Source organism: Athene noctua, chromosome 9 (assembly GCF_965140245.1).
Source record: "Athene noctua chromosome 9, bAthNoc1.hap1.1, whole genome shotgun sequence".
In the NCBI taxonomy this organism is placed as follows: Eukaryota; Metazoa; Chordata; class Aves; order Strigiformes; family Strigidae; genus Athene; species Athene noctua.
In genome coordinates, this window is record NC_134045.1 from 12,739,810 (window position 1) to 13,028,167 (window position 288,358).

General features: G+C 36.5%; 3 protein-coding genes across 13 annotated transcripts; 2 read left to right on the forward strand and 1 right to left on the reverse strand.

The window, feature by feature from the left end:
• Nucleotides 1-45,247: 45,247 nt before the first annotated feature.
• On the reverse strand, nt 45,248-132,769 carry PHKB (phosphorylase kinase regulatory subunit beta). Of its 8 annotated transcripts, none has more exons than XM_074913042.1 (34): nt 132,629-132,740; nt 130,880-130,950; nt 129,956-130,068; nt 125,665-125,682; nt 123,576-123,665; nt 120,711-120,849; nt 117,793-117,892; nt 114,527-114,634; nt 111,877-111,957; nt 108,238-108,353; nt 100,799-100,862; nt 95,510-95,605; nt 93,649-93,846; nt 92,888-92,945; nt 89,369-89,446; nt 87,413-87,571; nt 83,127-83,221; nt 76,745-76,800; nt 76,460-76,553; nt 72,811-72,894; nt 72,261-72,365; nt 71,342-71,424; nt 71,171-71,261; nt 68,740-68,801; nt 68,489-68,651; nt 67,570-67,651; nt 64,882-64,939; nt 63,057-63,147; nt 61,585-61,787; nt 57,536-57,670; nt 53,354-53,483; nt 52,846-52,953; nt 51,370-51,510; nt 45,248-46,275 (listed from the first exon to the last, which is right to left on the reverse strand). In XM_074913042.1, the coding sequence occupies exons 3-34, from the start codon at nt 130,008-130,010 to the stop codon at nt 46,138-46,140; spliced, it is 3,279 nt and encodes a 1,092-aa protein (XP_074769143.1). In that variant the 5' UTR covers nt 130,011-130,068; nt 130,880-130,950; nt 132,629-132,740; the 3' UTR covers nt 45,248-46,137. The 8 variants fall into 8 exon arrangements, with proteins under 8 accessions (XP_074769143.1, XP_074769142.1, XP_074769141.1 ...); XM_074913041.1 differs by having other exon boundaries at nt 130,865-130,950; XM_074913040.1 differs by lacking the exon at nt 130,880-130,950 and having other exon boundaries at nt 129,956-130,050; nt 132,629-132,744.
• Nucleotides 132,770-132,928: 159 nt separating this feature from the next.
• ITFG1 (integrin alpha FG-GAP repeat containing 1) lies at nt 132,929-219,084 on the forward strand. Of its 2 annotated transcripts, XM_074913489.1 has the most exons (18): nt 132,929-133,154; nt 136,735-136,807; nt 137,325-137,470; nt 139,151-139,208; nt 139,791-139,865; nt 143,515-143,609; nt 156,548-156,609; nt 159,019-159,103; nt 174,566-174,660; nt 182,690-182,862; nt 191,823-191,973; nt 192,459-192,567; nt 196,366-196,409; nt 198,329-198,407; nt 211,629-211,753; nt 212,628-212,710; nt 214,352-214,469; nt 217,873-219,084. In XM_074913489.1, exons 1-18 carry the CDS (start codon nt 132,980-132,982, stop codon nt 217,930-217,932), a joined length of 1,806 nt encoding a protein of 601 aa, XP_074769590.1. In that variant the 5' UTR covers nt 132,929-132,979; the 3' UTR covers nt 217,933-219,084. The 2 variants fall into 2 exon arrangements, with proteins under 2 accessions (XP_074769590.1, XP_074769591.1); XM_074913490.1 differs by lacking the exons at nt 211,629-211,753; nt 217,873-219,084 and having other exon boundaries at nt 214,352-214,470.
• A 5,878-nt stretch (nt 219,085-224,962) lies between these two features.
• Nucleotides 224,963-261,398, forward strand: NETO2 (neuropilin and tolloid like 2). Of its 3 annotated transcripts, none has more exons than XM_074913466.1 (9): nt 224,963-225,128; nt 237,929-237,985; nt 239,496-239,636; nt 241,617-241,865; nt 244,313-244,357; nt 244,447-244,574; nt 248,116-248,344; nt 254,369-254,482; nt 257,459-261,398. In XM_074913466.1, exons 1-9 carry the CDS (start codon nt 225,095-225,097, stop codon nt 258,037-258,039), a joined length of 1,578 nt encoding a protein of 525 aa, XP_074769567.1. In that variant the 5' UTR covers nt 224,963-225,094; the 3' UTR covers nt 258,040-261,398. The 3 variants fall into 3 exon arrangements, with proteins under 3 accessions (XP_074769567.1, XP_074769568.1, XP_074769569.1); XM_074913467.1 differs by having other exon boundaries at nt 244,313-244,336; XM_074913468.1 differs by lacking the exon at nt 237,929-237,985.
• The last annotated feature ends 26,960 nt before the right edge of the window (nt 261,399-288,358 follow it).

The following is a 288,358-nucleotide window of genomic DNA, read 5'->3' on the forward strand; positions in this document are numbered from 1 at the left end:
CCTTTCTACGCGTGTTTCCCAGAGGACTGTCCTTAATAGATAGCCTGGTTCACAGTTTCTCTCTTTAGGACCATGTGACAAGCAACACAAAACTGAAAACCGAGATACATATCTATGTCTAAGATACTGTAAATCAAAGAAAAACAAAAAAGCAAATAGAGTTCCGGTGCCATATCCTTCTCACTGACACTCCACTTTTTGGAGAAGTCCTAAGGAACTTCTGTAGTCACAGAGGCAGGCTCTTGTTTGGATCATCAGAACCCCACAGTAAGCCTTTTCAAACATGAACAGATGCCATACTGAAACTGTCAGAAGAACCACCAGTCTTTTATGGAACCTGTGTTTCTCAGTCATGTGATCCTTTCTGACTTAGACAGACCTTCCTCCTCATGTGACTGACCACAACAGCCCGTAGCTATAAATATTACGAACTCATTTGACAGCACCATTTCCTTGGTTTGTAGTAACTGATAATGAACAGTTTTATTAGCACAGTTTCCACCATTTGACTGCTACTGATACGATACTAGTGAAGTGTAATAAAATGTGACATACAAATGGAGCTGTTATGCGCCAACCCCCCTATGAATAGAAATATGGAATTGCTTACATATATAGATCTTGCAAACACAGTTGTACCAAATATTTAAGCTGCATTTTAAGAATTAGAACTGAATAGAGTGGACTAAAGTTATCTCATTAACTTTTCAGGTTATCAATGTATCAGTCAGTTCAAGCTGAATATGGAATTTCTTAATAAGCAGTTAGTGTGTGTGACTATCACATGAACAGACAGCTAATAAGAAGTCTAGAATTATATTCAAATCCCAAAGGCAGATCTAGAAATAGTTATCAATTCTATAGTCCAAAAATAAATGGAGCAGAGTGATGTGTAACCCAGTGGTGATCCTGACAGCCCCTCACATGACGTGTAGATACAACAGTTAAGCCATACAGAATTAAACAGGCAGGTGGTGGAGTCCCCATCCCTGGAGGGGTTTAAGAGTTGGGTTGACCCAGCGCTGAGGGATCTGGTGTAGTTGGGAACTGTCAGTGTGAGGTTAACAGTTGGACTGGATGATCTTCAAGGTCCTTTCCAACCTAGATAATTCTGTGATGTGTGATTCTGTGAATTATGTATGGAGGCGAACAGGCAGTCCAATTATCTTGAGTATGTTGCTTTCACCACACTGTCATGATCGTTATCAGTGTTATACTGATGTCCCAGTACTGTAAATATTACCAAGAATGAAAGTGGATTAAAAGTCAAAAATTATATTTGTATTGTTTTTAATTATTTAAAAATAATAATAATCTCGGCTATTTTGCACTATTTAAAATATCCACTGCACTCTATATTGGAATACAGAATGTACTGTGGCCCCGTAGTATCTTGGGGGCTGTTTTACTTCCCAGATCAATGACAAAAATAAAATTTAACCAAAGAAATACAAATATTACAGCTTTGTTCTTTCCCTCTCCTTCTTCCTTCTCAATACAAGCAATGAAGACACAAGGATTATTTTTGGGTACTTAGGGGAAGCTACAAAACTGGTTCCCAGTTTTTAGGAGATCTTCATCCTCTACATAAAACTGCTCAATCTGAATCAAAAACCTTCTGTCTGGTATAAAACATTCCAATCTAAAGTGTACTTCTACATGAAGGTGAAATTACTTCTCAGAAGTAACAAAAAACTTCTCTGCATGAATGTTATTTTCACTTTGAAGGAGGGGAAAAAAGAAATCATTTGATTCCTCTTTCCCACAGTGGAAGCAAAGCACCCTCAGTGAAGGTAATTTTTCACCTTCTCCTTTGATTTACCACACAATTAATCAAAATGTGATTTCTGATTTTAGTTCTGGGTTCCTTATGGCCTTCTTATTAAAGTAGAACTAAAACATTTAATAGGCTCACCATATCAAATTTTTACAATTCTTGAGTTCTACGAGGCAAGGCCATGTACTGTGCTTAATAAAGCACCAGCCAAACCTCTGACCTCATTACAAAATTCACTAAGGTTAATTCAGTAGAAGAACTGGAGAAAGACAACAGACAAATTTTGATTTAATTCATACATATATTTCTGGTTTTCTATTATAAAATATGTTCTTAACACATCTCCATTTCTTTCCAAGTTTAAATACTTTTAATTTTCAATGCTTTGAAAGAGAAGTTTTTGTCAAGTGACCGTTCAAGGCTTTTTTCTTTCCAAAAGACAGTTTTTTGGACAAGGTCCCTATAAATTAAATCCATATAAATTAAACTTGCAGTAAAAGGATGGTTGAATCTGTCACTGAAGTAAAAAGTTATTTATGTTGCAATATGACTCTAGCAGTCAAATCCTTTCTTTGCAATCAGCAGTACACAGTAAAGGGAATCTGAAGAGGGAAGGAAGCAACTGTGTATACTTGCAGGGGACAGGTGAGGAATGTGTGAATCTGAACACCAGCTCTCTCAGTGCACTTCTTTTGGAGGAATAACAAAGCAATGACAAAATCTTCTGTAAGCAATGGCAGGCACGAGGCAATTCTGAGTCAGTTGGGGTCACTGCACTTACAACCTTTCAACAACGCTCTTCCCTCCACTTGTAGTATAAACCCTGTCTCCCTAAACTATATTTTTTCCTGTGTTTTTAACTTGCTCTTTTACAAGCACAAAATCTCTTACCACTGTGTTTCTTGCTGCTCTCTTGGTCTTCCATTTCCTTCTTCATACAGTTTTGACTTGCACCTAATAAATCATTTTGATACACATCTGAACCATGCCGTTATAAATGTTATATAGCAGTGAAACCATGAGAACCTTGTTCATTCATACGTTAAGCTCACTGTCTGCAAGATTCCTGCTATATAGCCTACACCAAGTATGGACAACCTAGAAGCTTTCTTAGTAGTAGTACCTTAGTTAGGTAGCCTGAGGAGAACCAGCTCAGAAGTCTAATTAGCAGTTGACAAGAACTACATAAATCATTGGTATGTCTTAGTGTATTAACAGGCCTCGCTTTATAGCCACATCTGTAGAAATATGGTCCAAACGTTAAAGAAGGTACAACTACAATACTGCTTTTGATAAAAGTTACCATATTTTTCTCAGTTGACAGACGCTACAGAATCTCAGGTTCAAAATACCTCATGTAACTTGAACAGTCACACTTCAGCATGATCAAATAATTAGAAAAGTAATCTACTAGCAAGAGCACACTTCTATAACTTGTGAAACTGTTCTTGAATAACCTTGGAAAAATTATTGATCTACTTCGCTCTCCGTCAAACGGAGATGACAGTATTTCCTTCCACATAGGGGTACTGTGCACCTTAACAGAGAAGACCCTTATGCAACAAGTGTAGGGCATAGGAGTGCCGCATTTAGAACACAAGTATTATTCAAAGTCACTTGAGAAGTCACATTGTCAAAGGCTATAAATGCATTGTTCATGATGAGAAGTTAAATATTTTGCCTGTTGTCTATAGCATATGGGTATAAGCAGTTTTCAATGTCTTCTAAAAAGATAAATGGCTCATAGGGATAGAAAAATTGAACTTAAAGATGAATTAATATTTTAAAATAAAAGGACACAGGCAACTAAAATTTCAGTATGACTTATTTTTCATTAGCATAGCAACAAAGCGTAACACTCCATTGAATACAATGTCTGTGTTCCTTTGTATACATTTTCTTGAGCCTTTTAAATTGCAAGGCTGAATATATGGTATTAAGAATTCTTTATTAAAAGTTAGATGTAGCTGAGCACAAAATCCATTGTGAATCAGTTTTAGACAGCACAGTATAGTTCTTAATAGATGTTTTGCATAGGATTCTTTTTGGATTACTGGGTTGCATTACTCTTGTTCACAATAAATTAAAAATAAAAAGGAAAAAAACCATTAGTCCTAGATTTATAAACTATAGCAAGAAATTAGGACCAACATCTACAAAATCTTCCTGTGAAAAACAGTGAATTTTATCAATTAAATGCTTTTTTCCCTTTTTTTTTTTTTTTTTTTTTTTTAACACCAGAGCTCTTTATACATTCATAAAACCTTTCTTTATAACAACATCCAATATAACTTCACTTAGATACAAAAGAGGGTATTTTTGAATCAGTCCTTTATGGTCACCTTCTCCAGAAACCAGTACTGTTCAAAGATTTTTCCCAATACCTGGAGCCTAACAATCCCCCATATGGATAAAAGGACAGGAACTATGAACTCTCAGGTGCTTAACTCTTCACAGATGGGAGTATATCTGAAACAGAGCTCCATTTTATTGCAGAGCATCAGAAGCAAGCATCTGTTTCTAGATTTAATCTTAAAATTTGTTACATAAAAGGAAAAAAAAAAAAAAGAGGGGAGGGGAAGACCATCACAGTAGGTGTGGAACATATCTTCCATTATACATAATGCAGTCATATCCATGTAATGTTAAGACACATTCATGATTCATAGAACAACTAGAAGTCTTTTTTTTTTTTTGATACATGGTATGAAACTGATGCAAAGAATCTAAATCTGCTAGGACAGAATATAGAACATTTCTATAAATGCTAACAGATACTGTAAAAGGTTTTGCATTTAATGACGTTATCTGCATGGCTAAACATCCATATTTTACAAAATTATCCAGTTCTTCCAGGAATAATATTTTTAATCAGTGATACATTTGCAAAATTCTGAGAAATATAACTTCTTTAACAACACTTTTTTATTTAGGTTAACAATCCTTTACAACTAAGATCATAATTAATTTTAAAAACTTTTAAGAAACTGTATAACTTGCTTTCACAAGTCTTTCATATAACTCTGATGAGGATTGTCTCGCACATGCTGAGTGAATGACTTCTGCACCTTTCACTGCTGGTGAACCCAGAGTTAGTCACTGCAGAAAACTGGGATCTGGGACCTCAACTAGGGTTTGGTATAATAACTCATGCAGTCAGCTACTTGAATTTCATACATCATTTGCACAAACCTCACTGTCTTTATTGTGAGCCGCTTACAAAAGATTTTCTGGACATTTCCAGTGACTTTTAGCAAAAACCATGCATACCTGGAGCAGTCAAAGAACAAACCGAACTCTGAACATGTCCCCATGTACAGTTGTAATTAAACAAAAAGTGCAGCAGAAGAATACTAATTACACATAAGGAGACTATCAACGCATGGTCTGAACCAGGGGTTTTTTGATACCAAACTGGTGCATAAGGATGGGCTATATAAAGAGTTCAATAAATAGCTAGATGTGAAAGGAAACCAAGTATGATTTCAAGATAAATTATATAACTTTTTTTAAAAAAAAAACAACTTGCAGATCAATTGTACTGCTATACTTTAACATGTAAGTATAACACAAATGAAAACTTTATGAACATTTATCACATACCATGTGTGCTCCTACAAGTGACTCATCAAATACATCCAAAATGTAGTTGTCCAAGTTACAAATCCTGCTGCAAGTGCTTTAGAAAATACATTATTTTTGAGAAATTACACCTATGACACCAAAGCTTACTCTCCCAAATGAAACTCAAACTATTGTCAAACCCAAATGTGTTAACAAAATATATACTATGTTTTGACAATTCAAAACTCTGCAGCTGTAGCTGTATAAACTTTTGGGGTACAATTCCATACTGGCACATCTTTCCTTTGATGACAAGGCTTTGGTTAAGACCTCTTAAGACAAGGACCATTTCCTTTGAGTTTAGATGTTATTCACATCAAACAATGTTTTGACGGAGGAGTAAGGAAAATAGAAGAAATAAATTTATTTTTGTAGAAACAGATGGAGAAAATGCATAACATTGTTATATTTCATGAAACTCCTGTCTATGTAAGAAATGAAGCACAATTGATTATGTATTCATTTTGCCCATCTGCTAAGCTTACCATTAAGACAATGAATTCAGTTCATTTCCTTTCCTCCTCAGCTAAGCAATGCAATTATGGCTTTAGAGCATAGCTACTGATACAACTAACTTTTTCCTATTATAGTCTTTATTCCAAGTATTTTCTCATTAAATAGCTCTAAAGGCTTTCTTCCCCTCTCTGTTATTTTGGGTTCTAGTTTTCTTCCATATTTTCAGTCTCAGTCTCTCAGATGCATCCAAATGTTTACCTTTTTTGTCACACTAGTGCTTCTGGTCTTTCTATAAATCCCGTTTTTCCCTTTTGCACTACCAGCTTCACTTCAAGAAGCTTCTACCATAAAAGTTAATTTCTGTTTAGTGCTACAAAGGAACAGCAATTTGGAGGAAGAACCTTTTCTGCTGTTACATTTTTGCCTTTATTAATTGTGCGTGTGAGAGAATATGACATAGAGGATTTGAGGAGAGCAGAAAATGGGGAAAATCCAACTAAGATATCATTGTCAAAGCTGATTTCATTGTCAAAGCCTCCTGATAACAAGCTGAGTTTAGGCTCAGATTCACCAATAATAAATACCCAATATCTCTAAAGATACAGAGGTTCAGAAAAGAAAGTGGGAAAAAAATATGCATTGAACACACTGGCTCAGTATAACAGCTCTTCTGTTCAACTCTGCCTGATACATCATAATTTTTAAAAAAACATTATTTGGAATGCTCATTGATAGAGCCATGGGCTTTTATGCCTTAATCAGAGTATACACGAAAGAAAACTGAACTCCCTCTTCACCGAGTGAAACCAACTGTACAAAGAACAGCCCACTCAACCATTCTTACTTACCTACATGTATACAATTACAGCACTTGGAATTCAATTTTCTTTTGACCAACTCCTGCTATGTTAGCTAGACAACTAAGAAATCTGAATCAATTATCTCAGTCAGAAAGGAACACAAGTACTTTAAAGGAAGATTTCCACCTACATAACAAGCCTTAGTGTGGGTAACAGAAAAACATGTTAAAAGTCTAAAAATTTGTAAGATTTATATCTTCCGCATCTTTTACTTTGAGGTACCCCCTTAAATTTCTCTGGTACTGTTCACATTTAGGCAAGTTTGGCAATCTGTAAAAAGAATAAAACAGACAGAATAGCCAGACACATAGTAAAATAAGTAGCAAATAGTCTGGACAGACAGCAACAATACCAGTCTAAAATGCCTACACACTTTTTTATAAGATGTATTATTTTAAACATTATTGCAAACTTTGTATCTCTGTGTTACTGAGTTTTTCTAAGAAAAAGGGGTCAATAACTCTTAACTACCACGCAGATGTTCAGTCCTATATAGATGAAACACGAATTCACCCAAACCCAGTTATTAAACCCTTCACCCGTGTTGAGTTTCTGTGTGGTGAGGTTTTTGTTGCGGGGCGGGGGGGATGCTACAGATATGACCCCTGTGAGAAGCTTCTCGAAGCTCCCGCAGTTCCAAGTCAGACCCGCCTCTGGCCAAGGCCAAGCCAAATACTGATGGTGGCTCCGCCTCTGTGATAACTGTTTGAGGAGAAGCGAGGTTGTGCAAGCTGTGAGGAGGACACCGAGGGAAGCACTGGGGTGAGTGGAAGGGAGGAGGAGTATGAGGAGGAGGAAGTGGCGGGACTGACCGCACCCCCTCATACCCTGTACCGCTGCCAGGGTGGAGGTAAAGATACCTGGGACAAAACTGAGCCTGGGGAGAAGAGAGGGGTGGGGCAGAAGGTGTTTTTAAGATGTAGTAATTCTTCTCACTCTCCTACTCTGTTAAGTGTTCTTGTTGTCAGTGTTTGAATTAAAGTGATGTTCTTTTGCTTCCCTTAACAAGTCTGTCTCTTGCCCATTACCTTCCTTGTCCTTATCTTGATTCCTGAGCCTTTTGCTTTATTTTCTCCTTTCCCTTTCTGAGAGGGAAAGGGTAAATGAACGGCTGTGTGGTGCTCAGTTTCCCTCTGGGCTCAAACCACATTACCTTTCTCCAAACAAGCATAAAAGCAAAATTTGTAATTCATCCCTTCTACACAAGGTGTGTGGAGGCTTCAATATTATCTCCCTGATCCTTCCTTACATTGTCAATCCGTCCTTCTGCACAGTTCAGAGCAATCTGCAGGTTAGTTCTTACAGGTACTTTACTAACCTGAGGGTTCTTCTTGAGCTGAACAATATAGTCTCTTTACCAGCAAGCCTAGTAAAGTCTTAATGACAAAAAGAACCAATGCTCTTTGTTTCCATCACAATATGCGACAGTGCAGCTACTTTCAAGTGTGATTATAAGAAAGTATTATATTAAGATTTTCAAAGACAACTCAGTTCAGTTAAAACCTGATGATACAAACAGAAGTACTGTATAACTTGGGCTAAAATTAAAAATGTGTCAGTAAAGTGACACAGGAATTTAGCAGCACAATCTCTAGGCTTATTCATCTTCAAAAACCCATTTCAGAAGTATAGAGGCCACTGAGGGTGGCCTACTACGTGGAGCTTATATATTAATACCTAACAGGTCCACTTTTCTCAATTGTTCTAGCAAATTATCTTACTCTGAAAAGTTGCTTTTCTGTCATTTTTTGATTTTATACTCTTGTAGTAGGTGTGAAATTACTGTCTAGTTATTCTATACAAACCTTATCTCAGTGCTGCTCGTCTTTCATATCCTCAAGATCAAGACCTTTTTCTTAAAATTTTTCATGTGTTGTGAACTATCAGCTGGACACATCAAATTGTTCTTTAAATTTCCAGATTGTCAATGCAATCTGTAACTTGATTCCACTTCAACACAGATTAAAAGGATATGTTGACACAGCCTGGAATGACTCAGGAAATTTTGACTGTGTTCTCTCAAACACGTATGTATTATTTCTAAAAATATGTTTAGCCTACCCTTAGATTACACTGTTCAGAATGCTCATCAGGTTCTCATATACTCACCATTTTAATCTACTTGTAAATAGTAGGTTAAAAAACAGTAAATTGTTACCTGAGGTCAGTGGTAGATTCACCTGCCAATCTCAGTAGAAACAAGATCTGGCACTTATAGACAGGAGTTCATCTTGGTAGTGTATTGTAAATGGATGTTACAATGAAATAGGTAACACAGAAGACAGTGAAGCATAGTCTGGTTCAGTTTCTAACATTTCTATATTTCAGAAAATAAATACATTTTTTAGTTCTCTTGTTTCATGCTATATCTGGCCATTCAAAAGCAGTGTCGTCATATAAGTTTGAGAGGCAGCTTTCAAGTGTCTTCAAAATCATGACACTATTGGCCTTTTTGTCTTCTTTACAAGGTTAGCAGGGCTGTAATTATGAGAACTTGTAGGCTAAATATATATATTATGCAAGAAAATTCAGTTAAAATATCTAACAGACCAAACATTGCACCCAGAACATCACAAATTGAGAGCTATGACACGAGTGAACTAGGAAGCTGACTCAAACCCATATAGTCATATTTATATAATAAATATAAACTAAACACATCAATTAATGTAAAACGATCAAAACCAATCATAGTCAAGCTTACTTTAATATTATAGAGAAAGCAACTTCAAAAGCAAACATATTTTCCCCCTGAAAAAATCTTTTATCTGCAGCGTAACTGTATACAAGTTCTGGAGAATTTCTATGTATATAGAAATTTGCTTAAAAGAAACGTATAACTATACAAGGAACTGCTTGTTTAGATCTGATCCTTAATCAAAAAGAATAAATATTTTTCTGCATATTAAATGCACAAGGAGTTGTGTCTTAAATTACCATTTATCATTGAAATTGATAGTTTTGTTAAGTACCATCTTCATATTAATTTTTTTTTTCCCTGAAATCATGCTTGGAAAAATATTTCTCAAAGACTTAAGGCTTATGTATTATATTTTTTACTAATTATGCACATTAGAAGCAAATTATTTTATAAAAACTCTTCAAAAACTGTGTATTTTTTGACATTTTAAATTGAGCATGTGTTGTAAGTAGTGCTTGCTTTCTTCTCTTACCCTGTTTTGTATGCAGTTTGTGTTTAAAATACAGATTCTGATTTGGGGGGTTCAATACCATTTGGGGCAATTTTTCCAACTGCATTTCTAGCCATATTAGATTACCTAATGGGATGGAAAACAAAAACATTATGACTATTAAAACCACAAAAAGGCCTATGTTTCTTTTCTTTCCCCCTTCTTTTTCTTCTTTTTAAGGAACAGCGTATTCTTCTATTAAAATATAACATTTAAATTAAGTTAATGTCAATCATGAAATATGTTAATTCAGTAAGTCAAGACTTTGTACTGATAATGCCCTTGCTATTTACTAAGGATTTGTCTAACATGGAACAGTCAGTGCTGTGAACTATTGCATGCCTTGACAGCACACAAGCCACTTTGCACCAACACCACACACATTCTCCTAGCACACCCAAGAATGCCTACCTGCAAGATTCCTTGCTGCAGACTGAAAGTATGTGCCAAAGACAGCTGGCAGAATAATTAGGACATTGCATTTCATATTCTAGTTTAGTGCACTCAAAATTATCTGTGCTGACAAGCTCCAAGGTTCTGACTAATTTCCATGACCAGGGATGACCTGAGTAGAGTTTAGAAGAGATACCATGGGAAAATGAATCTGTCACAAGATCACTTTTGAAGGTATAATTTCAAACTGCCTTAGACCTATTTGAAGTATACTTGCTGACCATAGCAGCAAAGAGTCATTCCAGGAGGCAAGAACTCTCTTCTAGAAAACTAGACCTCTTTCTCAATTTACCTGATCATCTGCACTATAACATTGTCATGGAGGAGAGAAGATGTAGATAATTAACAATAATAGTTTATACATCTCCTCTACAATGTGGAAAGCCTAAGGCTCAGGCATAACAGTTAAGGCAAGAACCAGGGTCTTACCTTCTTCAAGGAGCTAGAATACTACTACATCCGCAGTTTACATTGCTAAGATTCTACTTTGCCTATTGCTGGGTTAGAATGGTAACATTTTCTTGGATTCCCAAGATCCCTCTAAATGTACTTTAAATTATTTTAAATTATCTTTAAAAATGAGTTCTAATGAATGTTGAAGATAGAATGGTAACTATAGCATCATCTCAATCGGGCTTTATACAGAGCATCACGGGAGTTACACAGAACTTGCATCAGTCTCAAAGATCAATACCAAGACAAAATAGAGGCAATTTTGTCCCTTCTGCATTTTTTATCTCCCCTTCTTATTACTGCAGTAGTATTACTACACATAAAATAGTAGGAATATCTAAACCACATATACTTCAGTATCAAAAAAACCCAAGAACATGTTTCAAATCTATTAATATGATGGCTAATAATGTGGGGTTTTGTAACAAAATTCTTGGGCCTCGCTTGTATTATAATATCTCAGCTTGATCTGTATGATGATCATTTATCACAGATATAAGAGAGCTGTAATTAGCAACATCATCACAACCCTATTTTTGGTGGTACAAGCGTAGAGCAAGCAGCTTTTGTCAGCACAGTTATGTTAGGCACAAATTATACCACAGATGCCATAGCTGTGTTTGTGGAAGCTTGTTATGGACACCAAGCCAGACCATCCAGCTTCTCAGTAATCCTGTTTTGGCAGTCACCCTGACATTAAAAGCTTCATCTTTGACAATTCAGACTTCAGCTTTACTGCCAGGCATTAAATATGCTATTCCATTAACTCTGTGTGAAATTCTCCAACAATAAAGGCTGTAAATGAAAAAATAGTTGCAACAAAGTGATTTAGAAGATCTACTTCCACCAAAAAAAAAAAAAAAACAACAAAAAAACCCAACCAAAACAACTCACAAAAAAAACAACACAAAACAAACATACTAGAAGCACTTTATCCTCTCAGGATAATGTGCTCCATATGGATAAAACAGTAAGAATACCCGTCTTCATACATCAAGAAAACAGCTCAACAGAATTCAAGTATACCGTTACTGACAAAAACGGTTTACATTAAATCATTTTCAGCAGAAGTTCCAATTAATGTATGTTAGCCACAAAGTTTTTAATTGTAATCAGTGTGCACACTACATCAGTTCAGCTCAGATGCGTTCTTTGTTCAGCTTTTTAGCTGTTCTGACAGAATGCCTTCAAAAAAAGAACTTGAATAAGACAATTATAAATTGTGCTAAATGCCCTTTTCCTTAGTACTTACATCTCTATCTAATCTATACAGTTATCATTACAGATGTAAGAGTAGCAGTGATCACATTATACTGCAAAAATTACATTCACAAAAGCAAGAAAATTTATAATTAAGGTTGACGCTTTCAATTCATTACATCCACCCCAGATACTACAGTTTTTAGAGCTTGTTAAATTACCCACTGTCTGAAGACTCAAGCTGCATCACAAGATTCAACAGAGACTGAGAACAATCTGAGTTTGGAGTCCTTACTCTCTGAACTGTACTTGAAATTATATCAATCAGTAGTTGCTCATGTGATGCTAAAATTTGCTTTTCAGTGAATTGTTTTTCCATTCACAGTATCCAAAATAGCCTTCTGTACAATTAATAGTTTTTAATTCTGATTTCATGCCGATGTTAGCTATGACTCCACGCCTACTGTGCATCTCGTGCACTTATTCCACCTTATCTGGTACCGGCAGTATTGGGTACCCCACTCATTGTTGAGGACCGACCAGTGCCCTAAGAATTCTGAAAAGTAAATGTTGTTACTCTGAATTAAAGTAATTTTTAGAAATCTGATAACAATATTTTTTTTTTTCCATGAAGAATGGACATTTTACATGCAGCTAGATTACACCCAGATTTTTCCAAATATATATAAGTCTGAAGCAAGCTAACAGTTTTGGCCAAGATGCAGTACTCCAATATATCTATTTGTGAAATATCAATTAAGCATTTATTTGGAGGAAAAATGAAAAACTTGAAAGAAAATATCAGAATATCTTCAGGTCTATGTAATACCCATTAAATGTTTAGGCAGAAAAAACATTTTGACATTTAAAAAAAGACTGAACCTATCCTCGTGATTTTCCTGATTTGTTTGCATTGTTCCATCATATTGATTAAAGTGAGAAAAAAAAAAAACAAAAAACTTGTATCAGGATTTAAGTTATTATATTACATATTTTCTCAATGGATCTTACTGTAGAACCATTAAAAAACTAAAATAGAATACTAAACATTAATTATATTATCCTTTTTCCAGTTATCAAGCATTCCAAATGGAATCTGTGCATATGAAAACTCATCAGAAGGAGAAGAAAAGTTTTATCAAGGAAAGAAAATACCAAGATATTAATGAAAATTAAACAGCCAACTCATCCATGAATAAAGGATACTTGTATTTTCTTTTCCTTTACTTATTTCTTTAAAGCTAACCTAGCTATTCAGGATTAAAAATAACACTTTAAAGTGTTAAAAACTTCAAGTCAGCTCTGTGGATACCCTAATTCTCAGGCATGCTTGCCCAGTGACAGGACGGATGAGGACAGCATGTGATGGCTACACCAGCACACCCTTCAACTCGTTCTTGAAAAAACAATGCTGGTATTGGTGCAGTGAGAGTTCGTTAAAATAGGTCACTTATTCAAGGATAAACACTAAGTATCAGTAGCCTGGAACAGAACTAATGCCAAATCTGCTTAGCTTGGTTACAGTTTTGTGGAAATATTTAGTGCATACACATTTCTCAAACTGTTCTATTGCATTATGGATCAAATCACATTTATGAAAGGTTCTGCTAGAATACTGATGAACATCAAATGAACATTAGTTTGTGGCTCATTTCTTGATACTAAAATATTCCCCACAAAGCAAAATACTTCTTTTTAAACGACCTCTGAAAGAATAAGCTATTTTCCAGGTATCAGTAAACATGTGGTCCACGTGGTCATGCCATTTTGAGTTACTGGTTTCTGTATCAGACCTCCAGGACCTTTCCCACTATAGACCTAATAGCTGCAGTTTCTTTCTTATTCCTTCAAACACAATCACGTTATTTTTTGGTGTTGGAAATCAATCAATTCATCCTTGAGATGACAGAGTTTGCTTGCATTATGTCTGCACTAGTGGAGGTGACCCATTAAACCCAGACTTTTTTATATAGGAGGTAGCATTACCGTTTTCATTTCCAGCAAATAACAATACATCTGAGAGTCACATTCCGTGTCGTGTGTCGTCCGTCTCCCCCTCCGTGTCCCCCCCCCCAGCTTTTATTTCCATGTGCAACAGCTTTCTCTTATTACTTTTATTCACTAATATTTTCCTATAAGCCACTTTGTTTTACTGACAAGTATGTCCCCTCCCCAAAAGATGTGCAATCTATTGTTCATTCAAGCTGTTTTGTTTCTAACAGTGACAAAATACCTACTTTATGTCATGTTCTACTGCATAACTAATGAGAATGCAACATTTGAGCTGTACATCTGTATTCTTAGAAGCCTCAAATTAGCACCGTTTTTAATATAACAATAATCTTATTAGCATAATTTCTCTGCTGTTGAATGATAACATGCTCAAGTAAATTTAAATTGTTTAAATTATAGACTTTTATAGATCATTAAAACTATTAAAGAGATCAAGCTAGCCCATTCTTGATCCAAAATTACAACATATTAGTCACCCTTACTACAGTTTGAATACAGTCCTGAATAATCTGATGTAATTGTTTCCAATTTGCTCTCTTCTACTCTGCTTTGCAGTTTTGTGATCTCCACATTATTCAGTCTGTTGCAATAATTAATGTTATATACATGGCAGCTGATATTGAAGAACTATATAGGCGTTTTTGGTTTAGTAAAATCTGTTGTAGGCATTCACAAAAATCTTTGGCGATTACAGTCTGGTAATACAGTCTGAAGGTATTAACTGAATTTGAATTTGAAAAAAGTTACACTGATGAAGCACATTACTGAAACTGATATTTAAGTTAAGTAACTCAAATAACCTTTTAGCTAGATGTTTATATCCTTTAAATGAAACATGCTAAGCACTTTCCTGATCTCCACAAAGTGGCAAACACAAACATTAACTGTTTGTGGAAGTGCAACGTCTTAGAATATCCATCATAAACCATCAGTGTTCCTACAGTTTGTTCCCTTTTTCTATTTATTTCTCTATTATTTTGTTCTACTTATTTCTCTATTATTCTCTGTTTTATTTAGTTATTATTGACAAGGCCAACAGCAGTTAGGGCACATTTGGAGCTTGCTCTCCTCCATGGCATGGTGGCCGGTCATTCTACTTGCCCAGATGATGCAATTGCCATGACTTTGCAAAGAGCAGCCTTGAAGAAATAGAGGAACTGCACGTGTACAAGCGCTGTCCTGTTGTGAGCCTGATGTCAGTCAGATAGCTGAACATATAAATGACCAATTATGTATGTAGGGGGCTGTTTACATTTTTAATTGAATAGGGTATATGTGCAAATGGAGTGTTTGTTCGTACATTAGGACAGTTATGGATGGAAAAATCAAAAGGTGAAAAACTGATGTAGCAGAAAAATGGATTTGAGCCTCCTGCATAAATCTGCAGCAGTTTTAGCAGGGCTGATAAAGGCTGCTTCCCTGCAGCTTCCCTGCCCTGTAGCCTGCTTCTGAGCATGGGTCAGAAGCTGTGCTTGGGCTTTCCACCCACCTGAGCCCCTGCCTTCCCTGATGGGGCAGCTGGTGGGCCCACGCCATGCCTGTGGGGACATGTGGCTGTAAGGAGGTGAGCCCACAGCTTTGTCACTGTTCTCACTCCTGTTCCCCTGCAGTTTGTTGGACTAGGACCATTTGCAACAAGTTACTTTCCTGTTTCTCAGACATTCAGGCACTTCTAGTAGTTGCTCCAGTCCTGCCAGCGCCCTGTTACTCACACTCCAACATGGTAAATCCTGTATGCCAGCTGACTCATCAGCTGTCTGAACCAATACCCTGTACCTCCAAACACTCTCCTTTTCCCTAAGTCTAGGAGGAACCCAGCTTCCGCTTGAATTACTGAAATCCCCTAGGTATGGTTCTTGAATTCTTGTTACTGTATATACACATGGTATTTTACTATCCTAATGATAAGCTGATTTTTTTAAAGATGTATAAATATGTAAATCTCAGTAGACAGTTTGTTTAAGGTGTTATATAGAAAGCTGTAGATATTGGAAGCAATATTTTAGGTGCAATAATATGAAAATTATTCTAGCTAGTAGAAGGAAAGGGTTATTTGTTTGGGGTTTTTTTTAATGTTGCAATACATTTAGTTTGGTTGGTGATTTTGGCAACAACATAATCTGAACAGTTAAAAATTTTGGCTTTTACCCCTTTTTATATGTTGAGCAAAATTTCTGTGCTGGCAAAATCATAAATGTAGACAAAATATAACAATACAAATATTTAAATTTACTTTTTATTTGTATATTGGTTCAGGTAAAAACCTTGTGAATGTGCTTTCCTTCAATTGGAAAAAGACAGAATCAGTGCATTCATATGTGTTTCACAGTCCTATAGAATCACTAAATAGGGAAAAACTAACCTAGGTCCCCTAGAGGCTATAGCAAAGTGACTTCAAGTATTCTTTCACTTCTTAAATTTTTCCTTCCAAGAGACTGGCTGGAAAAATCATTATGGAAGATCAGTACCACACGTGCTTGGTACTGTCAGCATATGGATTGACTAGCAACTCTTAAGTAGTGTGGCATATATATCTCATAATGACATGATTATCTGCAATTACACAGACACAACTATATTGACTACACTAGCAGCACTGGCTCATGTAGGAGACACCTGCTCAGCTTGATGGCTTCTGAAAGTACTGCTCTTGCACCCTCAACTCTTCATGTTGTAGATGGGGAATGTGACCTTTTCATTCAGAGCAGATATTGCCAATTCTGGTCAGATATCACCCATAATAATCTGAGAATCTTTATGCATTAACAGCTTGTGGTCAGGGTGTGCATGTATTGCCCACAGAAAGGGAAGGGTGAGAAGTACAGCTGTGTCTGGAGAGCAGAAGGAGAAAGTCAGAGAGTCTGCAACCCCCTTCCTCCCAAACCAACAGATCTCGTAAGAGGGCCGAACCTTAAAAGAAAAATGCTGACTAGTAGTTGTGAGATGGAAAGGAGCTGAAGTCATGAAAAGATTGGCGGCAGTTGTTTTTAAACAATTCGGATAACCTAGGTAGTGCAATATCTAAGTTTTTTTCAAATGAGGGGGGGAGGGCTCCATCTTAGAAGTTGATCGCTTTTTAAAGTGAATGATATCTTGTTGAGGTTTCTTGTTTGTTTGTTTCCCATTACAAGAAGTTAAGTAAGCTTAACAAATCCAGTATAGACTAGCCATAATGGAAAACTGTGCTTTCCTCAAATTATATTTTATCTAATTTTACTCATACAGTAAGGAAAAGTACAGAGAATATTCAGGTTTTATTCTTAAATCTTTCTAATAGTAGTGTTTGAAGATTCCAGTTACTACTGAGAACATGAGGTAAACCTTAAGTGGAAGTCTAGAATCTGGATCTACTGAATCTATTGACTCTTCCCTAAATACAGGGAGGAAGTCTAATTTCCTTGCTTATGAATAGTACTTTGCTTCAGTGAGTCTCTTTAATTCAGTAGAAATAAATGCAGGCTATGGCAATGCTATAAGTAAGCAGATATCTTGACTAATTGCTGGTAAGATGCAAAATTTGAAAAAGAACGTTCTTCAAAGTAAATAACTTTTCCTTCTTTGGTATTAGTAATTTATTTCTTTGTCCAGCATACTTTCAGGAAAAAAACACCTGAGTAGCTTTTCTCTTCCATTTGCAGGTCCTTACCTCTTCCTTGCAATTTGATTTATTGTTACCAAGTTGCTGTTCTGGGCTCCTTATCTTCTGTACTGTCCCTTTTTTGTGAAATCTTGTATTATAAAAAAGCATGAAGCTTTTTCGGACAGTTCTTGGATGAATGATTTTGCACAGAGAGGAACTGAATGAGTTCAAAAGAGTGGGTTGTGAATCTGTTTTTTGCTTAGATGAGCAGTTGTAGTGGAGAATGCTACTGGTTCTTGAGGCTAGAAAATTAAGGAGTGCTTGTTGCAAATTTGCTAAACTTCAAATCTCTAATTCATGTGAGGAAACCCTCATTACATTTTCCCATGGTGATTCAAGTCATTTGGATAAAAAGTATGCCTGCTGTGCTTTCGATTACAGTGGAGGAACTCTTCAATTTAGAAAGAGGTTTTAAATTCAGACCTACCACTCACAGCCTGCGATGCATGTCTCAACTTAAGATAATGAAACCAACCTGTTCCAGACAAAATCCATTTAAATAATTAGCAATTCAAAGTTGTGAGAGTTATTTCAGGCTATAAAGTTCATACAATTCTCACATCAAGAATTTGTGAATAGTTAAAGCAAAAATAATTTAGTATTATTTGGCAGTGCTCACCAATAGCCCGGGAAGAACTCATTTGTATAAATTTCTGAAATGATATTTTGAAGAGACTGACTGAAATGTTTAGGCTTTTTAACTGTCGGAGAGATTTCATGTTTGATAGTCAGATGATATATAAATGAGTAATATAGCAGTTGTTACTGAATTCTTTAAAGAAAAATATGAGCATTCTATGAGGTAAGTGTTCTAATGAAGATTACTTGTGCAAAGTGATTCTATGGAAACATGTCTGTGAGCTAATTGAAGTATAAGTTTTTTTTACTCGTAAACAGTTTATTTTTCCACTTGAGCAATCTTAATAGAGTAACTGGCTTTAGGAATTAGGCATGGAAATTCAGTATGACCTGAAAAGAAAGTAGTAACTTTTTGTCCAGAATGTCAACTTTGTCCTAAATAAATGACTGACAGCACTTGCTGACACCTTAAAAATTTTTATTTGACAGGGATATTAAGTTCCCCTATCCTCCTTTGCCATCTTGTTAGTCAAGATATTTATATATATTAAATAGAGCACTAGATAATTTAGATTGTATAAATAACACAAATAATGAGTAACACAGATAAAAAGTAAGAAAATGGAGTTCTAAATAAGTCTGTAATGGCTGTGGAACACAGCAAGTTAGTACAATTTTTAAAATTACAATAATTTTCTTTTAAATCTGTTCAAAGTGCTTGTTCCATTTCGGGGGGAATATTTTGTTCTTTCTCCAAGACAGAATTTTTATTCCGTTTCTCTTAGTTCTATTGTTCTTCTTATTTACATTTATGTGATGAGCTTTAGTTTTTATAGCCGGAAGTGGTAAGTGCTTGACTTAGAGACACAAAGAAGAGATGCAGGTAGAAAATGAGCTTCAGACAGAATGAAAGCACTAAAGTTTAAGAGTAGGTATGAAGTCTGATGTGCAACTCAAAGCTCTGTTTCTGGGCATTTGTAGAGCTACTTATGTCATTAAGGACCATTTGCTTCTTATTTCACTCCTAAGCTTGACAAATATCCTTAAACTAGCTGTTTCTCTACCTAAATCTAACATATGTGTTAGTAAGTGTTGTAAAGCACACTGAAGTCATGCTAGCAGGAGTAGTTTGTGCACGAAACCCAGAGGCATTCTTATTCAAAGATAGCAGAGGCATCTTATCGCAGCATCAATCACAGCATTTGTGTAGAGGGCAAAAAGATCAGACCTCCACTATCAGATGAATTTTTAAAGTTCATTTTTGTATTTGATGACTCAGACTGCTCTGAGGAAATCCTAGTTTAAAAAACAAACAAAAATACCCCAAAACCCCGAGAGCCACCCAAACACCAAATGTCTAAATCTTAAGAGAATGTTGGGCTTATGTAAGGTTGCATCAAGTTGGCATCTACTTTGCAGTTTTGCATGGAAGGCTTGGGGTGATATTGGGCTTATATCAAAACCATGCTGTTGAGAGACTGTCCTCTGTATTTCCTAGGATGTCCATTGCTGTCACTTCCTAATAATAGCTCTAACTTTTCGTGAAGGTTGCTGTTCAGAGTGCAGTCCATAGCTTTCCAGGTGAGTGCAGAGAGAGGAAAAAACCAAAATGAGCACACTACAGGTGTTTCTTTGGCTGACATTTCTTCTATCCCTATGCCTCTTAGAGGTGGAGATATTGTTCTAAAATACCACACAGATTTTTAAGAAACAGCTAGAAGTAATATTGTAGACAAAATAAGGGAAATAAAACGAGAGAGAGAACATAACAACTTCAGAAAAAGTTTTAGCTCCCTAGATTCAGTGGCTTCTGTTAGTTGTATTTTATCTCTATTAAAATACCATTAAAAGGATGACAAAACTTTCATAATCTATATTGTAGTTACCTTTTTGCTCATGTTTGAGTATTGTTTTCTTTGAGTTAATTGTATATTTCTCCTCTTATCTCCTTGTAGATAATGCATGACAGTCTTTAATTTTAAAATATTACATCCTCTCAATCTGTAAATAGCAGTTTGGCACCTGTGACTTCTCCAGGACTAATCTTGGAATTTTATTTCCTGATGCTTTAATTAATCTTGTAAATGTCATTACACATTTTTACAGCATCTTTGCTGTTGGGAAGTGAAATAGTTGAAGGAATTTCTAACAGGATAACTTCCTCTTCCCTTTCCATTTACTAGGTCTAAATATATAGCAAAATTTACTTTAGTGATCTTAGTTGAGTTCTGCATCCGTAAGCCTTGTTTCTCTTGCATGCTGTCACTCACTGTTTTGTTTGTACTCCAAGTTGAGATACTAATCTTAACTAACTTTTACATCTGTGATTGATGCTGTTGGTGATGGGTATTCATAGAAATTCAACCTGGGTTACATGTTAACTAACACATGGAATAAAAATGGCATCTAAACTGGTATGAAATAGATGTATCCCTATGCAGGAGAATGACCATGATGGTAAAGCAATTGCACTGTTTAGAGAATTCATCTGTCATTGAAATATTTTATTTGATAGGGTGTTTTGCCTTAAGTATTAAAAGATAAGCTGATGTTAAAAAAAAAAATATTTTCTGTCACCGCAGCATTAGAAAAATGCTTTTTCAGATTTCACAGATGACAGCTTGGGTTCTGTCAAGTCAGGTTGGATTGTATCAGTCCCATTCTGTTACATAACAAGACATGAGCAATAAAAACTGACAGCATGCTGCAGAGGCGAAATAAAATCTAAAGTTTCCTCAAACCTGGAATAGAATGAATGCAACTGCTTATGAAGCATTTTGATACTCTTCTTGATGCAGAGGAGACTCTTAAACAGAAATAACTCTGCTGATGTCCTCAGAACTGTTTTTAGGCTCTGTACAAGTACTACTCAATGCAAATAATTCTGCTCCAGTGGTGCTAATGAGAGAGTTCCTTTTTGCCTCTTATTTCATGACCTGAGGATCATGCTGGATAGAGATTGTCTACCAGCAAGTCACTTCTAGAAATTTGCTCTCATAATTAGTTTTTCCATTCTTACTATTATTTGACCTTTTAACTCTTGTTAGTTTAGAATTAAAAAAACCCCAAATTTTTACTTTGGGTTTAGATAAGTCTTCTAACCTGCTTTTTTTTTCTTATGCTGCAGTTCCATTTTCATTCCAAGGTGGGTTTGCACTAACAAATGCAACCATAGAAACAGCTTAGTTGCTCATTTTGCTCTTTGTTGTTTAATATCTCAGTTCTTTTTTGTTTCTGCGTGTGTCCCATTAGTGACTCAAAGTTTACAGCATGTCAAATGCCACATTCCCCAGTTTTTGCTCAATAAAGACTTTTGAAATGTTAATGTTTTAATGTAACACAAACCTTTTAAATCTTATTGTGTTGTTCTTTGTGTTCTCAATTCTAAATCTATTGAGGCACTTAAATGTCTATGTCTTTTTTTTTTTTTACAGAATCACTCCTGTAGATATTGTACATACCCTATAAAAACATGGCATTAAAGTTTAATGTAGGCTATACCTTTTCACTGCACTTACTTATGATCTGAGGTTGTCCTAAAGCTGCTCTATAGTGTACTAAAAAAGTTTCTTGTCAGCCTGAGAAATACTCACTTGGTGCAGCTGGTTTTCTAACCAATGCTGGGTCCTTCCATGTGGATTACCTGACTTGGCATATCCTACAAGGAGCACTGTAACAATTTTCTTGTGCTTCTGGAAGACATTTTCAGGAGTTTGCCTTAGGAGGGCGGGTATGAACCAAGCATATTCAAGGCACCTGCTTCCTGGAGGTACGATGCCAGTCTCCTTTCAAGGTTATTTCTAGACTGAGTGAGACAGAGCAGTTTTGGTGATGTTGTAATTAGTCTCAGGAGTAAGGCAGAAGTGCAACTGTGAGGAAGAGTGTTCCCAGTCTACATAGTGCTTAAAGCTCTGCATTAGTTGGAATTCTTTGGCCATATTGCAAATGTGGCATTTGTGTTAGTGTTTAGACGAAGCATGAACATGTGTATATACCTGTGTGGGATAGTCGTGGCAGCTCCCTTTTCCTCCCTTTTCCCTTTCCTTGAGTGTTAAACACTTGAGCCGCTTGGTACTTCTGATGTACGTTGCATCACAATAATATTACACCTTTTTGTAAAGACATCATCTCAGCGTAAGCCAAGTCTGCAGTGTGTAAAAAATCAAGTTGGTAGTAAGGAATACTGCAAACTGCAGATTAAAAAATGAGTTGTTTTTGAAAATGTGTTCTTTCTATGTTTAAAAATCATAACTTGACTTTTGTGATTTAATATGCAGCATAACAGGTGCTACAGTTTGGGTCATTTTCAATCTCTGCCATTATGTGTGGGCAGATTGGGAGGTTGAGACATGGTTCACTGCTGCAGCATATTAATTAAGCAAGTTGTGTTTTGCTTTAATCCACATTGTTATTCTTAAATCAAACTGCAGTTTCCAGCTGTTCTTCCATTACATTCTTAAGAAGGTTTTTTAATTGTGTGGTCTTTGAGAGATCAAACTCACATTTATGGATTTGAATTATTACTGGTTTTTAATTGTTGTTGCTTTTAACATTGATATTGTCTCTGTCAGGAGTTTTCTGTCACCCTATCAAGCTATTGAAATGAGAAAATGTCTCAATGAGAATAGAAAGTTGACTATATAATGAAGAAAAGGAGTAAGCTATCTGCATGTAATGATTCACTTATGCTCTTTTTTTACCCAACTATTGTTTGTTCTTTGCTGTTACATGGTGTCTCCCCCTTCTCTCCCCTTTTTTTCCACTTTGGAGAATTAACCTGTTACTTTTGTCTCCAGTCTTCACTTGATTTTATCAACTATCTAAAAAAAATAACACGGAAAATAAAAGTTTAATAAGGGAAGGAGGTTTCTGATGTTTTTCTTCTTACAGCTAAGAATAACTTTACTGAGTGAATGATAGTCCTTGTTTATGGGGGTTTATCTCTTAAATTTGTTTAGTTCAGTGTGGCCCATTTTTTCCTTACATATTTGCTCACAATATGCACCTCTTCACTCATTGTTATGCCCATTTACTAGTGAAAAATACTTCTATGCCTGCATATTTTGACATAATACCTATTTCATTTTCCATTATTACTTCCTCTGTAATGATGCAAAACCTGATGTGTTTCCAATCTCATTTGTTTCAGATCTCTTAATTTTCATTAGTTCATTGGCCCACACAGAGAATGGATAAATCAGTAGGTAACCAAACAGCTTATTCAAGCTACTTAATATTTCTGTTTTTAACTGGCATTGGTAAAACAGGTGGCCTCTTTTGGCTCTGTATGAGGTCTTTATCAATGATGAAAATAAAAAGAAATTTAATTTTTTTATACTCTTTATTTCTTTGTCACCAGATACCTTTCATACACAAAAGCTTTTAAAAGTGCCCTTTTTTTGTAAAAAAGTATTTCAATTTACTTATGAAATCTGCTGGCCTAGATATCCCTAGTAGATTTTTCTAAACATTTTTATTGGATACCTGACTGCTTCCACTGAAATGAACAAATATAACTAATGATATTTTTATAGTAACACCACAATAATGATTCTCAGTGGAATTCACTGAGAATGTGCATGAAATCAACGTCTTTTTTTTACATTAAAATAACTGTATTGTAGAAATGTCACAAAATGAATTTGAGAAGAGGAAACAATAAAATAAAATAAAAATATAAATATTATCTCACAAAACTCCATGGAACACAGATGTAGTGCTTGCTCAAAGAACCTGTATTAAAGCATTAATGGCCTTAGCATCCCAATTCAGGAGCAATTATTGTAACATAATAGGAAAAAATATAAATAAGATGGACATGACCCCAGATTAGTGTACTTTCATAGAATATTATCTTCAATTGTGCTGTCTTGAGAAATTAATTTCCCAACTTTAATGATTTTTGTGTTCCAGGGCATAGTGTATTTGGGGGTTTGCTGTTGTTCTTAAAGGGTAGAAGACCATTAAGCTTGTCATATGATTTTTCTGTCAGTGTCATATTTTTTGTTTTGAAGTCTTGACAGTTTGTCAGCAAGTTCCCAAAGTCTGTTCTTTGGGAACAGGACACAATAAAGCTTCTGTAAGTGGTGTGTGTCTTTGAAAATGATTCTGTTTAAACTGTAAAGAGCAACTTTTTCACATGAGATATAAGGGGAAGAGTTTACTGAAGGCAGGTTTCAGTGTTAAATTGACTCAGATTCCTAAAGAGTCTTGGATCAGGAAAATCTTCTCAAGATAATTCCACCTCATCTTCTCTTGTGCATATGAGTATTTATTGTCATCATAAAACATTAGTCACCAAAGCCGTAGAGCAGCATTGTTATAAGGGTTTGCCTCTGTTATTGGAAAGAAAGCAATAAAAGAATCTTAATCCCTTACTAATTACCCTAAAATTGTTCCCATTATCAGGGAATGACCAAATCCATGAGTCAATTATTCTGAATAAGAGAAAATAGAAACCTCCAAGGGTAGCTAGAGTATTTTTAGGTATAGAATGTGTTAAATTTGAGGCTGAGGATAGAATTGTTGTTCTGCAGACAGGAAATGCTGTGATTGCCTCAGTTTAGGAAGTAAAAGTGTAATGCTACATGCTGGAGAGGCCAACTGTGTTTGGGAAAGAGGTGTGACTTCTGTTGACCATTAGTTACTCGCGGTATGAGTGAAGAAGAAATTACTGTGGCTTTCTGGTTTGTTTTGATAGAATCTTTCTTGCTTGAAGCATTTTTTGAGCATCCCACTTCATAATACACTAGTGAAACAAGCTGTTTTCTGAATTTTTCAGATGCTTAAACAGAGGCACAGAGAAGGCAAGTGGATTGAGCAAAGCTTTACAGAGTTACTTGGAAAGGTGGGTATAGTACCCAAACATCCAAAAATCATCTTGTGCAATTTGTCTAATGACTGGCTCTGCAGGCTGAAAAACATGCACAGACATTGTACTAGAGGCTGTTATGTGTTCGTGGTAAAAGGTGGAGGCCTATTTAGCCCTGTGCTCACATACATGTATATATAGATATATATATATACACACATGTATGGATCACAACACAGGGTGATTAACTGAAGCCTGAGGTGGAGGAAATGCTTTTGCAACTTCTGCATTACAGTACTAAGATGGTCAGCTGTTAGTGTTCTCTTGTTTCTGCAGGTTCTGTGAGACAGTTTCTAGAAATCATACACTGACTTGGCTTTCAAGTTTAAATGAGAACTGGGAATTGGAGAAGGACTATGAACTGTCTAGGTCAAGATGCAGATCAATTAAACTTGGCTGTTTAATGTGAAAGGCTTTTCTTTTGCTGCGTCTTACCAATAATCACATGAGAATTGGATGCCATTGATCAGCAATTAATCTGAAATACATGTTGGGTCTTCTTTGGTATATGATTTAATAATGGAGGTTAAACTTGGCCTCTTGACATATGACTTACAATTTTTAGTGTTAAAAGTTTGTGCTTTATATAGAAACAATAGAATAGCTAATACAACTCGTAACGTTTAAAACAATTCTTGCCTGTTTAACCACTGAAAAAAGAACAGATTCAATGTATACTATCAAGCTAATTTTTTGCAAGTAGTGGAAACCCTTTTCACTTCTGGGTTACATTGCCTTGGAGAAGCACCATGTCTGTGTTCACATGTAATGTGTTTTGTAAAATGCAATTGGGGCATAGCTTTCTGTTTCTCCTTACAACTTTTTATGTTATGCAATATGAAAAAGCTCTCTGGAAGAAGCAGTAAACAAGCAAATTTTTCATGACTTAAGCTTTGAATCCCCCATTTATCTAACTGATGTAGCCTGGATATTTACTGATGCAACATGCCATGATAGATAAATTATCCTTATGTGCTTCTAGATATCCCCAGCAATCTATAATAGTAAGCTTTATAGTGACAGCAAGCTACTAGTAACATAGTGTGTGGCAGGATTATACAGGGAAAGGTATCTGGGTTACAGAAATCAATTCTGCTTCCCCAGAATAACTTGATGCTATTTCAGTCTTTAAATCATTTAGCTTAAATGGTTCCTGTCTTGAATTGTTGATGCTCCACATTAATGTCTTACTTGTTTTTTTAAACCTTGCTGTGCAGACTTCTAATGAATATGTATATATATATCCCTCTCCCTCTGGCTATGTATTTAGACATGAAAACTAGCAGTAAGCTGTAAGGAAAGCCTTGAAAATGAAATATTTTTATTAGACTCTTATTAGACTGTTACTACACTAATTTTTGTAGCACATTATTATAGATTTGTAGCACATTATATGGCCTAGCTCTCTTTTCCTTTATAAAAAGGAAAGGAGACGTGTATTCTCCTGGTTAAATTGCATGGACGGGAAAAGAAAATATAGCTGTGTTAATGAAGCCATGTCATTTTCCTTTGGGTTTTTCCTTTTTAGTTTCATGTGCCTTTTCTCCTTTTGCTGGTACTTGCTGACTCTCATTAACCAAGAATATAGGGAAAGCTATTTTGGAAGGGAACTTGTTCTCTAAAAACAGCCCTTGATCTCTAGAACCAAATTATACTTGAACCATTTTGTCATTACAGAATTAGGATTTCACATTTCCCTACTTCCTTCCTAATTATCATATTGTATGTATCAGCTCTTCTAACTCTATTTTTTTTGTATTCCTTTAAAGTGTGGAGCAGGTTATTGTTTTTTGTTTCACGGAAGTTGTTCTGATTTTGGATAGGCTGCTGGTCATTCCTAACAGAAAGATTTGGTACAAGTTGGACAGCACAAATTTTGTGTGGAAGCCTTTATGGAACAGGCTAGTGCACCTAGAAGTATGCCCAAGGACCAGCCTTGCAATAGTTAATCCTTTCAAACTGTACCTACCTTCCTAGTGCTAAGACCCCAGAGAAAAAGTAAACTAGATGCAGGATCTTTTCAGCTACTCACTCTTCCTACTCTTTCCATGGTGGGTTGTGTGCTCTGGAGATGTGTATTAGCAGGGGGAGGGAGGCTGCGGGGCAGAAGGTGAACTGTACCGGTCCTGTTGCTCGGCCATTTGGTGACTCAGACTAACAATTAGAAAGGCTTGTTTTACATCAATATTTAGTTACCTTTCTATGATAACTGATTCTAGCATAACTTATGCATATAATTTATCTCTTGATGTAATACAAGGCATTTGGTCTTTAAATATGCATGCTGTGCTAATCACTTAAAACTCAGTTCAGCAAGTCAGGCTACTTACTGTGTGGTCTCTAGTGTCGTAGATGTTTGCCCACCAAGGCATCAAGAGAGTGTTTTGTGGAATTCTTACAAAGTATCTGAGGGTAGAACATGCAGGAAGGGTGAATAGTTTAAGTGTTCCTAACCATTCCATTGAGAAAAGTCAGAGAAATCTGAAACGGCTTTTTATACTTTAAAAATTGGTCATTTATTGTAGTAAGAATGAAGTTTAATTAAGATTTTAATTAAGTTGTTTATAATTCAAAATAAATTATAGAAGAAATTAGTATAGAAATCTTACCTGGCAAACCTTGCAACATTTATTTAATCTCTGTGAAAATAGTGCCTGATGAGAAGGGAATCCTTCCTTGCATTTAGTCATGTTTTCCTACAGCTTTGAGAAGGTTGAACTATCATACATAGCTTGTTTCCTCATCACAAATAGAAAGCGTTCCATTTGCTTACACAATGATACAGAAGCATGGTGAGATGTTTAAAATGAGACTTCCTAGTACACATCAAAACAAATAAAAGCTAACAACGCTTGTGATAGTCTATCTTGATTACCCACGAACACTCCTCTTCTGAGATTTTCACTCAGCCTTCTGTCTTTAAAAGTTACCTGCTTGCAGTCACTCTTGCTTATTCCTTTTACTTTCTTCAGTGTATTAAGTATTTCTTATGAGTCATGTACTCGTAAGAACTATAAAGTTTGTCCCCTATGCTCAGGCACTATGTAATGTCTCCCTCCCACCTCCCCTTTTTTTTGGAGGGGGGGCAATATACTATTTTTAATAATATGATCTAACTTGATTTGGAATTTGTGTCTGGGTATATCATATTTTGGGATCATCACAAACAAGTGAAGTTGAATATATTAGAAAAGCATATTTTCTAGTTGTCCTAAAAGCAAATATACCTTCTCTGCTGGTTTTGTGGTTTTGTTGTTTGTTTATTTTTTCTCCCCACAAAGCAGGCTAGCTTCTTTCTAAATTTTGTTGGTGTTGCAAAGCATACTATGTAGCTGGAAAACATATTTTCCTGTAAATACTATTAATCTTTCCTCCTGCTTGTAGTCTGTCTTATCTAAAACAAAAAGGGTAAAATGTTGGATTTACTTTCTTCTCTCCTATGACCTTTGTTTTCTCAATATTGCAACTGTGGGCTTTCAACCAAAGAATTTCCATATTTCTAACACGCCTGTTGTCACCAGAACTTTGGTGAGCAAGGGTAATTTAAAATAATATACATTTCAAAATTTCAGCTGCTTTGTTTTTGCTGATCTAATGGTTGTATCCATGGAAACTGTAGTGGTAATATCAGACAGCTGCAGACTTGGAATTTTATCTAGGTTTGTCAGTACAACACTTCACGGGTCATTTCCCAGTCTGCAGGTTTGGGTATTTGAGATTTTCTGTAAGATTATGTAAAAGACATGGTAAATATTCTGAAGTAATTTTGGATTTTATATCTCCCTGTAGACTGTTATTTACCAAACTACACATCTGAGCCAACAGCCTCAAACACACAATTCTATAAACCTTTTAATAGCTGGATAGAACCAGGTACAGAGAGAAGTGACTTGTGTCACAGGAGAAGCCAGTGGCAGTCCTGGGAAAAAAAAAAAATCAGGTAACACTTGGGGAATTGTTCTCTGTTGCTCACGCAGAAGCTGACAGAAACTTTACCATTGGTACAGCAGCGAGCAGCAACAAGCAGTTCAACTAAATATATTTGAAAATCCTGTGCAAAACCATCATCACTTGTTGGCATGGTGCCAGAGTGCATTTTAAATAAAACTAGTTGAGTAGCACTGTAGTAAAGCTCATGTATCGATTGTAACTTCATGCCAGTTTTTTAACACGAATATGTAAACCAAGAAATTTTAAAATATTATCATTAACAGTCTGTAGTGAACTTCTGCATTAAAGAGCAGTTCTTCTATGAAGGGCTGGATCCTGCTTTAATACAGGCATGATTTTATTGATGAGTAGTCCCAATTAAGTCTGTGTTACCAGTCTTACATAAACTATGCATAAGGGCTCCTATAATGGAAGGAACTAAAATAGAGCTGTCTCTGCTGCATTAACCACAACCTTTTTCTATCTCAGAAGTACATAGGTTCTGAGGGACAAACTTTGTAAGGTTTTTATTTGACTCTTTGATTGGTCAAAACTACTGTTGATTTCAGTGGAAGCTTTGAATATTTAAGTGTGTTGTGTCTTGAAATTTTACATTGAAAGTGGTTTGTCAGTGAGACAGTATGAAGAGGCTTCTTTATTGACAAGGCTGTTTTTCAGCAATTGAAAACTGATTAAAATTCTTCAAGTAAGAAGCATTTCAGAGAATAAAATACACTTACTGCCTTAATAGATCCCTGACTGAGATGCAAACAAAATGTACCACATCTTGTCAGTGAAATGAACACAGGAATTGTTTTCCTAAACTTGCAGTAGAATTTGAAGTGCTGATTCTGGAATTATAGAAGTCTTATATGTATAGGATACAAATAATTTCCTATACAATAAATTTTGAACAAGAAATGAAAGAAGACTCAAGTCTTGCAATGACATCTTTGTGGGGTTTTTTTGCTTCCCCGTCTCCCACTGAGTCTGTCTTCAGTGGAGCCTTTCTCACTGGTGGCGATATCCTCTGCAAAAGCTCTTTTCAGGAAAAGGCTGGGGATGGAGTTCTGGCTTTTGGTTGAAGCCTACAGCAGGGTTTGCAGCATACACTCTCTAAGTCTCACCCGTGGTTCATCTAAAGTATAACTTGTTTATGAGTGCAATGAAAAGGGCAAGATTTCTTACATTATGCCAAAGTGATATTTTTTTTCTTCATGGTGATGGCATTCCATCTTCTGTCAGAGCATCATCAATTATTGTAATGCATCAGTGTTGAAACTTGGCTCAGAAATAAAAGTAGATATGCAATGAACATATAGTCCCCCACATAGCCTAATCTGAATATCTCCTGAAGGAATATTAAAAGATTAAACTATAGTTCATACAGCTTGTGTGAGCTTTGAAATAAAAATTGACACACCTTGGCACAAAAGAAAGTTATCTAAAATCTCTCCAATTCATCTGATAATGTGATTGTGAATATTAGTATAGCCACAATTACGGTGTGTTATTTTGCATTTGTATTTTATTTCTTAAATAGTCAAATCGGGGACGTATGTCCTGCTTTGTGAGGTTTTTTTTCCTTTAGCATTGTTCAACTGAATTTAAAGGCTCTATGTTGAGATACCTTCTAAAACTAATATGGGCATACCGTATGCCTTAAGGCAGCAGTCTCTCAGGGATTTTGCAAAAAGCCCCGCACAGCCTTTCTCTGTAGTTGCATAGACCTTGCTCAGATGTCAGATAGCATGTTACATGGGAGTATGTGACACAAAACCAGCAGGTCTCTAACACCAGGGTTTGGTGGAGAAGCATTTGCAAGATGAAAGCATGAGTTAACATGGTCTGTTCTTAGTAAAAGTTAGCCACTGCTATAACTTTTGACAGCCTTAGACTTTTTTTTTTATCCAGCAGATAAAATCAGCATGTGATCCCTAGACAAATCATGACAATGATGCCTTGTTCAAGCTAGCTACATCTTGCATTCTCCCACCTATCCTGCCATACTGTACTGCAATGCAAATGCACACGGTGAAGGTGCAGTGGTCAGAAAGCATAAAAATGGGATCAGTGAGCAAGTCTAGTGCTGACTACATTAGACATTTTGTATGTCTAATGTCATGTTGTGATGATTTGGTCAAATAATACAGTTTAATAAAGATACTCTGTGGGTGGGCTAGACAAAGGCTTGTGCCAGCTCAGGCAAGAATTGTTCAGGTAACAGGGTTGCCACTAATAATGGATGCAGGCATTTAGGTGGTGTCTGTGCCTGTCCCTGTAGGAAGCCAAATGTTTTGATACTGGACTTTGTATTTGCGTGTAAAAATTATATGTATGGAATTTACAAGCTCAAAACCTGATGTATGTATAAAACTGAAATAGCTAAAAATCAGTTTAAGGGCATGCAGGAATGTAATCAGGTGTTTTCTGGGTTTTTTGAGTGAATTAAATTTCTTTTGAGGCTGCTTTTCAGTCTTATAACATTGTTTTCAATAACTTAGTGACCGTTTAGTTGTCAGTTAAGGAATAGCCGATTTTATTTCAAAACGATGACCACAACAAAAACCTTAAGATGATTTGAAGGAAAGAAGCACCATTGTCTGTACAATAGTGAAGTTAAGTATCTAACTCTTTATTTGTCCTTGTCCTCCATCTTATCTCTTATGTATCATTAGCATCTTGCATCTTTGCATAGGAAGGAACTGCAAAATATTTTTTAAAGCTGTAATTTCTATTACTGAAGATTGGTTCAGAACTGTACTCCGGTCTGACAGGTCATTTAGATACGAAGTAAATAATAATGCAACATGACCTACTAAACGAGACAGCTGACATCCCATATATAAATATTTACCTATACTTTATGCATTTTTGGTGTAGATTACATTAAAATTAATAAACTGCTGCTCACTTTTAAGGTCTATCCATTTCTATATGCAAATTGCACTGTAGTTAGGGCAGTGACACGGCATTTTTATCAGAGGGGATGTGTCAATTTACCACATAACTCATAGTCCAGCTGTCTCTTAACCTCTATTATTTATATTCAATAATGTACAATGTGACAAGTAAAGCATTCTGACAGAAAAACATTTAAAGCAAATTAGAGAGTCAGTGCCAATAAAGGACTTGGAATTGTAATCAGGTAAATAATTTTTTTAGCCAATTTAGGCAATGGGATGTTTAATATAAAGGCTTCAAGATACAAACGGAGTTCTCACAAGCACCCTGTTAACCTGATCTAATGTATTGGATACTCCAGTACTGGAGGGCAGATAGTGATAAGGAAAAAAATATCCAGAAGCAGTAAATTCATTCCGTCACTTGAGGCTTGACCCAAAGCTCATATGAATCATGCAATTGATACAGGGGCTGACAGGACTGAATCTGAAAGTCTGCATTGTGAAGAAGGCTTAATTTTACAAGGGTTAGTGAGCTTTCTCTCTTTGTCTTGGCCAATACCATCAAAAGACAGGAAGGTCAACATGACGAAGTCTGCATAACAAGATGGCTTCCGAAACAATTTCAGAGAGAAAGGAGATCCAAGCACTATTACATGTTTTCATGTCCTGATATGTCATTATCAATATTTTTTAATACAGGTAGAGTTTTCTGGAAAAAAATAACTTTCAAGGCTAAGGTCTCACCATGCATTTGCATTTTTGAAATATATAATAATATATATATATAATATATATATTCTGTAATGTTTGTTTATATGTGGCATGGAAAATTTATACACAAAATATACATTAGGAGGGATTCTAGCCTCCCTAGAATGCTAGTTAAACATATGTCTTCCTGCTCATTAACGAGAGTCACAGTAACCTACCACGGTTGTGGAGCAAAAGTCTTTCATCTTTTCTGTAAAATGTCTGTGCTTTGAAGAGATTATTTATTACAGCTAGAAGTACAACTTCTTTTACTAGGTGCTGTGGGTGTAGCTACTTGTCAGTTGCTTCTTGTGTGGAGAAGAAAAAATTCCAGCCATACATTAGATTCTCTCCAGCAGAGATCAGAAAAATCAGACTGCCAAAAGGGACTTGCCATTTACCATCATTTTGAAGGATTCTTATGAATACAATAACTTACCCTTTCCAGCATCATATCAAGTGATTTGTGTATAATCTTTTGGGGATACTTTTGATGTTACTGCCTTGGCTGGAGTAAAATCAGACATGGGAACAAGGCCATAATAAGGCTATTTAGTGGTGGCCTCTGCAGACTGTATATACAGTGAAAGCTTACAAAGTATCCTCTGATTCTGCCATAAATCTTTTGGCCTACAAACCAACAGGAAGCAGCGATGGGACATGCTGCTGACGTTAAATCCCTCTTGAGGGGAGAGAGACAGCAAGGCACAGGCCACAAGCGCATGAGTACCATTCAGCAGCTATGCAGTTGCAGGTTCCTGTAGTAACCACAAACACACAGTAAGCGTTGAGCATGGATGCTGTAGTACAGATCACAGCTGAGGGAGGGAAGGTTGCATCTGAAAAATGAATTGAAACAAAAATCAGTGTTTCTCCACATTAACTTAGCACTTCTTTTATATACATATATATGTTCAATTTTGAAATTAACTAGTGATTTTATTGTAAGTGATGGAAGTGTTTGAAGAACATGATTTGGAACATATGAGAATAAAATTGGCTACGTTTATTCTAGTTTCTCACACACTGATCAGAATTTTCTATTTGGAAGATTTATTGGGGTTGTTTTTCTGATGATAGTGTAGGGTATTTTTGCTTGTTTTAATCTTGAGTGCTAATCATATGAAAAAGAAATTAAACTTTTTCTCAAGTGTGTGTTATATCATGCTATGTAAGATACAGATTGAATAGCTGACACAAACCAGGTCTTTCTGTATTTTTTCAGTTGCAGATAAATTGCTTACTACAGAACAAGCACGCTAGTCTTCAATATTTTTTATCTGATATTGTTCTTCTGTGTGTTCTTTACACACACTTTTGTGAGAATTTGAGGAAATAATCACCTGCCATTAGAGGTTTAGCTAGGGTCAGTACTGGCCACAAAGTTTGTTGCCAAAGCTGTATAGCTGTCTGCTGAGTGTCGTCTGCGCTCTGTTGCCAACAGCTGTCATAGCATGATGTATTTTCTTCTTAACTGACCTGGAGGGTTGATAATTTTCAAAGAAGTTATAGCTTCAAATTAGAATGGGATATGTGCTCGACTACTTTGGGGATATTTTGGGATTTATTTTTTTTTTAGATCAGCTCCAAATGATTTTTTCATTTGGTCTTCAGACATGCTGGAGAAAAAATAATTCTAGAAACGCGCTGAGATTATCAGTCTCACTACTTAGTAGAAGTGCTGTATAAGAGTATTTGGGCTCTGAGATTATATGAAATGCTGAGAGTGAAGAGTAAAGAAATGCTGAGAGTAAAATAACATAAAAGTGGTCCTAGATTATATCCCTGTTTCTCTGTATTCTAACTCTTAATGTTTGTCTTGCATTAAAGAGGCCAAACAGAGTATCACATATAGCATTAAAAAAAAAAAAAAGCTTTTGTAGATAAGCAGAAAACTACTAATTACCCATAATACCTGATGATCTCTTAAAGAGAATGCCAGAAGTAGGAGACTACTAGAAAACAGGATGTGAAAGTAAGGGGTGGAAATTAGCGTGAATGTGGTTCTTTGGTACCAAATGCACTTTGTTGTAAGATACGCTATTTGGTAAAAGAGATCTTATTCCAAGTGGATTTCTGCTTTGAGTAGCAGCTTTCACACTTTTAATAATCAGTATAGTAGGAAATGAGAAAGCACTTGACAGAGAGAGGAGAATCTGGTGGTGATCAATGCTGGTATCGTCAGCAGGGCAAAGGAGTAATTAAAAAAAGCTACTGAATTCCGTAAACTATAGCTACTATTGAAAGCAAGAAGCTTGCATTAGATGTGATAGAAACAAGGCCATGTTTAGTGATCTGAAAGTACCTTACAGTGTCAGCAGTTACATGCCGACATCACAAAAAGAATTAATGTGTAAAACTTGTACTGCTAGTGCAAATTTTTTGTGGTTTGTGTATTTTTAGTATGTTCACTTTGTTCTTGTGTATTTCATGTTATATGAAGTACTGTCTATGTCGCTTTATGTCAGATTATATGTTAATTCTTGTTAATTATATGTTAACTCTTGTCACACAGTGAATGTAAGGTAAATATAAGCTCTGTAGTGTGTACTCTGGCCCATAAAATATAAATGTAGTTGTATACATATGCTTGACCCTAATTAGACTTCGCAGTGAATATTAAACTTGGTGATTAAGCCAGTGGTTTACAGACCTGGTAACCTGGATTGTGGAATGAAAAGAATTAAGTAACAGAAAACAGGAAAATTAGGGATACTGAGGCCAGAAAGGAGGATATATGAAGACAAGTATTTTAGCTTATTGCAGAATGACTCTATAGATACTAAACTAATAACTTTTTGATATCCAGTTTATCATGTGTCTGGCTATTGCTTTGTCTTCCTTCAAGTATGAAGTCTGTACAATTCATTACTTTCACACAGGTATCACATGGTGTCAAGGAATAGAATTTGTCACTGCTATCCCTCTGCTTTAGAAGAAATAAAGGGAAAAAAAACCCCTACTGTTGTGTATTGTAGGCTAAATGTGATCTAACAAGTGGAGGGTCCTAGAAATTCAGTATAGTCATCTGAGAGGTAATGGAGATTACAGCCCTCTAAATACATCATTTTTTTCTACTTTGTAATGCAATGACATCACTTAGTTTAGACCTCTGAGTATGTGAAACTTGAATTCTGTGTGTTTTATTGCACTGATTCTGTTTGGAGTGAACATCTAAATGTGAAATTTTTTTTTAATACCTCTGCTTCTGAATGATAACAAAAAAATTATTCAGGTACCAGCATTAGTAGTCATTGATTATTGTATCTGCTATAGCTGCTTGTAAATTTATACTTACTCATTTGTGCCAAGATACTCATGTTCTTTCTTTGTGTTTACTCATTCCTCACTTAAATGTCAAATGAAGTCAGAAAACTTGTGTAAGCAAAAATGTGCTTGTCTGGGAATGACTGCATAAAATCTAGCTAGACATATTTTGCATTTTCATGTTATCTTTAGTTTTTCATAGCCAAACTTTCATCTAATTATAGCTTTAAAATAAATTATTTTGAATTATAATTTTTTGGGTTTGGTTATTGACATTTGTTTTGTGTGATAAAACTTATATCTTGTTCACCCCTAAATTTATCTATCTTTTTTTTTCTCCGCATTGTGATTAAAGCCTTCGTCTTTGAAGAAGATTTGCCTTTTTTAAAATTAGTTAACAAGGTAAGTTGAAATTATCTGACTCCTAGGGAATTTGCCAAGGCAGCAGTAACACCACATTCTGAGCTGTATACAACTGATGTTAATAGCTGCTCATTTGATTTAGAGAGTAGAGTGTGGTTCAATTGCTCTAGGGGACTTTCTTCTAATAGTCAATCTTGTCCATAATTATGATGGCTCTGCCTCTTGTCTGCCTGTAGAAAGAAAAAATGAATTCATTAATGCAAAATACGTGTAAACTCTGAAGCTACTCAGCTGAAATTTTGCTGCAAAGCAAACTTAGATAAAGGAGAAGATGGAGAAATATCAAAATTGGTTTCTTGAAAATACTGTTGGCTTCTCTGCCTCTTACTTCAATGCCTCATATAAAGGCCATAAAATTTGAATGGTTCCCATGAATGGCATCGGGCTCATGTGAAACATGTATAATTCCCCTGGAAAGTGACATTGGTAGTATTCCTAGAAATACTCTAATTTTTCAGGTGCAGGAGGCACATGGCGTTTAAGATGGGTTTCAGTAATAGTTAGCGTAACACTAAGTAGAAGATTATTTTGATCAGTTAATAATTGCCTTCCTTTCAAAAATAGTTACCAAAGAAAGGGAAAAAAATAACACATTCACTACTAACTTTAATTTTTGTTATTCCCATTTCTGAGCATTTCCTTCATTTCGCATTGATACAGAAATGTCTAGTGTACCTATACTAAAGGGACTGTGGAGTGTAGGGACAAGCAAAAAACATCAGTTGTGTTGACATTGCCAGTGTTGGGGAATAAATATTATAAGCCAAAGCAAATCTGGAGTAGAACATCGAGCAGGCCAGTGAACATCATCAACTTAAAAATAAATTTGTAAAAATAAAATTTGAGTCCTTAATGTATATAGTAGACTACTTATACAGTCAAATGTAATAATGTATCTCTATTTGAATATTAATACAATGTCATCTACAAATAAAAAAGCACTATGGAAACAATTAAGTCTCAGAAAAGATAAAAACTTGGGGAAAGTGTAGGCAATTCAGTACTTTCACATGCCAACCGTATCTCTAATTAATCTTTCCACTAAATGTTTTACGTTTTACAAGGACAGTTGACCTAAGAGAAGGTTTAACAGCTGTTTGTTATGTGGTTTTAACACTTCATAAACAAATAATGCATGATTCATCTTCTTGAATGACCAATGTGGCACTGAGACTAAGAATTTATGAACCCGAAGTCAAGCATTTATTATAGAGTATTCACAGGTAGAATCGAAGGTTTGTCCCATCCTCTGGAAACGTGTTGATTTTTAGAACAGCTTTGTAACAGCTGTGGTTTCATTAGTTTTGTGATGAGACCTTTGAGATGAAAATCACTAGTTTTAGTAAATCCCCTATTTTGTCTGCTCTGGAATACAAAGAGCCAATTGTTCTGTTGGTGATTCACAGACTTTTTGCCAGAAAACTTTCATTCTCTCTACTCAGTGTGAATCCCCATTACTGATGTTTTGTATAGCTCTCATTAGATTGGTTAAGTTTAATGTTGTTCTTGGATGTGACTCTGGGAATCTGAATAAATCCCACAGAACCTGTACCATGATATAATTGATTTCAGCAAAAGCTATAGTACTGATAGCAAAAGGAACAGGCATAAGGCTGAAGTCTTTTTATTTTATAAAAACCTTTAATTTAGTAAGCTTTAAAAAAAAAAAAGACAAAAGACTGTGGAGGTAAGAGGCCATTTGTGCCCAGGAGCACAGTAGTCGTTTGTCATAACACTATTAAGATTAAAAGACAGGTCTATATTATCTTCCAGGCTCCAACGTTAGAAGATTTTTATGTTATGTTTGGGATGTTCCTGCTACCCATTTAGGCCTTTGTCATCCAAAGACCTCCAGTGCAGTTCTGCTGGCTGATAACAGAGCACAAATGATGATGAAGTGAGACTGTTCATTGATATTTTTACCACCATATCCTCTAGATGTGCTCTGAGATAGTAAGGAGTCCAGGAAGCAGTTTTTAAAATTGATTTTCCTGTGTCTGGTGCTTGGAGGGATTCCAGCAGTCACACTCAGGCACTTGACACCATACTGTTCTTGTGTTCCTCTGCCTGGCTCTCTCCATCCATCTCCTTTCTCTTGTTTTACACTCAGACCTCATACATCCTTTGAGAATGGGGATCACCAGAAGACTAAATCACAGCATGTACTTAATCATTTCACTTGTATTTAAACCCCTGAGGTCCCTAGTACTGAGAAGAAAACAATGTAATGGGGAAAGACACTTGTTCACGAAGAAAAGCATTTTGGATTTAGTTAGCTAGGTCAATCTGTAGGCATTGCATGAAGACCTTCAGGATCCTTTTTTGTGCATCGTTGAAAGACAGTTTTGTTTCTTCTTACTTGCATGCCTTTATGTCCTAGTCAGCAATGTTAGATACCTTCCAAGAATATGAGAACCTCTCTCAACATTTTCTTTCTAGTTTGTTTTTATTACTTATTGTAGATTATAGAACAGATACATGCAAACACTGTAGGTTAAGAGAATGTGCTAAAATCTTTTTAAGCACATTGTTAATGTTTCCTTTATAAATTTTGCAATATGATTTATCTTCAGGAAATGCAAGTTGAACCCTGTAGCATAGGTAATTAAATATACACTGTCCATCATTGGAACACAGAAAATTGTGGGGTTTGCTTGCCTATGAGTCAGATTAGTCATCTCCTGTGAGAGTCTAAAGTGCAGCCAGATGACTCATACACGAGCAATACCAGTAATTTCAGGTTCTACTGGCGCAGCTAACTGACAGTCCTGCTGCAGAGACTGCGTAGTGATATGGGAGCCTTCACGAAGCAAACCAGGCGCTTGAGATGCTTGTATCCACCTTAGGCAACAACATCAAAAAATATACAGTTCAACCAAGTTGTTCTGTCCCTCTGACCTTTCACTTGTGAGAAGCATGCTCTTTTACAGTATGTTTATGAAAGGAACTCTTGCAAACCTTTCAGGAGAGTCTGTCTGATTCAGGAAAGACCCACCACAAGTAGATTTTTACATTCCTTCTATCTGATGTTTCTACATTTGTTTTTGTTCCAGCTCTTGCTAGTGGGCAAAAGGAGAAGCATGCTCAGGTAGAAAAAATACCTATAATTTATAGTTCCTAATGTCAGAGTGCTACATAGATAAAAGAATACAACTTCATTATTTCATTCCCACAATACAAACACCCACAAAAACACCAGACCACAACACTGAGGGGAAATCCTTTATGTTCCCTCTAATTTAAATACCCCAGCTGTGTTTCCCTCTTACCTTCTCCCCATATTCACACACACAACCCATGACTTCTCTCTTATTTGAGTGTGAAAGGAGCAGAAGTAGGTATGAACAGTGTATCTAATCAAGCACATTCCTTCGGGCTCGCAGCAGTGTTTCACAACACTTGCATTTTGTGTTTATGGCAGAGCATAGGCTGTCTTTCCTGCTTATTTAATTTTCTCCTTCTATGCTGCAAGGCTTAGTTCATTAGTTTAAAAGACTGTTAACACTTCTGGAGAAGAGAATATGTTTGGCAGGGGTTTTGTAGATCATAATTATCTAAAAATCCAATCAAGCCATTTTCTTGATTGATTTTGGGATGAGATATACAGGCTTCAGTGGAATTAATTGCACCTCTGTATTTTCTTAATTTATATTTTAAGCATCTGACTGCCCCACTGCTCCCAGTTCTTTTGGTATATTTATTTTTTCCTCTTGCAACATACAAAGACTGACTTTGCTGTTGTTGCTGTTCTAAAATATATATCTCCCAGTAGCTGAAAAGCATTTTACAGAAGGTTAATTTTAAGTCTCAAAAATGCTGTTGGTCAAGCAGGTAGACTTTTTTGAAAACTGTAGGAGGTACTGAAATACAAAATGACACTGATCGTGAACACTGATGAATGGTGGAGGAGTCTCCATGGCATGAGATCCATGTATAAGGTTTAAGAAAGTATTTTTAATAGCAGTGATAACAAAAAATATGAGACATAAATTACAAAAGCAGAATGGTAGCTATCTAATGGTATTATCATACTAAACCTAAACTTGCTGTTATCAAATACACCGCATGCTAACAGACCTTGATGACAAAATGTTATTCAGAAAAATGCCTCAACTTATCCGTGTTTTGATAGCTTCATGGTACATGCTCCAGGACTGACCCAACAAAAGCCATTTGAAATCAGGATCTCTTACTACATTTTCTGCTGTTGCAGATTAGGAAATAATCTCAGATGCTGATTTATTATTAATCTGGTTCTGTTTCTTTTATGTATCAGTTTCGTATCAGTTGCACAAACTGATATGTAGGCAAAAGAAGACTGAAAATTCATATGGAGGAAAGCAACAAAGCTAACAGCAAAAATGACAAGAAAGTCAGCTTTGAATTGCATCACCTTCTTACCTTCTGAATTCTCTTGAGGACTAGAGCAGTTTGAAATGGCTGATGCACTGTGAACATGACACCTATTAACTGTCACAGTAACCCAAAGTGTGAAGATGATGGTTTTGGCAAAATCAAAGGTGACTGAGTTTGGGGTTGGAGAGGGGGGTGGGTTATGTGTATTTACATCAGGAGTTACCACTGCAAGTTGGTAGTTCCACTCTAATAGAAGAGGAAAATGGAATTTTTTTTTCTGTGGTATGCTTAGCTGAAATAATTTGATCTTACTCTCAAGAGTATCTGATAAAGCAATCTGGAAAAAATAGTGTTTAAAAACAACCTACTTTTACTCAATAGCTTGAAACTGTTTCAAGTCTTGTTTTCGCAGTGTTTGAATGGATCCTACTTCCTCTCGGAAGCAGAATGTTTTTTCAGGTTTTGGAGCACTGTGAAAGTGTCTAATAAGGGAACTGAAAGGTGCGAACCAATACTGAACCCTTTGGGACTTAGTTCTCTAATGGCTGGAGCAACTCTATGGCCAGCAGCTCTTGTAAATACACAGGGGACTGTATTGACTGTTGCACCTCTGGTTATTAATCTGCAACCCCAAATGCACCTCTTTCCTTGTTCCCTTGGGGCAGAATGTTTTTGAAAAAATAGGGACCAAGTTTGCTAGATATTAACCACACCTTACCTGGATAATAGCTGTTTAAAAACTATCTGGTTTACCATTTATTTTTTGCTACTCACCAAGGTTTCTCTTTCCTCTGTGATTTCATTTTATAATGTAGTAAAAATGTTCTTTAGTAGAAATTTTAGTTTCTTTTCCAAAAGTTGTGCTGTCTTTTATAACTATGATTTAGTAGGCATGCTATGCAAGAGCCATTTGTATCAACATCCTTTATTGGCCCTGCTTCAGGAAGAGAAGAGAAAAATTAACGGTGTTGTCCTTCCAGACATGAGAACCTTTTTCAGAGAATACAGACTCTGCTGGATTTTGCTATCTTCATCTTCTAATCTAGGTACTTATTTTGTAGAAGTTGAAAAACTGCAACAATCACACTTTCATAAACCATGTATCCAATGCTGTAAAGTAAAAAAGAAATAGTTTGCATGGATTTTCATTCCAACAGTGTATAAGGAAAAGTGTTGACTGGAGTCTTCATTTATTTGCAGCTACACAGTTCGGGCCAAGATCAGCAAAGCTGAGGCCTACTAGTAACAGGAGGTAATAAAGGAGTAAGAGCAAAAGAGAAGCAGTAAGAAGTGGTAAGTGATGTAAAAAATGCAAACCTGCTATCCTACTATTTTAGGAATTAACGTGCAGTTACATTTTAAATCACAAGTAACTGCAAAACCAAACATCTGTGTTACTGTCTATCAAAATGCCAGTGCTCCTGAAGTAAGCTGTAGATTTTGTATTTAAAGGATTGGTTCCTTTCAATAGGATTTACAGTTTAATCACAGAATCATCTAGGTTGGAAAGGACCCTGGAGATCATCTAGTCCAACCGTTCTCCTAGCACAGTTCCCACCTACAGCATATCCTTAAGCTCTAAATCGACCCGACTCTTGAACCCCTCCAGGGATGGGGACTCCACCATCTCCCTGGGCAGCCCATTCCAACGCCCAACAACCCCTTCTGTAAAGAAATGCTTCCTAATATCTAGTCTGAACTTTCCCTGGCACAACTTGAGGCCATTCCCTCTTGTCCTGTCGCTTTCTACTAGGCTAAAGAGGCTCAAAGCCAGCTCTCTGCACCCTCCTTTCAGGGAGCTGTAGAGGGCGATGAGGTCTCCCCTCAGCCTCCTCTTCTCCAGACTAAACCCCCCCAGTTCCCTCAGCCGCTCCCCGTACGACCTGTGCTCCAGACCCTGCACCAGCTCCGTTGCCCTTCTCTGGACACGCTCGAGTCCTTCAATGTCCTTTCTGTAGTGAGGGGCCCAAAACTGAACCCAGGAATCGAGGGGCGGCCTCACCAGTGCCGAGTACAGGGGTGAGATCCCTTCCCTGTCCCTGCTGGCCACGCTAGTGCTGACACAAGCCAGGATGCCATTGGTCTTCTTGGCAACCTGGGCACACTGCTGGCTCCTGTTCAGCTGGCTGTCAATCACCCCCCAGGTCCCTCTCTGACTGGCAGCTCTCCAGCCACTCCTCCCCAAGCCTGTAGCGCTGCTGGGGGTTGTTGTGGCCCAAGGGCAGCCCCCGGCATTTGGCCTTATTGAAACTCCTCCAGTTGGCCTCAGCCCATGGCTCCAGCCTGTCCAGGTCTCTCTGCAGAGCCTCCCTACCCTCGAGCAGATCAACACTCCCACCCAACCTGGTGTCATCTGCAAACTGACTGAGGGTGCACTCGATCCCCTCGTCTAGATCATCAATAAAGATGTTAAACAGGAGTGGTCCCAAAACCGAGCCCTGGGGGACACCACTCGTGACTGGGCGCCAACTGGATTTAACTCTGTTCACCACAACTCTCTGGCCTGGTCGTCCAGCCAGTTTTTTAACCAGCAAAGTGATTGTCCAAACCTTGAGCAGTCATTTTTGCCAGAAGAATGCTGTGGGAAATGGTGTCAAAGGCCTTGCTAAAGTCAAGGTAAATTACATCCACAGCCTTTCCCTCATCCAATAAGCAGGTCGCTCTGTCATAGAAGATCAGGTTTGTCAGGCAGGACCTGCCTTTCATAAACCCATGCTGACTGGGCCTGAGCATCTGGTTGTCCCGCATGTGTTGTGTGATGGCACTCAGGATGAGCTGCTCCATCAGCTTCCCAGGCACCGAAGTCAAGCTGACAGGCCTGTAATTTCCCAGATTCCAACCCTTCTTACATATGGGCGTCACATTGGCCAATTCCCAATCTGTCAGGACCTCCCTGGTCAGCCAGGACTGCTGGTAAATGATAAAGTCGCCTGGCAAGCACCCAGCCAGCTCCTTCAGCACCCTTGGGTGTATCCCATCTGGTCCCATGGACTTGTGTGTGTCTGTGTGATGCAGTAGGTCACTGACTGTCTCCTCCTGAAATGTGGAGGGGTCGTTCTCCCAGTCTCTGTCTCCTGACTGAGGAGGCTGGATTCCCTCCGTACAACTGGTCTTGCTAGTAAAGACTGAGGCAAAGGCGGCATTAAGCACCCCAGCCTTTCCCTCATCACTTGTTACCATGTTTCCTCCTGTGTCTAGAAGGGGATGGAGACTCTCCCTGGACTTTCTTTTGCTACTGACATACTTATAGAAACTTTTCTTGTTATCCTTGATTGCAGAGGCCAAATTAATTTCCAGCTGGGCTTTAGCCCTCCTGATTTCCACCCTGCATAGCCTCACAGCCTCTTTGTAGTCTCTGTGAGTGGCTAGCCCCTTCTTCCAAAGGCTGTAAACTCTCCTTTTCTCCCTGAGTTGCAGCCAAAGCTCCCTGTTCAGCCAGGGTGGTCTCCTCTGGTGTCGGCTTCTCTTAGAGCACCGGGGGACCACCTGCTCCTGAGCCATTAACACTTCCTTCTTAAAGAGCGCCCAGCCTTCCTGGGCCCCTATACTCTTCAGGAGAGAGTTTGTAGACAAGAGTTATGTTCTATGTTTGTATGGCAACAGATACATCAATTTTAAGAGTATTTTTAAAAACCCTAGAAATAAATAGACATGCTTGCTTGCTACCTATGTAATCACTGATCCATGACTAGCTGTCAATCTAAAAAAAGGCAGCAAGTGGAATTCATTGCAGTTGGTAACTCCTAAGGCAGTAATGAAGTAAAAAAATTTGAGGATATGTTGGACTGCTGTTTAAACTAGTGGCTCATTCAGTATTTACAACTGCTGTGAACTGAGTCTGCTGTTTAATTGTGGTCTTCTTGCTGGAGCTAGAGCAATGCTGTAGCCCCTCAGGCGATGTTCTACTAAACGTACCAACACACTACAGTACTGTACCGAACGGTGAGTAACTAGGTGTGTTTCCTCTGGATTTTCCTTCCCCGTCCCCCCTGCCCCCTCTCCACTATTCTTTGAATGATGAATGTATTACAGCAAGGAAGAATAGTAGGATCACTACTCTATTAGTCCCAAATTAGCTTTTCCAATCTTACTCATTCTTCACATAATTTGACAGAGATTTTCAGTAACCCATTCTTCTACAATTTGGTTTGACAAAGACAGATTCTGCGATTTCTGGGGGAGCTCTGCAAATCAGGGAAGTGCTTAGGTGTGTTAAAATAAATACCCATCTTGTGCACAGAATAACTCCATCACTTTTCCCACTAGTTTTGCCCTCTATCGCTAAGTTAAAACTACCTGCCTTTGATCTCAACATGGTAACAGTTTATTGACAGTTGAGTTGTAGCTGGTCACTATTAATTTAATTATCAAAATGTCTGAGGACATTTACTGTATTTTGTGCTGCTAAAAGAGGCATTTTAGTGATCCACTCAAGGCAGTTCCAGTAGCACAATAAAGGTTGCCACTAAAGTCAACGGGAGTCAGCACATAACTTAAAATTATTTTTATTGGCAGTTTTTTTTACAAGCATTTGTCTTTTATTACTTTCACTAAAATAAAGCATATAGCATACAGTGATTTCACACATTTAGGAGATAAATAAGTGTATCTTGAGTTCTTTAATGCATTTATAGTTTATGTAATACAAAGCTTTTTCTTCACTAATGGAAATTTTAAATACAGCTTGTTTGACCTTTTATTAAACAAACTTTTACCTTCTTAGCCTATGTTTCCCTTGTTAACTTACAGATGTTTAAACAAAATTGCAAAAGTGCAGTGATATTTATTGCTAGAGATAAAAAGTTGCTGTATTAGGATGAAACCTGCATATCAAGTTATCAACTGGTAAACTAAAAAAACCCTAAATGTACACCATCAATTGAAGTGATACAGAAAAACTTTAAAGAATAACAACTATTGAATTTTTGCCTCTAATTTGTGTGTGTGTGTAGAATAATAAAAAATAATCAAATTTTCCTGTTTCCACACTGATTGGTATTCACGTTAATCATGGTATTTTCTGTATTTCATTTAGACTTTACAATAAACTTGTTCGTAATTATAAATAAATAGAGGTATAAAGTCAAAATCTCATACTGCATTTCTCTTGAAATTACTATGTTAAATTTAAGATCATAAGTACAATCCCATTCAACTTAATCAAATATCATATGACTAACTTCATGTGCTCAGCGTTTCATGCTTCATAGTTGAGAAAGGAAAAACTTAGGTGGCACTTAGTATCTTTAATGGCACTTCTTTCAGCAAAGGATAGTGTGCATTTGTGTTACTAGCCAGGGTTACTCTTCAAAACAGTATTATAATATATGCATGAAAAATAAACAGAACACTAAATAAAGCAACAATTCCTATGTTGTGCTTCCAGCTTTAGCTAATGGTACAAGGATCATCATTGCTTGGTTTCATTTCCCCTTCCAGCAATAAAGTGATCACAGCCTTACTCAAGTAGCTGCACGTTCCCTTTTTTCCAGCTGGGTGAGTGTTGTAGAACGCAGTCATGTCATCCTGCAGGAGAGGGAAAAGATGTTTCCATTAGTGGTGATTATGTAAAGCAGCCAAACACAAGCAAATAAGAGGAACATCACAAATATGTTAAATGCAGATATGTTTTTCAGACTCTATAATTCTGCTCAGTTTTCAGAAATGTCCCATATATACTTACCTGAACATGTGGAAAACAGATTACTAAAATGCATTGCATGTATTTCTTCATTGAATTTTCCAGTCCTGTACAGATACCACGTTCTTAATAGTTTTTTTAAATGTAAAAGGTGTCAGGGAACAACTGCTCTCTTAAAACACGCAGCCGGATGACTACTATGCTGTAACTTACTGTGCCACCACAGTATGATTGTGAGCCAGGTCCTTAGGTGTACATGTAGAGATACTGACTAAAGATTTATTTGGAAGACTAAAAAATTTTTTTTACACCAAAGAACCAAACCACAGGTAGCACATGAACTAATTCATTAATCAGATCAACAAAATAGGTATCCTTCACTGAACACCTGTTTTGCATAGTTAATGATGCTAAAACATCTGCTTAGTCTCAAATTATATATTGGCTGCTATAATAAAAGGTTCAACACTCTGATCAGGAAATTGGTTACTTTTATTAAACCAAGGGCAGAAATTGTGTGGTGAAAATATTAGACTTCTGCAGTTTATGGGTGTGTTTGAAATTACTGGAGTAAATACTTTATTACATTTATTACACATTAACAGGGAATTAACAAAGTTCAAAATATTTGCAAGTCAGTTTAATAAAAGAGCATAGTTCAGATGAACCAGGAGTTCTTTAAGCAGTGTTTCTTAGGAAAACTTGAAACAGAGTATCATCAGAACAGTCCTAAGCAGGCTACAGTTAACTGCCAGCTGGCAGCATATACTTGGGAATATGTGACAGTCAGGTTCCAGAAAATTTTAATGTAAGAAGTTGGAATTTCCAACAACATATTCACAACTATAAATTGAGATTTCTTTCTAAAAGACAAAAAGGCACCACTCTAAGTAGATTTGGGCTTGGAAAAAATCCATTACTTAATGGAGGTTAGGACAGCACTAGTGAAAACTGGATTTTGCATGGATTTTTTCTTTCTTACAGCTATTGGGGATTTCCAGCTTGTCACAGAATTCAGTAGCATATTCAAGATACTGTGCAGAGCTGGCACTTCATAGCCAATTGTGTAGATGGTAAGTTTGATTTTGCTGTAGCTGCAACCACAGAGTCACTACCCTCCAAAATAAGCAGGCCAAAACAATCATAATTTCAAGAAAATTGTGTCCTTTTAGAAACAGGTATTGTGCAAGGTGATGTGTTGCTAAGGCTGGATATCTGGCTTGCTTTCAAATCTTATTACAAAATGTAGTGGCAAAAAAAGTGAACCTTGAAACTTTTGAAAGAATTCTTAAGGAGCACATCCTTCCTCATCTTTTAAAGGAGCTAAATTCAGCACCAGGCAGTGCTGTTGTATATCAGTATGTTATGTGTCAATAGATTATTCAGAGCTAGCACAGATATCTCCAAATACATTGTGTACAATAAATGCCAGACAGAGCAAGGAAGATCATCCTCAGTCACACAGGGACTTGTCCCACTGCTTTACTCATACCTCCTCTTTCAACCAGTTGCTGTTATTACAGAATTTCACAGATTTTAGGCACCAAATATTTAGAAGTCTTTAAAGCATAAAACCTAAAATCCTACCGAGGTATATCTTAGAAGGTACTTAATGATCAAGTTTCATTTATTTGGATTTTAAGACTTAGAGATTAAAAGCTTGCTAGTGTCATGAATGCAACCCTAGCACAAAAAGCAGTAGCTAAGAGCAGTTTTGCATTTAAAGTTCCTACATTAGCATTGTTAATATGAGTTCTTTGATTACTTAATTTTTCTTAGCATCTGTGTACAAAAGATCTTAAGTTCACACTCTTTTGCTGAGCTTTAGTTTTTTCTTCATTTTTTTGTTATGCTTAACTCTTCTCTGTTCTAGGGTCCCCCCTAAGTAATTCTTTCCCCTTTAATGAGTATTATAACTATTACAGCTTTTCTCAGACTCTCATTTCAGAACTATGTAACATTGTGAGTGTTCTCCTTACCACACCAGTTTGAATTCACAATTCAGCAATAAAGCAAGTGCACATCTTTTATCTCTGTTTATAGGCTCTTTGCAGACTTATGGAGCACTTGGGTATGTTAATTTATTATTAGTGTTTCATTCTGAACTCCTGTCAATGATTGGAGTGGCATCATCGATCTTACTGGCATCATGGAGATGCGGTGGGATGGCTCCTGTAACTGGAGTTTTAGAATGGAAGGGTACGGGCTCTTTAGGAAGGAGAGGCAGGAGAGACAAGGAGGTGGGGCGTCACCCTCTACGTCAATGGCCAGCTGTACTGCACGGAGCTCCGCCTGGGGATGGATGAGGGTCTGACTGAGAGCTTATGGGTCAGGATTAAAGGGGAGGCAGGGACAGGAGACGTTATAGTGGGGGTCTGCTACAGGCCACCCGAGCAGGAAGACCCAGCGGATGGGGCCCTCTATAGATGGATAGAAGCAGCCCCATGGTCACAAGCCCTGGTCCTCGTGGGGGACGTCAACCACTCCAATATCTGTTGGAGGGGCAACACAGCAGGGCATAAGCAATCCAGGAGGTTCCTGGAATGCCTTGATGATAGCTTCCTTCTCCAAGTGCTAGAGGAGCCAACAAGGAGATGTGCTATACTGGACCTTGTTCTCACCAACAAGGAAGGGCTGGTGGGGAGTGTGAAGCTCAAGGGCAGCCTCGGCTGCAGTGACCATGAAATGGTGGAGTTCAAAATCCTTATGGCAGCGAGGAGGGCGCACAGCAAGCTCACTGCCCTGGACTTTGGGAGAGCAGACTTTGGTCTCTTCAGGGATCTGCCTGGTAGAGTAGCATGGGATAAAGCCCTGCAGGGAAGAGGGGCCCAAGAACACTGTTAATACCTAAGGATCACCTCCTCCAAGCTCAGGAATGATGCATCCCAACAAAGAGGAAGTCAGGCAAAAATGCCAGGAGGCCTGCATGGATGAACAAGGAGTTCCTGGACAAGCTCAAACACAAAAAGGAAGCCTACAGAGGGCGGAAGCAAGGACAGGTAGCCTGGGAGAAATGCAGAGAAACTATCCAAGCATCCAGGGATCAGGTCAGGAAGGCCAAAGCCTTGACAGAATTAAATCTGGCCAGGGACATTAAGGGCAACAAAAAAAGCTTTTATGGGTACATTGGTGATGAAAGGAAGATTAGGGAAAATGTGGGCCCTCTCCAGAAGGATACGGGAGACCTAGTTACCCAGGATATGGAGAAGGCTGAGGTACTGTTACTTTTTTGGCTCAGTCTTCACAAGCAAGTGCTCCAGCCACACCCAAGACACCGAAGGTTAAGGCAGGGACTGGGAGAATGAAGAAGCACCCACTGTAGGGGAAGATCAAGTTTGAGACCATCTAAGGAACCCGAAGGTGAACAAGTCCATGGGACCTGATGAGATGCATCCACAGCTCCTGAAGGAACTGGTGGATGAAGGCGCCAAGCCACTATCCATTGTATTTGAGAAGTCGTGGCAGTCCGATGAAGTTCCTGATGACTGGAAAGGGGGAACATAATTCCCATTTTTTAAAAGGGAAAAAAGGAAGACTGGAGGAACTACAGGCCAGTCAGTTTCACCTCTGTGCCCAGCGAGATCATAGAGTGAATCCTCCTGAAAACTGCTAGGGCACATGGGAAATAAGAAAGTGTTTGGTGAGAGCCAACAAGGCTTCACTAAGGGCAAATCATGCCTGACTAATCTGATGGCCCTCTACGACAAGGTTACAGCGTTGGTGGATAAGGGAAGAGGAATGGACATCATATACCTACACTTGTGCAAAACTTCTGACACTGTCACACATGGCATCCTTGTCTCTAAATTGAAGAGACATGGATGTGATGGATGGAGCACTTGGTGGATAAGGAATTGACTGGATGGTCACACTCAAAGAGTTGTCGTCAACAGCTCGATGTCCAAGTGGAGAGCAGTGACAAGTGCTGTTCCTCAGGGGTCGGTGCTGGGACCGGCGCTGTTTAACCCCTTTCCTGGTGACATGGACAGTGGGATCGAGGCACCCTCAGCAAGTTTGCCAACAACACTAAGCTGTGTGGTGCGGTCAACATGCTGGAGGGAAGGGATGTGCCATCCAGAGGGACCTGGACAGGAGTGAGAGGTGGGACCATGCAAACCTCATGGGGTTCAACAAGGCCAAGTGCAAGGTCCTGGCCATGGGTCAGGGCAATCCCCAGCACAAATCCAGGCTGGGCGAGGAGTGGATTGAGAGCAGCCCTGCGGTGAAGGACCTGGGGGTATGAGTGGATGGAAAACTGACTGTGAGGCAGCAATGTGTGCTCACAGCCCAGAAAGCCAACCGTGTCCTTGGGCTGCAGCAAGAGAAGTGTGGCCAGCAGGGGATTCTCCCCTTTTAATCCCCTCTCATCAGACCCCCTGCAGTGCTGTGTCCAGCTCTGGGGGCACCAAACATAAGAAGGAGATGGATCTGTTCAAGCAGGTCCAGAGGAGGCCACAAAGGTGCTCGGGGGGCTGGAGCAGCTCCCATGTGAGGACAGGCTGAGAGAGTTGGGGGTGTTCAGCCTGGAGAAGAGAAGGCTCTGGGGAGACCTTAGAGCGGCCTCCCAGTGCTGAAAGGGGCTGCAGGAAAGGTGGGAAGGGACTCTTCATCAGGGGGTGTAAGAATAGAATGAAGGGCATTAAACTGAAAGAGGGAAGATTTAGATTAGATCTAAGGAAGAAATTCTTCCCTGTGAGGGTGTTGAGACACTGGCAGAGGTTTCCCAGAGCAGCTGTGGCTGCCCCCTCCCTGGCAGGGTTCAAGGCCAGGCTGGACGGGGCTTTGAGTAACCTGGGCTAGTGGAAGGTGTCCCTGCCCAGGACAGGGGGTTGGAACTAGGATCATCTTTAAGGTCCCTCCCAACCCAAACCATTCTATGATCTAAGAATAAAAAATAATTCAGAATCACACAGAATTAACATTTAAAACTAACTTCAGTAAGAATTATAAATTCTCTAAGACAGTAGTATTTTACTCACTTGTTTTTCATCTCCCTTCGGACTGCTGTGATCTTTCTGAAAGTCATGAAATGCTTCCTGCACCACTTTGTCCAAGTCCACTTTGTCCTGGAACTCTAGCTCAGGATTTCTCTCCAAAATAACAGATACAACCATCAACAACTAGAACGCAGAAAAAGACTGTAAGACTTTAAATTTGATTTTTTTAAAATTCAGGTTATATAAAAGCACTGTTAATAATTACTAACATATGCCTCTTTCAAGCAGGAAACCATTTACTAATGGCACATGTAATAGCGCACAGATAATAGAATTCTGACTTAGATTAAAAAAAAAAAATCACTGAAAAAGCCGGTTTTTATGGATGATTAACATTTCTGGTGACTACCTAGTTAAAGGCACTGCATAAACGATTGACATGAACATCTAACTTTGCCAGGGAAGTTATTTTCCAGTTTATTCAGTTCAATCTGTGGCTGCCCAAATGCTGGTGCTCAGCATCTGGACAGGATGAAAAGCAGCGAACACTGAACCTCAGCATTTGATGTTCTAAGGTATAATCACATATGGTATAATCATACTAGGACAAAGTTTATAAAAAACACAGTCAAATAGACAGTAATAAAAAGTGTTGGTTCAAGAGAATTTACCTTCCTTATATCTGAAGGAGGTTTAAAATAGGAAGGTGAACATGAGCGACCTGTTGTAATAACTGCAAGTAGGTATTAAGAGTCTATATTGGTCATCTTGGGTTTTGATAATTGTGTTATCTTTTAGCAAAAATTGGGGATGTTCCAGCAAGCAGCATGACCATTAGTTGTTAGCCAAAATTGAGATGGATTTGATTTTACTGTGGAGGAATAATGCACAAGTGACAGAGGCATATACTTGGGGACTAACAATGAATGCTGCTGACAGCACAGCTGTCAGTTACCAACAGTACAGATGCTCCTGATCTGTTCAAAAAGTATACATTATGTGCAGTGGTGGGGAAGGAGTTTAAACAGCCTCTTGCTTTACTGTTAGGTGGGAACATAAGGAAACTGGACGTTAGTTGATTCAGTAGCATAAGGCAACTTACTGGACAACCTCAGCAAAATGGGAAAGAAGAATCTACACAGGGCAAACTGATATTTTAGAGCAGTTTTTCCCTAAATCCAGAAAACTGTTAGGAAAAGGCATGGGCTAGGGACATGAAGAAAAGCTACTTTGGAATTATTCTTACTAGTTTTCACCTCCTGTGACCTAATGGTATTGGTGCTGTCATTAACACTTATCTATTTGCTAAAGAGGAAGAGCATCGAGAACGTAGTATATTCTGAACATGTTAACAGGAACCTGTTTAATCATACAAAAATCTGTGGAGAAACCACTGAAGCAAGTGTTCATATTTAAAATGCTCTTTCTTCAAATATTTGAGCCTTGGATACTTATTTTCTTTTATGCTGTAACATACTCATGTACGTTATAAAATTTCATTCATTGTAGGCCACAAACCTCTACAATAATTTGTCTATATTCCGGCTGGTCAATATTTTGCAGCATATCTTCAACTAGAAGGGAAAAATTCATTTCATACATCGTCATATCCGATAAGGTTGGTTGCTGAAAAACAAATAATACTTTTACTCAAAGACCATTTGCATTAAATCAAAACCACCCCCAGGCAGAGACTACATGCTTGCAGAATAAATAATACTTCAGTAAGAAATATGACTACCACAGGATCAAAAAAGGGAGCAGATTTCAGAGTCCATGACTTGGAAAGGGTTATGCTTTTATAAATCTGTTTTAGTAGAAATAAGTGACTTCCATTTTATTCTAATTGTATTTTACTCAGAACCAAAAAGAAAACTTGAAAATACTTTTTTTAGAAAAAAAATCATACCAGGAACAAATTAGCCTAAGTAGTACATTATGGCATAAAATCAACATTAGTGATAAAATAATTTAGCATTAATAGTAAGATGGAGCAGAAATAACTGAGCATCTCTGCTGTTTTTACCTGTGGTAGAAATTTCCCTGCCACTATTAAACCATTAGGGGTTCTTTCTAAGATCTGCCACACCCGATCATAGAATCCAGCAGGAGTTCGATTGAGACAACCGTCTATCTGTCTTCTGTTCAGCCAGCCTCTGCAAGACAAAGAACATGGAGAACTTGAAGGAAAAAACAGCTACAGATGTAGAACAAAGCCCTGTTCTGTGGTGCAAGCCAGTAAGGTAAGCGGTGACATCAAATACATATTCATGATGCATATGCAGTATATGCTGCGCTTTCTGGTAAGTTACACTCTAAAGCAAACAAAATCAAGATGGTCAGCATATAAATTTAGGATGTTATTCTTATGTGTGTGTTTGTGCTTTAAGTAACTGGAAGAACTGTGAAATCTATCCAGTACAGTAACAGTAGTAGGCTGAATTCATCAAGTCTAATCAATTTAAGTCACCGTAAACGAAAACATACAGAAAACAGAAGTCACTGTGTGGTACCTATGACAGCCAAATTTATACACAATGAAAAAAAGCAGTATTAACTATAATATTAGAATTTGTTTTATCATACTACAATAGGCAAAACAATTCAATATATAAACACAGCTCAATGAAATTCTGCATCTATAAAATACAAAATGCAACAGATAATGGATTAGAAACACCTATAATTCCAATTCAAATACCAGGTTAGAAAAATGCATTTCAGCAGGATTGCTGAAGGTAGGTTTTTTATGACGATGTGCAGAAAAACAAGTGGCCTCTAAATCCAGAAAATATGACGAATCGTTGTGTTAAACTAAAGCTTTGAACAAACTGAGTTACATTCTCCATAAATTACAAATTTTGTTTGCCTTCAGAAGCATATTGTCTCTGCCTTTTTTTAGAAAAAAAAAAACTTACAAAGATGAAGTCTGGAATTCAATTTCCATATTTTAACTTCTCAGTATTACTACAGTAATGGGGCTGTAGCCAAAATGTTTGAGACACCAAAAAAGTTTAAGAAGTGGCAGCCATGCATATGATTTTAATTGGTCGATTCACAGTACAAAATTAAATCTCATGTAGCAGTATTGCACATATTTGACAGAAGAGTCTTCCTGAAAGTTACTGTCTTTAGTTGGTTTTTAAATTTTAAGTAGAAAATCTCTTTTTATATGGTAAGATAGTAGTGAGAGCTCCCTTAGGAAGCAAATCTCTGATGAAAAGCAACTAATACTTTTGTGTCTTCATTTAATATTCCTCCAAAAGGGCTTTCTTAAAAAATGTTCCATGTATTCTTAGGTCACAAACAGCTCTCTTATAACCTTAGTAAGAGGGAACAAGTAATTTAAGGACGCACCTTATTCAGGAAAGGTGGAAAGTTTCTCCACCTAAATATCTGGATATTTGCAACTCAGGAATCAACACAGTATTATTACATATTATTTACCACTATGAATTTGTTTGGGTTTTGTTTTGGTTTTTTTTTTTTTTTTTTTTTAAGGAAAACTACATTTAAATTGGCTTGGTAACATGGCTTTCTGTATTTCAAAGACCTGGTTCTGGTAGGCTGTTTGAAGAGAAAGAAAAAAAAACATGGGGGGGGGGGGAAATGCCCTGGGCAACTTGGCAACTTTGTGATCTTTGTTGTTCTGCAGAACTTTTGTAGCCTAGCTCAAATGAAATTCAGGACTAATATTTTGGGTTTTTTTAGTTTTCCTTCTATTTGTATTGCTAGCGTAGCCTGAATGTTCACAATAAAATTACTTGTCAGTAAAATTACTTGTTTATGCAGATGCCAGTATGTAAGATGAAATAACAAAAAGCTCTTACATTGAAAAACCTTAATCTTAAATACTGGAGAAATGGTGAGAATTCCTTCTGAGATCTGACCAGAAAGGAGAACTCTACTTCTGACAACTCCATGTGTGTTCTCACACTTAAGTTTCTAGTGTAGTTGGGAGCTACACTAAGATGACCAAGCAAACAGCGTGGTTGTGGTGGTTTTTTAAGTATTTTATAAAAAAGAGAAAAAAAACTATCAGTAAGTGATGCATCTTCTGAAGAGGTTTGAGCTCTAGGTAACTGAGATATGCTTTATGAAAACAAAGGAGATATTTAAATCCAAGGCTTTAAAGCATTTATGATACAATAGCTGTCAGTGACTTACTATGGACTTCTAATTACCACTGACATGATCAAGCCAATAAGCAGTGATTTTTTTCATGTATAACTGTACTGGATTAACATACCAAATTTAAAAAAGTCTCATAACTCACTTCTCAATAAAACACTTCACTGCCAAACAATTGTGCCTTCTATGACAGTTCCATCTCATTCTCTGTACAACTCTGTCCTTGGACTAGGCCAAGAAAACATTCATAAAAACAAAAAGACAAGTTGTGATAGAAATAAAAGGTTGATTTCAAAGAAAGAACCATTTGAAGATGTCAAAAATACTCTGACCTATCTAAATTACTATGGTAAGGAAGAGAGTCCTGTAAGCTGTATGAGAAAAATTATTTTTATAACTGTTTGGACCATTAAAAGAACAATGCGTCATTTTAAAAAGACTGTTTGCAATCTTGTGACCTACATAAATAGGCCAAAAAGGTGTTGGTGGAAGTCTGCACTCTGTTGGCGAGATACAGAGCTATACACAGATATATGGTATCATAATCCTGCAACCCAGTGTAAGAGGTAGGAAAACCGCACAGCTTTTACCCTTCATGAAAACCTGGAAAGAGGTTAGCTGTGGAGAGACTGTTAGGGAGGTAAATATACCACTAGCCCTTCAGGTATGACAAATTAATTGGCAGTGATATATAGTATCACAGCAGCAGACATTTTTTCTAAAAATCACAACAGTAGGAAAAACTGTCACAGAAAGAAAATGCAAGGAGACAGTGTTCTGTATTTCCTGGCAGGAAAAGAACTTTTAAAAACAATTCATTAATGCGTAAGGAAAAATAAGCTTGTAATACTGTACAGGAAGAAGTTAAAAGAGGAAGTTTTGAAGGATGTGCTGGCTAGCTTTTGTACTCAGATAACCCCCAAAAAAGAATCCTTATCCTGAGAAAATCAACCAGACTGCTCTTTGCTGATCCAGCTATTGTATGTTAAAGGAATCAAAAGCAGAAGGCACTGTGACAACTCAGGCAAGATCTCTAATGAAGGATGGTGCTCAAATTGCTTACTGTGATTGACCAAATTGTTTCCTAAATAGCATAATATTTAACAGAAAATGCTGCAAAGAGAAACCTAGGGTTGTTCTGCTAAGGTTTTACATGAATAATGGCAGCATAAACATGAGCAGAGACAGCAACTAAACAGCAAGCATTAATAACCACAATGAATACAGTGGAAAGCATGTGGGAGAAACAAAGTGCACAGTCAGTTGGACTGGGATTCTACATGACACAAACTAGATGAGAGAGAGCTTGTTTCTCAGGCACTGTAGATGAGGGAAAAACCAGAATGTGTTCTGAATTAAGCAGGAACATAAGTAGTCTGATGTGTGGTATACTTCCTCTTTGCTGAGAGCAAAGGCCATCAGTCAAGGACTACAGAAATGATCAGCAGTATTATATGCCAAAATTTAACCTAACTTAAATAGAAGTAAAACCTACAGGATGATTTTTGACTTTTATCAATACAGTTAATTGGAAATATTGGAATTTTATCTTTTGTCTTGTACACATTGCATCACAATGAATACTCTTTTTGGCAGCCAGTTACAACTTCGAGAAAAGATTACAACTTTCAGGCAGCACCACTTTCTCCTGAAAATTCCAGACATCTGTTCTTAATTCACAGAATAAGCTGGAAGAAAGAGGACACTGAAGAACAGACAGACCGTTCTTATAAGTTACTTAAGTAGATGGTATTGAGTAATTTTTGGCTCCTTTCCCCACATCAAAGAATGTAATGCTTTGTACTACTGCCAAAGTATAGAGATTACTACTATGAAGTAAGACTTTCACAAAGATAAAGCTGAAAAGGGAAGATGAATAAAAGAAACAATTGGAGAACCTGGACAAAGGTGAAAGAATGAAAAAGTGCATTTTTTGCTACCTTTTCTAAAATAAGTACATTACTGATTGCAGGTGTCTAGTAATTTCAGATGTATACAAAGTAGTTCAGAAATAAAAATTACTTGAACAGCCTACTATGAATGAAAACAGGTGCTACAAACCCACACATCTCATTACCTCCCCTGCGGCTGTGGTTGAAGAATATCCAGCAGAAGCTGCTTCACTTCACTAGGGGACATCTGGTATAAGTCCTTTGCTGGCATATCCCCAGCACGGATTTTCAACTCATACTTCATAGCATGGATAATCCATCTGAAGCAAAGGGAAGAATACATCTATTAATTAAATATGAAGTTTCCAAAGATGAAAATTAGTCAATCATAAGAATTCCACATGATCCTGCTATTCGGCTGTCATGACATGAATAAAGTATCAAACAAATAGTTTACCACTCTTACTGTATTGTGGAATTTACTCAGATTTTGCGTTTGTTTGCAGCATGATACAAACTGAAAGGGATAATCCACAGATTTTTAAGAAATGGGTTGTGAAGCATGCTTTTCATAGGGAAGATATATTTGATCACATATTCCCCTATGTCCTATGTTCATTAAGACAAACATTCACCTGCCTTTTGATGTTAAAATTCCTACTCAAAATTATGCGCTGACAGTATACGCATTTCGCTGATGAGTTTTTTAAAAAAATGTAAAAATTATATGGTTTTACATTTTAAAAGTCTTCAGGGCTTACTTATAGTTTTAGCCTTTGAAATTCCTTTTTGTAGTCTCTGCACTTTTCTTTCTTCTGCTACTCTCTTGAAAAGATTTGATTAAATTAAAATATGACAACAGTGAAAATTTTTCAGCCTTAGGTATTCTGATAGGCAGAACTTTGCAAATTATTGAAGGAAAATGCTGAATTTTATTCTGCACGTTATATAAAAACAGTGCTACAGCCTCTAATATAATTTCAAAGATGAAATAATGTATAGATACATCTGAAGCAAGATAACAGCATGCAGCTCAGTCTCTTACCATCTATGTTGCTTCAATTCAAGTAGTTATTACTATCAAAAGGGAAAAGAAATTTAACTAGTGTTTTCTTCAAACAGTCCATTGTACAACACCTGATCAAGTCTGGGTTACATCAAAGACCCTTGCTCTGTTTATCAGAAAACGCAGAGTATTCCTGAGAGTTACCTTGTTATCAGTACAGCCACATTCCACAGGCATTTAATTATTTAGCCCACAAGGTACAGAATACTTTTTGTTTATGTAAGTCAAGTCACAATCTTTTCTGAAGGATTCTCAGTAACTACACAGAATTCTGAGGTGTTAGGCCAGCTGATTCAGCGTTGCTTTAAATTTGAGGTTTCTAGAACCATTCATTGAAGGTGCAAGATACAAGAGAATATTAGGAAATATTACATTATCCAGAACACGCTACTTTTATTTTACTTTAGTGGGTGAATAGTGTCCTTCTCTTGTTACTCAGATCAACAAATACAACTGGTTTAGGCATCAGTTCTTTTTTCACTGATGACTCAAATGTATCTGTGTGGAAGTCATTCACCAGTTATTTTCTTTTTGCAGTGGCCCACAAAACATAGTTGAGAGTGGACCTCCTACCAAACTCTCCACTGATAAAAAGTAGGTAGAATTCAGTTGGTTGGAGGTTTTTACAGTAATAGGGCTGTCAGGAACTTGATGTATTTCAACATGAAACTCTCAAAACAAATCAATAACAAGACACTAAATCAAATTATTATCAAACTGGAATGGTGTTTCCGCAAGAAGGTTAATTTTGCTCACTGGAGTGGGCGATAACGCTGAAATAAAGGAAATTGAATCTTTAGTATTAACCTTGGAAGAAAGAAAAAAAAAAACGTGTAAAAAGGACTAGATACAGAGAATGAGAAAAGGGACGAAAAAGGAGTAACATGGATCTGTACAGGGTACAGAAAATGTATTTAAGTGCAAAAGGATAGATGTCCTTGTAGTTAAATGTAATACAGGTGATTTGAAAAGTTTTTGGTTTTATGATGACTGGAATGTACAGCTAAAGTAGAAGCATGAATCTTGTGTGCTAGAGAAATGACTGCTGGTATCTAATTCCAGTGCTGAAATGCTATACTTTCTCTATGAAAAAAATATGGAAGATGGCACACTTAAGTTCTAATTTTAAAGCATGCTTACTAATTCTGTAAATCTCAGTCAGCACCTGGCCTCTTCAAAGTAGTACTTATTCAAATGCATCTTTCTCTTCCTAAATGTGAAAAAATAATTAATTTCTGTAGATAGCAACGTAAATGCAGATACCACAGAATATAACACTCCAGTACAGACTATTTTTAGGTCACCTTATCAAAGGCCTAAATACAACAATCCAGTCGGTAAATTATGTTTTAAACTTGATTCAGGTTTGTGGTTCCTAATTTATGTATAACTTAACCTAACTTGTTTAGTATAGAATTGGACAACTATGTAGCTGATGAACAGTCAGGAAGTGTTGTGTGTGTCTGTAATAGGGCTACTTTTCAACTGGGGGTGTGTGTGTGTGTTTTGGGGTTTCTTTGAAGAACAAAAAGAAATTTTTAGCAACCTTATAAGACAAATCAGGTTTTTGTTTACCATGGCACTTAAATATTTTTGTGTAGAGAACTACTCTTGAACAATGTCTTTGTTATGCCAGGTATCAGATAGACATATTCACCAAGTATAGCTTGGTGCCTCAAAATATTTTAGGAAAAGCTGTAATGGTAAATACTTTTGAACTGCAGAAGCTTTTATTACCCAAAGTCTCCATTACAGACAATACTCTAAAAGAACAAGCTATCTTTTTAGGCAGATCATTGTGCTGCAACTCTGAAAAGAAATAGTTTAAGTACCTTGAAACACTGTTTCCAAGGGATTTGTTGCTCATGGTTGCCAGACTTTTCAGACTGGTTTAGACAACATATTGTGAGCTGTGCACTTACTAGAAACCAGAGAATGCAACTAGAAGCATGTTGATCTGGAGAACTGTGTGGTTTCATAAGGGAATCAAATCCATGCTGCATGTTTCCTAGATTATTACATTTATGCAGTCTCTACCCTTCACCCATTTTCCCCAAACCTATGTGACATAGGTGACTGACTGCTCAAGTGAGCAAAATGCTTTTAAAGGCCTCATACATAGGAGCCTTAATCCTAGACTACACTTTCCTCTCCTTCTTCAAGTCCTGAAAGTGTCTGACAGTAAAAGCTCTTACTGTCCTCTCTACCTCTTGATTCTTCCCTCCCTGCCAGCACAGCACATCCCTCACCTCCAGCCATGTCCCTCTAACCTGCCCAATAGGTGGGCAGGCAGCAGCACACACCAACACTTGGTTTGGTTTGATTCATTATGCTTCTAGGACTATGTCCACATCACATGTTTACTGGTAATGAAATTCATGCTAGTTACCAGCCTTAAGCATGCACAGCTACACCTCTACCTACTGCTTGATAAAAATATTTCTGTAGAGATTGCCTTGCTACCCATGCACGGAGAGCAAACTGTGAACAGACTTCGTATCCACTCTGCAACCAGGAAACTAGATGGCACCCAGTGTGTTCTGTGTCTGCTGCCACGTAGGAAACTGTCTCAGAAGCATCACTTCTGTGCTTACTTTATTATTTCAGGTAAGGATATGAAGCCAGCTGCAATCTAAAACAGAACCCCTTCAACCCACTGCATTGCTAATGGAGACTCACGTGTCTATGCCAGAGCTACACACAGTCTGGCTGGCCAGCTGGCCCCTGCCTCCTTGGCCACTACGTGAGCCAGGCAGAACATTCTGCCTGTTGGCTGCTGGCAGGACAGGGTCACCTGGAGGCAGCACACTTGCTGCTGATGATTTGCTGTACAGAATGCATCAAACCCCACTACGCTGATTTTGGTTTTAAAGTTCAAACGTGATAGGGATCAAGCTTTGGAAAATCCTATAGTTTACTGTATTAGCTGTAGGAAAGCTATTAAAAGGACTGCCCTTCCTCCACTTTACACTGTTGACAGACAAATTTGAGATTAGTTGTGTCCCTGGTTTTGGTACACTGATTTAAAGCAGGCTTCCTAGAAATGTCAAACTGAAGCATACAAGTTTTGCTGCATCATCTTACATAAAGCATATTTGCAATGTAGCAACAATCTCTGTTGAAGTACGTACATTCCCCTGCAATACTAGTAGTAAGAACAATAGATACCCAATCCGTATCTTCAGCATGCCACTGAAAAGTTCAGGTGAATTTGAGATGATCCAGCCAATATGTATGACAAGTTCCTGCTGAACTACGGCTTCTCTTTCATCTTGCAAATTACATTTTTCATAAATGATGTTTTTAATCACTGCTGGGGATAAGGGATTAGAAATAACTTCTTCTTCTTGGCCAAAAGCTCCAAGCGTCACCTACAGTATATTGAAAACAAATCAGAAGATATGGACAGAAATAAAAGCACCACAGAAGCAATTCAGAAATGAAACTTCATGAACTCTGTTTCTCTTGTTAAAATATCATAATACAAAAATAATTTTATGTCAATGACTGTTAAGTTGGATGCTATTAAAACAACAAAATTTACTAAAGACCCCAGTAAATATGGAATATATTTTTCCAAAAGAAAATAAAAATACGACTGCTTTGGTTTCAAAATTGGCTGTATAATCATGACTGTGCACTACATTCAGATAGTCTTTCATTTCTGACATGTCAGCTGTGGAGCTCACTTAAAATTCAAAATAGTTTTGTTTTCTTATTTCTAATAGCATCCTAAAAGTTACAGCCTTCATTTTAAGAAAATATATTGCTGGTACTGGATTGTTTAACCAAATAAAAGGGATTTTGTTAAAATTCTGATTTGCTTCTAATCCACGGTCAGTAAAACACAGCAACACTAGATTTTCTCCTATAATAACGATCATTATTATAAAGGCATCAATGAAGCCAAGTTATGTTAAAAAGTTGAAAATAAACAGCTACAAATCATGCTGCATGTAGGTGCAGCTTCCCCTATAGCTATGTAGTGCTAGAAGAACATACCCAGATCTGAGTCTGGAATAAGACAAAGATAAACCTGTCATAATAGTATTTCATACAGGTAAGTATACACATATACATTTTAAAACAAGAATACATAATATTCTATCACTGTTATTTGGAAACAGCTCTTCATGAACTTAATTATTGTGCTGGGATTAAAAAAGAAAAAGTCCTTAGGAAAGGAAGAAACACTGATGATTAAAATTTAACAGAAAACTAAAATCCTAAAAGACGTTTTGCTCAATCGCCACCCATCCATTGTCTTATGCTCAATTACAGAGAGAGTGGCTACATCTTCACTAAAAAGAAGCTTTATGACTTAACTCCATCTACTTTCGTGAAATAAGGGTGCAGATATATAAAATCTAAGGAGTTATGTAAATCAAGCCTTTTCCCTTCTTATCTAGACACTGACCTGTCATTTTAGTATTATTCTGTTATTAAATAAATTTATTACCCCATCGTATATGCAAGTATTAAATATATCTTTATTTTCTCTGGATTTTTCTTCCTCAGTGAAGATATTTTAAGCTACTGGATACTTTTAAAAGAAGCAGAGGCCCTCAAAATTACAAAGCCAATTTATTTAGTTTCTCTGTTATCATTCCTTAATACATTTCTGAGGAGTAAAAACTTACCTGCTTGCCCTGAACTAAAACATTAGTAATAGATGGTGCAAGGCTGTCCACTAGTTTACCTAAAAGACTTGCTGCGAAGCGCACAACAGACCTGAGGGCAGAAAACAGAGCAATCCCACTGCATATCAAAACCTAGTTTAATGAATTCATATATAAACTTGAAGTCTGCTACAGCAGAGATCTCAAAACTATTTCAATAAATACATACATTATTTATAAAGTGGAATTTGGATCAGATTTCATGTAATCCTCCATGGATTTTCATTTTTTAGTCTAGATACAGGTTAATGGATCAAAAATAAATTTAGTTAGAACTCATTAAACTACCAGCTCCACAAAAAGCTTTTCGTTCTTTTCTCCGTATCATCTTGAAAACAGACAGGTAAGAGATGCCAGCTTCTCTTTTGTGACATTTTCATCATTTTGCAATATAAGTCTACTTAAAGAAGAGTTAGAAAGATTTTGTACTTCCTCTTGCAACATGTAACACCAAGACTGGTTTTCCATGCTGAGGTAATATTTCACATGTGTAGTATGAAAAGAGCAACTTGTGTAAACTGCTAGGTTAAAAACTAGCTGTAATTTCTAAGAATTTTTCTTTTTTAAATCCAGTTGATGGTTAAAGATATAAATACTTTTGATAATAATTTTCTGACAAAATACAAACCTAACAGACCTGTATTTGAGCTTTTCTAGCACGGGCTTTGAGGCTGCTAAGAATCATTTATCCACAGAGACAATGAACGAGTTGTAATATTCTATAGTGTTAGTAAAAAATTCAAACAGTTGTGCTGATTCCTGTGAAAACTGCTATGCACTTCTTAAGATCAAGAGCAAAGCATTTAAAATAATGCATTAGTCAATACTATCAAAATGCAAATAAGCAACAACCAAAAAAAAAAATCTCATGGAGCTCCATTTCAGATTTCTGGCCACTTTACCTGTTTCCCATGTACCAGTAAAGTAGTAATATGTGGGGTTATAGAAGAAGAAAATTTCTGTGCAAATGCAGCACTGTAGCGCAACACCAACCTATATGTATGTCACATGGCAATCATGGAAGAGAAATGAAAAACAGTTTACATATTTTTTTTTTAAAATAATTTTGATTTTTATTCTTCACAAAAAATACCACCAAGGTATTTCAGTTCTACCTTATTATTGGCAAAGACCCGTTTTACTGTATGAACAGACTAAAATGAAAAATAGTTTTTATATTTACAGCCTCATCTGTTAGGAATAGTTAACAGAGTGAGAGAACAGAATTCAGGACAGGCTCAAATAATTTCTTTGATAAAATTAAATGAAATTTCTAGTGAGCTTCAGGGCAAAGAAATTAATAAACAACAATAAAATACCAACCTACTTGTTGAAACCTCTTAAAGTTATTGTGACAGTCAGGCTCAAAACAAATTATTTTGGGGCCACAAACAAACTGTAAGTGCATCAACTTAAGTGATTTATATTTGATCACCAGCATTGCTACAGAAAGCTATTGATAATATTTTATCATGCTCTGGAAGAAGTAAGAATATTAGTATTATTATTTGAATTTAACGAGAACTGTACACTGGCAATAGCACTCATAGCCAGCTTATTACTCTTTATATTTTAAAAGGTAACAGTAAGAAAATACTTCTTAATTTTTGTAAAAGCACTACGGACCAGATCTTCAGCTGCAATGAACCAACACAATTTTGTCAGTAAAGCTGTCTTTTTTTCTTCCCACCTTTAAGTGTGTAAGGATCAGGCTTGACTTTCTATGAACACATTAGGAAAAAAATATCGGTGTAAAACAAAAGAAACATGATATATGCATACAAACCAGAGCTTTTTGCTGCCAGCTCTTCTATAGATTCTTTCAATATGCTCAGCAACAGTACCTAAATGCAAAACCACACACACATGAACAAAGCACAAGCAAAAAAGATACACAGGTTTTTATTTAATAAGGTAATTTGATGGTATCAGTTAATTCTGAATCAGCTTTAGCAAATCACTTAACTGTTGTGCTTAACATCTAAATTTAGATGCATTCAAGTCCTCTATCATCCAGTTGTAAGTTGTTATGCAAGAAGCCCAACCAAATTTCAGCTACATTTGATGCTCATGCTATAGAGAGACCTATGATATCTCCCCTATTTTTGCAATATAATGGGGAAAATTAATCTATGTATGGATTCTGCCTATAAAAGTACATCCCCATTGTAAGGTACCTCCTCAAACTGCAGATTATGTTTTGGATCCAGGATGTAAATACTCTCTGCACTGCCTTGCCTCTTTGTTGAGCTAAACCAGGGAAGTCTTGTGCTTGGCAGTAGAGTTCGCTGAAGTGGTGTCATGTTTGGACCAAGTTTGTAACAGCTGATATTCAAGACATGAGTTGTTTTCAACTTTGTATATGAACAATAGATCACCTGGTTAATCATGTGGGACAAGACTTTCATTTTACAGGAAGTTGGGAGAGTATGAAAAGAGAGGATCTTTCGCTGCTTTGCAGCTCTGCCCTCAATAACCACAGAGGTGCCCTCAGAGATACTCAAGTGACATGTGAGCTGGCTTTGGTAATCAGGTGCATTACAGCACTACTCTTGCGAAGCTAACTATCACTGTTACAAAGTACATCAGGGGATATTGGACAGACATGTAAGACATATTACTGATAAACTACTCTCCTCCAAGCTGATTTTCTGTGTGCGAAACCCAAAGAGAACATTTTATGAAGTGTTACATATTAAAGTAGCATCATGCTGTACAGACATGACCTAAAAAAGAGAGGGCAGGAAATGGAAACAGCATTGTTTCTAAGTCAAAGTAGCTAGCCCAGGATTCAGAGAAGGCATGAAGTACATGAATTACACTAATCAGAACAATAGATACCATTCTTTTGTCAGCCCACAGTTGACTGTAGTGCATCAACTTGCTATACAAATATCTCTTCAACTGCGTAGGGGTCAGGTGGAGACCATTATGTTAAAAGTGGTGAACAAACATTCCATTATTCAGACTTCACTTAGCATCTAGATTTTAAACTCTTGGATGGAATGGCAGTGTTTTTCATTCCAGGCACTTATTGGTGAACAGTAAGTTCATCTATAACAACAGCAGTGGCAGTTGACTCACAAAATCATAGCCTGTGCCTGTCAGCTGGAACACCCAAGGTTCTTCAGCTTTTATTTTTAGATATATATTTTATTGATTGTGTGATTCTTTAATGTCAGTCTCAGTAATCTCCAGTCGTAGGAGGACAGGAACTTTTAGTCAGTGACTCAGACTGTTTAATGCAAGGTGCATATTAAAAAGGTTATCATCATCTACTGTTTCATATGGGATAGCACAAAAAGGTCTATACAAGTTAGCTCTGAACAGTCAGAGGCACAACAGCACTTTTTTTGACCAATATGGTTTCAAGAGATTTTAAGTTCATCATCATAATCTAATGGTCAAAAGTGTTTATGCTCGGCTTGCAGAGGTTAGTAAGTCTGCCTCAAGTTGTTTCCAGATCAAAGGAGGACACAATCTAAAAAGGACTAAAGAGCGCTACTGAGGCTCTCAAAGCCTGACAACAGTACAGGCAATAGTGGCAAAAAAGCCTTCTTCAGAGGCTACAGTGTGCCTAAGGCTGAGATTCCAACCATCACTTTGGATTCACACTGTATTTCAACAATGCGTTATGTATCAGCCAATAAATTTTATTCCACTCTACATTATTTTCCATGACATTTTTAATATAGCAATAGGGATATAATGTATATTTTATGTCAAAATGACAACTTTCCATCAAAAGAACCAGCTGTCCTATATCAAAATTATGAAGCAGGGCTCTATAACATGAGGTGGTAACTTACATTGCTCAGTGAATAACTAAGAGAATATTATTTGATCTTAGCATTCCTCTTTTTCGGAGTAGCATTCATACATACAAAGGCAGCTAATAAGCAATCTTCAAAAAAAAACCCCCAACAAAAAAACCCAACTCAAAAACCCCCCACCAAACCTTTCAGCACAAAAGCCACAAGCCACAGTAGCCTCTTCTGAATTATTTCACATGAATTTAAATCCTGTGGTCTAATACAAAGCCATAATACAAAATCAGAGTAAGCTCCATAGATATACTGAATTCAAGTTTGCATAAAAGTAAAACAAATATTAGTAGAAAGCTACACACATTTTTGACTGTTACAGACACATAAACTTGTCTTTAGTTTCAAGTTTTCTATATAACGTCAAATCCTCTGTTTTTTACATCTATGTGTTCAAAATTACAACCAGATACAGCACCAGCCTATAAACAATCTAAAAGAGTTCATATATTTAGCAGCTCATTCCCCAGTTCATTTCCTCATTCATGCTATGAATTTGCCTGTTCTATTTAATGCAGAAATTACTTTAAATGGCAAAGAAAATAGCTACACTACTGCTTGCGTGCATGGCCATTATTCATATTCATTACAATCAAACATACAGCCAGTTCCTGAAATACTCAAGATAGTCAAATGAAAGAAGCTCTTACCCTCCTTGGTGATAAAATTCGGTCCTTCCCTTTTAAGCAATATACTCAAGAGTAATGCTTGACTTGCTAGGCAATTGCAGTCCTTAAAAAAAAACCAGCAACAACATAATCACAAATAGCCTTCAGATTTTCAGTGAAGCAAAACCAGAAGAGCTATTAAAAACTTCAAGTGAAACTAAAGGGCCTTTTTTTTTTTTTTAATTAAAGAAAAAAATCTACAAATTTTGTTTTTAAGGGGACTTCACAACTCTTTCATATCCTATGTATGCTGTATCCTTACCACTGCGGATTGCAGAGGCTTCCCCATGGTTCAAGTTAAGTTGTAATAATTCAGCTTCAGAAACGTTTCCTTTCTTGGGTCCTGTTATTTACGGTAGAAGTGCTTGTAAAGACACAGGGAACCAAGTAGAATACTTCATGTGTTCCTGTCGAACACTGGATCTAGAAATAGTCACTGGTAGTTTTCTTCTCGATACGGGAAAAATGCCAGATTGGAACTTTCCTTTGGTATTATTAAGAAATCACCACTCTATCAGAGTGAATACCAACTGTTGAAGTCTTCTGAATTTTAAGTCTAGCAATAAAATATCTATTCATAAGACACATGACAAATGGATCCCCTTCTAGCTGGTCATTTATTACCAGAAGATAGTTTGGGTAGCTGGGAGAAATGGAAGCCGACAGTTACAGCATGAAGGGCCAGAAAGTTCTGTGATGTTAAGATAAAGGACTGTCAAGAGGAAGATTCTTCAAGTATGAAGAGGAACATCAGACATTTTATATGACTAGCTGTTATTGACATTGAACTATGACACTAATCATGTTGATTTAAGTAGACTGCTGTTAAAAAGAATACTGGCACATAATTTTTAATTTAATGAGAATGAAGATACACTGTACTTTTATCAAGTTTTCTTACATTCAGTTTCTGCAGGATCTCATATGTTGACTTGTTTTTCCAGTCATTAATATTTACATCTGGTTGCTGCTCCAGTTCAGAAGCATTTGGAGTACTAGACTGTCTCTTGACTTTTGAATGTTTTGGAAGATCCAACTCCTCCAAACTCTTAAATACAGGAGGCCTGAAAAATAAATATTTCATTCCTTCATAGCTCAGAAAATGTTTTAACTATCAAACACTTCATTGTTATTATTTACACATAGCCTTACTCTTCTGTTTCAGTGATTCTTAGGAAGTCAAGTTGTTCAACAACTGCTCCAGATATTAATGTCTGAAATGAAAAATTAAAAAAATTAAAAAATATGCAGAAATGTATGTAACTACATAGTGTCTTTTGGCCTCAATATGTGGCAGGTGGTTTCCATCTAGAAAGTAGTTTCTTTATCTACAGTTCCAAGTATCTTTACACTTTCAGAGTATTTTTCCTTTCTTAAAATCTCACTTAAGACAGAAGTGTCTCAGTGCTGCTGGCTCTTTTTTGCTGGCATTCTGCTGTTCTTTTGCCTGCTATGTACAGCTTAAACAAGCAATGTCCAGCCCCACCTCCAAAAACAGGTCTGATGAAAACACCTGAGATCAAGGATTTGCATTCCTCAGAGGCCTGCATGATACCCGTGTTCCGGACCATAATGCTTGTTATTTCAGGGATTGCTGAAGGATGGATAGTTTTCCTGTCACTCAGTGATGTTTCAGGAAAAGACAACATAATAGCATTTCCTACTCTGTAGTCCAATTATCCAACTTAAGCCAAGCATCCCTGCCTGAAGTTTGCACATCAAATGCAGCTTAAAAATACTTCTCTCTCAGAATATTACATACCTGAAAATCAATGTTGCATTTATCTGATATGGTCATTATGATTCATTCACTCCAAATTTATACAAATTTCCTATTTATATACTATCAGAGGAAATGAATTGTACTATAGCATTTTTAAGACTGCTTTTTGATGGTTCTCATTAGTTAAATAAAACTGAGTGTGTATTGTGAACTTTTAAATTCCATTTTCACTGTACACAAGCTGCAGTAAAATACTGATCTGTTACACTGTGAGATGACTGAATATAAAAAACCTGCTTTGCTTTTATTGTTAGTGTCATTCATCCTTTGACTTGCATGAACTCATGACAATGAAGGTGAAAATGAGAAAAGAGCTACAAGTCGTCTAAGCATACACATTTTAAATGAAATTAGATTTTGTATATTTTACAGGAAAAAAAAGCATTCACCCAGTGAGAGTCACACATTCTATCTCTAGGCACGTTTAATGTACGCATCTAAATGAAGCAGCTGAATACAACTCACAAAGATTAAAGGTATATTTTGTTGGAATAGATGAATTATTTAAGAAAACGCCATGAATTAGACATGTCCCTTGTTCTTTTCCCAAATCCTCCCCATAATGAAACAAGACTGTTTCCAAAACGTGACAACTGTGCAGTAAAATTGAGAGATTCTAGTTAACCTGATGAAGAAATCATACCATATTCCACCAGTAAATGCACTGATCACCAACATCTACCGTTGGCCTTAAAGCCAAATTAACATTTGTTTGTAGTTTTACCATGTAGTCTTTTTAATGGATAACAAATACAGCAAAGATCAGTGACTGTCAACATCTTAAACACTTTGAAACTACTAATTACTTTTCTAAACAAAAGAATCTTTCCAGAAGGTCAATGAGTATGGAAGGGGAAGTTCACTCCCTGATGACTGTAACAATAAGGACACATTATGTAGATTGAGAAATTTCTCGCTTGATAATACAGCAGTTTAATCAATGCAAGGCAAGAAAGTCATTGCAGTTAAATTAAAAAAAGAAAAAAAGTCAAACCCCACAACAACAAACACTAGACAAATGAACGGTTTTCCGTGGACAGTAATGGCATTTGCTATAGAAAAAGTCAATGGTAACAGGAGAGACTACATGACCTACATGTGACCAGTAGAAATATATAAATATTTTAAATATTACAAGTATCTCTTAAACCATTATAGTATTTAATTTACAAATGAGCCAGCCCTTCTACAAATTCATGATTTTCTAGGGAACAAGAAATTATAACTGTGTCTTTGGTCTTCTCTCTTACAAAAAGAGGGGTTCTTAACAGGTGTAAACTAAGATTAACTAGCACATACAAGTATCTAAAACCAGCACCTGACTAAGTAATTTTCACATTTTAATGAAGTAACGTACCTGCTTTAAGATTAATTCAGACAGCAAAGATGTTAAAACTAGATCTTAGTTCTTGTAAGCGTTTTAATCTATGTGAGGCACTTCACACACACACACACACCCCCTTTGTTGAATCTAATCAGAAGAAATCCCTCAACGCTTGACATCGTGTATTTATCCTTTGGTGGTAATTTCACAAGATTGCTGAACATAAAAAAACCCCTTCTCCTTTCTGAAAGTCCTCAGTGATGATTATCACTTTCAAAAGACTCATCAAAAGAAATTAAAATATACCCATAATTCTTTAGAGATCTAACAAAAACTGTACCAAATGTCTTGGGTCTTGGCTCCTTAAATTGATGATACTAAGCACAATACTTAGAAGTCACATGAAAAACAAAAGCAAAGAATACACGTACCAATACCAGAAGGTAAGAACACAACATTCAGGAAAAACATCATACCTGCACTCTGTCAACATGAACTTTTACTCCTCCAACAACTCCCTTTCTGAAGGCTGCCAACATATCTAATATTGGATTGAATCTGCTCCCTCTGAAATTTGAAACGGAATTCCATTAATCTTGCAATTAGGTAAATACCACACTGCAAATGATGCCTTTATCTCTCTTTACCTTATATTGTCTTCGCGGATAAGTACAACAAACAGTGGACGACCATGCATTTTCCAATTCTGCTTAATGAACTGCAGTGCATTCTAGGTAAGAAACAATACATTAGTCAGCCTCCCCGCCCCCAAAAATACACACACACAATGTACCAGAATACATAAGATATTAGAAGGGTATCTTAAAATAACACCATGGAAAAACCCAACAGACAGAAAACCCCTTAGCTAATAAAACACTAACAGACTTCAATAAATATAAGATGCTTTCAAGCAGTGCTATTTCACAAGTTTTCTGAAAATACTCCTAGTATATATTGATCACAGGCTAAACCACTAGACAGACTGTGGTACACTGAGCTACATGTAATGACCTAGTAAGTATGCATGGGAATCCAGGACTTAAATCATAGGCCCAAGCATGGAATAACCAGTACCACCTTCTATGCACTGGAAGTAGCTGCTCAAGTACAGGGGACTTGACAGGTAAGCTTCATGCTGCTGCCTGCCTTAAAGCTAGGGAAGGAAGAATTTTTAATATTTGTGCAAAGTCAAGTAATACTTCCTCCAGGTCAGGCTTTCATATTTCCCTTAATCAGACCAGTCTCATTCATCTTTCCAGCCAAGAACATTTATTTTCCCAAAGAAACAAGTAATCATTTGCTCACTGCACTACAGCATTCCCAATCACTTTTGGGTGAGTTTTTTTTGTCAGATAGAGATACTCACTAGAACTCATACTGGGCTGACAGGATATTCATCTCAATACACTTTCCAGAATAAACTGCAAATTTATTTTTGTATTAGAAGAATACACACTATACAGTGTTCTCCTTTCAGTCTTCTATTTTATCAAACTTCACAGTTTATTCTTCTACAGAGTCTACTTTTGTTAGGTTCTCAAAGGAGAAGTTACAGATAAATACCTTAATGTCATCAATCAACATCATAACATCCTGAGACATGTAGAAATCACTTAGATCAAAAATGATCGAGTAGCAAACTACAGTCTTTCCTAGTATTCGATAAATCTGTTGAGAGAGAAAGCTTATATCAATCTTTTCTTTCAAATATTTGAAGCACTGAAGTAGCTAAGAAGGAAAAAAGGTATTTTGAAACTATCAAAGTAATAATCAATGTAGAATAGTTGACTTAAAAAATAAGATAAAAGCTACATATCTAATTTTAGGTACTCTGGTTTTTAATAGGTATGCAGATCTGCATTCTATTTCAGTTAAAACAGTTCATCACCATTCAGCCTGTTTTGGCCAAGTACTACTGTAACTGGGTGTCTAGGAAACTTAGTTTAATAGTAAGACAGAGCATGCACATTCAAAATAACAATATACATTACAAGGACTTTAAGATATATGCATAAAAGAAAATTCTATTTCAATTCTATTCAGAATCATCCAATGTTTATCTGAAACATACATCAGTAATAAGAATAATAATATAAACATTTCTTGCAACAACCTTTGATGTTCCAAGGCATCCTATAGGCCTGTCTGGTCTTCCAGATAATCCCAATTTGTCATTGACTCCCAAATGGAAGTAAGCCTGTGAGAAAGAATTATAAAAACTGAGGGAAATCTAGATGTAAGCCTTCTTGATGCTCCTACTGGGTCCCCATAGAAAGCAGCCTGCTCTCTAAATCAGTCATACACTCCAGTGTAACTCACGTCACTTCTGGCAGACCAGTACTCTGCTGTAGATGTGGTGTAACAGTTTCCCTTCCTGCCAAATAATAGTTTTGGGAGGTTGAAGGATTTTCACCTTGCTCATGAACATGGAAATACAGTTAATACTGGTTTACATTAAAAGAGAGATGTCTTCATTAGGCAGGACTGCTGGGTAGGATCCTGATGCTACGGTTACGACACAGGGGTGCAGCTTCAGGCTTGCGCAAAGCACCAGAGTCCTGCCTATCTGCATAGTTTCAAAATTCAACTAAAACTTCTTGTTTCCTATATTAGGAAATGTATTATATTAATATATATTAACTCCTATATTATTTTTACCTTCTTACTCCTATTCCTTTTCTAGTCTATATAATTCAAATATTTTTCAAATCCTCAAATTGCTCATTGAAATTATTTTTTTAAAGGACCATTTGCATTTATTGTCTGGCCAATTTTGCTTTCTGTAATGCTTTTCCAATGTGGATACAAAGGTAAAGCAGTATTACAGGAACTCCTTAAAGATCTTTATTCTAATTTTAGTAAAGGCTTGCAAAATTAGCGCATCAACAACACAAGCAAGAGGAAATTATCTCATTATTCATTGCTTGTTTCTTTTTTGAGTTAAATTATGTATGCCTAGTATTACTTCAAATGATATAATTTTGTAAATCTTGCATATTAAAGACAACCTCCATTTATTATAGTGTATGAGAATAAAACCACAAAAAACAACCAAGCTCTGAGCAAGACAGTATAAATGTTATCAGTTAAACCAGACTATGAAAGGTGTCATTTATTCCTTATCTGGGCTGTTTTACATAAGGAACCCAACATTACTAAAACTTCAGAACACTCAAATTCAGAACATTTTCCTAAGCTCAATCTTTCTTTATGTTATAGGAAGATAATTCAGAAGCAATTGAAAGTGAACGTTTGAACAAATACTACACTCAATAGCTTTTTACTGCTGTCAGCTTGGGGACCTCCTGATACTGCCTATGCTTCTGCTTTAATACCAAGAACTATTTAAAAAAGAAAATAAACAAAATTACCTACATCACCTGTTCATCCAGACTAAGTAATTGTATTCAAGTGGGAAAGGAATGGAGATATCACAACATTAACAGCTTTAAATAACCCGTCTATACATGACAAAACCAAAAGAATGTTGAACCCCTTTTTATAATAAAGAATGGAGATCAGAAGAATGGCAGTAGACGTTATAATTTAACACGAAAAGGACTTCATTTTGCTAGAATGTAAAACATAAAATGAGTTCTTAACAAAAATAGAACGCTAGTAGTATTGTAATATTGTCTCTTTCCTCAAAGACTCTTTAGCTTGAGGCCTCATGTTGTTCTACAGTCTACTAAAGCAGTTTCATCTTCTAGCTGTTACAAAGTGTTAGTTCAGATTCAGCAGCCCAGTATCTGAAGAGAAGTACAGTTTCATGCAAATCCAGCTGCCTCAAGCGGGTTTTTTTCTGGATTCAAATGCCCTTCAAATCTGGAATGTTAAAGCTGCTAATAGCAAGAAATGGCTGTGAAAGCAGGCTGGACTGTTGGGTTGATTTATGAGAGTGAACCAAATTACAGCGGTCTTTCACACCATCTGTTTCTGTGTTCTTTTATGTGCTATCAGTCTATGCCTGTGGAGTATTCTGCTATCCTCCTGTACTATATTTCCACTACATATATATTTTTTCTTCTATATATTGCATGCATCTTGTCCCCTTTTCCTGTTTTCCGCTTCTTCCTCTTTTCATTCCCCCCCCCCCCCCCCCCAAGACTTTGTGGATCTGTTTACATGACCCCAGTCCTACTTTCAATCCCTAATTTTCCTGAATCAACATTTTCCCCTCATCCATTTTTTTCTTTTATGCTACTCTTTCTGTCACACGCCTGTCTAGAGATTTAAACTGTTATCATGTACCACTAGACCAGTTCAAAAGTTTATAATTAAATTAAACACTACTGAGAATTATGGCATTGGAATAGCAAATATTGAGAACCATGTTCAAACAGGTAATTGTTTCACCATTAGCTTCCCCTCCCCACAAAGGATGATAAATACTACCAGGGTTTTTTGTTTGTTTACTTTTTCATTTGTATTGGTTTTTTTCATGAGATCAAACCTCAGTTCTCATAATGCCCCAAAACCTTCATTACTTCAACTTCACAGCTATAGCATAGCCTTTTCTAGAAGTCCACTAAGAGGTTTTGCATCAGGCAATTTAACAGTTTCATGACATTCGTTTTGGAAGTGAATTTTGATCAGCCAGATGTACCTACCCATCATCAGCATAAAGAAAATGTCAGAATTGCCCAATGTCTCACCAGCTTTTGAAAATTAATTCCTAACACAGAAGTTGTCATAGCTAGGAATTTAATTGATAATAATAAAATTTAATGAAGGTCTCATCTTTTTGTCAGGGAGACCAAAGAAGTGATGAATGACTGAGAGAGACAATATAAACTTTTGTAGTAAATTTATGGAGTATCTATTTGTTAAACAAAAATTTCAATTACAGAATTTCAGGACAAATACAGTCAGAGAGAATCCATTTTGAAATATGTTATCATTGTCATAGTCACTTATATTTAAATGTATTTCCAGGACAAACAGCAGTGCTTGAAGCACATATAAGATTAAAAATGACTGAATAAAAAAGAGGATGCTGAATTGGACCAGTATGGCCTGTAGATGCCATTTACTTTCAGCTGCTGGCTTCACAAGGCATTGACAGCTACCTGAACTGATGCATCTAAGCTGACATCATCAGTGAGGCTCAGTACAGATAAGGGCAAAAAGGGCCAGACTTTTAAGTGAAAGGATGTGGCACTGTTAGGAGACTACTTGCCTGTATAGAACAAGGAAACCCTGAAGTGCTCACACAGAATGAAAGGGATTCTGAAGACATCCTTCATCCCAGTAATTTTTGACTGTAGATTTTTAAATGTGCTGAATTAAAGGGTTTAAACACCAAATCTCCTGGATATGGTCACCACAAGAGACTTCTAAAAAAAGTTACAGAAGACCATATAACGCCTGTTATAGGGGCTACACTCTGAAATTATATGATGATTTGTGCCCACTGCCTTAATCCATTTCTTTGACTATTGCTCACTTACTTGCTTCTCCATCAAGATTCACTTAGTCTACTGTGCTATTATTAAAATTTTATTATTTGTTCATTATTCTTTGAAAGTCGCTTCGGTGATAAGCCTAAGCAGACAACACAGAGAACTGGGCTTTGGTGTTTCACTGAAAGCTCTAAGCATGTATAACTGACCAGTGTCAGCAAATCTTGCAACTGAACTAAAAAAACCCAGAAGGTAGATAATTAGCTTAAGGAGATATGAGTCTAATAGTTGATATAAATTCCTATTTTTACAAAAGAAATGTATACATAGATAAATAATTTTAAACACAGAATTCCTTACTTTGACAAGTTCTTTTTGAGCCCATATCTGAATTGGTTCCACCTGCTGGGGGGTCTGAGTTTGGATTCCATATGTGTTCAGAAAAACTTGTAGGCTACAAATGAAATAATGACAAATTTAATGACAAATCACCAAATAGCCTTAGTTTTAACAATTATCTTAGCAGCAGATACACAAGTAGCAGTATTATATTCCACACTTCCTTGAATACCTTTAGCAAATTTAAGATGTCTATTCTTCAACACTTTCCTAATTTATACATTCTTAATAAAAGTAAATACATACCGCTGACTTTCTGCTATCAGGGCCACGTGTACTACCACATCATTTTCTAAAGGACCCTAGAAAATAATGAAAAACTATTTATTAGCATTGCTAAATATTTTGTTAGATATAGCACGAATAGGGCCAATGTCTATTTGAACAATTCACGAGTATGACAGACATCCCTGTTTGCATTGCTGCTTCTTACTGTGTGAACAAATTGAAAGAACAACATGGGACTAAAACTTGTAAATCTCAAAACAATGGGAGGACTGTCCTATCAATAATACTCTGCAAGATGCATTTTGGAGAAAAAATAATGCATAGGTTTCTGGTAACCATTTCCACTGTTTGGTTTGGTTTGATGTGGGGTTTTTTATATTTTAAAAAAAGCACATAGGAAAAACCTTTTGCTTCATACAAAAATTTAGAATGTATACAATCAAAGTATTTCCTTTATGCCTGATATAACATACTGTTTTAATACACATTTTTGTAAAGAGTGAAATAACTCAGCTATTTGGATAACCAATAATATTCACTCTAAAATAATGAACAAATTATTTCAACATTTTATTTTGAAATATTTTAATCAGACATCTACTCTTTACAGTTATATGAAAGATATATTACATTTTACAGGAGATAACAGCATTTCCTTGCATTCTTTATAACCCAGATACTTCATGTTTGAAATAAATACTAGTATTTTACATAAGGAAACCATGCAAATATGAATGAATACAACATGCCGGGTGAAATTACTGACTCGACTCCCTAGGTCTCAAAATGGCAATTCACCTTTCTTTTCACTGCCAGTATGCATTACTAGCTAAAAAATGAGACATCTGAGCTACTACTTGTTCATTTTTCCTCTGTCATTCAACGAGTGCAAAATCGAGGGAGCTAAAGGAAGGATTTTGTATTTTAGACCTCCTTTCATTCCTAAAATGCTTTTTGTCTAGAAACTAACAGAACATGCATGACAAAGGTGAAACATATCTTCTATCAACTGATTATACAAAAACACAGCATTTTCTGTGAAGATAGATGGATAGACATACTGATTTAGAACAAAAAGTTCAGAGTGAATGCTTGTTTGTTCTTACATTTTTGAGCCTTGATATCAAATTAGATCTTAGATTTGCAGAAGAAATTCTTGATAACATTTTCCCAAAAGTCTATCAGCACTACATTTCAGCTAAATATTTTGGAGCTTTTGCCACATGAAATAAGTTTGTGATGCAAGTACGTGCAGAAAGAGACAAGATTAGGAAGTCAGAAGTTCAAGTGACATTGAAAGATTTTCCTCCTCAGAATAAGGTGATCTATCAACTGCCTTTATAAAAACTCAAACCAATTATCTACTATAATCAGTGATTATGTTTATAAAACAAAAAGCGAAGACACTCCCAACCCACCCACCCCCCAAAAATGAGACAGCCCCCTCCAAGACTGTATTAATTTATAGACAGCCTGTGACCTAATTTGGGGAGTAGTCTTCAAGTTAAGGCTCAACTTAATTATTACTGTATTAATGACAAACTGAGTTGGACTGCGTAACCATAGACTGTAAGCTGTACATAAATCTGTGTATTCTGCATCCCCACTGAGGTACGTCCTTCTCTGATACCAATACTAATGCCTCTCATACACAGACATACCCCGTGACATGAGTCATGTACAGCAGCCAGTAAGTGGTGGTTGTAACAAGGGTCATAACCAAGCAAACGCATGTGCAGCACAACTGGCACAACACAAAACCTGTGCGAAAAACAGCTAGACTTTGAAAAGTATTCTGGAAAAATGTAACTATAATTAACGTTCCAGCAATCCTGCAGTTGTACAGCAAACGAAGTTACTTTCATTGTCATTTAATATGTCAAGGCCTGGAGGATCACAATTAGTGGTCTAGAAAAACACAGCTCAAAATAACAGATACAATACTCATGAAAAAGTATGTCACCCTTTTCAGTAATGATTGTGATATATACCGTTTGCTATATATTTTTTTAAAATGTGGAAAAGAAACTTCTAAATATTCCACTAAAATCTTGTTGTTTATTTTACACATTCAATTTTACACGTTCAATTTTAATGTGTTCAATTTCACATTTGTCTAATAACACAAGCTAAGGTGTTGTTCACACAACATCAATCACTGCCTCTCCAAGACACCACAACAGACCCCCCCCCCCCCCAGGTTCACCCTTCTGCCTGGCATTTTAACATTGGATAGTGCAAGTATCTGTTTAAACTATATTCTGCATGCTGTGCAAATGGTAACTATACCCCAGTGTTTTCAGAGGACCAAGATAAAAAACAGATTAGTTGTTCCTCCTCTCTCAAAAAAAAAAAAAAAAGTTTTTTTTAAATCATAGTTTTTAACAAGGTTATAAACCGCTGGAGGCAGAATAAAGGGAAAAACCCCTGACTCCATTCCTGGCACAAGCAGAGAAAGCAGCTCAGTATTAGTCTTTTGCTGCACTCTCACTGGACAGATGCTACCACTATATGCCTTTCTGCACACATTCCCAGGAAATCTCAGAACTCTGAAAAAAATCCATTCATTTTGAAAATGTGAGAAAGTGGGCACAATATTCAAGAACACCAATTAAAATGGTACCCACTGGGCTTTCCAAGCATATGGAGTGAGATGAGGAAAACAGAAATATCATGCAACAGAAGAAATTGTACTTAACCTGAATAATCCATCTTGCTGCTATAAAACTACAACTGAATTGTTACAAAATACATCTGCTTCTGGAAACTTCTACTGCTAAACCTTTTATGGTCAATGCTACTAAGACTCCAGACTTTTAAAATAAAATACAGTATGGACACACATGTGCCTTAGATTCTAAAATAATACTCAACCATTTTAGAATTGTGTTAACTAGGGCAAACAGTTGTATTAAGAGAAATTAAAGCAAGAATATGCTTATAATTAACATTACAAAACAAATCACCCAATATGATACATCTCTCTAAACCATCAAAATTAAACATGCTCTAACTGATAAAAATAATTTAGGTACCTGAAAAATCTTAATATATCTCAGTCTCCCTACACTTAGTTCTTCTTTACACATTATCCACTTCCCTGAAAATAAAAAATAAGCAGTCTATCATTCTGACTATTCTCTTCCCAACATCATCGATGGGCATTAACCTTAATTTCCAGTAACTTAAATGAAGTCCTCACAAACGATTTCTTAGTCTACAAAGCAAACCAGTAAAAGAATATAGTCATCACATGCAAATAATATATATGTTAAGAATTATATAGATAAGAATTTAACATATATTTCAAGTTAACCCAGAAGATAAATTAGTCTTAGTTTGACAATTTAGTTAGATTTTTTTGTTAAATACAAGATAGCAATCAATCACCTTTCACATGCTCCAGTAAAATGCAAAACAAAATTAAAAAATCCCCACCCCACCTCATTTTTCAATTGTTATATACAGGTCCTCTTACAGAGGAAATTCTCCCAAAACAGAATGCAACAACCAAAACTGTGTTACAATATAATGTCTCCTGGATATGGAGACAGTACAAAGGAATAATAAAATAAGCTCTTCTAAGGAATTCAGTTCTAAAGAGTTATTCCCACTGAAACAAAATGCCCTGCATTATCTTCTTTCAATAAAGTGAATGGAGCATTGATGATTCCATTTTCTTTTTAACTCATGAATGGGATTTAACCTGAAACACTACCAACCATTTAGCATTAGAAAGCAGATTATTAGTGCAAAAGAGAATCTTTATGATTGCTGTTAGACTTCATTGTGTTTTGGAACACACAGACTGAAACTAGCAAAGAGCATCCTGCTCCAGTGCCACACTGGCATTTCCCCAGGAGGGAACATATGGAGATCTTCTCCTGAAATGAAAAATAAGGGGGTTTTGACCATTAAATTGGGAGAGAACACACTTCCTTTTAACTATAAACAGATGAAATCGATATTTTAATATTAGTGGCCATTAAGTTTTTACTGTACTGCTTATTGATTCCACAGTTTTCTACAACAAATGAGATCATCCTGTTTTATCAGATTTTCTAAGTGGAGTGATGCATTCACAGCTACAGTTATATATAGTTACATATAGTTTTACATAAACAGTTTTCATGGAAATTTTGCCTTTGTAGGTCTGTATTACCTTACATTAACTAATTCTAGAATATTCTTCATAGAACTAAGGTTGGAATACTTTAAACAGCTTTCATTGCTTGCTTAAATCTACACAACAATGTGGGCATCAGACATATTTTTGTAGTGGCACCAAAGCCACAAATAAACTAAATTAATCACATTTTTCAGTGGCAAGTGTCTATAGAGATTATAGTCAATGTAATCAAGATACGAAAATACACCTACACGGAAAGTGTATTTCTCTAAGAAATACTTCCTCAGCACAAGGCTTCAACTAAAATGAAAAAAGCATTCTTTTTGGTACATCACCTTCCAAAACACTGTACTTCAACAAAATTTATACACTCAGGCATTTGAAATCTTTACATATCCTCACTTATTCTGTTCAATTTAATTCAGTAGTTCTTTAGCTATATTGAAAAGAGAAAACATGATTAAAAAGAAGAAACTGCTTTTGATTTCTGAAGACATAGTTCAGATGCATCGTGTTCTCATTTTGTATTTTATTTTTAGTCATTTTTCTAGCACTTTAAGGCAAATATTAAATACTGATTTTGCATAAAATTAGCTCAATTGGATAAAATGGCATAATCAAATATTCCGACAAATTCTTTAAGCAAATATAAAATGTGGATTTAAAAAAGTCAAGGTCAGGACTCTCAGCTGGAACTTGGAAGTTTGCTGACTTTAACTGCAAGACCTTTGCTGATAAAGCATACCTCACTCACTTTGATAACATCTATGCATCTGCCTTTCAATTTTTAATGATTCTCCTAATGATGACCAATTTGAACTAACATCTGTATCAACAAAGATTCTGCCCTGATACTAATTTAAGAGTAAAACCTCACAAAGTACAGCAGCACCTGTTACAATACAAACAATCCCAATGAAATTCCACAACCACCTGGTTAGCACTGCAGGGACAATAACCATTCTGGCCACAGTTTCTACATTGCTGCTCAGAGGTTTCATCAGGTGCCTGATGCCACAGCCATCTAGAATTTCCACTAATTCAGAAGTGCCTCTCCTTTTTCTAACCCACATTAAGAAGCACATGCAGTAACTTGGATAGTTTTATCTTTGCGTATCAAAGAAAGGCATGCACAATCTTTTGAACAAACCATCATCTTCTTCAAAGTGTTCATCTGTGCTGTGGCATATTAAAAGTTATTGGTTTCAAGAATCAAAGAAAAAAAAAAGTTTGATGGGCTGCACACAACACTGATTTGATACAGGCTTCTTCTAATGGCACTCCTAAATGGACATGTGGTATTGGCAGCTCACAATTTCTGAAGCATTCATAATCCCATGATGTAAGAAAGAAACTGGGAACAAATGAAATCACTGAGCTTTCATTATCTCGTATTAGCATGGCAGAAGTGCTGCACTATGAACAATGAAAATCTCACTATGAATGAGACAACACCCAGGCACCTGGATTACCTTGGTAACAGGAAATAGTAGGAAACAGAGGTTTTAAGCACCATTTGGATACAACAAGAAAAACTGTTCACTTCTGATCTTGGAATAAATCTTAAGATAAATGCTTCACATTTTAGGCTTCAATAACAAATTCACCATGCTGAACAAGGTCCTTTTCAAATATGTGTTCCTTATATCAAGAAATAAAAAGGCTGAAAAACATCTCTTAGCTACACATTTCCATAATAACAGTTCTTACCTCTTTAAAAAAGTCCCCTACATACAGGCCATGTTTCTGTCTTGTTATCCTGTCTACTTGGGATTTGGATTACAATGTTTCAAGCATTCCCCACCCCTGGGCACTCATTCCTGCTCTGCATTTAAGCCAAATACAGGAACACATGGATATACCATACACACCAAAAAAGAACCTCACCCTTGTAGCTCTTAGGAGCTCTAAATACAAAAAACACTGATACATGGAAGTGGTAATTAATATGAAGGAATTAAAAAAAAAGCAGGCTTCCTCTTGCCTTCCTGAGGTATAACTCAAAGAATCATACCTATTAGCAGCTATTTAAACTTACATTTTATGTATCAGTTTGATTGCACCACTTTAATTTGAAGGCAAACATGCATCACTTCCCCAAAACTACAGATGTTATAATACTCCTTTAAAAGGAATCCTCAATCAGCTAAGAAAATGTACATATATTTAATCTTTTCCTTTAGCACTTTAATTGTAATATTAGAAGATGGTATAGAACACACAGATGACAATATTTTAGTAGAAATATTTTAATAGTAAGCCTATGCTTACCTGATTTGAAAATCTCATGCTAACATTCCGCTGATCTTGTGGAGGTATATAACGTCCAATAGGGTCAATATCTTTAGGACTTACTAATTTGTCAGCTGAAAGTAAACAATAATAAAAATACAGAATGACTTCAGTACTTTCTGCAGCTTTTATGATGGAGACATGCAAATGTATTTTATGTTGTTGGTTCTGCTGCTATGATCTTTGTTTTAGATCAATTATTTACAGATCAAAAGGACATTCTGCAAAATTATATTAATTTTAAAACTAATGACTCAAGCATCATTCTTGCTACAGCTAATTATAGTACTGTAGTATATAAGAACAATCCTTCATTTTTTTCACAGAGATGCTGCATATATTAAAAAGAATATATGCAGTCAACAGACTCCACAAATCACATGAAAAGCCCTCAATCCACAACCATGGAATTACTCTGGAACTTTAACTAGGAACTCAATGGTTACCAGCAAAAACTGTTTAGCTTTAAAGAAAAGCAGACAGCCTCCATCTCAAGGTAATCACACAACTATAATCCTGAAAGGGACAAGGGATATTAAAGTTATCTCTCAATATGATACCTCAAGAAGAAACTGTAAACTACCTCAATTATGTATATTTGAAACCTAGCAATTTCTACATGAAATTTTTTACATGGGGAAAAAACCTCCAAACCTAAAATTCCATTATTTTAACCTTCCCCTGAAAAAAAGTACTCCAATAAAAGGATACTATTAAAGTTTCAACAAATGCCTTGAATAAAGGTTCACAATGTACTGTGAGCTATTATGCCCTTCAAATAAGCATTCTATCAAAATCTCATTTTGACATGAAACTGTCCAATCTTTACTTTATGTCTGCTACAGAGAAGGTCACAGTGCATTTTCATTTCTCATAAATAAATCAACAATTTTGCACATATTCTTAAAAAGGAAATCACTAGGAATCAGCTGTTAATCTGAAAGAGAAATAACTCATGACTCCACTAGCTTAATTCAGCTACAACAAAAAAACAACACTGTCTTGAGAAGAAAAATGCTTCTGAATTCTACACTGTGTAGTAAATTAAGACAGCACTTTATAAACTCAAAATATGTCCTGGATCAAGCAGTGTTAGGAAAGAGCAGAATAGACAGTGCAGTGCAAAGAAAACGCATGGGCAGACAGTGAAGGACACTGGCTGGGCAGTTCACTGAGTAAGGCACGAAGGAGCCTGCTGCTGCTAGGACCTCTGCCAGCGACCATCAGCCACCAGATACCAGGACCATCTCCTGTCCTCAGCCTTCTGCTGAGAGAATGCAGCTTGACTCCTGCCAGGAAAGGATCCCGTTCTTCTGCTCTGCACTACTCCTGCAGAGTCACAATCTATGTACAGGTGGTTATGTTAAAAAACCAAAACAAAACACCAAAAACCAAACCAAACCCACATACCCCCCCCTCAAAAAATGCAACAAAGATAGATTAAAAAATTACATTGGACAATTTGTTAATATACTGACACATGTGTTACCAAAACACACTTTAAGGAAAATGGTAATCTGCATCTACCCTCCAGTCCACACAGTCAGACTTCTTATACTGGCTAAAGGCATGTAAGTTACTTAAATTATTTGTAGGGCTGCTGATGCTATAAACTTGATAAACCAAATGAGTGCAAGATTAACAGACTGCCTCATAGTTCTTAAAAGCAAGAGCAGTTTCCAGAACAGGTGTTCCATTTCCACTGTTTCTTTACATTGATTTACACTGCTCAGAAATTAATACATAGTCAGAATAATTCCGTATTTAAAACAACTGTACCAATAGGCTAATAAAAAATTTGAGCTAAATTTCAACATTTACAATTTTATTTAAAAGAAGAATCTCGGTGAATATTCATCACCATTACCACAAACACAAGCATATCAGAATGCAAATGCAGAGTTTTCTTTGTTAGCTCATTATTTACACCAGTGACAGCTGACAACTTTTATTCCATTTGGTCTATACTCCAAAAAAATATTGCTAAATAACTTATAACTTAGTTCCAGGCAGCACTGAATCCACAGAACAAGATATAAAAATTATATGGAAAAGCACAGGAAAGATGAGAGAGCTACTAACTGAAAGACTAAACTGAGTGAATTTTGAGTTGCATAAACAGCTGAATACCTGGCACTCCCTTTGCTCAAAAATGGGGAGCCTACCATAAAGGCTTTACAAACTTCCTCAACCAGAGCAGGCAAGAAATTCTATTAAAAAAATGCATCACCGTCTCAAAAATGCATGCTTTTGTGCCTTCAGAAACAATTTTTTCAGTTGCATAAGCATGCAGTGACTTCGAACAGCGGTAGGCAGACACTTTCATTGCCTCTGTTGTTCAGAGCTTTTATAAGCAGGATCAAAATTTTGACTTCACTACTTCTGTTTGCCCCTCTGTGGGAGGCAGCGAGATGTGTAAGAATTGACTCAGTTTCATGTTGCAGTATTTAGAAAAATTTGGACCTCCACAGGCAGACACTAGGCCCACAGACAGAAGAAGAATCTGAAAAGGTTATATTGTATGCTCGCCTACACAGTAGAAGCAAGGAGGCTGAGCAAATACAAATTAATTGCTACCCTTGAGGCAACACAACAATTTCTGGAATGGATGATGAAATGGGAAACCAATGCCTTCCCAGAAATTGAAGTGTTTGGAGTCAGGCTTCCACTTAATTAGCAACCACCAACAAGCAAAGTAACACACACAAAGACTTTCACCAAGGACGAGACTGTTATTCAGGCAGGTTTTCACCCAGAATGGAGCAAAATCAAATGCACCAATAATAAATCAGTATGAATAAATGGAGTTCCTGATCTGACAGTCACTGGTGTACAGATTTAGCTTTGTGATAAAATATCTAGACCCTATTTGCAAAGACTATGTCAGAAAAGGAAGAAAAATACTTGTAAAAAAAGGGCAGAGGAGGAATGAAAAGTATTCACTACAGTGGAGAGAAAGTTTTAAAATAATAAAGAAAACAGTTACTAATGACAATATTTCAAAAAGAGATTTAGCATGATTATAGAAATGAACCTAAGAAGGTTCAAAGGAAAGAATTGAAATAAACCAAAAGAAAGTTACATTACTCAAACAGCATTTAGCAAACAATAACTACAATTTATTTAACTAGCATTTCTCAGGTATAAAAATGCAAAAATATTAGTACAAGGTGAATACCAGGAGAATTACTACAGTATTCCCACACACACGTTTGAGGATTACTTAATACTAAGAGGTTAAATTAAATTTTTTTTCACTAAAGGTGAGATTGCCTGCATTTACTTTACAGTGTTAGCTATAAAAGGAATTATGCTAGGAATACAGTGAAACCAAACAGGTGGAGTACCAGACGGGCTCTGTTCCTCTATAGCTAAAGATACATTCGCTATTCTTGCCAAGTCCTGAATTTTTAAACTCCCCTTCCATCTTTCTCATTTTTACTAGTAACAGCCTGTTTCCCTTTACAGTGTTCACAGAAAAAAGCTTTCAGAACTCAATCTACTGATTACCAAGTAAATGCTGAGCATGTTAAAGTAGTATATCTTTCTTCCAATATAAATATTAAGAAAAAAAATAATCTTAACTGTAAAGATTTTTCTGGCTTAACAACTGCTTTTGCATTAGCCTTCAAATCCTCTCAAGTCAGACCAACAGTTCATTTGTGACTGAAATTCACCCTAACAAGCTTCAATGGCCTAACTTTGAAATGCACTTTCATATGCTCATCTAGTCTCTTCTGTTTTTTTAAAGGAAGGGTAAAAACAACACAGACTAAAGAAAACATTAACTTTACTTGAGACTGCAACTATTCAAAATTCAAACCTGTCTTGTTTAAAGCAGTAAATAATTTGAATGAAATGCTATAGATCACTTACAAACATCACTGTACAGGTGCAGCTGATATAGTTAACCCAGAAAGTGTCATGTTAATATATTTTGTTGTGAAGAAAATTAAGTAAGAGGGAAAGCCAGGGAACGAAACAGCAGAAAAGAAACCTATCATGTTTAGAAGACTTTCAGTATTCTATAAAATATTCTAGTAAACTCCATAGTATGCTTCATGCAGCATAAAATTTTAACATAAAATATAAAAAATAATTTTTGCCTATCATGTATATACCAAAGCAGAGGACACACATGCCACCCACAGTCCATTCAAAACTCAAGACAATGTATTTGTTCAGATTCAACAAAAACATTGACAAGATAAATATCCTTCACTTCTAACGAATCAAAACCCGATAAAATTTCCTCAGCCTCTTACCCAGGAGTTTTGCAATGATGTAAACTGCCTGTCCCCACAAGAAAAACTTTCCATCGCGTCCACTGTTACTAGGAAACCGTTTTTGACTGCCAGGGTTCTTCTTTTCCAGTTCAACAAAATCAGCTGGCACATAGTAATACTTGGGTACAACAGGACATCCTACGGAGTTTTAAAATAAGTACAGTAAGTAAATAAATTCCACTTCCCTTATTAATATTTAATTGTAGTCCTCTAATAAAGCTGAAGTGAATTGAAAACAGGAAAGAAATATACCCTAGCAACAGTTGAACAGGCTGTTGTCATTCATTGTTAGTTCTCAAAACCACAATCAGTGTAGGAAACCCATGTCAAAATTAAAACTATTTTTCACAAAGCATTTCCACAGAATTTCTTCACAGAACACATACATTGTCTGTGTAGTAACTTACTGTGCAAAAAAAAAAATTTCACCTAAAGCAAAATGCAGTACAGATAACAAACCATAACCAAAAGAAATTAAAGCTGCATTAGAGCAAAACACTTGGGGTTTTTTCCCTCCCCTCATTTAACACCAGTTCTGTATCAGACAACTTTTTAAAACTAAAATCTTGGTCAAATGCAGTAAAACATTTAATTAAATGAAAACTATAATTTTGCAAGTATGCAAAAAGAAATTTTGAAACATCATGAAACAAAATGGCATAACTTCTTCGCTGGAAAATAGAATATCTTGTATCTAGAATTATGCCACAAGTATTACTGATCATTGTAGATTAATAACCTTTATTTCACCACTTTTTAACCAGACAAGAGTCAAGAATTTAGAAACATGAATACAAATGATTGACCTAATTATATGCAATACAAAAGCAAATTAATATGTTTTCTGAAAAATTAAATTTCACCTTAATATTGCTTTAATTCTTAATTTTTTTGGACAAAGAGCAAATGATAAACAGAATAAAGCTGCAGATGACTATTTGCTTACACACACAAAAAAAATTACTGGCAAGAAGCTGAGAAAAGTTGAAAAGTGAGTTATTAGAGATAGACTATTCTAATGGGTCAGGTATCAAAACACATCCAGAAATTTCAAGATGAGACATTCTTGATGACACTCAACAAGAGGAACAACAAGATTAATTTAGTGTCCACGGAACTTCACAAACTCATTAATAATCAGAAAAAAGCAACGATCAGCAAGGTCAGAAAATTTGCTATGGAATGAAAATTTGGTAAGGAAATGTTCGTCTTTCTTACAGAAACTTAACGTATTTCTTACAGAAACTTAACTTCAACAAGTATTCTAAGTTTAAAGAATGAGTCAGCCTAAAATATTCTGCATCTATGTGTGTAACTGTACCACAGATGCCAAGAACAGGTGACTAAAGATGCTTAGTTTTAAAACTGGATTGTCAGTATATTGAAGCTGTTCTGTTCTCAGGCCATTTTTTTCTTCCTCCCACTCAAACTAACAGTGTACAATTTAAGTTAGAGAACGTTTGTACTAAAATTAACATGTTGGTGCCTTTACTGCTATAAGCTAGAAAAAATTTCATATGCATATACCAAGTTATTTTAAAAAAATTTTTAAGTTAAGTGACAATGAATGATGAAAGTAATTCTCAACTGTATCTGGGTGGAACACTGAAACAATCTGACTGTTGCTATTTAATATTTTACTGCAAAGTCAAAGTGAACTTTGTAAATAATGAAGCATAGGTGAAGGAGGGTAGGAATCACTGGTTACAGCATAAATCTTACATTTGTATCAGTAGCATTTTTGCAGACAACATTACTTTTATTACCACACTTTATGATGCAATGTATCTACATTGAGCATTAGTATTTTGCCATCAGAAAATACAGTGACACTATTTCTCTTCTGCAATATTCATTAATAGGAATGTCAGTATTTTATTAATTTCAGATAAATAAAAGCTACAGTCTTTTAGAAGAATGATTATCAGATAATACCTTCAGATGTATGCTGAAGCAAAGGATCCAGAAGATCCTGATACTCCTTTACTTGTGCAGGATTTCCTCTAAAAACTCCTAAAAATAACAAAACAATAATTGAATTACTGGAAGAAGTAACTTTTCCATGAACTTAATGTTCATAAAAGAAGAAAAAACATAAATCTAGTGTTTATTTTTCAATGGGGTAGTGCCTACACACCAAATAATTCATGAAAAGTAAAAGACTAGACTGCAGATTCCCACTGCTACAGCTAAATCTCACAGGGGTCATGAATCAGTCAATCTCTTATTAGCTTAAACTGAAATCGACGGCAAGTTACATGGGACAGTAAAGCTGTGAACTTACAGGGGCTCAGAGACACAGACAAGTAGCCCAGCTAGCTGTAAATAACTTCCTTAATTATAGAAGAATGAAGAAACAGAGCTTGTGTGCTAGTGTGGAGAGAAACGGGCTGGTTCTAAATCTTTAGGATAGAGTTGTGAATTGATCTGGGAGTGAGTTGTCTAGAAATCCCAATAAATAAATATTCCTTCAAATTCCTAAAAAAAGGAATTTGAAGGAGTAAATTGAAAAATTCCCCTCCAAATATTAGATGGAATGTTTACATTGGTAAGTTATAGAGTTATTATATCTTTTTATTATCAATGTTCAGAATTGATGACTCACCTTGAGATATTAAACAGAACAGTCAACTCTATGATGCTGCTTTTGGGGAGAAATTGGTAAGCTAGGAGTACCAGTATCTTAAATGTTTTTCTAGCAGAATTTTGTCATCCCAAAATGACTCTGAAGAATATTAACATGACCAGTGTTCAGTTCATCAGAAGTTCTTACATGAAAAGATATATGAAAAATACCAAAAAGCATTTCTATTCATCAAGGAAAATGTGGATGAACTTTGACAAGTCACACTGACATTTTAAAACAGAACATTTGTTATCATTTAAAGAGGAACAAGTCAGATGAAAAGTTTTCATTGTACATCCTTCACTAAGTTATTTCCATGGTTTTCCTTTCCAATTACCATATTCTTCCATGTTATTAAAAATAGCTGAAAGGCAAAAATAAGACAAAAGAAAACCACAACCTCATCCACTGAGAACAAATATACCAGAACATTTTTATTACAAAAAGGTTAGATATGGTTTTTGTTAGATATGTTTGTGTGTGATATGTTTATGTATTTATGTATATATACAGATGCATCTATGTGTATGATATGTTTAGATATGTTTGTTATTGGTTTTTATGTTTAAGTTTAGGTATGTTTTCTGTTAGGTTTTGTGACCTTTTTCATATATGTATCAATATACACAAGTATTAATTTTTTATGTCACAAATAATTAATTATCTTTTATGTTAAGAATATCCAACAAATTATTCTACTGAAAAGCCAGAGTGCAGTAGAAAGATGGAGTTTGACTGCTGTATAGAGATTTCTTTCTTTCCATGCTTCAGTGTTCTATACAAAAACAAAGCTTGACAAGTGGTGTTCATTATATTTTCAAATATTCCCAAGTGTATATATACAGAAAATGAAATCACTTGCCAAGAGAAACAAATGCAATGAAAGTTTGCACACAAAAAATGGTGTGTTTAAGTGACATGCTGAACTATTTCAAAACACTTGGGCACAGTCATGACGTAAGAGCAATATGATATTCCGACTATTTGTAATTTTGTCTTATTAGCAGATGCTATAAAGAATAAAAGATGCATTTATGTGATAATACAATTGCTTTCACATGAAGAATCGTCTAGTGAAGATAACAACTGGGTAATAATGATCATCATCCATGAGGAATAAAACTGTGTTCTTAATACTACTGGAAAATGCATAACTAATTCCATAGTATCTACTTGCCAAAACTGTTCTAATTCGCCATATCTTAAAAATCCTAAAAGCTGTCATTGACAAAACAGAAAAGTTGATTAGCTAATTAGTTGGAGAAAAGAAAATATAAGTAAATATATAGTAACTTGAATATGCTAATCTTTCAAAAAGGAAATTAGGAAAGAAATTTTGCTGATGTGAACAAAATTAGGGGATTATGGACTCTGATTTACAGGACTCTCTCATTCCTTATTTAATAGAGCACCATCCCACTATTATACAGGTTACAAAATCCAGCTATCAGGAGTTACCTAGATATTCAGGAGTTTAATATACTTTGTCAAAAAGGCTTTCCTTTGTATTCTGCAAGTGTGTTGGATGGGCAAATAGGCATTCGTCTGAACCACTATTCATAATGCAGCATCTTGAACTTTTCTTCAACGTTTTAATTATAAAGACATTCACTGGTAATCTACTCCTTCTGTTTCATTGTCTTTTTGCAGTTTAAATCACTCTGTATACACTTAAAATTTTGCATTAAGGAAGTTTGTGGATTTGAAGGTATGTGCAAAAATCTACTAACAAAATTGTTCTGTTTGATGAAATTGTGGTACAGATAAAAAGACAAGCACACTACGTGCAAAATATGTATTTTTTACTTTGTAATGCAAGAAGAGAAAATGCTTTCTTTATTCTTCTAACTTCAGTTAAAGACAATTATCTTTTTCGTTCTTCCCAAAACTGCAAGTGGGCAGCATTAAATGTCAGTGCCTTTCTCCTCAGTTTTGGGCATCACTCTTTGAAAAATGTCAAGCATTCCTTTAGAAAAAAAAATCGTGAAACCTTATTACACTTCAAACAAAATATTTTAATCTGTGGGTGGCCTCAGAAGAGTCTAGACAGGCAGCAGATTTCTATGCCCCTCACCACCTTTATCTGAAAACTATTCCACACGCTAAAGGGAAAATAAACAGATGCCCAGATTTTCATTCACTTACAAGTCTTTCTGATGGCTCTAACCCTTACTCATTTTCTTATTCATACTTTTGTTCTATGTGAGTTTTAGCTTCTATCCTGAAATCGTCCTGTGAACTTTTTTGGTATGTCTTCTACCCTCAAGACAAGGTCGAGGTAGTGGGGGGGTTTTTTGTTGTGCTTTTTTTGTTTTTTTAAATCAGACTAACAGGCTATGTGGAAAAATGTGGCCAGGAAGCACAGGCATATCAAAGAGAAACTAGGTCTTTTCTAGTTCGCTTTCTTCTCTTCTGAATTCCGTTTCAATTACCACAGAACATCCAACTTGAAAAGACCTGCTGCAACATGCAGTTGTCTGTGTGTTCTCTCTTCCCACTTCCTTTTCTCTCATGAGCTGCTGCGAAGTTCTGATATACTGTGAAAGTTTTTAAGGCTTAAAAAGAAATGTAGGACTGAATGTCACAGCTTTAAGCTTTTAACAAACCCATATCGAGTTATATTCTAAAACCCGTTCACATTAAAAATGCTGAAATACGGGGGGCTGAGTGCTTGGGTTTTTTAACCCATGAGGCAGAACTCTCAATCCGATATTTAGTGTCACTGAATTATGGTTTATTTTGGCAGGACAGGAAAATCATTTTGTATTTTTCCTCCAAGGGCTTATCTCTAACACCTTTAAAGAACTGGAATGTAAAGCTATACTTACCATCAATTATCATGAAAATAAAAAACAGAGGGAATTCACACTCAATGCCATCAAAAAGCTGAAAAGAAGAAAAATTAATCAGACAATTCATCAATTTGATTTAAGGAAATGTATTTGAATATCCCATTAAATAATTTTTTTAAAAAAGACAAACATGAAGCAAAAACATTTTAATAGATCAGTTTTCTGTTTAGCTTACAGCTTCCTAATTCTATGGGCGCTTTAACTGTGTTTTTGGATATGCTGTGGCTCATTCTCAAGAAGAATATTTATATAATCTATCTTTTATTTTCCACAGAGAAACTATTAGGGGGAAAAAAAAAAAAAGTAAATTTTCATTTAGATAACCTTTACTGAAAAACACTGTGGTCAAAAGCAAAATTGTTTTCCATACACTCAGACTGTAGTCAGCTGTGAAATTAAATGATAAATAACTTCCTTATTTGTTATGTGAAATCAACTGTACCCTAAATGTAAATGGAAGCACATTCATTACAAAACAAATCAACGACTAACTTGCTGATATAGCAATCCCTCACAACTGCACATGCCAAATTACAAAATGCATCTCCTTCACTTGAAGCAATTCAGAATCACTGCGCAATTCAAATTGCAAATACCAGGGGTGTCCATTTTTGCTTTCTCTTGGGTTTTTGAGGGGATCTTGTTTTGGGTGGGGTTGATTGTTTTGTTCATTAAGTACTGGCAAAACATTTTAGAAAACCAAAACTTGCCCTTATATAGGCCTGATATTCCTTTACCTTAATTTCTGCTGGTTTATAATAACGTCGTGTTTTGTCCTCCAGCGCTGTTCTGTATCCATCTCTCAGAAATCTCTTAAACCCATACTTTCCTTTCAATTTTCTCATAATTTTATCTAGTGTTTGAGTGAACAAAACCTCATCATCCAAAGCAAATGCAGGATAACTAAGACAGGGCAAAAGAGCTGCATCTGTATTCTGTAGGAGTGAGAGAAATAGCACATTACAAATTTAATTAGATCTCTGACAATTACTTGATGCACAAAGACTGTTTAACTTACTAAGTGAAATACACATTTGGAACATAACCTTATCTTCTTCAAAATAATAGTACTAATATATTAAAATAGTGTGCAAAATACAACTTCCAAAGATGTGTACGGATAAACTACAAACCCAATATTCAGATATATGATTTTTTAAAAGAGAAGTCATTTGACTCAAAATCTGACCTACTTGATAGTCTGCAGGGATATGTGAATACATTCTAGAACTTTGTGTCTTTGGAAACAAAAAATATCCTCTGGGTTACTCCTGGAGGAAACACAAATATTTGGGTATCCCATGCTCAAAAAGAATCACAAACATTTTATAAAGGTGCAATGCTAAAAAGTAACTATGATTAAATCATCATTTCAAAAAAGCTTTTTCAAAAGTATTCTTCAGGTGCTGTAAAAAAAAGATTATCTGATTTACAAATAAGGTAATAAGGGGACAATTTCAGGAAAAAATATGAGTAACATTACTCAAGAACCATGTGCAAATGTTATGAATTAAAAACACAAGAAAAACTACTAACTGGTCATCACTACTACGGATAAGTTCTAATTCTGGTGTTTCTGTAAGGTTAAAACTACTTTTTTGTGTCATGCACTGTTTTGTTATTCCTTTCTGCTGATATATCTAAGATATTCAACCATTTAAAATAATACAATTTTTTGCCAGTATCATTATCATGAACTCATAAAAGGAAGAAAAAGGACACCAAGATTGTTTCTATAGCATAAGTAACTTATGAAACTAGCTTCTGTTGGAATATTTCAAGTCTCCAGCAAATAATAAACAGCAAAATAGTTCTAGAAGACCATTAGACTATAAAAAAGCAGCTGACAGTGCCTTTTATTTTAATTACCCAGTATTACAACTCTGCTATAATTCTTCTACACAATGAGTAAACTATTAATGTTGAAAATTAATAGTCTGTTTCATGAACAAAAAAGCTATTATGTTCCAGAATGAACAAAAAAGAAGTAGAACTCCATTATCACTCATTTTAAATTACTGACTTTCAAAACCAAATTTACCTTGATGGTACTGCTGAAGCAGATTTTAAAAAAATGAATCTATACTTATGTCACATTTACTCACTGAGGTTACTTGTTTGTAAACAGTAGATTATAATAAGAAATCTTCCATATTCAGCAATTTACAAAAAGCCAACTTGAAAGGCTTCTTTTCTAGACAAAATAATGAATTAAAGCTAAAATAAAGTGCTTCAATAATGCAGGCACTGAATGTATAGTTGAAACTAGGCCAAAAGAAAAACAATCACCACGACTGCAAATCTTACTTAAGTTACCGCAGAACATTATTATTTTAAATTTTAAAAATTGTTTAGAAAGCTACCAACAACCTACCATTTTAACCTAAATATTCATAAAAGAAAGAATGCCATTGTAATTACACTTCAGAGAAACAACTACACCGCAGTGACATTTAAGAAGCAAAAACTTAACATCTTCCCAGCAAATTCTTATCTTTATTAAGCAGAACACAATGGTCATCAGAGAACTATGAATTATGTTCATACCTATTTATTTTCTCCATACTCTGTTGAGGTGAATTACATTTAATTACTTACATGAGACCTTGACTCTCGAGGTAGCAATGAACAAAGAGTCTGTCTGTTACGGTTATGGGCATCAAAATCCACAAATATAACAGACCAAGAGCAGCCCTGTAAAAAGAACATCACATTTATTTAAGGGGAAGGGAAGAAAGGTTAGCATATCCTGGTGAAACTAACTAGTTTGTTTTATTTAGGTTATGTTGCAATAGTCTGGTAGCTCGTAATTTTCATCAGAAAATGTACCTCATCATCAAGTTGAAAACATTTTGAGTTTTCAAACGTATTTATATATAACCAAAATTTGATGGTTTTATCTACCCATGATTATGAATTATATGATTCATTCAAGCTATGAACTCTACCATTAATTCTTGAAAAACAATGACTGTATTAAGGACAAGCAAAAAAGTAGTTCTCCCTCCCTGTGACTGCAGGAAATGTTCCAAACAGTGATGTTGCATATTTCATTAGAAGTCACTTAGAATATAAATAACTGGATATTCACCTGAGGTACTGCTTTGGAAAAGGACTTCTATAGCAAATACAAGTGACCTGCTTTTCAGCTACTGTATAGTCAATGCCATCAGCACCTACTCCTAGCAAAACCCATTTCCTAGTGAAATTCTGTAATTTCACAGTATATCGCTGTCAGCTTTTTGGTACTTCCTGAAACAGAAAAATTCCCATAGCTGAAATACTGTTTAAACAGAATCAACAGCATTTCAAGGTATCAGCAGGCAATTTCTTGGAAACTCAATCCAGGTTGATAATGAATGGATATCTTCATATATGTTATAATTGATAATGAATCTCAGTATCACTATACCACTGGAAGACACAGTCAACACTGAATTCGTTCTGTTACTGTCTTAAATACCATAACCTAAGTTCTCATAAATTCACAAAATTTCTCCTAAAAAGAAGTCAGTTTCTTTGGTATACTATTCTTTTAGGAAGGCTGTTCCAGAACCTACCTGCTTTAATTATTAAAAACTTCATTTTCCAACTAAATTTCTACATAACTAGCTAACCATCCTTCTTCTTGTGCCAGTACTAGCATCCATTCATTTGGCTTTACAAACAGACATTTTTTCTTTCTACTCTTTACTCACACTCTAATTATGCATAGCTATTATACAAATACTCAGCTTTTGCTTTGCTAGACTAAACAAAACATGTTTTTCCACTGTCCTCATGGAAAATAATCTCTCTGTTCTCTTAATCATTCTAGCAAGATATACTGAATAGAACTGAGATAAGAATTCACATAAATAATCACATTTACTTTGATGATTTGTTATTCTCCTATTTTCTTCTTAATCTAGATTTTGATTATTCACAAATCTCTAAATTCATCTACAAACTCTGAACACAATCTGTCTACATATGTGAACATGCAGTTTCAAAATATGTTCTTCAGTAAAGGATTCTTTGGGGATTCAAAAGCAGACTGATTTGCACTTCATAAAACCACAAGCATCTTGTTTTACAAATGAACTATTTTTCACTTCTCTAAAGACTGTACAGTTCTGTAGTAAGGACACCTTACAAAGGCTTGTTTTTTTTTAATGCATAACTTTTTCCACAAACTATTGATGACACTATGACTAGGTCAAACTTGAAATGGTGTTCATCTTGACACTAGCAACCCATTTTAGTGCATCCATGCATACACCATGCACTTAATTCATTAGTTCATTAACTCACATTGCCAGTAAACACACATCCTCCTATGTGGTTTTTTTGCTGATATGTAATTTTTCCTAAAAGGTATTGTAGCTAAAATGGAAATCTTACATTAATGATACAAATTCTAAGCTATCTGTACTCTCTGATACTCTGAAACCAGAGGTTTGGGTTAATGATATCAAGCCCACAAGATAAAATAAGGTGCAGTCCTTTTAGTACTGATGATTCTGAAGTGATTAAGTAAAAACATGAACTGCATGCATTCAGTTCACACTGTATCCTAAATGTAAAAAAAAAAAAAAAAAAAAAAAAAAATCAAGCCCACTTTTACAGGTTTTTTTTACTTTTACATAGGACGATACAATGATATGAGGATCTGGCTACGATCAATGCATGGCTCACAATTCTTATGCCAATATCATACATATTACCTACCTTACAGAGATTTATAACTATGGTTTCAGAGATGCACAATATATTGGGAATAAAAGTATCCTATGCAAGCATAGGATATAAAGCAAAATAATAAGAAACTAAATAGCTTATCTGTTATATTAAAAATTCTCTTCTCAGTGTGTAAATAAATCTTTTAGTGAGGGAATATTAAGATTACAGCTTGACTGTATTTTTATGCTTATAACTCCTACTTTTAATGAAATACTTCTGGTATGATGGAGATGAAAATTACTAGCATTTAAAAACCACGAAAGAACTTCTTTTTACATCAAAGCATGTAAAATTCAGGTTAAACAAAAAGCCAATCATTTTTCAGTTCATAATTGTTCTTTATTTTATCTGGCACCTAGAAAGTATAGCAAAGGATGCATTAAAAATATTTGAACATCACTGAAGCAGTGCTTTGTTACACAACAAATGGTAGTACGATTTCTTACAGAAACATATTAATTTTTAATGTTTTCTATAATTCAGAGAGGGAGGGAAGGAACAGTTCAATGCGAGTATCAACAATAAGCAACCTTTATTTTGTCTGCTCTGTGTGCATCTACGAATGCACAAGAAAACTGACCTGTCACGATATACTCAAAGATATATAACACAAACATGCGTGAGAGCACAGTTACAATACTACGTAGTTGTATTTATTAGTCTCTTTCAGCATCCACTATGTGAGAAGAAAAATCTGCATGGAAAGGCTGAGCAGTCTGTTGTCCCCAGCAATGATTTATGCAGGTTACATCAGTGTAGTTGCAGGTGCAAACAAGTTTCTCTTGAGGGGCTCAGCAGGATCTCTCAAAGCTACTGGAACACAGCTGGAGCTAAGCACAAAGGCAAACTCTGCCACAGACTGAAGGTCAAAATGGTTTCTGCTTATGCTAAATATCTTGGAAATAAACTCTCAAAGCATTTAAACTGGTTTTGATTCAGCAATTTATTAATCTATTTCAGAATTCAGTAAAAAAATAATTTAAAAAAACCCAACAGCAGCTACATTTACTGCTGCTTGAGAATGTTGTGAAGGTAAAGACAGTAGATAGATGTTTTTTCTGAAATATTGATAATGTGTGTATAAATGTCTGATCATTATTTAAGATCCTAACTATCTCCCAGTTCTTAAGGTGTAACATCAGCTTTTAAAACATATGTAAAGTCAGCCAAATCTAGAGAAAATTTTTGGAAACAGTGTATTTGCATAAAGAACACTTTCATATTTCTCCACTCATACGCAAACAGTCATCAACATTTCCTGAGGAGTGGACTCTAAACAGAACTCTATTGTACTACAGTACCAGTACAAATATGTAGATGAAAAAAAAACCCAAAACAACAAAAAAAATCCCCCCCAAACCCCACCACAAATAGATATCCACAAAAATGGCAATGGATGCCTAAATCTACAGAGTCAGAAATCCCTGGAGGATCTCCTGTTTTATGCCATAAGACAAAGGTTTAATAGCAGTAAGTGGTATACCTTTTCATCATCAGTAGATTGTACTTCTGTGTCAGTTGTTTACTATTTAAAACAAATTGTAATTTATATTTTTCATCCCAGGCATCTGAAGAGCTCTAAAAAGTTTAGTTTAACAGTTGTTTTTAGGTGAATAAGCTATAAGGAAGAACTTTTTGTCCAACAGTGCTAATAATTGTTTTACATGTCTGTTTTGATCTATACTTTCTGTTTTACCAATAGAAAAATGGAGACACAAATAACTGAGAATGTTTTAATAAATCAAGCAGTTCAGAAATGAACTTGGAACAGAATTTGGACTGTCTCTCAGTAACATCATTATAGTTGACCTAGCTTATACTCATTAATTCTCACAAAGAGCACCTAAGAATTCCCCTTATTCACCGTTTATCATTTTACCATTTTTAACTTCTCTTTGTTGTACTGTCTTCTTTATGGCAAATCAGTATATTTAACCAAGTTTCTTGCAGAGGAATATTTGAAAACAGACAAATATTACAATCTGGAAGTCAGCTCCCTCGGACTTACAACACAAAGGAGAGCACTGGTATTACAGAAAGAGAAAGAAAGAAAGAAAAGTCCTACCTTGAAGCCAGCAAGAATATATAGAAACTTTACTCAAAATATATACAAACAGTACTTCAAGTTCAAATGGATCATATAGTGCCTATCTTCAGAAAAATTAAGTATAAAAATATGCTACTCATGTAAATGCATGTCATTTTTTTAAACTAAGTTTCAAATGTTACTCCACCCTAAGAAGAGATAAAATGTGATTCATAATTAATGTTTCCCTTCTATGAAATACAGACATTTGGGCATATGAATAAGGTTCATCAGTTACAAGTCAAAAAGGATGAGAGATTCCAAGAAAACAGTGCAATATGGAAAGCTGTACTCAGTGTACTGAGCTCACCACTTTGTGACTAACCTATTTCTCCCTTCCACACAATTTACAGACAAAACTCACCAGCAAGTTTTATAACTATTTCTACACACACTCAATTAATGCTATCCAACTTTCTTTTTAGCCGCACTCCTACCCTTCACTTCCATTCATTAACAGAACTGGTAGCTTGACTATGACTTATCTCTTCCATTTGCACATTTTCTAGACCATTAATTTGGAAGAGTATTCTTTCATTTTAGCTATAGACTCCTTTAGGTGTAACACCTAATAAAAGATCCACATAGAAGGAGAATACAAGTCAGAGACAAAAATCTAAGAAAAGGCTTGCTTTCTTAATTGATCCCAGCCATGTGAAAGGATGGGAAAAGATTTTACCACTATGCAACATACTGAAATGAAAACTCAGCAAAACTGTGGAATTATGTACAACCAGCTTGTTTAAAGTCTTGATCAAAAGCCACATGAAGAAGACAGAAGTAAGGTAAGGCTTGAAGGTAGAGGTATACTATATTATGCTTAACCAAAGATTATGTCGTTTTTCAGAATAAGCTGCACTTGGTTCAGATTTTTTTTTAAAAAATAAATTTCTTCATAATAAGGACACTAATGATTTTATCAGACAAATTTTGTAGCTGGCACAGGAGCAATTAATTTGCAAACTATCTATTTTTAAAGCTGGAGTCTAACAGTGCTAGATATTTCTAAATATCCTCTGATCCACAGTGTAAATCATTACTGCTAAAAAAAAAGGAGAGAAAACAAACATTTTTATTACCTGATTTCCAAAGAGATTGAAACCATTAATTGCTTCTAAAGCTGCTTTTGCCAGCCCTACAGAGCTGAGGAGAAAACAAAACGACAACAAAAAAACAGAGGTGTCATAATTCAAGCCCAGGCTAAAATTTAACACATTTGACAGCTTTCAGAGCTATGATCTTTTCTTAATTTGAATTTTGTGCTTAACCTTTACTTTAATAAAATGATGATGCAGCAAACTTACAGTTGTTTGGCAGTGGGTTGGTGTTTTTTTTTTTTTAAAAAAAATACTTTTCAGCATTTTTACGTCTTCAGGTATCAGAGACCATCTGGAAAAAGCACTTCTGCTCTCACCTTGCTACTAGACATCTGGCATTATGTATTTCAAGGTCTTGCTAATAGTGTATTAACAGAGGATTTACTTCAGTGCAATTTTTCAACCCAGCGCTCAAGCATTAAACTTTAGAAGACTGATTTCTGACTAGCTTTTGATATAATAAAAGAAGTCATCAATTTGGATTCAGAAAAGGAGGATTTTGTGATGTCAACCATATAGTGAAACATCTTTTATTTCACTTACTCCATGAATAGTATCCATCATGAAGAAAACAAGACCCAGAAATACTACCAACAAGCTTCCAAGCTAGCAAGTTCGTTTAAAGACAATAAGCACTAAAATCATTAATCATTACAAAATTTTTAAATTATAAACTAGAATATAATTTATTACTCATATGAAAACTATACAGTACATATAAAAATACACAAGACAACTTTTCATTAAAAACAAGGACTTTACATTAAAAAAGTAGTCCTATACTTTCCTTGTATTTTTTAAAAAAAAGCATTCCCTCTCAATGCACACACACTTTTGATTATTTTTTTGAAGAAAAGCTCAAGATAAGCTAATAGAAATCTACATGCATTTGACAGTTTTATATGAAATTTGAAGTATGACAGAGAGCAGAATTTTGAAATATTGCTTTAAATAATACATAATTACAGTTAGGCCAGCTTCACATGCGTCCATTTACTGCAGTAAGGAGCTAAAGCATTGACATACACATAAAATGCTAAGTTTTTGCACACTGATTCCAAAATTCTAGATTTTAAGGTCACAGGGCATCAAAAAGTAAAATATTAAATGAGCTAGTACCCAACAGTGCTAGAGTTAAAAAACTTATTACATAGCAGTACCAGATTTCTGACAGTTCTACTATCGAATACAAGCATCTAAAGTAGGGAAAGGTCTTTATACTGCTTACTAAGTGGTGATGTCAAAGTATAGGAACTAGAAATACTACAGAAGTCTAACTAATAAAGCAGACACCTTTTACATTCTCTTAGGCAATCTGGTAAAACAGACTGAGAGCATCCAGTATAACAAAACCTAGTATTATTCTCCCAACTTTATTCATAACGCTAAAACTCAGAATTATGCCTTTGTCTTCCCTTAACTACAGTGTCTCTGACCAATGCATCTTTATCTGTCTCTGCTTCATTTCTATATAAACTACAACAGTGATTTATTGATTTTACTGACACGCCATATGCTATCCCTAAATGTGAAGCTCCTCCAGAATCAAGTTTCATCTTTCTTCCTCACTACCCATTCCTTTAGATAGGAGCTCTACTTTCCAAGTAGCTGACAATTTGAAATACGTTTAGTCAAAAAACAATAATAAATGTGACAATAGAAAAGGAAGACTCCAAAATAACAGTCAAGTATAGATGTCTACCATGTAACCTTTAAAAGTTAACAAATCTCAAGACATATAGCAAAAGGCTGAAAGAAGAAAAAACACAATGAATCAGGCTGACATGACAAAAGATTCAGAGTTAAAAAAAGACCGTAAGGGTAAACAAAAGTGACAGAACATAGTACAAGGACATAGATCAACACTGCAGGAAGAAAGCCTCCAACCTTAGAAAGATAAAAATCAGTGGAAAGAAGAAATGAAAGGTTCATCTTTCCGTAAAACCTTCCCCTCTAAGGGAGAGGAAGCTGTTGACACTGTCTGCAGCTAACAACCATTTAGATGCAGCTACTGAGTATTTTCCAACTGAGCACATTACACAAATTTGGAAAAAAACCAAAACCAAACAAACACACAATACCAAAAAAGAACTCCCAAACATCTACACTGCTATATATAGATACTTGAAAAGTTTGAAGATTTACAAACCAAGAAAAGTCTGGGACAAACAGAATATAACAATTAATTTAATAGTTTATTTATTAGCACAGCAATTCCTTGAAACACTTTTTTTAAAAAAGGACAAAAAAAGGAGTTAAAAGTTTATATCCTTTTTTCTCTAAAACTGATTATCTACCCAGCCAACCACACTTTCATTTTCCTTGCCATCTTTTGTTTGGGATAAAAAGTACACAGTACTGCCATCCAAGGAACAAAAAAGATAAGTTTGTCATAGGATCCATGTGCTCAGATAACATGAGAACAGTGCTGGCACAGAGATAGTCATGATTGTGAAAAATTAAAGCATCCTTACGAGCCTGAGGGCCACACTCCGCTTGCCGGGAAATAATAAAATTAACAAATTAGGAGTATGTACTTCTTGAACAAGACAGCCCCATATATTTTATTTATAAAAATTAATGAAGCAACACTACATTAGAAAAAAATATTCAGAAAATAATCACCAATAATTCCCAAGTTCTGTGTAAGAGGAGTTGTAATAGTATAGACAAACAACTGAACTATCCAGCCTAAAGAAACCTTATAGGAACCAATTTGTCAGAAAACTAAACTGGGACTGTACTTTACTATACTCCATGCAGCATTTTTACCTTACTGTAAATAGACTGATTTGTACTATTTATAAACACAAAATGTCAAATTTCAAATGTTTACTAACTAGTCCATATTTCAAAGATGGGATCCAATTATGAATACACAGAAAATATTGAAAATAGAAAAAAAAAATTCAGTGCAGAGTTATAGATTTTGTTTACTTTAAGTACTGTTTTACCTGTGTTGGTTTTAATATTAGAAGTACTTTAGACACTGATTTCAGACTGTATCATTCTTTTTAACTATTACCAACAGGTTTATAAACTTCCATCTTTCTTTCTGAAACATTGCCAGAAATAGTAGTCATGGGATTTAATTCTAATTGGTTCAACAAGAGAAAGCTGATTAGGGTAACTAAGTTCTGCTCAGAGCAGCTGCTATCAAACAGTGGTGAAATCCCCAAGTTCGGTTATCATCTGCTGATGAAAAGTTTTTGGTACTGGAGAATGTGATGAAAGAATAAACTGAATTCACAAGTGTTGTGAATATAATTATTTTTCTGGCTTTGTTTCAAATACCTAAACAAAAATGTAATTGTTCTAACAATTGCTCTATTTTAATTATCACCTAGCATTGCTCAAACAAACTGGTGTAATGACTCAGAACAGAACTTTTCATAGGAGTTAAATATTATTATCAAACTGCATACATAGAAAAAGAAAATCATAGAAATCCCACACACTTAAAATCTCATATTCTTCTGCGCCATTCCAAATAACACTTCTAATATCAACAGTCAGATATTTTCAGAGTGAGGAAAAAAGTTACTAAAAAAAGGTAGAGAAGTAATAGTTGTTCAACAGCAACAACCACTGGTATTCAGATACTGTAAAACTACTCACTCTATCTACAACATAGGACAATACTGCTTGAAAAAAAATGAAGACAAGTATAGATTCTTTCCTTGAAATAATTTCTATTTTACATACTCAGTCATTCCACAATACTACTTACTGTAATTAATCAGTATTCTTGTACCTCTACTATTCAAAGCCCCTGGAAACGTCAGTACTCTCCAAAATATTACTTGCAAATGAGATACTAAATGTCTCAATATTAAATACTGCTTTCTTTCCCCCATCATTTAATATTTCTTCACATTACAATGGTATATCAAGCATTGCCTTCACCATATATAAAGTGCTACTTAGATTACTAGAAGATTCATGAGTAACTGACAGGTAGAAGTTACTTTAAAAAGTCTGAGAACAGCTTCTCAGTATCAATACAGTATCAAGTATGTCTTTAAAAGACTGAACAATCACACAACACAACATGCTTCAGAACTATGATCACATTTCAGAAACTTGTTTCATTCCTACTGATTAAGGTCTTCCTGTTGGGCAAATTAGAAAAGAGACTTTCTAATAAATGTTATGCTCATGTCTTTCTACAGAAAATACATTCTTCATACTCTACAATAACAGAAAAAATGGACTGATTTAACAGTATGAATTAAAGGGAAAACTATTTTAATAAATATGTTCCTTCCTCCACTCAGCAGTCTACTATGAACATGCTGTGTTAACCTGCTGGACTCCATTCCCAGAGAAAAAGATGCTTACTTGGAGATGGCCCCAAAACAAAGCCCAACCCAAACCCTCTTCAAATATTTCTCTGAAAATTTTACACAATCATAAGGTCATTGGTTGGAAGGGACATATGGAACCCCTCTAGTCCAACATGAAATCTCACTTGAAGCCAGATAAAATAACCAATACTAATTTAAGTAAACTATAGCCTCATCTAGACAAGTTTCAAAAACCTCCAAGGACAGAGATTCTGTATCTTGAGTATCCTGCTCTGGTGCTTCACTGCGTTTCAAGCGGAAAGGTTTCTTCTTAAAAGCCACACCGAACCCCCCCAGGTACAATCTGTAGACTTTACTGTAGCTGCCTATTATTGTGATTTGTCATGGATTATGAAGAGCATCTCGCAATCATAATACTATGGGTAGCATTTGACCATGATCCACATTTTGGGCAGGGGAAGCTGAGAAACTAAAGAAATTACACTTCCAGCTTCCTAAAAAAGCATTATTAAATTCATTTAAACATCATTCGTAATTCCCAGTAATTTTTGTTAGATTTACCCTCTCAGTAAAATACCTGAGGGCAAACACTAAAATTTGCATATTCTTTGCTACTGCTGATCAAAACACACCTTAAAGCACATACATCCTTAATTCCTCCTCCCATTCACAGTTTCTTGCCTCCATCCAAGTATTCCAGTTGACTGTGCAGTTCAACTGGAATATCAAACACCACAAGGGATGTTAAAAAAAAAACAAACAAAAAACCAACAATAAATCAAAAAACAATGCCAGAACAATAGTAATTTATTAACTAGACAAAACAAAACAGAACAAGGAGGACAGCACTATAGCAATATAATACCTACACTACAGAGAAGAGCAAGACTGAGCAAGGCTCTACAGCCTTACATTTGGCATATGAAGACTGCACTTCAGCAATTTCATTATTCTCACAGTACATCTGGGAGATGTCAAAGACATTTTGCAGAGGTACTCAGCAAATGCCTGGAGAACAGCTTGATCAAATGGTTACAGGACAAATTAATTTTTCAGAAGTTCAGCCGTATGGAAAGGGGATCACACTATAATAAAAGCTGTTACAAACCTTCCCTTTGAACCAGTAAGACATCAATTTGCATACATCAATGAAGACCTGGTCCACAGAGTGTTTTGCAATTTATCATTTATTAGAAGTGTTTTGAACTGTACTAAGCTAGAATACGAAGACTGTGTAAAGACTTAAAATATCTGCATCTTCTAACACAGGCTATAATTTTCAGTTATTATTCATGGGCTCCATATTACATAACACCTTCTTTAAAAAGAAATCCTCTTTCAATAAAAGACAAGAATTAACTTCTAATTTTGACTTACAATGTGAGTTTCAACGGCCAGGAGTACAGCATATTTAATACTGAAACTTAAGTGACTGGTTTGGAGTCCCTAATCGCTGAAGACATACATACGTCATTCATGACTAGGCCTGATCAGTTATAATCATCTCTTTAATTTTTAAAAAAAAATTTTTTTAGAGCTTTCTTAGATGCATACACTATAATAGGAGCATAACAAAGTATAGAGAATGTTTTAGTGTACTCAGAGCTTCCCTCGATAATATCTAAACACACCTTTTGACACATGTTCCTCTTCCACTTTTTCTGATTTACGAGAACATGGAAAATTGTCTACTGGCTTCCTACAGTGAAGTAGAGTATCAACATACACACAAAGAAAGATAAATAGGGGCAATACCTGCTTCTGTTGACCAAAATCTACTTCTTAAATTAGGACCAAGTTTTGTATTTCCTTTTGTACCAGCTCAATGATGTCTTAGATTGGCTCAGTCTATCTCATAAAACTTCACTCTTAGAAAAATCAACCTATAAATGTCAGTCTAGATTAAGACAAGAATACATGCCCATTTCCATCTGGTTAAAAGATGTTCAGTTTTCCCTGAAGGAAACTCACTCACTGAATAACCAGAGTGCTGCAAATAACAGGAAACACAGGAGTTTCAGTGTTCCTTTTGTGAATTTGTACAAGGCAAGATGCAGAAGTAAGTATATGATTCTAAGTGAACACTCATGTAGTCTGGCATTTGACAATTTTAAAGACATAGGAGGAAGAAAAAAATCCAACAAACTAATAAAGCAGGTTATATAATAGCAAATTGCAGTTTTCAGTTCTCATACTGGTACTAAAGCTCTACAAAAGCCCTGAAAAAAACAATCCTAAATTACGTGCTTTGCTGCAACGACGTGTCATTGTATCTATAGGTTAAAATACATGCCTAGATGTGAACTAAGAAAAATTATTTCATTCTGAAATGAGAACAAAGGTTCATCTGGAAGCATCACAGACTGGAATAAACACAAGTGTATTATTTCCAAGCCCACGATAATTATGATGATCAATGATATTTTAAAAATCCTAAGATATCCAAGCCATAGTCATTTTTATGATTAATAAAAATGTGAAGAAAATAATAGCAACACCAGAAAAAGCAAGTTGTCATATTACAGATTTGATTATTCAAGACAGACAGCATGTGAGCAATTCCACTGAATTGAACCGCACCACACTAATATTAAAATTTTGTGACCATTCCTAGCTGTCACACAGGACAGGGGTCACAACACCCAGTTATGTGTAGCATCTGAAGAAACTGGAAAAGAACTTGTGCACTAGGCTATCCTCCACAGTGTCCAGCATCTTCCTACCATCACAGTGGAGATGAGAAAATATAGACTCATGAATCAATATCTTAAATCAGGATATTCCTAAACATTTTAGTGAATCCAATGTACTGCATGTGCCTTAAGAGTCTGAACTGATCTGAACACAATTTTTAGAAATATATGCATGCAGCTGCACATAATTATTGGAATTTGAATACTCAAATAGCTAAGCATCTATGCAGTTATTTCAACATGCATATGATGATGAAAAGAGGATTCACATTTTCCCAAAATACGTGTCAGTCTTTAGAGAACCTTAATTCAGTTCAAATAGTATTTTAACGCATTATTATTTTTAACTCACCCCATGAATTCATTTTATTCATATCGCATTTACTTGCTTTGACTTAAAGAGCTACATTTGCTCACCTACCTTGAATGCAGCTCTGGACTGCCATTGTTGTATTTACTTCCTCTTTCCCAGACACCAAAATCTGGTACCCGATAGGCTCTTTCCACACAAAACACAAGATTTTGAATGAAGGAAACCTATAAGAAATAAATAAAGAAAGAAGGAAACTGACTGAAAGAAAATGAAAGCATAATTTTCTTCCGTTCATTTTTTCAAAAGTACAAAGTTGTTTTCCTCAGCTATCCTAATTGTGCCTTGCATTCTTTTCTCCCCACCCTACTCCACCCCACCCTGAAAATGATATTCCCAAGTTCAGATATTCTCTTTAAACCCAGTTTTTCATCACAAAAATTAAGAACTGTCCCACATTAGGTGATGTGATTTATGCAAAAGTTCCTGCAAAGGCAAGGATAAAAATGATTTTATGTTCAAGAAACATATTTGAAGAGCTCCAAAAAGGCAGCATTTCAATCTTTAGGTTTCTCCTAAAAACAACATGAGAGCAAAAGAAATTAAATCCTACAAGAATAGGACAGAGAAATCTTGGTGCTACTTCTTAATTCATTTTAAGATAATTGATATGCCAAAATTTTATTATATTATCTTATCTTCAGACAATATGTACTTATGCACAAACTCACTCCTTTATAAACACAAATAAAACTCAGACCAATTTGTTATAATTAAAATCTCTTGGATCAACTGAATACTAAGGTATTTAAGGGTATTTTAAGGTATTTAAGGTGCATTTAACTATAGCAGAGATTTAAGCAGATACTTTTTCCTCATTTACTGTCGAAAGACATTTGAGTTGCTCAATTGTAGAAAAGTCAAATTGATGATAAGTTTTACAGTTCGGAGAGTCCACAGATTAGAATTTGCAGGAAATTTACAACAAACACAAGATTTACAGTGGTTCATCCACCAAAGCAGGGATTTTATCCCCTCCCACCCAAATTATTCTAGGGGATTCTGTGGGAAAAGAGAATATTGCAATGGCTATCGCACAACCATATTGGTGAAGTACAGGAGGATCCACTTTACTATAATCAAGGGAATTTATTTTTTTTAACGAGCAATGAGATAAAACATAAATATTTTACTGAAAATTACATTTTAATGTATCTACTGTATTATTACTGTAGTATTACTGTTTAATGTATCTGTATCTGTTTTGTCTTTTTCTTGCCATTTTTTTTTAAATCTTAAAAAGTTACTATTTCAGTTACATTCTTTATGCTAATACCAGTCCACCAGTGATATATATAATTCTATAGTTCCTTCTCTCTCTCTCTCTCTCTCTCTCTCTCTCTCTCTCTCTGTCTCTGCTAAAATTTGACTGTAGGGTGCTCATGTACAATTATCTACGCACTAAATCTCTTCATAGCTAGTAGTTTCATGGAAACAGACTGTCCCGCGTTTTAGATATGCCCAGTATTATTCATTGCTGTAGTTTAGCATTTGGTTGTATTAAAATGAACTTTCTCTGGATGAAGTGAGAACACCCAGTGATTAAGAGTATGGCTTCGCATATCTCAATCATTAAATGAATTTTAGATCCATCAGCTAAGTGAAGAAACAAAAAGCATCACACAGAAATATATGAGCTTACTGATGACTTTCTACCATTTATGATGTTCAGAATACATGAAAAAAATGCTCCGTTACAGATATTTTATGAGACTAACTAAGGGTTTGCAGTTAGCAGATTTACAGGCAGCAGATAACTGGTTACAAACCAAAAATCTTCATAGAGCAATCTTTCATATTATGGGCATGTAAATGCTATAACCAAGGCAATGCTAAAGCACTTACAGAAATTATGGATTGTCTATGTTAAGCTTATTTATCCTTCTGGTCAAGCACGTGCAGAGCAAGGTGTAATAAAGAATACATGCAGCATGGATGACTTCAAATAGTAGCGTTACTCTGTTTTATGTGTAGATAACTGCTCTCAAATTTATTCACTTGCACAATCATTTACTGTTCTCTTTATTATGGATGTAAAGATGTAATTAAATTAATTTTTCAACTGCAAACAGATGCAACTAGAGGGTAACTCACTGACAGCTGCCATGCCTGACATCAAGCAGCCTGGTATACAGGGAGTGTCTCGGAAGCCAGGAGTTCTGTGTACAAACATACTCATGCAAACAGCTTGCCAAGTATCAGCCATCTGCCAGCACCTTCCACTATGCTAGCACTGGTTCAAAACCCTCTCTCTACGAAAGGAAAGAGACTGAATACATCGTGCAATAATATAATTGGAAAGAAATATCCAATTTGATGTTTGGGTAGCAGATTGCCACATCCAAAGTGCTGCCAATGCCACCATACTAAATATTATCTAGAGACATAGGAAAACTTGCTAATTCCATAATTATGTGGCATTAGTAAGACCTGAGAATATATATAATCGTTGAAGCTATACAGGGGTTAATAGAATGTACACGTCTGTGGTAAAATAATCTTAGTAAAAATCTCCGTATTCCACAGTTTTCTGGGGTGCAGCTGCAATGAAAACTACATCCTGACATTGAAGTGGGTAACATCCACTCACTGGAGTCTACACACACGCGCTTTTTCTGTAGATTCTCTAATTAAATGCAAACATCTGGAGGATAATATAAATTATAAGTCAAGCTGAGCAAATACATAATTATATACATTTGCCTCCTCACAGACATAAAGGCGATTTAGAAAAAATAATACATCTATCATATGATCTAACTAAATGAAAAAGAAGACAAGTTGCATCACTTAGTTTTCTCATTATCTAAAGAAAAAAACATTAACAAAGATGTTCATTTTAGAAATATAATGCACATACAGTATTAATGGAAAAATCTCCCTTTTTTCAAAATAGTAGTACTATAACTGCACTTACACTTTTTAAGTCAATACAGCAATGACTATTAAACAGACCAGAGTAAATTTAAACAAATCCCAATTAAGAAAATAAAAAAAAATAAAATCTGTGCTTTCGGTTACTGTCTCAAAACATAACCCCACTTTAAAGCAGGACAGCAGGTTGTCCTGACACAATCTGTCTTCAAGTTAAGGCCATGGTGCCTTACTTAGATAAATAAGTAATAGATAAATGTAAATAAGATATTATTATCTTATTTACAGAGCAGTTAACAATCTCGCACATCTTACCATGATATAAAATCGTTTTGTTTTCAATGGAAGATAAGCAAAACTTCTTAAAACCCATAGGTTCGAATATACTTGAAGCAAGTCTTTCAGCTTTCCATAAAATTAACCTTATTATTTATTATATTGAAATTCCACTGGACAGAATGCACTGACTGACAGTTCAAAATAAGGTAAAAAGTGAGAACAACATAGCTAGAAGTTAATTGTCGTAACAGACCTTTTATTTCTTGACTTTGTACCTTTCAGAAATAGCAGGGAACTATAAAAGTTTTCAATGTCATGTTACATTCACTGCTTGCATATCTAACACTTTATTAGCTATAAATTTATTTCACCGTCCATTCAATCCATTTATCTTTTCTGACTTCCACTAAAAGTGGAGAATACCTGCAGTGTATTTCCAGAACAATTATTTTACAGTTAGCAATTAAATAAAACCAAGGAAATAAAACCAAACAAATTAATGAAGCAAGTGTTTTAACATTGGAGATCGATTTGTACCTCATCTGTGTTGTAGATAATCTGCAGCCCCGAAGAGATCATCTCAACCAAATAGAGGAGAAATAACGACAAGGCATTTATCTGAAGTAATTAAAGACAGAAAGGAAACTATAATTAACTTTATGTTTATTGGAGTCACATAAACAAACAAGCTAAATGTGATACTACTCACTAACAAAGATGGTCCCACTATAACACAGTTTTGGTTCTTTAAAAATATTGTCCTTATCTACCAATATCCTAGATGTAATGATGTAGAAAAAATCAATAGGAAGAAATGCCACAAACAAGCATTGTCCTCTAAAACTTCTGCTTGCAGTATCATTTTTTAAGTTATTTGAAATTGCGGTATTATAATGTTTTTGCTTAGGCATATTGCTTTGACCCGCAGACAATCATTTTAGTCACAAGCTGTTTTACATTTACATATATGCCAATTTTATAAGCAAGTAGAGCACCGAGAAGACAAGTAGCACACTGAATAGCACACAGCACAATCACTTTATCCCAAACTGGAATTTCAGCATTATAAACTGACAGAAGTATAATTACAACATTCAGATATGCTGTGCGCTCACAGTCCAGAAAGCCAACCATGTCCTGGGCTGCATCAAGAGAAGTGTGAGCAGGTCAAGGGAGATGATTCTCCCCCTCCACTCTTGTGGACCCCCCCCTGCAGTGCTGTGTCCAGCTCTGGGGCCCCCAACAGACAAAGGACATGGACCTGTTGGAGCGGGTCCAGAGGAGGCCACAAAGATGCTCAGGGGCTGGAGCAGCTCCCCTGTGAGGACAGGCTGAGAGAGTTGGGGGTGTTCAGCCTGGAGAAGAGAAGGCTCCGGGGAGACCTTAGAGCGGCCTCCCAGTACTGAAAGGGGCTGCAGGAAAGGGGGGGAGGGACTCTTGGTCAGGGGGTGTAGGGATAGGATGAGAAGGAACAGTTTTAAACCGAAAGAGGATAAATTCACATTAGATATTATGAAGAAATTCTTTACTGTGATGGTGGTGAGACACTGGCAGAGGTTTCCCAGAGCAGCTGTGGCTGCCCCCTCCCTGGCAGGGTTCAAGGCCAGGCTGGACGGGGCTTTGGGCAACCTGGGCTGGTGGAAGGTGTCCCTGCCCATGGCAGAGGGGTGGAGCTAGAGGATCTTTAATCTCCCTTCCAACACAAACCATTCTATGATTATATTTTTGAAAAACTGTTTTCTTTTGTAGCTGTACATAGCATTTATTCTTAACAGTAATTACCTTCAGCAGCTGTACAGATGAGCAAAATAATGTCAATTTATTAACAAATCAAAGAAAACTGCTTTTCTTACACAGAATTCTAGTATAATTGAGAATGTGTACAACTTCAATATAGAAAGTAAGTTTATCATAGTAACTTGCTTCAATGATCTATAAAACCATAATCTTAGCATATGAAATTCAGAGAAACCACCTAGGACAAAAAATTGGTTTCTCATCTGAAACACAGCAGATTAAGGTTCAAATTTTTAAAATTCCAAAGGATTTAAAGACCACTGATTCGAGTTTCTTAACACAATCCAAAAAGCACCAAGTACAGCAGTAACAGCAGACCAGCTATGTAATATATTCCCTTCTTCCCAACTGAACCACCTCAGTTACTTTGTTTTCTGTTGTCTCCACCCAGCTGAAAAGCCTCTATGTTTTGAGATTTGCTGATGACCGAAGGGAATGTGCATTCACGTTTATGGGAAGGGTTGAGTTGCCACCAAAAACAAAGACTTTGATCTATCATACAGTGCTCCCCAGGACCCAAAATCATTGTCTCCTCCTGCAGATATAAAATGTGCATTTTCAGGAAGCTTCACACAGGAGTCCAAAATGCTAACTTAGCATTCCACAAGTCATTTTTCTCAGAACATGCATTTCCTGAATCCAACACGATTACTGTACAAACTTTTAAAATGATCTTGTCACCACAAAATTGAATAATTATCAACCTACTGTCACTTCTGAGTAATTTCACTAGCAATTTCCAAACTAAGAGTACGCAGAGTTATGGAATACAAAAGAACAAGGTAATGAATGCAAAAAAGGGTCTGAAGGTAAAGAGAAGGAAAAGAGTAAATCAACACTTGGGTTATGAAAGACAATAAAACAAACAATCAATTATGCAATGAATCTGACTAGGAACAACTACAAAAAATAGTGAACAACAATTTCTAACTAGACAAAGCTCTTGACAGTGTATATTAAATCTGAACTATGAATGCAAATTGCTCAGACATAGAAAATAAGGTGGGAAATGTTAATAAAAAAATATAATATTCAATGTAAGATTACACTAAATCTTTCATTTTACTGATGACTTCAACATTTTTTTTGCCAAGATTATTTATTGACAGCCATTTGTTGTTCTCAAAAAGAAGCAACTTCATAAAAAACCTGCCATCTATCTCCACAAATCCCAGAGTTATTTCAGTACCCTCTGACCAAAACCTACCACTGAGTTATATTTCAAAACAGTCTGTCTTTTTCACCAAAAGATGCAGAAGGTATCTCAATTTTAACAAGTACAACACATCTAACAGAAATCTAAAACTGAGACAGCTACATCATGAAAGAATGGAGAAAACATTATTTAAAATCATTCAAACTTTCATTTACACGCACACGCATATTTTACCTGAAGGTGACCATATTCCTTATGGGAGAAGACCTCATCTCCAGTGTTTGCACTGAAAACGGAATGAAGACATTCAGACGGTTTGGGGTCTTGCTTAAATTGCTGAACCTAAAGGTGAATTAACAGCAAAATTTAAAATCAAAGTCAGTATTTTCAGTGTTTGGCAACCACAAATTTACTCGATAACTCAGATAATTTACAATTTCTTGATACGATCACTACGTAAAACTTACAAACAACAGTTCCTGAAACTCATCAGAAACTAAGCATACCTATACTTAAAGAATATCAATATTGAACCCATCTATCTAATCTATTTTATGTTTGGTAGGAAAAAAAAAATCTGTAAGAGACAGCTGCAGATGCTTAGTCACTCCCATCTTCTGGATAAACACCATCTCATTTTACTGGAGGTGAAATCTTCGCAGAAAGCATGTCAAAGCAGACCTCCCCAACCTCAAATTCACAGATCTGAAATGTACATATAGAGTTCTGATCCATAAGCTCTCAGCTGGATCACCCTGTTTCCCTAGCAGAGTACTATGAATTCCAGCTACTCTCTCACATATGGGGCAACTCCCCTCCACCCCTTCCTGGCCTGTCCTAAAGAGCCTGCATCCATCCATCTCAGCATTCCAGTCACTTGATCTGTAATCCCATGCCATCATAGCCCTGGAGCTGTACTCATAATTCTAATTCCTCCTTTTTGTTCCCCATGCTGCATACACTGGTGTCCAGGCATTTCTGAGGGCACCCAAGCACACCGTTTTCCCAGAGGGGTATGAGAGCTTTCTTCTTCGTAATGCTGTCCCATCGGTACATCCTTATTTCCACATGTACTCTTGAGACAATTCCACTTTAGTTAATACTAAGTGACTTCTGTTCACATCACTCCAGGCCCTTTGCTTGTGTACCCCATCCACCACTCCCTCACTTGATTGTGCTCTCTCACACTCTCTCCTGCTCACTATTCCTAGTTTAAAGCTCTCATTGGAGTGCAAGAGCCCCAAATTTTTGTTGGGAATAATAGCTTTAATAATTTTTATGAATCATGATCCATACAATTTAGTAATTATTATTGTACCATTTGACAATGCAATAAAGGTTTTAAAACAAAAAATGTATTATTATTGTTATTAATAATTTTTAAGCCTTATGGGTTATAGACCTACAAAAGTGTTCAGAAATTGCCACATCTAGATCATGTAACAACAAATGAAAAGATGCAAGAGCTAAGAATATCTAGTATAAAAGAGTACATGAGAAAACAAAGATTTATTTTAGTGAGCACAGTTTGTAACAATCAGATGTATAGTGAAATGTTTACAGATACTAGGAGACAAAGCTGATAGCTGAAGAAAAAAACAAAGATCATAGATAGGAAGAACAGTACCCCGAATTAAAATTACTTTTTATTCATGGACACTATCACTGGACCTCAGAATGAGCCTCTATGATACAGAATCTCTTATGAAGGAGAAGAAATGCAAAATTTTAATAATGTAAAATTAATTACTAATACAAGAGGTTAACAACAAAGGCGTGAAATAAGAACTACAGTGGTTTTACAGTAGTTTTGATTCCTTTTGTGTCATGAAATAAGATGTCTGCTACCTTACAAAACCATTTTAGAAAACAATCTGGACTGTCAGAGAGCTGCCAATAGCACAGAGAAAGAAAATCAAATTCACAAAGAAAAGAATTAAGATAACAAAAGAAGATCCTTCTCCATAATTTCTCAAGTCATTCTATGCTCTCCAACAGTTTTGGAATCTTCTGACAATAATTGACAGTACTTGGTCTGCATTTCACATTTTCAACACCGATCTTATATTCATGGGATATTCTTTTCTACCAACAAATCATACATAGCATAGCATGTGCCCCAGAAACAAGAAAGTGAATACAATTTTATAGAATTATGTCTAGTCCATAAACGCATTCAATACATTTTAGGTCATAACTCGTATGTTCGTTAGCAACAGAATATAACATCTGCAATTTTTGTCACAAGCAGCAGTGTCTATTCAAGTCATGCACTGGGCATATGTAATTCATATTATTAAAAATTATCTTCTTTCTATATGAGACTAGCACATACAGAGTCTCTCAGAATAAAGTCCAGTTTGACTTATGTCTGTTAGGTACCAGAGACTGTTTATTACTACACTGTAGGAAGAGAGAAGCATTTATAGTAATCAAGGCAAAAACTGACAACCAGCATGTGACATCTGTGTTAAATGCTCATTATTCATATCTGTACTCATCCTTCTCAAAACAAACCACTGCATGTCAAAGAGAAGAACAAATGTAACAAGATCAAATTAGGGCAATATTATTTAAAGATACGAGACTACAAAGAAACAGACTAAGAAAACTGAGAAAAAATATAATGTCAGCATAAATATAACTGGCAATACACTCAATTTTATTATTATTATCATCATTGATATGCCTATGGACTTTACATTTCAGTTTGTGCGCTTAGAATAAGTGATAGAAGCTATGTGGCAAAATGAAAATTACTTTTAATAATACAGTTAAAAGTCAGTGACATGAAACTTAAAATAATCACATGGAATATAGATAATTAACTACCTTCAGAAATACTGCTAACCACTATGCAAAATTAACGCACCACATATAATTTCTGATAAAGAAAAGCCTTAAATATTCAGAAATATTCAGAGTATACTCACAAGAGGATTACAGGCTAAATAAATCAACTGTATTATAACGTAAGTAAATTACTCTGTTTCCTTATTCAATGTGGGTTGCTGCCCTTCTGAATTTGCATCATTAAGTCAAAGAATACTGGAAAGTGGCTGCTAAAGAAGCCAAGCAAAATAATCAAAACAATCACCTAGGTAAGGGGAATGAATGCAAATGTAATAACCAAGTTAACAGTGCAAAGAAAACTCTCCAGCCTTAGCTAAAAGAAATTCTACATCTTTCCATTTAAACACTAAAAAGACATTAAAAACCCCCAAATTACTAATGGTCTAATGTTAAAACAGGATAAATAACTGCAGAAGGAAACCAAGGAAGTTTCAAGTACGCCCTTCGCAAGTTTACTTCACAACACGCTCCTGTGTTCTATGCCCTAAACCAGTGCTGAAGCCTGACAATAACGAAGCAGCTGTTCTTAGCTGGGCCACATAGTAATACTGCATTCCCCTCTCGAATTTCATCTATATTTACAGTTAGTTTTAAGTTTAATTAATCCCTTAGAATTGCGTGCTTGTGTCCACACTATGCTGTTTTACCTTATCGGCCTGACGCATGTAGCAGTAGAGAATTCCTCTCATACACTTTATAGCAGAATGCTCCAGTTCATGAGTCCTTCCCTTGTCATCATCAATACGCCTGGGTAAGAGAGATAACTCATAAAACAAATTGAAAATGCATTAGGGGGGAAAAAAGAAGAGAAGGACACATTAGTGCTTTGGAATATTAGGCATTTAACTAAGACTGTTGTATAGTAGTGCCCACATTCATACCAACATACTTATAAGCCCTACCTATTCTTCCTTAATTTTTTTTTTAAAAAAAGCAGCTTTTTAGTTTACGTTGCAACTTCCACATTCTTATTTCAAAATCTAAAAAGAAAAAAAAAAATCCTTGCTGATATTATAAGCTACTGCTCTGCACTTGAGATCCAAAACACAAAGGCAATTTCTCTTTTACTCTACAAAATATCTGCCATTCATTATCAAGCAGCCACCTTCCTGATCATGTTGATAAACTACAGCTGTGCATACAAGAGTCTGAAACTTCACTGTTCTGAATGTCCAGAAATGTGAAGTTACCTTAGTATTTTTACACTGTGAAATCAAACACAACTCATAATTACTATATTATTAAACACATATTAAAACCAATGCCAAATCCCAAGTTACTTTAACTATAAGAAATGTATTGCGTGTAAACAACCTTGATTGCTGCATTCATGTGTTCTGCCCTTTCCAGTTCTCAATTTTTGATTGAGCATTTCAGGTTGAAAATAATGTTTTCTTACATATTTGTAACTAACAACAACATCTCTCTAATACAAACATGCAAACCAGCATCATATGCTCACTGCTATTTCTCAGTCCACTTTATAGCTGTTACTAATTTGATTAAAGGTAAGTGGATGATAACTACACTGCTAACGAAGCATATCCTTTTCCACTATACTTAATATGTTAGTAGTTTATGCCAAGGTTCTGCTACCTACACTGAAAATTAGGAAGGTAGTGATAACCTAAAGAAATCATACACATCCAGAAATCATGCTATTTAAATAATAACCTTAGATACAAGAAATGTACGTGCTTTCAATTACAAAGTTAAATAAGGGGGGAAAAAGCAACCCCACAAGAAATAAAATCTAATAACGCAAAATGAATAGGTTAAGAATTTTTTAAGCAGTAGGATTTATTCTCAACTTTATCATAAATCCAAAGAGCAGTAAGAAGCACATGTAAAAGCTCTTAAGTTTTCATGTTACATTTTTCTTCTATTCACAACAGCGGTGTTTGGTTTTTTAACATGCTCTCAAGAAATGTAGCTTTTATGAAAGTGAACAGCAGCACTGGCATGAGTCAAGCACAGTAACTGGCATGTGGCAGATAACATAGCCTTCCGCATGAGTCTTGTATCTTGGCTCATTTCAGAGTTTAGCCATTCACTTCATTTCAATCATTAACCTTTCCCATCAAAGAAAATTTGTTGTGCAGCATCTGAAGTTCAGGACCCTGTTCTGTTCTGAGCATACCTGGAAATAACACAAGCTATTTATATCGCCACACTGCCCTTCCCGCAACCTAGAGCAAATTTCATGTATTATTTTCTGATTCTACATACTGGAAATTAAAGACTGAATAACTTGGGCAACATTATGCCATGCTCTCTTCTGAGTTGCTGAAAATTCAAAACAATCACCTCTACCCCTTTAATTCTTCCTTCTAAATTCTATTTTTTTTGTTTTCAAATGCTTTTATTTCACCAACAGAAAGAGGAATTAAAAGAAAGATGTAAAGATTTCAATATAAGAAATGAAAGTAATAATTACACATTCTGAATGTTAATTTCTTTATAACTTTTGCTCATTTCTCAAGATTTTGAAACCTGTTAGATCTCAGCACAGCATCTCCAAAAGTAAACACAGATCTCTACATCTTCTCTTTCAAAATTATCCGTTTATAACAACATTTCCGAGAAAACAATTTTAATAACTGATTCTTCAGATTGGTGTCAGAGGTACAGAATCTAAAGCAATAAATGGAGACACAAAAGAAACTCAAAACTTTTTATCTGCTAAGTAGATCATCTTTACTTCAACAGTAGCTACTCATAGTATTTCTGGCCCTTCTGTAAAATATACTAGAATTTTGTCCAAGAACATGACCACTACCTCAGTACAAGAAGCTGATTACTAAAAAGAGTAAATTATTCGGTATCTGCACACCATCTTCTTTCTTAAAAATGCTGCATTTGAGTTATCATCACTTCCGTTTGTGTTTTCCTGGGTGGCTGGGGTAGCAAGGTTGGAATCAAGGAATACTAAACCTCAGAAAGCAATTTCCATAGTTATTTGACCTAAAGGAGAGGGAATTATTAATAAATTATTATGGAAGGTAACTCTCCCATAGTTCTTGAAGTCATACTCCACCATACAAATTTCTAACCTACTGCTCTAATGAGTCAACAGCAGAAAGAAAAACAGGAAAGAAGAGCTAACAACTGACACTGTCCTGCCTTCATACCTAGCAAGGAAGACGGTCACTATTATTTCAGAAATATACATTTCTCAGCATTCAAGGATTCTGCCTCCTGTGAGTACCTGGACTGTTACTACCTGCAACAAGCCTGTTTCTGCTCTGAATTCTCCTATTATGTTTAAAATGAGCAGTATTCCTTGAGTAGTTTATCACAATAACCTTTATTTTTAATAGCATGCATTAATACCTCTGTTTCAGAATAATGGTACCAATTAAATTATACAAAAACATTTTTACTTACCAAAAGTAGCGTTACATTCTTTAACCTAGTAACTACATAAATATTTTAATTGAGATTTGGAAATGTGTACCATCTCTATGGGTTTACAAAACCATTTTTGATAAAGCTTCATTCCTGCAGAATTGCATAAGAGAAAGAATGTAACATGACAAGAATGTTGAGTTTAGAAGTTATTCACCTGTAAGCAAGTGCTAATGCCCAGGCACATGCAGCACAGTAAAGACTGTCATGTATTTTTGCCTTTCGGTTATCCCCATATGTCTTTGTAGGAAACAGACCTGTGGTGGGGCTTTGATAAAGCAGCAACGTTGACTTAACTAGAAAAAGGAAAAAAGGAAAAATGGTATTAATGATACTTAGGTTTCTTTGTGTTTCCACAGAGATTTTCAGGAATAAATCAAGATGTGAACAACCTGTTAGAGTATGTGCAGTAATAAAACAAAAAAGAAAGGTAAGGAGAGAGACACACAAAAAAAATTTGTTACACACTTTTTTCAGTCAAAATAGACCTTTTTTTAAAAAAAAAAAAAATCAGTATGCAAAACTGACTGTTCTAGTACAAGCCACTCCTGTACAAATCGCTACAACACAACCCAGTAATTTCCCTTTCATGGAAGAAGTAAAAGAAAGGGGGGGGAGGGGGGGGCTACAGTACATCAGCTGCCCCCCCCCCCATAATTTAAATAGTTAAAACTCAGTAGAACTCTACACTCATGAAAATTAAATTTTTAACTTATACCAGATGATTGTATCAATATTTTTTTTTAAAGTAAAGGAATGAGTAAGTAATGAAAAATTATTTAACTCAGTACCTTGACACGAAAATAGAACAAGACAGGAATTTTCAAGTTGTCAAAACCAAATTAGAAGAAAAGTAAAATCTTACTTTCATTCTTTTTGTACTTGTCCTGGTTTTGGCTGAATAAAACTATTTTTCTTCCTAGTAGCTGGTATAGTGTTGTTTTGGATTTAGGATGAGAATAATGTTGATAACACACTGATTTTAGTTGTTGCTAAGCAGCATTTATACTAAGACAAGGACTTCTTCAGCTTTTCATACTGCCCTACCAGCAGAGGCTGGGAGTGCACAAGAAGCTGGAGAGGCCACAGCAAGGACAGCTGACCCAAAGGAGCCAAAGGGGTACTCCATACCATATGATGTCACGGCCAGTACAGAAACCTGGGGGGAGCTGGCTGGGGGGCATCGTGCCTTGGGGACGGGCTGGGCATCGGTCAGCAGGTGGTGAGCAACTGTATTACGCATCACTCATTTTGTATCTTCTCTAATTATTATTACTTGTGCTTCCTTTTCTGTCCCGTTAAACTGTCTTTATCTCAAAACACAAGTTTTACCTTTTTTTTTTTCCCCCCACCTATTCTCTCCCTCATCCCACTGGGGGTGGGGGGGAGAGTGAGCAAGCTGCTGTGGGGTGCTTAATTGTTGGCTGGGGTTAAACCACAAGAGTATTTTAATATTTCACATTTTGTGAATTGTTTTCCTGAAATTGTATAATGACAGGTGTGCTACAATACTGAAACTGGGCTTATTGCCTTTGAACACGACCCTTCTAACAATAACCTGTCCATTACAAGAAAGCGGTTTTTTTCCAGAATGGTATCAAGCACCAATTTTAAAAAGCCTCTTTATTGTCTATGTATTAGAAATTAAGTATTTTAAATGAAAATTACAGGGGTTTATGATTTTTTGCGCTATATTCTTCAGTGACTTATACCTTATAACAAGAACTTTGATAAAATGTTACTTGAAAAAGTCAATATAGATTATTCTAAAATGAAATATACATTCAAGAGTAAAATTTTACTGAGGCAGCAGACTGCTTGCAACATAAGTGCCCAACAGATAAATAGCAAGAACCACCACAGATTTGCTGCTGCCAAGCGTTAAAAGCAAACTGAACAGTCATCTCCTCTGTAAGAAAGATAAAAGCAGTGTGTCTACAAAAAGCAATGCATCTATGGATAGACTAGGCATAACTCACAGATTTCACTTCAAAGTGATTTGAATGAAGTGAGTCTCATCCCACATTTTTAAAATGATGGAAAAATTGTTCACTATTCTATACCCTTGCCTGAATAAAGCTTAAATATTAAACAGTCAATTTCACAGCCATTAACAAAACTGATTTTAGAATACAAGCGGTTCTTTTACACAAGCCCCTCAAAACACGAAACAATCAGAATAAACCCTTGCTTCTTCAACATGTATGCTTTTTATCTTAAAAAGAAAACACTGAAGAGACACTAAAAAGAAAACACTTAAAAAGAAAAACACTAAAGTTGGCTTAAAATAAGTTAGCTAACAGATAAAATTTTGACACAAAAGTATCAAATATGGCACCATTAGTAACTTCCTAGTTATCACCAGTCAAACTGTTCTAAGTACTACAAGAAAGTTTTTTTCCATTTATATGTTTCCTTAGCTGTATCTGGCTAGTATCACAATACCAAACTACTGCTTTATCCAAAATAATTCTGAATTCAGTCTTACAGCTGGACTTGACTTCCAATATATATTTTCACTTTCAGCAAGAAGTGTAATTCAGCCTTCCAGTTTTTGCGCCTTTCAAACTCTTCGCAGAAATTTTGGAAACTATCCTCAAGTAGTAATAATGTGGCTACATTAAATATCATGTAAATATCAATGCTAATTCATATCTGGTTTAGTTCAAGCATCAAAAACTGTCAGCAGATTACCTTTACCCCTCCCCATCCAAGACCACCAGGCACAACTCAGAATCTATTCTACCATTTGACAAATGCAGATGACAATTTTGAACACTATCTACAGGTCACGATTTTTCAAACTATTTATGAAATATCCAAATACATGCATGACATCATTACAATTCCTCACGAAATTCTTGTCATGGAAGAATCTTTCACCTCTCAGAAAATAAAATTCTTTATTAGAAACTGCAGATACTATTTTAAGGCAAAGCTAATCACTGTGATAACCTTAACTGTAAACATTTTAGTAAGTTACACTGAAAATCTTTCATGGTAAGAACAATTATTAACTTACCAATTCTATAATAATGATCTAATTTATCCCACAGACTTTCCCCCTCTGGTTTTAGAAGGTTAATACTTTTAAGTGGCTCATAAATTGAACCTAAAGAGAAAAAACAAAATCAAGATCAGAATTAGTTTCATAGTTCTACCATTCCAAAAAATACTCTGTGATTTTTTTCATGTTTGTTATACAAAAGCACAATTTATCAAATTTCAATTCAAACAGAAGAAATTGTAATTTCTATAATCTCAGATTAGATTTCTATACACGTTGTTTCTACAGTACCTGTCCACACAAACAAGACTTCCACCTGGATCTCCGATGCCTTGTAGATATTCAGCTACAGCAAATGCTACATAAACATATAGTTTAATTATTGAAGACAGCCTATTAAATGTTGAGAATTTTTGAGGAACGTTTTCTTAGAAGTATGCTACAGAAAGAACTCCTAAAGATATGTAGAAAAACAGAAGGAAGGGGGACAAAAGTAACCCAAATCTAACTATTACTTCCCTACCTGCCTTCTAAGATGATGAACACATACCACACTATTAATGTTTTACCTATCCCAACCTGGTTTTCACCCACCACCAAATAAACCTAGCTGATTTCCTGTCTTGAACCAAAAAAAGGGTTAGCTTGTTCTCTCATACTACCAAAACTTAAACAACATATCCAACAGATAAAGCCCCCAAACTACCTATATTCCAGAGAAACACAGCGGCATCAAATCCACATCTTTTCTTCTCAGTGTCCTACATATTGACTGCTTCCCTATTTGCACCTGAAAAGTCCATTTTCCTGATAGCTGAATGAGCTTCCTATCAGAAAGACCCTATTTCTTAAAAATTACTGGGGTAAACCATTTCCAACTTCTAATTTAAGAGTAACATACTGCTTGCCTCCCATAAGTCATTTTGGCTTTATTCAGTGTTCTGGATGGCAAGATCTCCCACAGAGCCATTTGATAACAGGAAGAATGAGAATTTCCCCTTTCCGGACTGCATGCTGTCCTTCTGAAAAGCTCAGAGAAATTAATTGCCAGGGAAGCCCAACCAGCCAAGCCGTTCTGGCAGAATGCAGCAGAGTGCTGCTATTCAAGTTGCCTTTTTCGTACTCCCAGCACATATCCAAGCATTAGACAGGAGATTGTCCACATACAGGACTCTCGTCCAAGCGAAATGAATATGTGGAGTGATGACAGAAGCTTTATTAATCAAGTCCTCTGGTAAAGAGACTGGAAAATGTTTCTTGCCCCTCAAGTACTCAAACCTCACCCCCCAAATTAGGATTACTTTTGCTTTGCAATCATAGGAGTTAAAAGAAATCCACTCTCCCATGAGCAGACTCCTGTGGGTCTGTTGTGCATCGATCCTCTGCTGACATTTACCAACACATCTCAGCTTTCCCTACAGCCTTTCCTTTCCTCACTGGGAGAGATTAAGTTACAAACAACACATACATGTGGGGAAAGGGCCTGAGAGGGAAGCACAGAGCACACACTTATTGGAGTTGCCTATAAAAACAAAGCTAAAATAAGTGAAGTTGTTCTGTAATGGAAAAGAAAAACTTGTAATGTATGACACCTGTTGTATCTTCTGTTTAAAAATCAACATTCTGAACCAATTTAAATCAATTTTATTTTTCTACTTCTTTTTGCCTAGGAATCCCTGTCCGTGAGAAGATTTGCAATTTATACCGTTATACTATTAATTCAGTTATCTTGGAAAAGCACACAATACAGTGGCCTGCAGTAACTGTAATTTTATAAGGTGATGCAGTGAAAATAAGAGAGAATATACATAAGAAAAAATCTTCGGTAAGTCACTTATTGCATAAAAATAGAAAATTTATGAGAAATACTCACTTAGATTTTCAAAGGCAAATTAAAGATTCTCACTCTTAGATTTGTTAACTGTGTTACACACAAATAGTACATTGTCCTTTGTGTGTGAAATAGGTTCAGAATATCTATCCCTTGCAGACTGTTAACACCAGTACTACTCCATGAAAAACTGTTGAGTACTCACAGGCACACACACTTAAACACACAAGTCAAAAGTTTCTAAACTAAAACTGTTCTAATTTACATACTTACCAGACAATCTGTTACCCTCTGTGGCCAACAGAGAAACAAAATAAAGTTTTCATGAACAAAAAGCATATTCTTCTATTTCAGAGCATTCAAAGATTTGAACTTTGTGCAGAAAGTCGACTGAATAGAATAAAGAGCATGAGAACATCAAAGCACCACCTTCTACAAACTATATTCTTTTAGATGTTTGAAACTTTACTAGCAGAAATAAATTAAAACAGCCAGAGTGGAATGTTGATGAAAGAAAATGGTGAAATAAATTCAAAGTTCAAGAAAATTGACAAAAAGTAAAGTTTCACGCCTTGAAAGTATTCCTTAAAATCACTTCTGCTACTAGTAGGAGAACTTGTAAAAGAACACTCAAAATCAAAGTTTTCCACATACTCTTCATTAATTCCTAATTAGCATCTATATAATTTATGTTTTGTTTGGGTGTCTGCAACATTCTGGAGAAATCCTGTGGTAAATTATGTTTCATTAGTATCACAATCTAATCAGAAGCAAGAAACAGATAGGACAAACAGGAAACTAGCTGCTCCTTCTGTGTGGTTTTATAGTGAGACCACAACCCAGCAGAAGATATTTTTAGGATAGCTAAAAAAACCCCAGCTATACTCTTTTCCAAAATCTATTTAATAGTTCATTTCAGCAAGACAAAAACTTGCCATAGAAAGCTGTTTTCAACTACATATTTAAAATAGGTTTTCAAACTGGAAAAAATTACAGCAGCAAGACTGCAATACTTACACATAGAAGAATGACATATGCAAATAGCACCCTTGAGTTCTCAATTTGTATGTTAGCATTCAGAAGAAATAGAATGAGTACATTAATTCAAATACTATTTTTCATAAATATCTCATTTCATTGGAAGCATAAAGTGTGAGTTTTATTTTAGGTAAATAAGTAGATATGCTAGGAAGGAATATAAAAAAAAACATTTTGTTGATTTAGTATTTCTTCAGCTGTATACCATTGTAACAACCCTATACAAAAATTAAATAGGGTACATGGTAGTTCAGATTTTCTACCACAAAGAATGAAGTATGCCCATTATTTCCTCAGATCAGAAGTGGATACCTGCAAGTCAGTAACTACTTCAAAAATCACTAAAAACCCCACACAGATGTGTTGCTTCCTGCATTAATATATTTAATGTCTGATAAAAGAACACTGAAAATCTTTATCACAAGTCCAATTAAAACTCTGTTTGTCTTCAAATACTGCACTGACTAAACACAGTATATCCTTGTTTTGAATGGAAATTAATCCCCTTTCATTTCCTACCACTCTGAGGTTCCAGAGTAATATGATTTCACCATTCTCCAGGTTGAAGAATTACTAAAAATTTTATTAATTTCCTTTCAAATTATTAGAGACAGAAGAAATCTGAAACAGCCCAATAACTGATAACAGAGACATCAATTCCTAGTGCAGAACTAAAGTAATAGACAAGATATATCTGACTTAGCTAAGACTTGGAAAGTGTAAGAAAACATTATCCAGCAGATGAGACTCAAATGTACAACAATTCCAGGAAAAATTTACAATTTAATTGTCTCTTTTACGCAGAATACAAAACTGAAAGAAATTAAGGGAAGTTTTCTGAGGTAAGCTATTAGCAGTGTAAATACATATATACAACCTCCGGAGGCTGAGACTATTATGTCATTGTGGTGGTTTGACTCAGTACAGTCATCCTGATGTTAAAAGTGCTTTCCCATCCACTTTATTCCAGTTATACTTGAAATTAGCATTAATTAATCTTCAGAGAAGAGCTATAAGCTGCCTAGATATTTAGATTTAAAAGCTATGGCCAACATTTTGAAAGCCTGCTCCAAATTTGTAGATACAGAAGCTTTCAACACCCACACATCCTTGAAGATGGCAGAAATTGCAGATTCTAAAGAAAAACAGACATCAGAATGGAATTCTGGACCTACTCTATGGACAAAGATTTGCATATTTCAACAAGGACTGATTATGCAAATTTTTGAAAGTACAGAATTCAAAAAAAAAAACCCAAAACCCAAAAAACAGAACCAAACACACACCTCCTCGAAGTTTAACCACAAACAATTGAAAGCAACATGGCAGTAATTTTATTTCCAACATTTCACATGCCAGGAGAATAAAAGAAAATGTTTACTTGCATACTTAAATCAGAATAGACCAAACAAAAAAGAAAAGGTTGAGAATACCAGATTTCTTTCTAGATTGATGAGAATAAAAACTGACTGCAGTCCTTTAATGCGACCCTAGTTCTGGATGTAATCCAACACTTGAGACATGAACAAGTTCTGGATCTCAGATCACAGTAACTGTCACTACTCAATATTAGTATGGGCAATAACATCTTCACACTACAGAAGTCATTGGGACCAAAACCGATTTTATTTCTTCATACAACAAAGTTTAAGAAATTATAACATACAAACAAATATCCTCCCAACTTCACAATTCCTTTCCCTCAAGATTTCTCCTGCAATCTCTCCTGGGCTCAGACTTTAAATACAGTACTGGGGGGAAATACTGCTGGATACAATACAGATTATTCGAATAGTTGTCTGCCATGAAATATATCTGCTTTTAAGTCCAAACCCATGTAGCTGAGCAAGGCGAAATCAGCAAATAATTTTCAGAAGCACTTCCACCTGTAGGAAAATTCACTTCTCAACATGTAAATATCTGAACTCTGATTCCATGAACTTAACCCATACAAAACTGTGCTATTGCTGGTGGGGATTTTTAATCACTATGTACAGGAGGAAACTATGATCTCATAGCATGCTTTGAGCAAGAGGCTGGAGTAGATGACCTCCTAACATCCCTTCCAAACTGAACTGTTCTACAATCCAATGAAAACATAGTAATGAAACCCCAGAAGAGGGGCTGGGGGAGGAAGAAGAGAAAAGCATTAAGGTATTCCTCTCTCTGAATAAACAAAAGGTACAAAGTGATAAATCTAGGTTGAGTGATGATAACAACACGGGTAAAAATGAGTAAAATCTTATAATAGATTTATTTAAAGTTTTAAAGTGACAAAACTTTTCAACTATCATTTATGAAGAAAAATCATATGTTAGACTGTGCATATAATTCAATTAGAATTTCATGGAAAAAGAAAGAAAATGTACTATTTTATTTTGTCCTGTCTCTATTTCTTAATCACCTGAAGTGATTTTTCTTTACAGTATATTATACTTAACAGAAATTACTGATTTCAGGATTCACAGCAACTAACAACACACAAAAGTTACTGAACACCAGAAATAAAACACTGACCATCATGCCAATACACAGGAGCTTCACAGAACCAGAATACACCAGAATTCCAAATTCTGCCACACAAGCTTTGTAAATACTACAGGCAAGGCAGGAAACCATTCAGGATATTCAAGGCAGTCGTTGCCATTTCTCTGGGGATTCAAATCAATAGCTCCTAAAACTAAAAAATGTTTATTCTGCATCACAACATCATTAACTATCAATATAATAATTAGGAAGAAGTAGAAGGTTTTTTACTATAACATCAACACTTCACATTTCCTTTGACATTAAGAGAGGCAAAACAGAAACGCCACAGGCAGGGCAGGGTAGTTCAAGTGACTCAGCTGTGGCAAGAGACGGCTGAAATCCCCTTACCTGCTTACTCTCACTAGCACTTGTACGGCTTCTGTGTTTAAACACAGACTAAACAAGAGTCCTATATGTCTTTCCCCAGATCAGCTAGCTTCACATATGGACATATTTTTCCTGTCAAACTCTTGTCAAAATATATTGAACTAAATCAGTAACGGTCTTGAGAACTTATATTCTAGCTTCTGTTGTACCTAAAGATAAGTTGTGCCATGGGGCTTTCTTTTGCTTCCGTTTAATTTCCAAAAGTCAAGCTTTGGAACAAAGACCGACTTATTGGAAATTTTACTTCTTTCATCTAAATCAGTCACACTGGGGTTTTTTAGGAGTTAATTCTAAATACAATTCTTAGTGCATCTTTCACATCATCACCATCATCTTGAAAGAAATTTCAGTTCAGGGATTGTTACGCTAGGAGATACTTACAAGAACAATAAAACACAAACAAAATAGGAAGATCTGAACAGTAGATTTCAATCTAAGTAGATTACAATTTTCAGAAATTTTCCCTGAAAGAGCTCCAAATTTTATGTTCTCCTGTACAGTGCTAAAAATCTGCTAGCACAAAACATTGCGCGAAACATAAAACACACCATTATTTTTTGTTGAGTTAAACAGCCACAAACAAAAACAAAACACAGAACTGCACACTTACCAAATTTTAAAAAAGCACGTGCAGAGGAGGTTCTGTCATCATCCAAATTGGCCATTTCAAATTGGTGCAGCTAATCACAAACGTCTCAGGCTAAGCTACAGTAATTTTCAAAACTGTTTAGTAAGTGTTAAAGGCAACCAGCATTAAATTAAGTGAAAGCAATGTTAGTGTAGTTATTAACATGAAAGAGTGCACAGCAGGGTAGAAAAGTTTCACTACATTTTATGTTTCCCTCTTCTACCCAAAAAATAGTTTTTATTTTGCTTTTACTTCCATAAAACTTATCTGACTAAAATGACAGTCCACACAAAGTCCATCTTTTGGACATTAGACAGTAGCTTTGTTATTCAATACGAAATTTGCTACTAATGTCAGAAATTGACAAATAAAACCTATTTGACATATTTCAATATTAAATAAAAATACTGATTTAACTAGTGCATATAAAAGTGTTAAGTAATAGTAAGCACGGGGAGCTAAAATTCTGCTTATGCATAGTCCTGCTTTTATCCCATGTGGAATTTACACTAGGATGTTTCTTGCAGTCATATGTACTGCTTATGGTACTGAACATCTCTGTTATTTTAAATAGGACATCTTCCAGTTTGGAATGTTAAGTAAGAAAATACTGTTTGTAACTATGATGACAAGTTTTCCCAAATCTTTAAAGAAGCTTATGTTTTTAAAAGTAACCACAATTTCAGGGGTTGCAGAGTGGCCAACTGACTATCTTTATAATCTGCCCTTCACTTTTAATCATCACATGCAATGAATGAAACAGTACTTTATTGCTCAGTGGAAAGAAAAAAATCTCAATAAAATTTGGTTTTACTGGCAAAAATGTAATTCACAATTTAATGTACATAAACATATGGATTACCTCCTACAGAATAGGGCCTTAAATGATACTTTGCTGTCGGATACAAAACATGAATCATTCATGCATTTCATGTGTCTGTACTCCATGTTTCCTATATCTTACTCCAAGCATCATACTAAAAAAAAACCAAAACAAACAGTACTGTTTGTAAACTGGAACTCTGAGCACAGACCTCAGCCAATTCACAACAGTACGGAGGAGTTTCAGCCACTTTCAGTAACTATACCAACCACGTCTCTGACAGTGACAGAAAGGAAGTGTAAAAGCTCCGATCACAAATTTCAACATACTTACAAAGATGCAGGAGTAAATTTGATAAGAACATGATTTTCATTTTTAGATACTAATGTTACCTGAAATATTATATATAAAATTTGATTTTTTAAAATCAACTCTTCTATCAGAGAAGTATTTCAACTAAAATAATTTTTATTTCTTGAGTAAATGTTTTCAGTTACTATATAAACGATAAAGTCTCTATGAGCAGGAAAAGAAGGAGATGAACTACAGTAATAATCTGTCATTGTTGCAGAAGACACTTTCATATATATTTAACAAAAAAAGTAGAAGGCAGCAGCAGTTAAGAAAAATTAAAGGATTTAAAATCATCCAAATGCCTTCTGGGGCACAGGGCCTGAATCCATATGGGAATCCCAAAGTTAGTATGCTGCCTTGTAACTCAGGATTAACATACCCCAAACATGCAGGTTCCAGACTTTATTTTGTAGAGCTCTACGGCCACAACAGTACATCAATTTTCAGATAACAGTACCATGTAATCATAATTGGCCACAAAGTAACAACTGATTTACTGGACAGTCTTAATCATGATATTAATACTATACATAAGTAGAATTTTTAAAGCCATATGAATCAGATCAATCTTTAATCAAACCATTCTTTTTATGAGAGCCCTCATAAAGCCCTGTTTTCTTTTCACACTGTCTCATCAGTCATTACCACAACAGAACCAATCAGATATGCAAACAAGGAAATAATGACCGAGTTTCACAAGCATGTATGACATACAAATAAACACTACAGGGATCATCTGGAAAACTGTTTCCATTAAAACATGAATAATCAAATCCCTACTAAGACTGTACATTATTTAAAAAAAAAATAATTTTAAAATTGGGGGGTTTGAACCTTGGAAATTCAAGCCAACTCGATAAACATCACCCTTTCACTTAGGCCAGAATGCAGCTGCCACGGAGTGCAGGACAAGAAATTCTCATGTTAAAAAGTATTATCCAAGGGAAACTTGGCAAAAGCTGGTACTTTTCTATAAGTGCCCGCAATTTTAAAATACTTCATCTGCCCGGCAGCTTTACAAAACTGCAGCACGAGCAGGTACCTCCACAGCCCCGCTGTCAAACGACACCTTTAAGTCATGTGGAAGTGCCTTGCCAAGGACAACCCTGGGAGGGCACCCCGTCCGGGCCCTGCGCCAGCAGAGCACCGGACTGCCCCGGGCAGCCGCCGCGGCAGGGTTACCGCCGTCACCGCCGTGCGGCCCGGCGCGGGAGGAGCCCCCGGGCCCGCGCGGAGGGGCCGCGGCGGGGAGGGAGTGGCCGGGCAAGGCCGCGGCGAGGCCGGTGGCCAGCGACACGCCAAACTGCGGAGCGAGGGGGAGAAAGAGCCGCAGGGACGACGCCGGGCAGGAGCTCGAGGGGGTGGCGGGGCATAGAGAAGAGAAGGAGAGAAGAGCGGGGCAGTTAGTGACAGGAGGAGAGGCGCTGGCGGGGAGTGGGAGCCCCAGAGCTCCTCTCGGGCAAGCCAAGAGGTCAGACCTGAACGTTTAGTGCGAGCCCGCAGCTCCAGCATCTTCCAGCTGACATCAGCCATATGGGCCGCCCCAGGGGCCGCTGCTGCCGCCGCTGCCGCCATCCCGGCGAGGACCCGTCCCTCCGCTAGCTGCCCTCGCCTCACCGGCGCCGCGGCGGACGAGCAGGGCGGCGATCTCTGCAGGCTTACCCACACCAGCCGTAAAGAGAGCCGCGCAGGCCGTCGCGCCGTTGTCGCAAAGGCGCAGGGTCAGTCCCGGAAGCGAGCCGGCGGTTGTGCCGGGCACACCCCTGCGCTGCCGTAAGTGATGCGGGCGGGGGCGGGCGCGGCGGGGAGCTGGGCCGCGCCGCTGCAGGATGGGGGGCTGCCGCCGCGGGCTCGGGCTGTGCCTGCTGCTGGCCCTGGTGGGGCCCGGCGGGGCCCTGCACAACGTCACTGCACAGCTCTTCGGGGCGGAGGCCTACGGGACCCTAGCGGCCTTCGGCGACTTCAATTCGGACAAGCAGACGGACCTGTTCGTGCTGCGAGGCGGTGAGCGCGCTGGGGGCGGGAGCGGGGCCGCCGTCGCCTACAGGCGCCGTTCTGGAGGAGGGTGAGCGGGCGGTCGCGCAGCCGTTGGGGTGCTGCCTTGGGTATATCGCTGCCGGTGTTAGGAGCGCCGGTCGCTGAGGTGCGCTCCCGGTTGCGTTCCAAGGCTGACGGGGCCCGGTGAGGGCGGGCAGCCTCAGGCGCCGCGGTGCGCCCGTGGGGCACCTGCGCCGGCCCTCGGGGGCCGCTCGGCCTCGGCCTCCCTTCTTGGAGAGCCCCCTGGAAGAGCTGCTTGTTTGATAGAAGCTTTCTCGACTCTTGGTGGGGAGGGAGAGACTTTCCCGGGTGGAGTTGCCCTGCCAGGATTCGGGAAGCAGGCTCGGTGGTCCGTGTGGGGCCCTTTCAGCTCGAGGCACCGCTGTTGGTAGCAGTTCCCACCCGCTCCTTCGGCCTCCAGCGCCGTGTTCAGCATTCAGGTCTGTCTGTGGTACTGTGGAGGGCGAGCATCGCGGACAATAAAGTGATTTTCAAGACTAAAATTGATACTTTTTTTTCTCCCGAGATACCTTCTGTATGGGAAAAGATTTTGTAACTTGCACTAAGCATGTGGCTTCATATAAGGCAAGAATTACTTCAAAGTCGGATTTATGGTTGTGAAATAATCTAACGACTTTGTCCTACAGGGTGAATGGTCACAAATTGTTTTTTTGCTCCTGCTTTCACGATATTGTGGAAAATAGGAACATTTCACAGTTGTAAAGAGGATAAATTACATATTATCTTACCTTGAACATTATCTTAAAATGGAAGGCTAGATAAATGTGTTCCACATAGCTGTTATCTGCCATGAGTTTCTGTATGGTCCAAATCAGAGTTTATTGGTGTTCAGTGTTATTTGTGAATGTTAATCTTGGTTTATTTTGGTTGCTTGAAGTTATGCATTGTTAATAAATCTATTCTCAAGTTCACCTTTTTTTATTCAATCTGAGAAATTTTTCTGCAAGTATCTTCAGTAAGGCACGAGTGAATTTCCCATCTAGTTGAGATATTTAAATGCATGGCTCCTTCAGAATGCTCCGCTGGCTCATCTACTGAAAAATGCACTGAAAGATTAGATTTTAAATGAACGTCAGTGATAAGAAGCAATTTTTTCTTTCATTATCTTTCAGATGAATGCATATAAAAATGCAAAGTTAAAAGTTTTAGAAATGAGACTCATGGTTTCTTCCTTGCTTCTGCATAGCGGCCCTTGCTATAGTTTTCCTACTTGGTACATTCTGTAAAAATCAGCCTAAAGTAACCTACTTGAAAACATTATTTTTCATAATCCAAGTCTTGACAAAAAGTAGCTTGAAAAATTTACAGAACGCCTTCTAAACAAAAAGTAATAGCCAATTCTAAGTAGTAAAATTCTAAGTAGCAGAAGAAATGGTAGCCCATTCTAAATAGTGCTGAAGAAGTGAGCACTGGAGATAATACTATAGACTTTGAGCAACAGTGATTTGGTAAAGAAGCTCAGTCTTAATAATCCTGGCCCTCAATAGGGAAATGGGGATGATTGCTTGGGCTTTTTGCTGGATTTATATTACTGTTCTGATTTTGAATTACTTCAGTTGAATGAGAGTATGCTCCATGTGCTCAGATACCTGGAAGTAAAAATAGTTTGTACTCAGAGCTTTGTAAGAGAAGGGAAACTAGCTCAACGTAAGAGGTACTCTAGATCCATAAGTATCTTATTGCAAAAACAATTCAAAATTACCAGTGGACCCTGGGTTTAGTCATTTTTTGTAACTAAAAACACACGAGTAAATGGAATCATGCATACATGTACCTGTTTTGTAAGTATTTGTGCAAAATAGGGATAAGTGGGGAAACTCATGCTGTTCGCTTGTTCAGCCTATCACCCTCTGGTTGTGTTTGATGCCTCTTCTGGTAGTACAGGGCAGTGAGTGGTCGTTCCCCTACTCACCTTCTGCATTTCACTGGAGAATTTTGAAACCTTCTCTCGTATCCTCACTCAGATGTTTAGACTGAAGACCTCTCATCTCCGTAATTGTTGTTTGTGTAGAAACTGTTCCCTTTTTTCACACCCTCCTGTGTACTTTTTTTGAGATGAGGACAAGAACTGCAAACAGCATCTAGAATGAGTGCACTATGGATTGATGTTGGGGCTTAGTGATTTTGTTTTCTGTTCATCTAATAACTTCCAGTAGTCAGTTTGTTTTGACTATTGATGAGCACTGAGCTGAAATTTACCTAAATCTATCTTCAGTGACCATAAAATCTCCTATCTGAGTGGTGTAATTGACTTGGAACCTGCTGTGTGTGAAAACACATTTGCTTCTTCTTCATCATCATTACTTTACCACACAGATGATAAAAAGGCAGGTGAAAGTCTATAGTGTGAAATCAGAATTACAAGTTTTAGCAGTCAACCCACAGCTTTATTATCAAAAGCTTAACCAGCCAGCAGGCTTTTTCACCTTATGTGTGCCAACTTTTTCAATCATCTGTGAATGTGTAGTGCAAGGCAGGCTTTATTAGCTTGCCAGATGGGACTGCACTAGTTGCCCCTATCCATTTTGAAAGGATTTGTTTTCATTTACTCATTTGTTGGCATATTCTTCTTGGCAAATACATTTATGGCAGGTTTTTTTTGGTTGGGTTTTTTTTTTTTTTTCATAGCCCGGAAGCTTGTATTCTGCTATTTCACAGCTGTGAGCTTTGCCACAGAATGATGCTTTAGAAATATACTATCATAGCTAAAGTTTGAAGCCGTAGAATTATTTTTGGTAGGTAACCTAGTTCTTGCAGTTTGGGATGCTACAGGTGAGTTTCTTGGAGAATGTAGAAAAGAAATGTACTAAAGGATGAGTAATAAAATTGTATTTTTTTCTTTAGCTGTGAACTATTGTTTTGCTTGCAGTAGTGCGTGTTTATTTTGGTTTACTGACTGAAAATACATTTCATCATTCACATTAAAGTATTTTTTTCTTCTCTGCATTTCAATTATTTGTGCAACATAAAATATGGGGTTTTATTTAGATCTGTCTGAAATAATTATATGATAGTGCCTTCTATTATTGTCTCTAAATGAGGAAATGATGCAGGGAACCGGGTTACTTCTGTGAGTTCCACTTAAAGTGCTTTTGTCAGCCAACTTCGGAGGAGTGTCAGAGACAGTATTAAAATAATTCATTTGAGTTAGCTTTTAAGCTTTAATTATTTGTATGGAACTGATACCTACTACTTTTCTACATGTAATGTTTCTTAACTCATTATAGGAAGTTTTATTTTAAGCAATGCGATAACAATAGTAAAGGGAAAGGTCTACACTAAGCCCCAAAGAAAATTCTTGATATTAGCATTCCTCTGAGATGCAATCAGATTTATAGGTTGTATTGAAGAAGTCTCTTTTACTTCCTTACGAATGAGGAGGAAGTAGGTGTATGGGAAGTCTCTCAAAGTTTTTGCCGATATGAGGAATGACTATTAGTGGAATGGCTTTTTAAATGTTGGTTTTGTACATTTTTATTTATTTTACAATCCTCCTGTGTTATTCATTGTCTTATTTGCTTTGCAGGAAATGAGTTGATTATCTTTTTGGCTGACCAAAAGGAACCGTACTTTAAGCCCCGTGTTAAGTTACCAATGAAGTAAGTATTAACATTCAGTGGTGAAACAATGTAAGTGGTTGTTTTTCTTGAAATTGCATTTCTACAACTAGAATTGTCTGTGCTGTTGTTATCTGTTTGACTCTGTTGTACAACTTGTCCTTAGAGCTCCAGCTCTTTGACCAGTTTCCTGGTTAATTTCTTGATATGTTTTTGGTTTGATTTTGTGGGTCATATGACAGAATTTGCAGAGATAAGTTTTATCACTAATATTGTTAATAGGTGTGACTTCCCACCCCCTTATGGAATTTCTAGGCTTTGGGGTTTTGTCATACTTCCTTAGAGAAAGACAGCCTGCACAATGCTTGATTTAAAATTACTTTGTGATAGATGATGACTTTATGAAAAGCCAGGTTGTTGAAGATGATACTGTATTGGACCAACTCATAATAATTGGGACAAAAAGGCAAGCCTTTGAACACACAAGTACTTTCAGTTTTCATGCACATGTCTGTACAATTATTTGCATGTAGGGTTTTTTGTTTGTTTTTAATTCTAGATCTCTGGGTGTTACCATAACCAGTGTAGTTCCTGGAGATTATGACGGTGATTCACAAATGGATGTCCTCCTGACTACCCAGGCACAAAATCATGGCAGAGATGAACTTTCAGTGTTTATTTTCTGGGGGCACAACCAAACATTAGGTGAGTTGCTGAGACTGTTTATTAATAAGGTTATAGGATTTTTTAATAATTCAAAGTACTGTCGGAAAGTTATAACTCATTTTGAAGTGTAATGATAGTTTTTACAACTAAAATAGGGATTAGCAGCTCTTCAGCTTCATACCCAAGTTTTATCTTGGTGTTAAACTGTATTCAGTAATTAACGAAAGAGAACGAAGCCAAAACTCTTACTTTATATTATACAGCAGACATAGCCAAACAATATTATAGTTTGACAGTAACCTACTAACTGAAAACCTGCTTCTCATGGCTTCCCCATTCTGCATGTCAGCCTCACAAAGATAATCTCAAAAAACCTACCTTGAATTTAAAATGTGCTGAGAACCTGGTGTAAAACTTAGTGCAAAAAATTTCAAAATACCACCTAAACTTACGAATGGTAATTTAACACTCTTATTTCTGTGAAACCAAATTCTTTAAAGACAGTGAGACACTAAAATATGTTTGGGGAGAGAGGTTTCTAGAGTCTCTATCACTGGAAACTTTCAAGAACTTCAGAATTGAGTTTTCAAGTCTTTTGGCAGGGTTCTAGGTATAGCTGATACTGGTTTAGGGTAGAGTCATGGACTCTGTGAACTCTTGAAGTCTCTTCTGTTTTCTGTTGACTTTGCTAGAAAAGGGTTTTGAGAAGAGTTTAGAGTTTGAAGAAGGAGTTTAGGGTTTGAAGGAGGACAGGAAAGCAAAAGAAGATACTAAAGAATAATTATTACAAAACAACTGTGTTATGAAATTGTTACAGGTGAGGCAAGCGATAGCCTTAGAGAGCATTGCTTCTGGCTGTAATCCGAAGTGAAACAACCTGGGAAAATGCACTGGACCAAGTATTGAGAGGACAAGAGCTATCTGTAGTATTGGGAAGAATATGAAGGATTTGGATTAATTTATGCTGTCTTGCTTCTGAATAAACAAATACTGGGAGAGGCACAAATAAGCATATGGGGCTTAGAAAGGGAGTCAGAGGTTAAAAATTCAGGCATTGTTTGGTATGTGGTGAGGATACTGGGAAGGTATGTGGTGCTTACTTGGGTAATGGAAGTGTAACAGACAAGTCAGTAGGAGGGTACTGTCATATAAAATGTGGAAACTGGAAAGAAAAGAAACATCATGGAGAGATGAAGGAAATGGGGATGATACAGCAGGGAGTTTGGTTTACAAGTAAAAGTGAAGTCTGAGAGGTGATAACCTGATTAGGACTTAAAATCCTCACTTTCCATTTAGGCAATCTACCTCTAATCCTTATTTCAAACAGTGTATATGATTAAGAATGTTTTTACAGTGGCAAAACATTAAACAGAGGTCTTATGTACAATGCCAAATTTTTAGACTGTCTTCATCCCAACTATTACAGATTTTGTGTGTTTGTGATTGCAGTCACACATAGAAATAAGTTTTACTAAGATCTGTTTAGAATAATTTGTTGAAAACTTTAGTGGTGAGAGAAGAAGCTTCAGCATTTTAACTGTAACTCACCTTTCCTGTGTAATTTCAGGAAGCCATTTAATTGTTTATGTTCAGTGGTGGCTGATTTTTTTAATCATAAAATTGATAATTGTAAATTAATAGAAAAAGAATTATGTCTGAGTTAAAAATGCAAATGTCATAACATATTGGGAACTGAATGAAATTATTTTCTGTTTTCAGATCTTAATCATAAAATTATGTTAAATAGGACTTTTCAAGATGAGCCTCTAGTAATGGAGTAAGTATGACCTACTTTTTTAGAAAACAACATTTATAATGTGACTAAGAGCAACTTAAATATATTTTGATTTTAAAATTTGAAACACATGCTCTTTATCTTTTAATAACAGGGTGGTTTGTGTAATGTCAACGAGTTTAACAAAAGATGACGAAACATAACGGTCATCTTAACGAATCATGTATCACCCTGGGAATAGTAACAAAATTAAACATTTAATGTTTTTAATTCAGTATTCTGTTTTATGCAGGAAAAGAGTTATTTTTTTCCTTTAATTTTGTAAAGCAAAAACCTTACTAGCTTATCAGACTAAGTGACTGTCCCTTTCACAGTACACTTCCCTCTGTGTGAAATGCTGAACAAAAGAGGAGGGAAAAATAGCTGGAAAATCAAGTGCATGGCATAGTGTTAAATATTGAAAGAAGTGTATTACTACCAGCAACTCAGACAAGAACCAAAATTCAGAAAAGACTACACAGCTGAAAATTCATGGTGGGAAAATGCTAACAGGTTAGCTTAAGAACAGTTAATTTCAACTCCCATAATGACTAAGGTGATACTGAAATTGTTTTGCATTTTCAGCTTTAATGGAGACTTGATTCCTGATGTCTTTGGTGTCACAAGTGATTCAAATAAGCCGCAAATATGGATAGGCAGGTAAGCTAAGGGTTTTTTTTGTTAGCATGAGTTTTGATAACTTACTGTGCATCCACTTCTGGTCTTATTAAAGAGGCATAAGACTCGTGTTTAACTGGAACTGTGCAAATATGTGAATCTTTTCTCATTTCAATGTGTATCTTTAAACATTCAGTGACACTCTGCATGTAATTTTTAAAGTGTTATTTTGTAGGGGATGCAGTTGTTTTATAAGGAAAGTAGACATTCCATGAGACCTGAGAAAAAAACCCTTTTATTTCACATGAGAAAGAGGATAATTGTCTTGCAACAGTTATAGTCTCCCTTGTTTAGTATGGTTTGATATTTATTATTATTATATGTATTATGGAATTCTATGCTGTACAAAAATGCAAACCAAAGTTTTAAAGTAGCATCTGTAGAATTGAAGCTGCATTTAGTCTGATAGACAAAGTGACTGATGATGCAAGAAGTACTGGAACAGATGTTATAAGGGATGGCAAAAGGAAAATGTGGAAGAGTTTGGGGTAAACGTAAAAAATCAGCTTTCATTTATCTAGGAAATTAATTGTGATGGGAAAGTTACACCACATTGGAAATCAAAAGCACAGGAAGTGTAAAGTGTAAGCACATTAAGCGATATATGTTAAGGAAAAATTTGGTATGCTTCTTGGGGGAAGAGATTCATAAAGAGACATAAGGCATAAGGTGACTTTAAGTAGCAATGTAAGTGTGCATGCAGGCAATGTTTTCTGTATCACATCTTTTGTGTTAAGGAGTGACTAGGGTTCCTCTTTGGCATATAGAAGTTGACCGAAGTCTCATGAGATTGCAGTAGAGGGGACTTAGTTTCATTATTAAAGTTTGTGCTAGCCCCGGTATTTCTAGAATGGAACTACCTAGCAAGTACTGGGATAAAAATTATTATATTAATGGCATATTTAAATCATGAGTAAGGACTATGCAAAAGATTGTTTTTGTTTAATTGTTGTGGGTATGAATGCTGAAATCAAAACATAACAAAAGAATGGTCCTCTACTGACTCAGAAGAACCAGTCTCTAAACAAAAAATTAAGAGGTAGAAATGTGTCTGATATTGGGCAAGATTCCAAAGAACTTCACATCTGTCTTTCGAAAATAAATTACATTATTTCTTAAAAACACTACTGGACCCTAGAGAAGGACAGATCACATTCTGTTCAGTTTACCTCATACTGATTTTGAAGTTTGTAATCTGATAAAGAAAAAGAATGCTTTGGCTTTTGAGAGCTATTATGACTGTGTATTCAAGGATACAGATTGGTGGGACTCTGAGTTAGTGAAAGTTTCAATATTGAACATGATGACATTTTTCTTTTTAAAAACAACTAAAAATACGGGTCTGTACATCTTTTCCTGTGACTTTTGGCAAACTGAACTTAGCATACATGCAGTCTTTGACTTTTGTAAGGAAAAACTTCATTGTTAGTGTTGTGGGTTTGGGCCTTCTTTGAAAAAGAAAGCCTCAAAAGAAGGATACTTGAATTGGAACTCTTGATGATTTAGAGATTTTTCTCTCAATTGTCAAAGAATGTGCTCAAAATATAGCAGAAATTATTTTTAGGATGTGAGTTGGATTAAAATGTAAAAATAAATACATTCTTCTTAGCTCTGTGATGATATGAAAACCACTCTTGACATTTTCTTTTTGAACTATTTTCTTTTGACTGATAATAATGTCCAGTGAATAACTGGAAAAATTAGGAACTGGGTTTGTGTTTTCTTAAGAGGATTGGATCTTTAAATCTGTTGTTCGACAAAGTTTACATCTTCTAACTTGCTATTCTGCAGCTTTTGATTGGAACTTGATAGGATTGTCTTGAATGTTATTTAGCAACATTAACACAGAAACTTGCAGCTCTGTGTGTTTCAGGAGAAATCCAGATGTTGGTGTCACTGCTGTTTTACATTTGTATACAATCCTTAAGTTATTTTAAAAGAAAAAAGTGTATTAGTAAGTCTTTACATTTCTATGTGGCTTTCTTTAGCTATTGTTTCAAAAGAAGTCTGTACCACTGGAGAAATCAGAGATGATTACTTTATCTCTATGGCAACAGTATATCAGCTTTCTATTGTGCATGTCCATGGCCCTTAAGAAATGTTTAAGGCTTCCCCTCCACCTCCCCCATCAGTGAGTTTAATAAAACTATACCTGTTGTTCCTAACTGGCTATTTTCCTTCCCTCGGAGATCATTCAGAAGTGATGTAGGGTAAATAACATTTACATGTGTAAATGGAAACTATACACTTCTTGGCAATATGTTTTTGGTCATTAATCCAAACTTTTATCACCATTACTTTTATTTAAATTGATGGCTTATGGAACAGAGATTTCAAATTCAGAAGGGTGTTTCTGAGTACCTTGCAGTGATTATATATTGAAAATTTTATGAGCCTTTGAAGATATTGAAAAATAGGAAAGATTTGTTTCATTTTGCTGAAGAAATCCTTTCAGTAGCATAAGGATACAAATAAACTTACTCATTACGGCTCAAAATAAGACTGAGTGCTATAGGTAGCAATATAAGCAATGTCTTGTACATGAAAAACAGCTTTATGTCATCTGCTTAAGAAAAAATTTTTTTATTTTCAATCTAAAATGTTTCTACATTTATATCAGAGCTGTATAACTTTCTTGGCTATCTTCAAAACTGAATGCAAAGAAAAAACTACAGAAAATATTTAATTATTTCTTTGAGATTAAGTGATTCTTTTTAACATTTCTAAGATTTATGATCTCTGGGAAGTAATCAGAGCTTTTTTTTTTTCTTACCATAAAATGACTCAAGGACTTTTGTAATATGTATGCAATGTCACTAAAATAAACAGTCATTCCAGGCAGTAGTAATATCACTGTCTTGCTAGTGTGTAGTGCATTGTATAGTGCATATTGAGCTTTTTCTGAGTATAGTAGCTCAGGGTTCTGAAAGTAACATACCTGATGATTCAACCACTATGACTTTGGAAGGGTTTGTTATCTTTCAATGCACTGCTAATAGAGAAGTTTGGAAGTTTAGTCACTTTTTAGAACAGAAACCAAGAGGGCATGTATGTTCATAAATAAATCAATAAAAGTATCATCTGCTTGGGAAATGACATAATTAGCCTGTAAGAGTTTAATTCTTAAGTTGATTTTTTTTTTTTTTAAGTGACTGAAAATAAAGTCCATTTATATGCAGCAGACATGAGCTGCTTTATCAGCATGTGATTGTGTCCATTTTTGCTCATGTTCAATCCTAAAGTAGATTTCAGAAGTACTGATAGTAAAACTGCTTGAGGAAACTGGGGAGGAGAGCAATCAGTGTCTCAATATTTACAGTTGAAGTCTAGGCACTAAATTTCACTTTGTGGGTAGTGATACTTTTCTGTGTACAAAAAAAGTTGCTTTGGAAAGTTAAAATCTAATTGAAGCTGCTGTGCTATGAATCATCCTTCACACAACCTTTCAAGCAATTACTCTAGTTACTTGGTGTATTGTAAGCTAAGTAGTGATTTTAGCTTAACATTAGGAGAAAATGCTTTTGGTTCAAGTTTATTTAAAATTTCACATTTTTTTAAAAGAAGGTATATTATAATGATTAACAGTCCATAAGCATTGATGAAATGTATTGCTTTTTATTCTTGTCTGTAGGAACTTATCATGGCATCCTGCACTGGAAACTCAAAGCAAAATGTATATACCACACTCCCATGCATTTATAGATTTAAATAATGACTTCACTGCTGGTAAGTCGTAAAAGTGTTAGATATTTTCCTAAAAATATTGATCACTAAGTATACAATGCAATGTACTGCAGTTTCCTTCTAATATTTTAGTATATTTCATTGATGGTTTTAAAGAGTTGGTTCAGTAATTATATGACTTCTGATTTTTTATTTTTAATTATTTTAATATCACCAATTAGAAAATTCTGAGTTCTCAGAAATAACTGCCAAAATAAATAACCTAATGATGTTTTCTGCTTCTTGATGACAAGTTATTCAGAGCAAGCATTAGTTCTGATTAAATTTGTATTCACCATTAAAGCATTGTTTCCTGTTCCTCATATTGCTGTACTCTAGTATTCAGTTGCAAACTGAATCAGAAGCAGGGCTGCATTTTCTTCATCTTATAGTCTGCAAATAGTTCTATAGTTCATTCAGAAGAATGTTTCCAAGGCTAGATTTACTATTTGTTTCTTGAAGATTTCAATATGACTTCATTCTATTTTATTTTAGCTAATTCTATCACTGATTCAGAAAATAGCTTGTGAGACTATTCTTGTATTATTACATGAGCAATCCTGTAACCTACTTGTAATTTAGAGTTCATAAACTAGTACTGGAGACAACTTTTCATATGGCAGATAAACTATATTCTTCCTTTGGTGATTGTGGCTTTGTTTTGTTTGGGGTTTTTTGGTGAAATATGCAATGCAGTTTATCCTTCAATTACCATGACAGATCTATTTATCACTTGCATGCCTGGTTCGTACCTCTAAGCACCTTAAACATTGTGCTAAACTTAATTTCTTCATACACTAAATACATTTTTATTCATTTATGCTTTATCTTCTGATAGATCTACAGTGTACATCAATTCATATATGGTAATTTTGTAAAGAGAGCTTATTTTTTTTCCGATGTAGTAGCATGAGAATGAGAGAGGAAAGACTCCATAGATTTAATTAAGATGCTTATAAATGTTGGAGATTCAATTAATTGCTTTAGCACATAGACAAACCTTAATCTTGAGTCCGGCACGTTGCTGCATGAAGTTGTCACATGGTAATTCCAACTAGAAAATCACAGTCACTTACTATACATAATCAGTGTCATTAATGACCAATTCTAACACGCCTAGTGATCTATAAATTCTTAGGAATTTTATTTTAGTGGCATGGGCAGCATAGCTGAGAATTCCAGGTAGTATTTTAAGATGAATATATTGAAATCTAAACTTAGGGGTAGGTAAAGGTAGGAAGTCTAAGCTGCTTACATAGATCAATCACAGATTGATCAGTTTTTGCCAGTGTACACAAAGGTTTTTATGACCACTAACAGCCTAAGGAATATCCAGAGAATACCAGTTAGTGCTAGTGATAAATGGAAGTTCCTCAGTTAAATAGAAATGGAAGTCAGGATCTCTGTGTGGGGAGTGCCAGGAGCTTTTATAGATTCACATCTATGTTCATATCTCAAGATGTGAATAGAAGCTTCTGTGAAGCACTCTCCATAGAAAGATCCTGATTTTCATTTGCTTGTAACAGCAAGGATATAACACCTCAGGCTGAAATACGTGTTATTTTACAGCAGCCTGAGGAAAATTTCAAGGAAAATAATTCATTCTGAGGAAAAAAAAATAAAGAAAATATTATCATATAATTATTTTCTTTAAAATAAATTTTTGCTTCTGAGATGGGACTGGTAAATTCTTTTTTGCTGGCCCTGTGAAAATTGGACCAACTATGAACAAGGCATATGTTGGTGAAAAATAATACCTTGATGTTATCTGATGTTTCATGACTGACGTGTTATTCCAGGACTGCCTGCTGCCGCAGTGAAGTCACCAATCGTCTGGTCCTGTGTGCACATTTACAGCAGTTCTCTAACATCAGCTACAGTAATTGCAAGGAACTGTGGCTGGCAGGAAACACAGTTCATTTTCACTTGAGTTATTAAGCTGATCCAACTTGCCATGCAGCTTCAGGATTGCCAGAGCCTATGTAAGCACAGAGAGATGGTTGAGGCCTCTTTTAATAGCAGCAGTTGTAGGCTTTCTTTAACCAAGCATGAAATTGCACCTCAAGTCTCATGGTGCCTCTCCCAAAAAATACCTGTTTAGTGATCTAATATGTCTCCTCTAATTTGTGTTCGTCTGTATGGGTTGGGCAAGTGACTCATACAAGTAGTCATAAAAGTAATCAGCTGATATTAAGGGGGGGGGGGGGCGGCAAACCAAAAACCAACCTGTATATAACTACCTATACAGTGCTGATAATACTGTGATTCTAAATGCACTCTGCCAAACTGGGCCAAAATAAGGTGCTCATTACTGTAGTATGCCCACAACTAGTCCTGTGTCTCGCTCAGTGCAATCTGCAAACTTTGCAGAAGACAGCTAAATGCTTCTCCTGCTTGTTTAGCTGTGTTCCTTGTTAGCATAGCTGGGCAGTGCAGCCTTACTACACCAGCAGAGAGGAGTGTGATTCACATTGTATCATTTCTCCATGGAGTCAGTGGGGTCTGTTACTTATTAGTTGGTTCAAGTAGAGCTAGTGAAGAGGAGAGGACTCTTGTGAGTCTTCACTCACACTACCATTCTTGAGTTGGAACAAAACCTCATAAGGAATAGGTCCTGGTACACATTAGAATCATACTAATTAGGAGGGACATATTGACAAGAATGTTGGGTAATAGTCTGCATGCTGAAATCCTGTTGTCCAAAAGACTTAGTAATTATGACATTCGATGCTGCTGTGGTAATTTTGGCTTCAAAATTCAGAGTATTTACTCACAGGCAATGCTACTATTCATGAATATGAAGATGTAGTTGTACCTAAAAGGAATGCACTGATTTTTGTTTAAAAATAAAACCTAAATATTCAGAATATGCCATCTTTACTTGATTTTTGGGTATTTTTAAGACCATTTTCTAATGTTCTGCAATGTTTTGATGCTCTTTGTATTCTGTAACAGATGCAGCCAATTCTGTGGTTTTTAGCTGGGCTATTTTTGGCAACTCTATCATTATAAACAGCTTAAGAGATTTAAAGTGTGCTTGACATAAAAAAAAAAAAAAAAAATCCTCTCTGGGCTGAGAATCTTTTTTCTAGTTTATTGCCTAACCCGTTTTCAACCTGCTGATACTAAACCCTCAAAACAGAGCTTTTAATGGGCATGCTTCTCCTGCTCTGGGTAAAATGAAGTTCAATTGTTACAATTTCATTGTATGAGAACGTGTTCATAAAGATGTTTTTAATCCCTAACAGTGCTTCATGAATGGCTAACCGTGTAAGGATTTTATAATCCAAAAATCCGCTAACTGGAACAAAGATAATACTAATCTTTCTTGGTGAGATATAAACTAGGCTCTTTCAGATAGTAATGCTGCTGCTATTTTTAAATAAAGCGTCCTCATGTAGAAATCTCACAATTTTTAATTCAGCAAGTAATTTTGAGCTAGGCCAGGAATTTCATATAATTAATCCGTGCAAAAATTTGCAATATAAAACTTTCACTAAAGAGTTTGTGTGTGCTTTATGAATAAAGATGAAGCAAACAGAAAATTTTCAAGTGTCTTCTGCATGTATATTAAGCATGTGTTGCTCTGGGGAGGGGTATCTAGTTCACAGAGTGGCTGAGATTGGAAGGAATGTCTGGAAACAGTCTAGTCAGCGTACCTACCATCAATGTCACTCTTAGTATATGCACTGAGATAGATGAAAGATGAGGAGAAAATGTGGTGAGCCATGTTAGAATAGAGCTACTGGGTGTCTAGTAATGCTAATACATACTCACACTTGTCATTAGTTCTTTTTAACAACTAGCTTAAGAAAACAGTCTTTAATAATAATAGGCTTCTCTGAACAAATTAACATCAGGTGTATTTTATAGAGCATGAGAGTACAGGTGAGTATTTCCAAAGTGGGCTCCTCAAGTATGAGGCCTGTCTTAAAAACATCATATCCTCAAACTGAAAAATTTACATTGTGTGACTTAACAAATATTTGTACAGGATTCAACTCTTTTGACTTAGCATGAAGGAGGTAAAAAGTGACTTCTCTTTGCATTAGTCCACTCAGTTCAAAGTAAAAAGGAACTCCGTCTTTCTCAGAAATGTATTTTGGATATGTTAGTCAGGAAATGGAGAGAATACTGTTTAATTGAGTAAATGCTATTTGCAATATGGTCGTTATACTGAAGATTTTGCAACTAGAAAACATGAACCAAACCATGGAGAAAAAGTGTTATAGCTAGAAGCTGAGGCCAAGATAAATAAAAGGACTTGATAAAGACCATCCAGAAATGATGCAGAGATGGGTGCCACTATAGATCATCTATTTGAGGCTAGACAGTAGACAAACATATTTTGTTTATGCCATTGTTGACAGGCATCTCAGTCAGCATTTTCAGATAAATGCTTCAGACCAAGCTGAAGTTTAAATTTACTGTGGGTCACTAGGTGAACACCGATTAGTCTGTTTTATCATAAACTCTCATAGGTGCATCGAGAGTGCTTTATCTAAAGTTGAAATTTTTACAATAGCAATTATTTTGCAACTTGGCTTTTTTTTTTTCTAATTAGTTAACTTGACTGTTTCTATTTAAAACATCCTAAAAAGTCATATGTCAGGGCTAATGCTGTCTTTCTAAGCCAAAATTGTAGTAGTTAATTACTTGGAAAAAAAGGATTATTAGTAAACAGTAAATTTTTATGCACTCAAAGATACAAGTCTTCTACCAAGAAATCAGGCCATGGCCCTGCAAATATTTTTAAGATGTTCAGATGTAAGAGACAAACTGCCTTGGACTCTGAATCATACTGTAACTTCATACTGTACATCTGTCAGTGTATTCTTGAATGCTATGAAATATAGTGTATTAAATATTCTGTGCCTTATTTGCTTATGTGATTTCAAAGTTTGGAAATACTGCTTTTAGAAGTGTTGAACATTAGCACATGGTGTGTATAATTGCAGATATTTCTGGAACTGTTTGTATGAAATGAAGGAAAAATTATAAATTTGATTTTGGGAAAACTAAGTGTAAAAATCATTAGAAACAGCTTGCTATAAGCTAATTGCTAGTCTCTTTACTGATTTCTGATGGTTAATTTTTTTACGTTGTTTTGCTTTGGGAATCTAGACACCTAATGTACCAGAACATTTACAATGTGTTTTCCTTTTGATTCCTCCTTCTTAGTTTCAATGCATAAATGTAGGTAGTTTTCTTCTTGAAAACAAATCATTCAAATCACAGGTCATATTCTGTTGTAACCATTTAAATCTGGATTCTGAAGACACTGTCATGCATGATGTCAGACTCTCATATTTTTGGTGAGTTTCCTCTTGATGGAAGCTGGTGGCCTCTCTGCATATATTATCATCAAAGCTTATTTTATGCAATAAATCTGCATTTATTCTCTATTAAAATATCCAAGCTCGTTATGTTCAGAAACAAATTATCTGGCCTTTTAAAACTTAAATCTTGAATGGCATTTTAAAATTGGGGGGTGTGTGTATGTATTTGAAGTCAAATTGTATCCTCTCTCCTTTTGCCCCCTCCCTTATGTTTTTTCCCAAAACAAATATTCAGTAATGCCATGTCACAGTTTCATTCCTTGAACAGGTTCATTTTTAAAATTTCTTAACTGTTTTAAGCTCTGATAACAGAGCTTACCTGAGAATTTACAGCAAATAATGGAGACAAAAAATGTATCTCATAAGATACACAAGATATGTTTTGGAATACCTCAAACTGTGTGTAAAAGTTTGTTTTTTATTACTTTTATTTTTACTATTTACAGATTTGTTCTCTCTAAAAATGTTCTGTGTGTCATGATCTCCCCATACCTCTATTTCTCCACTTGTTCCTGCACAGTGTTCAATACGACAGGAAGTTCCTGCTTGTAAGATAAAACCAGTTGCTCAAATTAGCTGCATCTCCTCCTGCTGCTGAGTTTGTCTACTTTTGCCAGTGCCTCTTTTCTTACTCATAGCTTACCTCCTGAAGAGAATTAAAGAATGAGGAGAGATCTTTAGAGAAAAGATATAGCTATTTTAACTGAAGTTTTCCCTAATCTTTCTAACAGAAACCATGACCTGTGCTATCTGCTTAGCAATTTTAATTTTAAAACTGTTGTTACAAAGTGTCTCAAAAGCTATTCCTTTTGAAAATTTTAATTATATGCTGATATAATTATATACACTGTGGGGTACTAATATGATATTTTGATGGGAATCAGTAACTTAATGTAGGTAGGAAGTAAATTGGTTCTGCCCCAAACAGCATTTTGTTGAGAAAGCATGAATGTGAAAATGGGTTCTGAAAGCACTCTTAACACTAAGTGGTCATTTTCCATTGTTTGAAACAATATTGTTGCCCTTATTCAGAAAATGAACAGAATTTTCTATCTGAAAACTCAGCTTTGAAGTGCTAAAAACCAGAGATAGTCCCACCTGTTCTGTATATTCAGAAGCATCACGATTTGGCATAAATCTAATTTAAAAGTTTTCTATTTAAGGGATGCTTTTAAATTAATACATACAGATTTTTTCTATAGTAATTTTTAATAATGAAAGGCATTTTAGTGTTTAATTATGTTGTTTATAATTGTTTGTCATCTGCTTTACTAAATAGTTCCAGTAAACACTTCCTGAATTTTGAAAGACCCCTTTGAAAAAAAGAATAAAATCACAACCTCTGTTATTATAAGCACATATCTTAAAAATTTGCAAACACAAATTAGCCTGTTTTGAATGTATGAAGTCCTTTTGTTTTGCTTCGGTTTTTCACAGGAGGAAATTACTGGAAGGAGTGGTTCCTTAACTTACTGTTTCATGTAACTAGCACCAAAAATTCGTGACAAGTTAATTGCAAACTCATGCATGTTGGTACTTATATCTATATTGTAAAAGTTAAATTACTATAGCGAGGCAGTAGATGTATGCCATTTTCTCTAGTACAGTACTAATGCCAGCTTGACAAACAAATCTCAATACCAAATGATAGAGGGTTTCTTTACCCAAATGAAAAACTTCTGAACAGAAGCACAGAACTCGTCAGGTTTGTTTTTCCATTTCCATGTAGTAAAGAAAAAAAACTGATTATATCTTAAGTATTTTGTATAAAATTAGGTTTGTGCATATTAAAGGATTATACAACTGAAGTTGTGTAACTACCACTAAAATATTTTAAATAATGTTTTTAATTTTGTTTTAAAATACTTGTTTTGGAGGTCAATCTGTAATGTAAATAGAGGAAAGTTACCTTTTACTTGTCCTTAGGCTTCCTGACATTCAGTGGTTTTTATGCAGTTGTCACCCATTCTGTCAGCACACTGCAAAGCAGTGGGTTTTAGTTCAGCATTATTTACATATACCAATACATACAAGGAGTAACATTCATATCCAGAAGTAACTTCTAGTGAAAGAATATGCACAGACACACCTGTTCTTCCACATAAATGAAAAGTTTTTAGGCACGTTTGGAGTGTACATGTCTATGCTCTATTTAGGTAGTAGTTGTGAATTTTGATAGGGAATTTAAAAATAGGGACTTTTCTCCTTTATTGATTTAAACTTCTGAAGTAAATGTGAAATCAAGCCGTAATTTCATGTTGCTCATGCCTGGTGGCTTCTGAAGACAACCATAGATGCTGAGGGTTTTAATTCTGAAATAAAGCCCTCTGACATTAAACAGAAAGGTCAAATCAGTCATTAGTGAAATGAATGCTCCATCTATAAATAGTACTGTTTTGTATAACACTCAAAAATGAAGGAAAATAACAAGGATAATCAGAAGTGAACTTGGAGCAGATTCTGTATAGTTAGGTTTTACTGCAATTTCCTAGTAGTCCTAATAAGAAAAAGCAATGTTTGAAAGTAGGGTTTATAATACTGTCTGCTTTATTTAATAAGGTTGTCTGCAGTTTTCCAATTCAAAGGCTGAAGTCTTCTCAGCTCTCTACCTACCTGCACACTGAACTTTTTCTAACTTTCAGTTATACTTGCTTAACCCCTTTCACACACTGACGTAATGGTGGAGCTGGTTTGCTACTGATAACTTGGGGCAACTTTGTTCTTAGTGACCTAGCATTTTCTTTTGACACATCCTTCCTGAAAGACAGCAGAGTCTCTCTTTTGCTGTTTTAATTAAAAGATCCATCCAAATTTAGCCAGTTTGAAATAGATTTTAGAAATATCAACTGGGTTTTTGTTATTGTTGTTGTTTTCCTTAATTGCTATTACTGCCTTTCTAAACAGCCATCAGTAGTAAACATACCATAGACAGGTATTCTCGAAGCCTTTCCTGTCATTGTGGCTCTGGACTACTGCCAGTGTTTGGATGCTTAACTAAGAGCGGAGGGCAAAAGGCAGAGATGATGCACAGAAAGTGGGAATAGAAATTGGTTGGTGGGGAAGAAATACAGGCTGAGGATAGGGAATGGAGATGGAGGTGATGATGAGCAAACACTGGATGAGTTTCTGTGAGACAAGTATTAACAGATAGACTTGGAGTTATTACAGAAGGACTGACCTAATGGCGTGTGGAATAAGGGAAGCATAGTTGCATAAGACTGGATTGAGAGGAGTCTGTGATTGTCTGTATGAAGAATACTGTGGGATAAGGATCGGAGATGGACCTCCTGTTGGGTGTAGAGCTGTTTGGTTGGAAACTGCCTATATGATTATTTCTGCATCTCCAGCAAAAATTCTAAGATACATGGTGTAAGAAGCTAGAGTTTGCAGGAAGAGTAGTAGAAATACTTTTGTATTCAAGGTGTTTGAATGCTGTCCTGCATTGTAATCCATTTTTTTCTACGGAATTCCTTTGAATTCCATGACTGATAAACTATTGGCAATCACATGTTGGTCTCTCAGTAAGTGATTATCAGGCATCTTCACTATCAGGTATCTATCACTACCAGTAAGTGTCTGGTTTCTGAGCCCCTGTGACAAGAATGCTATGCTTTTGGTGCCTGAGATGGGCCACCGTAAACATTAGTAGTTATGTAATGCTCCCTTAGATATATTACATAAAAACGATCAGAAATGGATCTCGCTCAATATATGGGTGTGCTGTGTTCTCATTGTTATTTCAGTGTTTGTACGTGTATCTGGGATGACTTTGGTATTGATACAAGATAAATTGTAGTATTTACTTAAAATTTATTAAAAAAGTAGGCACTAAACTCAATGCAGTCTAGCTGTACAAGTTTCATGTAGCTTTCTGGGGAGATTTTCCCGTCTTCACTGGGCAATATGGTGATACAATGCCAAAATTAGCTGATCCCATCAAATAAAGATGCATAGAACTGCTGTAGTTCCTCTGAGCTTTAGGTTACCAGAGCTTGCAGTACAGTACTTGAACGTCTTCCCTTTTTCAAGCTGAAACATAAATTCTAATAACCTGTTTCCTTTTTTTTGTACGAATGAATGCTGAATTCAGTGCTTTTCAGTCTATGAATTTGCTGTTGATAAGATGTAGTAGTCTGGATAGCAGCATTTCATTACTAGGCCAATTGACCCAACTTAAAGAATAGCCAGATTTGCTCACCAAGTCACTTTTTAGGGAAAGTAAAGTTGTGAGTGCAATGCTAATACAGTGTGGTTTTGTGTTGCAGCATGTGTCAGATATCTTCTGTATTAAGTGTTTGGTATGTATTCTAGGTTGGTTCTCAGTCTGTGGATCTAAAATATTGGGTAACCTCCTTGATTCTTTATCTTATTCCCAGGTTGTTGAACTTTGTTTATAAATTTTTCTATTGCTTATGTTGTTTTTATGTTAATTACTGCCTGCTAAATCAAAAATAGGAAAACATATTTAACCATGAATACTCTTCACTTTGCATTTGTTTACAAGAAACATTTCTTGTCAGACAGTATTGCTTTTTTTATTTCTAGCCATTTGTTCAGGCTGTTGGTATTACATTTGAGGAAATCTGCCTGAATCTGACATGGAGATCTTTGCCCATCCCAACTATCAAGGATTTTACTTTTCTTTACTACATCATGTCACAAATTAAAAACATTAAGAAGTGCCCTGCAGGCTTAATCTAGTGGTCTGTCCAACAAACCCAGCATTCATTCTTTCTCTGGCAGTGGCAGTAGGAAAGTGGCCAGACTGTTTTTCGTTCTCCCGTTGCCTGTGTCCATCGTATATCTCCAGAATCTACAACCTGCATAGCATTGTTAAAGGCATATCCTTGCCTACTGTTTTCAGTATCCCTTTATGTAACTACTGTCCAGTAAAATTATCCAGAGTATCACTTTTGCATTCTGTAAATAATTAAAGATTGTTGAGCTGCAGATTATTTGATTTTATAACCTCGGGTTGTAAATATCTCATGTTGTGCGGTTAGATTCATCAGCATTTAAACAGAGCATTGTGATACAGCCCTCAGTACTTTATCTGTGCTTTTTAAACTTAGAGATCTGTGTGCAAATGATTTTGTTTGCTACAGCTGAAATTGCAATCAGAACTGCCTTCCAAAGGCAATGTGGCAGCGTATCTTTAGACAAGTGACTTTTCCTGAGCATATGTAATATGATAGGCGTTCCTTGTAGGAAAGAGGGGTTGAGTTTTCTTAACATAGCCAGAAGCAAAACAAAAATGTTTTTGTTTCCAGGATGATCAGTGTGTTAAAATACAAAAGGTGTAGAAATGAACATTGCTGGCCTGTTGTAACTCTGTCTGGGATGAACGCTGTTGGAATGCCTTTTGGGTCAGACATGGCCATTCTGCTCTCTGAGGAGCTGTAATGGATAAATTTACTCTGTAAAGCTCAAGTGAAAACAAGACACGTTACTATTTATAGATAGTTGAATTCATAGTAGTGCTTATGATTTCCTATTAAGACGTTAAGGGCGTTCATTTCTCTTTATGCAAAAAGACTACTGTAAGGATACTATAGGTGGTACTGCATTTTCCCATTGAAGAAATTATTTTTTAATTATTTTTTTACTGAGACATTGTTATAGTATGCTGCATTAGTATAGGTTTTAAAATTAAGAATTAATTGTTAAATGAAATTCCATCACACGTTAAATTAGTCAAGAAATAATGCTGGTTTATTTTTGCTTTTTTAAGGTACTTTGTTTTAACCTTAAATGAATGATTTAGAGCTAAGGATCTTGTAATACTTCCAGCATAACTCATACTCACCTTTTGTATTTGTTTTTTCTACCCTAGAAGCATAACTGTTGCATAAATAAAGGCATCAAGTTTTTAACCTAGTAATAACAACTGTTCAGAGCTGAATTTCTAGCATAATAATACTGGGTGAATTATGTCTTGTGTTGGCAGCTATGCCATTTTGTCTAATTCTGGGATACAGTCACAAAACGTGTAAACATAGCATTAGTTGGAATGTTGAGTTAGTGCTCCCCAAGATCTCTCCTTGCATAGAGGACTGGGCAGAGAGAGAGAACTGACTTAGCCATTAAAGGTGAGAGGTCAGCTCTGTCTGCAGTGTGTGAAACCAAGTCAGATGTGATGGGAAAACAATTGTAGTGCCAACAAAATGTCTGCTGAAGGTTAGGCAACCTGTTATAGTTGCTAATCAAATGCTAGTCATTTGCTGTGTATTTATATATAACACTTAAAGAGCCTAGTGTGGCATAATCTGTATGTGACATAGCCCATAACTAGTTGCAAATTACAGTACAAATTACAGCATGGATTTACTACAGCCCTACTTGAAATACTTATTTGAACCTCAGAAACTGTTTTCAGAGATTTAGTGGCATTTTGGCCAGTAGGAAAGTAAGTTAAGGCTTCTGTTCCACATTTCTCTTTTATCAATATGATTCATTCCAGTGAAGCACACTGTCATGCTTTTCGTATGCATGCTATAAAGGAAAATGCCATTTCGGGTGTTCAGGGGAGTTAAATTAGATGGTACAACTTTCAAGCTAGGCGGGGCAGGGGGAAAGCTGTAAGCAAAATCTTTGTTGGGTTTTTTGTTTGTATATGATTTTTTTTGGTTTGGTGCTAGTTTGGGGTGTGGGTTTATGGTTTCCTCTGGAAGACAATACCCATTATTGTGCCATTGGAAATTCCCTGTACAGTGGTCCACCCACTTATTCAGTAAGTCTACTCAGGGTAAAGCATTAATATTATCTTCTATTTTTTTAAATCACTTTTTTTTCTATCTACAAATTAACCATTGTGTTCTAACTCAAATAGTGATATTTTAAATTGTGGGGGGGAAGGATTACAATGAAAAAGAAAACAAATGCTTAAATCTAAGAGTACTTTTCTTAAAATCTGGACTTCATAATTTATTTTTTTGTCTTAGCCACTGCTGCACATTTTTTTTAAACCTCCTTTATCCTCTTCTCATTTTCCTAATATGGGTGTTTTCCTAAATGGCAATGAATAAGTAGGCATTGTCAGATAAATCCTCTGAAGCACCCTTTTGTGCTGTTTTGATGTATAAGAGAATTTTAGTGTAAAGGAAGCCTGAAATATTTCTCCATCTCCGTCTCTTCTCCTGTCAGCAGCATATCTGTTGCTTAATTCAACATATCCAAAATAAAAAGATGGCTGGTAGGGTTTTATTTTTAATTTTGACTTACTAAAAATATAACTACATATACTTTTTCTTATCTTTGAGGTCTGTCACTGTCTTTTACTATTAAGAAACATTCCTCAGCATGCATATATAACATCCAGCACTTAGTTAGCCTCACATGGCCTACTTAATTTATGTATAAACTATACAAATGCAGAATTTGAGCGCATAAGGTATAGTATATTTATTTATACAGAAGAGTATGAGGGATGAAAATAGTTGGGGGGGGTTGGGGGTTTTAATATTTTTGCTTAATATATTACATCTAAACATGATTGGAACATAATAGGTAATATATTTTAAAGTAATTTCAATATCTTTATTGAGTGATCAAATATTTATGTGTGTAGTCTAATGTTAAATATTTTATTTCCCTTCCTTGCAGATTTGTTCCTCACTACATCACCAGATTCACAAAATGTTTATTTTGAGACATGGGTAAATAAGGTAAGAGAGAAAACCCAAAAAACCATTCTGTTAAAACACAAGACAAGTTAAAAAAGACCCAACCCTAGTCATCTGATATTCCTTGTTTCAAGAATGAGTGGAACCAGTGTTGAGGCACTAACTGCACTATCGTATTTAGACTGCAGAATATCACTGGATATCTTTTACTTGGCATAAGTTCCCCTGCAGATTTTTTAAACATGTCTACTAAGTAAATCAATCAGACTGCCTTCATAAACCTTAGCAGGACTCCTGGTGTGTGATCAGCTGTTCTATGAGGTTACTGACACTTAGCATGGTGATTATGAAGAAAAGGCTGATCAGATTTTTTCTTCTTGCTGTCTCAAAGAATTGATTTCTTTAAGCTTTTTTAGAACTATGACTTCAGGTCTTGGGTAAGATTTTGAGGGACAGAGGTTCAAAATCTCACTTCTAGCTGTTACAGTATGTAAGCAAGTAACAGTTGAGAAAATCCTGAGTCTTATGTTAACCAAATATCACAAATGCAATTCAAGGTTGGGGAGAAATAGGTCAATGGATTATTTTTACTTATTTGTTGAGATTCTGCTTTTGTATTGTCTAACCTGGCCAGGGTCAATGAAGAACCTCATTGTTAATAACAATTAATGAAATTAGTTGATTTGAAACTAAGTGTATCCTTTATACTAATGCTCTTATCTGAAACTACTATAGTTAAGAATCTTAGCATGCGTATGTTAAAAGTTTACTTTTTTGTTATGATAGAAGGTGCTTAATGTGTTTCTTATTAGATGAGGAATGAGTTTTTGAGGCTTTTTTTTACCTGAAAATTTATCTATCATGTCACTGGGAGTCACTGTAGAATGGAGAATGTATTGTCTGTGACAACATTGCCACCTTCAACCAGCCGCTGAACTGAAAAAGTAAAAAAAAAAAAATAAAAAATTATTAGCTGCCAGATACTCTCTGAATACTAATTTCTAGTCAGAAGTAATGGAAGCTCTTCTAGATGTTTTGGTTGGCTTTTTTTTTTAAAAAAAGGGCACTTGGTCATGAATTCTGTATTTCTAGCTTTAAAATGAACAGGTTTTTTACTTCATTGAATTCTTGAGGGATTGTGTGTTAGTGACTACACAAGGCATTTAACTTGTCCCTTGTAGGTGTCAGGTTTTTTTAAATTTTCTTACAAATCTTGGATTTTCCAAATTCATATATTCTAAATATTATCCTACATTATATATTTTTACATGCACAGATTTGCTTATCTTTAGAAAAAAAACATTCTATTCTTTCAAATCAATCAACCCAGTAAAATGTCATACATATAAAATATATGTACATACATATCAATCTTAAAATATCTTAATTAATCCCTTAAAAGCTCTTAAATTTCTCTACAAACCTAGGCAAAGTAATTCCCTTCACTGATGCACCATAAAATGCTTTCAGAGTATTTCTCTATATGATGTATGCTTTTCTGGCCAGCTGAGCACAGGGCCTAGTCGTCTTTTCTGCATGGAGATATTTGCATCATTTAAATTTTTTTTCTCATCTGCGTAGTTATAAATTATATGTCATGGTAAAGATACGTAGTAAACATCCATGTGCTAACTGTCTTCATAGTCACATCTTCAACAGCAATGAAGTCTACAAACTGAATATGGCATGAGTAAGCAATATGGATAACTATAGATTATCCACACAACAGTAGAGTATGTCTCAATGGCTTTACGTATACTTGTGTGCATAGCACTTCATGTAAGCTGATTGCAGCGACTAGAGAAGTGGGCTTTGGATCATCTTACTTGGCTATGAAAACTTAACATTTGAAGTGGTTTTGTTCCGGCTGTGATCCACTTCTACAATAAACAAGGATCCAGCACTCCTCTTTTGTCTTTCTGATGAAATACGGGAATGTTATTTTCTGCAGGCCTAGGTTTTAATAATAGATGATTAAAACAAGACCTAAACCAGACCTGATGTAAAATCAAGTTATTTCCTAATTAGAAGGAAAATCAGAAGCTATTTTTAACAGGTGTGCAGGTGTGGTTTTATGTATTACATATAATTTTATTACTTAAATCATGTGTCAATTTGCATAAATGCACATTAGGATTCATAATCACTTAATCATAATTTTGATTATATTGCTGGAATAACCCAATCTCTTCCTCATAACACAACAAAATATATGGACAGTTGTATCTGAATATTACTATTACTGTATTTCCATAAGATTCCATGAAGGATTAGAAATGCGAAAACTCAGTCCCACTCTTCAGAGAGTGCATTTTCTTTTCCGTAGCTGAGATATCTCTTTAATATCTACTTAAGTGCTTTTTTATTGATGTATCTTTTCTTTGGTTCAAAAGACAGATTTTATCACTGTCTGTAATTCAGTTTTTCCATCATCTTTGCCCTGCTCGATAGGATGGGAACTTCTCTAGACCTGAAGAAACTAAAGAAATGCCTAGTGGTGTGAAAGTTATTGGACAATCCGTGTTTGCAGACTTTGGTGAGTTTTACTCCTCTAAACTATCCTGAGTGTTCCTTTCTGTTTCATATTTTGGTCAGCTACTCTGAGTGAAAGAACAAGTAAAGATGTTTAGCTCTTAAAACGGGGGTTTTTGACTTTTTTTCTTTAGGTGTTATATCTGTTTGACTGTAAATCTTGAAATATCTGAGAATAATTATGAATAAATTCAATTAAGTTCCACTTTGGTTATCCCAGTACATTCAGCATCACATGTACCTACTCTTGAGTGCCACGCTTAAGGACCATTGCTTTGAGGCATGGTACAATACCAAAGTTACTTTTATCAGACATGTATTTTGTTTGTCGTGATTTTGTTCTTTTTTCCTAATCTTGTTCAGAAGATAGTATTTGAGTATTATTTCACTTGTACAAACTAATAAAGCCAAATGTAAATGAATTAAAATGACTTGAATAAAGATTGATTAAACATGGTAAAATCTTAATGGTTGTAACTGAAAATTCTGGAAGGCTTTTGGACAGAAGAAAAACTTAATTTATATGTAAATCTATTTTCTCAAGGGTTAGTGAAAGCCTATATTTTTCTGTTAGAATGTACTTTTTCGGTCAATTGCGGCTTATCAATGTATGTAATGACATGTTGGTTTTGCAGTCCAAAAAATACTTTTTTGTGGGCATTAAAATAAGAATTTTGCAACCTAAGGGAAAGTCCTACAGGTCTGATTCAGCTGATGCTATTGAATGTAAATAACTTCTTAAAGAACTGATTTACTGTATCGATACAGCGTGTTTGTTAATTGTGAGACTGAATCAGTCTTTAAATGTTGTCAAATGATAGCCTTGTTGCATCATTTTTGTTTAAAATCTGTTTTAAAGAAAATGACCAGTTTTTTAAATTACAAGACAGACTCAGTATTAGACCCAGAGTCCAATTCTATTGCTCTAAGCTGCCACTTAAAAGTCTTTTTAGGAGTTCTGGCAAAGCTATTTGCTGACATGTAACTCGAATCTGCTGGAGGATATTTAATTATCCTTAGATCCTTATCTAGCAACTATGGTGGGCTTACAGATCTATAGTAAATGAAATAAGGTAGAAGCTGAACAATGCTCTAGGTTGTTCTGTGAAATGTTTAACACATTTTGTAACATCTTTTACTGTTTATCTATAAACAAGTGTTAAACACTTGTGTATATAGTATCTGAAGGAAATAATAGAATACTGTGGTTTTTGTTGTTAAAAAAAATCAAGTCTTGGGTTTTTTGGAACCATTTTCCAAGCTGATGTTCTGAATAATGTCTTAATAACTACTAAGTAGAAGTCTGGGTTTGTTTTGGTTTGTTTTTTTTAATAATGGCAATGTGGAAAGCAATGTTTATGTAAAATAATTTTATCTCTATGTTAGGTAGCTAATGAGCCCAAATGATAAAATTCTAGAAATTTATCATAATTAATGGAATTTTAATAAACCCTGAGATATCTGCAAAGAGAAGTTGATTTGTTCAACCGTTAAAGCTAAAATTTTGAAAATATGAGAAAGTTGAATGCACAGTGATCTAGAAGTGCAGTACATGGTGTGGTTTTGGTACAGACAAGGGTATGAAAGACAATGGCCAGCAGAGCTAGCTTAGCTGTGAAGGCTGCTGTTTTTGAGTTCTATCACCAGTTTAATACCCTATTCTGCTAATTATCATCAAATTCATAGGCAGAGCACTAGTGTGAAGCAACAGTGGATCTATCTTACTAGTAAGGATGAATATAATGAGAGAAAAGGAACTTAAGAAATGCATACAAATAAATGTAGAGAGTCAGCATACATGGTAAAGTGGATAGAGAGGCAAGGAATCATCAGTATCATCTGTGGGAGGAGATGCTGGCTTTTCAGAAACTTGACTTTTTGGAACTGGTTATTCTGAATGATCTCAGCCATTTCATCTTTAAGAGATCTTGCACAGATCTTGCAGTATGAGGGTCTTGCTTCCTCTCCTGAACAGCTACATACACACTGTCATCTTCATTCCAGATCACGCAGGTTCATCCAGGCTGAAGGATGGGGAATGGTTTAATGGTGTTAATTTTCCTAAGCAAGTGAAAAGAGTGCTATAGATGTATGTGTGTGTTTTGATAGAGGAACAGTTTACTCTGACAACTATGGAAATACTTATAACTATGATTTTAAATTTATTATTTGAGTACTGTTATGACTTCAATCTTTCTTATGTTGTAACAGTGGGTAGGAATTAAAGTAGTGCATCAATTTTTCTTTTCATATCCCAGCATTAATTTAAAATAATCAAGATAATAAATACTTATTTCCTCATTGGACAAAGTTTTAGAGAATGTTGAAGTGAATATGTTACTAAAATAACATGTGAGTAATGAAGGGATGTAATTCTAAATTCCATGTTCTTTATGAAATGTAGTCTGAAGGAAGCTGACTAATAGCTCTCCACCATCAAAAAATCCTACTTACAGTGGAATAGTTTTGTCTAAGAGTGGTTATACAGTAATTGGCAGGAGGAAAAAAAAAGTTTAATGCAAAGGAGGACCTTAGTTGAGTTCTACTCACATGCATTTCCAATCTAGTATTTTTTGTTCTGCACCAGTCTTACAAAAGAGGCAAAATCTCACATTACTAGAACAACACTTGTATCAGAGTAGCTACATTTACCCACTGTGCTATGTCTGCATATGTTTAGATACTTCAAAAGGTAGGCATTTATCATACCAATTCTGCTTGTAGTGAGCTGAAGTTAAAGAAAATGCCTTAGAAGAAATGGTTTTTCAGACTTGAACATATCCTTTTTTCCGTTTTCCATTTCAAAAATGGTGAAATAGTGATTGTTGTAAGTCAAGGGAAGTTAAGGTATGATGGTTTTCAGTTTGATACAGTAATTTGGCTATCTGTAATGGGGCCTGAAAGAGGTTTCATTGCACAACAAATCAAAACAGCAAAATGAAAATGTAAAATGAGATGCATTAGAGGATTGCACTACCTTCTACCTACGTAGCTTTTGCCAAACTGTGTGTGATATACTCAGCAGAACACAGCACAGTGCTCACACTCTGCACTATGTGTGCTGTGAGCGTTTTCACTGTTGGCACTGGGATACAGCTGCTGTGACTAGAAACGCATTCAGTATACACTGCCAAGCCTGTTACATTCCTCTGTGTTGCCTGCCTCTATTTTCTTCCCCTTTCCTGACATTTTCTGTACTTCATAGTGAATGTGCCAGCCTTGCCATTCGCAAAAGGTCTCAAAGGATTCCATATTTCTCTGTGCTTTCACTTCTCGTTTACTTAACCTTGCACATATTAGACTCTGGATTGATGTCAGGTCCAGACATGAGTTTGGGAGTATGTAATTTGTGCTGTCACCTTCTTATTTACACCCACCTTTCTATTTGTGCACTGTTGCGCTTCTGCAGTTCCAGATTCTGATTTATTGGTCACACCCACATCTTACAAAATGTGTATTGTTTCAAAAGTTGACTCTGACATTATTTCCTGTTTCCAAAAGTTCTATTTGAAGAACCCTTTCCAGCCATAAATATTTACCTGTCATTTGAAAAAGGGAGGTCCTGAGAACCTACAAGGGCAACTAATTTTGGGTAAGGTTTCCTTTCTTAAAGTAAGCAGGTTGAACAATAGCTGTCAAGTAGAAATTATTTAGATAAGTGGAGTTGGGAAAACCAGCAATTAAGGGACTCATGAGAAACTGTTACAGATGTTAGTGTAATCTTAGCGCCAAGTGTTCCTGAAGTACTCAAAAAAAAAAAAAAAAAAAAAAAAAAAGGTTGGTTTTTTTTTTTTCATTAAAAAGATACACAAATGTATGTTTGTATACATCTATATGTATGTATCTGTAAGGTCTACTACATTTCTGTATATACATATATGTGTGTATTTTTAAATGGAAGAATATACAAAAGCAGGTATATAAATATATTTATGGTGATGTAGTAGACCTTAGACTTTATGTCTAAATTGGAACTTCAAAACTAAGTAGCACTCTCCTCTGTTACATGATAGCAATGATTTGTACATTAACCTGACCAAAGGACAGGGAACAATTGACAAATTTGTATTGCCCTTTTAAAAATAAATCAGAAATGCTTTGTGACATATTTATTACAAATGGCATTTCAACTGATTAAGGTGAACAGAGCTGGGCAGTAGAGGGTTCTGCACTTATTTGGCTGACACATTGCTCCAAACAAGTAAGAGCTCTTCATTATTACTTTTTCTATTCTTCTCATGTCACTATGGTAATTGCAGTGCAGTGGTTGCTATAGCAAAAATGATTAATCCTCCGTTGTTGTTATCTGTATGCTAGCAGAGGCTTTTTATAAGATCTGCTTTTACTGTCTTTAGAAGAAATCATAGATGTTGGCTAGAATCCTGATAAATAATTGTAATTATAAAGAGTTTTAATAATTGCCACTTAAAATAGTGTAAAATTTTGTATTTGTCAAAGAAATTTAAGGATTCCTGTGGGGCGCTCTGAAAATGATCAATATTTTTTAGTAATGAGATGGATGTAAACCACATTTTGGACACAGAAACCTGCTGTTTTCTTGTTACTTTGACGATGAAAGAAATATGCCTTTAAAATAGTGACCCAGAAGCAGTTAGCATAGAATATTGTGCTGTTTATGCAGTCCATTAATTCATTTTTATAGGAAATTAGTGTTATAACTGCTACTCAACTGTGATTGGTTCAGTTGGATAGTAGAGACTGCTGCAGCATCCTTTGTGATATCTAATCTAAAAATGTAAAAGTTTGATTAATCAGTCATTGATTTTGGTTAGTTTAAGCAAAGAAATTTGTTGCAGCCTATATGTAAAGAGAATAAAAAATAACTTTTTGAAGTCAAACTTGATCGTACCGTTGACAGTGTCCTCGGAAGTAAATACAACACAAGTCTTAACTTTTTCAAGATAGCATTTAGACAATTCCACCTCAGTTCTTTATCCTTTATTCACCATTTGTTTTCTTGGCTGCTGCTGAGTCTTTATCTGTGTGGTCTTCCCTAATTTATGAAGTTTGTGTTTACTCTTACTATGCAGATTTACTTACTTTTTGGCAAAACCTCGATTAGTATTATTAAAGTTCTATAGAAGTCTTTTAGGGACCTGAACACAAATTTTTCTCATATTTAAAATCCAGTTATCCAACTAATAATAAAATAATATTCTCTGTTTTTCTCCTTACTAATTGAACTGTTTCACATACATTAATTACTTGTTTGACATAATGAGGAAAATGATAATTTATACCATAGGAAATGCTAGCTCATTGGCAGTTAATTACATTTGAACAGGATAACAGTGTGCCCCACCTTTGGGGCTTTTTAAAGGCATTTGTTGCACCGTGCAAAATGTATTTTGTTGAGAGATTTTTGCTTAAAGTAAACTTTGATTATCCTGCAGCTGATGATGCAGAAAAGCAGTGCTTTTAACGTCTGCAGTTGCATTTCAATTTTGTAGCTTTTAGTTTTGTGTATGAACTTTGTTTTAACATCTGAATTTCTTTAGTGTTTTCCTTCTCTTCAAAATATTGCATCCTCATATGTGGTAGTTATATATCAAAGGAAAATTTTAATGGTGCATTTCAGTAAATAACTCCTTCATAAAGCAGTTGTCTTCTGAGCACTGCATTGTGAAAATATACTAGCGCTCCTGCAGTCAATAAAAGGATTCTCTAAGAATCTTAGGATGCAGGAAGACAATACATCTGTGTTTAAAATGCTCTGCATATGAGGAAAACTGTTCTTACTGTGATCAGTTTGGGTGAAAAAGATATAAAAGCTGACGGTAGTAAAGAATTCTGAATGACTTTAAGGAATAATTTGTTTTAGTAACAGATGCACTTCAGTTCATCTGAAACAGCAGTGCATAGAGACATAGCAAGTTAATTGCCACTTGTGTTTTTGAGTCTATGGAAGTGTATTTAGAAAATAAATCTGCCTTATTTGTTAACTGGTAACCAGCAATGCTGTTCAGTGACACCTTTTCAGTTGAATATTAATTCTATTTTTTAGATTTCTGTCATTTTTGATAGTTCTTTCTAGAAAAAGATCCCCTATTGACATTTAAGGCCATAGCTGTGTTACAAAAACAAACAAAAAACTCACAACATACCCCAACCAAAGAAAGAAAGTGTAAATTCATGTTTATTATAAACAGATCATGTTGCTCTACAGACTGCACTCATCTGACTGCCTTAGTGACCATCATTCATTTTTGCAGTCATGGTGTGGATCTGAGACTAGAACGTTAAGTTGAAGCAATTGTGTAAAGACCTCACAGGAAACTTTTAAATACAGTGGCTTCAAATTCTTCTTTCAAACTCATCTTTGACCCCTTTGGGAGGTTATTTTTCTGTGCATCTCATCCTTACTGTTCATCCCTGTCAAACAGTCATTTAGTATATCCCATCATTTCATATTGTTCCTTTTGCTGTTTAAAATGCTGCATTTCCTGATCATTAAGGCATGTGTCCTGCTATGACATCCACAGAAATCCCACATTTCTGAACTGTTTCCCATGTGTTTCCCATCCCCTTGCCACTAAATTGTAGCTGGGTACAATTGTACAATGGTATTATAACAAATCCAAAGGATATTTTTTCTAATACAGTTCTTGTTTTCCCTGAATTTTTGTAGGGTAAATTATAAATAATATAATATAGATATAGTTGGGATTAAATTGTGTGATTTTGCAAGAGCAAAATATTTTATAGCATTTTGGCATGTCCTGGCACCTGTGAGAGTACTGTGTGATGGGCTGAGACTGGCTGGAGTTACAGCCTTGGGTGACATGCGTTACTCAGTACTCTTAAGTAACTTTATATGCATTCTTGACTCCCTCCAAAATACAAACACTAATTATGTTATTTCTTTCTCTCCAGGTCTTTAATATGACTTAGCTACAGTGAGATATTTGTGACCATTTAGTTTTAAATGTAGTTCCAAAGCAGTGTCCATTTCGGCAGGGGGGTGGGGGTGGGGGGGTGGGCAGGGGCAGAATCTGTTTCTCATATTTTGCCAAGTTCTTTCACAGGTTACTGACAAATGGTAACATCTCCTGGGGAAACAAATGATGTTGCTTCATACTAATTTTTGTCAAAGGGACTCGTACATTAAGAATTACTTTGCTTTCTTTCCAATAATAAAATGAGAGGAGTGGTGCACATGCCACTTGTTTGTTCATTCTTTGTTGAACTGTTTAATCTCTTCAGGATTGAATTTTTGTTTGACAGTGTTCATGGTTAATATAACGAGAACTCTCAACCCAAAATTTAGTGACCCAAGTGGCTTGCTTTAGTTAGTGTTACCCCTTCGTTTATTGGCATGTGAAGGTTTAAGGCCATATGAGCTTTCTAAATGTGAACATTAGATAGTTCCAAGCTGCACAGTCAGGCTTCATAGTTTATTTTAATGATATGCGATAGTTGGAGCTAGTAGTTCTCAGCATAAACTATAACAGAAATTTCAGTGCTAATACTTGTTTAGCATGCAGAGGGGGGTCTCATTTTGTATTTAATCTAATTTTTTTTTCCTGCTTGGATTCCAGTTAGTACATTTGACACAGTCTTTCCATTTGAGATAGAAGACTGCACTGTTGGACCAGATGCAGCCTGGAAGTCTCTTTGTGCCGTTTGCTGGCATGCTGTGTTTAAATGCTTTTCTTGCAGTGGAGGTTTGGAAGCATATAGACAGACTTAAAGTCAGAATCGCTCTAGTGTGAAGGAGAGTGTTATAAGGGTTTCTTTAATGTTCACAGAATCTGTATCTGAATCATCTGTAAAAGCTCTTTGCATCTGTTTTTTGAAGTTGTGATTCACATGTTCTAAAAGCATCTGACACTGGTTCTTTTAATAATGCATAATTATCTCAGTAATTTATTATAATTGTCTCTGTCAAGACCATCTTGTTAAACACCTAAAGGCAGAGTGACAAAAGAATTCTAATCATTTTATTACTTCAGAAGATAAATTTAAGATAATCAGCTTTCAAACAAACCTTCATTTTGTTTGAATATCAAACTCAGTTATACTGGTTGTAGTCTTCTTGCCTGCCCCAGCAGGGTATTATTTTGAGCGCTACCATAACAGGGCTTTTTCCTTCTTATTTTCTTACTATTCTTTAGAACTTTAAATGAAAGGCTCATGAGAGAGGAGAGTGAGAGCTCTGTAAAGCCAAGAGGGAGAGATGTGAGAGAACTATATGTATGGTGAAGCCTAAAAGCATATCAGACTTCATTAAGATGTATTGCATTAAACAAGAGGTGCCTTATACTGTGGCAGTATATTTATTTGGGAATATATTTGAGAAAAACTTCCTGGCTTTTAGTGCACTGTGTGGAGGACAATCTTTTTTCTCACCTTTTTGAAGAGAACTGGGAAAACTGCAGTGACAGAAGGGTGTCATAACATGGCTAGTTTAGAATGTGTATTCTCAAGAGAGAACAGTAGGCTTTCAAGGCATAAGGACTTTGTGGTATATGAAGTGTCTCACTTTTATGTTGCATCGGGTTCAGAATTATGAAAGCTAGACTGTTCTCACTGTCTCAGCCTGCGTAGTTAGGTTATTTCTATTTGCCAGAAAACAATTTAATTTTATTTAACACAACTGTAATAAGTTATAATGATCAGTCTATCACCTGGGGGGGAAAAAAAAGGTGATTCAATTTTTATTTTTAAGGGAGCAGAAGTTAGATTACACCGCAACAGAACTACACAGCTGTTTAAAATTTGGATCATAACGCCCACCAAAAGCTGTTTTGCTCTTCAGAGCTACAACTTTTTCTTGCTGTATTACAAAACAGTTTTGAATTGAGTGATCATGGTACTTGTAATTTCCCCAGGTTCTGTTTTTCTTGCAGAGCCCATGTTGGAAAGTACATTGTACAAGTGTGTGTAATGAATGTAATAACCCTTGAACTTGGTTGCAAAATACCACTTTTCTGACACCTTTTTCTGTTTTTAAAGGAATTTGAAGATTCAGATTGAATGGTTTTTGCCTCTGTTTACTCCTCCTAATTAAATTATATGCATTTTTGCTTTAAAAGCATATCTCCGATACATATTGGTTTGGGAAGAAGTTCTTTATATATGTAACTTTTTTCTTAAAATATGAAAACTTCTTAATTCACTATCAGTCTTTTAAAAAAATCAATTTGGTAGTGCAGGGTTATGTTCTGTCCTTTACGGTAGGGCCTGCTCCCTATTTGCCTATTCAGCCTAGGTACTTTATATATATTTCTCTTTAATTGATAGAGTTGTTTGGGTTTTTTTTCTTCCCCCATCACAAAAGGCCTGTGCCAGTGTGAGATGGTAATCCAACTGGTTCAGATTGAAAATCTAATAGACTGCTATTTCTTAACTGTCAGAGCTGAAACTATGCAAACTCTAGTATCACCATTATGAATTAGCAGATAGCATAACATCTACATGTAAATGCGCTATTCAGTGAGTTGCTGGGACCTCAGGGTCAGTGAAACTTGGAGTAACCACTGAGATGCTGTTTGCTATTTGTGCATTTGTTTTAAAATGTGTGCTTATGCTATGATACATTAGCATTGCATTTTGAACATAACGCTTTTTAATCGCACTGTCAATCTGATTTACAAGGGTTTTTTCTGCTTTCTCCCACTCAATTTTACTTTTAGAATAGATTGAAAAGATTTGAGCAATGTTTTTTGCAAGTGTGAACGTTCACAATCAGTGTTAAAGCTTCAGCTGCAAGTAATTTTTCTCATACAGTCTCTGTATGAGGTGTGCTCCCAGTGATCTGCACAATCGGTGTGCCTTTTGTGTTACTCTTGTTCCTGATTGGATTACTAGCACATTGCAGACATGGGCAAAATGTTGGAAAGAAGGCTTTGTATCCGTGGCTTTTCTTTGGAATACAGTGAACAGGCAGTTGTAAGTAATGATTCTCACATAATTCCTAGATGGCATAAGACTGCTAATTTTGATTTTGTCTTTACATATTCTGACATAAGTACAGATTTGCAGCTGATGAGAATGTGGAACTGTTCTTTTTCTAGCCTTTTCCACTGCCTATAAAACTTGTAGTTCTTTTCTGTCACAGTCAAGCCAGAGTCGTGTGTTGAGAACATGCTAGCTAACAGTTGAGTTTTTATTTGTACCTCAAACATGCTGAATGTTTGTGGTGCTAGCAAAGTCCATTTTGGAGTCTAGCATATGCTTAGCCATGTGTAGTGCTACAAATTACTCTGAAATTACAAGTAAGGATAACTGAGATTTCCAGCAATTTGGACTGAGATTTAAAACCTGTACAGTAATAGAAAGATAGACTAGTAGACCCTAGGAGCTGAGTTAAAGACAACAGAGGATCTCCAAAAATAGATTTCTTACGTAGACCTAGACTGAAGTAGGTTCTTAAGGACATGTTATGCAAGGTATTTTTTTAAAACCTGAAACTATGCAGCTTATTTCAGCTGCTCTGATGGATTCATCCATCCATTGTCACCAATGCACGTTTTGTCACCTGTGAACACCTAATTGCACTAGAGCAAATGTGCTAATGATACTCCTTTTAAATTTCTGTCTTCCTACTCCTTTGTGGAGAAATTTCAATTCAAGAGTAGAGTTTAAAATTGAAGGATTTTTGTTTAAACTGAGATTTGAAACCGAGCATGAAAATGAGAAGAGTTAGCATTGTAGGTCCATGGTAAATTTGTTGTTACTGAAATTGAACAATTCTGTGAGCAACTGCTGGGGGATTTTTGTGGTCTTCAAAATCCATAGAGTTGTGCCAAAGGTTTGTATTTCAGTGGGTGTGTCCAAGGTGGGAATCACATAAGGATTAGAGAATAAATTATTTCTTTGAAAACTGGAAAAGCTGCTCTGTCAATTTTCCTTTTTCCCATAGTGCCTTTAAAGAAGCTTCAGAAATACAGGAAACACTGTATGTCAAGCTATTACAGATGGGGACAGTTTAAAATGGCAGTGGATAGTAAAACAGATTCTGCTTTAGCTTTGTGCTTAGGCCTGGGTTTGGGGGGGAGTTTTTTTTTTTCTTATTGGGCTTTTCAAACAAAGATTGATGCCAGATTTTAATTTAAAAAAATTATTCTATGCTTTTAGCCAATATTCTAGGTGGGTTTTACCCTTTTTATTTTTGTCAAAAATGATAACTGCTGCAGTTGATTTGTAAAATGTGTGTTAGCATTTTTGACAGACTGATTTTTCTTTATCAAATTCCTCTCGATCAGATAACCTCATTAGTAAAAAATGGGTCTGTACATCGTAAGATGTGTATTAGAAATAAAAACTGGAGAAGAAATAAGAGATAGTAGTATGACAGAGATGAAGAATGTTGGGCTTTCCTTCTTTTGATTGCTACTTTTCTATAATACAGTATTTAACTAATTGTGGGTTTTCTTAAACTGCAGACTCAGAAGATACTCTTGTTTCACTGATGTCCAGTTTCCAGTTACATTCTCATTGTTGTTGCTTCACTTGATGCCTTTTAAGTTTAAAATTTGTTTTGCCTGCTCTGCAGTATGAATATATACCTAACCCTTCTTCCTTTGGATGAAGTATGCTAACAGTTAATGAAGTTTTTCAGTGAGGCAGATTTATAAAGTGCCCATTATCATGTATACTGTAAACGTTATGAATGTTTGTTGGAAGGTTAGATGCTTTAATTGTTCCAGCTCTCTTTTATTAGGTTCTTCATGGTCCTTACAGTAGTCAGCAATAATGGTCACAATTCTCATTCACAGTATATTAAACATATTAATTTTTAATTATGCCCAAATAAATACCTGATTAAAAAAATACTTGTTTTTTAGATGTTAAGCACATAATACGTAAGATACTTGCAGCTGTGCTTTAATCACCCAGTCTGACAAGTAAATGTCAGGAAGTAATTTCTGTGTAAATCAGGTACCATGACAAAAACAACACGAATTATTTAATTATTTTTTTTAAGTTAATACAAAATCCATGGAAAACTACATTTAGGAGCCACGTGAAGATGTTTTAAAGAGGGTGCTTTTATTTAGATTCTGCTTTCTAATACCTGTTTTTGAAGGTGGTAGTTTTTCTGTGTCTCAACTGTGAAGGCAGTTTGCAACATGTTAAACGTTTATAAATCAGTACTTAACGTCCTCCAAGCTTATCCTTTAATTTCCAGGTTCCTCTATTTCTGATTTCTCCAATGCGATGGTCCTAATTCTTACCCAGTTCCACAGTGAGACATTCTAGAGCTAAATCAGCTCATGGGAGCCGTGCACTTCTGAGGAAGGACGAGGAGGGAAGGAAATGGAGGTCCTTTATGACACATCAGCATCCTCAGTCACGTCACTGTGTAGTCACCTTTAGATAGACCCCCACAGCCTATATCACTTCAAAATAAGTGTCATACTGTAAAGCCACAGTCTTGTAGAGCCATATAAAATGGATTTTAATAAAATATTAATTTTAAAATACTAACTTAAGTAAGAAATTGGAAATCTACAACACACAAACTTAGCTTAAAATTTACTTTCAGGCATCTATGCTTAAGACAAATGTAACTATGCTAGCTTATTGGACTAATATATTTATATCTCATTTCTTTGTTACCTTTAAATTCAGCTGAGCACCGAGGTTAAAAAAAAAAAAAAGGTAATTTAAAAATACATATATAAAAAGCAGTCCAGTATTCCTAAGATGGATAGAAGAACTTTTGGAGGGAGGATACAGCAATAATTTGAGATCTAGGTGAGCTTAAGAATGGGCCCTTGGACTTCTCATTCTCAGGAGTTTTCTTGACAAAATATATTTTTAAAATAAAGTTTTTTCTTAAAACTTGCTATAAATTTCCAGCAGATTTTTCTCTTACCTTACAAATTTATTTTTTAACTATTGGATTCTTAAATAGATGATACACAGAATTGAAGAGAAATTGCAACTGAAAACATGAGCCTGTAATAAAAGTTATATAAATGGACCTGTAGGTTTTGGTCAAAGGAGTTGGGGAAACTGTGTCCTTCTAATATGGAATCTGTGTCATACTATTTTCAGTTGCAGGGACGAAGATATGTTGTTTGATGCGTATTTACTTTCTATTCATTCTTTGATTGTACTGAGTTACTTTAATCAGATCTTACTCTTAAACTTGCTATTTATCTAGAACACTTGTATCTGTAAGGTGATGGCTTCATATATAATTAATGTGAAAGTTCCATCCTTCTTACTGCCCTATAGTTTCATTATTCTTCAAAGCTACGTAGGTTGGTTTTGTCAATATACCGCAGTATTACTGAACATTAATTACCAAGACTATCAAGCTGAGTTATCAGCATACCAAGATGAATGTTTGCAATTTAAGTAGAATCAAACATTTTATATTCTCCTCTGCTCCATAGCATAATTTAAAATGACAACATCCTTGTCTTTGTCCCTTTCTAACAAAGAGCAAGAGAAGAGCTTGTATTTGAAGGTTCTTTGTCCTTATGCGTTATTGAAAATCTAAAATTACTTGACTGAAACTTCTGTAGAAATGTGATTAAAAGATTAGGTCTTAATTTAAATCTTATATTCACAAAACACATCTCTGCAACTTAATTCTGTTCTAGCAAACCCATCATTATTTCGATAGTTTATAATTCACAAGTTAAACAGCTTCTCCCATTTAAAGTTTTGAAAAAGCCTGCAGTCTAAACAGTATTTTATTCTAGTTCATGTAAACAAAAATTGAAGTGAGTAACATTTTAATTGTTCTTGAATGATGCAGAAGAAAAACAGACAGCTTCAAAAGTTGGTGCTGATTTCAGACTAGCCAAATTCGGTAGTTGCTATGTTAATTTCTCTGTTGAGTGGTAATTTCCTCTCCCTTCTCTTCGGATGCAAACTTACTGGATTTCCATCACCTAAGCTACTCGGCATCCTAAATTGTCTATCCTTGATAACAGAGCTGCCGTGATGATTTGGGAGGGGTTTAGTGGAGAGGTTAAAATAATTCATGAGGCAGATGGGATGTAGGAAGCCACTAAAGGTGACTGTTTGGCTTTATAACTTAGAGATATTTGGGGAAGTCTGGTATTTTCATCACTCTTCCTCCCCCTTATAACCTTACTTTCCATTCCCCAACTTCCTTATATAATAAGGGAGGGACCTAGGAAACTTAACTATGCACAGATATAGATAGATATACACTAAAAGGAGGTTCAGCTTCATAGAAGTACCGTTTGGCAGGCTGAGAAAGCTGCTTTTTTTTTTTAATAGTATGGGTAAAATATGATGGAACATTTAGGCTGTGGTCAATAGTATATTGGGAAATGAGTACGGGATTCAGTGACTTTGACAGTCTAGGTTTACATATTAACTAAGGAGATTTCATCAAGCAACTTTACAAAATCTACCTAAAATCCACCAAGCTCCTCAGAACTGTATGGGCTAAGGGGCAGTTTGAAAATATGGGGGGTGTTAATTATTATTACAGTATGAGCTTTGATTTCATAGCCTGGAAAAGCAGATTCCCTGAAATTTTCCTGAGCTGGGCCATACTATCTCTCTAGGAAGTCGAGTTTCGTTGTAATCAGGACTTGTAGCAGTAGTCATTAATGCAGCAATTCTAGCTGCTGCTTTTTGGCTGCTTACATTCAACCACTTCTCTGTTCTTCCTTCTCAGCCCACAGAAGGTGACTTGTGGTGGCCACTCTCTTAGCAGGAAGGCAGGTACTTCTGAATATGCTAGGCAGGGCTGCAAAGTCAAAATGTAAACATAGGGATTTCTCCTGGAGTAGATAATGAGCAGTAAATTGATTATTTTTTTTTTTTTTTTCTCCCATTGTATGCACCATGTGTCAGAATTCTAGATGCAAATAGACATTGCTTGTTTAAACATGAAAAGATCATTATTCTACTAAAGGTTTTGTAAACACGTGGATTAAAGGCAGTTGAAGAACGTTTTTGAAAAACTGTAAATTACTCGGATTTGCCTAATTCTGTAAGCCTGGAATTTATTAGCCATTGTGTTAGTCAACTTTCCAGTGTTGTTCTTTTAACTTATGAGTTCACATGTAGTATGTTAATCTATAGCATAACTCTAAAGTCTTGCTGACAGTACAAACGTTTAAAACTAGTTCAAAAAATTACATAACTTTGTATAGTACACTTCTGATAGTTCATTTATACTGAAGGTCATTTTCTTCCCAACTAAACACAGGGATTGAATAAATTGCTAAGCACTTACTCTTCTAAACATATCACATTATCATCAGAAATAAAAATTTAAACTTTATGTATTACGGGTTAAGATGAAAAAACATCAACAAAGACAATCATGAAACAAAAGACCGAAATCAGATTATTAGGTTAAGGATTTTGAATAGATCTCGTTTATTTCATTTAATTTTTCACATTTAATTTTTTTTTTTTTCCACAGCTAATTATCTCTTGTAAACAGGGGTTTTGATTTTCCAAATACAAACCTGATGGTGTTTTTTTTTCTCTTTGACAGATGGGGATGGACAAAGTGAACATTTATTGCCAGTGTGTGAAGATAAAAAATGTCAAAAAAGTGCCATCTACTTAACTAAGCTAGGATTGAATCAGGTATTGTGAGTTTGGAATTGCAAAGACAAAGGAAAATACTGTGCTTTATGAAATAGTATGAAAGAGAAAAGTGATTTCTCAGGAAAGAAAAGTGAAACCTTCATTTGTAATTATTGCATATAAGATACTTTTATTTATTTACTTATGTATTACCTTCTAAAAATATAGATTAGGTGGAAAAGGCTGAAGATCTAAAATTCTATATAATGGATAATTCTGCTCAAGAAAATCATGAATGTTTCTCATTAGTCACTTTCTTGATTTCAAGACACTGCATTCTAAGCACCGTAAGTTCCATAGCACAAGAAGAAAAAGGTGGTTTGTGTTAAGAGTTGGAAACAGATCTAGTTAATTCAAATAAGCTTCTTCAGTTTAAGTTAGGGAGTTATGTGATAGTAAATAAATAAATAAATATATATATATATAAAAATATATATATATATACACACATACATATCACGTTGAACCAGCTCACACCTCTTGCACTTTATTTCCACTGGTTTTGATTATTAAGTACATTTCCATGAGGTATATGAAGACTTATTTAGGCTATGTATCTTCCAGATTGGGTTTCTGTTAAACTATTTCATCTTTGTTTGTTCATGACACTACTTGTTTTGAGAGAGTATTACAGATGACTATATATTAATTTATTTTAAAGTGTGTACTAACCTGTTTTAAGTATTTACAGTGCCTCGCTTAATAATAAAGTTACATCTTACAATAAATTAACCTAACATTTGTTTGATGCCTTAATAAATGGTCTTACTAAATTCATATTTAGCAACGTGAACCTAAAGACTGAGGTGACCTACAAAGTACTTGCTTATAGCTGACAGCAAAACCCACTGTAGAGTACTTACAGAAGTTTACAATGTATGCCATACATGTTTCTAACCAGGTTATGAATTAGTGATTATTCCTTTACTGACAAATTCAAAGCAGAATTTTTTTTGTGTAAGCACCACCCTCTCTGACCTATATTTCAGAATTTATAGGTGAACGTACTGTTTGCTTAAGGAACAGTATGTACTTGGATAAGGTGCTTCTTGTTACAGTCTGCAGCCCAAGTTTATAGTGTAGATTCTGTCATTTAAATGAATTCGAATTTCTAGAACACAGGGTGAAAGCATACTTTCCAACTAGCAAGAAAATCACTGTATTGGAAAGGAAAGTGTGCAGTTACCAGTCAGTTAAGGAAGTATAACTAGTGTGGAAAATACCATCAGTGTAAGGAAGAGAAGTAACTTTGAATTTGGTAATGTACCCGTTTCAGCCTTCTAATCCTGGCATCTCTGTTCTTAGAAATGCACTGTGTTTGGTGGTTTGTGGTTTTTTTACATTAATTCCCTGTAAACACGGAGTAGAGACAATGGATTGTAGTGTTGCTGGATACACAGTGTTACAGCAGAATTCAAGTTACATGTCACAACCTTTGTATAAAGCAAGTGGATGCTCAGTTCTTGATACTTGTATTGCTTTTTGGTCAAAGGGGAGAGCACAGACTTCTGATAAGCATGTTACACTGATTATACTGCTGTAACGGCTGCTTACATTTCATTGTTGAGTAGTTGGGGTGCTCTTATGTCAAAAAACAACTGCTCCTTAGCTCTAAATGTAGTTCCTTACTCTTGATAATATAAGAAGTAAAAGACACTTGAGTTTTTCTGCTCAAGTAAATTTGAGACAAATATTCTCAATTAAAGTAACTTTGTTGTGGAGAATCAACCACACACAAATAGCATGTACCACTGAGAGATACAGAGCTGTTACTTGAGAGTAGTGGATGACTGAGCAGTGTGCTAAAGGAAAGTTATGTGTTGGTTATGGTATGTTTCTAGAAGGAAGTGATGGAGGAGTAGCAGTAAAAGGTGTGGGTCAATTTGCATAGGAACAGAATTTTTCCCAAGTCAAGTCTTGTTGTAACCTGTGCTGAAGTAACATTGCACCTAGACAGTTTTTCTGTTCCTTCATGATTTCATTTTTTTTGATAGAGGACAACTATTTGATTACAAATCAGAGTCTTAGCATATCACTTTCGATAGTCATCAGTATATTTAATTTTTATAATGTATTTAGCAGTTTCATTGTGTAGTTTAAATCTTAAAATAATTTCCAAGATAATGACATCTGAGTTAAAAACTAGCAGCCAAATATGGTCACTTTTTTTTAAAAAGTGAGGAATCCAATAAGTTCTCATCCTGCTAGACAAAAGTATTAAAAAGTGAGTTACCTAGAGACTTTAAAGCAATTTTCCCTGCATATTTTTAGAATGACTTTTTAATTAAAAATTACAGTATCAAATGGCACGCAATAATGACATGTTCTGGCCAGCCTTTTTAAAGAATTATATCTAGAATACTCGTTTCTTTCTCTGTTAGACTCACTTAGAGGTGATGGAGCTTTTTCTTCTCAAGCATTTTATCTTTTCCGTTCTGAAACAGTGGAAAATATCCATGTCTTCATTCATATGTCTGTGGTTTTTCCCATGTGTTGCGTATTTCCTACAGGTAGAAATCCATTCAAATGTGTTACTTCCCATATTAATGTGGAAGTTAAATGTTTTAATTTCACTGAATTTGGTCATTATGAGATCAGGTGAGCCAGATTCCAAGCTTTTAACTAAAGTTGATCTTCATGAGAAATTATAAACTTTGCGGCAACAGACTGGGATCAATTATTTTTGTTTATTTATTAACTTTATAATTTGAGGAAAATAATAATGAGCCCTTGTGCTGCAGAATGTGTTTCAACAAGCGTATGGTATCATTGTGGAATGGGTAGGTAATTACAGAAAATTTATGGGAAACTGAGAGAGTGCAAATCTTTTACCGAAAAAATAGGAGATGCTATATGTCCAGTATCTCTGTTCAGGCTTTGCTGTAGGGTTTTGGAGGGTTTTCTAGTTAAGAGTGTAGTGAAAACTTCTGTTTTTTCAGAATTTTTTTTTTTTTTTGAAGAAACTTACTGATCTCTGATCTGAAAGAATGCCAATTAGATGGCTGTTTTACGAAAAATATTTAGCCTAAGGTAACTGGACCTGGTTCTGTCCTTTCTGCTTGCTTGTTGTAACATTTGATGAAACCAAATGGAAAACAGTTAATGCAGTTCCATGATAGTAGATGATGTATTGGGATAAAATTCACATAACAATCAGAAATAAACATCTGTAGAGTTTCTGATTCTAAAAATTACTGCATGAAGAGGCATGCAATGGCATGGTGTTCTGGTAAGATCTTGTTTGATGTCTTTCAGTCTACAGTATATTTCTCATTATGTCTTTGGCACAGCTAGATGGCTCCTGGAAAGCTGAGCAAATCTTATGAGAATTATTTCAAGGATGATCTTTCAGCATAGGGTTTAGTTTATTTAATGATTTAATCTTCATAATTATTAGAAATATCTCAGATAAATTTTCTTCTTTTGGATTATGGAGCAAAAGGAAAGGCCAACAAAATACATATGAGTTACTTAAGGAGATACAGACCTACTTAAAATTTTAAAAGAATGTGCATGTTTCCATAGCAACAGAAAAATTGCTGTCAGATCTGAAGTAGAATCCCATACGCTGTTTCAGATTGTGGCAGGTGTTAGGATACCTCAGTTGTCTTTAAATTCACCTGCAATAGCTACAGACCAATCTGCTAGCTGATTTAGATATGTCATCTGAAAATTAGACCGAGTTCTCCCTGAAGAATGTTTTAAAATCCCTGGTGCTCTTTACTGTAGCAACTCTAGATATTATGATGTTCTTAGAGATGACTGATCTTTCTTTTAATTTTGCCAACTATTCAGTATGATTTTTCATTTGTTTCCTGAGGCAAAAGGTATTATTTCAGTCCCTTCATTTGAGAGTTTCTTTGTGGGCTTGATGATTCTTACAGCCTTCCTCTGTACAATAGAAAGGTTATAGCTTTATTCCTCTTATAAATCTAGCAGCTCTGAAGTAGAACCCAGCGGTGCATCCTACAACAAACCACAGGTCTTAGGGGTGTCATTCTCTAGACTAGAGAGGTATGTGACAGCATTGATGATCAGCTGCGGTTGGTCGGTGTTAGAAGTTTTTCCTCATTCTTCTGTAACAGTTTAAAGGGAGGACGGGATTGCAGCTGCTGTAATTTTCATAAAAGTCAGATTCTTCAAGATCCTCTCATCACTTCTAAGTTGCTTGTCTTTCTCAAAGCATCTCTGGAACTGTGAGCCATATTCCAGCATTGAAAATACGACTCATTGCTTTGGTTACTTTTTTCTATGTTGCTAAATCAGTGCTGGGGATTGTTGTCTTCTGGGCTTTGAACACCATACATTAATGGTGTAATGCATAGGCAATTTACTTGGTTTATTTTTATGTAATAGTGACTGCTCAACTGCATATGGAATTCAGGTGTCCTTCGTACGCACTAAAAGCCTAATGCATCCTGAAATTACAGGATTTAATGTTTTATGTGCAGCTGAAATACAATTCACATGTACAGCAGAGGGAGAGCCCCCAGGGAAAAGGACTTCTTTTGCTGTGGCCAGTTCTTTCAGGCCACTCTTGATGTTTATCTTTCTGTAGGATGGGATAGTGTTTGTCATACAAAGGAGAAGAAACTCTGGCATTTCCAGAAAAGGTATTGGCCAAGAATGGACTAACAGTTTCCAGATGCTTTCTGACTCACAGCTGGCTCCCTGCCTGTGTTAGGTGGCCTGGAAGTGGACAGCTGGCTGGATGGGTTCTTTGTGCTTCATAACTTTCTGGCCATAGTTTGAAAACAAATTTTCAAGCACTTAAAGATATTGTTCTTATTTTAGCCTACAAAATCATTAACTGAAGGAGTAAAAATATCTATATAAACATTTTAATTAATTATATTAGTGATGCTGTGCAATGGAATTTAACAGAAAGGGAAGTAGTAAATATTTGTTTTCTTTGACTGAATTTTATGTGTTGGTTTAACTTTTCCTTCAGGTACACTCATTCCATTTTTCAATCTGTCTGTTCATTTGAGCTAGGTAACAGAAACCATATGATCAGAAAACTGAAAAAAATAGTTTTATGTGTCCTCATTATACCCACCTATTTCTATCTTGGAGTGAAAGGAAAAAAAAATCGGTTTAGTCTTTTTCCTATTAAGATAGTAACAGCAAACATGAAGCTTAAAGGAATTCTCTGGATTATCAAATGCAAAAGAAGGAGATTTATTGACAAATATATTTTTATTTTTTGCCTTCTGTACTGAAATATATGTCCTGAGGCACATGAGCAATTAATTTGCATTACGTTACACAATACTGCTGTTTATAATAGAAATATACAGAATGAGTTTCACCAAAAGTGTGGATTACTCTGAAGCTAAACTGTCAGAGTAAGCTACGTGTGGTGCTGGAATGTGCTCTAGTTACACATCGAACAAGACTGATGCTTTGGAAATGTTCTGTAACGGCTGCTATAAAGTCCCACAACTGCTTCAGTGGGATGGATGAACTTGTTCTGCAGCATGCACAGTGATGCTGCTTGGTAGCAGTAGGTGATGTTTCTGGTTTGCTCACCTATTGGTTTATATCTCTGCATTTCATTGTAGATCTTATGAGTGTAAAATTGCTTTCTATGACTCAGAGTAAAAACAGAAGACAAATTCAGATTTGTGCCTAAAAATTGATTTTTTTATTTTGTTTCTTTAAAATAGTGTTCCCATACATGGGAACATTTAGAAAGTATGTGATGGATATAATTGGATTTCATTGCAATGACCGTGAATGATACCACGTAAAGTAAAAACTATATTACATTTCATGGTTCTGATTTCAATCAGTGTTTTTCAAAATTACAGTATTTTGCAATAATACTGTTTCATCTGTCTTCTGTGTGACAAATAAGTGCTAAGAAACCTAACGCTTTAAAAAATTTCTATCAGGTTAAGAGTCTTTTTCTTATGTTCTGAGATTTTTGCAAACCTTCAGCAGCTAACAGTAACTAAATAGGCATACATGAGGTGGAGGGTGGGGGTGGTGGGTGGTGAGGGTCAAAGTATGTTTAATTTCAGCTTTGAGTTTTCATTAAGAGTGTTGTAGATCATAAATGCAGTTCAAATGTTGTCACTTGCACAGGCAGACAAGCACTAAGTAAATGCAGTGTCTGGCAGAACTCTTCCAGGTTTCTAAGCCATCTGTGATATCCAAAGAAAGTTGACCTTAATGCACTTCCCTAATGATTTGAGGGGCTTCTCTAATGTGATCTAGTTGTGTGTAATCTCAAGGGACCAGTCCAAGTGTCCCATGCAGTTGCCATGTGGCAAGAATGTTGTTGCTTACTGGATTGTGTTAGTGAGGGAGTTTCTCCACAGCAGGAAATGACGCTGTCAGGGATCTCATTCTGGTTCCTGAAATAGCTAAATTAAGGCTTGGATGAGAGACATTTAAGATGCTGTTAGGTGCTTTTGATGTTGGTGACAGTGATGCTTTAAAATGGCACCCTTCTGTCCTTTTGAAGTCATTGTCAGTTGACAAAATAAATTCTGGCTTTAAAAATGGTGCTGAATTTTTCTGTAGAGTTGAAATGTTAACCCTGGTACTTCAGCTTCATACCGACTTGTGAAATTACTTTGATTTTAATTAAGATCAATTCCTGTTTAGCACCTCTGTAGCACTTTTGTGGAAAGTAAGTGGAGATACGTTCTTCTTGTCTGGGAGAAATTATACTTAGCAACTCTTTTGTACTTTCAGTTTGATACTGTAATCTTAATTTCTTATCAAACAGTTCAGTATCTGGTGCTGCTGGGGAGATAGAAGTTCTTGAACTTCTAAATATCGGTGAATAATAGAATCATTCAAACTGAAATGAACCTTAGGAGATCCAGCTTATTTAAGCAGGGGCAACACTGAATTCAGACCATGTTGTTTGACCAGTCAAACTTTGAAAACCCCCAAGGATAAAAATTCTGCAGCTTCTCAGGGACACTCTTCTAGTTTAATTTTGTTGGTTTATCTCTAGTTGGAACCTCCCTTGTGTCAGTCTGTGACCGTTGTCTCTTGTTCTTCTGCCACGTATCTCAGTAGAGAGCCTGGCTCCATCTTCTCAGTTATCTCCTTGCAGGTATTGGAAGGCTGCTATTAGGTCCCCCCTAAATGTTCACCAGGCTGAACAGGGCCTGTGCCCTCAGCCTGTCCTTTGAGTAAATATTCAATGCCTGACCATCTTGGTGGCCTTTTACCAAACACACTCAATATTCTTTCTTGAACCATGAGGCACAAAACTGGACACAGAATCCGGATGCAGACTAACAAGTGCTAAATAAAGAGAAACAATCACTTGCCTCAGTCAGCAGGAGCAGAGGCAGCAGTGAGAGTGCAGCACGCTGTTTTGCTGTCATAGCTGCCACACGCGGCTTTAGCTTACTATTCACCAGGACATTTTTTTAGGAGAGCTGCTACACAGCCAGTCTGTCTCCAGCCTGTACCATTGCAGGGGTTTACTCCCCTGTGCAAGGCTGTCTTTGCTGATTGTTACAAGGTCTCTGTCCATTTTTGCCTTTCTAGGTCCCCTGTCCCCTGCCATCCTGTCCTGAAGCATATTGACAGTATCCCCCAATTTGATGCTGTGCACAAATTTAACAAGGGGGCATCCCTCTTCCAGCTTTAATGCTGTCTATTGCTTGTAATTCCAAGAAAAACAAAGGGACTCAGGATGTCAAGGCCCTGATGGTTTGGTTTTACCTACACTTAAGGATTAGTATGGATTCCGAGCAAGCCTGAATTTCAGTGAAGTTGTTCCTGAATATGTTGTTACACTGGAAACATTCCAAAACACAGGTCCTTTATTCTTACAACCTTACCTATTTTTTTCTGTTCTGGAAAAAGAAAAGACTTCAAATTAATTTTTTCATTTGGTGACAGAGTTAGGAAATAATCCGTATTTCCTCTTCGGAAATTTTTAAATGCTTAAGAAAACTGATGCGGTGAAGAAATACCAGCTGGGTTAAATAGAATTAGGTTGTTTAAATAAATAAAATGGATTTCCTTACCTAGCATTCTTTGTTTTATTTTACAGTGGATTCCAATCTTGCAAGACTTCAGAAATAAAGACACACTCTGGGGCTTTGTATCGTATGAAAATGAAAAGCCTTCAAAGGAAATTTCATTTCCAATTACACTTCATATTGGAGATTACAATATGGATGGCTACCCAGATGCTCTTGCAATCCTAAGGAACACATCTGGAAGGTAGAGTATATGTAAACCTAGAAATAAGGACTATCAAATGCATGTTCAGCCATCAGTCATACAAATTACTAATTTTAGTGCATCTCATTCATTTTATCAAGTGAACAAGACTTTTGATCTCTGCTACATGTTTCCCTTTTTAAAAGGTACACATTTACATGGCATATTCAGAATGTATAATTGCGTAGGCTCAAACTGTGATTCTTGGTGGGGAACTGCACCAGGAGATGCAATATGAAGTACTATTTTAGGTTATCCTCCCGGACCACAGGAGCTGATTATCTCTTCCTTTCCCAAATAATTTTCTGTGAAATCCTGACTTTTGCTTTTGGTATGGGCCAGTAACACCAGGCTGCAGAGTGCTGGGGAACCTGTTCCGTGCTGTCACATGGAGTGAACACTGATTGGTGACTCTGCTGAAAAATGCAATAGTGTTTTGCCCCTTTCGAGAACGGGAATTTTAGATACACCTACTAACTTAGCAGTGTTTTTTATATTGTCCAAATGTAACTGAAATAAACTCTCTCCTCCACCCACCCCACCCCCCCCAAGAAGCTTCTAACCTTTCCTATTAAATTTGTCAGTGTAATCTTTCTCCTCGTCATTTTTTTTTTTCTCCGTTACTTGCTTTCCCAATACTTTGTGTTGCTACCATCTGGTGTTAGGTGGGAGGGGGCATGTACAGGGAGACTTGTACATTGAGGAGTTAGTGATCCACATAACAGCTGACCTGAGTAGGTGCACACCTGTGCTGTTCCACACACACTGCTTGGCTGCAGGATAAACTTAGCCAGCTAATCGTAACGGAGGAGCCTGTAGGCAGCTCTTGCTTGGCACCTGGCGATGATACCACTGGCATGTCCTTGTCTTTACCTTGAAGTGGAGCAGCATGTTTTCATGTGAACATCCTTTTCCTTGACAGTAGAAATGATGAATAGACTTGTTTACTTCTAAGATAAACTTCAAAGAGCTCTAGAGACAATAATGCCGGTGAACCTCACTACAGGCAAGGATACGCACAGCATGGCCATGCCCTGACTAGAGGTCTGTCTGATGCTGCACAACTTGGGTTTTCCAGTATCTGAAAAGATGTAAAATTAGCTATTCTATCCTCTTTGTCTTTTTCATGTCATCACCTGTAAAAGGTATATTAATCAATACCTTACAGAGTCTCAACATCTTCCTTACTGGGATCTATGACAAATACTTGCACTAGTGCATTAAAAGGTACAATAAGTTTCTCTTACAGGTGTATTTATTATCTTCCTCTGTAGGGTATTTTGGATGAGTTTGGGTGCAGGTCCATAGTTTGAATTAATACTCAGCAAGGAAAAGAACTGAGGAGTTTGCTTTGGTGCTTAAAACAGTGTACAGGCAGAATTTAGATGCTGAAGTCAAAGAAGTCAGTTCAGATCCTCTAGTGGTTGCCTACACGAGTCACCCACTGACATTTTTGTGTAAGAGTTCTTCAGATACTGACACATACCTAAGAATGACCCAGTTTGAAGAGTTACACGCTAGTATTCAGCCTACGTGATGTGATTCAGAGACAAGGCAGTGAGCAGCTGAGCTCTCTCTCTGTACCTCTGAGCCTTAAAATAACTAGTACAGCAGCTGTTTATATTCAGATATGGCAGAGGAGAAGGAGGTGATGCAGTTACTGCCCAGAACATCCATAGGGGAAGCACTAGGGCCCTCAATGTCAGGTTTTTTACTCCATGGCCTTGCTCAGTTGGGAGTTTGCATCTTCTGTTCAGCAGTTATTGAATAAAGACTGTAAACAGTCTAGAGAGCAGACTAGAACCAAAGTCTTTCTTTTTCCATAGAAATACCATAACATCTAAACTGTAAAGTTGTTCCTGTCTTTGTTTTTCTTAAGCCCCACAAATCTTGTGTTTTGAGCCATACTATAGGCTATCTTCTAGTGTGTATCCTGATAGCTAGTACACTTCGGAAGAACTTTGTGAAGATTTATGGAGTTCAGAAGTTACCTTATTTTATCTTATCTTTTAAGTTACAATAAGCCTCTCTCCTCTGGCTGGTGTGTAATTATGGGAATGTAATATCATGTAAAAGATCTAAATAGATTGTAAATAGTTACTCCTGTAAAAGCCCAGGAAGTTACCTATGTCTCAATCCAATGAATTACTGTGACACGTTTATTTTTATTCTCCTTGCTTCTGAAATTGTTTGTTTATTCAGTTGAGTGCGTCTTAAAGTTACTCTGAAACTTGACTTCAAAGTTGAAGTCAAGACATCAGTAAGGCATAAGGACTGAAGGTACTGGCAGAGATTTGACAGGTTATTAAAAGGGAAGTTCAGAGAGCTGAGGAAGTCTGGCAAAAAAGGTGTAAGTAAACTAAAAATTAAGAAATACGTTGCATGTTAACATTGTATATTTCCAGTATTTGTAGAAAAGTGATGGAAACACTCTTCATACTTTGGGATGGGAATGAAAGTCTCATTTTTTGCACCCACTATGAAACGTCACTTTCAGAGTAATGTTAATTTATTGTTTCTGAGAGACTTAAGCAAATACTTCCCTTTTAAAATGGGTAACTGGGTCACTGAGTGGAAAGAATTAAACCACTGTGGCAATTAAATTAAAAGCGCTTCTTAAATTAGAGCAGATTAAAATGAAAACCTTATTTAATTGATTTTAAACACTTCTGGATCAAGCTGTTTATTTTTTTCTCTGAAGCCTTTCATGCTACATCTACAGATCTAATTTCAGTGATTGATTACTGTGATTAAATGATAAAAGCGTTTTTGTAAACTCTTGATCTCGATTTGGGCTATAGTCTAGGAAGCCTAGCTTCTAGTTGCTCTCTGAAACTTAAAGTAATTAAAGGAGGCAGAAACCATTTTATTCATCTCAAAATATACTGATATGTGATAATGGATGAATATGATTAAAATCAATTGTATGCTTTCATCACAATTCAGGAAAGCACTGTCAGATCAAATCCTTAAAAGTGCCTACCGAACAGTGAAATAAAGACATGCTAGTTAGGAATAATGTTGGTTTACTGTCCTTCCAGGTATGTTGGAAAAATAATTAATAGTTTCAATATTCTCAGTACTGCTGCAAGACTACACTGTTTCATGTCCTGCCATATCCTTTTGATTTCAAATAACATTGTATAATATTCTGACAGCATGGAGACATTCCTTAACATCAACAACAAAAAAAAAAGGAATCCCCCTTGTGATGGCAAGTGCGGTGGGGGTTTGAACCCACATACTCAATAAGTTTCAACAGGTGAAGATGCTAAATTCAGTCTGTTCTTACATATTTATCTGTCCATTGTGAATTCTTTTAACTTCTGACTTGAGTCAAAACCTCCAGATTAGAATTCTAGTCCACAGATTTTTCTTCAGACTAGAGACATACATGACTCTTTTTTCCCCTCCAGTATGACTGTATTAGAAATTGTGTATGTGTATAGAATAATTATAGGTAAAGCAATTTTATCAGTAGTTATTAAATGGTTCGTCTCTACTTCCTACCTTCTCTAAATGTATTCATTTTTTTCATATGCTGGTTTTAAATTGACTCTGGTAACATTGAAAGTGTAAGTACTGCATGTGAGTCTATAAACACCTATGTTTCTCCCGCCTAATTGGACAAAACAAATTTTTGTTTAACCATTTGTTTCCAAATCAGATGCTAATAATTGTCATCTTGCATTGCAAACATGTAATCTAAGAAACTATTTTTTTCAATTATGCCTTTATTCAAAGGGAATGTTTTTTCACTGGTAAAGTAATGATAAAGTTGGAAATACAGGATGTCTCTCTGGCACTGATGACAAATAACAGGAAAAACTGGAACTTGGAGATAACGAACAACTGCATATGGACAGTTGAATGAAAAACTTTGAGTGTAATACACTTCTGGAAAGTTTTCCCGGTATTCATGCTCAGTTTTAAATTAATGTATTTGTATTAATCCTTTATATAGGTGTACTTGAAAGGACTCTTATTGGACCAAATTATCTCTTCCTAAATCATTGTTAGTTGTCACTTGTCAGAAGTAAGGTTGGATAGAGAACTTCTTTTAAACATAGGATAGATGAACACCTTGTAATTGAGCAAATCTAAAAAACCAGAGGCAAATTCAATTATTCTGAATGTCTGGAGTAAGATATTAGTCATTTAGATGTCTCCTGTGTAACTGTAAATGAACTAGCCTAAAACTGACAGAATGAGAGATGTACGAAATTAAGCAGTAAATATTTAATTCTAATTGGAATGAAATATGTGAAAATAAAACTAAGATCTAAGTCTTCAGTCTGTCTTTGATGTTAAGCCTTGCTTATACTTATTCGTCCTTATTAAATTTATCTCTGCTGCATAGATGACTTCGGTCAGAAGGTTCCAAATTGTAGAAAACCGTTGAGCATTGGGATAAAGTTATGCAGGTAGTACACAGCTTAGCTGCCACAGTGTATACATTGGTGTGTATACCTAAGCATTAAAAGTGCTGCAAATATCATGTTATGAGTGATATGCTAGTCTTAGTTCAGAGTTCTTTTGCTCTGCCTTTTCTCAGTATTTAAGGTGAATTGTTCGATATTGACTGCTACACATTTGTGTAGCACTTTAACACTGATTTAAGGTTTCACCATTGTAGCAGTGTCTGTCTTTATGTGTTTTCCCATAGGCTTTCAGGGACATCATTTTGCCATTTTAAGGATGGTGATGATTTTATTGTTACAGGGAGATTTTCTTTGGATTATGTTAATCTTCAAAATTTGGTTCAAAATAATAGAAGGGTCATAAACTTGCTCTTGGTTGTTGTAGCATGTACAGAAGTAAAATGTGGAGGTTGATACTTTGGTTCTAGTTATGCTTGTGTACTAAAGCCCTAAATAACCTAAGGACTCAAGTAGCAGCTCATAGGCTGAATCCAGATGTCAGGAGTTCTTCCGAGAATGAATCGAACAGCTGAGGAGGCAGCAAGCAGCTGATTTCTCTTCCCTGTGCAAACAGTAAGGCACTGCAACAATCCCTGTTGCTGCAGCCTTCCAAGCGAACGGCCCACACACTAAGATCTCCTCCCATGCTCCCATAACAGCACAGCCCTGGAGTGGACTGGGACCGAGAAGGATCAGGAAAGACATAATGTGGCTAACAATTACTAAGATTTTTTTTTTTTAATATAAACACATACTTAGTTTCTGGTTTCTGTTATAGTTCACTATTATGTAGTTATTGTTCACTATTATGTAATCAAAACCTAAAATAATTTATTAATGTTTTATCTTGTACTGAGTCAAGCGGGAATCACTTGACTCTGCACATGAAAAATTTAAGTTTGTGCACAAAGAGAGCTAGTTACAATATGTGCAGCCTTCAGTGGAACTTGGAACGTAGCTTACCTTCAAAACTAGATGGAGATTTAAAGCACTAAGGCTGTTCTATACATGGAGGTGAGGACAGCTGCAAGTACATTGCTTTTGTTTGTTTGTTTCTTACAGTATTTTGGGGGCAAAACTGAATACCATCCCCACCACCAAATAAGTGGGGTTTTATTTTTTCCTCTATCCAGATGTTGCTGTGTGAGTTCATTTGTTTGCTTTTTATAGGTAGCTATTTTGAGACTGTTCCTAGGTGTTGTAGATAATTCCTACATATTATCAAGAGATAATGGGCTGAAAATACATGAGGAAAAGGAAGGTCATGTTCACTCAATTTCAATCAAAAAAGGAGGAACTACTTACCCATAAGTAAATATATCATAAATTAATATTCTCAGCAGATACTACTAATATTTCAGGAGTGTATTTTAGTTGGTTAATGCTGTTCAAATACTAATGGCAGGATATATTAAATCAAAATTTTGGCCAGAAATGTGAGGAAACTTAAGAATCTGAATAATTTTGGAGTTAAACGTGATTTTGTAACTTGGTTCCTTACTATAAATACTGTCTGTTTTTTAAAAGGGAAAAACCAAGATGGTGTAGAAGACACCTGAGTGATATCCTCAAATTAAAGCATTTGTTTAGAAGTTACATATCTAATTAAAGTTGCTAATTCTTCTCATTGTGCTTTTCAAAGATTCTTTTAGAGGAAATAAGAGGAATTTTATGCTGGTATACAAGTCAAAATAATTTGAAGGCATCGATAAAATAAATGCCAAGGAATTGCCTTGGAAATTGACAGGAAAGAAGGCACAGTTTTAATTATAAAGCTAATAATAGCTAGCTTGTAAACAGGAAAAAAATAAAATCCTCTGTATGCTTCCAGTGAATTTCATGATTTTTCTTTGTTACCCTGCAAATTCTTAATCTTTTTTATGGTAAGAAACTACGCTGACTCTTTAAAAAAATCAAAATTAAAAAATCAGATTTCAGCTTTGTATGACTTACAGTAGCGAATCTAAACCTGTGTGTATGTACCTGTATGTTTAGTTAACATTTCTGTAGCTTCACATTTAATGTAACATCTCTGAGTTGTTAATTTTACTAGGCAAACATGTATTTGTCTTTCAAAGGGGACTGTATGGATATAAAACAGTAGTAGTATGAAATGAAATTTCCTGCTGCCTATTAAGATAAACATTAGTAGACTTGCAGCTATATTCTGATTAGGGATTCTCCAGACCTCTGCTGCTCTGCCACAAGGGACGCTGTGTCTATGAATTTGTTGATTTTTTTTTTTTTTTTTTCCTCGACAAGATAGCTCTCCTGTAGTGCACTTCTCAAGTCTTCAGCATCTGTTCAGGGTTTGGGATTGTGTTTTGCTTCCTGTTGTTTGTCTTGTTGTTACAGAAGGGTAAAGGAAGGTGTCACTTCCCTGCTCAGTGCCACTTTGATCTCTTCCCTGCCTTTTATCTTACAGCACAGTTGATGTTTTGTTACTGTTTGTCCAGTTTGCTATGTTTTGACAGTCAGATACTACCAATGAAAGGAAATCTAAATGTTCCTGTAGTAAATAAACTTCTTGTGTCTATCCATTCACAAGGCTTACAGTTTAGACTTGAACAATACTTTGTATGTAGAGTGTAATGCAAGCTTGATAATCCTTTGTCATTTAAATAATTATAATCTAATAATTTCTGGCATTTTAAAACATGTGAATTGAAAGAAAACATCTTTGTAAAACTTGCTCCAAATTTTAAAAAAAGTGTATGTTAAGATGATGAAAGAGAGAAATTGAAACAATTTGCATAGCTCAGGTTGTCACTTTCTCTTATAGTTGACTGATATGATACTTATGTAATACATTAAATGAATGTGAGCACTTAACAATATCAAGTTATGATTGTGAGTTTTCAGATACAGATAATGTCTTAAATATTGCAGATCACCTAATTTCATTTTGGTTGGACATTAATTTGATATACTCGTGTATCTAAGAGTGAAATAGTAAAAAGTGGGTTCATATTAAGCTTCAGTCAAACACAGGCATATGCAATATAAAGACCTAATTTGTGTATTTTTCATAGAAGCTCAAGAAATGTGATTATAAGGTTCTGTGGGAAGCGTTTAAATACCCCATTTTACTTTTGACACAAAGAACAAAATCCTACGTTTTTCCCATTGCAGGTTCTGACATATTAACTTGGTAACAGGCAAGGAAACTGATTTACTTCTGTGTCAGAAATATTTTTTCTCAGGGTAGATGTTTGGCCCTTCTCTAACTCTTTCTGAAATGGAGGGAGCAGGTATATGAACATTGTGGGATATGATTCTTACCAGTAGCAACTTACCTGAAATATACCATAGAAACAAAGAAAACTAAAAACTTTCCCAAGGAGAAATGCTGTGTCTGTGCATGTGTGTGACTGCATCCTGAAGGCACCGGGTGCTGTTAAGATACAGGAAAAAAGCCTTGCTGTCACCATCCAAAACAGCAGTATGTTCAAGGTCATAATGAAAAAGTGGCTTTGGTTACTGCCCTGGGCTCTGACACACTTAGCTGGCTTTACAGAACATCGCCTGCTCCATCTCCTGGCTCTGCCCCCAGAAAGAGAGGAGGAAACTTCATCTGTTCACATTGCAAAGGCAGGGATGGATTCTAGCAGGCTCCTGGGATACAGACCTGCCAAAGAATCAGAATCCCAGTTGGTAAAGTCTAAAGGTTTTCACAGTTCCAGTGAGAGTGGCAACGTGACAATGTCAGAGGCAGCATGTAACGCTATTAGTCATCAGTGTGCATGGATGAACCTTGTGTCTCCCGCTGAGCAGTGGGCATGTATTAGGTAAATTCTTTAGAAGGGAGATTTTGCAGTACTAGACCTGGTTGGTTGGTTGGTTTCTTGTTTCAGTATTACAGCCTATTTCTGTCTGTATTTGTTATATGGCAGCAAATGTCCAATTTGGTTTGTCTTGTCCTGTTTTTTACTGTACTAGTAGGTTAGGGTTTGTGGTTTATATTTTTCTTTGAAACAATGGGCAACTTACTAATAGAGATTTGTTTTCGTCTTAAATTTGTTTAAAATGCAGTGCAGTGCATAAGAAAACTTATTAATGAAGTTGGGATGGGAAGAGATTATCATAAAATAACGAAAAAGCACTGACACTTTTTAAGTAGTGTTTAAGCTGAAGGACCATGGAAGGGTTAAGGAAAATGGCAGATCAGTGCACTTAATACTTGTTTCAGAATAAAGTAAGAATATGTTCAGTCTTTTGAGTGGATGCTTAATGAAATTATTCCTGCTAATTTGGACCCATCTATTTAGTGTATTCATTGGTTTAAGTCAGGCATGACATAATGGTTGTAATTCTGTCTGTAAAGTTAACATGAATGCTTAAGGATTGTAAAGTATCCAGTGGCTGCTATAATAAATAAAAATATATAAATATATAAACACAATAAAACCAAAATAAAGTTCATTTTTATTATATTTAATCAGCTGACTTAATTACAATATTTTTGTAATATCTATTATTTAGACTGTTTATAGCAAATAAGTTGGTTTTTTAATATATATATGTATGTTTATTTTACAGCAATCAACAAGCATTTTTACTAGAAAATGTCCCATGCAATAATGTAAGCTGCAAGAGTGTACGTCGTATGTTTAGAGTTTTTTGGGAGCTCTCGGATCTAAATCAAATCAAGGATGCAGTAGTAGCAACCTTCTTTGACATATACGAAGATGTAAGTCCAACTGTTTGCTAGAGCAAACAGCACCTCTCCCTCTGTGTTGCTGTGTGTGTCTGCGTGCCAGCAGCAGGCTGCTTTGGAGCAACATTAGCTTACAGCACGTGCAGGCAGTGCCTGCAGCCGGGGAAAGGCTTCGATCTTGCGATGCTCCCTGGAAGGTGAGCAGGTAGCAGCAGCCCATTGCTGCCTAAAAGTTCGCTAACCCTCCATATGCTCCATTTGAGCTGCCCTCTTCAGTGGCAAGAAGGAAGCCGTGTGGACCACGTGTGTTGTCCTGGTTAGCTGTGGATGGAGCACTCTGTCCTAAATTGCCATAGATGAGTAAGATTTGAAAGATAATAAAATTAGTAGGTAAAGTGTAAACTTTGCTGAACACGCTCTATTTTTTTCTTTGGATCTCTAAGGGAATTTGTTTGATAAATTTAGATGTTATCTAGAGCAAATCAGCATTCTAACAACCTTTTCTTTTTTTCCTCTAGGGAATCTTGGATATCATTGTGCTAAGCAAAGGCCACTCCAGTGAGGAATTTGCTATCCATACATTAAAAAATAACTTTGAAGCAGATGCCTATTTTGTTAAAGTTATTGGTAAGTTATCACTGTATAATCACATCAGAATGCGATGTTGAGAAGAATGTGTTTATTTGAGCCTCTGTATATGATAACATCATGGTAATGCTCTGGGTATGATAATTCTAGAAAAGAAAAAACTGTGGAAAATACCAGGGATTGCAGAAATCTCTTGCTGCAGAATCTGAACTTGGATAAGTTGGTTTTGTTTTGTTTCAAAGTTTTTTTTCTTGATTTTCATTTTAGTATACTTATTAAAATTCAAAGTAATTCTGCCCACTATTTTCAACACTTAAGCTGTTTTTGATATCAGTGTTGACCTCAATGACCTTTAAATAAGTGTTTATCATCTCTTGAGTGTGTATTTTTTTACAAGAATTTGTGTCTTATTTCAGTTATTAACTAGAGGTAGGCTAAATCTTGCCTTTCATCCTGGACATTTCCTTCTGCATTCTAGCAAAATCCTAAAGACAGATACTAGGTCTTTAAAAAACTCATTTCTCAGCTGACTTCTGAAAGAAAGACAAGAATTATCAAGTGTCTGAAAACATGATCTGCAGGGAAAAAACACATATAACCAAGTTACTCAGCCTAAGAGAGAAATGTAAGGGAAGATCCATGTCTTCAGTCCATAATGATGCATAACAATGGGGGGAGAGAGTGTTCAGTGTGTCCATGCAGGATACAACATAAAGTAACAGACTACGAAAAGTAAATAGTGAGAATAATTTCTTAAATTATGGCTTGTGACGTACTAACATGAATTCCTGGAAAAACTCCAGTTACCAACATCAGGGGTCCTGACAATTAGATTAAGAAATTATGTAGTAGATTTAATTGGTTTTGATGGAAAGAGTTGGAGTAGCTGAACTTCCAAGGCCCCTTCTGTGAACCTTTTGTACAATACCTTCACGTATCACCTCACGTAACATCATGTTGTCAATGCAAAAATGGCATTAGATCTACACATACCTATCATTCAACTCAGCTACTTATTTTTTTAATGTGTGATGCTATTTAAAATTAGGAGGAAGATTAGCTCATAAATCACTAATTTGAGGAAAAAATTAATTATGTTTGCATATATAAATATGTATGCCAGAGTGAGACAGAAAGGAACCAGGAAAAATTACAGCAATATTGACTTGAAGGAACATCCTTTGTTTGTCCACAATGACTGCCTTTTTCTCTTACCTGTTTTCAGAAATCTAGGCAAGAAACAATAGCCAAGTGCAGTTATTTTCATCTGTGCCTTGAGTGGTTGCAGTTTTTTTTTTCCAGCAAGGACTTCTGTCTTTTTTTGCTGTATCTCTGTTATATCAAGCCTACTTTACTGGACTTATTGTTTATATCATCTGGAAATGATGCAGAATGTAGTGCAAAATGGGCTGGTTTCATTTCAGAGACAACTGGCATGATGTATAGTTTGCTTATGTTGTGTGATCTGTTCTGAGAGCCAGTTTGTTTCCATGGGTGAGTCAGTTTGGTGTTCTCAGCCTAAAAGTACCACATGGCACAAAACACATCTTACTGTAAAAGCGTGACATGGTAACGAACATGGCGAGGCTGTGTGAATTAATTAGAGACCTGATTTAAAAGGCTAGAGTTGGATTATGATATTTGTAATTGCGAGGTTTCCAATTTGCATGCCCTACTGTGTTCTTTGGCTGCACGTGTGTTGAGCTTTGAGCTCATTGCTTGTCTGTCCTTGATTTTTTGAGAACAAGGGAAAAACGAGGCTGTATGTGAGCTTATGAGGACAAAGCTAAACAGGAGCAACTAGAGGGTCACCTTCAAAAACTGTATTTGCCTTCATGTTACTTAAATGTGTCTAATAATTCTAAAGCACACGTTCTGCACACCATAAGATAAACAGAACTGGAGCTACTGCTGGGGGCAGATGCATTTATTACTTGCTCCTTAGCCTAAGCTTTTTTCTCATCGTAATACCCTATAGGGATTTATCATATTGATGGCAGCCTTCTTTTAAATAATAGTGTAATTCACACAAGCATGCAGAAAATCCTCTAGAAAAATCTTACACTTCACAAAGCCATATTAGAATTATAATTGTGTGGTATTTTAATGGAGAAACGAGTAATTTGCAACATACTTTTTGATTCACTCTGTGTAAATCTATCTTAACAAAATGGGAACAAGCCTTTTTCTAGCATCTCTTTAGGGTGTGAGCATTTTTGCACAGAAACCCCAGGAAATGGGAATTAATGAGTGGTCTAAAAATATTTTTACTGTGATACAGGGGAGAGTATTTCTAACAAAACATGTTTTGGGCAAGTTAGTGTATCGATAAATGCATTGTGTTCACTTACTTGGCATATGGACAATGAGAACAGTTTTGCTCATTATAACTCATGTCTAATGTACAATACTTGCTCAGATTATTTGTTCCCATAGAGAAACTGAACAGCAAATTGCAGTGTGCGGTTTTGCATCAAAATGGGAAGAGTTGGTTTCACTTACATACACATCTATGTATAACACAAACCAATAAACTTACAGATTAAAAAGTCTATACAGTCTTCAGATTCTGCTTTGCCACACCTTCATCTTACCTGTACAGATATCTTTTTTTGGACTGTATAAAAATACTAGATTTTTCTGTATTTGAAAATCTCAACCTTTTAAATCACATGCAAAGACTGATAACTTGGGAATTATGACAGTTGTTAATATTTGCACACAAAATATTAGAAATGTTCCTCCACTAGAACAGTGTTATTTCTGATTCCTGTAGGGAATGATTTCTGATCAAACTATTGCATTATGAACATCTCTTATGCACTTTCCAGTATTTCACTGTCCCCATATATGTTGTACCCTAAATTCTATGGAGCCTTAAAGTAGACAGAAAATGCTTTAAAAATCTCCTGGTGGCTAAGATGACCTGCCCTCAAATCTGGCCCAAATCTTAGTTTCCGTTGTCTGCCACACTTGCTTCAGGTTACCTTAATTCATGGAGAAGTTACATTTTCACTTGGCTTTGATACTGCCTGGTCTGTATCCCCTACTCACAGCCATTACTGGGCTGCTGCTCAACCAAACGGGTGCCATTTGAAGTCTGAATTTTGCATCAGAATGACACCTTAGACTATTCTGTGCATGTTTGTTTTAAAGGAAATTTAGTACTGATGTTCTAATACTCAATGTGACGGGATGTTCTAGGTTATAGAACAGATGGCTTTCATTGTCCATCATTTACTTGATTATAAATAAGTGTTTAACAGATATTTTTGTAATTTAGCTGATTTTTGAAACTAGTACATTTTAAACAATTAATCGAACAACTGTCACAGGATTTAAATATTAAGTAACATTATACACATCGGATTGTAATACTTTTGAATTCATAGAATAAACAGGTAATGGGATTTTTGTTTATTACAGCTGTTGGGAGTTGTTTTAAATCAAGTTGTAAAACTATCTCTTGTATAGAAGGAAGAAACATTACTTTTTTACCAATTAAAGCAGTAAAGCTGAATATTTTTAAATTATTAGAAATGAAGAATAATGAATAAAAAGTACAGTCTGCTATTTTAAAAATATTTTAATTTGGAATTTTTTTAACTGGCAAATCTCTCCTTTTGAAGCTGGTTAGTGACTAGCTGATTAGTTTCTGCAAAGAAGTACGCTTCAAACAGATTTGAAATTTTTGTATATGTTAACATAAGTCATATAGATTACACTTGTTTTCTTTTAACAGATACCTGATACTATTACTGTAATAGATTTCAGAAGTAGTGCTTGTAAGATGGCTTGTTAACATAAACGCGACAAGCTCACTTTTTGCTTTTGCAGTTCTCAGTGGCCTCTGTTCTAATGACTGTCCTCGGAAAATAACGGTAAGTGTAACTACTTTCATTACTATTTATCTTTGAATAAGCTGAGGTCTAATTATACCAAAAACTTTCCACGTACCAAGACAGTTATTGACTGGAAGAACACGTAATCGCAATCCTGACTGACCAAGTTCTGCAAATTTGAGACCCATGCCTTTCGCTAGCTGCCTGCTTGGAGATGAAATCAGCTGACTGATGCTGCAGTGCACCTTGGTACCCAGCATCATGGGGACTAGGATACGAGATACAAGAAAAGCTTCTGTAATGCAGCCCCAAACTGTGTAGTGTGCTGAGTGTTGTTCTGGGCAGTCAGAAGGGCCAGGCAAAGCTGATCATGGAACAAATTCAGCCATATAGCCCTGTCTGAACTAAAAGACAGTAAGTGGGCACAGTGAAGGATCGAAGGGAGGGAAATTCATTTGGTTCTGATGATTCTGCACATAGCTACATATACATGTGCTGATTTCTATTTCAGTTCTTTTGATCATCTCCAGAGACCCTCCAATTCACTCACCAGACTTTCAGTTAGCAAATTGTTTAGCAATGTTCACAGTGAAAGTTGGCCCAAAAGAGGAACTTGAGGAATCAGAGCTAGCGTTAGCACTTCAGCTCTGCAAAAATACAAAATTTAATTTTGACTTGAAAATACCAAAACTGCTTCAAATGGGACCAACTTTTTCTTCAAGCCTGTTTTAAGACATAGGGTTTAATTTTTGATATAAAATAATAAGGGGGGTTGCCAGTATTATTTGCTTAATTACAAAACTAGAGAGAGAGTTTAAAAAGCAGATCTTCCTGGTGAACATTTCATTATCAAGATCATTGAAGCACTGTTGCTTCTGCTGTAGTAGAAGTTCTCTGTCAGAAAGTACATTATGCTAGAATACAGCTACTTGGTGAAAAAAAAAAAAGCAGATTTTCACTTTATTTACTCATCTTTCATAGATATGCATTAATATCACCTTTGCAGTCTCCTTACTCTTCATTCTAATAAATTACTGGTTTTCAGGCTTTGATCCCATCTCTCCCCATTACTACTTATGGTTTAGAATTTACTATTTTTGGAGGCATGGTGTGAAACGTGTCATCATCGCTTCTTTTAGTGTTCTTTCTGCAACTTGCTTGAAAGATCTTTACTGGATTTGATACCCTAATATCAGCTTGAATTCAGCATTAAAAAAAAAAAAAAAAAAAACCAAAACAAAACACTTCCTTTAAAATCTGTTCTTACAGTTTTTTCCCCCCTCCTCTCCCTTCCCCACCATAGCAGGTAATGGTTTCTGCCCCTTGTTAGGTGCATTTGTTACAGTTCATCACTCAGTAAGCCAAAAATCCCTTTGATATTTTTTTAAATTTATTTTTTAAATTTAATTTTTTCCCCACAACTGTACTTTGATGTTTAAGTACATTTTCTCCCTCAAGAGGCTTTGCTTAAAATATATTGGTACTCAACAAGGAACTACTCAACTGCTTTGATGATTTAAATAAAACACTACTAAATACTGGTAACAAAATTTTGAGTTTGTGTAGTATTTTTCAATTCAGAAAGACCATCAAGACAGTGCATTCTCTCAGACAATATCAAATGAGTTCTGCTTTTTCAGAACATGCAGTTATTTCTTTGAATTTTTAGGGGTTTACTTGTAACTTCTGAGGAAGCAATAAACCTTTTGCCAGAGGACTGAGTTAGTTCTGCTTTCTTCATGAGAAAGGAAATGTTACTTAGCCTACTGATTAGCCTTATTTTGAAAATTAATTTCTACATAATGCTACAACCAAAACAGTTGGAGGGTTTTGAAATGATCCATATCAAAAGGAAATCATTCATCTAGAAGCCTTTTTCTTCTATTTACTGTTTTATTACTGTAGCTTTGCCTGTTTCTAAAATTTTGCCTGCTTTTTAAATTTTTTACCCCTTGTAGCCTTTCGGTGTTAATCAGCCTGGTCCTTACATCAAGTACACTACTGTAGACGCAAATGGATACCTGAAAAATGGGTCAGGTAAGGTAACCTCATAATGAGAATACACGTGGCATGCTCTGTCTATATATACTTCTCAGCAACCTAAGGAGTTGAAAAGAAGTTTACAGAGAGAAACGGGACTGGTTTTGAATTCTGTCTTCAGTTTACAAGGCCAAGTCCCCTAACTTTCTCTTCTTTATTTACAGATTTTGTAATTATTACAAACATTGCAACTGTGTTCTCTTTTCTTCTGTCTCATTATCTTTTGAGCAGTTGGCTGTATCTTGCCCAGTCTGAAAAAATGTTGAGTACAATATCATCAGTTAGTGAAATATCATAAGCTTCTGATGATTCGCTTTTTCTACCAGTTCCTTAGCAATTCTGTATTAAGAAAGCAGTGGCTTTGAAATACCTGAATAGAATCTCATAGCCACATGAAAAAGGATCAACATAAGATCCATTAAACACAGGATGTATTTTTCTGGAGTTGTTCACTACATCTGACCAGCTAACAGGCATCTGTAAAACGCTGAGTAGTGTGAGGAAGATAGAGAGGGAATGGCTGCATCCTTTCACGTAATGCGAGAACTATAAGGTATCAAAGAATCATTCGGTAACAAAGTCAAAATAAATGGAAAGAAGCAGTGCTTCATGCAACTTTTAGCTTAACTACACGTTTAATCACATGAGATGTTGCAGATGTCACAGTTTACATGAGTCCAAAACCAAAGTAGACCAAAAAAAAAAAAAAGGATAATCCATTAGTTTATGCTGCTTTCCTAGGTCTGTACTAGTGGCTCCTAGAAGACACAGGTGACTGTTCAAAGTGGTCTATTAGTCTAATTTACAACTGTTAATCTTATGACCATCGTGGACTCACTTCTGCTTAGGCAAAAAATGCAAAACTCTCAAGCCAAAACATGATCAGACTATGCACATCTGTTGTGCCATTCCAACTCCTTCCCAGTGGTGGCAGTCATCTGCATCTGTCACTCAGATCTTACTTAAAATAAAACTCAGAGTTAAAAAAAAGTTTCCCATAGTTCACTGGGAAAACGCTGATTTAAATAATAGCAGTAATTTAGGGGAAAACATTATGACATGTTAAGGTCTTAAATCAATGATAATGCTCTCACCTTGAATAATGTGCTCAGGACTGTTAATTCTACCCTAGAAAAAAAAAAAAAAAGAGAAAGATGTCCTGAAATACGAACCAGACAGCTGCAAAACCATATCCTGATATTCTGTAGCACTTCTGTATTCATGCATGCTTAAATATAGGTTTGAAAGCTTGAAAGTATTAGCCTATATTTTAATCAAACTAATAATGCTAACATGAAAATGCAGCGCATTTTCTCTAATTGTTGCACAAATTCATTTTAACAAACTAATTGTCCAGCCAGTTGTACACTCAGCTTCATTGCTCTGAAGGTTTTCTTCAGAAGCTAAATTTAAAAAGAGTTTACATATTTAGTTAGAAACACTTAAAACTCCATGATGAGTTCAGAGATTTTGAGTTACACTACACTCTGTTAAGACTATCTGACCCGTGCCCTTAGGCAGCCAGTTCTGGTTGGGTAACAACTGGCATATCTCATTGCTGATTGCCAAGATGAAGGCTTGCAAGTTTTATCAGAGCCAAGTCACAGTACAGCCTGTCTTGTTAAACCATGTCAGAAAATACTAGTAAAGGCCTACACGGGATCCTTCTCCTTATCCCTCAAAAGTCTGGATTCCTGTGGATGGGAATCTTAGTTCAGTAGTTGTCTTTTTGGTTATTTGTGGTCAACTTTTGAATCCACTAGCATGCTTAAGCCAGTTTGAACTGGAGCCTACATGCCTCAAATAAAACTCTCCCAGTTCCATGAAAATTAGCAGTTCAGTAGAAGACAAAATTTCATATGAGGAAAAGACTTTAGTTACAGATCATCAGTTATTTGGTCTGGTTTTGTCCTCAGGCTGGCCATATGGTCGCATAGATGCAGCTGCAGTTAGCCATAGCGTGTAATGTTCTTGCCCAAGCAGTAACGAAGGAGCATAGCAGAAAAAAGCTTAGTGTACTCTGATGGGTTTATGGGGAAATAAAAGATGTTGCAGCTTCTGTAGAGGAAGCAGGACTGCTTGCAGAGACATGCAGGATTCATATTCATACAAATACAGACATCCTGAGCTCCACAGGGTCTGTCCTGTTCTGGAAGGCATTTTGCCTCAGGACAGGTTTCTAGAGACTCCTGCTGTGTTATCTATATTACTTTAATCCGCATCGGAGTGCCTTTTTTGTTCTGTTCTTGATGACCAGGTATCTTAGTTTTGTCCTGTTTTTACTTCATGAGTTAAGTTTCTGATAGGATATCATGAAGACCTATACTGTTGTAACAAAATGGCTTGTATAGAAGTACTTGTTTTTCAAATCAACAAAAGGATAAACAGTTTGGAATACACTTCACATCTTAGTAAACAGTAAAAACTCTAACAAATTTGTGTAGTAAAGATTGGAGTTCACTAATCTCTCCTTACGCTGTGACCTAAACTACTTGCAGTTGGTCACTGCCCCTCTGTACTCTTGGGGGCTGTGCTCTTGGAATACGGACCTATTGATAAAGCTTCTTGAGAGCTACTGTCAGAGTTACTAGAAAATGCTGTGATTTCTGTGTTACAAAATTTCTTTCCAGCCTGCCACTAGAAGTTAGTGGAGTGCATTCATTGGGTGAACATGCACCTAAATGAAGAAATCAGTGGGTTTAAGGTAGTGGAACATATTTCTTCCTTCAGGCTCACAGGGACTTAATGCAGGCCTGCCTAAATTTGGTGCACCCATGTGAATATAACCTAACTTAATAAAAACACAGCTTCATAGTTCCTTTGGCCATGTGACTTGTGAGTAGATGCCTACACATAATTTTGTTGTGAGAGAATCAGAAGCACAGCTGAATAACTCTGTTTGCCTAAGTAACAGAAAAGACTTTTTTGTGTAAGAAAAAAAACATATTAGTAAAACCATTGAACTGACCCTTTTTTTTCTTCTTTAGCAAAGTGCTATAAAATGGCTATAAATGAAAAAAACTACAACATAACCTTTGCTTAGATCTAATTATACTCATTTAGATTCATTGCTCATGGAGTCAGAGAAGGTTTTAACTCTTGCTACTTATTTGTAATTAACACAGTCTCAAGACTTAGAAATCTGATATTTTAAGTGAACACATACAATACACTTAAAAAATCATGTCTAACAGCTAGCAGAATCTGTATTATTAGATTCCTAAAAATATATTTGGGATGTAAATAGTAGCTGTAGAGAACTGAAACTTGGCATATCTGGATGGTATATGCTGTTTTTTAAAATAAGTTTGATTTTTATAAATTGACATAATTACAATCAGATGATGACAAAATAATGGACTTGAGGGATCTCAAGTGCAGATTATCTGTTAAAAGGTTAATTCACAGCAGCACAAAATTATTCTAAGCCCCACTTTGAGGAAGTACAAATCTAGATAGGTTTGTTTTGTATGCTTGACCTGTTGGCCCTTACTACTTAAGCAAGCTTGTAAAATAACCCAGTGGCAAAATAAAAATGCTCTTGCAACTATAGACTTCTGTGTCATGGAAGAATGCACACAGCTTAAGAATTCCTTATACCTGTGGGAATAAAGCTAGTTTAAAGTTTGGACCTATTTAATGTATAATTTTTTTCATGGAAGAAAGAACCAGGAAAAAATATGAACAAAAAAAACCCCTTTTTTTTTTTTTAAACATTGTCTTTAGTGGTTTGTGAGTTTGGTTGTTTGGGGGTTGGGGTGGGTATGGGGTGGAGCTTTTAGAAATGCAATGTTTTTACAATTTACTCTAAGAAACAGCTATCAGATACGATTTAGTACTGCTTATACTACCATTCATCTTCACTGTCACTGTATTTACAATAATAAAAACCTAACAGTCCAATCATGATGAATTTCCTCTTCTGTTTTGGCATTATGAAATAACAGTGATGAATTCCAAGTGCATTTATGACCCTAGCAGTATTGCTACAGGGAATTTTATAATGCTGTCTTTGATCAGTTTCTCAACTGTAATATGTTAATAGACTTTTTTGAGTCTGTATAATTCCTGCAAGAACTTTTCAAAGTCACATTTTCTGAAGCTATTATATTGTTTGTAGCTAAACTTTCTTCTTTTACAAGTCCTATTCATAAAATTCAGTAAATGTTCTTCTAACTAAAATTACTGGCCTACAGGTTACTGTCTTGAAAAGCAGCCTGTTACATCAGAATTGTATCGTGTTTGACTATCAAGCAATACCTCAAGTAACACTTTTATATTTTTATATATGTGTACTGGTGGGCAATACCAAATCCACATGGCATTTTGGGGCCTTATATAAACTCACAAAACATCTTTTCCACATTAAGCTTTTAAAAGTATGGCATCAATATACAATTAAAAAACTAATTTTCACCAACTTATTTGCATGCCTTCCTTATATCATGGAAGAATCCGTATCTGAAGCTTTTAATTACATGAAAGCAATAATGAGTCATCTCATTGTTGATAATGGTATTTTTTAAATATATCATCTCTTTCTCAAGAAGTAACGTGAGTAACAACATAGTTCTTTTTCTAATTAAAACTATGCTTACTGTTCAGGTGTGGGTTTTTTTCAAGTCAGCTGATACTATTTGTTGTCTTTACTACTGGTTTTAGCAGGGGAAGAGTTATTGGCTGGACCCCTGAAACCAAACTATACGGTCACCTTAAGTTATCCTTCCAGCCCTGGGCTAAAGTAAATCTACAGTACTCAATGAAATGTCCACCATTTTGCTTTTGATCTTCCTATTTCTGCAGGTCTTCAGTTCTGAATTATGGTATCCTTCATGTATGCGATATTCATGCAAAGAGTAAAATAAAAGGCACATATGGCTGTCATTATCTAATTCATTTTAAGGTTCTTTGATCTGACAAGCCTTAACTACAGAAAATTTGCATAATTATGAGGGGGTTTTTAAAACATTGTTAGAATTATTCTCTCCCCTATTAACATTCCAGTATGTTGTTAAAAGATAGCAGAATAATAATTAGCGCATATTCTGTGCTTTTACTCTGACATTGCTCAGTTCTCTCGTAATCTTACAACAAGAAATTCTGTTAAATTAGCTACAAGGAATAGCAATTGCCAAAACGAGTGTTAGAATTTAAAAGTATTGGGTCTTGTATCTGCGGTTGATATCACCACAAACCTTCTCTCTCTGAGAGTAAATGGAATTGCAACAGCTTCTTCAAACGTTAAAGGAGTTTTATGCTGGAGATCCAGATTTACACCTAGACATGATCTGGAGAAGTACGCAAACTCAAATTTAAAGTCTTGCTTTCTAATCAGTTTCCTGTGATCTGCCTTCTCCACTCCCCATTTCTTTTGGAGTTGTCATTTTTCAGGAGACCCCACAGTAAGTATGAGTGTCATCCCAAATTTTCAGCTCTACATCTGCATTTCCAGGCTTTTATTGGCTTCTGAGGAATTTCTAATATAATTTTGACATGGTGTTTTTCAGCTGAATCCTGTAAGCAACAATGCATAGCATAGCGTAGAGTATAGTATCTAACGTTGAGCACAGAATAAACTGAAGTTGTTCTTGGGGCTGGGAGGAGGAGGATACATAAGATGAATTTAATAAAGATAACTAAATGCCAGTTGTTGGGCTTTGTTGTTTTTCTTGTGTGGTTGTTGGTTTAGAGTTTTTTTTAAACTTCAGCATCCTAAAAAAAAATTGTTGATAATGAAATAGCAGCCCTACTAAATCTCTTTGGTTTTGAATAGAATTTTGCTTAATGACTGAGGCCAGTTAGCTTACTGCAGATTACATCTATACGGCTCTATTTGTTAATAGTTCTGACCTTGCTAAAATGCAGGCATGTCATTTTTGCAAGCTGAAGTGGGTCCCGATAATGATCCTTGTGTTTTATTGAGAAGGCTACCTACTTGATATATTTGGTTTCATTTATTTTATTACCTGTAACACAAACTGATTTTCTTAGAACTAATGTCCTTGTGGACCCAGAACAACTTAAGTAAGATCAGATACTTTAAATTTAATATGGAGCAGCTGTTAATTTCCTGAAGGGTTTTCAGAAAACTGCACAAGGATGGTTTCATGTTCTATCACCAGCACAAGACAGGCATTTTAAATTTGTTACTGCAGTGTTGCCTGGTCAAGGGCTGAACAAGTCAAATGACTGAGTAGTCCTGTAGATACTTCTTCACACTATGAACATCAGGCTGCCTTTAGCCATCAGCATCTTTTTACCATTTTTCCTTCTGATACCCCTTCCCCTTTCACTGCAACCCAATTTTTCTGCTTGTTTTCTCCCTCTTCTGTGGAACATCTGAGCGCGCAGATACCTTCTGTTTCTCTCATTTGTAGGAACTCCTGGCCTTAAAGCGTGCCTGTGTGTGGGCAGGCAGAGGGGTAAGCCTGGTAGCTGTGCACCGCCACAACCACAGCAGTGCTGGCTGACCCCTTAGTGTGCTGACCAGCCCGACAGCCGGGGCAAAAGCACTCACAGCTCCCTCTTGCCGTTTCTGTGATAAGGACACCTATGGAGGGGGTCCTGTTTTTCTGTGCAGTGTGTGGCATACCCACTTTTTTGTTGTTGTTGTACCACATGTCCTGTATGTACCAGACGAACACTGCAAGCCAGGTCCAGCCTGGCCAGAGCTTCAGGTTGATGTGGTGGTTCATGTTTTCACTTCCACTTAAAACGGGAAAGTATCTTCTGTGTTTCAGTCTGTGCTACAAACATCTTTTTTCTCTCTCTCTTAAAGTGAAAATATGCCAATGGACTTAGAGTTTGAAATAGTCATTGTTGCAGTTTTTGTCTACCAAAGATATTAATCCTGTGGGCCAGGAACAACAGAACAATAAATGTTTAAGGTTTACTCAAAGATCAATAGCCATACGTAAGCATAATACTACCATATGCATAGATTAATTGAAATGGTTATGTGGATTAAGTCATAACTTGTTTAAGCATCTGTATGACTGAAGCTGTATGGACTGATAGCCTTTGCAATTCTCATTGCAGAGCTCTTTGTTCTGCTTGGTTTTGTTTTAAAACTTCCATGGCAGAATGACCTTTCGCAGCCTGTTAAGTCGTGCCCTTCTGGTTTTTTTTAAATCTGCTTACTCTTCCCTGTTGCTGCATTGAGTTCTCATGCTGTTTAACTAAATTGGATTGTGAGGTGAACACAAATGTCTAGCAGCTATTATAGTAATGAATTTAAACATAAGCATTGCGATATGTACCAGACAAAAGCAAAATAAGCTTAATTTCAATAGCCATTTGACATTGCAGGATTCATTATGTGGAATTCCAGTGTATAGAAAGATGAGCGTATTCATGGAACAAGCTGGAATAATTTAATAATTGAAGAGCTGGAATCTTTTAAGAGGTATTTTCTGGTTGCTGTAGGTGTAGATACCCTGCTAGTATGTTTTTCTGTAAAACTCTGTTTCTGTCTAGAAAATTTATTTGAACTTGTAATGTTGCCTCTAATATTACCAAACTTCAAATCTTTAGGCATTACAAATTAGACAACTTTCCCCAGTGCAAAGGGTTGGACTATCAGCAATATGGTAATTGTATTGTTTTTAAAGAGTTTATAGTTTTACTTGTATAATTTCATAGTGTAAAGGTATTAATGAAATATTCTCATATAAATACATCAGATTTGGAGTTTGGACTTTCAGAAGTACCACAAGTGTAAGCAGCACTGCAAATAACAGGTATGAAAGTTGCAAGTATGCACTTTCAATCTGCTTTCCACAGTTATTTCTGGAACTCCAGGCAAAGATATTGTGGAAAGAAGTTGAGAGGTGAAATTGTGTACTGCATTAATCTAGAATTTCCTGTTGTGTAGACTAATGAAAAGAGGCAAACAGCTAAGTCATAAGGGCGGACATCCTCAGCCTTTAGAAAGCTGAAGCTGCCATTGCATAATTTTAGGCAGAAAAAGAGCTCTTTCTATTTTTTTTCCAAACAGTGACCTACAACTCCAAAGGCGGTAATAAGGGAACTGAAGTAAAGCTTTCAGCTAAAGCCAAGGAAATCAGATTCTCCAACTTTTAAAAAGCTTTCAAGTTTGGAGTTTTTGGGGTTTCGTTTATTTTCTGAAAGCTGCTTTGTAAATTCGTATGCATATTACACAGCTATTTTATTATTATTGGTTATATTTTCCTTTTTTTTTTTTTTTTTTTTTTTTTTTTTTCAGTAAGTGGTTCCAGCATATTTTCAAATAAAATGAGCTGCCAGCTTCAAGAGCTGGGGCAACACTTTGGTGTGCAATGTATCACAACACTGATAATCACTGCCATGTAAATACACTGTGGCGTTTCAACTGTGCAGCTTAAGTGATTCACATTCACTGTGAAACTTTACCTAACTCTGGGACAGGCTTTGTCTTATTCCAGCTTTTCTGTGCATGTTGTTCACAGTTATGCAGCAATTTGTGCAACTTCTTCATGTATTTTTTTGAAATAACTTTCAGTTTTTTCTAGGATGCATGTATGTATCTCATCTATAAGAAAGTAGTCCTCAATATTAAGGTAGATGATGGTACAGAAGAATTCAAATGCAAGTCTGAGACTAGAGGCTACAACTCACCATGTTTTACACAATGAACTGTTTTATTACTTGAAAAGCCACCTACATTGTCAGCAGGTACAAAGAACAGAAGTCTAAAAGCAACTTCCTGCTATATTTTCTAACTTAGATTTTTTGGGGTTTTTGACAAGTTGCTTCATACTTCACAAGTATCTTCGGTTACTGTTTTGGTGAATGTATTCAAGCTTCTGATAAATGCATAATTTTGCAAATTAGAGGAAAATATAGTAAGTGGAAGAAATAATGACATAACTTTTATGAAAATAGATTTAGCTATTCAATCCTCTAATGTACTGAATTTGGGGGACTTCTAAAAGCCTAAATATTTTTACTGTATTTTGTATTAATCTGAATCACCTTAATGGACTACTTAAAAGCAAATAATATTTTGTCAAGAAAAGCTTAATTAAAAAAATAAAAGAATGGTGCTTCAGGAGACCACAAGTTTGAAATGGGAGTTTCCATTAGTCTTTCAGCTGTGTGTAATGATCTTGTATGTTCTGCTCTATTATTCCACAAAATAAGTTTATTTAAACCGACTGAATAATACCAGTTTTGTGATTCTATTTATGTAGGTTCAACTAGTCTATTGTAAAACCACTATCACACATTATCAGTTCTGTTTAAAGATACAATGGAAGACATTGCTTCTACATGTAAATGCAATCACCTTCCCTTCATAAAGTTAAATTGGCTTCATTTAGGTGCTTAGGTGTAGTCACCCTGAAATAAGCTGTTGAGAACATTGCAATTTAACCCAGGACATACTGAGCTACTCTTAAGCTTTCAGTATAATGGAAACAGAAGGGAAATCCCTTAATTCAGATATAAAAGAACAGGTACTATATGTGTCATAGACACATCATTCTGTTTTTCAGATGAGACTTTCAAAAGGTTAATGATATGTATTGCTTCAAATTTTATATGCCAGACTTCAAATATAAGGAGATTGATTCAGAGATGTTCAGAATGATTTCTGAATCTCAAACTCTACAAAATTTTGTAAGGTTTGTCTGCCTAACGTCATTAGCTATTTTGTAAAAACTTGGTCCCTGACAGGCTGAAACCACTGAAAATCGTGTCTTAAAACTTTGAGGTTTTTTCACTCTGCCCAAGGTTTTTGAAGCAACAAGTGTCTTACAATTTAAAACAAAAATATAAACACCAACACCTATGCTAGTACTATAGACCATGATATCTGGGTGCTTCTAAATAACTTTTTTGAAACAAAAAGCATAAGGCAAAAGACAGTGCTGAATAGTCTTTAAAGTAGTATTAAAAAGTAATAATGTACATCGTAAACAGGAGAAGGTTTTTTTAATCTCTTTTATAGTAACAGTTCTACGGATGAAGCAAAACAAGCTGTGAAGCCACAGCCACTTTCTCCACCTTGCTTGCAGAGTCTTCCAGAAGCTTGAAGAACAATCGTAGTGTAAGAAATAAATCCCACCTTCCTGCTTGAAGATGGAATGATAACCTTCAAATCTTCTTGCAGCAAGCAGAAAACTGTTTACAGTAGTTTTACAACAGAGCAAATAACTAGAGTTGCTATTTAAATTAAATTTGAAATACTTTCATAAGTAAATTAATTACCAGTGACTGAGAACTTCAGAAATAACAATAAATTGTTAACAGTACTGCCTGTGATTTCTCTTTTTATTTTTAATCTTTGGTCAAGGTTTTTATATCTCAGATGAACGCTTGTCATTCTTAATTACTTGTTTGCAATTCTAAGTGGAACATTTGAGTAACATCAAACTATTACAGAATTTGATAGACCTAGATTGCGTAAAGCAAGAAATAGTCTCAAAGATCTCGTATTTGTAGTTAGTTTCAAAGTGAACTAGAACCTTCTGTATACTATCATCCCAAGTCCTGCTTAGCCAATATCTCCCAATTTTAACGGCAAATAAAGAAAAGGTATGTGCACATTTTCTGCCTGCTTTGTAGAAGAAAACATTCCTTTCTGACCTTTGCAAATGATCTATTTACATCCTGAAGCATAAGATTTCATTATCCTTATCTTAGCAGGCATAGGAACCGGTGTTAGTAGCCATGAAATTATTCAATGCTTTTAAGAATTCTAGCTGCAGTATCTGACTCTCTAACCTCTGTAAGGCTGACTGCACACAGCGTATGACATTTTCTTTTATTTCCTTTAATTTAGTTGACATTCATTTCATTTGTATGATGAAAGAAAAAAAGGAAGATCTCAGTTGCAGTCTGCTCATAATCCTAAATATTTCACTCAAAAGTAATTCTAAAAGCTTTTCATTGTTAAATATTACAGCAGCACCTTTTTGTCTGGGAAAAGTCCTTCAGAATTCAGCCTTAGTGAAGCAAACTTTTAAAGAAAATTTTTTATTATGTAAATAGCATGATCAAGTAAAACGTACCTTTGTTCCTTGCTACTTTTACATTGGTAATCAGCATTTTCAGATGTTACATGCTTACTCTAATTTGAGAATTAGACAGATTTTAGATTTGGAAATTGAGACCTAGAGGTTGAGCAGTTTAGCCAAGATCATGTAAGGGAAGTCAGTGATAAAGCAGGGACAGATTCAAGTCCCATACTCTTATTTCAGCTTCCTGGAAAAAACACCGTTCTTAGAGAAAAGCTTCTCAGCTAATGCTGTCCGTCACAGATTCCATAGTCTAGGAATTTACCTAACAATGTGCACAGTACACCTTGCCCTCACTACAAAGGACTGAAAGTACAAATCCTATTTAAATATTTCCATGTCTGCTTGCTTGTTACATGGTTCTGCATTGGCAAAAAGTAAACCTAAAATACGCCTAATCTTCGGGAAGACTGTTACTGTTTCTTTTTGCTAATAGCATTTTAGCTTAATAAAAAGGTAACTGCATCAAGCTGATTTTTCACATCTCCTCTAAGTGTATTTAGTTGACATTTATCTTGCCTTGTTAAATAAAATTCTCCTAGCTCTAAAACTACAGTAATACAGAATATTTACCTTATGATTAAACAGGCCTGTTTCAAAACATGCCTGACAGCATATGACAAGCTTCTTACTAAAAAGCTGGTGGAGAGGTTCAGAAAAACAGAACCGTGAAGTAATCTTTGTATTGAATATGGGTTCAAAATTATCCAATATACAAAGTAGTTTGTTCCCCATAAGAGGATACAAAAGCTGAGGAGTTGCTTCTGAAAGTAGGTGTCATCTTGGTAGTCCCTTGGTGTAAGAGCTTTCATAATACTCTTGTACATCACTTTCCAGAGACTTCCCGCCAGGATCACTGCTGTTGTGTAATGGCAAATGCACACCTGCACTTACTGGGCTATGTCCAGGAGCCAAGAGTGGGAGTTTGTTTCTGGTTTTTCTTGAAAGGATGTTTGGCTTTGCCAAAGAAGTGGTGGTGGTGGTTGGTTGTTCAGTTTTCCCCCGGCTCTCTCCACCGCAACAGTGCAAGTTGCAGTGCAACTAGTGTGGCCAACAGCCAGTTGTCTGGAGCAAACTACTGACTTTCAGAATCGAGCCTTAGAAGTAAGTGTGGAGGGGTAGAAATGAGTTGGCTGTAAATTCGTTACAAAATCTGAATTCATGTTCTTTAGTTCACATTCTGTTATGTTTTGTCGCTTAACTTATAGTTTCCAAGTTCAGGCATAATCTGTCAGGTGTCAAAGCAGAGAAAAATCTGACGCTTGAAGAATACTGACTACCTCATATCTTTCTGAAAAACTGTTTCTGTTGGTCACGTACACCTACTTGTGGTTGTCAAGTATCCCTTGAACTCATTTCTATTAATCTGGAGAAAAGGCTGATTTCACTGTGGTGCTTATGAGGTGCTGATATAATTCCTGCTGTGTAGGCCTATCACTTACTAAGAGGCTTTCTAGAGTTTGAACAAAGAATCTACATAAGATCTGAATCAGTTTGCCAGAAATTAAAAAAATTATGAGATTTTTATTTAAATCAAATAATTGGATACTTTGGAAAGAGGATGATAGTGAACCTGTTGATATCTGCAACACTTCTCTGTTTCCCTACTGACTTTCCAGGAAACAAAGAATGTTACTTTTTTTCCCTACAGTCTCTCCTTTAATTATTTATAATTACATGCTCTCACCAGGGCCTAACTTGCAACTACTCTAATCCTGTTTTCATTAAATCAATTTATTATTTGAGAATTTATTCATGAGAATTTATTTAGCTAATTTTGTGACACAAAAAAACCCCAGTAGTTACTGAGTAACACTAACAAGAATTAAAGTGAACCTTCACAGGTTGAGTCTGAGCTTATAAATCAATGAGGCAAAAGACTTTGCACTACTTGTATCAAAATAAACGCAGATGGCTGATTTCTTCCCAACATGTAACAAGTAGTAGAGATTCATTTTAACATAGAAATGGTGCTCAGAAGAATCATTTTACCTTGAAATCTGAAGCATTCAGGCTGTTCCCTAAGTGAGTGCCCACATGTAGTTTGGAAATACGGGATTGAGCTTTAAGAATTAAATAATCTAACGGTTAAAATTTTTTAAACATTACTGACCCTGACATGTGTAGAAAGTTGGTGACTTTGGTTTGGGGTTTTTTTTCCAAAATACCTACTTGGGCTTGTTTTCTAATTTTATTTCAGCTGGACAGCTTAGCCAGTCAGCACATTTTGCTCTCCAGTTGCCATACAACGTGCTAGGCTTGGGACGTAGTGCTAACTTCCTCGACCATTTGTATGTTGGCATTCCTCGTCCTTTAGGAGAAAAGGTTAGTTGAGATTTAAGATTGTCAAGCTAATATTTATGGTGTTACCTTCCTTAATAGAGTTTTTGGATGGAAATACTGCTTAGGAACAGTTCCCCTTCACCGAAGCAAGAGTATCGAAGTAGTACGTTTGAATACAGAAAAGTTTGCCAAAAAGAACCCTGTATGCCTGGGATTTGGGATATGCATACGTTCTGAAGCTAGCACTAAGACCAAAAGATGACTGAAGCTCTCTATAAATGTTAGCACAAGTATATAGGGCTTGTGTATGTGGTAAATGTTATTAGATCTGAGGGCCCAATTATGGTGTCAGCTGTAAGACATTCCCAGGTTTGGTCTGGCCGGCCTGTAAACTCACTTAATCCTTTCCACCTCAGTGATAAAACCATGATCAGCACGATGGGAGATGAACATTACTATGATTATCTAATCTTCAGGTGAAACATAAAAATAGAGTTCTGACCATTTTCAGTCTTTAAAGATCTGGTGGTACTACTTTAAATAAAGTGAGGTATTCAAATTAGTGTGCTGGCCAAATTCTGGTTTAGATAATTGCTTTGCCTGCCTCCTTTGTAGAATTGTTTTTTTTACTTCTTTCCCTATTATGTTGTTGCTTTGTACTTTTTAAGCAGATGCTGTGTTTTATGTCGGCTACAGTGATTTTGCTTTTTACTGTTGTTTTTGTTTTCTTCTAAAGCACTTTGGAGCTTTCAGAATAAAAGGTTTACACAAATGTAAGGGAATAATTACTTATTTAAAACTTTAAAAAGCAGCCGGGTTTTTTTGTTTCTCCTTTTGTATATTTCAACACAGAATTTCTTTGCTTTTAAGTATGTTGGTTTGTTAGGAATTGACACAACCTTTGTTTTTCTTTCAGTCTATAAGACGACAAGAATGGACAGCTATCATACCCAACTCCCAGCTTATAGTCATTCCCTATCCTCATAACGTTCCTCGAAGGTAACTTTTGATTTGCACTTCACAAAATTACATTAATACAGAGTTTAAATAAGGCATTATGCGTAGGTTTAAATATAGTCACTTGTATAGAAAGTAAATTTAAGAACAATGGTGAGGGGGTTAGTTCTATAGATGTAGTTGTCTCTGTGACTAGGCAGAATATTTCTCAAATATTTACACAGACTCTTAGTGCCCATAAACAATCAAAATCTATTACCAGCTCATACAAACAATCAAAATACATTACCAGCTCAAACCTGTAAATAATAACATACTTGCTAGATTTAGCAACATTCTGTTTGACAAATTGCAAGCATGGTAATGACTGAAGCAAACATTTTTGTTTCGCCAAACATGCAATTTCTGTCTAGTTGCATATAAAAGCTTTAGTTCAGCCCTTTAGAACACAGTAGCTGTTGCCACAGGTATGAATGTTTTTCTTCAAGTAAAGATGAATGGGTTGGTTACACAAGAGCTTGAACACTGAATTCACTTCGCAATTAAAATGTTTATCCCAGAAAGAGAGCATGTTTCTCTCTTTGCTATTAGAGAAAACATTAGTCACGTATTCCAGCTGCTTTTTGCCGCTTGATCTACTAGTGAGGTCAGTTGCATTTATCATGCAGAAATGATTCTGACATCAGTTTCAGAAGTTAATTTTACTATAGGACAAATAACAGTTGAGAAGTGATGTGCCCCTTGAATTGCTAATTAACAACCACAGGAATTACATCTGCCAGATGTAGAAAATTAAGTTATAGTCTTGAGTTATTTAAAGGTATGCGTTACGCAAAAATTTTTCTGTCATCCTTAAACTATTTTTGCTTTTCTATAAATTAAGGTATGGACACTGTACAGAGGATAGAATCCCCAAGAAGAAAACAGATTTCATAATAAACACTTCTTAAATTTATAATTTTCTTTAACATAAATAATGTTGCTTTGCAAGATGCCTCAGTGCTGCCTCAACATAGAGCCTCGTGCTGACAGCTTTCCCATGATAGGAAGCCTGTGGTAGACAGAGGGTGTTAACTGAGCCTGAGGACCCCACAACATTGGAGGGATGTCTTCCAGAAGCTCTTAAAGTGCTTAATTTTGTTGCTCTCCAGCATTCCTCTGCCATAATCAATTGGTTCTATTGCCTACAACTGCAGTTGTCCCTGGGTAAGCTTCAGACTGAGAGATGCCTAACCAGTGGGACCCCACGAGCCTGTCTAAGAGGAGGAGGAAACATTCTGTCTCACAGGCTTACTTCACCCTGCTTCTCCATCTCCCCATGCCCCAGGCAATTTTGTGGAATATTTTCTTATGGATTTTACTTTGTCTTGGGCAGGGGCAGGAGTTTAAAGCTCCTAATGAGAAAAAAGTCAGTCCCTGAGGATATCCATAGCATTCCTGGAAACTTAAACAGAAACTGAATTTAGAAACAGCATTATGTGAAGATAGTTATATTAAGCCGTATATTTCCAAGTAAACACCATTAAGTTTCAGTCTCTAAGTACAGCCACTAGTTTTTGTAGACCAAGTTGTTACCTAGTGTCTTTACACTAGTAGGTTCTTTTCATCTTTGTAAGTTAAATCTGTTTTCCGCTTCTTAATGAAGAGTAGTAATGTTTCCTTGGATTTTCTTCTTTTGTACAGCTGGAGTGCCAAGCTATATCTGACCCCAAGTAACATTGTGCTGCTGACAGCTATAGCCTTAATTGGTGTCTGTGTTTTCATCTTGGCAATAATTGGCATATTACACTGGCAAGAAAAGGTAAGCTTAATTACCTAGATTCTTTTCTATATTTTCTATACTATTTAACACTCCCTAATGTTTTACAGTCTTGTACACTGGGTTTTTTGAGTAGTTTTCTACAGTATGATTTCTGACACAGACTGCATTAATTCCCAAAAGGTGTTTATTATTAATTCAGTATTTACTGCAAGCTTAAACTTTGGGATTGTTTTTATTTAAGCTCTAAGACACATGAAAAAGGGAAACAAAGAGAAACGTGGATAAGCTTTTGCCACTAATCTGTTATTCCCAACTAAATTAGATGGTTTTGTTTCATATCTAAGCTTTCTGTTTTCCAGAGTTTTAAGGAGTACTGTTTTGGAAAATGGAACATAAACTCAGTTGACTTATCTTGAGTTCTGCTGGTAATCTAAAAATAAGGAAAACATCTCTCTTTCTTTATCTGTCTTTGCTGATTGCACTGACATTAGCATTCAAGACTGTATAGGGAGTCAATCGTGTGCATATTGGCTGCTTTGCTCTGTGTGTCTGAATTATACGTGCAGTGTATAGAAATCCATTGATTTGAAGAAGCATTTTGAAAGGGGCCTTTCATGTCACAAAAGAAATGCGTTCCCATTTTTCTTAACTATGCTCAGTTCACAGTCATATCCAACTGGCAGGATTGCCAATAAATGCTACTACATACCCAAACCATAATCTTAGCTGTCAAATAAAATTACTGCACATTTTGACATGGTAGAACTGTTTGTTATTTTGTGCTTGTGGAAATAAAATGACCTTGTTAAACATTCAGATAGGCTTTGCGCATGCTTCATATTTAAATGTTATTTGTCTGTCAGTCTTCACTCTTCAAAATGTTAAATACAGTCTCCACATAATAGTAAAGCTGGGAATAGAACACACAAAGCAAAGAAATAGAAAGTTTATGATGTCCTTAGCATGCCCTACTGTCCCAAGAAAGCACTGCTAACTGCTAGCTAGGACTATGCACTGGCTGGGATTGACTCTTCTCCAGCACATCTTAAGCAACAAGAGCAGCAGAAAAAATACTTGGACTTGGAGTTGGGGAAGGATTAACTATGTATCGTTCCATCTGGAGAAATGGAGATTTAATGTGAACATTTAAAACAGTTCTTCATATAATAATTCATGTATTGTAATGTAAAGAAGCACTCAGCCCAGAGTGAGCCATTTCTGAGCCATTTTAAATCCCATTTGGTATATGCGAATGAAGTGGTATATTGGTTATGTTATAAACTCATTTCCAGCTGCTGCATCTTGCTCAAAATAGGCACAAATATTTGAGTAAATTGTATTTTCAAACTACTGTATAAATATTTGTTAATTCCTGCAATTTTCCAGTGCCTTCCTATTGAATTTTCCCTTCCCAATTTTTAGAAGAAATGGTTGGAGTACAGAACAAATAAGGATCTTGACCAAGGCTGTATTGTGCATCACTGACATGACTGGGAGTTAAACTCCAAAGTTCTTTGTTTACTGCCTCTCTCAGTAATCCTCTCATAAAAATACTGTTCAGCCTAAATGCTGTTTTGCCTTACAGATCTCTAGAGTACCTATAGCAAAGAAAGGAAGGGGAGATGTACTGTCAGTTACAATCTTTTCTTTTCCCCCAGAGGATGTATCTGTCTGTAAGCTGCAGTGTTTTATTCAGCAGTTAAAATGAACCATGTACTTTGACCTCTGCAGATAAGTAGTAATAGCAGCCCTTTGTCTACAGTAGTTCTTATACTCTCGTCTGTCAGCTAAATATTGTATTGTTTAAATAACTCTAGGATTTACGAATAGTACGTTGCTCTGTCATTCCTTAGAAATTTTGGATCCATTTAAAAAAAAAAAAAAAAAGCTTTCAAACCTCCGTTACTAGTTTTTAGTTTTGGTACATCAAATGAAAGCAAAATTGAGGAAGAATGTACACCAGTATTCATCTTGCAACAAGTATAGTCTGCTACATTATCTAAGGACCTTGTATTCTTATTCTTTATAACTTGCTTTGTGGTCTTGGGGCTAGTCCTGTGAACACTACATGTTGACGATAATACTGCTAGAGAAGTTTTGATGGATTCGTCAGAGTATCAGTTACTGTCAAATTTGAAGGAGTAATTTTTTCAGGAAGCATACAAGAAATGGGTGAAAATTGCTTTCTAAGTGAGACTATAAAATGCTGTGGAATGTGACAGGCATTTCAATGTAGGAAAGAGTATATCCCTCCCTTCTTCCCACCCAGTTTTTGACATTCAGAATACTACTGACATTGATAAAGTCCCTGCCAAAAAGCCAGACTGATATATCTTCAACTTCACTGACAGCTCTGCTGCTGCCACAAAGTGCAGTAAAATCCATAGTTAATCCAGTGGAGTTGCTCTCATACATAAACACTGAGTGATGAGGAAATCTTTGGCTTGAGGCCAAAGCAGATGACAAACTTTCATGGCAGAACACATGCACTGATTTCTACCCAAATTGTCATGTATATTTATCAACTGAGATACAACTCTGAATGCCCACATAACAGCATACTGTAAAGGCTTTTTCTTCATTTTACTCATTTAAAAAAAAAAAAAAAAAAAAAAAGGTATAAGCAAGCTAAAAAGCATTTAAATCTGTTTTGCTAAATTCTCTTATGCTAGGATTTACACATACTGTCTGTCATGACAAAACCACTGTTTTCGCGAAAAGGTCACACGATGCCTTTAAAGATCCTTTAATAAGTGCTTTCATACTCTGTTACTGCTTTAGAACACAAGAGGAGGCTTGTGGGAGAGGGCATGTTTTTACACATTACTTGGATTATAGATAAAATTTAAATATGCTTTTTTCCAAGCAGCACCCAAAATAGTCTTTCAGCAGATCAATGTGTGTTCTGCATAAATAAGCAGGGAAATGCATCCAACCTCACATTTTCATAATACAAACAAAAACATGGAACATTTTTAGCCTACTTGGTACTGTTAATTGTTGGTTGAACTGCCATCTTTGTCTAAATTTGTACTTAACAGAACAGAATCTCATTTTAAGTGTAACATAGATGACATTTACAGTTAATCCAGAGTAATTTAATCTTGTATTTATAATGCAGACTAAATAAATGCATACTAAGAAGCATTCTTCATGTTTTCAGTACTCCTTTATGAAAAAGCATTATCAGAAATAAAGAAAATAATGTGTCATAAAGACTAAAACAGCTGAGCATTAACAGCAGAAACCAATTTTGAGTAGATTGTTGTTATTTCAAACTGACATAATTTAAGAGCTAATTATTAGAGCTTTTACTAAGCTTTTTTGCCTTTTGTCAAATGAGCAACTTGGAAAAAACTGACCATTCTCTGACATTTAACAACTCATTTCTGTAACAGTATTGCTCTAGATCCCACAGTGGTTTTTTATTATTATTTTTCAGAAAGCAGATGACAGAGAGAAGCGACAGGAAGCTCATCGGTTCCATTTTGATGCTATGTGACATGCCTTAATATTTATGAAGGATCTGCTACTCATTTGCTTAATTGAATTGCTAAATTCTGATTTGTAAAATGATTACCGTGAAAATACTGCTGGTGTGCTATTTGTAAATGTTGCATTATTTGGTATTTATTTGGAAAGTATTAAAAATAGACCTGAATGTCTCTCAAGGCCTTTCATTTAAACGACTGTATATAATACCATTTGGTCTTTATTTAACAGAACTGTAAATTTATTTTTCTTAGTAAAGGGATCAAATTGCATGTTCCATTGTTTACGTACCACCAATTCTTCAGTAATATTTGATAGAAAGAAAGCTGTGTAAATAAAGTTTAGAATTTCAGCGAGCAGAATATTTTGTACCACTTGGATTGGTCTTGTCATTTATACATTCCTGCAAAATAACTTGCATTTCTGAAAATTAAGCATGAGCAATTTCTCAGATGACTTGATCATTAATTATTTTGATTGTACTGAATGGTGCTCAACCTAAAGTAGTCTGTGTTTTTCTTCGTTTAAATCCATATGTGCAAGAGTTAAAGAATTTAGGAACTGGAGAACTAAAAGAAACCTGCAGTGTTAATGCTAGTTCAGTAGCTTATCATGGGATAGATGTAGTATTTATGTGTGTTAGTTCTAGAGAGAAGACAACTCGTTAAAAAATTAAAACCATAAAAATGTATCAGCATTACATAAACTGCTTTTATAATTAAACTGTAACCACATTTATTTTGGAAAGGCCTGAAGTCATGAAAGTAGTGCACTTTTTTAAAATAAGAAAGGTATGGGATTTTTTTTGTTTGGTTTTGTTATTAAAGAAGTTAAAAAAAAACATTTTGGACTGGAAGAAGAATGAGGATCGGCTCCCTAAAATGTATTGCTAAGGGATGCGATATACAAAGATTAAATTAAGAATATAATAGGACACTCAGAATAAGCAGTGTGTGTTATCTGTGTACACTCCTATGCCCAAATTTCATAAGGCTGTAATAATTACATAAGACAAATAACTCAGTATATTTCAAATGGTGAGAATGTTACAATTACTCGTTGTACTTTGGATCCTGGAAGAGTCTCTAAAAAAGTCCTAATAGTTATTCCTTAGTGATATGAGTTGTGCGTTTAAATCTGTCGGTTTGCATTGCTAATAAACACTGTTTGATAAACCAGAACACAACAAACTACGAAGTGTTGGTCTTACAAGCAATCACCTCTGCAGTATCTCCTCTGGTCTGGTGCTTGTCCAGTAACCTGCTGTGCTGTAACACTCACTACCTTTGCTTGTCAATACAGGAAGGGAAAAGAGAGAGCAGGTACAAAGCTGAACTGATTATGTCCACCCTGAATCACAGTCAAGCACTTGGTTACCATGGCAGTGCTGAACAGTGACCCATTCATACAGCAGCACCAAGCCAAAAATCAGAAAAGTACTGATAAGCAGTCTACTGAGCTATGAAGTTTTAGCACGTATTTCTAATACGAACTGATCAGATGCCAACAAAGATGACTCTCACATTACGTCACTGTTATTACACCGGATAGTGTATTTCCTTAATGCACACCTTTAATATTTCTCATGGAGTGGCATGAAAAGGTAAGATTTTTTTTTAGATAAATACTTAATGCTATTGGACTTTTTAAACCCCATTAATAGAATTTGCTCCCAATAGCAAAAGTAATAACGGATTTCATAATTAAAAGGAAGCACAATTCAATATATTTTCCTATCATTTTCAAATGGTTGGAGAATAAGGCTGAACATATAATGCAACTGTGGCAGTAAAGTGGTCTGTAATCCTCTATCACAATATAACAAACACAGATTAGGCTCCTTATGTTTTTTGGAAAAACAATTAGGAACGAAATAACCTCATGCTGATATTTAAGCTGTTGTCAAGTTAACAAAACAATGAACTCAGTATCTTTTGCTTTAAGGTATTTTGCATGCTCAGTAGTGCATTATTGCATCACTTTATATGCAATACATTATTGGTGCTTTATTATAAGAAAGCCATTAATGTTTACCACAGGTTCTAACTACTCATAGCTTGGCTCACAACAATACATGCATACTATACTGAATTAAGGCATTAAATATTGTTAAACCTCTTGTCAAAGGTTTCATGTTGTACCTTGGTTTTCTATTCTGTAAGCACCAAAAATATGTTTGGGTAAGGTTATTACCCTTCAGCCACTAAGTTTAAGAAAGCGGCATTAATTAGAAAGTGTAGTTCCAGGTGATCGTCACAGTAACTGAGAAGTGAGAAACAGTTCTAACTACATCAATTTTAAAAATGCATCCACCATAACACAGCCCTGGTGCGAAGTGCTATTGGAAGGCTTCTTCAGTGTGAAATCTCACCTATATAAAAAATACTGTTGACACGCCAACTGCCAGATGGCTGCTGAAATACCATCTTTCTTTGTTCTCATTTTCCATGAGAGGCTTTAAGATTGAATCTTCCTACCAGATTTATCATTAATGCACTATAATCTGACAAAAGAACCAACTTTTCTGCTGCAGATTAATAGGCATATTCTATATAGTATGAATGTTGTTCCTATCACAAGGCACTCTTTCTTATCAGAAGAACACTTGCTACAGTTAATTGAAAAGGAATCGCTATAAATGCACCAAGTCAAATCAGGACCTTTGTAACTACTTCCAAATAAATGACACCTAAATAGAGCAGAAGTCAATCCATAAGTTTCTACTATATTATAATCATCAGAGCTTAGTTCTGTTAAAACAATGTAAAAGCATTAACCATGCCAGTTTTGAAGGTAATCATAACCAAAATAATTATTTTTTCAGAAAATAAAATTATGCTTTAAATAATCTCAAACTTTGCAAATAAATAGTACTAATTCTAAAGGAATGGGCAATTTTTTTGATCAAAGACTGAGAAGTATTTAAGAAATCAAGAGCAAGAGAGATGTTAAATCTGAAATATTGCTATTGCTATCAGTAACCCTATTATCTTTTTTTTTTTCCCATTTTGGCAATTTTGTTGAGGCACTAATAATACCGGCCTCATCTGTCACTTTGAAAATAATCAGCCACACAGAACTATTTTTATAATTAATTCCTGTCTTCAGCGAGAAGTGTGATCCCATCTATGATACAATCCATAAAAATGGTATGTGTGAACCTTATTTTGAAATTCCTGAATTCCCAACTTAAGCTAGAAAAGCTTGTAGGTATATTTTAATACTCAGATCTAATCATATTGCCTAGCAGAGAAGTGCACAGTAAGCTGGAGACTATCGGTATTCTTCAAAAGTCTGAAGCGTTAGTAGTAAATAACAAAGCCAATTATACATATTTATATATACATTATGATTACATATTACCACAATGTCTTCTATCATTCTCTAATTAGAAATTGCATATAAGAAAGATTCATCAAATGCACCTAAATCCTGTTGACAAACCCAGGTACCAGAACAGTTCAAATGTAACTCCTAACTTCCTTTCATAATTATTCCCTGATGACAGCTGTGTTTTTGCAACCTCTTTTAAAAACAATATCTAAATAGCCTAAAATGTAGCAAAAAAACCTGCTGGTCTATGGCTATTTGTGATGTACAATCTGCTTCTCAAGAGCAGCAAATACTTTAGGTAATAATAAAATTTAGACTTCCAGCAGAACAGGAAACCAAAGGAAGTTTTAAGGAAGAACGGCTGGGAGGAGGCAAAACCACTTCTAATAATGGAAAATTAAGCCTTCTATTGCAGTAGAGCACCTGTTGTAACTGACTCATTCTTCAACTGTTGGCACAGGTATTTACCTCCATCAAAATGGGCGGTCCCGTTGCCTTCCCCGAACTACTCCCATTCAAAGATAATTGAGATGACTCAATAGAGCACCAGAACAATACACAACCGGCTGTCCAAAAATTGTCTTCAACTGTTCTCAACTCCCAAACTCGGCTCTAATTAATTCAGGCTTACTGCCAGCTTGACCCAGTGGCACAGCATTTTCTTCCCTGGAAACTAGTGCTCTGCAGGCTCAGAAAAGGGGAGGTGAAAGTTTCTTCAGACCTGTCATTAAGTTTACTATAAAATATTTTAGAGCACAGCCTATAAACAAGAGCTCTAGCAAGACTAAGCAACAGGGACGTCCACATGAGAAACGTCTCTGAAAGCAGCAGTAAATGATGGCACAATATGCCCCAAATCTACTAGTTGATGTGTTTTCCACATTGACACCTTGACACAGCCTGGGAGAAGCATGGAAAAGCTTGCTGCACTTCCCCAAATGTATAACACCTCTGTTCAACCTTCTAATGGACAAACTAGAAGTTCAACTTCTCAGTTAAACTGACTGTAGCAGATTGGGTCCTTGCTGTTACTACCAACTTGTACAGAGCACAAGATATTACTAGGGTTTTCTCCATTTATTTGGTGTGAAACAATTAACCACAAAGAGTTTTCAAGCAAATTCAGCTTGATATCTGAGAATCAGGATAGTTTTCTCATTTCTTATATCATCACAAGTAATAAAAAGGATTATCCAAGCCAAATTTTGCCATCCGCTACACTCTGCATTCAAAAAAAAAAAAAAAAGAAATCCCCTGTCTCCTAACCCAATCTGCACAACAGCATAGCCAGATTTTAGGTTTGTGCTTATGTACTTGTAGAGAGGATAAAAAATGGTGGATGATGCACAGATCAGTACAAATTATTAAGACATTTTATTGAGTTACTAAACCTTTTTGTTAGCAAGGAAAACAAAGTCAATCCACCTAATAATGAGGACTTCTCTTTGTATAGGAGTTTTCACTACAGAATTGAACATGCCATCACACCACCATAAATACATGGTTAAGAGATGAACACCGAGAAATTGCTTTATCCGGTGCTGGAATGCAGCAGCTATTTAACAATTCATGGAAGAACTACCCTTTGAGAAGGGCTGTATCACCTCTGAAACTGAAAGGACAATTCGAGTAAGCGGAATAATACAATTCTGTAACTTGGGGTTTTGCCAGAGCACCAAGCTTAATACTTCGTCAAGCTTCTGAGAACACTGAAATGGTGAAATGGACCTTTAACACCCAGTGAGGCTCAGGACCCCCACGGTAAGGCCTAGCGGGGTCCCGCGGCCGAGCAGCGCCCCGGGAGGGAGGGGGGACCGGAGCCGCCCTCCGGGGCTCCCCTCGCCGCCCCCCCGGGGCTCCTCCGCCCCCCCTTGCTCAGTTCGCCACAACTGGCAATCCTATTGACTTGGAGAGCCTGAACTATTTAACAGATAATCTGAAGCAAGAGCATGACCTTTTGGAACAGGGCACGCTGACCTTTGAGCGTTGCAGGAGGAATTTAACGTTGGAACTCAGCGCACCAACCCCACCGGGAACCCGGGGCTTCCCCCCTCCCGGCCGTGTCCGAGACGGGAGCGAGCGGCCCTACTCCTTACGCGGGCGGCATCGCAAATGACAACTGCGCATCGCATTCACAGTTGGCAAAACCAAGTGGGTCCAGGGAGGGGGTTCCCGATGGCGCCCGTGAGGTGCCTGAGCCCGGGCAGCGGAGTCCCGGCGGGGTCCCTGGGGCTTCAGACCCGCACCATCGCGCCCGACGGCGGGGGGAGGCCGGGCCCCCCTACCCGCCGGCGCTCGGGCACGGGACGGCGGCGGTGGCGGCGCCGGGGCCCGCAGCCCCGCGGGCTCGCAGCGCTCCTGCCCGCTGCGCAAAGCTCTGCAACGCGCTGCGCGCAGAGCGGACCATCGCCGCGTTTCAGTACTCCGTGTCCTGCTCTCCGGCTCGCCCAACCCGCAATTCTAGGGAAAAGACACCCGATGTGAAATGCCCGGAGATACTTCAACCCGTATTGCCCGTGAGAGACACGAAAGAAATCCCAGATGAGCTCTTACATGCGTCGCTGTCATTTTACACGTATCCCACCCGTCCGGCAGCCCTCCGCGGCCGTGCTGGCGGCCGTCCGGAACAGCGGCGGCTCTCGCCCGTGCCCGCCTCGGCCGCCGGCTCGGAGAGGTGCGGGAGGACCGCGGCGCCCCGGGCGCTGCCGGCCGGGGAGAGCCCAGCCCAGCCCTTCCCTGGGGCTTACAGCCCGCCCTTCCCTGCCCCCGACCCCGCCACCTGCCCCCATGCCCTAAGTTACGTCTCCCCTCACACACTACCCCGATGTGATGGATAACCCGCGGGGTGCGAGCCAGGGCAGGCAGCGGGCTAAGTGCGCCTTTTTATTAACTTCTTGTGAAGTAACAGCTCCATTTCAGCCGCCAGCCCCGTCAGACAACGACGGCACAACAGCGCGGCCGGGCTCCTCCCGGCGCCCAGCTGCAGGCAGCAGCACCCCGCGTCGGGCACGGCGGGGGCCGCACGGGATCCCTACCGCGGAGAATGGGGGGGGGGGGGCAAGGGGAGGACCCGCTCCCTTTCACCCCACCGGGACCCCGCTCAGATCCCAAACAAAGGCGGGCAGCCGGGATGCGGGTTCACCCGAGCCCCCGCGTCCCGGAGAGGGGCCGCACGGCTCGTCCGCTCCGCCCTGGTCGCAGGGGCGCGGGGGCCGCGCTCCGGGCAGCCGGCACCGCCGGGCCCCTCTCCGCAGGCGGGAAAATCCCGGCGGCCGGGCGGGGAGGCTGCGGCCTGGGGGCCCTCAACGGGGCCACTGCCGGCCCCCCGCGGGCCCGGGGCGAGGCGGTCGCTGCCCCCGCTCGGCGCCCGGGCGGGCGGGAGGAGCACCGCGGCCCCGGCGGCTGCGGCTGCTTGCGGGGCTCCGCGGGGGGCGGGCACATGCGTACAAGCGGCTCATCCAGGCAAACACCCCTCACATCTTAAATGAGCCTCATTTACCAGCCGCCGCTTCAGTTGGGCTGGGCGCTGCCGGCCGCGCTCGGGCCGCCTTACGGGGAGCCCTCCCGCCCCGCTCCCCGCCCCCGGGGCAGGACAGCCCCGACGGACCCGCCGCGCCCGGCTCTAGATGGGACTGAGCGCGGCGGCGGGCCCGGGCGCGGGCGGCGGAGGCTGAGCGCGCCCCGCGCGGGGGCGGCGGGCACGGCCATGGCCGCGGGCGGGCGGGGACCGGCCGAGCCGTAGCCGCGGGCCACAGCGCCCTCGCGGGGGGCCGCCGCCGCGCCCGGCCGCCGCCATGGAGCGCCGGTGATCGCCGCCGCCGCGGAGGCGCCGGGAGACAATGGCCCTGCACAAACTCTGCTCGGTGCTGGAAGGTAGGAGCCGCCGGCGGCGCGGCGCCCTCCGCGGGAGAGGCTGCCCGCGCACCCGCCGCGGGGGAGATCGCCGTACCCCGGGGCCGCCCTCCTACCGCCCGCGGAAACTTTGGTACGAGGGGCGCGGCGGGCGGCCGCCCCGCTGCTGCCCGGGCCGCTCCTGCCGGGCGGCTGCCGGCCCCGCTCCGCTCCCCGCGGAAGCCCGCGCTGCGGCGGCGCTGCCCGGAGCGGGGCCGCGGCGGGCCGGGAGCCCGCAGCCGCCCCCGGGCTGCTCCGCTCCCCTCCGCCCCGCTCCGCTCCCCTTCCCGCCGGGCGCGGGCGGCGGCAGCTCCTCGGCGCGGGGGGTCCCAGCCTGTGGGAGCGCGGGGCACACGGTGGCAGCGACCCAGCCCCGTGCCCGGTGTGTTCCCGAGGCACGCCGAGAGCTGCCCGCGCTCCCGTCTTCCCACAGTAAAACCAGTCTTTCTGCTTTCGGAACTCTCCTGACGAGCCGCCCGACAGCGACCAGGTCTCTGTCGTACTTGCTGGCGGGAGCAAGATCTGCTTTCAGCGAGGTTTTCACAAAACCAGCTACCTGAGTCACCGGCTACTGCCTGACCGGTATTTACCTGTGCTTCTCCTCCTCTTGAGGCTTTTGAATCTTCTTTCTAACTTCTTTAGGTTCAGAGGTAAACAACCGCGGAAGGCTCCTCATCCTTGCATTTCTTTGTCTGTGCTACTATTTATACAGCTCGACAATGGGCAAGGGGTTTCTGTTAGAAAACAAAGCTAGATATGGCAGTTAACCTTGTGCCTCAAGAGATTATTTCTAGCATTCGGTATGTTCTTTAGCAATAGCAGACTTGAACCATCAGGGATTTTTTAATTATTAAATTATTCCGTTAGGAAATTTTAGAGCGTCTGCTTGCATTATTGAAGCCAGCAAGGCATTACTGCAGAGTGGAGAACTGTTTCTGGTATGCATTGATGGCCTCCCACCGTAGGAAAGTTGTAAAGAAGTCTTTAAATCCAGAGCGTTTCCATGGCCCATAAAATCCCATGTTCCTGGCCTGAAGGACAGATGTCTTGAGGGTTTAAATAAATGTTTTTCATTGATTAGCATAATAATTGAGAGACAGAAGATACTTGCTCTCAGTAATTGTCTGTTTCTCTCTATAGGTGTTAATCATCCACTGAGTTTAGATAGCATAGGAACATAAGGCTTACATGGGGAAGAAAAGGCATTTAGATTTTATTTTCTATTTCCTCTTTAAGTAACAAAATTAAATACCATAAACCAACCATAAAATACAGCTGACACTTCTGCTTCTTAATTACTTTCTATATATGCAGATTTAATTACATTTCAGAAAGATGGGATTGCTGCAAACTTGACTACACAGGTTTTCTCCTGAACAGACCTCATGACAATCTTTTACAGTCACACTAGTGTCCAGGTAAAAAAGTCCTTCTACAGGAAGTTTTTTATATTATTCATCATCTATAAATTGCACAAAGCCGTTAGTCAATAAGCTATTCTAAATGCATCACTTGCCATGACTACAGAAACAACCTATCATTACTTAGCATCATATACATCACTTCTTCACTAGAAGTCTTCATATAGTCTGATTTATTACATCTAATCACAAGGAAAGAAAAGATTCCTATAAATATGCACATAGACTTCATCCCAAAAAGGAGACTGTTAGGAATAACATTTAAAGTAAGCCTCTGTATTTTACAAGTTGCATCTTAAATTCTGCATGGAAACTCTACCTACAGTGGCAGTAATTTATTTTTTCTCCATACAAATAGCTTTGTGTGCAGGACTGGGAAGAGTTCTGCTAAACCATACATGAAGTACAGTGAAGCTCAGTATATTGTGCTAAACCGTATATCTTTTAATAATACTTGGAAGCAGCGTAGTCTTCTGCTCTTAACATGGAATGCATATACATTCCTGTCAGCCACAAAGGTTTGTTGGCTCAGGGCAGAAGCAAGCTCATCACACTCACTTTGTGGCAATTCAGATTTCTTCTGTTATGCTTGTTCAGAACCACTCTATGTTCTTTCTCAGCAATCAAGAATAAGGGCTGATTTAAACAAACATCTTAATATAATTCTTATGGCCTCTCTGCATAGTGCTCAGCAGAACTTTTAAAAGTCTCATGCTGAATCCCATCATCTTACAGTGATAATCTGCTCCCATCCTGATCTACCAGCCTACGGTAGCGCTGAGCGGAAGCACTCGTGGACCACGGCAGCACTGAGGTTGCAGTAGCTGCAGGTTTTGCTGAAGTGGAGCCCAGCCAGTGCCCACCTGCCTTCTCAGTGGTGTATGTAACCTACAGGAGGCCAAGGTGCTCACTGCCTTCTGGTTGTTTAAAGACAAAGCCTTTTCCTCTCATCTTCAGTTCTCAGTGAGATTTTGAACACACTCAAATCATTCTTTAATCCTAGCACAGCTTGCAAAATGCAACTGCTCTGCAACAATAAAGCATTATAACCTTGTCAGAGAGAAAAGCAGCTGCTTTCTTAATAAAGCTATGTTCCTGTTACACTTTGGAAGTAAATATATCTATCTTGAATTTTCTCATATCTGCTATTACCCCAAAACATGTTTGCTAAAAGCTTGTTCCTACTCTTCAATATGCTCCCTCTTTCAGTTCCATATGCTATTATTTGGTTAAAAAAACCTCCAAAAACTCTTAAGTTAAATCCTGACTGTACATTAGTTTTGGACTATTTATTATATTGGATTAACTTAAAAAACCCAAAACCATAATTCTGTAGTTTCTGTCCTGAGAATTCAACAAACAGCCAGGGCTAGGACAAATTACTGCTACTTCTGGAAAGTCAATATTCCCAGCCTTCCAATGAGGTACGGAATTACTTCCAACTCTGGCAGGTTGCAAGAATGTGGACTACTATGATTAACTTCCTGCCATTCTGCTCAGCCCCCTCATTTGCATTTTGGCATGATTTTAACAGCTAATTTCTCACAAACAAGTAGTGTTAGGAAGTAATGCTTCCTTCCACAGAAAATCTAGGAATTATGGCCTCCTGTTTCCAAAATCAAAAGGTATAACAATGGTCCAAAACGCTGAAAACAAGCAGAGAAAAAAGATAAGTTAAAAATCTGTTAATGATGGCATGATTTGTCCACTGAAACTAAAAGCAAAGTACTGAACTGTAGAGGCTACAGTGGCCCTAAGGAAGGCAGTATCAAATGTAAGTCAGAATTTCATTTTTCACTTAAAACCAGGATCTACTTACAACCCTTTCTGCTGCACTCAAAAAAAGCTAAGCACCAAACAGTTTGCACCACTAAGCAGTTAAGCAGAAGTAACTCAAGTAACTAGAATAGATCCAAAAAGCTGCAGTGTTACAAACAAGGTGTTTGGTGGTACATATAATGCCTTGCTACTCATACCTATACAAACTCAGTATTAGAAATGCACTGCTCCAGGAGTAGCATAACTTCAAAAACATTAACTCCCTGTTTCTTCTAAGACATAGTTGATGATGACTGCTGAAATTTTTACAGAATTATAATTACATTGATACTAAAAGAAAAGTTCAGTGTATAAATAAGGTATATAGTTGTAGCTGGAGTACAGAATAACACTGGATTGAAGCTAAAGGACCTATTGAATTATGTATCCCTATCTAATGAAAAAGCTTAAGATTTTCAGCACCTTACCTTCCCTAAGGTTTAATTCACAGAGAGAGATTAAACAGAAAAATTACCCCCAGAATGAAACTTTACAAGCTATTAATCATTTATGAACCTGTCAGAAATTCACAATATAATTCATTGCGGGAATGGTGAAGAGAGCTGATAAACATCTGCAATTGTACCAGAAATTGCCTATACTCTTGCACACATTGTTTACATACAAAACAGGTTACACCTGTAGTGAGGGACATGCTCATCTGGACTGAAGCAAAACCTTAATTACAGTGTCTCAGATACAGTTGGGGCTCTAGCACTGCAAACAAGCTTGCTGCTTTTCTGTCTTACATACTCCAAATCGCTTTTTAATTAATGAAGCACTGAAAGTCTTGGACAGCTTAAACAGCTTGCTACCTCTATTGGTATATGACTGGCAACTGTCACCTCAAATACTGCAAGTGATTGGGGTGGGGGAGTGTAAATTCTACATTTCCTTTAGCTTATCTTTGTGCTTCCCTCCATTTTCTGTTATTACACAGCTGACCCACTATGCAGCAGGAAAGCACTGCCAGTATGTTAATGATACATTTCACAAAACCTCCTTCTTTAGCATACAATAAAATCCATGAACACAGAGAAGTCTTTTCAAGAGACTGAGAGTGAGGAGCTAGGAAAAAAATATTCATTTATACTCTGTACACAAATTGTTGTCGGACATGACAGAAGACAGCAGAACTTTTAATATTAATTTCATAATACACATTCCTGAAAAGATGTCCACTGAAAAATATGCTATATTGATAATAAAGAACAAGAGACGAAGAAGTTTGGTACAGTTCAATCTATTTTTAAGTGAAAAGTATCACTATCCAAGTGTTCTAGGAATAAATAATCTCTGGGAAAGATGTATTCAGAATAGTCATGTACAGCAGGATCAGTTCTGTCAGCTACAGGGAAACGATCTGAACTTTAAGTCAGTGTATATATTTTAATAAGGTTTTTGGAACCCCTCTCATCAACATGGTTTGCACATGCAGCCTTCTCATCAGTCTCTTGCTGCACACAGCTTGGAGATGAAAAAAAAGACCTTCCATATAAAAAGGAAAGTTTCTATTTTAAAAATGAAAGATAATCATTCTTCTGGCAGAAGTTTTGCTGGCAGACATACCCAGGAATGGATCATAAGTAACAGGATGTGGAGCAACTGGTAAAATGAAGCAGCCCACAGCTGCTTATACATTTCTAATGGAGGAAGGGATCAGAAATGTTAAATGTTTTGAGCAAACCTGGAGGGGACTCTGTCACGGATCCATCCAAGCATGAATTGTTCTGCAGATGATTTTGATCAAAGGGACATGGGAGAACTGCACTCAGTTCCTGAATCAGTTAACCTGGTTTCTCTGCAGAGATACAGGCTCCCAATTTGTTTCTTTGGCAGTCTTAAAGAGAGGAATCCCTACTGGAAACAGCTGTAGTGAGATGAAACTGTTACATCTGAGAATAGACCTGAGTGCATTCAAATATCCTGCTGGCATGCTAATGGCTAACAAGATTTGGATCTTAGAAAGGCGCTAGAGTCACTGTTAATAGCTGGTGAAGCCCACTTGTGCTCTCAGCTTTTGTGAGGAGGATTCAGAATGGGTTGGCGGCTCCACTCACGTGCTCTGGGTAAGACTCACAAACAGCTGAAATATGTCTTGCCTGACACACACCCTCATCTCTGTTACTTTGTTCTGTGGCAGTCCTGCAGTATATTATAGTATGAGGAAATCACCAGAGCTGTTAAGAGGCTAAGTTATAGGCAGCCCCCTTAACTATTCTTTGATACTAATTTTACCGATCCGCAAACGTCCTGCTGAGACCACAAGAGATTAGGGAATATATACAGACTATGAACTATAAGAGCATGTGGGAGTCAAAAACTGCTGTATTTTCATTCTCAGCAATAGAATTGTTTGCCTAAAAAAGCAGCAACAGATGCAATCCAGTATTCCTTTTATCAATTAGCAAATGTCACCAAATGCTAGGAAGAGAGAGAAAAATCTCGTTCCCTGAAATTTACAGTTTGTGTTTCTGAGCTAAAAGTGGCTTGAATCAGAGATGCAATTAATTAGATTTCTGAAAGAAAAAGAGGTGACCATCCACACAGAATTACATAAAATCCAGAGTGTCTGGACACTTTACCTGCTCTAAATTGCAGAAGTTCTTTACAAGACGGGTCAATCACCTTGAATTTGTGCAGCATCTAATGAGACCCTACATTTGATCAGAGTCCTTGAAAGCAACCAAAATAAATACAAGTAATTTATGTCGTACATATAATCTTGGCCAGAGAATAAAATAGGATATGACATCACAAACGTCCCCACTACCTTAATAGCCAACATTAATGTTCAGACACACATGGGAGATGTAGAAGCTGGGATACTGTGATTAGCAGCTACTGAAAGTAATATTAATTTTAGCACACAGGGCAAATTAGGAGCTAGGTTTAAGAATAGTGCACAGGAAAGGATTCATTCCCATAAGGCATAACATAGGATATAATTAAGATCAAGCATTTGTTACTCTAGGCTGTATCTGCCAGAAAGAAGCAGGCGTCCTGGCAAGATTTTCTAACATGCATGACCTGTGTGTTGCCAATTACTGTCTGTTTGTACTATATGTATACAAGGTGCTTTCTAATCCAGGGAGCACAGCACAGAGATAAAACAGTGAATCCTGCTTTAAGCAATGTCTGTCGTCTTTATCCTTAGGATTCTGACTACCACTATACTAAGAATGTGTAATACTCTAAATTATTAAGTCTTTATTTAAAAGATTGGTGAAATTTTTCACTCTGTTTCTCAGTTGTGCATGACTGCTCCCCAGTTTGATATTCCGCTTGCCCTGCATGCATAGATCCCCCACTGTCATCACTGCTCTCAGAGCCACACAGCAAATCTAGTCTGTTTTCTCTGTATGTGAAGATCCCTAGAGCATGCAGGAAAAGCAAAGACATACCATAGAGAGGAAAGAGCAGTACTGTATCCCATGAAAACTAAAGAATGTATCTTGCCAGAAAGTACAAGCATATGTCAGATTTGCAGCCTAAAGCACTTGTTTTTCTAAGCAGCACACTAGATTTCTCAATATTGGGTTGAGCACCCTTTTACTGTAAAACTAACTATACTATTCTCATTTTTAAAGAGAAATACGAACCACTCACTTGTAAACCTCTTTATATATATACTTTAGTACACAAATTACCAACATTTTTTTGCAGCTTAGATTCTTTTTAGAGAATTTTAAGAAATGCCAGCAAAAAAAATCTTGACTCCTGAAAACAATGCATAGTTTATTACACCAGTTTAGGGGATTCTTTTATATTATTCCATAAACCTATTTCAACAACAGAATAGTAATAAGAATTTGCAATGTATGGTTAGTGTCTTCACTCTTAAAAATTTATACAGCTGTCTGCGGGCTATGTGATCTAAAATATTTCATGCAAAGAAGTGAAGAAAATGAAAAATCGATTCTTTTAAAAAGAGACAGAAGCTTGCTGCTTTTTCTTTATTTCTAGTTAATGTTCACACAGGTAAAAACTATCAGAGCTTTAAATGGTGGTACAAAGGCATGCACCATAGTTGGTAGAATAAAAGTCTGTAGCAAACACCAGATTCATGAATAAAAGAAGCCCCTCTTAATCTGTCTGCCTCAGTGGCAGTGCTGCTGTTGGCGTAATGATAGCCTCTTCTACAGTCTACATATCATGAAGTAGAAGCTCCATATAAGGTGCAGAAGCACTGACCTCCATTATATTTACCAGCTAAATATCTCTAAGTTTATAAGGTCAGTCCCCAATATTTCAGTGTAGAATTCTCACCACATTCCTCCATTAAAAACAAAACAATCAAACCCACCCTTCTGTCCCTTTGGTATTCAGAGCAGTCATGCAATCCTGCACCGTTTGTGCTGTTGCTTACATTAGCAAGCCATGTTCAGGCAGCATTTTTACTTACTCCTTCTGCTTGCTGTACCATAATAGAATATGGAGCTAATTTAGAGTTATCTTTCATCCACACTGAAGAGCAGTCATGTCACAGTGATATGTAACGGACTTTAAAAGAGGGAAAAAGAAAGAGCAGAGGAATACTGTGTCCTGTTGCAAGTTCAGGTGTATTATAACTTTAAATTTCAATTTATCAGAAATAACAAGATATTCTTCATCCTTCTGAAAGTCCTACAAGACTTCTGGTGAAAGTAGTTTAGTATCTCACATCTGTTCTAATTGCTGTGTCTGTCCCCACACAGTACCAGGAAACTGGTTCAGCACTAACTCTCCACTGCACCATCCTACAGGATGTGTCTCTTCCCTAGACATCTTCCTTCCTTCTTATTAACTTGTCTTTGAGATTCAAAAATATTTTTCCAGGGAAGTGGTATGGATTTAGGACACCAAATGATTACTTCGTTGTTTTTAAAATGCACACAAAAAATGGGTTAATGGAAGCAGTCTAAAAGATCTAAAAATACCCTGGTGTTTTTCCTTCTTTCTTTTTGTTTCATTCGGAACACTGATAGGCCTTGTTTTCAGCCAAAAAACCCTTCCTGTTTGCTATCCCACATAATACCATGTCACGTAAATGCATGCACTTTAAGGCAATACTACCTCAGGCGTCCTGCCCAGTACTCTCAGGAAGAACAGATATAAGTCCTCCCTCCACCTTTTTGCTGGCAGTGTCACAGAGATAAGGACAGCACACATACGGAGTATTAGTCAGAGACACCTCTTTTCTTTATCGTACTATCACCCAGGATGAAAGCAATGGCAAAGGAAGGCCCTTAAACATTTTCTACCTGGGCTGCTTTGAATACATCTTAAGGGTTGTTGAGAACATGAGAAAGGATAGGCATTGCCAGGGAAAGGCAAGAGATGGAAGAGATTAAAAATGAAGAGGATGAAAAGGGCAGGGAACAAAAAGAAGGTTGCCCACGCTTGCTATATCCACTCATCCATATAACATGACAAAAGGAGGACAGTAAGACAAATATTCAGCTCATTTATCTTCTGTAATTGCCTACATATCTGTGCTGTTCTGCAGGACATATGCACTGTTCTTTTGCACTTGCACACGCATACACGGCTCTGGACTATTAATAGAAATGGCACAGGCTTTAGTGAAAGCCAGTCAGATTTTCTGAAGTCCTTTTAGGAGGTTTGTTTCTGTATCTGCATCCTTTCAAGAGGGGAAATCACTGGTTAGTGTAACTAAACATCTATCCTTATGTTGTCTCTATCTGTACAAGAGAGCACAGTCATTGACATAAACATAGATGCTTGTTGATATTTTAAAAGTAAAAAAAAAAAAAAAAAAAGGTATAGCATTAGCCGTAGTAATAACTGTACTATGTCCTTGCAAGATAGAGAGTAGGCAGAGGATGTCTTCAAGAAAGGTCAATTCAGCAGAAGTACATACTGACACCTGATTCACATAGGATTGTGAAAACTGCATTTACTTTAACAGTAAGAGTCAACTTTGAAGTGTTGCTCCAAAACCAGTGTAGGAAAAAACAAAGAAAATACATAGACAACTTTATGGATGTGATGGTTGGAGCACTTGGTGGATAAGGAATTGGCTGGGTGACTGCACTCAAAGAGTTGCCGTCAACAGCTCGATGTCCAAGTGGAGAGCAGTGACAAGTGCTGTTCCTCAGGGGTCGGTGCTGGGACCGGCGCTGTTTAACCCCTTTCCTGGTGACATGGACAGTGGGATCGAGGCACCCTCAGCAAGTTTGCCAATGACACCAAGCTGTGTGGTGCGGTCGACACGCTGGAGGGAAGGGATGTGCCATCCAGAGGGACCTGGACAGGCGCGAGAGGTGGGACCGTGCAAACCTCATGGGGTTCAACAAGGCCAAGTGCAAGGTCCTGCACATGGGTCGGGGCAATCCCCAGCGCAAATCCAGGCTGGGCGAGGAGTGGATTGAGAGCAGCCCTGTGGAGAAGGACTTGGGGGTATGAGGGGATGGAAAACTGACTGTGAGGCAGCAATGTGTGCTCACAGCCCAGAAAGCCAACCGTGTCCTTGGGCTGCATCAAGAGAAGTGTGGGCAGCAGGGCGAGGGAGGGGATTCTCCCCCTCTGCTCTCATCAGACCCCCCCTGCAGTGCTGTGTCCAGCTCTGGGGGCACCAAACATAAGAAGGAGATGGATCTGTTCGAGCAGGTTCAGAGGAGGCCACAAAGATGCTCAGGGGGCTGGAGCAGCTCCCCTGTGAGGACAGGCTGAGAGAGTTGGGGGTGTTCAGCCTGGAGAAGAGAAGGCTCCGGGGAGACCTTAGAGCGGCCTCCCAGTACTGAAAGGGGCTGCAGGAAAGGGGGGGAGGGACTCTTGATCAGGGGGTATAGGGATAGGATGAGAAGGAACAGTTTTAAACTAAAAGAGATAAATTCACATTAGATATTATGAAGAAATTCTTCCCTGTGAGGGCGGTGAGACACTGGCAGAGGTTTCCCAGAGCAGCTGTGGCTGCCCCCTCCCTGGCAGGGTTCAAGGCCAGGCTGGACGGGGCTGTGAGCAACCTGGGCTGGTGGAAGGTGTCCCTGCCCAGGGCAGGGGGGTGGAACTAGATCATCTTTAAGGTCCCTTCCAACCCAAACCTTTCTGTAACTCTGTGATAACCACTATCCAGGTTCTCTGTTAGGGACAAGCGATCTCAGGAGTACAAATGCATTGTAAGTTCATGCACTTACATTGAGATTGTTGAGTGCACAGTTTAAACACAGAAGCCACAAAAATAAACTGCAAATAATTTTGAAATAATAGCAACTATATAAGAAATATTAAAAACTAAAAATACCCAACAACTAATGTCAATTGTATGTTAATAAAAATGGGATAGTTGTTTATTTGCTTTAAAGACTAGTGAACATCCATAACTTGAAGACCAGTGATGGGTACTAGATACTTTCTTTTGAAGGATCAATTTTCAATCTCAGGTGAATCAGCAGTGATTCACAAGTGATACTTCGTATTGCAATAATGACAGGAAGTATATCTTTCAGTTTATTAATATTGATGAAAGTGTGGAATTATTGCAAAAGTGGAAATTGCAAAACTACCTAAGTCTTAACCTAGTATCTCATAATCCATCCCTAAAAATCAAGTAAGCCTCTAGGAATGTAACACTTGTTTGCAAAACCCATATGGTATTTTAGAACACCCACAGTTGTGAACTTCACTTACAAGGGGAAAAGTGATTGTTGGTGAGGAAAGTCTCATAATGATATAAAGTCTGTTTTAATATGGGTAGAGGGAAGAAAGGGCAGCACAAACATGTAATAAACCACAAATGCTAGATGGACACTTTTAGGGTCAGCCTTTGATTCCTTTTGTCTTTCTCCAAGATAATATATCTATGCCAACATCATAGTAGCATCTAGATGAGTTCAGTCAAGATCACCGTAGTTCACAGTCAGTACATGCTCACTGTGGAACTCTCTAAAGGGCTGGAAGTCTAACAGCAACACGGGGAAAATAACAGACAGACAAAATGCCACTTCAGCATGATCCACTAGAATGCCTGTGCAACGAGAGGGGAAACCTGTGAAAATAAAATGAACTTCTTGAACGTGACAATAAAATTCCTGCTGAGATCTTTTTTTTTTTTTTTTCCTGCAGTGGTGAGGCCGTGCGCATCTGACTTAGTATTAACAAGTAGATTAAGAACATAGGAAAGGCCATACCAAGTCAAATCAAAGGTCTGTCTAGCCTGGTATCTTCTTTCACAGAGATATAAAAGCAGAAAGAGTATAAAAGCAGAGCAAATTATATTTGCCTCAAATACCATCCCAGACTTCCAACAACTTATGGCTTAAGGGGTTTCTGAAATAGAATTTTCTACCTCAAGGATGCATTATGAATTATGGACATTAAAAAAAAAATTATATATACCTTTGTTTACTTTGAATGTGCCACCTGTTAGCTTTGTCAGACATCGCCTGGTTCCTGTGTCAGAAGGGACAAGTAGTTGCTCTCTAGTCACTGATTCAGTGACACTTGTGCTTTTATAACTTGTGTCCAATCTCCCCCTTAGCCAGCTTCTGTCCAGGGCAAAGAGTCCTAGCTTACTTAGCTAGTTCTCTAAGGTATGTATCCAGAACTGTAGAGATAAGACAGAGAAAATGAAAGATTTGAAGAGTGGTATAATTATGTACTCTATTCCAGTCTCTTTTCTTTTCCTGGTAATCCCTAAGTATTCGAGGAGACAAAGCATTTTAGGAGAATATGGACATTAAGCCTGCTTTAAAATTGTTGTTGGATAGTGGAATATGGAATCTTTAATATGTGCTGTTCAGACTGATGTTTCTTGGGTGTAAGGAAAGCTTAAATGTAAGGGAAAGGCCAAAAGCAAAACCATGAAGCTTCTTTTTAGGGAAGGAAGGGGAAAGAGAAAGGATGAAGAGTGTTGGAGGAAAGTGTATAACAGAATCTTTAATAGGTCCAATATTTAGTCAATTCAAATCTAGAAAATACGACCATGTACCAGCACCTGAGACTAACACAGCACTCCAGCAAACTGAGTACATGCAGTGGTGTACATCCTAACAGTGTCCACATCCTAGCTGTTGTCACTGCCCAGAGTCTCGCCATCATTAGAACTTGTATCGGCTCGTTTTCTACTGCCACACCCTTTGCAGAAATCACTGGTACTGTGGCAGCATCATGGCAACCAGTCTTTGTAAGCACAACTCTGTAGTGCTCCTGACATCCAGGAATGGATCAATGATATCCATTGATCCAAGCAATGGATCCTGATATCCATTTCAAGATATAAAAGTTATACAGAAGATAGATACCATGTAATTTTATAAAATGCTTGCAAGTTAGTAGATACTCTAGAAAATATTCTTAAAGTGCCCTCAAAGAATAAATTGCTATTCTCATATATGCTTTCTTAAGGAACCAGAAAGAAGAACCAACAATGCACTTAAACCGCACCAGTTTCCTAAAGTTGAATTTTTAAGAAAGTACATACATGAATTATGTATATTTGTACGTTCTGAGTTGTTTTGGTTAGTGATTCTAGGACTGCAGAAAATGGTCTATAATTTTGATGAATTACTGATGTTTTTCCTGTCCAATTTCTCTCATCAGTGTTGCTAGTAACAATCCTTGTAGTGGAAGGGATTGCCGTTGCACAGAAGACACAAGGTACAATTTTGGTTTGATGATTTGCTTTCAAAAAATATAACAATTTTACAATTTTCAATTAAGCAAGATAAGTGAAAGAAAGTATTTGTGTTCAGATATTAATTGCTCTTGAATCACCAATATCAATTCCGTATTTTCCATTTTCCCCTATTTACTGCATTTTTTTCCAATTGAACAAAGCCATCCAGTCACAAAGAACATGGAAATTCACTTACACAGTTAAAATTCTATGGGTTTGGACCTTAGAGGAGGGAAAAAAAACCATCACAGAAATTTATGTTTTCTCTATCTGACAACAAGCTTTTCAAATAGTCCACCCACAAACATTCTTGAAGCCTTGCTGGGTGGGGAAGGCATCAGTTTCACAGACCTTATTTTTTCATATGTGGGATTAACCCACACTAAGGAGAGAAGAATTCCTTGAACTAACACCTACAGAATTTCCTTGAACAATTTCTGCAGGAGAGACTTAAGTTTTCACCCCCATACATGAAAAAGCTGCCAAGATACCCGTGTAAGGGGATGTAATTTACTGGAGGCAGCTAAGACCTGTATTAGCATGGACTCCCCATCAAAGGTCTGCAAAGAAAAACTGCATAAATAGAAATAACATTATGAGAGCACCCTGTGAGATTCAGGAAAAATTTAACAGAAACCACATACCATGTTTCTTACTCTCTCCAGTTCTGCAGATCTTAAGGAGAAAGGCCAAAGCTACTTAAGCAGAGTGTCAGAGAGATCGTAAGAGTCCCAACTCCTTTTTCCTTGGATAAGGAAATCTGAGCTAAGAAAGCTCCTGTGAATGGCCCAGTATGGTACACTAGCTTAGTAAACTGCATAATCTCAGCCAAGGATCGTATTTCCCTTACATCTAGAAGAAGACCTTTGATCTTGAATGGAGACCCTTAGCTACCAGTGCAATCTACCTATTGCCAGTAATTTTATTAACTTCTGCTGCTGTATTTAGTGCATGTACATATTATAATTCATTCTAAGCATTCTCTATTCCAACCAATAATTGTAAATAGATAGTCAACCTAAGGGCTATGTATTTCAGTATACCTTGGAATTGGGGCAAAACCAGTAAAAGCTAACAAATATTTTGGATTATATTTGCATAGGAATGAAGAAGACATAAGCCATAAAATAATGATGCTGTATTGGCAGCCTCTGTGACTGTTTGACTTAGAAATAAGAGCTTTCAAAAATCTAAACTGAATTGGGAAAAAAAAACCCAACACATTACTTCTTCCCTTCCCAAGGATTACTGGATGTAATTGATATTCAAAAACTATGATCTTTTTAGGATATACACCACATCACTAAATTAAAAATAAGCTTTTCCTAGCTAGATATTAGCAAGTATCATAGAAGAGGGTTTTCAACCAAAATAAATCACTTTCTTCTTTTGTAGCATATGCATTATGTCAGTGGTTTACTTTTGCAAACAAATTTGTATGCTTTCAGGAGAAATTTATTTGATCACTTTTTTTTTTTTTTTTTGCTTAAGGTGGGCAAAATATCGGAGTGAACCGCATTCCTCCTACCCAGTGTGACAATTGGGTGCGGACAAGTAATGGAGGACATTTTGCTTCACCAAACTACCCTAATGTGTACCCACCAAATCAAGAGTGCATCTATATCTTAGAAGGTACATGATGTATTTATGTTTTGTTGCGTTGTAGTCTTACTGTTAAATGGATAATCTTGAACTGTTAAACTGCATCATTTTACTATACTGTCAAGCATTTTATTGCCATACTAGATACATAATCAATTCTGCAGTCATGTGGTTGAACAAGAAGCTAGATTTGATCTCTGAAGTGATAACAACAAATTAATAGAAAATGCAAACATTCAGGAATTAGCTGTATGGAATGAGACGTATCCTCACAGCCAGAAAAAGCAGCATCAGATCTACTCTAAGCTATGAAGGTACAGCACTATTAAGATAAAAATTGTAGCTTGTTATCTTAATATCACTTCCAATATTGCTGATAATAAACTGCAAAAGATGGTTGAATACTGTGTTCAGCATTTATCAGACCATACTGTGTTATTCTAAGTCTATCTCACAAGCAGGAAATCTTTATGCTCTGCTTTATTAATAAAAAAAGGCACATCTGACTGCCATAGCACTGTATTAAAAATATGAGGATTTGTTAGCACTGCTGAGGTCACTATTAAAATAATGTGATGAGGACAAAAAAATTTCATTAACTAGAATAAAACTAAATACCAATGAGAATATCTTGGATAAAGGCTGCAAGACTTGGGACACACTAATTATTTTTTCCTCTTATTAGAACGTACCCAAAACCCACTGAAGTCAGCTAAGAACGTTAGTTGGCTTAATCATCAGATTCATATCAATTAATTGAAATATTTCAAGTAATGTTTCAGTGAATTTTTATTTGTACAGCATAGTACTGGTTCACAGACACTCTCATTTTTAATGGTATGCATATGCATGCACTTCTGAAATTTTGCACCTTCCCTGCCAGCGAAGGCACTGAGAGAGCAGATACCTTGTGCAGCTTCAGCGTTCAGACACAGCAGATCCATTGCTGGATCTCCCTTACATGAGGCAGTTTCCATGGGGCACAGAATCAGCTTCCATGCCTCTGTCCTCACAGTCCTTACACAGAAACATTATGGGTACCTGCATGAGACCAAGGTCCTCCACAATTTCTAGCTAAGATAGGGTCCGTCCCGCAGACCACTACCAATATGTGCAAACAGATACCAATGTTTTTAACTCATGTGTAATTAAGGCATAAGGTCTAAACAGAGTATTGGAGACACATAAGTAAATCATTTTTGCATTCGGAAGACGCAGACAGCATGAGATTCTTTAATGCTGTCATTACAGATACCAGTTAGTATCTGAAAGTTTATGTAGCCCAGTAGATGACAAGAACAAGAAATACTGAAGCTATTCATACAATATAAAGTCACGGTTCCAAACTACAGATGTGAAAGTCCAGTCACAAAGTACTGTAGCTACATCTGATCAGGATTTAGGAGTCCAAACCCTGATGTTAGACTGTCACTGGCTCAGCCTTACCAATGTCTCTAGTCACCTGCATATTAATAATATATATTAATTTACACTTCCCTGAATATTCTAATGAAAGATGTCTCCTGCCAAAGAATCTCCCAGTTTGGGTTTAATGTTTAGGAAATACACCAGCAAGTAGTTCTTCCTATCTTTTTCTTTCCCATTCTTTTTTGCATCCCTCAATGTTCTGTCCTTTTTTATGTACTTTGCTTTCATGGAACACTGGTTTTAATTTATATCTTAATATTAAACCCTTATTTGAATACCTTTGCATATATGTTAATATCTGTTACATGTGCTGCATTAAATTTATGTAATTTCTGACTTTTCAACAATAAAGATCAGCAAGCAAAAAAATTCCATGAAAAAGTATCTTCTACACAATCATTTTGAAAAGTTCTATTACAGTGTATCTGAATTTTTGTAGTAGATTGCCAGATGTATTTTGAGAAGTTCCCAGTCTGTTTTCTATCTTGCTCTTTTGGAGGCCTGTCTCTTCATTATTTCATGTCTTCATGTGTATTTTATATAGATCTTCATCTAATCTTTTACTCGATTTTTTACGTCTAGCTGCTCCACGACAAAGAATTGAGTTGACCTTTGATGAACCTTATTACATAGAACCCTCATTTGAATGTCGGTTTGATCATCTGGAGATTCGAGATGGACCTTTTGGTTTCTCCCCTCTCATTAATCGTTACTGTGGTCTGAAAAGTCCTGCACTAATTAGATCAACAGGGAGATTTATGTGGATCAAATTTACTTCTGATGAGGAGCTGGAAGGAAAGGGATTTCAAGCAAAGTACTCATTTATACCAGGTAAAGATGCCTAAAATTCTGACCGAGTTAATGACCATCTGCTCCCGCTGAACTCTGTGGATGTGTTTATGCTGGCAGTCTACAGCTGTATTTCATCATAAGTGCTTATGAAGGCAAAGTGACAATGCAATAGTTACAGTCTCAGTCCTGCTAATCCTACAACACATTTGACTAAAATAGCTTTAGAAAATGGACTGAAGGCAATTACAGGTCTATAGCTTGCTAGAGAAGAAGTCAGTTGATCTTTTCATTCTGAAAGGCTTTAGCAACTTCCCTCTTCATTGCTCGAACTTGTCCCGGCTTCACCAGTGGTAGTAATGGAAGGAGCATTGATGTAGACAGATAGCAAGCATTTTCAACAGCCCATCTTCTAGGAATACAAGACACCACGACAAAAACACCTGAAGCGTATCTACAATAGCACTCCCAGCCAGATGCAAAACATTTTAAATCTATGTTCTGAAAAGTCAGAGGAAATATCTATACAGTCCAAGCATCAGCTCTCAGTATAATGCAGTTCCCTCAAACCACAGGCTCTGACAACAGAATTGCTCTTTGCTCCAAGTACTGTGTAGTTTACAGGGTATGAAGAAGAGGATAATATGCTGACAGTGCCTTTAGACAAATAAAAAGTACATCTGCTCTGTGGGGCCACTTAAAACTGGCAGGGCATTCTTTTTACAAGAAAATTTGACCTGATGTCCTTGTGCAATGCTTGACTGCTGTACTTCATAGATACTATACGTGTAGTTATCAGCATTTTATTGTCCTTTGGGACAAAAGACAATACACAAATGTCAGCTCTACTACTACTACAAATGTATACACAGGCATAACTTTTTAATGTCATCTTTACCCAACTGGTCTTTACCCCTTCAGCACATGAAATCACTTTACATGGTTATATATCACTGCTTATAGAACCAGTACCTTGCTAGGGATGTAGACTTGGAAACTGTTCAGATTAACACTGTGACCAGTCCACCGGGAATGATGTTTTCATAGGAATAGTACTTCCACATTTTGCTACATCCATTTCCTAAGCCATTTCATTAACATGACTTTCACAACCAACTTAGCCTTCTTCCAGGCTGGAACTTTAATTATACATTCAAACTGTATATTATTTTCACAACAGATTGTAGCAACTGAAGGACTGATATTTTTCTTTCCTCTATGTTTACATGGAGTGTGGTAAAATATTTTGGGACTTTGAAAATGGAAGGGGACATGCATGCACACCCCCACTTCATTAAAACAGTTCACAAAGAAGGTTGATCACTATATGCAAAATTCTGAGATTTTTCATAGATTTCACTGTAGGTAACTAAAAGGAGGGCAGAGAAGGCATTTTCTCAACTGTACTGAGTCTTAAGATCAGAACTGAGGCACTTCAGGGGAAGTGATAAACTCCTTATACAGAAAAACATTTAGAGGATCACAGAAAGAGCCAAATTCTGGATCTTCATTTGGAAAAGAACTTTGTACAAAACCGGCATGCACTTTTGCATGAATTAGTGCTTTCTTTGCATAGACTAACATTTCACACACATGCACACATTATGTATGATCTGTGAGATTTCTGTGGTGATTATGTGGTGCCACAGCTGTGAATGGGCACATCTTGTGAGTTTCTGTGCTGATTTGTGAGGTAACACTAACCTGGTCACTGAAATGTAAGCCTTGGACATCCCAGCCCATTACAGACTCATGTTTAGCTAAGCCCTAGTCCTAGTCAAGTACCATCACTTAACCATTATGAAAAAGTATATTCTTCACTAGTAGCATGCATACAGTATACTACTACAGTATATACTACAGATACATACACTACCTACACATGGCAGTTAGAAGAGAGGAGATAGAAGGGTAGTCAAGGTGAAATTCTGCCTTCATAAATGATGTCTAGAACTGTGTCACCTGGCCTAATAGAAGAAGCATGGGTAGCCAAGGAAAAAGTATCTTTAGTATTAAACTGTCCTTCTTTATATTCTTTATTAATAGCAATTTCAGAGTGTTGATATATTCTACAAAACTACCCCAGCTGAAATTGTTTAGAACTAGACAGACAGCAATCTGATAATGATGCGTACAGAAAGATCCCCTGTACTCTGTGGAGCTTCGATGATTGCAGTGAAGACTGGCATAGTTAAATTCAGAATGTAATGTAGGAACAAAATACAGAATAGTAATTTTTGGTGTTATGCTGGAAGTCTGAGCTGTCAGTATAGAATTACCTTATTCAGATAAGGTCAGTCTTTGTTGAATAATGTTATAATGTAAAAAAAAAAAAAAGTCTCTGTACTCTCCAATTGATCCAGTAAACTTTCTGGCAATTTTTATTGTGACATAATAAAAAATGGACATAATCTTCAGATTATACTAAACTTTGAAGTGATTCTCAAGCACTGATAGCCCTTGTGATTCATGACTTCTTTCTATTACAGATCCTGACTTCACTTACCTAGGAGGTATTTTAAATCCCATCCCAGGTCTAGTATTACAGTAACAATTTCTTTATATGTGAAATTTTAAGTTAATACTATATTGCATTTGACAGCAAGGTATATCTTCTCCCTAGATTGCCAATTTGAGCTCTCAGGAGCTGATGGAATAGTACGTTCTAGTCAGGTAGAACAAGAAGGAAAAACAAAACCAGGACAAGCAGTTGACTGCATATGGACAATTAAAGCTACTCCAAATGCTAAGGTGGGTTTCATTTAGATCATTCAGCATACAGTGGGTTTCCAAGTCATTGGTAACAGGTAACAGTGACTGGCTGTGATTTGCATAACATCCCACTTTCAGTGAAATTGATTATGTATCAGAGGCTTAGGAAATCCAGGAAGAAGATTGTTTCTGAAATTAAACTGATAGAACAAGTCCACAGTGTTGTCCTGCTATTATTTGAAACTTAAAATACAAAATAACTGTGAAGACTGTTTATGCAACAATTTTCAAGGGCATTTGACTTGGACTCTGGTTTTATTGGAAGACCGCAGGCAAAAATGCTGGCTAAGAGCTTTGATAAATTTGAGTAAATCTTGCTGCCATGGTTTAAAATTTTGCCTCCAGTGATTCTACTGGAGAATTTGGTTCTGTTCAAAGTCAACAGAATATGTACCTGCTCCTCCCCACTCTCATTCACAATCCAGACCTTAAAAACCACTTTAATCAGCAGTTTGAGCTAAAATGAAAGGCTTTACCTGGACAGCTGAGGAATTATCACTCTTTCTCTTCTGACATAGCTATAAGATCACACCCTCATAAAGTGCAACAATAAAATTTGCTAGTTTTTCTGTCCAAGCCCTAAAGGGGTATATTAGCTGCTCAAGCCAAAAATCAGCAGTATTTACTTAGGTACCTGGTATTTATGATTGTGCCTGCAGAACTAGAGGCTGCTTATGAAAATATCACTATCTCATGCTCATTAAAAACAACTCGAGCTTTATTGTTGGACAGAAAGAAGAGTAAAATGCTATTCATAATTCCAAAGTGCAATAGCTATAGCCTGTTTAAAAAAACCCCAACAGCTATGTTTCAGAATCATATACTTGTTAATTACTTATGTTCACTAAAGAATACATTTTTTTTCCTCCATATAGCATACACATCTGTAATTTTGATTCTGTATGGATATTAAAGCACATACCACTGCTTGCATGTACGTAAAAAATATTTTTAAGCAATAGTTGCCAAGATGACAAATGTACTCTATGCCTTCTTACACACTCTTGGTTGTTAACTAGCCAGCTTTATTCACCAACTTCCAAATTAGTTCTAAACCAGCAACCTAAAAGACGGTAATAAGAGGACAAGAAAGAAACTAAAACTCCATTAATATATTTGAGCCTTTGAGGAAGTGACTCAACTCCCAAGGGCCCTATACTAGTCTAAGTTATAGTAGCAGTTCTTCCAGAAACAATAATAAAACCATTTTCTCTCTGCATTGCCACTTGAGTGCACCAGGTCTTATGCTTAAGTATTTTAATAAATTATTGAATGTTGCCAGAAGGCAGAGTTATAGTTGGGTCAGTCCTGAGATTAGATCATCATCCTAAATTATTGAGTTAAAACATTACAGAAAAATAATTCTTAGTATTCTGACAATGGTTGCTCAAGCTTCAATTCTGGCAGGATTATGATGATAAAATCCATTAGACCTGATACAGTGCAGTCTCTTGAGAAAAATAAGCGTAGACATTTTTAATTTCCTCAATTTGATTTTGTAATAAAAATATTTTTTTAAAACTGACACAACTGCAGTGAAAGGACTTTTGAAATCTGCATACAGATATTTAATAAATTACCTCCAGATTTCAGAAAATTACAAGAATAATCAAATTTAATCTAAGAGTGAGGACCTTTTATATTTACTTGCCTAACACACTAACCAGAAGAAGCTTTTTCAGAGCCAAGATCTTTTAATGGAATTATTCCTTTGTTTTCATATACAGAACAGCTCTACTAAAGGTGTACTAATTTATTTTTAGCTTCCATTGTAATTTCACAGCACATAAAGTCAATCATTAACTGAAAATACCATCTCTCAGCCCAAATACCAGCACTTACAGCTCACACCCATGTTTTGAGATAAGACATCAATGGAAGACAGGTTCTCAATGTAGCTGAGAATTTCTGGCAGTAAATTTAACAAAGACAGCAGAAACAAAAGGAAAAAAAATGTATCAACTGAAAAATCACAAAACAGTGAGATGAATCATGAGATAATATGGCACAGGCTGCACCTTTCCACAGGAAGTGCAAGGGGAGGCAGTGCTGTCAACCTGCCTCTGGAAAACACTGGAAAGGAAAAGCCAGACCATACAAGCATCCCCTGTCTTTTCCTGGGCTCTTTTACTGTGTTTCAGTAGAGCCTGTTAAGTGTATATGGGGGGTGTCTCCCCCCCCCCCAAGGTGGTTGGTTTTGTTTTAGTGAATTCTTTAAAATTCAGTTTTAAAATGCTTTAACACTAGCTGAGGTTAAAATCAAGATATGGCAAAATGGCAGAACAATAGGCAATATAGCAGAGTAAGCATGGTATTCACCTACCCCGTCTTCCCTGCTTCACAAACTAAACAAGAGTTTGAGATTCTTGTCATGAGGCAGATACATGAAAAACTGCACTGTGCAAAATGTCTTCAGCATCCATAGTATCATCTAGAGAGGTAATCGTAAACTACCCAAAACACTTACGTTCTAGACCCAGGCTTATCTGAGGAACATACTGAAGACCTCATGGATAGAGGAAGAGCACCTCTTCCCCGTGGAGCCGGAGAACTCAGCCTCCACACGGGTAGATTCCTTCTCTGTCAAAATAATGGCTGAGGAATTTTTAAAGTTTAAAGATGGGCTTCACAGCATGTGTAGGTGATAGTTTCATCAACTTCCACTAGAATTTTGAGAATTCCAATAGAAACATTCAAGAGATGAAAAAGTCCTATGATCTTTTCAGGTAATTCTAACTGAATTGCAGTCTTGCACAAGTTTCCTGCTCCAGCAAGTTAAATTATTTGCTTGCTCTTCAAGTGCCATCCTGGGCTTCTAATTTTCTTGCTGCATATGTTCTACCACATACGCTGCCTTCTCTTGCATTAGATTTCTGGTTTTGGAAGAATTAAGATTGGCTCGAATTTATTAACTCTTCCTAGATAGCCAGTGTACCTTTTTTCTGCTTCCATTTTTATTCAAATTATTCCCAACATTGTGGTGTCTTCCATAACACAGCTCTGGTTCAGTAATTAGCTTTCATTCTGAAGCAACAAATTTTAATTTCTTTGTTTTACTTCAGAGCCTTTCTTACTAGACTCCTTCCCTTATATTTTAACATAGCTTTCATGAATTAAAAAGAAAGAAAAGAGAACGGTCAAAATACCAATAAAATTCTTTCAGCTCATTTACGTGTTTCTTGTATCTCTTCTAGAGTAACAGACTACACGTTTAGCAGAACTGCTTAGGGCTTTCCTCAGAAAGTGTGTTGCTTTTTACTTTTTTCCAAAGGGAGTGGAAATATATCAGAGTAAATTATTAAGTAAGGGTTGTTCTGGGGAGGGGGAGAACAGAAACAGATATTCAAGACAAACTTTAATACTCCACATTGACATTTAATGAGAAAATGTAAGTTTAAGTGTGTTGTGAATTGGGAGTTACACATGTAAGGGAACAAAACATCTTATTCAAGATTTACTAAGAAAGAAAACTGTCTTCTCTGTATTCTCCTAGAGACATTAAATTTCTCTTTTCTAACAGATTTACTTGCGATTTCTCGACTATCAAATGGAGCATTCAAATGAATGCAAAAGAAACTTCGTTGCTGTATATGATGGAAGTAGTTCTATTGAAAACCTGAAGGCAAAGTTTTGCAGCACTGTAGCAAACGATGTCACACTGCAGACTGGGACAGGCGTGGTACGCATGTGGGCAGATGAAGGCAGTAGACTAAGCAGATTCAGAATGCTGTTCACTTCATTTGTGGATCGTAAGTAAACTTTAAAGGGCCTATTCTCCTGATCAAGGGTACTTCACGTATTTTAGCAAAAGCATCAACTATGTATTATGCAACAGGAACACATGAAAAAGGTTGTTTCTGTTTCTTTCACATACTAGCAGGTAAATTAAATACTTTATTAGTTATAACTGTGGTTCCTGAAGAAAGGCTTTCCTCCATTCTTAAGAGGTTTATTTTTCATTTGATTTCAGTAATAATACAGCCCTAGGCTGTGTCCTTCTCAGAGTTCTACATGATGAGCACAGACTTAAAGACAGCAATGGGACCGAAGTGTTCTCTCCCACCAGCCCCCATCTTCCAGTTCCCCTGCCAGACACACAACAGGGTCTTCTCAAGCCCACACTGGATGTTCAGAAGGTTAGAAAACAACATGTGACCCTGCAGAGTCTGGATCTTCTTCCTATCCACAGCCCTATCTTCAATTTCAGATTTGGAACTCCACCCACTTCAGCTACACCTAAGCTGCTACCTCAGCCACACGTGGCTCAAAACGATCCCACACATGCTGCCTTAGCAAAGCTCAGTTGAGTTGCAGAACCATGAATAAGCAGTTAAATTCAGATTGAAGACAACTATATTACAGGCAGAGCTGTAAATGCAATCTGGATTTCTGTTTGGATTCCATAGCCTGGGTTAGAGATAGTCTTTTTTACTCATTGTAAATTAAGATGTTTCTTGAAAACAAGCTTTTTGTGAGATTTCTTCTAGGTGCTTTCTCTCTGAGCTTAATGGAATTTTGTTGCCTTACATATTTACAAAGGACAACATTGTCCACATTGCAGAACCTGAAAATAAATGGCATCTTCAGCAGAAAAGTAGACTTAAGTTTAGAACTGCAATGCAGATCTGAGATACGTGGGGAGAGTTGAATAAAACACATCTGCCACTTCAGGAAGTCAGAACTATGCTTGTACTAAAAGTTTTCAAAAAGTTTTGCTTGAGGAACAAATAGTACAGTATTGCTGCCAAAGAAATAACTTTTTTTGACAGAACTAACAGTTCTGTAGCCAGTCATGAAAGGCTTCCTGGTCACCACCTTGCAGAAAAGTTCAGGTTACAGGTAACAAGTAGATTTTATATTATGTTCCATAAAACAGTAAAGTTTAACACAGGAGAAAAGTTAATTTCTGTAAAACAATCTTTCTAAAGTAACAGAATTATAAGAGAACTAGCATATTGCTTACTTTGTGAACATGGTAGTAAGAAATAATTGCATGTTTCAAACTAGTCTGTTGTTAACCTACAGTAGGCATTTAATAAAACTTTAGATATTGTGAATTTCAGTAAATATCAGTTTTAAGTACAACTTGCTTGCAAAATTTGTAACTGCTTTTCCAGTAGCTTTCATTTCAATACAATTATTAATATTAGTGATAACACAAGTTACTCCAGCTTTCACTCTCTAGAAAATGCTATGAACTCTGCCAGGGAAATTAGCCATTTATATTATAAATATTGGAGTGGGGATTTTTTGTTGTTGTTGTTGAGTTTGGGCTTGGGTGGGGTGGGTTGAAAGAGTAACTACTCCTAAAGCAAGTTAACTTTGCAAACCTATGATTTTAAAGCAACTCAAAAGTCATTGGCAGAAGAAAATCTGCAAAGGTACGTGGTTATTCTTATTTATCTTCTAACCTGAGATACTGACTTTCTTGGATAGGGTAATTGAAAAGTATGTGTCTGAAAAATGTTTCATGTATTTTTAAATGATCTAGTGATAAGCAATTTTTCTAACTGAAAAGAGTGAATCCATGCTTATCTTATTTTTAGATCGTTAAGCTATTTTTCTCTTCTGCCTTACTAATGATTTGTAATTATATGAAGCCAACCATGAAAACAATCAATATTTTTGAAAATATTTACATAAATGAACTAATTGTGCATGACAGTCACCTAACACACACCTAGTGCTGCTTGAAGATTTGACTAAGTAATTCAGCTAACAGCAATGTTAAAAATCAATGTATTTGATTTCTGGCTTGATTCAATACATGAATAATGCTAGATACAAAGAACACTGTGAACATTGCACCAGTCTTAGGCAGCTGTTATGAAAAGAATCCAGCTATGTCCTTGAAGGCCCGGACTAGAACCGATCAATCATTGTGACTTTTAGACTTTGTACTCCCCAAATAACAAATAAAAGGAAAATGCAGTCCATTTGTCCTGTCATTATGAACTTGTGAGTAAAAGCCATCCCCCAAAAACGTAAGGAGACTACACAAGAATGTGAAATAGAGACTGTGCTGGCAGATGGAGAAGCAGCACATTTGCATCATCCAAATGCACCATCCAAAAATACAGAAACATGAAAAAAAATTCCCCTGTTCAAGGAAATGAGAAAGAATGCATCTTACATAATCTTTCTTCCTCTGTGCCTCCAAAAGAACTACAACTTCATACAGATCCATATTGAAACACCAGCAAGATACACATGGATCCATGACAACCACTCTGGACACGGATTTCATAGATCCTCCTTTATCACAGTCAAAAATATTTTAATAGATGTTGCAGCCTATTACATACACAACCTTTTTAAACTATTCTGTTTGAATGATGATCCTATTTATTCTTTATGAAGTAAAGCTTGCCCAGTCTTTCTTTCCAAATTCAGAAGGAAAAAATACTTAAGTCCTTTCTCCCTGTGTGCTAAGGCCAAGAACCTTTTATTTCGTAGTCTGAATCATGAACGTTTCTGTTTTAACTATTAGCCTTTCTCACCTTATATATGTATAATGGTTAGAAATGTTCAGTACATCTTCCTGTTTCTATGAATTGCTTTAGGTTGTCTGGCATACCTGTTTTCATATCTAAATTGATACTCTTGCATAAGTTTTAGCCTGTTGTCATTTAGTCCTTCAGGGAGAAGGTGTGAATCCCCTTGGAACTGAACTGCAGCATAATTTTGGATGATGCTAACATCATCATGCATCATGATTTCATACCATGCTTACAGAATAATGCTTACATTGCGTCTTAAACCTTTAATGATGTGAATTGCCTTAGCATCCACTCTTGATTCATTGTAGGTCATACTTTGGCACAACACAGCAACCAGGTTCCTTTATGTTTTCTTTCCAAAACAGTAGCAGTTGGTGAAACAGTGAAAGACATAGTTAAATCTGAATGTAGGAAAATGTTTGATTTCATTCTTCCATTTACCAGGTAATTACATGATTGAACTTAAAAGATGTCCTACTGAATCACATCTCACTGAAAAATGGTTTAGCCCTTGAAACAAAGTGGGCATAAAACATTCTTGAAAAAAGGCTGCTGATTTAGAAATCTAACCAGGAAGTTTGTCTGGTCAAGAGAAGATGAAGGTGAGCTGGTCTCCCAGGACCACATGCAGCTAGTTGATGAACACCTCCAAGGATGGAGATTCCACAATCACTCAGGGAAACCCATACCAGTCATGTCAGATGCTCCAAGTCCTTATCTTCATGCCATTTCCCAGGTTCCTCTCATATCTCTCATACTGGTGACCCCAACACTGAGCATAGCACTCCAGATACGGTCTCGCCAGCGCTGAGCACCTCCCTTGACCTAGTGGCAGTACTGTTCCTAATGCAGCTCAGGATGCTGTTGCTTTTTTTGTTACAAGGGTGCATCGCTGCCTCACGTTTCACTTTTTCTTCATGAGGACTTCCAAGTGTTTGTCTGCAGAGCTGCTTTCCAGCTGGCTGGCCCTCAGCCTGTACACATATGTAGCACTATTCCTCTGCAAGAGCAGGACTTTGTGTTTCCCTTTGTTGAACTTTACGAGGTTCCTGTCGACCCATTTCTCCAGCCTGTCTCAAATGGCAGTACAACTGTCCAGTCTACCAGTCTACCCTCCCACTTGCGAGGGTGCAGTCTGTCCCAACATCCAGGTCATTAATGCGGAGGTTAAACAGACTGGCCTCGCTGCTGACCCCTGGGGTTCACCAGTAGTGATGGCCTCCAGCTGAACTTTCTGCCTCTAATCACAACCCTTTAAGCCTGGCAATTCAATCAGTTTTCAGTCCGCTTCACTGTCCTCCTCTGTAGTCTGTACCTCATCATTTTCTCTACAAGGATATTATGGGATACAATTTTGAAAGCCTTGATAAAGTCAGGATATACAACATGCACTGCTTTCTCCTCATCTAAGCTAGTAATTTCGTCATTGAAGGCAATCAGGTTGGTCAAGCATGATTTCTTCATCATAAATCCATGCTGACTACTCCCAGTGACCTTCTTATCCCTGATACGTGTGGAGACGGCTTGCAGGATTATTTGCTCTGTCACCTTCCCAAGCATCAAGAGAAGCTTCCCTCTGTCCCATTCAGTAGTAGGCTCATATTTTCCTTGGCCTTTCTTTTGTTGCTGATACACTTGAAACCCTTCTTGTTGCCTTCCGTGTCCCTCACTGTATTAATTTCCAGGTAGGCTTTGGTTTTCCCAGTGCCATCCCTGCACTCACTCTCTGTATTTCTTCCAGAGCACCTGACCCTTCTTGCACCAAACATGACATCTCATTCATGACTGATAGAATAGGTGTGATCTATACCTTCCTAAGCATTGATCATATTTTAAAGCAGTGTTCTTCAAACTAAGTCTGCTTCCCAAACAATTATATTCTCAACTCAGCTGAGCAAGGAAGATACATGTGATAGTTACTACGACATTTTTAAACCCTGAAATTATAGGTAGACTCTTCCAAAATACACTCTAAATACATTCTTGCATTACGTTGAAACACTACAACACTTGTACTACAATTAAAGCACAAGCTTCCAATATGGAACTTGTTGCCAGGGGTTAAGCAATAACAGGAAGCTAATACAAAAGCTTAAAACCAACAAGCATAGGTTACCAAAATTCAGTGGAGTAAGAAATGGGAAAACAATGCATATTAGATTTAAGGAATGAAAATTCAGAATTAAAGGTTTGAATGATCTTTTCTCCTAGGCATAACTCCTCTTTTTGTCACAGACTCTGAAGCCTCACAGAAGGAATAAGCAAGAAACACACTGTATTCAAGACTAGTCACCTCCCTCTGCAGTACCCTTTGGGTTTCATGTTGTATTTCAGAGAATCCAGACTGCTCAAGGATAAATTCTTTCTGTGAAACCAAATAGTAGAGTATCTATCACACATCTTTGCTGTTTAACATATAATTGACTCTACTAATAATAGACGTAAAAATACCACATTACTGAGACAGAAAATCAGTGTTTTGTCCAGTGCCTTGAATTCATTAAGAATTCCCTGTGTATGCTATACAACATCCTCAAAAGAATTATTACTATTTTTTAATATATTTTTCTAATGTCAAGGAGCTATAACAAACACTCATGGAAAGAAAATCTTCAGGGCAACTTTCTAGTTAATTTATTTCTTCAAATTTCTAACTATGTATAGACAGCTAGATAGATAAAAAGCTAAACCATACTCTCTCTTAATCCCTGCATTAGCTCTAACAGGAGGATCTAAGAGCTTTGATTCGCAAGCAGGAATGACTTAGATGCCTCTAGTTACTGAAATCTCTTGCAATTACTGAAACAGTCCTCCACAAGCTGAAATCTGATTTGCCTTAAGATATTAATGGGCTCTCAAAATGCAGATATTCAGGAACAGCTTCACAACCAGCTATACCATCTAAATAGCAGATGCACAGCAGATTGAATAAATATATAATTGATGGCGAGCATGTGATTTTTAAGTATTAAGTTTTTGAAGACAAGCATTAAAGCCGCCTTCCATTATCTGTGTTATGTGACTGTCCCTACCTGCTACCCATTTTGAGCAATAATTTTTTTTTTTGAGCATTGATAATACACCTGAAAGCAACCACATGAATAGAGAGTGAGTCATGTGGCAATCAGTGATGTGCAGGAAAAATTATTGGGTTTGAAACAGAGATAAAGGAGGAGCATGGATTTTTAAAAAAGTGACAGGAATTTACTAGTTTTATTTCAATACATCAATTACTGAAAATTCCTAATGTTTTCTTTCTCTTCTTCCCTACAGCTCCCTGCTCAGGCAACACTTACTTCTGCCATAGCAACATGTGCATCAATAATTCTTTAGTCTGCAATGGCATTCAAAACTGTGCATACCCTTGGGATGAAAATCACTGCAGAGGTAAATACAGTGCAAAGAATAACCTTTGTGAGCTAGACTGGTCAGTTTGCCTTTCAAGGAAGTCATGCAATGTCTTTTTCTTGGAAATATGCTGAAGACAGCTATTCTACTAACCTCAGGAAGGTGTTGCAATTTTTTTTTTTATTTAAACTACTCAGGAGACATGTAAGCATCCTGAATATTGATCTTACTGCTTTATAATTAAATTTCTTCCTCTTCACCATGTACTCTCTATTTTAAAAGGATGTCAGCTTAATAGGAAATTTAGTGTTTTCCAGGTTGCATCCTATACATTTCTAAATTCTAAATAAAGCAAGGATTGTAGGGACAAGTAATACCTTTTATTAGAGAAAAAAATATGGAGCTGGAAAGACAGTTACACTTTCAAGCACAAAAAGTCTTCCTTAGGGCTGAAATAGAAGCAACAGTCTTCAAACACAAATATAATTTTAAAACATTTGTTTTAAGTTGTTAATCACAGACTATCTCAGAGTAAATGCAACTACTGCATATGGTGTGAGAAAGGGTGGGAGGAAGGAGAAATTGTTAGGAAGCAAGAAGTCATTGCTTATGGAAAACAGACATGTAAATCACTGCTTCTAAAACATGGGGGTAGGGGAGTATTGCTTAAACCATCACAACTACAGTAAAGACTTGTTTCAATACCAGATTTCATAGGAAAAAATATCATGATTTGAGGAAATTGTTATTATGCTAAAGCACAGATACATTCACCTGTGCTTCAACAACTGAATGTTATGTTGAATACAATGTAAATTCTGCTTTAATACCACACACAGACAGACACAGCTGAAGGCTGGATCTATATTGTCAGCTGAGGTAGACCGAAGGGAGACTGATACAACCAAATGAGCGGTATCTAGCCTTAAAAAGAAAGCTTCTCACAATTGTGCTTAATTCCTGCAGGCACCCAGAGTTCTCATTTACTCCACATCAATAGCTACCTAAATCTGAGCATATTGTAACTTAACCTTATGCCTAAGCCCAATGACACAAAAGAAGTCAGTTGTGTGCAATTTCTTTTAAGAGACCAGAGAAGACATCACCTTTGCATAGCAACATTTTGGTTAGGGAATCTTCCAAGAATTAAGAAACCTAGATGCAGATGAGAGAACTGCCACAGCACTGAAATTCATGCCTCCCACAAAGTATGGTAACACTAAGCTCTAAGGGACAAGGGGAGATACACTCCTTCACATTAAAGGTATAAATTTAACTCAGAATAAACAGTCTAAGCAATAGAACTGTATTTCAAACATAACTTCATATTAGCCAGTTCCTTGGGACTCTCTGTTTAGTATATGGATTTTTTAAAACAGCGTATGAGGGTATATAACTCTCTCAATGCACTGTGTGGAGTACTTAGGTGCATAACACACATACCCAGATGGCAGGAGCCAGATATCTGAAAATAATATGCAACATTTAGACTACTACCTGTTTTGCCAGTTATCAGGCCTAGCATAAAGGACACAGCCAGCATAAAGATGAACCAACAACCAAATTGTATTTGATACAAAAGGGTCAGTACATGGGTGAGTGCTGGGGGTACAAACAAGTCAGATATACATAATCGACATCAATCCCACTGACCCCAACAACGACACCCCACAACCAACACTGGGTGGAATAAATGGTGAAATGCAGTTTCCCATAGAAGGGACGGGAGACAACCGAGTCAACAAGCCAAACACATCAGACCAAGGAAGCCACACACTGAATCTCTACACAGGCAGCATTTACAGAGGCCAGACCTGCCTGGAGCCCAGTCCCAGGGAGGCGGGAGGTCCTTCCCCAACAGGGAACTCTGCACAGGGCATCCACCCCACACACAGACACTGCCCCTGCCTGCAAGGGGTCCCAGCTTTCATCCCCAAGTGGGACACCTGACCTTGGGTTACTCACTGCGGGACACCTGGGGCTCCTTTACCCAACGGCTCTGTCTGCAAGGTCAGCCCACCCTGGAGGGAAGCCTAAAGGGAAACTCACCCCCCTTTGGGAAGGGCTGTGGGAATCACCCACATGTCAGCCTTAATTTGGGGCTTGGGGTTGAAACCCCAGCATTTCACTACCTTTTCTTCCAAGTAGTCTTAGATGCTTTTCTCCCCCACTAGCAGATGCTGCAGCATATAATTCTTGTAGTCCCCTAGGACAAGTACATTTACTGAACAGAAATCCAGCTGAAAAATTCTAATCTTCAAATAAGAATTTTAAATATGCAAAACCATCTTGTTCTGATGCTGCCATCTTGTGTGTTGTCATATGAAGTACTAGCCAGAAGTGCTGTATGGTTTGGGTTGGTTTGTTCTCCCTTGCCTTCCCTTTTTTTTTCCCCCCCAACTGATTTGATTATTGGACTGTTAAAACTGAAATGTATGTTATGCTAAAGGTCCCTGTGTTGAAGTAGGTATAACAGACTTACATAACAGGCACATTCATCAAGTTTCCAAGAGATACGCAAACAAAGAGTCCAGTCAATCTTATATCATCACTATGGTATTTCACTTTTACAGAACTAGATAATTTAAAGTCTAGATTTCCTTCTACAGACATGTTACTAGCAGGAGCAATCCACAGTAAGAGAAGCATAATCTGTAGCTTGATAAACTCCTGTTTAACTTGTGGAGTTTGGAATATGAACTCATCAGTATAGGTTCAGGATTGAAGCCACATCCCAGCTGAGACAGCTTGTACTTGCCACAGAGTTCCACCTGCCACTGAACTATCACATGGTAGCCAGTAATGCAGACAGGGAATTAGACTTGCTGAACAAATGCACAGATCCAGTATGATAAATCTCATTGACATAGGGATCTAGTCTCCAGTGCCATTAAGTCACTTCATTAATGCAGCACTTACGTGGCAATCACAGTACAGCTTGTTTTGTTTTAATACATGATCAAAATAGTGGAAAATAATAAAAGCCTTATCATAATCCTTGCTTTTTCTTTGCAGAAAAGAAAAAAAGTGGATTGTTTGAACAAATCACCAGAACTCATGGAACAATCATTGGCATCACATCAGGGATAGTTTTAGTTCTTCTCATCATTTCAATTCTAGTACAAGTAAAGCAACCTCGCAAAAAGGTTATGGCTTGCAAGACTGCTTTTAATAAAACTGGTTTCCAGGAAGTATTTGATCCTCCGCATTATGAACTATTTTCACTAAGGGACAAAGAAATTTCTGCAGATCTGGCGGATTTATCAGAAGAACTTGAAAACTATCAGAAAATGAGACGCCCTTCAACAGCTTCCAGATGCATTCACGACCACCACTGTGGCTCACAGGCCTCTAATATAAAACAAAGCAGGACAAACCTCAGCTCCATGGAACTTCCCTTTCGCAATGATTTTGCGCAGCCTCAGCCAATGAAAACATTTAATAGCACATTCAAGAAAAGCAGTTACACTTTCAAACAAACGCATGATTGCCCTGAGCAAGTCATAGAAGACAGGGTGATGGAGGAGATTCCATGTGAAATCTATGTTAGAGGAAGAGAAGATACAGCACAAGGTTCATTATCTATTGACTTTTAATTTCCTAGTGAAGGTGGTATCAGTGTATATAGAAGATGCTTGTGTAAAATGACAGTGTATATATTAAAAGTGTACTATAGTCAGCGTGTGAGATGCACACACTTTTAGCTTATTATACTTCATTTAAAAAAAAGTCTTCGTAACTAATTCTTGCTGAAAAATGGTGGATTTCCTCCCATCTTCCCATGCTACCTACCTAGACAAGAGACTCTGCATGGAAATTATAAGTTAAGGATATTGGAAGAAAAAACCAACAACTACTAATCATTGAACACTGGAAACAATGACTACTATTCTCTTCCTCATATCATTTTCTCTTCTTTAGACATCTGCTTTTCAAGACAATTTTAATACCTCAGTTACATAAATAAAAGTAGTTAAGTGCACCACATGTATGTCAACATAGGTGTCTTATTGTATTTGTCAAATTGCAAGTATAGTGTTAAGTGCCAGTTAAGACTCAAGAATTATGTTACAGCCATCTGTTTCATCTTGCCTACCATTTATATCGCCTTTAATTATCAGTTCCTCACTCTATGCTTTGTGAGAAATAAGTGTAAAGGAGTACTGCCTTTTAAAAATACTGAGTTATATTAATTTTAGTACATTTGGAAATACATATTCTTTGCAGCTTTTTGTTTAAACACAAGTACTCATGTTATTCTAGATGCAGACTTACAACAGTTTTCTTTCGAGAAGGTTTAGGATTTTAAAATATTCTGCCATATATTATAGATCATATGGCTCACTGATTTCACAGCTCTGTAGTTAGAAAACAATTTTGTTCCTGCGTTTTCCAAGTATTTACATAAATAGACTGTACTGTACATTTGTCTCTTAAAATAGCTTCTTACTCCTTATTGCAGCCAATCTTCCCTACTGAAATCAGTGATGATACTTTTAGCTCATGTCCTACTTGCCTGAAAAGAACTGCTCTAAGCTCTGTATGATTACCAGGTATATGAAGATACTGGAAACAAAGAAAAAAAAAAAAAAAATCACAAAGCAACTCTTGCTAACCCTTATGGAACCCTTCTTGTGCCCCTTGTTTCCACTTGCAAAATTGCACATTTCATACCTTTTTTATGGTGGTTTGGACCTAATTTTAAAATTTTTACAATATAAAAAATTTATAAAATATAATAATTCTCATTGTGGTTTTTAAGCTTTTTATATAGTTTGATACTGTACAGACTATTTATTAATCCAGATCTAGCACCTGTACAGCAGGCTTGTTTCAGTGTCCCTATTGGCAGCTCTGAATAACATGCAATGGCTGCTGCGTACATTGCAATTTGCCAAGAATATGACTTCCACACTAGCCTACACTTTATTTCCTGGTTTGTTTGGGTTTATTCTGATATTTTGTTTACAGGAAACCTTTCACTAAAGGTGACCTACCAGCTTGTACTGGCATATCCTTTATTTACAAACATATGTAAAACCATAATGTTTGTTGTGCTGACTATAGTACAGAAGAAAATTATTAATATACAACTCTAGCAACTGAAAAATCTTTTCTTTAAAATAGAAGTTGAACAACAGCTGTAATCACAGATTTTCACGAGAATAACAACAAATTTTTTTTTAGAAACGCTTAGAATGTAAGAAGTTTAAGAGGAATAAATAAAAAGGGTGGGGTGGCAATTGAGTATCTTCAACCCTGTCTGATGTCTAGAAAGGCCTTCATGAGAAGCTCATAGGACAGACCCCTAAGGCTGTATCCTGGTGTCAGTTTCTGTAGTGGTCTCAGAATGTATTTCAATTTGAAAGAATGAAAATGGGCATTACTTTCAGTTGCACTTCATGCAGGAAATAAGTGTTAAAAAAACCTAGTTAATTTTGACCTGAATATTTTGAATATTTAATTAAAACATTCCTTGACAGATTTCATTTACTTTTCATTGATTTCAGTAATAAATATTTCACCGTGACCTATATGATACATAATGTTATTTGTGATAGTCTGTTAGTTCCAGATTTTTTCAACAAGTAACATGTAGCTTTACACAGGTCGGTTTTGTCCGTATAACTCTTGTAAGTGCTAGGTTTGCATGATTAAATTTTCTTTTTAAGGCATATTTGTTCATGTGATAAAAATAATGTGATCCCTATTCTTTGCTAAATTATGTTGTCTTTAAACAGTAAACCTGTAATAATAAAACAAATAGCAAGCCTGCAAAGCCCAAGTCTGTCAAGAGAAGGGGAAAAGCTCTATTGACGAAGGTCCCAAATGGCCTGAATAATACTTCAGCCTCAGTTGTAACTTTTTGATTACGTGGTCAGAACACAGATGCCTTTTTGCTACCCCAGAGCATATAGACAAGCTCCCACAACCAGTCATGTCTTCTGTGCATAACTCTCCAATATTCCCAAGCCCAGCTCTACAAGCTTTGCTTTCCCCCCTTCCTTGCTTTCTAATCTGGTTTTCTGTCCTTAGCATAAATAGACAAAATACTCCTGCCTAGTTAACACCTGCTCCCAATTCCCAATACAGAGCAAAATCTCTCCTGGAGGGAGCTTTTCAGTATTTCTGTAATAGCAGACCCAACCCTTCCTGTGGCAATAGCTGTACACTTGAACAGATCTGAGAGCACAACCCAAAGGAATAATGACCTCTGTAGGTTTCTATAAATATTAAGGGCAGGAAAATGAGATATCAGTCCTTGTTTTGTTAGAAGAAAGGTGAAATTAACATTGAACCTGAAAGTCTGAAAGAAAAACTTGTGCGTGGTGTGTTTAAAAATACTATGTCTATAATTTTACTGTAATGTCGCGTTCAGTTATCAGCTGTGCTTTAAAAAGTGAGTGGTAACTATTGGAGCCATAATTCCACTTCCAGTAAAATCAAACTCCCTTTGCTACAGAGAAAAAACTGGGTGGACTGCTTGGTATTCCTCAGAGTGCAGAAAGCTGATGTTTTCATCAAAATAGGATTGGGTTTGCAGTCTGAATGCATTTTGACCTGATGTTGTGCTCTTTAACCACTTTTTTGGCATTAACAAAACCCACCACCTTTAATATTCTTACAATATTTAAGTACTATTACTGTATTTCTATTATCACCATCTTAAATCCATCCATTTCTAGGAGCGTGCTGATTTTGCACTCATTTGTACCCATATCTCCAATACCATCTGTTAAAACTGAATTCACATAAGCAAAGATACATTCCCTATTGGTCAGTCCCTATATATCTGTCCGTAGTAAAACTCAGTCAAATCCATTTACTTTTACATGTCCTGATTTCAACATTTATGTATGAGCCCTATGATTGCTCAGAAGGTCTGTAGACTGTTTACCAAAACAAGATTCCCAATCTATGTCAGCCTGAAAGATAAGCTGATTTTACATTATTTGAGATCACACTGTTAAAACTGTATTAATTATAATGCAAGAAAGGATTTTAACATTAAAAACCTCTTTGATTTGATTCATGCTTTGAAAATAGCACCTATCTCAATTTAACAATATAAAAGCTACTATCTTTAAGACTTCTGTTCCTGTTGTTTCCAATAACCATCTCTATAGCACAAATCCCCCACTATAAATACACAAATCACATCTCAATATGCTCTAATATGTGGTTGTGTGTCACCATGGAACTGCAAGTTTATTTTCACATTCAGATTCCTTTGCTACACTCTATTTTACAGAATCAGCTTAAAAATCTGGTTTCTATCTGTTTCTTAGATCAGCACCAACAACAGTCATTTGTGATTTGTCAATATGTTCCCTCTTATCTAGCTATTGAAGATAATCTACCATATACCAGATAAAACAGCTTAGTTTCTATAAATCTTTTCTTACAGAGCCAGGCTCAGGGAGAAACAAAGCACGAACTTAATGTCTTTGTATATGTCTTTCCATTACCATTGCATAATTTTATGGTAATAGTTTTTATACTGGAGAAGCCCATAAAAAAATTTATGCCAAATTCAGTTCAATAAAAAAATAAAATAATAAACCAAATAATAGGTACCTAAGACCTACACACCTCAAAATTCAGATTGCTGCTTTGGAATCTGAATCACGCTTTCTGAAGGATAAAAACTGTCAATGCTGCCAGTGGACTTAAAGGTTGCATATCATACCATTCCCTCCGAAAAATGACTTCTTCCAAACACAGGTTTCCTAGACATCTTTAAAGTGCTAAATCTTATTTCAATAGTTTATTAATTTAGATATAGAAATATAAGCATATTATTTAAGCTTATAATTATCCTCAAAGCACATCATCACCTACATAAAAGTTGCTTCTGTTTTCCTTCCAGATGTATTCAGAAGCAAGAATTATATTGTTACAAGTATTAATCATTAAGACACAGCATTTCAGAGTTTAAGCATTATGTTAATTTCTGAGTTTATACTACAGCTTATTTTTCACCTGAAGAGTAAGACTACAGGGAACACTCAAAGCTCAGGATTATCTCCTTTACCTCAAATGAATATGGCTAAACTAGAACAGAATACATCTATGCTTTAATACTCAAGGTTTAGTATTTTATGGGGAAGTAATACCAGAATTAAAAGGACAAGTGTTCTGTATGTGAAAGGGTTTAGTTTGCCCCTGGTTATCACACTCAGTTTGCTCATAACACTTGTCTTTAATAACTACTATATTCTCCCATGAATAACACAGGAATCCAGATCTTAAGCCTCCTTTCAGTGCCACTGACAGCACATCAAGTAGTACAGAAGTTTTAAATGGCTATTTGCAGAGACAGGAGTTGAAAATTCAAGGGTTCTTTGTTTTAAATACAAAATGGGAGACAAAATACTAATCACTGGACATTTCTGATAAAATGTTTAACTCATCCCTCAACACACTCAAAGTACTCTCAGGGTAGTAAAGAACATAATTCTACTTCACCAACATGTTGGGTTCCCTCACTTCAGTAAACACCCTCAATATTCCTAATGATTTGGAAGAAGACAGCTTACTGAGTTAACTGGATAGCATTGTCAATTACTACTGATTGTTTTGTGAAAAGATGATTCAGTAATTAATGGGGGTGAAAAAAAAAGGCAGGAAAATACTCTTGAAAGCAATTATGAGAATAAGAGATTCTTAGGAAAAAAAAAGTCAATAAATCCCAAGTCTCTTAAACACTGTAATGGATCTTCTATTTCTAAAGAACAAACAGACAAGGTACATAAGCAATAACACTCATCACTGGCTCTCCACTGTATGTTTAATAACCCAACAGAGCAATTGAAGGCCTGAGGCAAAGCCACATAATTTTAATTTTTCTGTAGTAATGAAAAACAAAAGAGATCTACTTGAGTGAAGATGTTTGCTTTGCACTTACCAGAGGCAAAAGATTCTGCACAGAACGTTTTATCTCCTGTTATCATTAAGTTTTATCCTTAACAGTGAAGGGAATTCTAATATACAAGAACAGTAAAAAAAATCTCTGTAAAATTCAAGTGTAAAGTAAACAAATCAAAAAGTGATACTTAAAATAATCTCATATATTAGGTAATTTTTAGAGCTCTGTATGACTCCTAAGGTTATCATAGTCTCCCAGATATTTCTGCATTTATGTCTATTTAGACAAATTTGAATACAAGCACTCAGACATTAAATCTGTGCAGGTGAAGTAGTAATAACAGAAAACTAAGTTATTTGTCTTTAAGATCCAGAACTAATAAAGCTGTAAACTTGGAAAGCTTTACTATACTGCACTTTACACATCAGAGTAGGAGCAAGGACAGACATTAGCATCCTTTACTTGAACTAGCAGAATTCAAACATGAGTTATTTCTTATTAATTGTTAGAACACACACTTTAAAGTTTGTTTGGTTTTATTATTTGTAGTTCCCACTTTCCTTTAATTATTAGCACTGTAAGATAGTGTTCTCTAAAGCAAACATGGATTTCTTGCCCACAAAGAACTCTAATAAGTAGATTTAAATATTGCATTACTGTGTTTAAAATTATGAAATACCTGGGTTTAATGTCAATTTATAAAAGTATCAAAAGCTTTATTACATACATTCATGGAATAGTTTACATTACAAGTTGTTAGATGTGTAACATCAGGATTAATGACCACATTTCAGCACCACCTATAATAGTCCTGCAGTACAGCTGGCAAATACTAATGCTCAACAAGAGAAATAAAAGGCACAAAACCATTTCTTTTTCAGTACGATCTCCTCCCCTCAGGAACACACATAAAGGCTACCAACTGTTCTTTAGCAACAGTACCAAACAGGGAGCTCAAGCTAACAAGCAGCCCTCAAGGCGTAGAGGAACTTTAATGAGAAGTAGAAAGAGTGTAGAAGATATTTCTACATTAATTTTCCTATTCCTATAGAGGTCACACACCATTTACAAACAAAAATACCCAGGGTGATCAAACAAGGACTACGAAGACAAAAATACGTAATTGAATTCAGTTTTATTTGAATTAGAACTGGAGGTCATGGCTTATCCTTACTCTAGGACTACAGAGAAACTAATGTTGCCAAAAAACAGGGAACAGTCACTTCAGATATACAGTATAATGAAAATTTATGTAAATTTGCAAGAAAATGCAGATTGTTTGGTTGCCTTGTTGAATTATGAAGAGCAGTTTACAAGGAGGGACTGGCAGAAAGCCAAGGCTATCTCAAAGCAGAACAACTTGTCTGCCTTACATATGAAAATGTAGTAACTAGTCTTCTGCTTGCCTAACTGTAAGGCTACCTTCTCTTCTTTTGTCATGGAAACACTTTAAGTAATGATAGGAGAATATTTGAAATGAATAGCAGCCTTGCCTGTGGGCTTCAGGCCAACCTTAACAGAAATACCTGATATATATCCAGGGGAAAATACATGGCTCTGATTCCCTCTCAGACAGGAGTCAAATTTTAGGGTCTAATATAAAGCCCACCAGATTCAGTGGATAAACAAGCCAAAAAAAAAAATAATCATACAGCCTCCTAAGGAACTAGATGTGGATCCCCTATGGACAATAGACACTAATTTCATTAAATTAACTGAAATACTTTTCAGCCCTAAACCACACTCAAGTTGAAAGATTTCAAGACAGATCCAAAATATCTAGACAGTTATTTTGAAAGGTAATACACTATGTTAGTGATCCTGTTTTGATTGTTTTGATTAACAGCAAAACCCTGTTATTAAGGTCAGGTGTGCTTATTGATTTTTTTCCTTTTTAAGAAAAGCTTTGTAAGAACATTAATGGCTAATGCCCAGAACTGAAGAATTGAAAGATGATTTAGCAAATTAAATTAAACCAGGTTCTCGCTGTTCCCAGCAGTCAAGCTATATAAGCAAAATGCCACAACCGATCTGATGCCTTTTTTACTATTTTCTTAAAGGATTTTAAAAGAAAATCTTTGTCTTTGCCTTTCAGAAAGGCAAAAGCTAGGTAGGAAAGTATAAAAAAAGGTTAAGTTAGAAAGTATCAGAACAGATACTACACAATGACAGTCTACAAAGGGGTGAAAAATTCAACTGTATATATAACCCAAGGCATAACTCATATGTCTCTAACACCAATATAAAGCTGAAAATTGGAAATAGGTTTACTTTTCTAGAGCTCAAAAAAACTACAGCATTATTAAACACTTCACTCTTCTACTGCAAGATTTCTCATTTATTACTAGTGAAGTTTATCACCCATCTAATGATCTAATTTTCCTATACTGACCCCACTGAAGGTTTTACACTGTAACAGTGGGCTGCAGAGATACTCACATCACTCATGATCTTGATGGTGCATAAAGCAGATCAAAGACCAGGTTCTTTGTCTCAAGTGCAAAAAACCTCTTAAGCTTGGGCAAATCTGATTATTCAAGAATATTGTCCTCTTTAGCCTGCTACAACAGCAAACATTTTTAAAAAATAGCTAAACCTATTTCCTCATCAAAAGGGGCACTGTGTCCAGTAATGTCTATACACAGCACATCTAGACAAATGTTACATCTTTGTTAGAGTTTCACATCAGCGTTAACTCAAATAACAACAAAACAAACCTCAGACTGACGATGCTGCTGAATACTGCCATCTCTGCTTTTTGCTACAGTACTAAGATTCATTAAAGCTGTTGATTATGAAATTACTATCTTTGTCCTTCACTCCATCGGACCAAAAGCTCAGAGACTACTGCTCCCTCCTGTCTTCATGCAGACAGCAATTCATATTCAAACTCAAATAAACATCGAAAAGTACAATATGTTCCTGTAGCAACTATTTAAAATACTAAGCCATTAAAATCTATAGCAAATAGAGGAGAATCTGCTAAACAGTTATCTAGCAACCCTGTGAGAATCTACATATACAATTTAAAATATGGATGGTTTCATCTTGATCAACCTAAATTTAAAAAAAAAAAAATATATGTTTACAGGAGAGAAAGAAGGATATTGTGGAAAATCTAAGAAAGGAATTAAGTATTTCTTGTTCCATTAGCAGCTTACTATCAGCATTAAAGATTAATAATGTATGGATATCTAGAAAATATTCAAACAATTGAAGAGAGGTCAGCTGGAATAACCCACCACATCAGTCTTTAGGGAAACAAATTAGAGTACATTACTGTCACATCTTTTGCTTAACATGGTTTCAGGGTTTAATCCAGTTACATGGAAAGACTTGGGAACATCAAAGAAATAACTTTTTTTTCATCCCTCTCCTGAACACAAACAATTGAAAAGGCTTTGTAATAAATCCTTTAAGCTGGATACACAGCTCATACAGATGGAAAAGAGAACATAAAAAAAAAAATTTCCTCTAAATTCTGACTTACACTGGGAGAAGGAATGATGCTTCAATTACCAAAACAGAGGCTTTCAGAAAATTCTTTCACTAGACAGCAGTTCACTGAATTGCTATATCAATGTACATTTCAGGCTTTTATGTCAGGGGGCCAAGGCAGAAATGAATCAAGAAAAGAGTCATGTCATGTCCCCTTTACAGTTACATTAATGATTTTTCCCATCTCTGACTGTAGAAAAGTTATTTACTGTATCTAAATTTCTCTTTCTACTGGCAAGACTGAGTGAAGAGACAAGATAAATATTTCTTATTTCATTACAGAAGTCATCTAGCTCACTTATTTCATTAGAGTGGTCACAACTTACAGTGGTCAAAGTGAGGGCAGAACTCTCTCTCTTTACATCCTCATAAGCATACAAATGAAAGGCTTATGTTCCTTCATTAATGCCAGCTAAAGCACACTGAGTGCCAAATCAATAAGCAAAGTACAGGAAAAACTTACTTGCAGTGATGTGATCTTCTAGTAATAACTGGTACTAAGTCATAGCATTAACGTGGAGGAGTCTCATCAGTCAAGTAGCTAATATCTGTACTGATTACATTAGCAGACACAGAAATTAATCCATAAATGTCATGAATAAAGGTGCATTTATGTATGTGCCTTTCTACATCAACTATTTCAACATGATTTTTGTCTGTAGTCATGGACTGTAATTTTAAGCCCACAGCTGTACTACAATCAAATCACAAAATAATACTGATTGGAAAGGGACACTGATGGAGTCAAGATTCAAAAGACAGAGTATTAACTTTTCTGTCAGGAATCATGGATTTTCTTCCAATTCTGCCATTGTTCACTGTGTTTTCCTGGTTTAGTCATTTGAGATAACTGGTCAAATTCGTCTATTAAATCAATGGATGCAGTAATAAAAAGTTAACTGTCTGCCCTGAACATTGGTGTGCCAATACTGGTATACTATAAAACTCAGTTTTACTTCAAAATATTACAGCAGACATGAAAGATTCTCCTTAGGCTTTTCAACTTTAGACCATATTGCACTCATGAAACAAGACAGCCTGCACACCACTGAAAAGAAACTGCATTTTTTCTCATTATATTTTCCTCCAAAACAAGATTGTGGCCATTTTCCAGAGCTACTTTTCCAGCACAGAAAAAAACCAAAACAACAAAGAAAGAGGAGTATCAAAAAACTACTTGCCAACAACTGCTTTATCTAGACTAGAAGGAAGGGAAGTAAAAAAAAAAAGCAAAACAAAACACACCAACACACAAGTTACCCAGTTACTAAATAGCTAACCATTGTCCACTTGATACATGAGATTACTTCCTACTGTCTCTGGGCAAAGTGCAACCACTACTCTAATTTGTGCTGCAAAACAAATATAATTGTTTTGTGACATATAAGTGACAAAGAGCAGAAAAAAATTCTGACCACAATGTCTTTCATGATGCAAGGCATGATGCTTTAGTAATTATATTTAGATTTTTAAAAATAAAAGCCAACTATCCACAGAAAATTGCAAATACACCAAGTACATTACTGATAGATCTTTTCAAGTTGTCTGCAAGCAGAACACTGGCATTGTTACTGCTATAGGATTATGCTGACAGTTTTTTGGCAGCATATGAACAGGTGATGTTCATTTATTCAGGTCATGTTCTTCTAGAGTAAACATTTGTAAACAAATTACTGTTTAAACTGCCATTTCCTGGCCAAGAGTACACTCGTAATCTGGTTTTGGGCACAGTTCCTCCCACTTCTAATGGGAAAGATACTACAAATACGAAAGAAAAACACAGTTACAAGATATATTAAACTGATTTGACACAAAACAAAGGATAACAAACAGAGTAATGACAAAAATCTGTTCTGAAGCAGAGACAGCCAGTAAAGCTAGGTGAATCGTGTTTCCTTTGTCTTTCAGAAGAAAAAAATAAGCCTCAAAAATTGAGAGAAGGGTGGGAAAAACAACAAACTCATCTTCTCTATAGCATCATCAAAAATCTAGGCTTTGTAACAACTTTGAATTTTGATTCAATTTAAATCAACACAATTCTATAAAGTTTGGAATGGTCACAGAGAATGGCAGCAAGGGTTAGTTACTGTACTTGATATTAAAGTAGCTCACTTTGCTGGCTTAGATCTTTCCAGCTAGATTTTAACTTAGGCTCAGATTCAGTTCGTCTCTGGTCAAAGTAACTAATGCATGGGAACAGTGGGCAAATTTGGGTGGTTACCAAATGTACGTAACATTACATATCAAACTCATTGCAACTTTTAATTGGGATCTTTCCCATGCAAATCTTCTTGCTCCCTCCTCTCCTCCTGTACCCAAAACTGACAAGAGGATAATGTTTACAAAAACATTTACTTCAGAGTGAAATATTTCATTATAACTGCTTCACACAAACTATCACAGTTGTTACCAGCTATGTGCTGCGTTCAGCAGCCGTATGGCAGGCTCACTAGAGAGAGCCTGAAAGGCAAGGCTGCTTAGGGGTACCATTGGTTTGGAACTGTTACATTATGAGGCAGGAAATGATTGTCTGTATCTAGTGCTCAGTCATCTTCTAGGTAGAAAGTAAAAGCAGCAGTTCCAGCAAGAAGGTGATTTATAGGTTACAATACTGAACAAAACATACAGTCCATTCCCTGATGAAACAAAGCCCATAACACTTCAAGAAAAAAGCATCACAGTAATGGGTTATTTAAAGCCTCCAAGAAGAGCCTGCTTTGATGGAAACTAAGCAGAAAATTAGAGAAAATGGAAACAAAGATTTCATTTATACCTATGGCTATGAAAGCAGATTAAAAAAAGAAGATGAAAGTCTGCAAGTTACACTGTTGAATATCCTGAGCCAGTATAGGCTCAAAAGGCTACACACACATTTTTGCTCTCACAGGGAAAGAGAGGACTAGAATAGAAATTTGAAAGCAAGGGGATCTTCTATGGAGTTTCAAAACACGGCTCAACCACAGATTTCTTTTAAAGCAAATATAAAGAGGACAGATGAACAAACTAAATATATAATAGATTTAAAAATGTTTTAGTGTTGGAAATATTTGAGGATTATTATTTTTTTAAGAGCAATCTAAGTATACCTAGTATATATAATCCTCTAAAAATTCTCAAGCCTTTCTTCTACATTTAGTGCTACAGAGAACATTCAAATACGAGACAGGGTTACAATTAATGTCTCAATTACGGTAATTAAGCTTCTATAGCAGTTTTCAATTGAAGATACCGTTTGATAAGAGATAAGGGATATATTATGACAAATCTCTCAGCTGAGCAGTTACTTGCACAAGCAGTCTACGGTCTTTGATATAAGTAACAACTGTATAAAAACAAGTATAGTTTTTATAATAAATGAAACCCTTATTTTCAGGTGCTCATAAAATAACTCCATGTTCTAACCAAAGAGTAGAGATAGCTCTAGGCATGGGCAAAGCAGGTGGCTGCCTAACACAGAGGCTGTTGGAAGCAGCAAACCTGCAATGGTGCTGCCATCTGCTTATACCTGTGAGTGGTAAACTCTACACAGAGATCCCGACAGGTGAGTTTGTGGGGGGTTTTTTATAGCTTAGAGGTTCTTCACTTTCCTAATGTCTCATCCTTAAAAGTGAGAAATTCTACACAGTAATTCTATAGAATACCTCCACAAGGAAAAGAACCTGCCTTCTTTCTTATTCCATCATGGAATAACATGGATCCTTTAGGAAAAAGCATATTACAAAACCAAACCAAACACTTTTCATCCATATATGTCAGCTTCTGGAAAACCTAGTAGGAGGGGGTTTCTACAGAAAACAGGAGGAAGATTGGGACAGGACAAGGCTTTCTTCTCCTGTCAGTAGGCATTTTGGGTTCACATACCCTATTCTACGCCTATCCTCAAATCCAAGCAAGAAGTCAACTTTTTTTGAGTAGAGTGATGCTTTGCCCATATAACTGGTTTTGTCATAGCAGTTTGCTACTTCCTCATAAGGCTTATAATTCTAACATCCTATGCATGATCAGTGTAACAAAACAGTTACTGCTAATTGCACAAAAAGTAAAAATCCATTTGCAAATATTGTAGGGCCTCCTGCTCTTTTCATGCAGTACTACTTACTAAAACGACATAAATAGCTCAGTGAAATTAGAAATAGGCATTATCTGCTTCCCATTCACCTCCCTGAATTCTTCCCATAAAACTGGGTACTAGATGTGATTCTGCTTTTTCTTCCTGTAAAACCAATGCCTCTAAATTGTACTGTATCAAATGAAAACAAAGTATGGACTGTGAGCCATTTCGAGCAAATTTTACCAATGCTGTTCTAATATAGTTAGAATATAAAATTCCCCAACCCTATTGCTCTGAAAGTGTTACTTCCAGACAACCTTGACAAAACAAAACTGTCTCAATGTTACTTTATCCAATCTTCAAAAATAAGCTTTAGAGATATAGCTGAATACTCCAGTCCTTTTTTTGGCAAAGCACCATGTATCACATCTGTTCAAGTTGTGCACTGTGAAACAATGCATCTTAAGCACTAGCAACCCCAAAATATATATGCTTTAAAGCAAAAGTAGATAAAGCCAGTCCTTTTGCTATTTGTGTCTATTTTCTTTTTCTTGATTCAGCATAATTTACAGATAAGCTACAAACAACACTGAGACAAGAAAAAGGAAGCTGAACTAACAAAGCATGATAGTAAAGAGCTTATCAGCAATGATTGTACCCCCTCCATCCTTGCCTCATTCAAGTTAGAGGAGATATAGAATTTAAAGGTTGCTGGAAAAATACACTAAAGACTTGAAGCAGACTCGGGAAGAATGCAACAGTTAAAGTCCACATAGGTGCAGAAAGATATAAACAGTCATTACCTGTGCAGCTCAGCTGGAAAAAGCTACTCAAAAGTATGCAGTGAGAAGAGACAGGACTGCAAAGTAAGCTCAGACAGAACTTCCAGTCGCATCTTTCCCAGATGACCTAGCGGCCCAGGGCAGCGACTGAGCGCGCCATGGAAAATAAAACATCACTGTTTTCTGGGTCAAGCTGTTTTCCTCCTATAGGATATGTGTTCAGATTTGGAACACACAGAAAAGAAATATACTAGTAGGTAATTGTAACATTTATCTATAGATATCCCAGACTTAATGATGCAACCCTACAAGTAGTTTTCAGTGCTTTTTTTTTAAACCTCTGCTAAAATAGAATGCCCCTGCTACACAACTGGATCTTGCTGTTCCCCTGAAGCAGAACTTCAAGAAGTTTGAATTCTAAACCACTAATAATTATACAAATAAGAATTGCCATCTGGCATATAAAGTTGTCAAGACAATAGAGATTTATAAAGTATTAATCAATTTCTGAATGTATTTGATTTATAGCCTGAATCCTATAATCACCAACATTTTTTTCTTAGAAAGACAACTCTTGATCTACACTGTCATATAGTCTTAAAAGGACACAGATACAAACCACTTATGCACTTTCTGTGCTAGTTTTTTAATAGAAAATTAGAAAGGATAATTGTTCCTTAGCATAACTTTACTCCAGTTATTCAACTATCAGATCAGCAGGATATTTTCAGCACTAATAAATGTAGTCACATTTTCAAAGCAGGCAAATTGCTGGCAGGTGCTGCACAAGTTTCACCTTCAAATTCTGTCCATGCACCTCAGTTCTAATCTTTTTTTATTCTTGACCTGGAACTCTAAAAGACCACGGCTGCTGACTGTACAAACTGAGCCTAATAACTAAGCAATGTGAATCGGACAAATATTTTTTCTCCACAGTAAATAGGCAGAAGAAAGAATGTTTAGGGCATCTTGGTACACAACTGGAAGTGTGCTGTCTTGGCATGCGTGTGCCATGGGGATAGCTCAGAGAAAAAAAAAAACAAAAATCCTGGAACATCAAGGGAATCCTGTTAAATCAGAAAGATTTATTAGCCACCAAGCCTTCCAGGACATTATCTCAGAACCAAGCTATAGACAAAGGTGAGAGAAGTAGTAATGAGGTTGCCCTGAAACAATGTTGAGCAAGGAAGACTGCAAGACTATTTGTAATTTAGACAATGTTAGATCAGATAATACAGCCTTACATAAATGCTGTTTTAAAAGCATCATCAGAACCATGAGTTCAGTTATTTTTTTCAAATAATTTTTTTGTAAAGACTCAAACACTCACACATTTGTCCAAATTTAACAAAGCTGTAACCATCAGTACTGGTTTAGCTCTTAAAGGCAGTTTTGTCTATAATGACGAGACATGTAAGTGTGCCTATGCACAGGACTAAACTTCTGTAACCCAGTCCTAATTAAATTTCTTGCCTGCAAAACAACTATATGTACTCTACCTCTATACTCTTCCCCAGTTCTTAGGGCTCTGCATTTCGTTTTAGCTACTAGTTTACTTTCTTTGGTGTTTCCTGGGGCTTACAGGGAGGATGAAAGAAACATGCTCCTTTCTTCCAATGTTTATACTTGTTCATGACTACAGAAGAAAGAAATTGGTAAGAAATTCTTGTACATTTTTGGAGAATCTGAGACTATGTCAACTACAATTCCTCCACTGTAATATGATTTATTGTGCTAGTTTTTTAAAGGATAACACCAAATTTATTTACTGCACTGAATAATGACATTACAATAAAATAATAGATACTATTGTGCAACTTGAAGTTTTAAACTGAACTAAAACATGACTTTGTTTCAGACTATTTTCATCTGGAATTTAATACTAATAGAGCTTTGGACTAAATTCTGGCCTTGGATACAAGGACGCAAAAATGAAACCAAAGATCCCCACCTCAGTAAATAAAAGCAAGTGCAACAGCAGAAAAATGTGTCCTGCTTCATCACTGTAGAAGCACACACAAAAACTGAGAAGATCCTTAAATGGTTTAAGATTTGGCCTATATTCATAAGAACGTACGATGGTTGGTCTTAATAAGTAAATTCCACAGCTGAACTGTTAACCACATCAAGCATGTCTGACTGACAGCACAGATAAGAGTCCAGGTTAAAATACTCAATGTAAGTGGATTGCAAAGAATATAAAAACTTCCATTTCAATCTTTAATTAAATCCCCAAATTTTATATTTGAACTCAGCCTTTAAGGATACCCATTCTTCAGGAGTTTCTTCATTTATAGGCATCATGTCAAACAGGACATAGGGACAGACAAAATGATCTTGGACAAACATGATACCTTCTTATTCCCTTTCAGTAGGTAGGTATGAGGTAACAGATGTTGAGAAAAAAGTCTTGTGACAATAAGAAAATAGGGATTACCGTTTACAATTGCTATTCATGATTTCAAGAAATTCAGCATGAAAAAAAATGAAGCTTGACTCACCTTTTGTTAAGCAGCATCTCTCCTCACAAGTGGCCTACTGCTATCAAGTTAAGAATGCCTTAACCAGTTCTTAAAGGTGAAGTTCAACTCTTTGCAAAATATCAGTATAAATCTCAGGTGGCGTTTACATAGAATTTAAGAGCCATGTAACTCTTGCGTCCACTTCCTGCTCAGGGATCAATTTTGCCTTAATATACAAAGCAAACTACAATGAAAGAAAGGTTATTGCATAGTATTTAAAAGAAAATATGACATTCAGGAAAAAGCAAATATCATCATAATCTCTATAGCCTTCTCCTCCTCACTAAACTAAAAATGGATAGGATGGCTATTAGTTCAGTCAAGAGGAGTCTGTATAACACATGCAGAACAGGTACACAATTACACTTTTTATACGAAATTCAAATTTTCTACATAAATAAGGTCTAAATACCATCCCACATCATATACTTGTTTCTTTGTTGTAAGCAGAAAAAAGACGAAAAAAATAGTTCTAGAACTAGCTTACTCCCAACCCCCCTCGCAAAGACACTAAGCCACTAGGGTCTGCAGATGCCAGAAACTACTGGTAAGACTTCTGACACTTTTCCATTGCTCAGTCTAACAACATGAAGTGAAGGCAAAGAATCAGCAAGCTAATGATCTACTTCAAATTACATGAAGCTCAATAATGAGTTGACACTCAACTCAAGGTTTTGTACTACATATATAAAAGATCATATAAAATTATGGTTTATGTGAAGAAGAAATTTAGATTCTATTATATTTGTGTAGTTTTGCAGCATAACTCTGATATTTACCAAGTGAGTTTCCTGCACCATACTTGATGTAGTATCTGATCTGTGTAATATCACTCCTTCTTATTAAAACAAACTGAGTTTTTAAAAAATTGATATTTAAGAGACTACAAGCTTGATTTATGTTTTAGCATTAAAACTTAATGCTCTGCACAGAATTTAGAGTCTACTAATAGACACATTCAGAAGTATTTTCAGGAAAAGGAGAGATGCAATAACAGTCTGGCACTATATTTAAATCTCTCTTAAAAATGCAAGTCCTTGTTGCCACAATGACTATCTATAAATAACAACAATATAATCTAAATCTAATTTCCAGGACATATCCATATAGTAAATGGTTTGCTTGCTGGTTTTAGCATGCAACACCAGAAGCTCTATAAATTTTGATTTTTTACTTAAAATTTTCAGTATATCTGGATTCTTATGTGCTATTCCTCATATTTCCTGCAATTCAGAGGTTGGTTTGTTTTTAAACTCATTTCAATGCATTTTAAAGTAAGCTGATGTCCATTAATGTGTACAATTATTTAAATTACATACTGCAAAATACCTGGCACGTTTTAGATTCTTCTGTCTTCATTTTATTTTGACGGATGTCTAATCTGACAGATAATTTGCGCATGGGATCTAACAAATTCATGAACTGACTTTTGACTGCTAATACACCAAACCAACAGAAGGCTTTCACAAATGCAGGCAAAATTCAGTACTGCAAGTATAGTAATAAGGGACACAGAGCAGAAGGAAGAGTTGGTGGCCAGGGATGTCTCTTGCCCTGCCATACACCTGGTCCTGCTGTTCATCACCATTTCCTGGAGATACAGAACCATCACTCCACCCACCCCTTGATTCCTGCAGTACATAACCCTATAAAAGGCAACTGTCCTCTTTTTGGCTTTGATCCACGTTATAAGCCCCTAACTTTGCAGTTACGGATACATTACTTGTCCCGAAATTTCGGCGTAAAATCTTTTGGGGTTTACAATCCCATCTATGCCCATCACAACCCCAAGACTGAGAACAACTGGCAAAAACGTTCTAGCTGATACTTTCATTATAAGCTTAGTTCATTCATAACTTGTCGGAAGCAACAGGTCAATTCTGGGCCGTGTGTGTGTTCTAAAAAGAACATATATAAGATTTATTAACTTTCAATGTTCAATTTTCAATTTTTCATACTTCAATGTATGTCCTAGCTAGTAAGAACATATACAAAGATAGCATGGGCAAGTGCTCAGAGTAACAGGACTCGAAGCATGAAATACTCAACAAGTTTCTTTTTCTTCCAGAGACTTTCTGTATGATCTTCACAGTCTTACGATGGCTTGTCTACTCATGCATAAAACAGAAAAAATTACTCATTGCCTAATCCATTACAACATTTTAAGAATTCACTGATAAATATTAGTAAGATGTTCAAGTGCTAGTTTTTGCTTTCAGGTAGGTACATACAACACATCCATGTCAAACTAGAATTTTGCTTTAGTATAGACAAAGAAACTAGACTGTCAGTCTTTGAAATCAAGAGTGGAAGTATCATTAATCTGCTGAATCCTTCTCATACTTAATGTAAAAACGTAAAATTAAAAAAGCTCAGTTTTCCCTTTCCTATATTCCCTCCAGCAAAATTTTAATCTGAACAGGGTTAGTATAAATGTATCAGCAATGTATAGATTAGAATACTCACATAATTAGATTTATTTTTACTAGAAGGAAAATTGGAATGTACTCAAACAAATATACATGATGTAAATCTTGCTATTACTATCCCTGGTGATACTGGGCCAGAATGGAGAATGAAGTGCAGCTGGCTGTGCAAGAGATCTTAAGCTACCTCAATAACTATTTTAAATCACTACTCTTCTTAAAACAAATTACTTACTACTTGGGCAGAAGTGATGGGAATCTTAGTGCGCAGGTCTGAGGAGCTCACTGTAACTGTTTAGGATACCAGCAGACACAAGGTTTAATAAAATCCCAATTTAGAAAAAAGCAGTCGGCTATGATTTCTCATCTCTTTAGGACACCACAATCCTATGAGATAGGCGTTTACTCAAAATTTAGAAACCCCTAAATCTTCTTTTGCTTGTAAAGTACTCTACAACCCACATTACCACCTTCTGCTTTGAGCAGTTGGCTAATATTATATATTAGCTCCAGAGACAGAGGTTCTTGTACAGTTTACCTCGTAAGTGGTAGCCAGCCTAGTTACTAACCAGTTCAGCTGAGTAATTTCATCTCTGTTCAGCAGAGATATAGAACTAAGAAAAGGCATTGCTGGCCAACTTGGGGGGTGGGGGGAATGCCTATAAGACATGCTCTGAACATGTTCTTTAACTTTGCAAGATTTCATGCAAATACTTCAAGAAAAACACCCATACCTTTTTCACATTTATGTAGTTATTTTGTACCTTATACCTTGTATCTCAGAACTAAACACAGCACATTTTCCTTACAAAGAATTACTAAATCATTTCTTAAGGGATGACTCCCTCCTCTGTTGATCTTCTTTAGTCACATCACTCTTCTTTTGATGCAGCTTTTGCCAGTAGCAGGAGGAAACTATTATTTGATTCAGCTCATCTTGATGCTGTGCTGTATCTAGGCTCTTTACCCTCTCTGTCAGCTCAGAACTGGCAACAAACTCTCCTTTTCCTACATGTTATGGCAGTACTAGTATATACACCTTTGTCATACATCATTAGCTGAGTTGCTTCCCATCAGGAGTACTGAGCTGTTATTGCCCAGAGGTTCCTGCACTTGACAGGAAAAGGCAGTGCTGAAGGTAGAATGTTTTCAAGCTGGAGAAATGCTGGAGGGCATCTGGGCTCATTACTCACTCCTCCATCTGGAAACATCATATTATTGTGACGAGACCTTACCTCCAAAAGGGCATCTTATTTCTGAGATTATCAATACACTCAGTGTAAGTCAGCTGCTCACTTAATTGTCAGCATGCCAAATCCATATACCATAATTTTATTGACTGAGCAAAATCAGTTAGTTTGATTAATTGTGATTGTTTCTGGTCTTAGCTAACAGAACTGAATGAAGTAAAGACTACAGCTTTCAGATATCTCCCCTCCCCCCCCCCCCCCCCCCCCATTCCCCCGTATAAATAGCCAAACTGCTTTAAAGCTTAGTAAGGTAACAAACACTTAGCAATACACATACTGTGTTCCCATATGCAAGTCAAAAAAGCTCTTCACTATTCAGTGAATGTAGTTAGGAAGCCAGCCTGCAACCACTACTACACTAGTTCTATGATGGACTATGAAAACAAAAAGCAGATCTGTCCACAAATCTTAGCTGCTTTTTTATACAGGTTATGAAAGATGAAAGGGTAAAAGCTGACTCTCTTAAAAGGATGCATTTCTAAAAGCCTGTCCACAATACCTGAACTCCCTTAAAATTATACCAGAGGTGATGCTAACCTGTTCACTTACAAATAAAAATTTTCACAGCAAATCACATATCATAACACTAGAATTGAAAGGTCACATTCCTTAGTGAACAGTACGAGCATAATTCACTCGGGCTGGTACCTTAAGCATCTCCTGATATTAATGCCAGAAGTAACCAATACAGTTTCTATAGGGTATTTTAAAATATTATTGAAATTGTTACTTTGTAAGGGTTTTTTAAAAACGCACTCACACAACAACAGAATTTTAAAATCTGCACCATCCTCTTTTGTCCTCAAACAAAATTTTTAACTCCATAACTTGTTTTCCCCCCATTCAATGGTTTGAAGCAGAGTGCTTTATCTCTGTTGAAAGACAGGCTACATTCCTTCAATCAAGAATACTACATAAAAAGCTTCTCTTGGTCTCTTCTGTACTTTAAATATTTTTTTCTTTTCAGCTAGTAATCAGAAGCCCCAGGATTACCGCCAAATGTGTGTTTCTTGGATACCAGGCAAATTCTTTCTCCGTCTTCCATTTAGTTCCTTAGTTCCATTTTCTGAGTTAAATTGAAGGCTCCACAAAATATTTATTCACAGCTTATAGAATTGAAAATGGAATAGGTTGCGTTCATTAACTCTTACCAATGAGACTAGTAGAAAAAACAAAATTTTAATTTGGGTGTTCAAGTTCAAAATTATTTTCTGATTCCATATTAAAAAAAAATAAAAAATCACCTAACATGAAAGAGGACTAGGAGATACAGGCCTCTTCATAAAGTTATTTCTTGTTCCCTAGGAGATAATCGCTACCCTTCTTAAGGGAGTGAGTTTTTCCTCCTGTTTCCTCGGTGATGGATCAGGAAATGAAGAAATCCCTTAACACACAACGCTGTGTTCTCTGCTAAAAGACAACATCGGGTGTCACAAGTCCTGTTCATGAGATACTCATGAAAGATGGTTACACTTGGCATTAAATGAAACGGAAAAGTAGCTTTGGCTGCCACTCTCCGTGACACAGCACTCACCTAAGCTTTCCTTTTACTGCAAGATGTACAGCAAGTATATGTCGGACTGATTTCAATTTGTCTACCATTTACAAATCTCTTTTTCCTCCTTTTCAGCTCTTTCAAATGATTCTTTCTTCAGGTTTCAAATGGTATTATTTTCCTTTTTTGAAAGCATAACCTTATTGTTCTCACTGTTATCTCTACTACCAGCTCTGAAGTGGGAGCACTGGGTTGTATTCAAACGGGTTTCCCACAAAGCACAAGATAACAAACTGCCAGAGCTGTCTGGCCAGGCAGTATGGAGCAGATTTTGCTCAAACTGACACTGTACTGAATTCACAGAAGTCCCAAGAAACTCACTATCATCACCAAAACTATTCCAAATTTAATTTACCGTCGGTTTAGTAGACTGTGATCCTAAGCATCTGTTTTCAAGTTCCTATGGAAACAATTCAACATCCCGATATTTCTAGCATAACCGACAGCCAATTTCAGAGGAGCAGTTTTAATGACAACCGGTCGGTGTGCCGAGGCCCAGCTGGGGCTGTTTCCGCGGGACCTCCCGGCCCGGGGGGCGGGCGCGCGCCCATTCCCGGAGCAGAGGCGCCCTCTGGCGGCCCGCGGCCGGGCTCCGGCCGGTCACTCCCGGGCATGCAGGCCCGGGGCACACCCCCCCGGGAAAGGGGACGAGAACTCGGGGGGACACAGCACCAACCGGCAGAGGAGGAAGTTCAGCGCCTCCAGGCAACTGAATTCAACTCCGAGGTGGTCAGCGGCAACCCAAACTGTCAAGGCACATGCAGTCTTTAAAAAAAAACCAAACCAACTACACACTTTAAATACCAGGTTTTTCTTCCCCTTTTTTTCAAGATTTGCTGATAAAAATGAGAGAGGAACAAGAATGTCCTTTGAGCTGCACACTTCAGTTTTATTCAGAGATGAAATGTGCCCGTTCAGGGGGTTTAGGGGGATTAATTTCTTTACTGATAGAAATAATAGATTTCAAAGTTCAGAAGCTTATCTGAAGACATCCAGGATGAACCACAATAATTGTTCCTTTACTAGGATGACTGGTTCTCTGATAACCAAGGCAGAAGAGGAATACTTCCGCAAGACAGCCTGGCCACCCTGCACTATTTTCAGCAGTACATTACCTGATCCGACACAGCACCAGAATATGCACATTCCTCACCACAAAGACAGCTTGCCTCTGCTTAACCTCCACGTGACAAGTTTCTGAGATCCAGAAAACAGTTTTCCTGCTTCAGTAAGTGGCAAAAGAGAAGAGTTAAAGTCCTTTACCACAGACTTCTCATAAAAGGAACCACTAGCATGTAATGTAACACAGAGCACACCACCTGATGAAGGCAATCTTTCTGGCAAATGGTCCTAAAGAACTGTTCTTAGCTTTAATCAGAGATGGTTAGAAAGCATTCCAGGAAGAGCTCTGGCCTTGAGAAAAGTTGACCTTTCTCAAGCCTCATAGTCGACATAAGGTATTTTGTGAATGACCCTCATCTCCAGTCCAGTTCAAAAGCCTGGCCACAGGACTTGCCTAGAGACAGCCCTGCTAGAAGAAACCACACCAGGCTGTCAGTGGACACTTGCAGGGGGTTGCCACGGGCAGCTACTTAGAGATAAACAAAGTGGCCCTAAGCATTTTTGTATTTTCTCTTGCTGTTTTCGTCACAGGGATCAGATGCAAAATTCCCTTATTCCTTACAGAGACGAGGTAAGGAAGGAAAAAAAAAAAAAAAAAAGGGGGGGGGGGGAGGAAATCTCCAATACCTTGCTGATATGCTGGGTTGTATGTCCAACATAATACAGCTGATATAAATGACATTTTAAAGATAGTAAAGTTGCACACAGAAAAAAGCCAGACTCCCTTGGCAGTCCCCTTTTGTCTGGACTCTTCCCCTTTCCTGTTTCACTTGTAATTCACATTTCAGCTGGAGACACTGCAGTTATCTAGTGAAAGGGATAACTACTGTGCTCTATTAAAGCACTAACCAAAAAGCGTAATTGGGGCAAGTTCTTCAGAGCAGCAGCTTAATACCACAAATAGTCTTAGAAGAGAATGAGAGAAGCTAGTCTTTACTTCAGAGAAAGTTTGATTAGATGATCTTAAATCTCCCAATCTTCTACATGAACAATGTGACCAAATCATCACAGTCATCTTTGAGGACTGTAAGTCTGAAAATCTTAAGTCCTACTGTTTCTAACATTGCATTTCTCATTCAGGCCTTTTTTACCCACTTTGAATTAGAAAAAAAAAAAAGGTCATTAAATGATGTAGGAAGACATTCTATTTACTCACTTTTCCACCTTCCCAAACCTCTCCTAAGTAGTCAGAAACAAGTCATTATTCAAGTGAAAGAGTACAATGACAAGTTAACACAGTTATTTTTCTACATTTTCCCAGAGTACATAGGTAATAGATAGATGAATAAACAACTTCTGCTTTTAATACTAGAGAGGATCTGCAATACAATTTTAAAATTTCTCTCCACTAAATCACATACTCTTCCTGAAGGCTAAAGAGTTTGAGATGTCTGCCTTTCAGCTACTAACACACTTTCAGATACTCTGTCCCCATTATTAATTCAGGGACAGATAAAAAGCTATTCCCATTTTAACTTGTTATTCAAACATGTTTCAAATTGACAAAGCTTAGACGGACATTTGGTTAAGCTCCAGACTTCCACTTCTCTTGAAGTCAATAGTAAAATTCAGATCAACTGGAGCAAGACTGAAGCTAAAGTTATGAAGTAACCTTTAGAACTAAAATAAAAAGTGTCATATATATTGGTGAATGTTTAAACAAACTCATAAAAACCTATATATCAGGATAGATGTGCCCTTTAGTGCACAGCTTTGAAATAGCACTCAAAGTGGTCAAGAAATACTGCCCCAGCTTATAAAATTGTTCATTTTGGAAAGCTCCAAATGTGGCAATCCTCTGCATTTATCTAAACACAAAGATCTATCTTACATAAACCTTTTATCAGATTATCTCTCCAAAATATCACATAACTCTTGACATCAAAATTTTGGCTATATGAAGGAAGAACAGAAATGCAGATACTTTCATAATTTAAGGTGAAACATTATTCCCTGTGACTTGTTTTGCAGTCTTTGTACTCATAGAAATAAATGTAGTGAAATATTTCATGTAAACTACTTTATCTGAGACACAATATAAATGAAGAAAGTAAGTGCAATGGGAAATATTTATAAAAAGCTGATATTCAACATTGTCTAATAAATTTTTTATGCACTTCCTAAATAGTCACTATAAAAGTGTTGATCTAGCAATGATTAGACTCTTGGCTGTAGTAAGATTAATTACAAATATAAGCTCAAAGCATAGAGAAAATGGTCAGCCACAAGCCATCATCAAGCTGGAATTCAGTAACAGCTTTCAGGTATGTGTTTACCTTGTTCAAGGACAAGTTCTGTGAAAAGCTGGATCAGCTTCTTTTAAGACAGGCCCTGACTGACAGATTATTGGTAGGCTAATGAACAGTTGTGGTTTCCTCTATAGAATAAATAAGCTATTGAGTGAATAGTTGATTGCTTCTACAGAGTACTTTAATTGCATTTTATATGCGTCCTAGCCTCAAAATATTAGAGTACTAGTTATCTGCACCTTTGCTGCCTCCCTTCTTCTGAAAAGGATATACACTCCTACGGATGGACACACTCAGCAGCAGCTTATTACCACAAGAAGCCACATTACCTTTTTTCCTAAAGCATTCTTAAAACTGTGTAATATTTCTTCATCCCCCAATTCCCATTCTCCCCTGCTCCCACCACCCTTGTAAGTGCTTCCTTCTTCAGCATACCTACACACATACACTCACTCGTTCCCTTTCCTTCAAAAACCTTTTAACAGCATAAGGTAGACCTGGCAATTTAAAGAAGGCTTCTGCACACTATCCCAAGTTCTGTGGCTCGGCAGCCAGTCATTACTCCTCTGTATTTTAACTGCATCTGGAAAGAATTAAATCCCATATGACTGCTTAGGGATTACCTAAGGATGATTCTCAGAAACAAGTTGTCTTTTCTAAGTAAACATTAAACAACTGCTGTTTGTCCCCAGTTACCTTCTCCTATGTTTTTTAATCTTTGTTAAACCTTTGTACAGTCTGCTCAGCACTACCTAGCTACCACCTTTCACAGCTGTTACCTTCTCACCCTACATTTAGAGGGCCTAGTCAATTTTGTAAGTCCCAACATACTTCACGAAAAATGTAGATACAGAGGTATAACAACAGTATCTTTCCATTTATGTGACAAGAAAATGTCCTTGTTACTCTCCTTTGAAATTAAGCCATTTGTTGAGAAGAGGCCGTCAATTAAAGAATAGACACAACAAAGTAGTAAACAAGAGTATATTTTTCTTCACAGAGAATGTTTGCACATATTTAAGAAAACAGGACCCAGTAGGACAGATTGTTAAAAGTATAAGAAGAATATGTAAAGAATATGTAAACTTTAGTTGCATCCAAATTTTAAGCATGAAAACATAACACCTGTGTAAACCTGTGTTTGTATACAGAGTCTGTGGTTTTGCATGTGTTTTACAAATTGTGGCCTTTTAGTTTCCGCTCCACACAGAGTTAAGGGTAAAAGTCTACACAACAAGCAGGATGTCCAAGTAGTGCACAAAGAGTTCTCAGTGCAAGTGAACTTAAATTGTTAGTAAAATTAAAAGATTAGATACTTACAGCTCAGGCACTCATTTTATATCAAATACTACTAGACTTGCTGCACACTGGAAACAAGAAAATTGTTGTATAAAAATAGGGAATGCAAGTGTAACTCATTTATATTACAGAATATAACTAAAAAGAACAACAGTTGGCAAGGCCACTTCAGACCATTTCAAGGGTCTTGCACGTCAGCTGTTACATGCACTGTAACATCCTAATAAACTGAAACACTTCTTCCAAAGACAAACCTTACTACAAACATTTTGTCTAGTATAATTCACAGTAACACCGAGATCTTCAAATTAGAAAAAGGAGGAAACTGAATCTCATTGAGGAATTTAAATAATAGAGAGACCACAATAGGGCTGGCTGAATTTTTTCAGCATTGTTTTTGATGATTTTTTATTTTCCTTCAAAATTATATTTGAGCAAAGGTGTTTTGTTTCAGTTTGTTTGTTGTTTTTTTTTAATAAAAGTGATGGGCTTGAAATTTATAAAATTTTTTTGTTAAAAATTAAGTGTATATTTGAGTTCTGAACAAAATTTTTTAGTATTTGCTCCTTGCTCTCTTTGACAGTTAACCATGAGGTGCTCCTCTCTCACTAGATAACCTGAACTTGAAAAAGGTTTATTTTTCCAACTGAAGACATCCCACAAACCTTCTCAAGTTTTAAATGAACCTTTTTAAAACATATTAAGACAAAATTCTAAACAACCACATCTTCTTGTTTCAAAGCTAAAGCTTTGATTACTTATCCAAACTAACTTTCACACAACCTTTGCTTACTATTGACATTCCTACAACATACTTGTATCAGGTTCCTATTACAAGCAACTCTGCAGTCCATAAAAATCCCCTCAAAGCACAGTCTTAGCCCTTAAGCACAACAGACAAGAAAAGCCAAGCAAACACACAAGATAATTAAACTGTCAAATAATAACAAAAAATATGTTTAGGACAATGAGCTGGAATCTTAGGGTTAAAATGCTTCTCCACTGTTAAGACAGGCACAGATGCAAATACACAGTTTATCCTAAGACATTGCTCAGTACAATGCTTACAAAGAAATGGGTGATATGGGTCCCAAGCAGCTGCAACTAAGATGGAGAAGGAAACTTCTTGCAACGTCCATTTTTCAGTACATATATGCACACACTTTTTTCTTATTTGCTCTTACTATAGGATAAAATAATCCTTCTGAGCTTTCTACTGAGCTTAGGAAAAGGCTTTCCGTCTTGCTAAAGACCATTACAAATTCAACCCAATAATCTAACTTAGTACTTCACACCTTTAGCTCAGAAACTGTATGCCAAGCTACTGTTGAAGTGTTCAATTTATCTGTCTCTGACTCAGAGGAAGATACCTGACTGAGAGTTTACTGGGAAAAAGACAAACTTGATTAATTTTCTTTGTATATTTTTCTGATCCCCTCCCAATCTTCAAAATGGTCTGTACATAGCACTGAACACTGTTCACTCATCACATGGAAATCTCTTTCAGTGAGGAGGAAATTAAAGAACCCCCTTTCCCTTCTCCCCATGTTGCTAACATGGGATCTATTAGGAGCTCTGTGATGCAGGCAAAAAGTAGGATAATTTCCCTGAGTAACAAAAGAACCCCAAAACACCACACTTCAAAACCCCCAAACCTAAATCCAAACTCAAAACACTCCACTTGCAAGAAAAAAAAGATTTGTCACATACCCTTCAGATGGAAAAATCTAGTAGAGCACAACTGCCAGGATAACTTGGCATTTAAAAATGCGGAACTCCTAAATTCTTCTTTTTGCTAAGTAAGGAAAATCCCTTCAGCTATCTCCTTCCCCACTCCCCCTCAACAGATTCCTACAGTACAGTCTTCTGAGCTTGTTATGACAGTACCTGCCAATGTTCCCCTTTGCTGATGTCTACCTTGATTTTGTAATGAGTAAATGCATAGTACTTAAATGTTTATATATGAAAAAAGAACAAAAATTCAGTTAAAACTGAGTAGGCATTTAATATTCTGATTTTCTATCAGTTACATTCTAACAGATTTTCTATCAACTACACTCAGGGTTGCAGACAAACAATACGTGACTGACTGTTTTGGCACGAGATGCAGTTAACTGAACAAGACGTAGGAAACAACTGGACACGACATGACAAAATATCACTAGGAATTACAAATAACACTGTGAGACAGTAACAAAAGTTACAGATAGCGCTGTGAGGGCAGCTGGATCCCACAGGTGCTTATGGGGGAGTTACAGGAGAAATTGCCAGACGGCAGAGATACTTGGAAGAGACTACTAGGGATCTTTTAAGGAGCAGAGTCATGCAAGGCCAACAGCTCCTAGGTAACCATATCAGTAATACCATATAAGGCTGAGATTATCTAAGTAACAGTATCTAAGTAACCCAAATCTGAATAAGGATGCGGCAAAACTGGAACCAACAGGGAATAAGTAATTAGGGGCTGTTTATTTGGGGGAAGATTGGTATGGGAAAATAGAAGTGTAAGGACAGCAAAAACTAGGGCCAGGAAAGGGCAAAAGGTAAGCAACTCATATTACCAGTGCCACGGAGAGGTACCTGTCAGTCAGCCCTAGGTTTCATCACCACAGCTGGGGCAGGACAATAAACCAAAGCTGCTGCTCTGACCATATCACAAAACCCAAGCCTGCTTCGGTGGTCAGGAGAACTGGGGTCGGGGCAGGCAGGGTGCTCCTCCCGATCAGCAAGGGAACAGCTGGCTGGCCCAAGTCCCAGTCATTGTGCCTTCTACACCTGCCAGCACAGGCAGCTGCCCACATCCCAACAGGCTCTTCAGTTAGTGAGTCTTAAATTCTCAACAGGTTTCAGGTTCTTTCTTTGCTCTTTACTGGCTTGCTATCTTTCCATAGCTGAAAAGTTCTAGAAATCAGACGATATGCACAATACACCAACTGCCTTATCGAATGAAAGTTGATACCAAAGAGTCTCAAAGCAATGGCCATGTTGCTCTGTAATTTATTTTTTTTTTTACAGTGTAACTACATTCTTCTTCAGAAGTATTTGAACAGAAGACTTTTTAAAATTTAAATTTGACTGTATAGTATTAGATTTAAGCAGGAGTCAGCAATGCCTTCCCACATCTTCATGTTAAGACCATATTAAACACATAAAATAACTTCATAAGTGAACTTGAAAGTGGTTTATTTTTCTTTTGCAGTAATATGAAACTAATCTATGTTCAATTCTCTAGTGATAAACATAATCAATGCTTATTTGATTTCTAAGGAAGCATTGTAAAATATTTCCTCTTAAAGAAATTAAATTTGTTTCATGTGAAGAATGCAAAAAAAGTCTGAAACAAGAGCTGAATTTGAATGATTCCTTTTAGGGCCTGTATAAGGCCAAAACAATACTGGAAGAGCTGAGAACTGCGGTCTATTTCAAAACAAACAACACCATATAGCAACTGCTTTTCATCACATTGAGTGATAATAATAACATTAGAAACTAAATGAAAAAGTTCTTATCTGGAGCAGGAGGAAAGTAATTTTAAAAAATGGAAAAAGGCACACAAAGAAAACAAAGACAACATGCAAGTGTTAAAAAAAAAATGTGGGGGAGGACACAACATTTCAGCTGCATGCCTAACGTGTTCTGTCAGTACAACTCTCAAGTTGATGGTAAAAGCTATATGCAGGAAGAGGAAATTCTACCTTGCTATGCATCTGCATTTTAATTTAATAAAAAGTTAATCATCCAAACTTGTGATTCTTTAGCTCCACTTGAAAATAAAATGCAAAGTTTCATCCCAGAGGCATTTTCTTATTATTTATTGCGTGCTTTGGTTGTATAAGACATAAAACAGGCCTGCAGTAACAAGGATGGTTTGGCAAGGGAAAAGAAAGGATATAAACACTGCTTCTAAACTGCCTCCTTAGCTTGGGCTCAAGCCGATACACCAAGTTCACCTACCATTCCTACTGTCAATCTGGTGGCTCCCATTCTGGCTTGAGCTGCAAACCAGCCACTCAGCTCACGAAACAGGTAAATCTGGGCTGAATCACACTTTTGGTGAACTTCACCCCTACAGGCATAGATATGAATGACACCCCACTGGCTTGAGCTACTCCACTTTCTCAGATCCTCAGATTATTTTTTTTAAATGCAAAGACACATATAAATGCTATCCTATGGTATTTTAAGTACTGCTTATATCAGCCCTGCTGATTCTGCTTAACTCCTAAAATTACAAGTAGAGCAAAGAACTGCTTCTCCACATGCTCCGAACTTTTCTTCCTACCTGACTGCAA

Coding starts and splice junctions, on each gene's coding strand:
- PHKB (XM_074913039.1), bottom strand. CDS start 132,725: ATGGCGGCAGCGGCGGCAGCAGCGGCCCCTGGGGCGGCCCATATGGCT. Junction 95,606..100,798: donor TCAATCTCTTTGGAAATCAG/GTAATAAAAATG, acceptor TTCTTTTTACAG/GGCTGCTCTTGGTCTGTTAT. Junction 64,089..64,881: donor GCTGGCAGCAAAAAGCTCTG/GTTTGTATGCAT, acceptor ACATACATATAG/GTTGGTGTTGCGCTACAGTG.
- ITFG1 (XM_074913489.1), top strand. CDS start 132,980: ATGGGGGGCTGCCGCCGCGGGCTCGGGCTGTGCCTGCTGCTGGCCCTG. Junction 133,155..136,734: donor CCTGTTCGTGCTGCGAGGCG/GTGAGCGCGCTG, acceptor TTTGCTTTGCAG/GAAATGAGTTGATTATCTTT. Junction 191,974..192,458: donor TCTTTGACATATACGAAGAT/GTAAGTCCAACT, acceptor TTTTTCCTCTAG/GGAATCTTGGATATCATTGT.
- NETO2 (XM_074913466.1), top strand. CDS start 225,095: ATGGCCCTGCACAAACTCTGCTCGGTGCTGGAAG. Junction 241,866..244,312: donor AAAGTACTCATTTATACCAG/GTAAAGATGCCT, acceptor TTTCTATTACAG/ATCCTGACTTCACTTACCTA. Junction 254,483..257,458: donor GGATGAAAATCACTGCAGAG/GTAAATACAGTG, acceptor TTTTCTTTGCAG/AAAAGAAAAAAAGTGGATTG.